At 41.8% G+C, this 216,212-nt stretch overlaps 2 protein-coding genes and 1 pseudogene across 6 annotated transcripts; 2 read left to right on the top strand and 1 right to left on the bottom strand.

Moving 5' to 3' along the window:
• Positions 1-38,729: 38,729 nt before the first annotated feature.
• Positions 38,730-168,242, top strand: TRPC6 (transient receptor potential cation channel subfamily C member 6). 4 transcript variants are annotated; one of them, XM_042958350.1, is made up of 13 exons: positions 38,730-39,028; positions 128,553-129,327; positions 133,151-133,336; positions 135,995-136,159; positions 141,149-141,365; positions 146,731-146,964; positions 148,852-149,116; positions 150,347-150,542; positions 151,293-151,496; positions 153,542-153,616; positions 159,559-159,642; positions 165,348-165,423; positions 166,180-168,242. In XM_042958350.1, the coding sequence occupies exons 1-13, from the start codon at positions 38,859-38,861 to the stop codon at positions 166,329-166,331; spliced, it is 2,799 nt and encodes a 932-aa protein (XP_042814284.1). In that variant the 5' UTR covers positions 38,730-38,858; the 3' UTR covers positions 166,332-168,242. The 4 variants fall into 4 exon arrangements, 3 of the variants coding, with proteins under 3 accessions (XP_042814284.1, XP_042814286.1, XP_042814285.1); XM_042958351.1 differs by lacking the exon at positions 38,730-39,028 and adding an exon at positions 40,571-40,951; XR_006208301.1 differs by lacking the exon at positions 166,180-168,242 and having other exon boundaries at positions 153,542-153,613; positions 159,555-159,642; positions 165,348-165,363.
• A 7,745-nt stretch (positions 168,243-175,987) lies between these two features.
• LOC122231387 lies at positions 175,988-215,886 on the top strand. Of its 2 annotated transcripts, XM_042959294.1 has the most exons (8): positions 175,988-176,357; positions 177,022-177,174; positions 186,368-186,497; positions 197,471-197,638; positions 198,745-198,896; positions 203,588-203,709; positions 211,645-211,771; positions 215,047-215,886. In XM_042959294.1, exons 4-8 carry the CDS (start codon positions 197,595-197,597, stop codon positions 215,241-215,243), a joined length of 642 nt encoding a protein of 213 aa, XP_042815228.1. In that variant the 5' UTR covers positions 175,988-176,357; positions 177,022-177,174; positions 186,368-186,497; positions 197,471-197,594; the 3' UTR covers positions 215,244-215,886. The 2 variants fall into 2 exon arrangements, with proteins under 2 accessions (XP_042815228.1, XP_042815229.1); XM_042959295.1 differs by lacking the exons at positions 186,368-186,497; positions 198,745-198,896; positions 203,588-203,709 and adding an exon at positions 196,214-196,294 and having other exon boundaries at positions 177,028-177,174.
• Positions 192,138-193,697, bottom strand: LOC122231261 (annotated as a pseudogene).
• Positions 215,887-216,212: the final 326 nt, after the last annotated feature.

Here is a 216,212-nt window from a genome sequence, read left to right as displayed (position 1 = left end):
GACATTCTCTGCATGAGAAATTATGTGGAAGAAATAACATAATCAGCTGGGTCTTAAAGTGCAATAGAATTTTTACAGTTAGAAAGTGGGGGAAAGGACATTCAGGGAGGAAACACCAGAGGCAAAGGTAAGAATAGTGGATGTGTGTGAACACAGATCTTTCGTTAAAATGCCTCTCCAGATTGTCCACCCAGTGTCACATAGACACTGTTCATCTGGCACAACAGGAGCCTGAACTGGCCTAGGGATTGTGGTTTGACTAAATTGAAGGTTGATAAGTAGTATTGTGGACAAAACTTAAAAAGGAGGTTTGTAGGGGATAAATGATGGAGAATTAGCCAAATTTAGTTTTACTGAATTTGTTAGCCCGATGAAAGCGTGGGGAGGTTTTTGAGCAGCAATACTATGTGATCAAGCCCAGGCTGACAGACGATTATGGGCACATATGTGTGTGGATTCTGATGGGGAGTCGGTGAAGGTAGGGAAGCTTGCTGCAGTGAACGGTGGGAAGTGCTCCTCCGGTGTTCATGGACAGCCGACACTTACCACACTTGGCCACGGATTGGCTCATGCAGACAGCTACCTTGGTTCCGGCTGGGCCCCTTGCAGAAGACTCACACCCGAAGGCTGCTCTGTACCCAACCATAAAGGCCTAGACATCCTGTCCCATCTGGGACTGCTCTGTGGGTCATTCATCCCATGGGGTGCGTGTGTGTGGTGGTGGGGGGGGGACCTCAGGCCGTCCTGGCACCTGACTGCAGCCAGACTTCTTTCTCTTTCCCCTCTTTCTTCCTTCTCCTTCCTTCCACAGGTATTCATCCAAATATCCTGCATGCTAAACTCCACTTGGTGTGTTTTCCAGGGAACCCAGTCTGTGACGTTAGTCAGAACATGATGAGAGTAGTCTAGGCGACAGGCAATAAGGACCTAGGTTAGAGCAATGTCATTTGGGATAGAAAGGTCAGACATAAAGTAGTCTTGGAATGGTTTTGCTGCCATGTAGACACCACCGGGGATTCTGGAATTGGGACTCACCAGGACCAAGTCTATAGCCTATAGTCTCTTCATAGTGTGTGTGCAAACATGACCAGGTGAGCAAATTAACTAATAAATAACTAAGAAACAAGTGAAAGAGATGTGGGTGGTCGTAGTTCCATGAACAGAGTGGGCCAAGGAAGGCGGGTCCTGTGGTTTGTCAGGCTATGGTAACGAGCCTTTGTCACCACATTTGATTCTGCTATGCTGACAGATACGCAGACTGTGATGAAGAAAGCAGCACAGAGCGTTTTCAATGAAATTCTTACTGTGCCTCAGTTGCAAATCCTCTGAATACTAGTCAGAGACTTGAGATACCCTAACAGGTGCATCTTACCACCATCCATGCCAGCTGGGAAACCTGAAATGGCCGTTTGTTTCCCCGTGAGGGTACCCGCATTCTCACAGGGCACGCCGAGGCTTCACCTGCCTATACCCCGGTGCCCATACCTGCGAGCAGCCAGGAGACTTTTTATAATGAGAACCTTCATGACCTGTTAAAAATCAAACAAGATGATAAGCAGAATCCACAGTCAGTTTTGTTATCGTGTGCCTCTTTCTGCTAAAGATAGCAAATAAAACCTGCATAATTTTAAATATGGTTAATTGGGGACTGGCTAATCGGCTTTTTATGCTGTTAAGAAAAGATAGTTCAGGGAATGGCCTAATTTCTACACTGATATAGGCAGGCAGCTTTCTATCTTGAGCATGTCTGTAACTCAGACGTAATAGTCTTTAGACATTAAAAGACACTTAATCCCCAAGGAAAACTCATCTTTGCTCAGCATTCTGTCATTATCAACGGCGTCGTGATAGTTGCACAAATGTTTACTGAGCCCTAAACATGTGTCAAATGCCATGCTAAGCAGGCGCACTCGTGGTTATAAGGGCATAAAATCAACCCAGGAGGGGGGAGGAGGGTGTCGGGAAGGAGGGAGGAGGGGAGTGTCTAAAAGGAAGAAATTCTTGAGAGTGTCAGTGTTCCCAAGGGTTCAGATACCATGAGAACCAAAAAGCATCCATTAGATTTAGTATCTGGCACATTAAAGCAGCTTCTGAGAAGCAGTTTCTGCAGGGTAGAGGCCAGAACATGGTGGCTTCATGTTAAGGAAGGAGGTGGAAACAGTGTGGAGGTTCCTCAAAAAATTAAAAATAGACCTACCCTATGACCCAGCAATAGCACTGCTAGGAATTTACCCAAGGGATACAGGAGTGCTGATGCATAGGGGCACTGGGACCGCAATGTTTATAGCAGCACTTTCAACAATAGCCAAACTATGAAAAGAGCCTAAATGTCCATCAACTGATGAATGGATAAAGAAATTGTGGTTTATATACACAATGGAATACTATGTGGCGATGAGAAAGAATGAAATATGGCCATTTGCAGCAACATGAATGGAACTGGAGGGTATTATGCTAAGGGAAGTAAGTCAGGCAGAGAAAGATACCATATGTTCTCACTCATATGTGGATCCTGAGAAACTTAACAGAAGGTCATGGGGAGGGGAAGGGGGAAAAATGAAGTTAGAGAGGGAGGGAGGCAAACCAGAAGAGATTCTTAAAAACTGAGAATAAACTGAGGGTTGATGGGGGTGGGAGGTGGGTGATGGGTACTGAGGAGGGCACCTGTTGGGAGGAGCACTGGGTGTTGTATAGAAACCAATTTGACAATAAATTTCATATTAAAAAAAAGGAAGGAGGTGGACATGGAAGGTTCTGAGTAGCTTTCTGGGAGCTTGATGTAAAGCCAAGGAAAAACACAGAGAGTGACTTCAGAACAGAAAACAAAGCAGAAGAAAAAGTTTTGAGTAGTTTTTTCTCTTTCAGATGTGACAGAATTGATCTTAGATGCTGAGAGAAAAGAACTCTTTGAAAGGAAATGGCAACAAATACAGGGGAGGGATGAGCTACATTGACGCGAGGCCCCTAAGAGGCTGTCTGGTGTGGACCGAGGACAGGTGTTGGGTCAGGTCTGGACAACAGCCATAATAGGAGCAACAGTGGTAACTACTGATCACTATATGCCACACCTGCCTCAGTGTTCTTGCGGTTATCTGATCTTCCTTCCAAAGTAGTATTAAATGTGTATAATTATTACTCCATTTTTACAGCTGAAAAGAATGGGAGACACAGACAAATTTTCAGGTGGGGAAAGAAATCAAGGTGTTGACTCCATGGGGACCTCAGTTTGACCCTAGAAAGCAGGAGGGGAAATCTGCAGAGAATGAGGAGGAAGCTGATACATAGAAGACTGGAGATGGATTTTGAAGCTTGGGAATAGGGTGAAGGATTTGAGAGTGGGCTGTACCTAGAAGTCACAGCAGGTTTCCTGACCAGCTCTGAGGAACCAGCTGAGGTACAAGACTGTGGGTTTTCACTTGTTCATAACCCAGGTGGGCAGCCCTGGCTCCCAGGAGCAGGGGAGGTGAATGCCAGGCTGTGGGTATAGTAGCTGCTCTAGTCCCTTCCATCATCTCTTTCGGTGACCTTGCTCCTGCTTCCTAATTCCTCACAGCTGGGTGAACCAGACTGAATCTCAGTGTTACAATGAAACTTCATAACATAAAATTCAAAATTCATGTGAGTATTTTAGTCTGACGATTATTTTCCAACTCTAGAAGTGGGTGCATAGCACGTGTGTGCATAGCATTTCTCAGGATAGGAGACGACCATCTGGATGAGGAAGTGAATTCCTCTATTTATGCAGCATTCCATATCTTCAATATACTCATGGAATCTCAGACACATTTTCCTCTTAAAAGTGCTCCCCTCATTTATCAGCTTTCTTCTATTAGCTCGAATTCACTTTGAATTCACTTTCATGGTTAATTGTATTCAATAATTAAAAAATAATTTTAAAACCCAGCGTGCAACATCATGTTACATTTATCATCAATAGTGAGTCTGAAAAAGGGAAAATAAGAATAGTTGATGGTCTTTATTTTGGAAAGGTTTGGCTATAGTTGAATATGTGACTCGGAAAGAAGACATCTAATTAAGGTTAATCTATTTTGGCACTAGAATCACCTTACATGTGGTCTTAGAAATGATTTAGATGGGATGGATGCTTTATCAGTTAGCATCCAACTGGAAAAAGAGAAATCACTTTAGCTCTTTCCAATAGAACAGCTTTAATGTAAGAACTTGATTAAACAGAAGTAGAAATGATGAAAAGCCAATAGGAGGTGCTGAGGCAATCTAGACATTAGGAACAGCAGAAACAGAAGAAATGATGGCAGACTCCAGAAGCTGGAGTATTTGGAAGGTGCCAGAAGAAGATGGGAGTTGCTGGTTGAAAGCTGAGAACACAGCTTTTTAGGATCTTGAGCTGCTGCCAGACACCGTAAGAAGCAGAGAGAAAAAGGGAAGGGAAGAAATACCCTAATTTATCCCTTCCTCTGGCTCTCTCTTCTCTGCCAGTGACACAAGTTACTCAAAGTTACTATGAGGCCAGAAGGAAGAGATCCTAGGAAGTGTATCTCTCTACTATGCAGGGCATAGGAAGGAAGGGGGAGGAAATGGATCTGAGAGAAAACAGACTGTTGAGCTGCATAAATGCTACTTTAGTAATCCGTATTTAACCTAATGAGAAACTAATAAGACATAAAGTTAGTGAAAAGCATTTAGAAGAACCTAGTCAGAAGTTTTCCCATTACCCTTCTCCACTCTACCAAACTCCTCTACAATACACTGATTCTTACTCTTTTACACCCTCTTTCTTTTCTTCCTTCTTTCCTTCCTTCCTTTTCTTTTTTCTTTTCTTTTTTCTTTCTTTTCTTTTTTCTTTCTCTTTTCTTTTTTTCTTTCTTCTTTTTAGTTTTATTTTTTTAATTCACATCCAAATTAGTTAGCATATAGTACAACAATGATTTCAGGAATTCCTTAATGCCTCTTAACCATTTAGCACATCCCCCCTCCCACACCACCTCCAGTAACCCTGTTTGTTCTCCATATTTATGAGTCTCTTATGCTTTGTCCCCCTCCCTGTTTTTATATTTTTTTTTGTTTCCCTTCCTTTATGTTCATCTGTTTGTCTCTTAAAGTCCTCATATGAATGAAGTCCTATGATATTTGTCTTTTTCTGACTGACTAATTTCACTTAGCATAATACCCTCCAACTCCCTTTCTTAAAGAAAGGCTGCCCTTCTTAAATACGAGTCTTATAAATCTACCTGTGCTCCAGTGTTATCCGGCCATAGGTTTATCCCATATACTCATCCATGTATCCTCCTCTAACCAACACCCTACTTATCTCTCTTTTCTCAGCCAAGATTGTAAATATTTTTGCACTCAACATCAGAAAACCTAAATATATATAAGGCAAATATTAATAGAACCCAAAGAGAAGTTAACAGCAGTACATTAATAGTAGGGGACTTGACAAAAGACTTGAATAGACTTTTTTTTTCCCAAAGTAAGACATACAGATAGATGGTCAACAGGTACATGAAAGAGTGCTCGACATCAGTAATCATCAGGAAAATTCAAATCAAAACCACCTCACATTTGTTACAATGAATGTTATTGAAATGACAAGAGGTAAGAAGAACTGGTACATATGAAGACAAAAGAAAACCCTGTGCACTGTTGGTGGGAATGTACAGTGTTACAGCCATTACAGAAAAGGCATGGGGTTTCTTCAAAAAATTAAAAATAGAACTACCATATGACCCAGCAATTCCATTTCTGTGAATATGTCTGAAGGAAAGAAAATTGCTATCTCTCAAACAGTTGTCTGCACCCCCACATTCACTGCCGCTTTCTTCACAATAGTCAAGATGCAGAAACAACCTTGTGTCCACTGAAGAATAAATACAGAAAGAAGATGTGGTAGATGAATACACAGAGGAAAGAGGGAAAGAAGGAAAGAGAAAGAAGGGACTCTGGCCTTTGTAGCAATTTGCTTGGACCTACAGTGCATTATTCTAAGTGAAGTAAGTCAGAGAAAGACAAATGCTGTGTGATCTCACTTTTTTATGGAATCGAAAAAATCCAAATACTTAGAAACAGCAAGTAGAATTGTGGTTTCCAAGGAGGGCAGCCTGGGGAAATGGGGAGGTGTTGGTTCAATAGTACAAACTTGTGGTTATTAGATGAACATATTCCTGGGGTTGGAGTTGTAAGCCTGGTGACTATAGTTAACAAAACCATATTGCATACTTGGAAGTCGCTACGAGAGTAGCGCCTCAATGTTCTCAACCCAATAACAAACAATAACAAGACGATAATTCCACGTGGTAAAGGGTGTGTTAGCAAATCCTGCCCTGGTAAACATTTTGCAACACATACAGGCATCCAGTCATCACATTGTACAACTTACACTTACACAGTGTCATATACCAATTATGCCTTAATAAGGCTTGAGAAAAATAATAACTTTACTGCTGGATTTTGTTCTATTGACCTCCACCTTCACACTCTTTCTTGTCCCTGTGAGATCGGTTCCTCTAAGTCTTTCTTTCCTCTTAAACAGGGAAAGGACACATGTGTTATGTTGATGGGAAGGAACAGGAAGGGGAGGCATGGCCAAACAGAGGAAATACTGGACAATATTTCCTGGAAAGAAAGGAGTTAGAAGGTAGTTCCAAGCATCCCCAGGAATCTCCCTGAGAAAACCTATTTTGTTCAAAGTAAATGGACGCTAGAAATGTGAGATTCCCAGGGAAATTGCCACATCTTTCTTGAAAAGGAGAGGAAATCTAATAGATCACACAGCATCCAGTAGCGTGGATGTTGTCAGCCTTGCCCTGAGGCCAGGCTACAAACCAGCTGCCATATGCAACTGTCCCTGTCATGCTGTGTCACTGAGCCGGGCATGGTGTCATCCTCCCCAGAGCTGATAAAGATCATACAGAATTTCATACCAAAGGGCTCACCTACCGGAAGGAATTAAATTCTCCAGTGTGAGTTTGAGTGGCCTCCCATGGAGGTCTGTCTGCCAGAGCTGCCCTCTCCTCACCAGGTCTGTGGACTCCATCAGGCATCTGTGACTACAGCGAAGCCAGCTGGCTGGGACCTGCCTGCATTCCTGTCCCATTCCTATCCAGCTCTGTGTATTTGTAGTCAGCCCTGTTGAGCATACTCCACTGTGCACATCAGAAAGAGATTGTCCAGGGCACATCTCTGCCGTCTGGTCGTCTCTGCTCTGCCCTCCTGAAATAAGTCCTTCGTTTTGTTTCTAGAACCTTGAGGCCTTGTCACTTGACATGAACCCTGGCGGCCACCCTTTGCAGGATAAAGCATTTCTACCCCAGTGGTTCTCCTCACTCTGGCCGGCTCGCTCCTCCCTAAGTCTGCCTGTGTAGGATGGGATGAGAGAGCGTGGATGGGAGCACGCAGCCTCAGAAGACAGGTTTCCCGTGGCCAATACCTCCTGCACAATTACTCGGTTAATCAGCGTGCTAAGCCTCTACCCCCAGTGTTCCCAGTTGTGCGTGACAGCGTGGAGGAGACTTGAGAAGGACACTCACAGACCCAGACTCGGCAGGGCTTATGAGCTAGTTGAACAGATGAATGAACAAGTAGGTGAGAAGTAATTTGACCCGAGTTCCAGTCTGGCCTCTGTCACTAACTGTGTGAGTTGGAGGTTTAGAGAGATGAGGCATAAAAGTATAAAACGTATCCCTTTGGATTATTGTGAAGGCTAATTAAGAAGACGATGCCTGAAGACACACAGTAAAAACCTTCCCTCCTGTGAGCATTGGGTCAGTAAGCACCCAACCAAGTTCACAGCACATTCTGAGTTTTGGAAACAGGGACAGCAATGCTCACAATTTGCCCCTGGTGGGAGGAACCCTGTGAAGGCCACAGGGCAAGCGAGGCAGCACTTCGAGGCCCTATCATTCTTGGGCTGGAGGCAAGACGGAGGAGTCTGTGTTAGATTCAGGGTCCCCAGTGCAAGACGGAGCCACAGGGTCCACGGAGTAGGGGCTGGAGCCACAAAGAGGCTGCCGTTCCGGCTGGAGAAGGACACCTTGCTGCGGACAGAGGGAGAGAAACGCTCTGGTTTCCCCTTTGCACCTGCACTCCCAGTCTTCAAGGAATGCTGAGTCCGTCATCCTAATCCAGCTGAGGCCAGCTTACTTGGACCCTGGGCAGTGCAACCGGAAAGGCTTGGGCTTCATCTCCCTGACACTGCAGCTCTACACACGCAGAAGGGCAAGGATGCCCGGCCTGGCACAAGCCCTCGCTGTGGATGTTTGTGTGGGGACAGGAACGCCCCTGCTAGGGCCTCAGAAGGTCTTGTGCGAGTCCTAGGGAGGGTAAGTCTAGGCTACTAGCCCCTGGTCACACTTAAGAAAACTTGATGGAAGGGGATGGGAAGTAGGGAGTCACCGTGGATTGCTGAACCAGAGCAACAGCAGGTAAAGTGCAGCATCTAAGTCAGGGTCTCACAAGCCCTGACTATGTTTAAAGCCAAATACAGTATGTAAAATTTAAATGATGGCTGTTCTCTTTTATTTTAGAGAGAGAGAGAGCATGACTGATAGCAGGAGAGGAGTCCCAAGCAGGCCCTCTGCCCAGCGTGGAGCCTGACTCGGGGCTTGATGGGAGCTCCGTCTCACTACCTGGAGACCATGACCTGAGTCGAAATCCAGAGCCAGACACTCAACCGACTGAGCCAGCAGGAGCCTCATGATGGCTGTTGTTAGCAGTCCTCCTGCTGTTCTGAGTAGTGAGAAAAGAAAACTGCTACTTGAAAACAGACTTTATTTTTCGAGCAGTCTTAGTTTCAAAAACCCATACTTTTGATGGGAATATATATGAACGCAAAGGAGACTCTGTCCAGGGTTTTCATGCTTTAGTAACAATTAAAACATACCTGATGTTACTCAAAGCTCAACTTTCTCTCTCAATGTATTTCCTTAGATGCCTGTGTGTGATAGAAGTCTGGGAATCTCCTATGTACGAAGCAGAACCATCTACACGCCTCTCCCCTCCCAGCTAATTGGGGGTGGTGAGGTTCAGGCATCTCTTGAGTTTCTGTGACTCAACTATACCATCTCCCTTGCCTGACCACTGGCTCCTCTGGGGCAGGACACCTAACTGACTCTCTGGTTTCAGGCCCAAGAACAATGCCTGGCACACGGCAGGGGCCCAAGGCACCATTGCCATTTTGCTGTCACTAATCAACTTCAGAGCAGTCTACCCCTGGGGCCACCAGACTGGACTGCTTCGGCCTCTTCAGTTTCTCCGACCAGCTATCTGGCTGAGACTCGAAGCGGGGCTTCTGATGCAGACGCTGTGCCCCTGGTGCTCTCTGACCCGTGCCCCTACTGCTCTCTGGTCTGTGCCCCTGGTGCTCTTTGACCCATGCCCCTGGTGCTCTCTGGCCTGTGCCCTTGGTGTTTTCTGGCCCGTGCCTCTGGTGCTCTCTGGCCTGTGTCCCTGGTGGTCTCTGGCCCGTGTCCCTGGTGCTCTCTGGCCTGTGGCCCTGGCTCTCTCTGGCCTGTGCCCCTGGTGTTTACTGGCCCGTGGCCCTGGTGCTTTCTGGCCTGTGCCCCTGATGTTTTCCGCCCTGTGTCCCTGGTGCTCTCTGGCCCTTGCCCTTGGTGTTTTCTGGCCTGTGCCCCTGGTGCTCTGTGGCCTGTGCCCCTTGTGCTCTCTGGTCATGGCCCAGAGTGCTCTCTGGCCCATGTCCTCGTGTTCTTAGGCCCCTGTCCCTGGTGTTCTCTGGTCCTTGACATTGGTGCTCTCTGCCCTGTGCCCCTCATGTTCTCTGGCCCATGCCCCTTGTGTTCTCTGGCGTGTCATACGCCAGAGATGGGTCATACCCATCGTGCTTTCTGGTCATGGCCCTGGTGCTCTCTGGCCCATGTCCTCGTGTTCTCAGGCCCCTGCCCCTGGTGTTCTCTGGTCCTTGACATTGGTACTCTCTGCCCTGTGCCCCTCATGTTCTCTGGCCCATGCCCCTTGTGTTCTCTGGCGTGTGCCCCTCCTGCTCTCTGGCTTATGCCCCTGGTGCTGTCTGGCCCGTTCCCTGGTGCTCTCTGCCCTGTGCCCCTCGTGCTTTCTGTCCTGTGCCCCTGGTGCTCTCTGGTTTGTACCCATCGTGCTTTCTTCCCTGTAGCCCTGTGCTCACTGGCCTGTGCCCCTAAAGTTATCTGGCCCATGCCCATCATGTTCTCTGCCCAGTGCCCCTCGTGTTCTCTGCCCTGTGCCCCTGGTGATCTTTGGTCTTTGCCCCTGGTGCTCTCCGGCCTGTGTTCCTGTATTCTCTGCCCTGTGTCCCTAGTGTTCTCAGGCCCCTGCCCCTGGTGCTCTCTGACCCGTGTCCCTGGTGCTCTCTGTCCTGTGCTTCTGGTGCTCTTTGGCCCGTGCCCCTGCTACTCTCTGCTCCGTGCTCCTCGTGTCCTCTGGCCTGTGCTTCTGGTAACCTCTGTCTTGTGGCCCTCATGTTCTCTGCCCTGTGCCCCTGTTGTTCTCTGCCCTGTGCCCCTGTTGTTCTCTGTCCTGTGCCCCTGGTGCTCTTCCGTCCCGTGCCCTTGGTGATCTCTGGCCTGTGTTCAGAACTTCACACACCACTTTTAGTCATATGAAGTCAGTTTCTCTGAACCTTTGCTTTCGCATTTTATTAAAAAAAAATTTTTTTTTAATGTTTATTTTTGAGACAGAGAGAGACAGAGCATGAATGGGGAGAGAGGGAGACACAGAATCTGAAGCAGGTTCCAGGCTCTGAACTGAGCCCCGACGCGGGGCTCAAACCCACGGACCGTGAGATCATGACCTGAGCCAAAGGCGGACGCTTAACCGACTGAGCCACCCAAGCGCCCCTGCTTTTGCATTTTAAAGTGAGTCCCCACGGTTACATTTGGAGCATGTTAAGTCTGATGAAAATTGTATAACTGAGAGCAGACAGCAATGATTATGCAGCAGCTATGAGCATGGCACTGTTTGTCGAGCCCTTGTCTTCTCCAACCCCACTGGCTCTCTCTGGGGTTTCACTCAGGTCTGCTTTCCTCGTGGTGATTGGGAGTCTCCCTGAATTTTAATCCGCAGGCTTTTGGCTATGTAGGCTTAGCCGATCATACCATGACTACGTGTCTTCAATGATTCTTTCCTTTCATTTCTTTCCCGTGGCACAGAGACCCACTTGTGTAACTCTGAAACACACCTTGCATCCCATCCCTTCTTTCTAGTCCTCCCACCGCCATGTTGGATCAGGCATTTGTTTCTTTATCTCTTCAAGGCCTATATTTCTGTTTTTCCATTTCTGCACGTGCCTGTTAGATTAATCTTCCTGAACCATTCATGTGCAACCTTCCTTTGGTCAGAATTATGGTTGCAAACTTTAGGATTTCAGAGAGAGTTTCCATGTAGCCTTAAAAAACAAAGTAAAAGCTAGAAACTATTTTTACTTTTGAACATTTTTATTCAATGATTCTGAGAATAGCAGGATAGACATCTTTTAGAATATAGGATATTACATCAACTTGATACTTTTATGTAAAATTCATTATTTTTCTTATCTAACCTGGATCGTTAAAACTTTTGCCATAGGTCGGTATTCAGAAATACTAAAATATACAAGTCCTTTAACAGGTGTTCAGAACTAAAGCCAATCTCCAAAACCAAGCCCCAGTGAGCAGTTGGGAAAGTTGGGGCATGGGGGTGGGAGGAAGGATACACTCTGCTGAACTAATCTCTTTGGTCTCCTCCTCCCTCCACACCCCCTTAAAACTAATGAAATGTCCTTGTGTCATTCACCCAATACTAGGAAGATTTTCTTCCTTTAATATATCTGATCACATACACCTGCCTTTCCCATCACATGGATTGGGGTAAAGAAATATGGAAAAGCCATGAAACCCAGATCCTGGGTTTTGGACTCCCACAGATCCATCAGAAACTTCAGGTCTACCGCTTAGCTGTCTGAAGGCATGTTTCTTAAACTATCAGAGTAAAAATGTCTAGTACATGTAGTTCCTGATTTATAACACTTGCTCAGTGATTGATAGCTCCTATATTATAACTTTATCTTAGGACATGAGAACAGGAATGAAAAAAGGTTGAAGTACTCTTTCAAAGTTGTAGGTGCTTGGTCATGAACAAAATAGAATTAAAGATTCTCCCCTTTCTCTCCTGTCATACTTACTTTGTCCTGTCATGCATACTTACTTACTGTAGCGCAGGGCAAAAGCTGTTGGCCCTCTCACCAATATGCAGAGAACGAGCTCCTGATCTTTCCTAATATCTATGTTGGTTTTCAGTACAACTCTGACTTGTTTATGGTACATGTCACATCCTTTCAGAGAAACAAAAATTAACCTAGAGTCTCCCCTTAGGTATTAAGTTCATATATGTGAGAAGGAAAACCAAGGCAGATGGGAGCAGGTAAATCTAGGAAATGAGGATCCTAGGATTAATGGGGGGATGTCTATAAATCCTCCAAGGGAGGCTCAAAGGAATTGGTTCTGCTTACGTGGGATAGTAAAGGTCACCCTTGCTTATTTTTGCTGCTTCAGGGAGAGAAGCAGCAGACTTAAATATGTTTAAGAGCTTAAAACAGAATGAAGTTGAGACTGTCTGGGTTATCTGACTGCTGGACTTTTTCAGTTACACTGGATTCTAAACAGAGTCTATCTGGGTGAAGTGTTCACAAGACACAGAGCCTTAAAGACTCTGTAGAAAACAAACCAAATTTAAGAGAGCTGATATACAAGGGTTATGTAAATATCACCTGTAAATGTCATATAACAAAGCACATCCTGAGCCCAACCACTTCTGAAAGTTAAACTGTCTTCCTGAAAAATCTGTGAATATGCGAACTTCTGGCACAAAAGCTAAGAAAGTGAATTTTGATACATTGAAACATGGCACAGAATTTCTATCTTAAATCCATATTTTAGAATGATGCGGCTTGATCTAATATTACTGGTCGAGTATACTGATTTGTCCAATGTCTAATTTGAGATATTTACGTAACGGTATCATTCTTTAAATAAGTGTGTTTGTCCCATATATTATCAAAGTGCCTGATGGTGAAGATTGGACAGTGAGGGACATCTCAGTGGCTCATTTCCTCAGCAGCAGGAAAGCTGCCAAGTGTGAAAAACAAGTCCAAGGAGAAGGACCTGGAGCAAAGGTCAAGAGTGATAATCACTTAGATCAGATGGAGAGCAAGCTGAGATGGTTCATGCCAAGCCCTTCACGTTCCTGGAGTTTTGGGTCCTTTGGACGAACAACAGGATCCTGGGTCAAACCAGGAGGCATGGAAGTGAGGGACCACAACCAGTGGGGTAACGCAGAGCTGTGAGCAGCTTAGAGCACTGCATCTGAGGAAGTGAGGGGGAAGCCGCCCCGCGAAGCCAAGGGTGATGCAGGAAGCAGGATGGGACTGGGAAACATTTGTGATGTGCTCAGAGCTGCCCTGGGGGGCTCCCCCTGGTGGCCTGAGGGCACTACTGCAGCTTCTCTGGCACCTGTGGTCTGTCACTGGTAGGAGCGACCTCACCAACACCCATCCCTGTGAGCCAGTCAGAGACACCCTGAAATCTTTTCCATCTTGAATCAGAGCGTGGATTATCACGCCGACATTTAGTTGTGAAGCGAATGAATAAGAAAAACCTAAGCTAGAGGACTACAAAATAGAAATGTAATAGAAAGTTTCTGAGAGAGTTCTACATTAGCCACAGGGAAACTTGAAGCTGTTGTCCAGTGGCTTAGACCATTCTTATAATGCCCATGTAACAGGAAGTAAAGTTTTTTAAAAATACCTTTAAAAGTATTAGTTTAACTATCAATTTCATCTTGCTCAAAGGGGTTTAGTGTGAAGGGTAGTAATGAGCTCTGGAAAACATTCTTAGCTTAGGTCACGCTGCTTTAGAGTTACAGGGGTCTTAGAAATGAAATAATCCAACATTTTCATTATTTTTGTGGAGAGAAAAAAGGCCCAGAAAGATGAAAGAGACTTAGCCAAACACAGAACACATTCATTTATTCCTAAGTATTTTTATGGTCTTCAACGCACCAAGTGTGTGTATGGATGGTGACAAAGTCAGGACAAGAACTCAGGTCTCCTCTGCCCTAACCCAGTGGTCTTACTGCTAAACCATAAATGCTGACTGGACCATGAGTGCCCAAATCCTTCGGGTTACACCATCTCTTTCAGAGGAACAATGGTACCAAGTAGTTCTTTTATGCATAAAAAATCAAGCAATTGAAATCTGTCTCCCTGGCTACTGGACCAAGTCAAAGGAAATCTATACCACGTTGCCATAATACAATATGAAATCTCCTGTCACTATCAACTTTGTTCTTTGCTAAGAATAGATTCTAGGAAAAGGTAGCTGGGTCACTCGAACTTTGTTGCTCAGTTCGGAGAATGCCAGGCCCATAATGACTCTCTGACAGATGGGCAATTCCCCGAGCTACTGCATCCCTGGTACCCTGCAATAAATCCAGGGTAAAAGAGACAATGCTGTGCATCAGGGATTGAGGGCCATTGAAGACCTGCATAGCTGTGTCTGGTAGGAAAGTCTGCAAACCTAGGGCAATGTTACAGAGTGAGGCTGAAGGACTAAAAAGAAGGTAGAGGAGGTAATGTAAGGTTTTGAGCCACAATAAGGATTTGGATCTTATTTTCCCAAAGAATAACAAGACCAATGTATGGTTTTAAAAGGTCTCTCAATAAAACCTAATGCAATATGTAACTGACAACTCAGCAGTGCATTTCTATAATAAGTTAAGCAATTGTTATTGACTGCATGCAGAAAAGATGGAATTTCATTAAGTTCAAAAAGGAAAAATGTATTTCAAGTGACCAGATATTAGAGAGGCAAAGAGAGATTTTGGTATGTGTAATGGCCTCCTCCAGACTAACAAATTCCTTTGCAATCCAGCCTCAGATTTGCTTAAGAATATACAAAGTTTCACCAGTGTGGCAGTGAGAATTTAGAAAAAACATTTTCAGAGGAAAGTAATAAAGCTGTGGCTGAAGTTCAAGTATTATCAAATAAGCTTAATTTATGACAAGTAATATTTATCTTCCATCTACAGCAGTCAATGGAGCCCCATTTAGCAAGGCGGAAGGTCAAAGAAGGTGGAGAACAGAGAAGTTTGTACCACCTTTTGTAGTAAAAACTTGGATGATCATCTTCTAAGGCTCCACTTAAGTTCCTTCTGATGGAAAAGACCTATAGTTAATAACTTGTGAGATTTATTTCCTTACTGTAATGGTGAGAAAACAGACAGGTGGTCAGAGACCTAAATGTCTCACAATATTTGGGGTTTACTCAATTTCTACTTGAAACTTCAGGCAGACCTGACCTTCCAGAGAAGTTTTCTGGTTCCATTAAAGTAACATGGGAGGAGAAATTGGGAGAAAGTAAATTTATTATTCCTGAGTAGATTCTGTTAATATTTTTATATACTGTGCATTCTTACTTTTTGGTAGGATTACTGGTAGATCAGTGACCCTTAACATCAGGACAGCACTGAGTGAAGGCAAAGATGTGGGCAGGCATTAGCGCACCTGAGTGGTTTCTAACTGATGAGGAGATCATATCCAGAGTGAGTGGAGTGAATTGGTCAGCACCAATTGGACTTGGAAGACAGTATCCAGTGGTATATCAAAAAGCAGCATTATTTCAAATGATTGAATCAGAATATGTAAATCACGGGAATCTACCCCCAAAACCAAAGAGCACACTGTATACACTGTATGTTAGCCAACTTGACAAGAAGTTATATTAAAAAAATAAAAGGTCATATTTCTAGTTAAGAAAAAGGAACACATGAGTCAGTATTCCTATACATCCTCATGTTTTCAGGCTTTGTTTCCTTCTGGTCCATTTCCTGTATTGATACTAGAGTGCTATTTCTAATATAAGTTTTTTTATGTTTATTTATTTTGAGAGAGAGAGAGTATATATGAGCTGGGGAGGGGAAGAGAGAGAGAGGGAGAGAGAAAAGTCCCAAGCAGGCTCTGTGCGGTCAGGGCAGAGCCTGATGCGGGGCTCAAACTCACAAACTGTGAGATCTTGACCTGCGCTGAAATCAAGAGTTGGACGATCATCTGATTGAGCCACCCAGGCGCCCCACCAGAGTGCTATTTCTAAAACCTAATTCTGTCACTTGTCTGCTTAAAACTTTCCAAAGACTCACCATCCACTTGAGGATAATGACTCAGCCTCTGGGCATGACTTGATCTTTCATATTTCTGCAGTCATATCTTTCCTGTCCCTGCCCTGTCTTATATCTTAGGGATGCGGGACTAGCTCCCTGACAATAACACTGTCTCTGATTTGGGGGGATTTGAACAGATGCTTTCTCTGCCTGAAACACCTCCCATGTCACTCTTCATCTAACTAATTCCAAATCACTCATTAAAATTCAACTTGGATATTCATCAAGGTTCATCTCTGAACTTTTCTTGCACTAGTAAAGATTAAAGAGGGTTAAGATTTCTTAGTAGTTACATAGCTTCTAATGAGAATCTTTATTAAATGTATTAATTTTTGTCCTCATTAGGCATAGCAGAGTGCCTGATACCTAGATGGAACTTTCTAAATGTTTATTGAATGCAAAGAGAGAAATATAGACAAAATTCAAATATTCAAACCCTCTGAGACAGCCACTTTTCAAATATTTTGAAAAGTTCTGGCTTACAAATATATAATACAAAATTAATGGAACCATAAGACATCCTTCTTAACAATTACAATACAGCCATATAATAGAATACTATCCAGCCATTAAATATGCTATTCTAAAAGAATATTTAAATCGCATGTGGGGATATTTACCACTTGTGGTTAGGTGAAAAAAAAGGATACAAACTCTATCTATAGACTATGCCATTTTTGTAAAAGAAAAGTATAAATGGAAAGGTAAAATTTTGTAAGAATATACATCAAATGTTGACTTTTTGGGGGGCGGTAGATTATGATTTTTATTTTTAGTGGTTTATATTTTCAAACACAAATATTTAGTCTGTGATATAAAAGAAAGTATATTATAGGAAATACATTCTTGAGAAGACTTTCAGGAGGAAGGTTCTAGGGAGGCACTTGTGCGTTGGCTGGTGAACCAGCATAGAGGTGAATGTTTGTCAGGACTGTACCATCCTCACACGGGGTGGAACATCCAGCTTAACAAGGGAATCGGGATGTGGTATGTGTGTTTGGTGGGAAGGGACCACGGTAGTTTTTAACTTGTGTGCTTCATAATCTTTATGTCCCATGAGAAATACACAACAGAAGTTAAGGCTACCCAGGGGTTACCTTTTAGCCGTGAGAATGTTTTCTTTCTTCATGTTTGTCTCCAAGAGGAATTCCTCCTCCAGATTTCCATAGTGTGATTCCCAACCTCAATCCCAGCAGCTGCTGTGGATCAGTAGGTCCACTCCCCAGGCAAAAACTCTGTTAAATGGTGTGGGGGACATAGCCACCTGTAGAGGTTTGTCCTACACTAAGGAAACATTATATAGGAATATCAGCATAATAGTTTAGGAATCAGGGGTAGCTTTATCTCACACTCTCACTGAGTATCTTACAAGTGTCCTTGAGAAACACGGATAAACACATGGAAATGTTTCCTCCTTTGCTTCTGGGTCAGGAAGATCTTGAGAATACAAGTCAATATTTTGTGGAAAACTGATTTTCCTAGTTTCTGAAAGACTACTAACTTTTTAGGAAAAGACAATAAATGGAATCAGGCTTCATGGAGGAGGATATGAAGAAGAACGTGAACAGGAGAGATTTTGAGCTTAGTATTCAAAGAGACTGGAATTTTCAGGAATATACTTTTCCCTGGGAAGTTAGATTTCCCTGGAAGGCAGGCCATCTCTTCTTTCTCCACTTCCTGCTTCGAATCTTGGCTTCAATCAGACTGAGCTCTCCAAAGGTCTGGGGACGCCCCTGCCACCTACCCTAACTCCTAGTGGCCAGTCTCCTGATGCTATGATGTCTCCGCTGATGTTAGAGAAAGATGCAGTCCCTGCCCCAGGCATCCCCAGGCCATTCTGTTAACCCATCACAGTGCATTTGTTTTTCCAGCAAAACAAAAACAGCCTGAGCTTCTTAGAATTGGTACCATATATGTGGTTCACCTCTGTGTCTCAGCATCTCTGACAGTGCTAGACATCAAGTGGAACTCAAAATATTTTCTAAAAATAGGCTTTATCTTCTAGAATGGTTTTAGGTACACAGCACATTTGGTAGGTGTTGACAACGATTTCCCATGTGCCCATAGCCCCACATAGGCATAGCCTCCCCACTGGCAGCGTCCCCCACCAGAGTGATACATTTGTTATAATCAACGAACCTACGTTGACAAATCATTGTCACCCAGCGTCCATAGTGCACATGGAAGTTCATTCTTGATGCACGCTCTATGGGTTTGGATAAACGTATAGTGACATGCATCCACCATTATCGTGTTGTTCAGAGTAGTTCCATTGCCTGAAAAATCCTCCATTCTGCCTGCCCATTCCTCCCTCTGCCCTAACAACTGGCAACCAGTGATCTTTTTACTGTCTCCATAGTGTTGTCTTTTCCAGAGCACCATATAGTTCGAAAACACACAGTCTGTAGCCTTTTCAGATTGTCTTCCTTCACTTAGCAATGTGCATTGAAGTTTCCTCCATGTCTTTTCATGGCTTTTCATGATAAAATTCTATCATCTGGATTTATTTATTCATTCACCTGCCAAAGGACATCTTGGTGGCTTCTACATTTCAGCAAGTATGAATAAAGCTACGATAAACATGCATGTGCAGATTTTTGTGTGGAAGTCAGCATCCAGTTTCTTTGGGTAAATAACAAGGAGAATGCTGGATCGTTTGGCAAGAGCATGTTTCATTTCGTAAAAAACCACAACTGTCTTCAAAGCAACTGCCATTTTGCTTTTTACTCAGCAGTGAGCAACACATACCTTGTTCCATATCGTCAGTGTTCTTTCTCTCTTCTGGCCATTCCGGTGGTGGTTGTAGTGGTACTTCTTTTATAATTTCCATTTCCTTGATCACATGATGTGGAGCTTCTTTTCAGGTGCTCATTTTCCATCCGTGTATCTCCTAGGTCACAGTGTCTACTAAGGTCTCAACTCATTTTTTAACTGGTCTCAACTCATTAGTTTCTTATTGGTAAGTTTTAAGAGTTCATTGTGTATTTTCTCAGATATGTCTTTTACAAATGTTTTCTCCCAGTCTGTGGCTTCTCGGTCTCTTGATAATGTCTTTTTTAGGGCTGAAAATTTTAATTTTCATTCAGTCCAGCTTATCAATTGTTTCTCTCATGGATTGTGACTTTGGTGTCATTATCTACAAAGCAATCACTAACTCTGAGGCCTTCTGTTTTTTCCCTATGTGACTCTCTGTAAGTTTTATGATTTGCATTTTACATTTAGGTCTGTGATCCATTTTGAGTTCATTTTCATGAAGAGTGAAAGGTGTGTGTCTAAATTCTTTTGCTGTTGTTGTTGTTGTTTGGTATGGGAATGTCTAGTTGTTCAGCACCATTTGTTGACAAGATTCTCTTTTCTCCTTTGTATTTTTTCACCCCTTCATCAAAGATCAGTTAACTGGAACTGTACAGGTCTATTTCTAGGCTCTCTATTTTGTTTATTTTAGCATAATATAAAATTGTGGCATAAGTATATTATTTAACCTCCAAGTATTTGGGGAATTTCTAGCCATTGTTCTGCTACTGATTTCTAGTTTAACTATACTGTGGTCTGAGAGCAGACGTAAATAGTTTTAGAGCAATTAAGGTGTTTTGTGGCCCAATATGTTGTCTCTCCTTGGGTGTGTTTCACGTGAGCCTGAGGAAGATGTGTGTTCTGCTGTTGATGGATGAGGTCGTCTGCAGATGTCCACTACATCCAATTGCTGAGTTCCACCATCACCCTACTGCTGAATCCGTTCATTTCTGATAGAGGGCTGCTGGACACGCCAGCTGTGCTCATGGTTTAGCTCTTCTTTCTAGTGGTTCTATCAAGTTTTTACCTCAAGTTCTCCAATGCTCTTCTGTTATGTTGAGGATTGTTATGTGTTCTTGGAGAATTGATTTCTTCATCATTATATAATGCCCTTATTTTTTTTATTGAAAGATTCTTTATTGTTTTTTATTTATTTTTTTGAGAGAGAGAGAGGGAGAGACAGAGAGCATACTGGGGAGGGGCAGAGAGAGAGGGAGACATAGACTCTGAAGCAGGCTCCAGGCTCTGAGCTGTCAGCACAGAGCCCAATGTGGGGCTCGAACTCACAAACTGTGAGATCATGACGTGAGCCGAAGTCAAAGGCTTAACCGACTGAGCCACCCAGACACCCCATGTAATGCCGTTCTTTGTTCCTGGTAATTTGCCTTACTTTGAAATCTGCTCTGTCAAAGATCAGCATGTCCTGCTTTCCCTTGATTAGTGTTAGCGTAATACATCTTCCTCCATCCTTTTACTTTTAATGTAGATGTGTCTTTATATTCAAGGTAGGTTTCTTAATAGAAGACATAACTGCATCTTGGTTTTGATCCACTCTGACAGTCTCTTTTAATTCATGCATGTAGACCACTGATGTTCAAAGTGATTTTGTCTATAGTTGGATTAATATTCAACTGTAGACAATCCAAAATCCAGATTTTATTGTTTTTGTTTGTTGTCCTTGCTCTTTGCTCCTGTTTTGTCTCCCACTGTTTTTCTGTCTTTTGTGGTTGTTGAGCAATTTATATGATTCTATTTTCTCACCTCTCTTAGCATATCAATTTTATTTCTTTAATTTTAATTTTAATTTTATTTAATTTTGGAAGAACACTTAATATGTGTCCTCTTCATAAATTGTTAATTACACAACATATTATTGCTGAGTTATACTTATTTTTTACCCTTTTTTTAGTGGTTGCCCTAGATCTTATGACACACATTTATAATTAATAGAAGTCCACTTTTAAAGTGCACAACACCATGGGTAGTTGTGAGTACTTTATAGTAACAAAATAATCCCAATTTCCCCCTCTTGTCTCTGTATCATTGCTGTCACTCAATTTGCTCATGTTTATGTATATAAGCATGTATCTACACATGAGTGTACATGATCAAATACACTGTTGCTGTTGCTGTTATTATTTTAAAGAAACTGTTATCACTCAGATCCATTAAGAATAAGGAAAATAAAAGTTCTTATTTTACCTTTACTTACTCTTTCTCTAATGATCTTCCTTGCTCTGTAGATCCAAATTTCTGACCTATGTATATCATTTTCTATTTCCCTAAAAACACTTCTTTTAACATTTCTTGCAAGGCAAGTCTACTAGCAACAAATTCACTCAATTCTCAGTTTCTGTTTGAGAAATTCTTTATTCTCCTTCACTTTTGAAGGATAATTTCACAGGGTACAAAATTCCAGGTTGGTGGTTTGGGAAAACACTTGACAGGTTAACTGGCTAACTTTCAACACAAGATTTCGCTTTACTCTTCTTGCTGGCAGGATACTGGAGAAGCTAGATATAATTCTTATCTTTGCTCCTCCACAGGCAAGGTGTTTTTCCCACTCTGGCTTCTTTCAGTATTTTTTAGCTTGAATTTTCTGTAATTTGAAAATTGGATGCTTAGATGTAGTTCTGGAGGCATTTATCTCATTTGGTGTTCTCTGAGATTTCTGGATCGGTGGTTTGGTATCTGACATCAATGTGGGGAAATTATGTGTCATTAATTTCTAAAGGTCTTCTTTTCCTTTGTCTCTTTCTTCTCCTTTTTGTATTCCCATTATGCCAAACTGCAGAATAAGTCTTAGATATTCTGTTCTGATTTTTCCAGTTTGATTTTTTGTTTTGGAGGTTTCTGTTGGGATATTCTCAAGCAGAAAGTCCTTTCCCCAGCTGCTCCCAGGTTAGTGACAGACCCACCAAAGCCAGTCTTTATTTTTGTCATCGTGATTTTGATCTCTAGCATTTCTTTTTGATTCTTTCTTAGAGTTTTCATCTGTCTTTTTACACTGCCATATGCTTTTGTGTTCTGTCTACTTTCTCCATTAGTGCCCTTACTATATTAATCATAGCTCATAAATTCCTGGTCTCATAATTCCCAGATCCGTGCCATACCTGAGTCTCGTTCGGATGCTTGCTACATCTCTTCAAACTTTTGTTTTGTTTTTTGTCTTTTATATCTTGCAATTTTTTTAACTGTTCGTTGGACATGTCCTAAGTAAATAGAACTGTTACAAATAGGCTTTCAGTAATATGGGGCGGGGAGAAGTGTTCTATAGTCCTGTGGCTAGATCTGTCTTTCGGTGAGCCTTCACCTCTAGGCTGTGAACCTGACACAGTTTCTCAGTCTGCCCTTTGCCCCCTGGAGTGGAATGGGCAGCAGGAGCTAGAGCTGGGCATTTTCCTTCTGCCTGGTCACTTACAGTCTGGGAAAACACTGGCAGGTTAACTCTGGCTAACTAGTTTCTCCTGAGGGCAGACCTTATGAAGAAGAACAGAATGCTCTGTGTGTTTTAAAATGGTCCTTTTTTCCCCTCCCACTGCAGAAAGCACTGGGAGATTTTCCTCTGATATTCACTGTGAGAATCCAGTAGAATTTCGGTAGGTAAAATTCATAAACAAGCCCCCCCCCCTCCACCCCCTCCCCACCTCAGTAATTGAGTCCCCTGGAGTTTTTATTCCCCAGAATTATCCCTACTGTGTCTCCAGCAATTTATTTTATTTTATTTTATTTTATTTTATTTTATTTTATTTTATTTTATTATTTTATTTTATTTTATTTTTAATAAATTTTATTTTATTTTATTTTTTTAAAATTTACATCCAAATTAGCATATTCTCAGCAATTTATTAACTACAGTTCCTGTTTTCCTATCTCAGTACTGGATCCCAGGGAGGTTTCTGCCCTGTCCACTTGTAATTCTCTGGACGTTTGCCCTATAACCTCCCTGCCTTTATGAATCTAAGAAGAATAATTGATGTTTCAGTTTTCTCAGTTTTTTACTTGTTAGGCTGAAGTGATAACTTCCAACACTTTTATGTGTTGGACCAGAAACTGAGAGTCTCAATACATTAAAAAAAAAATGAGAACTGTTTGGATTTGGATTTGAGGGGATAATCAGAGATATACAGACAGATAAAATTAAAAATAATTTTTCCCGGGGCGCCTGGGTGGCTCAGTCGGTTAAGCGGCCGACTTCGGCTCAGGTCATGATCTCGCGGTCCGTGAGTTCGAGCCCCGCATCAGGCTCTGTGCTGACAGCTTAGAGCCTGAAGCCTGTTTCGGATTCTGCGTCTCCCTCTCTCTCTGACCCTCCCCCGTTCATGCTCTATCTCTCTGTGTCTCAAAAATAAATAAACGTTAAAAAAAAAAATTTTTTTTTTTTAAATAATTTTTCCCAAGCTGAAAAAAAAAACAAACATTTTTTTGATCTAACTTAAAATTAACTCCTAGAGTTGACTTCCCTATTTCCACTGCCTATAGCAAAAAGAGAGGACCCACTGGAGGAAATGTGTTATAAAAATAAACTTTCTCTGTGACTGACAGAAACTGAGTTATCTTTGGAATGTAAAGCCTTTTCAAATGTATTTCAGGAATATCTTGGTATTATTCAGCTGGGAAAAAACAAATTTTCTCTCTCCATAGTTCCCTCCAATTCCCAGGGGCCTTCTAGGGCAGAATCACAGACTAAAAATAGCTCAGACTAATTTAGGCTCACTTAGGCAAGCTATTTACTCTGTTGTACATAGTTTTTTCCCCCTCTTCAAACATCTAGTCATTCCATTAAGGCTCTGAAAACATCTACTTGGTCTGAACAAGACTGCTGCACTTACTGAGTCACTTCCTTGAAAGGAATTCTCAGAATTCAGCTTTTGTTGAGCATCTATTATTTGTCTCCGATTGTATTTTAACGCACACCATTGTTATGTTAAAACCATCAATCCTTTATCATCTGCCTGCTTACTAAACAACATATTCAATTATGCAAACACATTCTTAACATCTCAATATTTTGGTTCCAACTAAAGAAAATTAAATGACTTTCCACATTTTTCCTGTCTTTAATTTCTGGTTTTATAGATCACTCTATATTGTGCATTTGAGTCCGTATGGTTCTGTGTTTTTTATTTCACAAATATACATTTATTAGAGTGAAGATGCCTCTTTCATTTTCTTCCTGGCACACTATGATGATCATTAATTCTTCATCCGTGCTTAGATTTCTTACTCATTATTTTTCCTGAGTTGTTCCTTCAAATTCTCCAAAACATTTCTTTTCTTTCTAATTCCTCATATAGCTTTTTAGGAAAATCCAGATTGTGATTCTCTCTGTGTGTGGGGGATAGCTGGAAAGATTAATGGCAAGTGTGTACTTTCCATGGTTAAGTACTTGCTGGTTAAAAACTCTCAATCACATCTTAAGTAACTATTCTCTCTCTTCTAGTAACTTCTTACTTCATCAGCCTTATCCCAACACATATGAGGTTCTGGTGCATTATATTTTGCTAAATTGATAAATATTCAAGTGGTTGAATCCGTAAGATTCAAGGCATGCTTTTGAGGTGGCAGATAGCCCTCGAATACAAACCATATGCCAGTCACTATTCCAGGCACTAAAGATTCAGTGGTAAGATAGAAAAAGTCCCTGCACTCATGGATCTCATAATCCAGTCCGGAAGACAGCCAATCCCATGCTGTAAAGAAAACTGGGGAAATAGGTTAGAGAGATGTCTTGAATTTCTCTTTCACAGATGCACTATTGTAACTATTCAGGGAAGCCTTCCCTGATGAAATAACAAGCAGAGATGGGGATGAAGGCAAGAAGTGGGCTGTGCAGATATCTGCAAGGGAGGGTTTCTCAAGGGGGAGGGAGCAGGAAGGACAAAGGCCCTGAGGCAGAAGCAGGTATGTTAGGGGAGGAGGAGAGGAAGTGGGAAGCATTTGCAGCTCTGAGGGAATCACATCTGCTAACACCCCACCCCTGCCAAAGGAAGTCTTCCTCAGGGTCAAAAGGCGAGGAAATCAACCACCTCTTCAGTGGGAGGCTCTGCAAAGTCACGTGGCAAACAGATGAGAAGCAGGTGAAAAATTGCACGGATCTTAGAAAATCTACCCACATCCAGAATTATTCACTTAGAATAAAAACCGAACACAGGAAATAAAGGGACAAGTGATCTTTTGAGTTTTCTCCTTGAAATTATTAATGCAGTAAATAACTTGTTTGATTTTTAAATATTAAACCCCCCTTTTATTCATAGGATAAAGTCAAGTTTGCTCACAATGTACATGATTTTTAGGTATTTGTGTTTTTGGCTCGCTCACATGTGTCTGGACTTCTGGAGATCTGTGAGTGCACAGCAATGAAGGAGATTGACCTGTAGTTTTCTGTCTTACATTATCCAGGTTGTTCTGATATTAAGACTAGGTTGGTCCTGTAAACATAATTGGAAAACGTACCCTCTTTTACTTTCTGTGAATGAGTTAGTCTAAGACTAGATTCATTGCTTCTCAATATGCTTGGTAGAATTTTCCAGTGGAGTCATTTGGCACCATTTTCTTTATGAGACAGTTTTAAATGCTGATTCAAGTTTTTGTAATATAGGACTGGTAAGAGTTCCTATTTCTTCTTGTGTTAGTTTTGATAAGATGCCCTTTTCTAGGAATTTTTTCAGCTTTCACACAGGCATAACCTTGTTTATAATATTTTCCCATGATTTCTTAATATCTGTAAGATTGACACAGGGGAACCAAAGGGACCCCCTGAAAGACAAAGGTTTGTTAGTTTGTTTTTTCTTGCTCCTTTTCCAGGTTCTATTTTTGCCAGGACCTGTACCGCCACTCTACACATGCCTCGAATGCAAACAGTGCATGTCCTCCTTGTGAGGGACAAGGAGTTAATGATTCTGTAGAAGACGGCACATCTAAAGAAAGACCAGGTGAGAATGACCAGACAAAGCCATCGCATGCGTATTCCAGACTGCCAGAGCTAGACAACTCAACACCGAGACCCCCGGCTTCAGGTAGTAAGTGCCTTAGGATAGATACCTGGACCTTGTCCTCGTTCTGACCGGATCCCGGGTGCCTGAGAGGACATGTGCGCCAGACTGTCATCAGTAAAAGTCCCAGATCCTGAGCGAAGATGAGACTCATGCTCCTTTCCTTTCTGAGTCCCCTTGATGGTCCGCCTATACCTGCTCTCTTCTGTGTCTTCAACAAACACAGCTCTCACCTCCTGTTGGCTCATGTCTGATTTCCGTCCTGCATGCAGCCACTCACCGTCTTGGCTGGTCCTGCAGGACCCCACCTCCTTGGGTCCTCAAACCATCCTGATGCTGCATCAAGATGTGCAGTGATATTTCCATTTGCAATTCTAGAAATTGCTTCCTTTTGCCTTTTCTTTTCTTTGTAAGCCTTACATTAGGTTTACCAATTTCATTAATTTAGAAAAACTGGATTTTTTAATTTTATATTTTTCATAATTGAATTTTATTCCTTTGTTTTCTGTTGTCATTATTTCTTTTCTTCTACATTCTTTGGGTTTACTTTGCTTTTGTTTTTATTACATCTTGAAATGGATGCCTTAGGTCACTAATTTTCACCACTCTGCTCATTACAACTTTTGGATTTAGAGATAAGTTCCATAAATTCTGCTTTAGTTTCATCCCTCAAATTGCAGAACGTATTTGTGTTTGTATGATAGGATGGGCTATTTATCTGGTATCAGCACAGTGAAGAGTTTTTTTTCACTCCTGTGTGAGTGTATGGTGGGTTTCACTGACCCAGCTCCACTCAAGGAACCAGGCTCCTTCTGTCTTACAGTGACACCAAGCATCATGGACAGAGCCACTGTAGAAGAGACCTAATAGTAGGAGGGATTTGTGGCTAGGTCTACAGGTGGTATATATAGTTCCCACCTCTATTCCATTGGTTAGTGTTTGGGTTACTATTGCTGTGTAACTAAGCACCCCAAAACTTAGTAGCATGAAATAACCATTTTATTCCATTCACTAATTTTGTGCATCAGGTATTCCGTAAGACTCGCTGGCTGGGAGTCACTTCAAGGCTAAGGGCTGAGATCGGGAATATCTTCACACATATGGCTGGCATTGGGACTTTTCACCAGAATACCTCCAGGGAGCCCTTCCCCATGGTCCATTCTTCACAGCACGGAGGCCTCGAGGTATATAGACTTCTAACCGACTCACTTCAAATACATGTGACCCAGGAGAACTAAATGGACACAGTGAGGCCTCTTGTATCTTGCCTTAGAGCTTAGGTGTCATTTTAATGGCCAAGAGTGAGTTGTTAGAGTTGATCCCAATTCAAGGCAAGGGGACAGAGATACCATCTATCAGTTGGAAGAGTGTCAGTTAATGTGCAAAAATGTTCAGAACTCCTCATAGCTAGTTACGTGGCTCCAACATAACTCACAAATGTTTTCTTACGCGCGCAGAAAGAGGAAAATGAAACTGGGTTTGGTGAACATGTTACAAGTAGATACAGCAGCATTTTTATCATTTATTAAAAACCCTATTGTAATTTCCATTTTTAAATTTATTTTTGAGGTGGGGGGAACAGCAGAGAGAGGGAGAGAGACTCCCAAGCAGGATCCATGCTGTCAGTGCAGAGCCCCACACGGGGCTTGAACTCACAAACTGTGAGATCATGACCTGAGTCAAAATCAAGGGTCAGATGTGCAACCAACTGAGCCAGCCAGGCACCCCTCTAATTTTCATTATGAGTTTCTCTTTGCTATTTTAATATTACGGGTGTATTTATAAGGAGTGTCCTCTGTAGCTTGTCTAGCACAAACTTTTTTATGAATAACCAAATAACACATAGTCTAGACTTTGTGGACCACATCTGGTCTTTGTCACACATTTGTCCTTAATTTCATTTTTTCACAACTCTTTTAAAATGTGAACGCTATTCTTACATCACATTTCATTCACAAACAGGCTACCGACAGTCTGGCTCAGTTTGTTTGTCCATCTGTAATGTGTTGTTATGTTTGATTACTAGGTCAAGTTTGCCAATCTATTCATATCTTTTATATCTTTCAGTAAAAACGATTTCCCGTATCACATATGAAAAGAGACATGTTAAAATCTCTGAGATGGTGGATTTCTGTTTGTAGATCTATTACTTTTTGTTTTATGCTTTTTGAGGTCTTATTATTGAGAATTGTTATATGAGAAGTTACATCAGTAATATGTCCATGGAAAAATGACATTTATGCAAAAACACTAATAAGGACCCTATGTATTATTATGTGGAAAAAACCCTCTAATGCATTCATGTTAATGCCAAACCCTCAACCAATTTCCTAAAATGTTACTAAAACACAGTAAAGAACTTATTCATAAGTATCTGTAGTCTTTATAAACTAACTTGTTAGGGTACAAAATGTTTGAAATATAACTTCCTAATCACCAGACACCTAATTTATTTGTTAACCAATATCTGCTTTGTATAAAGTAACATTTCTTTTAGCACCAAAAATATCTCACAACATTCCCTTTGTTGATGCTAAATGCTTTTCAAAACATCTACTTTAAGAGCACAAAAAGAATGTCATAGATCAGTATCTCTTGTGAACATTGGTGCAAATCCTAAATAAAATACTAGAGAGCAAAATCATACACCATATTTAGGAAGTAATATATAATGATCAATTGGGATTTATTCTGGTACTGCAAAATGGTCCAATAGTAAGATATCCATTCATATAATGGACCATATTAATAAATCTAAGAAGAAAAATCATATAATTATCTCCATAGTTGCTTAGAAAGCCTTTTTTTAAAAAAAATGAAAACTTCCAGAAAACAGGAATCGATGGATATTTTCTTACACACACACACACACACACACACACACACACACACACACTTCACATGCTTGTTTTTTTTTTAACACACTTGGTTTTTTTTTAATGTTTATTTTTGAGAGACAGAGAGAGAGAGAGAGAGAGAGAGAGAGAGACAGAGAGCATGGGGGAGGGGCAGAGAGAAAGAGAGACAGAATCTGAAACAGGCTTTAGGCTCTGAGCTGTCAGCACAGAGCCTGACGTGGGGCTTGAACCTCTGAACTGTGATATCATGACCTGAGCCGAAGTCAGATGCTTAACCACTTAACCGACTGAGCCACCCAGGTGTTCCCTCCTCCACTTGTATGTAGTTAAATACCTGCATATATTTAGTCTACTATTTTAAAGTGCACTGGTCTCATTAACCAATGGGATTAGGCAACAGGAAATAGCTAGAGTCATAGGAATTTGAAAAAAAAAATAGAAAAGCTATCTCTAGTTCAAATGATATAATGGTATGGTTAGAAAATTCTAAATCATGTGTGATAAACTAAAACAATAAACGAGTTCAGGAAGGTATCCAGATGTAAAATGAACACAGAAATTAATGGATTTCTTGTCGACAAAATAACTGTTTAGATAATATAATGGAACATTAACCATATCTAAAATAGGGGGATAGAAATTTTTAAACCTAGGAATGTTCTTCACAAGAAAGAAAGTAACTTTAGAACAATTCTGCAAAACATAAGTAGACCTGAGCAAATAAAAAAGACATCCCTTGTATTTGGATATGATAACTCTGAATCACAAATACGTCAGGTTTGTTTGAATTAATTTATAAGTTTAATGTGAACTCAATAAAAATGCCAGAAAGTGTTATTGTTTGTTTGTTTGTTTGGATTTTTTTTTTTTTTTGGAGTTAGAAAAATCGATACCAAAGTTCATGTGGAAAAATAAGCATACAGGAATAGCTAGGGAAATAGAGAAGGGGAAAGCTAAGAGAGGTCGTATCTACAATCCCTGGGACAGGGGCGAAGTTTTTAACAAATGCTGCTGGGGTGAGTGGATAGCCATGTGGAGGAAGAGAGGAGTGAATCCGTCTGTCTCCCCTTACGACAGCACAAACTCTAAAACGGAGTAGATACACAGATACAAAGGTCAAATCATACACATGCTAAGAAGGGTTAACTTTCCCTGTGCCCACGCAATCCAACTAGGACTCAAAATCCAGATTTGATAAGATTTTAAAAAGCGGCACCACTGTCTTCTGGCCCTCGAGGGAGGAATCATGGGTTAATTGAACTGCTGTTTCCCTATGAATAACGGGTTATTTTCCACTGGCTTCCTTCAGGACCATCTGTCTTTGGTTTTTAGCAGTTCAACTACGATGTGTGCCTACTTCTATATCACAAATTAAATTTCTGTAAGCCTCAGGGCGTCTGGGTGGCTCAGTTGGTTGCACGTCTGACTTTGGTTCAGGTCATGATCTTGTGGTTTGTGAGTTCGAGGGGCAGCCCCTCGTTGGGCTCTGCACTGACAGTTCGGAGCCGGGAGCCTGCTTCGGATTTTGTGTCTCCCTCTCTGTCTCTGCCCCTCTCCCGCTCGCGCACTGTCTCTGTCTCTGTCTCTGTCTCTCTCTCAAAAATAAACATTAAAAAAATTTCTTTTTCGTTCTGTAACAACTATTAACTCTGGACAAGATACAAAAAACACACAAAGGCACTGAGGGTGAATGAATAATTTAGTCAGGATTTCTTGAGAGAAAACTTGGAAGAAGGGGCCCACATGGAGTAAGTTTTTCCCTTTTATAGCTTTTATTTGAGGACAGGCCAAGCAGCCACCAAGGACGGTGGGTAAACCCCGGCATCGCAACAGAGCCCAGGATTCAGGGCAGTTTCAGCAGCTGGGAAGTGGAGGGAGATTCCTGAACGGGGAGCCAGGGTGGGGTGATTCCCAAGTTCTGTGAGTAAACTCTGACCAAGTCTTTGCTGACCCTGTGCTGTGCACATAAGGACCAGACACAAAGGGTTAAGTAAATGTGGAAGAACCGAACCGAGATTTGAACTGCCAAACAGGAGAAACAGCCTGCAATTTAATTTCAGTCAAATACATTGCTTTCAAGGCAAAAAATATCAGACTTTTGTAGTCTGCAAAACATAATATTCCAGAGTTTTCCCAGGATACAATCCAAAATTAATTAACATGTAAACCATTACTTATTAGCAGTAATGGTCCAGATGTTGGGGTGAGCAAGCCAGGGATTCAAAGGGGCCGCTCCGGCTCCACACGGAGTGAGGGGAGATGTTGGTACTTGCGCTGGGGGTGATACAGCGTCTGAAATTTGAGAGTCGCTGCATGGCTTTCACAGAGGAATTCAGACGACGGAGGAAAAGAATAGAGAATATCTAATCTGAAGAAGAAGAAACAAGACTGAAAGAAAATAAGCAGAGCTTTAGGAATCGCTGGGACGATACTGAGTAGAATAACTCACCTGCATCTGGAGTCAAGGAAGGAGAGGGGAGGATGGCTCAGAAAAAGGTATTTGAACACATGATCTCCCAAATTTTATCCAAGTATACTGAGGCACCGTGTGTGTGTGTGTGTGTGTGTGTGTGTGTGTGGTATTCCTAGCCGATAAGTAGTACTTCAATCTAATGATGAAGAAATGTCAGACAAACCCAAACTGAGGGACATTCCACAGAAATAAATGACCTATGCTTTCGAAATGCCAATGCCATGGAGAAGACAAGCTGAGAAACTGTCCCAGATCAAAGGAGACTAAACAGACATGACACATAAATGCAGTGTGTGTGCCTGCCCTGGATCCTGGACCAAACAAAACTGCCAAAAAGGACATTCTCAGAATAATTTGCAAAAGCAGATTAAGATCAGAAGATCGACAAGGGAATGATATAATATTAAAATTTCTGGTCATGACAGCTGTATCTGAATATCCTTGTTCTTAGGAAATTCACATTGAGATATTTTGGGGTATAGGGGTATGAAATCTTCAATTTCCTATCCAGTGGATGAGAAAAAATTTAATGGGATTGTAGAGCGATGATGGTGTACCAAATCTGGAATATAAATAAAAATGTAATAATTGGTGAATATAGGTAAAAGATAAATGTGAGTTCTTTCCACTTTTTAGAAACTTTTCTATAACTTTTTATTTGAAATTATTTAAAAATTAAAACTTTAAAAGAGATAAGAAATCAAACCATACCTATCACAGCAAAACCAAATCCTGTCACAATAAACTTCCCTACTTCTCAAAAAAAATCTACTTGTGATTTTTGACAATGTCCCACCAATGGTATGTGAAATTGTATCAGTATACATAACACGTAATTTTGTTAAAGACGAGGTGTTCACTCTAAGGAGGGCTTAGAAATACAAACGTCCCTAGCAAGTGCTGGCTGCCATTGGCTGTGTTCCAGCTCCACAAGGGAAGAGGCTGAGCTGTGAAGAGTATCACAAAGTCTGCAGATGTAACGAGAGCCCACAGTCCTCAGGTTTAGAGATTCCTCGGCAGTAAAGAGGCTGCTGCTTCTCATTCCCAAACAGGGAACCATGACGTTGTGACATTACTGAACCCACAGAGATGTATAACTGTGTCGTATACAATCATGGGTCAAATCCCAGGTGTGTACATCCCTGATGGATTTAGGGGGGGCAGGAGTGAGGGGTGAGGGGCTCCCCAACCGAAGCCTGAGGACTGCAGGGCTCTGCTCTTGGGAGGAGAGCGAGGAAGGAAGGGGGCAGGAGAGAATGGAATGAAATGTGGCCGAAATAAGAAACGCAGCCCCCAAAAACGTGTGTGTGATTACTGGCCCGTGAAGCTGATCGGAATCAAATGAGAAGACATTTTCTGAATTTTGAGAGGTGAGTTCTGCCAAAGGACCCATGAGCCACAGTAATGCTGGGACTTTCAACCCCGTCCTCTTTGCATGCCCTCCAGGGACACAGTGGCTTGGGTGGGTGGCCTTAGCACAATTCTCATTATATATATTACATTTAATACACTCAGATGTAAATCTTTGCTTTTATTAGTTCTTTTGGTGAATCCTTAGAATGGCATTCTCCACCTGAAGATTAAACATTAAAAAAGAAGTTCACCTGAATCTAGAGGTTTTACGGTTTTTAAAATTTAATGCATCCCATTATTTATATTCTTTTTTTTAATTCTATTTATTTACTTAGAGAGCAAGCACGAGCAGGGGAGGAGCAGAGAGAGGGGGGCGGGGAGAGAGAATCCCAAGCAGGCTCTGCGCTGTTAGCACAGAGTCTGACGTGGGGCTTGAAATCATCAACTGCGAGATCATGACCTGACCCGAGATCAAGACTTGGACGCTCAACAAGTGAGTCTCCCAGGCACCCCTGGATCCCATTTCTTTTACGGCAGAGATGGAGACAGAAATTTCCTTAATTCAATATGGATTCATTTCCCCCAGTGCGTTAAGATAGGTTCTACATCATACTATAAAATCTTTTGTATCCTGAAGTCTTTGACTGAACTTTCTATTCTAGTCTTTTAATGTTTCTATTTTGTGAATACCAAGCTATTTATTGTGGCTTTACTAAATCATTTAATGTTTTATACAGCAAGTTCCTTTCATTGCTTTTTAAAAATGAATTTACTTGCTTTTGTCACATTTATTCTTAGAAAAAATAAATGAGAGAAAACCCATCCACAGAGGGGAAATACTGAAAATACTACATCCTAAAGTCATCTACAAACTTAATTCCAGTCTCATCCAAGTATCAGTAAAATGTATAATTTATGTACACTTTGACTCGTTTTTTTTAAAGCTTTACAATTTTCTTTACATGGGTTTTGTAATTCTTGGTTAAATTTATTTCTATTTATTTTATATTTTGTAGCCTTTACTATGTTTTGACTGGCTATTGCTAGCATTAGGAAAACCACTGAATTTTCCGTTTTCCTTTATTCTCTAACATTGTTCCAAACACATCTCTTATTTCTCAGTTTTAATAGTTTTCAGTTAAAAATCTTAATTTTTTTAACAGACAATTACATCATCTGTCAACTAATAGGTTTATATTCGTCTTAAAACCTTTTATCTTATTTATTTATCACATTATATTTATCATATTGTAGAAGTTCCTAGTTAATGAGTAACAGTAATGTACAGTCAGATCTTTATCTTATTCCTTATGTTGATGGGAGCATCTCTAGTATATCTTCCTGTTGGTTTTATCTGAAATAGGTATTCTTCACCATGGTAATGATGTGTCTGTTACTCTTAGTGTACAAAGTTTTTTATTTTAAACATACATTAGGAGTAGATATTAGAATTTTATCACCTGTGAATTTTGGATCCATGAAAATGATTTTTAAATTCTGTACTTTTTCTTAAAGGATTTTAGTGGGTTTTTTTTTTTAGTGTTTCTTTAACTTACCCCAGTTGGCATTCATTAACTTTGGCATACACTTAGCATATGTAGAAAATTGAGGTCCAGGCTGTATTTGAATACTTCCAGTGATAGGAAAATAACTACCTGTAAAGGAGCTCCATACGTTCGTAATACATCTTTATTTACAGAACCTGGGTGACACTGACCCATAAATCAGCAGTCTTCTCAACAGTCTCCTATGAACCATTCCTCTGTTACCTGGCTCATATTTTTAAATTTTGGTGCCAAATATATTACACGATGTCCTTGTTCAATAGTTTACTGAAAGCATTCCAAAAATTCTACCAAAGAAAAGTTAATTTAGTCCAACATGACTTGTTCTAAGTGAAACCATGGTAATCACAAGTGCTTACAAAATACCCATTGGGGGCACCTGGCTGACTCAGTTGGTTAGGCATCCGACTCCTGATCTTGGCTCATGTCATGATCTACAGTCATGGGATCAAGCCCAGAATCAGGCTCTGTGCTGACAATGCAGAGCCTGCTTGGGATTCTCTCTCTCTCCCTCTGTCTCTGTCCCCTGCCACCTCCTGTACGCTCTCTCTTTTGCTTTAAAAATAAGTAAACACTAAAGAAAAAAACTTCATCCTTTATTTAAAAAAAATACCATATGGGGCACCTGAGTGGCTCAGTCGGTTAAGCCTCCGACTTCGGCTCAGGTCATGATCTCATGGTTTGTGAGTTCAAGCCCCACACTGGGCTTGCTGCTGTCAGTGTGGAGCCTGCTTGGGATACTCTGTCGCTCTCTCTCTCTGCCCTTCCCTCTCTCTTTCTCTTTCAAAAATAAACATAAAAAAATGCCTATATAATAATGTTAGGATTCTGGACATCTATGTTAAGCTCAAATTAAAGCAAAAAAAAAAAACAGGTTGCTAATATTTCATATGTTCCTAACATTAATAAAGTTTTAGCTGTAGCAGGGATATTAATTTTTTTAAATGTTTATTTTTGAGCTACAGAGAGAGACATGGCACGAGTGGGGGAGGGGCAGAGAGCGAGGGAGACACAGAATCCGAAGCAGGCTCCAGGCTCTGAGCTGTCAGCACAGAGCCCCACGCGGGGCTCGAACTCACAGACCGCGAGATCATGACCTGAGCCAAAGTCGGACACTCAACCACCCAGGCACCCCTGCAGCAGAGATATTAAATGTAGTTATTATAATCCGTTACTTTAAAAATTAAGATACAGAGGTTCAGAGATGTAGCACCTGTAATTATTTCACTCAAATGTTAATTTACACAAGGCCTTCACTGATAGAAGATCAGGCGTTTTGAAGTTTGTAGGGTGTTTTTGTTTTTCCCTCTGTGGATTCTACATAAGTTAGGAGTCAGAACTCAGGGTCTGCATACCTTAAATTATCCAGATGAATTGCTGACTCAGCCATTACTTGTAGCAGTTGGCCAGCTAACCCCAAACTGCATTTCCCAGCAAAGCTCTGTGTCAGTGGCTTCCTCTCAGCCCCAGCACCTCACAATCTGCAGCCGCCCCAAGTCTTCCATGTGACCCCTTCCTAGCTTCTTCTCAAGTCATTAAGCATCTCATAATGTTTTCTCAGCCTTTTGTCCCTGATGCCAGAGGCAATTCTGTTTTCTTTCCCTTTGGGCTCTTAGCCTGTGACCCTCTAGAGGGCAACCCTTTTCTTATTCATTTTGCCTCCAGTGACTTGTCAAAATACTGTTATAATAATTATGCCAGATTTTAAAAAGTTAATCAATAATCAAACAGTGCAGATGTATGCAATGAGTTAACAGTCCTTTCTTAATGCATCCCTCCTGCCCCCATAGAGGTACAAAGCCCACCTTCATCCCCGTATCTTGGAGTTTCAACTGAATGTTCTGTTTTATCTCCGTACCATCAACATACTACATAAACACATGAAATTACATGATACTTTTTAACTCTGTGAGAATCCTAAATTCTTCACTCATCCGACAGGTTTTCACTTTGAGAACTATCGTTTATCATTCACCCAATTTTCTTCACTGGTATAGATCTACTCAACACTGCTGCACTTGATTAAAACATGTTAATTAGCTGAGAAGTTGTCTTGTCTTCTTGTTCCACCATGTTTTTTAATGTAATTGAAGAGACAAAACTTCATAGATAACCATACACACAGAAAGAGATAGATGAGCCCGCAGTAATTATATATCCATTTGCTGATAAATAAATGAAGCAGAAGGAGATCAAACGTCTTCTCTGCAATCACAAACTTTCAGTTAGGGGATTGGTTAAAATAAAAACCCATGCTATCAGACTACTAATGTTAACTTCTTCCTAGTCCCTCGTGAAGCCCTTCAGAACCTCCCAATCCTGTGTGCACTGCCTTTCTCCACCTGTGAAGATGGGGATTTACTGGTCCAGTAGTCAGTGTTTGTCAAATAATAGGGAAAAGCATGTCTGTGTTGCAAAACAATAAACTGATGTCACATTGTAAGTTTAGGGTAATAATTTTTTCAGTGTGAAGGTTGGTACCTGAGAATGAAAAACAGTGTGATGAGAAAAGGCACAAACAGCTCAACTAACTGTAACAGCAGAGTAATTCTGTCCCAATTTTTTTTTTTAAGTTAAAGACTAGTACTTCAACTAACGACATCGGTCTTCTCCAACTTTGTTTTGTCTCACAGACTTTGAGTCAGGTTGAAAACATGGGAATATTACTTCCCCCACTAAATTGTTTCCCACCCTTGATGTTTCTAAGCAGACTACCTTGGTGCTATTTAAATTAAACATTTATTAACTAATTCATTCAAGTATCAAAGCTGTTGAATTCTTACAGATAGTATTCACCATAAACAAACACATTTCAAGCAGAGTGTCTTATTGCTATGTATAATCACCGGAAAACAATAAAAATTTTAAATCATGGCTCCAGATGTTGAGAGATCAAAAAGAGATTCTTAAATCAGGAACAATACACTTCAGAATGACGGAGGTTAGTTTTCCTGGGTAAAGGTGCTTTTAGTGGTCAAGAATGTTTTCTTATTTTCTTGGTCTACACTTTGTCTGTCCGTCCATCCATCCATCCCACATACCTGTGCCAAACACAGGCTGAGGCCTCGAGAGACACTGCTTCCCAGCCTCTCTGAGCTTTAGTTCCTAGTGTGCTGGCAGAGTCAGATATTCTGAATTTGTTATCTTTCCCCCTTGATCAAGCTGATTGCTTTTGCTCACGCTTCCAATATCCACTGCATTGCTTACCTGTTCGTGGGAAGTGAAGGTACCTTTCCTCTGGAATTTCAGACAGTCTGGCTGTCTTCAATCCAATTGTAATGGGCTTCTGATCTTTTCACGTCCGGCTCCTCGCCACGTCTCTTCACCTAACTGGCACCTCCTCAAAGAGGTGTCTTTTAACCACCTAACCTGAAATAGTCCCAGTTAGTATCACATCAACCTGTCTTATTTTCACGGAGGCTTTGTCTGGTACTTTTCATTTGCCTGTTTACTCTGTGTCCTTTTCTTCCATGAAAGCTCTTTGAAGGCAGATAGGGCCCTTATCAGGCAAATTTACCTCTGAATCCTAAAATGGTGCTTGACACACAGCTGGCATTGATTAAATACTCATTGAATGAATGAGTCGATAGATTCCTAATTGACTACTGCTTGAACTACTACAGATAGGGATTCATCCTTAATGAGAAGCTTTCTCTCATCTGTGAAGATTAAATCAGAATTTAAAACTCAGTCTTAACATTAAAAACAGTTTAGAAATGTGGGGAACATCTGGCAGAGAAATAATTTCAGCATTTGCAGTGATGGAAGGAAAGGTTTTCTCTGAAGTAAGCAGCTTGTTGTCCTCTTTATCGTATCATCAGAAAATGCCTGCCTATTTTTGTTGGTTTGCTCAGGAACTGTGCACATCTGGTGTTGGGAACATGGAGCGTTGTTCATTTTAAAGTAAAGCGTTGCAGTAACTCCAGGGGTTGGGAATGGGAGAGAAAATGCCCTAAGAAAATGAAGACAATCTGGAGAAAGGAGAGGGTCTTGTCCTTTAAAAAAAAAAAAGTTCCTTTGGTTCTACAAGAAACTTACCTAAAGGAACTTCTAGAAAGTTGTCAATATGTATGATTTCTAAATAAGCGGACTTTTAGGGGGGAGAAAGAGAAAGGAAGGAAGGAAGGAAAGAAAAAAAAAGAGAAGAAAGAAAAAGTCAAAGAAATAAGGAAGGGGAAAGAAAAGACGGAAGGAAGGAAAGGGAAGGGAAGGAGGGAGAGAGGAACGAATGAAGGAGGGAAGAAGGAGGGAATGAAGGAGGGAGGGAGGAACGAATGAAGGAAAGCAGGCGGCAGGAGCACGCGGCTGTCCCGCCCCAACCCTCTCCAAGAGCCGCGTTCGATCCCTTTAAAGGAGGGGGCGGCCCGGGGGACGCGGGCGCAGGGCGCAGGGCGCAGGGCGGGGGGGGGGGCGGGCGTCCGGTCGGCATGGTAACTCGTGGGTCGGGCCCCGCGCCTGCCTCTGCTCGCTCCGCCCCCCCCCCCCCGCGGGGCCCCCTCTCCGGCCGCGCTCCGGGCGGGGCCCCCGCTGCGCCCCCAGTGCTGACTCGCCCCCAGGCCGGCCTGGAGCCGCTGGCGGAGCTCGGAGCCGCGCAGCCCGCACGCCCCCCCTGCACTTGGTCCCCGCGGCGCCCGAGCCAGCGGGTCCCGGGCCGGCCATGAACCGGAGCCCCGCGTTCGCGCCCCGGAGGGCCGGGTCACCCCGGAGGGCGGCTGGGGTCGGTGCACGGCGCCAGGAGAGCCGGGACTACCTGCTGCTGGACGCGGGGCCGGGGGACGGCGGCGGGGCTCAGCCCCCGCGGCCGGAGCCGGGTTACCACCGCTGCGGGTGAGTGCTGGGGGGAGGGGTGCGGGGGGTGGCTACCGCCTCTCCTGTGAGTGCGAGGGATGTAGGGGTGCGGGGGGGGCTACCACCCCTCCTGTGAGTGCGGGGGGTGTAGGGGTGCGGGGGGGCTACCACCCCTCCTGTGAGTGCGGGGGATGTAGGGGTGCGGGGGAGCTACCACCCCTCCTGTGAGTGCGGGGGGTGTAGGGGTGCGGGGGGGCTACCACCCCTCCTTTGAGTGCGGTGTGGGGGTGCGGGGGGTTACCACCGCTGCGGGTGAGTGCTGGGGGGTTGTCGGGGGGGGGGTTTGCGGGTGCGGGGGGCCTACGACCGCTGCGGGTGAGTGCGGGGGCAGGGGTGCGGGGGGCATCGAGGGGAGCTACCACCAATGCGAGTGAGTGCGGGAGGAGGGTGGGGGGGAGACCACCGCTGCGAGTGAGTGCGGGGGGGGGGCAAGGGGGAGCTACCACCCGTCGTGTGAGTACGGGCAGGGGTCGCCAGGGGCGGGCGGGGGGAGGGCGCGTCGCTGTGTGTCCCCGGTGAGCGCTCGTGGGCATGTCGGCGGGACTGGGGGAGGAGCGCGACCCCGGGGCGCCCTGTCGGGCGGGTCACGGTCTGGACGGGGGACCGGGGTAGATTCGCGGCCGCTAGACTCGGTCCGCGGGGCGATGCCGGAACTCTTGGGATCTGCGGGGTCCCCGCCCGCCCCTGCCCTGCTCGCGGCCAGCTCGGTCAGCAGGCTGCCGGGCGAGCACAAGTTGGAAGGTATCCCTGCAGGAGTGGACCCGCCCGGCCCTGCCCCTCCTTTCCCCGGGTCGTCCAGCGCCCGACTCTAGGGCACCAACCCGCGGGCTCTCCCCGACCCCTTGGCACCCGGCTCCCACGGAGGGCGCGCAGGGGCGCGGACGTGCGGGGCGGGAGACTCGTCTGCGGTCGCGGTCCCGGCGAGGGGGTCGAGGTCGTCTGCAGCCAGCTCTGAGTAACGAGGGGATTTTACTTAAGAAACTGGAGGTTTTTCTGGGGGGAGGGGAGTGGAATGAGGGCCAAGCCCTCCCTCCCTCCCCAGCCACCCCGAGCGCACTTGTGCGGCCCAGATAGCGTTTCTGCTCCTGTCGCTTGGCTCCTTCTGGTTAGTGTGGCTTCCTGAAGCGTCACTTTCTTTCCGCACGCGGTTCCCGGGTTCCCAGCCGAGAGCCGTTCCGGGAGAGCTGTGTGTGCTGGGGGTCGGGGTGGGTCGTGGGGGTGGAGTCGGGGGTGGGGTCGTGGGGGCAGGCTCCCGGCAAACCCCTGTTATGGACCCGTGTGCTTTCAGTCTTGCTCAGGTCCGCCCAGAGCCCAGGCCTGGTGCCCTTCCCTTTCTCAGGAGAGGTGAGCCCCCGGAAACGGTGCATCTCATTTTTCCCAAGATAAAAGAAATAAGTTGGAACTGGTACCGTTCGTCTATGTGCTGGACAATTTGAAAGCATTTACTGTTATCTTTTTTCCTTCTCCAAAAAGTAAGATCTATTTCACATACCATGGAATTCACTCGTTTACATTGTACAGGTCAGTGGTTAATGCATCTGCAGAGCTGTGAAGAAACACCGGGAACATTTTCATCGTCCCCAAAAGAAGTCTTGTCCTTGACTTTAAATTAGAAAACACTTCTGTGTCTTATAGCACAGTGTCTCTCATGCTTTAATGGACATACGGATTTCCTGGGAATCTTGTTCAAATGCAGACTGTGACTCCAATAGGGCCTACGTGCAGCCCGATATTCTGCATTAACAGCGATCTCTGAGATGTGTTGAGGCTCCTGGTCCATGGACCACACTATGAGGAGCATGGGGATCTGTGCCAAGAAAAACAACCAGGAAAAACAAATCGATCCTGGATATTCTGAATACAGCTATTTTCAAATTTGCTTTCAGGGTATATGTTTAAAACGTAAGTGATTTTTTTTTTTTTTAATTGGCTTAGACTTGAGATCTACTAAGCCTGAGGGTTATATATTTAGTAATGTTGTCTGAAGCTAACTTAAACAACTTTAGAAAGCTACATTGCTTTTTAAAAATTAGACTGTCCTATAGGCAAAATTTAAATTTTTGCAACTGATCATTCAATAGTCCCTTGTTACTATGTCTGTGAGAAAAATAATTTGATTTTAAAAACTTGTGGTTGTAAATTAGTGGTGAGAGACATTGGTTCCAAGTTGTCGTGTAAACTTTTTCCAATGCTTTATGCAAATGTGATCCCCCTGCCTTACTGATTTGTCTACTTCTTAACATCACCTACTATCTAGAGAGTAAGTATTTTTCTCTCTTAGTTCAGGAATCTCAGACGACTAAATGCATAGACCAGGGCAGTAGACAGATGACACATATTTTAATTGCTTCAATTGGTAATGAACATCCCCTGTATCATGTTGAAGATAGTATGATGAATTTAAGAGTGAACCATATTCTGGAGTAAGACTTGCCTTTTGTCTAAATCTATTATTTCCCAAGATTCTTTATGTTATATATAATTATAGTTTTCATCACTGCTTACTCTGTTTTTCCAGTGGAATAATCTAGTAAGTAAAAATTTAAACTAATCAACAACAGCATTTCCCACCTATGATGTATGAGATCAAGCTTAGAAGACTGCTTCCTTCTGGTGGAGATTAGAAATAAGCCCATCCTTACACTTTTGACTTTGATTTAAACAATTTCGGGGCGCCTGGGTGGCGCAGTCGGTTAAGCGTCCGACTTCAGCCAGGTCACGATCTCGCGGTCCGTGAGTTCGAGCCCCGCGTCAGGCTCTGGGCTGATGGCTCGGAGCCTGGAGCCTGTTTCCGATTCTGTGTCTCCCTCTCTCTCTGCCCCTCCCCCGTTCATGCTCTGTCTCTCTCTGTCCCAAAAATAAATAAAAAACGTTGAAAAAAAAATTTTTAAACAATTTCATGTCTTTTCCTAGAGTGGGAGGCTTACTATTTGTGAAAGAGGCACTGTGGATTGGGCCTCACCATTTTCTCAAATCATTGAGATTTTTCCTTTATAAGATCACAAATCATTGCAAGTTGTCATTTCTGTGGGATAAATTCTATGACTTTTCCTAAATATTCTGTTTCATAGTTTGTATATGTAGAAAGATTTTTATGTTACATTATTTATATCATGAGGCTTCTATTCCTGAGGATTATGGCAAATCATCTTGTTTGAGAGCAGTTACAGATTTTCAGGACTTAATAGTATAAGTGGTAACATTCAAATGGTGTTTAGAAAAAAAAAAAAGATTGTTTCTCTTTTTTTTCCCCCAAGTTTTCTCACAAATCAATTAATATACTGTATTTTGATCAGTTTGTAATGGTGATTAGGAGGAAATGGTCCATGTCCTTCCAGGATCCCAGGAGGTATTTCAGAGAGTTATTTCATTTAGAATTTAAAAATATGTCTCTCTAGTCCGTTACTTCTAAACGTGGGGAAGAATCCTGGACGTAAAAAATAATGTGAAGGGTTTCTAACTACTCAGGATCTGAAATACAGTTCCACTAAACTTCTGCTTTGGAAGGACTAATTGGTTAAATGATTGTGAATAATTAAACAGTAAAGTATTCATACACTAAAGCAACGCAGTAGACTGAGATCATCTAAAAAACTCATGATTACAAACACTTAGTAATACTGGATAAAATATTTGACATGATTTTAAAACAGTAACTAATTTTGCAATCAGCCAATCAGTCAACGAGAAAGGATTATTACCATGTACCTGAAGCAGAGAAGTTGAAAGTCAGAGGGTAGCCTGTGTATGAACGGATGTCGTGGCTGCCCCAGGGATTCTGTGTGAACACAGAAGGTGGAGTTTGACGTCTGCATGGACAGAGATGAAGTGAAGGCCTTGGTCCCAGATAAGGCGCAGAGCTGGGACTGAGACATGCCTGCCTCCTGCATAAACCCAGGACCGTTACTGTAATGAACGGTTAGGCTGGAAAAATGCCACCAGCACAGAGTGAGAACAAGAAACGTTATTAGTGAGAGGCAAAGAAATCTTCCCCTAAGAATTGTGTTCTTTTAGCCTGCATGTCATGTGAGTTTTTGTTTTTGTTTTGCACACCACCTGCTGACCTAGAAATCTTCAAGTAGAAAAATAGCCCTGGGGCTCCTCAAAGAGTAAAACCCAAAACCATCCTGAAAGCTGGAACCAACCACCTAGAGTGTCAAGGACTTTCAAGAAAACAGCAAGCCCGCTGAGAAAATGCTCCCTGAAATACATGACCAAACACCCAGGGAAACAATCAATCAAGACTGAGCGTGACCAGATGATACAGTCCATGAGGCAGAGTCAGCATAAGGCATGACAGCAGTGTTTAAACTTAAAGACTTGACATAATACAACAACATGAAAGAGATGGAAAATGGGTGGGTATAAAATGTTGACAGCATATAAGAAGAAATCATACCCTAAGAAAATAAAAGACTTATTTAAAAAAAAATTTTTTTTTTAACGTTTATTTTTGAGACAGAGAGAGACAGAGCATGAATGGGGGAGGGTCAGAGAGAGAGGGAGACACAGAATCTGAAACAGGCTCCAGGCTCTGAGCAGTCAGCACAGAGCCCGACGCGGGGCTCGAACTCACATACCGCGAGATTGTGACCTGAGCCGAAGTCGGACGCTTAACCGACTGAGCCACCCAGGCGCCCCAAGACTTATTTTTTTAAAAACAAATAGAAAGTCTATACATAAAAAATATAGTTTTGAAATAAAAAACTCACTGGAAGGGTTAACATACAGATTATTCATAGCATAATTGATGATAATACCCAGGGTCCAGAGACAGAACTAAATGATAAATATAAACATTGGTGAGTTATGGAGTGAGAAGGGAGGAGGCTCAGAAGGAGAGAATACAGACAACAACGGAGAGGCAACATTTGAATAGATAAGGGGTGATAATTTTCCAGAAATGATGAATTGAAGTACAACAATGTTAGGGCAATGCACAAAACTAAACCCATTTCAACATACCATGTTGAAATTGCAGAACATTAAAGATAAGAGGAAATATACCAAGATACAAATGAACTAGGAACAAGATACTTGAGTGCATAAGTTTTAAAATAAAAATATACACAATGGAAATGCACCCATAATGTATCTTGATCCCTGTTATGTCATGTGTAGCTTGAAAGAACTATGGTTTTTCTTTCACGTAAAAGCATTGTTTATTCTGTATTAATGTAATGTTGTATATACAAAGTGTTCCTTTGCTGATAGGATCTCTTTAAATATGGATATTCATAAAAAGGGATTCGTATGTAGTGGTTTAGATGTCATAGAGAATCCTAGTATCTGTTATGACCTTTCAGAAAACCCATAAAGCAAGACCTGGACTTTGGTTAAGGGTTTGCAGTTTGGGAGCTGCTAGCAGGGGAGAAGGAAATGTAAAAATCACCTTCGGATTTGCTTCCCCTGCATTTAGGAGTGGACATCTGCCCCAGCCTGTTGGATTTACTGTGGGTCTTTTCTAGTTGACCACTTTGGAGATCTGTTTTGCACCACAGAAACTACCCATTTTGTTTCCAAATGTCCTCTGGCTTGAAGTAATAACATCCGCTGATAACAAATTATGATCATGAACATGTTTTTTTAGGGGGTCAGCTTTGTAGGTTGTGGAGTTATTGCCAGATGTACTGAAAGGCCCACATTTATTCTGTAACAGAATGTTACCTCTAGGAAGAGGTTGCATCATTTTTTTTCTGGACGGTTTTGTTCCTTGTGTTATAAGAAGTAACTTCATAAGGCAATTCATCTTTGCTCCTAGAGAGTAAATCATAAAATGAAAACATTTTCTTGAGTCCATTCTTGTTTTTCTCACTCCTTTATAAAATATGCTAAATATCATTGGATCCAGTTGGATCAAATTACCACTTGTGATTGCTCTTTGTTTAGGAATCTTCTGCTTTCAGTCCAGGGAGAAGTGCTCATCCAAATCCCAAATTCCAGTTAAACTTTGGCATCTCAAGTTGGTATGCTGTTCAAGACTCTTCAACCCTCGGAACTGATTGACTCATTTCTTACAGAACGTCTGTTGGCAGCAGGCATTCAGGACTGAGTGTTACAGGGAGCAGAACATCCATGATGGCAACTGTTCTCTACCTGATTCGGGTAACTCAGCCAGGACGAAGGGGAGAAATGATGTTAACCAAGATCATTTACGGTGTAGTGCCAGTGCTGCTTCAGTAGAGGAGGAATCGAAAATATTTACATATATTTGGGGGGAACTAACAGTTTTGAATACCTACCTTGTAGCAGGCCCTTTTCTTGCTATCCTACAAATATAGTTTCCTCTTCAGAGTGGTCACCTGGCTGTTTTTAATGTCCCTTTTATTAAAAGACAGTGCAGAAATGTAGACATGTTAAGCGATGTTGAGGCAGTTACACGGCTGGTAAGTCGCTGTGGGTTGGACAGGCAGCACATCTTAGTGCGGGTGGCTCACGCGGGCAGAGGGCCGTGAGGTTGCTCGGTGGGGTATGTGGTGACATGTGCTCCTGGAGAGCACCCTCGTCATTTCTTCTTCTCCGTCTTCTCGTGGGTACTTGAGAGAGCACAGGTGGGCTCTGATCCACTGAAACAAGATTGCTGTCCCATGCTCCTGACATTGGGTTGTACTCTGGGTGAGGGGACGAGGCAGGAAGGAAGGTTATGATGAGCAGTGACACATATGTTCACCTTTGCCTCGTCTATTGAAATCATCATCTGTAAAGATCAAGCTTTATACTCCACTTCTTTCACTAACTTAGGAATCTATTTATTCATTTATTTCGACCTTGGCCTTACATGATTATGTGTAGTAATAATAAAATTAATAAAGATAAAAATAATAACAATTTATGAGGGGCTTCTAAGTGCTAGGCTCTCTTCTAAGTGCTGCATACCTTTTACCTGATTTAATACTTATTCAACAAGCCTATGAGGTATGCACTGTTATAATCCCTGATAAGAAAGAAGAAAGCACCACAGCAGAGAGGGTAACTGACTTGCTAAAGATTGCACACTTAGTAGTTGACAGAAAGAGGAAGGAAGAAAGGAAGGAGTAGAAAACTCTCTTTTATCACTTTTGCAGATAAACAGGGAAACTAGGTTTTAAAACACAGCCAATCTTTGTCACCAAAGGAAAATCGTGAATATACAAAAACTCCATACATAATCTGTAGAGGACTTACTAATTTTACCAGACGGTACATAAACTGATGATGGCTCTTCCGAGATCACAAGAGAGGAAGCTTTCTTTTCGGCTTCATTTCTGCCCGTCATGTGGATGAAGTTGCTTTTGTGCGGTAATGCAGGCTGTATCGGAAAAACTGACCTCACTCCAGTGTGAGGTGTCAAAGTGAGGATTTCAATGCATGATGTGCATGATTTTTAAAGGCATTTTCCGTGGTATTCATCTGAAAGTGTGTGTTACCGGAAGTCAGTGACAGTGTGGATAGCCATGTGAAGACCGATGCCTATTCAAGGCCGATTTCATTTTCAACTTCCAGTACCTCTGGTTTGTAGCACAAAACCTTCACACAGAACTCGGAAAAGTTTTCTTTGTGGGGATTTCCAACAAAATCATCTGGAAAGTTACAATAATTGGAAATGACATGATTTATAAAGCCTAAAATTCTTTTAGGTACTTAAACTGTTACAGATAAAACTCCGGTCTGTTGCTACTATGTTGACTTCTTTGAGGAAGAATTGTGCATTGAAGGGTTGAAGGGTGGCTTGCGTGGTGACTTCAAAGCTGATCCCTGGGCACAGTGAGAATCCCCACTACTGCCCAGGGCAACGTTTTCTGCAGAACATCTTTTCTTGGAGGGCATTCAGGGCCAGACATTGTATTCCATTTTGCAGAATGCATTACTTTCTTTCAGTAAATATTTGTTTAAGCTCCCTTGATGTTCCAGGCACCATATTTCATTGAATCTAAAGTTCTATCAATTGTGAAGCCTGCCCTGATATTTTATTTTAATTTTTTTAACGTTTATTTTTTTTTTTTTTTTGAGAAGAGAGAGACAGAGCATGAGAGGGGGAGGAGACAGAAAGAGGGAGACACAGAATCTGAAACAGGCTCCAGGCTCCGAGCTGTCAGCACAGCCTGACTTGGGGCTCGAACCCACGGACCGTGAGATCATGACCTGAGCCGAAGTCGGACGCTTAACTGACTGAGCCACCCAGGCGCCCCTGCCCTGATATTTTATATACATTCAAAACACAAGCAAAAAATGCTGTCAGTTAAACTATACTTTAGGTTTTTGTTTTGTATCTATTGAAACAGCTCTTTGTACTTAGATATAGATTTGGTCACATGTAACTCTTATACACATATGAGAAAAGGAAATATAAAAATAAATTTGGTTAAAGTATTCCCACAGCTCCTTCACATCCAGAAATGGACTTTCTGAGTCACTTTGCAACTCAGAGACTTCATTGCCCATGTTTTCCCACGTGGAGGTGTCCTCTGTGTCAGAAAGAACAGTGGACGCAACATTTTCTTAAAGAACTTGTGGATTCCCTGATAGACCAAACGCTGTTGGTGCTGGGCAATTAACAGGACTTTGCAATCATGTGGAGCTAGCCTATTTTGCTGAATAGTTTCTGGTGTTTGCTGTTAGCGTAAATGACAGAAGACGCGGGGCAGGAAAGGTACTGAGGCAAAGGCTATCCTTGATGGTGTGTCCCACATTTACGAGGTTTGAACTTTCTTCTCTCGCTGACTTTAAAACACAGATAAGACTATGACAGTCTTGCTTTATGTATGTGAGCTACTTTGATCCTCACAGCAAACCTGTGTGGTAGGGTCTAGGATTTCCGTCTGTGCAAGAGGAAGCGGAGATTCAAAAGCACAAGGTGCCTTCCCATTTTATGGCTGTCAGGCATCCGAACCAGAACTTGAGCTCATATTGGACAGCTTATTTGGGCTTATGTTTGCTTGCTTGCTTGCTTGTTTTTTGCCCCTCGCTGTCTGTACCTCTTTCCCTCCAGGAGAACCACATCTCCACGAGGGCAGGGATCTAGTCTGTGAACAGTGACTGAGGACTATTCAGCATTAAATGTTTGGTGAACGAGTGAATCGGTGTTTGCTTTGTACAAACTGATGTCAGTGGATTGGCCTTATCTCTGAAATGCTTGTCTTTCTGGTCCTTAAATGGTGTTGCTAGACTTTGGCATTAAGGTACCATGTTTTCATCTTAGGTTTTTCAGAAACACCACACTGTCAGATTCTGTTCTTGCAGCGCAGGTCATTTGATGAATTCCAAGAGCATGTGGTATATACTTGAGCCCTGAAATGGTGCTCATTTAATATCTGTGATAATCCTACAAACAAGAAAATATGAATATAAACTATTTCTTTTTTTGCATTGTGCTGATAAAACACCCATGGGAATTTACCTTTTCTGTTTTTACTAAAATGGTAAGAGGAAAGCTTCTTGGATTTTTATGTAAGCTCATGGAAATAATTTTATAAAAACTGAACTTCCAAAGACCAAAACTGATTATGTCTAGGAAAGTCTTCAATGCTTAAATGAAATAATCCAATTTAAAATGGAGAAAGTGGGAAAGGAATGGTTAAGTGAAAATGGTCTGAAAGTTGCATATTATTGATAATAGATTTGGACCAAGTTGTGCCTGGGCAAACCTTACAGTCAAAGTCATTTAGTTGCTTTTCATTATAATCTGTCTTCTAAAAGTTAGATCAATTATTTTCAAATTGTATTATAATCCCCCGTCTTCCCAGAGAGGCTTGGCAGTTATCTGCACCCCCTTCTTACATGCAAGAGTCTGAGACACACTCGCTAGAAAATTACAGTGAGAGGTATTTACTAAAGGAGCAGTGTTGCACATTATGTGATGTAAACACTGAGAATACATTAGCAGCTTCTTGTCTGAACACATATACCAGAGGGTGAGGATGTGGTTTGCAAATCTGGCTGTTGAATCACCTGGATTATTTTTAAAAATACAGATTCCCTAAGAATTATGAAAGTCCAACTAAATCAGAATTACCAGGGGTATTGCCTAAGAGTAACATTTAAAAATAATTCCACTGGAGGGGTACCTAGGTGGTTCAGCCTTTTGATTTCGGCTCAGGTCATGATCTCATGGTTCACGAGATCAAGCCCCGTGTCAGGCTCTGTGCTGTCAGTGTGGAACCTGCTTGGGATTCTCTCTTCCTGCTGCTCCCCTCTCCACCCTCTTTCTCAAGAATAAATAAATACTAGACATTTTTTAAATTCCACTAGCATTTTGGTATTCAATTGTATCAGCTACTTTATTTAGATTCATTATGAAAACCAGAGTTAGGAACTAAAGCTAATTTAAATCAAGAAAACCATTACTGTGTATTCATCTAAGAATAAAGCTGTGAGATTAAAACATTCATTTTTCTAACTAGGATCCAATGCTCAGATATTATCGGATAAGTTGCGAAATATTGTCTTTTTATCCAGCAAATTCTCATCAAATACTACTGTATGCCAGGTACTGTTGATATATTTTAGGAGAATAATGACGTGTCTGTATATCTTATGCTTGATACAATGTCAGGAAAGTAATTTAGTGTTTTATGAGAAAGTATGAGAAAAATGACTTTTCAAGTTTGTTTCTTAAATAAAAATAAGATGAAGTAATTTTATATTTGTACTAAAGGACAAAGAAATTTTATTTTTATCTTCATATTGACCTTCTTCCTGATTTGGATTATCTGAAATTTCAGAAGATGTGGAGTAAGTTTGTTCTTACTCAGATCACCCAAGATTTTATGGGGTAAAATTACCCAAGGGGTGAACATTTTCTTGTTAAATAAGCTCATTATCACTTAGTTGGCTTTCTTTTTCTAAATATTATGAGGTTTTGAAAGACTTTTTTGAGATTCTGCCTCCGATGATGTATGGTGGCAGTCATCTTATTACAAAACAACTAGGTTCTGCATAAAACAATTTATATTTCTCTGCTTGCAGGAAGTAAGGGAAGTAACCAGCCCAGCCCCTGTCTGTACACGTAAATACACATGTACAAAGGCTTAGGCTAGCAGAGCAGCATTGCAGAGTGAGTTCTCATGAAAGGCAGAATTCCTGAAATCGGGTTCAGGACACCACCTTGGACTCCTCAGTTAACTCCAGTCCCCTAGCTTCTGTGCAGATTGGTGATCCTTGATTTGAGTGTGTATTTATTTAATTCACCCAACACAAGAAAACAGCCATCATGAGTAGGAGTCCGCAGAAACCACATACAAGGTATAAACTGTTGAAGGAATTCATATAAGGATTAGCAATAAGAGTATAAAATGATTTTGTATGAATTGTGTGAAGAAATAAAGATGGAATCCCAAAAGTGAACAAGCGTAAGAAAATTGTTCAAAATGAGCAAGCATACTGAAAAAAAAACCCCAGAAAACAATAATACACTTTCATAAATAAAAATTGTCAGTGAGTTACGAAGATCGATAGACCGGAGTTAGCTCTGGAAGATTGCATGTAGCCTGAAACAGAATCGCCTGTAAGGGAAGAGAAGTTAGCTGTAACCTGGAAGATACACATTGCGAAATTTCTCAAAATGCAGAAAGAAAAGAAATATCACCTGTGAGAGAGGTTAAGACATGTAGAGGCTAGAATTGGAAAGACCAGGTTACATATATTCAAAATCCCATAAACAATAAACGGAATTGTGGTGGAGGAAATAACTGGAAAAATAGCGTATAAGTCCTAAGAACTGGTGAGAGATAAGGCTACAGAGAAGCCACAAAATGAGAGAGGAGAGAGATCCGCACACAGGTACAAGGAACTAGAACTGGATTATACCTACTTCATTAAAAATCATCTTGTATGGGACACCGTGGGGCTCAGCTGGTTAGCTCTGGATTTTGGCTCAGGTAATGATCTCATGACTTGTGAGTTCAAGCCCTGCATTGGGCTCTGTGCTGACTGCAAGTGGGATATTCTCTCTCTCTCTCTCAAAAAAAAAAAATTCTTGTGAGCAGCCAGAGAGTAAAATACAAATCACCTACCAAGGAAAGAATTTTATTTTAGTGAACTTCTCAACAGCAGCATTGGAAAGAGAAGGTAGCAGAATGACATGTTCAAAGTCACATTAATGTTTTGTACTAAGGAACATTCTCTTTCAAGAAAGAGTTTGAAACAGACATGTTCAGGAAAAAAAAAACCCAAAAGAGTTTATAACCACCATATTCACATGAAAAGGACATGTAAAGGATGTACTGATCTTTCTCAATTTATGATGGGGTTACATCCCAATAACTCGTTCCCAACTTACTGAATTTCATAGTTTAGTCTTGCCTGCCTTAAAGGTTCTCGGAACACTTACATTATTTTACAGTTGGGCAGAATCATCTAATAAAAGCCATTTTATAATAAAGTGTTGAATATTTCATGTAATTTATTAAAAAAAATTTTTTTTAACGTTTATTTATTTTTGAGACAGAGAGAGACAGAGCATGAACGGGGGAGGGTCACAGGGAGAGGGAGACACAGAATCTGAAACAGGCTCCAGGCTCTGAGCTGTCGGCACAGAGCCCAATGCGGGGCTCGAACCCACGGACCGTGAGATCATGACCTGAGCCGAAGTCGATCGCTTAACTGACCGAGCCACCCAGGTGCCCCTCATGTAATTTATTGAAGACTGTACTGGAAGTGAAAAGCAGAGTGGTTTTCCCTGGTGGACAGGGAGCTGTGCCCAGCATCACCAGAGTATCATACCACATGTTGCTGGTCCTGGAAAAAATATCAAAATGCAGCATTTGATGTATGGTTTCTACTGAATGCAGATCATTTTCACGTTATCATGAAGTAAAAAAATTGTAAGCTGGACCATTGTAAATCAGGGACAGTCTGTACTGTATTTTGGAAATGGCAACTTTTCCTAGGAGGATGGTCTGAGGTAAGAAAGGAAGGAGAGCAATGAAACAGATACATATATAGGTAACTTTAACCATTCTCCTATACTAATAATTGCTAATGTGTGAGTTTAAAAAAAGGACAGAAATAAAATTACTCAACAATGTCATGTAAGCTGGGAGCAAGTCACCATACTTAAAAAAATCCTAAAGATGTATTGTTTGGGAGTGGATGATGATTTAACATCAAAGGTAGACTATACAAGAATATACACAAAAGTAGAAATAGAGTAGAACTCCTCAGATCACTGGAGAGAAAATAAAGAGGAAGAGGAAAGCAGACAAACAAAGAACTAGGGAAAAAACAAGTAAAGGAAAAGAAGCCTAGAGAAAGAAACAGGATAAATTCAAAGCCAAAAATGAGATGGTAAAAACAAGTCCATATATATCAGTTAAGATAGTAAAAATAACTGGTGAAATTCACCAAGGGGATAACACAGATTTACAAAATGGATTTTTCTTAATCTAGCTATTTTTCATTTAAATATGAGACATGCTTAAAACATAAGGATATGGAAAAACTGGATATCAACAGAGGAAGAAAGATATATCTAGAAAGCACAAAGAGAAATATGGGTAGGTACACTAAACCAAAAGAAAAAATGCTTTAAAGGAAAAGCTATTAGTAGGGAAATAGAGGGGCCACTACAAAATTATAAAAAGTATAATTCGTCTTTCAGGTGTAAAAGTAAAAACCTTGCATACCTACCATGAAGTAGCCTTAGAAATAAAAGCAAATATAAAGGAACTCTAAAAGCCGTATTGAAAACCTATCATCATAGTGGGGAATCTCAATTTTCAATAGGTTCAATAAACATTTTTAAATAAGGAAAACTTGAAAGTTAAATGATCTAGCATGATTTATTTGACATATATAAAATCTGGCTATTTAAAGAATGTCCACTGTTTTTCAAGCACATGTGAAACATTAAAATTTGTTGGCTCTGCTTCTGGGTCTAGCACATATAAATTGTAGCAAAGGATATGTATCTCATAGACTGTATGATCACAATACAATTGAATTATATAAATATCCTGAGGCGAGAGAAACAAAAGCAAAAATGAACTATTGGGACTTCATCAAAATAAAACTCTTCTGCATAGCAAAGAACACAATCAACAAAAGTAAAAGACAATCAATGGCATGGGAGAAGATATTCGTAAACGACATATCTGATAAAGGGTTAGTATCCAAAATCTATAAAGAACTTATAAAACTCAAATCCAAAAACAAATAACCTAGTTAAGAAATGGGCAGAAGACATGAATAGACACTTTTCCAAAGGGGACATCCACATGGCTTACAGACACATGGAAAGACGCTCAACATCACTGATCATTAGGGAAATATGAATCAAAACCACAATGAGATATCATCTCACACCTGTTAGAATGGCTAAAATAAAAAGCTCAGGAAACAAGTATTGGTGAGGATGTGGAGGAAAGGAACCCTCATATAGCAAAAATAAAGAGTTTCATAAATTAGAAAATTATGCATTTATATATACATTTCATGGATAAAGAAGAAATCATAATAGAAGTTTTAAAATACTTAAAGATAAATTACAATGAAAATATTTCAGATGCTAAAAATTTGAAAATTTAAAATACAGTGGCCAATTTCTAGAATAATAGAACATACCAAAACTGACTCATGAAGCTAGAGAAGTCCTAAATGGTTTTTATAACAAATAAAGGAATTGAATCAGTATATAAAAATCTTCTCATAAAGAAAAGATGGATTCAGAGAATTTTATAAGTTTTAACATTTCGTTTTTTTCCTTTTAAGTTTTTGTTTTAATTTCAGTTACTTAACATACAGTATAATACTAGATTCAGGTGTACAATATAGTGATTCAACACTTCCATACATCACCTGGTGCTCATCACAGTTTAGTCCTTAATCTTTATCACCTATTGAACCCATCATCCTAACCATTTCCCCTCTGGTGACCATCAGTGTGTTCTCTATAGTTAAGAGTCTGTTTCTTGGTTTGCCTCTCTCTTTGTTTTCTTTTTCCCATTTGATCATTTGTTTTGTTCTTGAATTCCACAAAGGAGTGAAATCATATGGTATTTGTCTTTCTTTGACTGACTTATTTCATTTAGCATAATACTCTCTAGTTCCATCCACGTAGTTGCAAATGATAATTCATTCTTTTTGATTTCTGAGTAATATTCCATTGTGTGTATATATTTAGCACATCTTCTTTATCCATTCATCTGTAGATGGACATTTGGGCCCTTTCCATAGTTTGGTTATTATTGCTAGTGCTCCTATAATCATCGTATACATGTGCCCCTTCGAATCAACATTTTTGTATCTTTTGGATAAATTCCTAGTAGTACAGTTGCTGGGTCTAGGGTAGTTCTATCTTCAACTTTCTGAGGAACCTCCCTCCATATGTTCTCCAGAATGGCTGCACCAGTTTGCATTCCCACCAACAGTGCAAAAGGGTTCCTCTTTATCTGCATCCTCACCAACATCTGTTGTTGCCTGAATTGTTAATTTTAGCGATTCTCATAGGTGTGAGGTGGTATCTCATTGTGGCTTTGATTTGTATTACCCTGATGATGAGTGATATTGAGCATCTCTTCCTATGTCTGTTAGCCATCTGATGTCTTCTTTGGAGAAGTGTCTACTCATGTCTTCTGCCCATTTTTTTTAAAGTTTATTTTTATTTATTTTGAGAAAGAGTGAGAGCAGGGGAAGGGCAGAGAGATTGGGAGAGAGGCAATCGCAAGTAGGCTCAGCACTGTCAGTGCAGAACCTGATGAGGGTCTTGAACTCATGAACTGCGAGATCATGACCTGAGCTGAAATCAAGAGTTGGAGGTTTAACCAGCTGAGCCACCCAGGTGCCCTTCTTCTGCCCGTTTCTTAAATGGATTATTTATTTTTTAGATGTTGAGTTTGATAAATTATTTATAGATTTTAGAAACTAGATTATTTTCCGATATGTTATTTGCAAATACCTTGTACCTTTCTGTATGTTACCTTTTAGTTTTGTTGATTGTTTCCTTTGCTGTGCAGAAACTTTTTATCTTGATGAGGTCCCAATAGTTCATTTATGCTTCTATTTCCCTTGTATCCGGCTATCCTAGTGAGAAGTTACTTCTGCTGAGGTCAAAGAATTTGCTACCTTTGCTCTCCTCTAGGGTTTTGATGGTTTCCTGTATCACATTTAGGTTATTCATCCATTTTGAATTTATTTTTGTGTGTAATGTAAGAAAGTGGTCCAGTTTCGTTCTTCTGCATGTTGCTGTCCAGTTTTCCCAGCACCATTTGTTGAAGAGATTGTCTTTTTTTCATAGGATATTCTTTTCTCCTTTGTTGAAGATGAGTTGACCAAATGGTTGTGGGTGTATTGCTGCTTTAAAATTTTTTTTTCTTTTTCACTGTATTTTGTCAATTTAATCACAATATGTTATAGTGTGGATCTACTTTTGTTTATTTTTATGGGAGTTCTCTGTGCCTCTTGCATTTGGATATCTGTTTCCTTTTACAGATTAGGGAAGTTTTTAGCTATTGTATCTTCAAATAAATTTTCTGCCCCCTTTTCTCTCTTCTTCTTCTGGGACTCCAGTAATATGAATGTTACTATATTTGATGGAGTCACTGAGTTCCCTAAGTCTCTTCTCATTTTGTGTAATTCTTTTTTCTCTCTTTTGTTCAACTTAATTATTTTCCATTAGACTGCTTTTTAGATCATTAATTCATTCCTCTGCTTCTTCCATCCTGTTGTTTATTCCATCAGGTATGTTTCTTATTTCATTTATTGAGCGCTTTATCTCTGCTATGTTATTCCTTATCTCTGTGTTTTGGGTCTCATTCATGCTTTCCACTGTATTCTCAATTCCAGTGAGTATCCTTATGATCATTACTTTAAATTCTTTATCAGATGTATTATTCATATCTGTTTTGCCTGAATCTCTGGTCATGACCTTCTCTGTTTCTTCTCTGTAAACTTCTCTGTTTCCTCATTTTGTCTGCCTCTGTGTGTGTTAGGAAAGTCAGCTGCATCTTCTGCACTTGAGGGTAATAACCTTATGAGGAAGAGGTCGTGTAGTGCCCTGCTGTGTAGTGTCCCCTGTTCCCCAGGGTCTGGCACTTCTGGGAGTGTCTCCAGGGTGTGCTGCATATGCACTGCTGTCATGTTATGGCCACTTTATCCTTCAGGCCAGTTGTATTCAGAGACTCTCTTTGCCTGCTGTGGGCAGTGTTTGGTCCCTGGCCTTTATGTAGTGAGTTGTAACTAGGTGTGTTGTTGATCTTATTGTGAAATAGGACCTGTCACCACCTCCCCTAGAATTGAGGCTCTGCAAAATTCCTGTGTCAGGAGATGTGGTGAAAGCAAGGATAGGGGCCTGGCTTCTCTGGGATGGGTGAGCGGTGCATGACTGGGAAGGGCATTTTCACTGTAATGTGTGGGGAGCAGTGAGTCTTGGTGGAAGGAGGTTACATAATGAGTGTTGGCACTGTGCTTGTTCATGCAGGTGGCCCTGTGCTTACACTAAGGGACAAGGGAGGGAAATGGTGCCAGCTAGTGCCTTTGTTGCCAGAGGGGTTTCTCTGTGAATGCTGCATATCTCGGACACGGTCTGAGATGAGCAAGTAACCTGTCTTGTGTGCCCAAGTGTTCCTCAGGTGAATTTTCCATGCTGTCCATCTCCAGGTTGTTTGCCTGCCTTCTCCCCAGGAGTTAGGGCAATGCCCTCTGGGCTTCCTCCCAGCCAAGCCTTCTGACCTTTGAAACTCTAGGCTTTAAGCCACCACCACCCCCCCCACACACACACACACATTGGTGGCAAGAACTCAGGAAATTTGGCCCCTCTCACTTCCCAAGTATGAGGTCATTTTCCCCATGTGCTCCCTTGTGTGTTAGTCTGTCTTTTGCCCTTCTCCACGACTGTGGCTTTCTTTGCACTGAGGAGTCCCCAATCTGTTTTTCCCTAAAACTGCATTTCCACACTTCCTATCTTCTTTGATGTGGCCTCTTCTCTCCCTTTAGTTGTGGAGTTTGTTTTGTTAGTCTTTGGGTCGATATCTGGAGTATTTAGGGTGATCTGGCAGTTACCTAGTTGTGTTTGTGGAAGGAGGTGAGCATAGGGTACTCCTACTCCACTACCATCTTCTAACCAGTAACAAACTGCTTTTTAAAATGTTTATTTATTTAAATTGAGACACACAGAGAGAGAGTGAGCATATGAGCAGGAGAGGAACAGAGAGAGAGGAAGAGAGAATCCTAAGCAGGCTCCTTGCTGTCAGCACAGAACCTGATGTGGGGCTTGATCTCATGAACTGTGAGATCATGACCTGAGCCAAAATCAAGAGTCAGACACTTAACCAACTGAGCCACCCAGGTGCCCCCAACTACAAATTTCTTAAAGGTAGATCACTTCATCCTCTGTCCCCCTCTCTCTCTGCCCCACCCCTGTTCATGTTCTTTCTCTCTCAAAAATAAATAAACATTAAAAAAAAGATAACTTCAGTCGCACACAAACTCTTACAATGGAATCATTGTAACCATCATACATCATCCAAAATAGTATAAAGAAATAACATTATAGGAAAATTTTATTCATCAATATAAATACAAAATTTTCTGAACAAAATGTTGGTAAACCAAATCCAGAATGTAAAGTAAATAAGCTATGTAATTCACCACATCAGTAAATTAAAATAGAAAATATATATGATCATCTCTGTAGAGACAGAAGCATTTGATGAATTTCAGTATTGATTCATGATAAAACTCAACGAAATAAGAATCTCCACTAATCTTTAGGAAGATATTCTTAATATTGAAATCTTGAATACATTTCTTCTTAAATTCAAGAGCAAAACAATGCCCACATTACTGCTCCTGTAAGCATGTAATGGAGCCTTAATAAGCATAGAAGAAAAGCGAAAGAAATAAAAATGGTAAGTTTGTAAATAAAGAAATAGAACCGTGTCATTATTATATTAGTATTAGAACATTATTCATAATGTCCAAGATATGGAAACAACTTAAGTGCCCATCAATGAATGAATGAATAAAGATGTGATATATATACAATGAAAAAGAAGGAAATCCTGCAGTATGCGATAACATGGATGGGCCTGGAGGGCATTATGTTAAGTGAAATAAGCCAGACAGAGAAAGACAAATTCTGCATGGCATCATTTATAAGTGGACTCAAAAACAAACACAGTGTTTTTGCTCAGTCAGTTGAGTGTCTGACTTCGGCTCAGGTCATGATCTCACAGTCTGTGGATTCGAGCCCTACATTGGGCTCTGTGCTGACAGCTCGGAGCCTGGAGCCTGCTTCCGATTCTGTGTCTCCCTCCCTCTCTGCCCCTCCCCAGCTTGCACTCTGTCTCTGTCTCTTTTTCTCAAAAATAAACGTTAAGAAAAAATTAAAACAAACACACAACTCACCAAAACAGTAGAAAAGTGGTTTTCAGGAGCTGAGAGGTGGAAATAGGAAGAGGTTGGTAAAAGTGTACAAACTGTCAGCTGTAACATGAGTAAACTCTGGGGATCTAATATAAACCATGGTTGTCTATAGTTGATAACATTGTATTGTGGAATTAAAATTTCCTAGGAGAGTAGATCTGACATGCTCACACCAAAAAAATAAAATAAAATAAATTTGTGACGTGATGGCTGTGTTAACTAGATGGGGGTAATCATATTACAATCTATATGTATTTTAAATCACATTTTCTTTAAATATCTTATAATTTTATATGTCAGTTATACCTCAATAAAGATGAAATGACAAAAAAATCTGCCATTATTAGCATAAGGTTGTCCACATAGTAAAATCCCCAGATTCCATAAACAAATTGTTAGAAATAAAAGTTTGGCACATTGTTATGTACAAGACCAATATGTGAAATCAATTACATTTACTTATATCAGCAATGAACTCTTAGAAATCAATATAAAAATTACTATTCACAGAAAACACAAAGCTTAAGGTCTTTAGGAATAAATCTAGCAAAAAAAGTGCATGACTTTAATGGAATGAAATTAAAATTATATTGAAAAACATTAAAGAATATTCATAGAAATGCAAGTATATACAGTTTTCACAGATATTCAGACTTGATTATTTTAAAGATAATAGCCTTTTCCCAAAATTGATTTACAAATTCACCACAATTTCAATAAAAATTTTAAGACTTTTTCTTTCTGAAGATTAGCGAGTTGATTCTAAAGTTTATTAGCACCACGCTCCAACCAGCTGAGCTCACTGGCCAACCTTGGTTCTGAGATTTGCACAGATGTGGGGAGAACCAAAGTGTAGCCAGTGCCTGAAGAAGAACCATCTGGAGGGACTTAGCAAATATCAGAATACATCATAAGGTTATAATAACGAAGCTGGTGGATATGGCCATAATAGACTAATTGAATCAAATTTATATGAAAGAGGTGTCTAGGTAATTCAATGAGGAAAAAAAATCTTTTATTACGTGGTGGTAAGGAAATTGTATGGCCATATGCGCAAAAAACCCCCCCAAACTTTAGATCTCTACCTCACATCCTACACAGAAATCTTTTCCAGATGAATTTTAAGGGACAAAGCATGTTTGTGGTTGCTTTAAATTTTTAATGGGCTCAGTCAGTTAAGTATTTGGCTCTTGATTTTGACTCAGGGTGTGATCTTGCAGGTTGCAGTCATGAGATTGAGTCCCGTGTCAGGGTCTGCATTGACAGTGTGGAGCCTGCTTGGGATTCTCTCTCCCTCTCTCTCTGCCCCTACCCTGCTCTCTCTCTCTCTCAAAATAAATAAATAAACTTAAAAAAATTTTAATGACTTTGGAGTAGGAAAGGATTCTTATGCATACACAAAATCACAAAGCATAGATTATAAAATTGATAAATTTAATGTGTAAAAATTAAGGAACTCTGTTTATCAAAAAGTATCATAACTAGAAAGGAAAGATAACACTGCAGATGAAGAAAAGATACCACTTATAAAATACTGACAATTTATTCCTTAAAAGATGGGCAAGGTTACATAGCTTTCTCACGGCAGCCAAAACACACATGACAAGTAATCACCCTCAGTCTTATTAGTAATCTTGAAAATGTCAAGACAATCACAAAAAGATCTCATTTGACATCTAGTAAATAGGCAAAAAAAAAAAATGAGCTTGATAATATCAAGTATCTATGATGATGTTGGTCAATGAAACCCTATATCGAGCTGGTGGGAGTATATACCAAAAGGATATGGCCTTGTTAGAAAAAAAGTGTGTAAAACTCAATAAAGGTGAAGATGAGAATACCTTAAAACTCAACAGTTTTACTCTTGGCAGTGGTCTTAGTAATAATATTCAGTTTGGTTATTCTAAAAGAATGTTAAAAAGTATAAACCACCACATATCTTTGTTACCATCTAAAATTTTTCATCATGGGGTCAAATGGATGTAATTACCAATATACTGTGAAAATTAATATTTGGAAATAGAATAGATCCATCACTTTTAAAATTGTATGTTATTAAATCTAAATGCTAGCAGTATAATATTCATCACCATCAATTTAAAAACACACAAGCTCTTCTTTAACATTTGCTTTCATCCTTTTACTTGAAATCATGCTTTCAAATAACTGTCACATTACACATATTTTTTCTTGAAAGCTTTTTATTGATAAACTTTTATTTTATTGTAAAACTGTCTGAAGTTTTCTGAACCAAAATAAAACCTATATAAAATTTTTAAATTAAAAACTTCCTCTGAATTATTATTACACTTAATAACTACAACAACAATAATAATAGCTAATCCATAGAGCATTTTGTATCTGCTAAGGACAATTCTAATTACTTCTATTAACTCACTTACTGCTCATAATACTCTTTAAAGGAACTTATACTTGTCTGCACTTTACAGTTGGAGAATTTGAGACACAGGGAGATTGAGTTTCTCAAGACTTCACAACTAGGAAGTAGTGAGTTCAGGATTACATCTTGGACTTTATTTTGTTTGCTAATTATCAGAAATGTATCTTTTAAAAAGGCGGATGGGGAAACTTTGAGTGCCCTGATTACTGGAGGCTTAGCTTGCACCTTGGGACGTTTCTGTAATGTTCAAGAGCCTTTACACATTAGGGCAATGCTAAGAGTATACAAGGGCTCTGCTTCCCTTTGTAAAGAGAGGAGTGTGAAAGGGAGGAGGGAGTGGAGAGTCAGCATGACTGACCGACTACACAAGTGTTCTGAAGAAAATCTAGGGGACATTTTAGGAAAGAGTACATGTGGGTATGGAGAATTGGGAAATAGATCTTAGTAAAACTATTCCTGTCATGTGCCTGTTCCAAGTTTTCGTGTGCTCCAGGGGTATGGGTTCTTCAGGTTAAGACTGCTGCCCCAGAGCAAGACTTCGCAGAGAATGTGCCCAGTATCACTTGGGAACTTCATAGACATCCCGGTCACCAGGCCCTTCTCCAGAACTGCTGCAGCAGAATCTCTGAGGGTGGAGTCCAGCCACATGCGTGTGTAAATGTACAGCCTCACTTTGGACCACTGTTCTGCACAGTTCTCAGAGCACGTCATTGCTGTATTTCATCCAGTTGAAGGCATTAACATTGTAAGATAAAATCCAATTTTATTTATTTATTTGTTTATTTATTTAGAGTGTGAGCAGAGAGATGGGCAGAGAGAGAGAGAGAGAGAGAGAGAGAGAGAGAGAGGATCTTAAGCAGGTTCCACACTCAGTCTCAGCGTGGAGCCTGACATGGGTCTCTGTCCCACAACCCTGGTATCATGATCTGAGTCCAAATCAAGAGTTGAATGCTTAACTGACTGAACCACCCAGGCACCCCATAAAATCCAATTTTAAAGATTTTAAAATGCGAAGAGATGGGTGTTTTCGACTGAACGAATATGGTCTTGCTTTGCCTATGAGATTGGTCCTCCCTGATGGCAAGATCTTGGCTTCCTCCCTCTGTTCCTCTGACACGTCGGCGCTTGGCTGTATTGAGTTGGGTTGAGCAGACACTTGCTGAGTCCTCATCAGCTCTGGCCTGCTTTGTCTGTCGCACGTCTTCTGTGTCCTTCTCTTCCCTTCTTCTCTGGCCTGACAGATTCACCATGGGAAGTAGTAGATGCTGAGGAAACATTTGTGGATTCATTGATTTTGAAAGGAGTGGTCGGCTGGTTTTGGGAATTGGAGTCACGTAGGAATTGGAGAACTTGGTAGTATCTCGGGTTGTGGAAAGAGGGAAGCAGTCACTGCTTCTGCCTTTGGACCCTGAGCAAGGGGAGAGTGTCCTTTGCTGTGAGGAAGATGGGGTTAGAGAGAGGAGGGAAGGAAGTAGTCTCTGGCTGACTAGTGTTTGTCTCTACAGTATCTGAAGTCATGGTATTTATTTCACTTTTTCCCATGTGTCTCTGCTAGTGTATAATCTCAATGAAGGGATAGACGTGGAGTCACTTTCTACTTTATTCCTAGTGCCTAGAATAGAACTTGTCTCATAGCAGACAGTCAATAAATATGCTTTGCTTTTTAAATTTTATTTATTAAAATTAAAAAAAATGTTTTTAATGTTTTATTATTTATTTTTGAGAGGGCAAGGCAGAGCATGAGCAGGGAGGGGAAAAGAGAGAGAGACACACACAGAATCCGAAGCAGGCTCCAGGCTCTGAGCTGTCAGCACAGAGCCTGACACGGGGCTTGAACTCATGAACTGTGAGATTGTGACCTGAGCTGAAGTCAGATGCTTAACCCACTGAGTCACCCAGGTGCCCCTATTAAAAGTTTTTTTGATGTTTATTTATTATTTTGAGAGAGAGAGTGTGCATGGGGGTGGGGCAGAAAGAGAGGGAGACACAGAATCCGAAGCAGGATCCAGGCTCTGAGCTGTCAGCACAGAGCCCGAAGCGGGGCTTGAACTCACAGACTGCGAGATCATGACCTGAGCCGAAGTCAGACACCCAGGCGCCCCAATAAATATGCTTTGAATAAACAATTGAATAAATATGTGGACTGAGGTTTACTAATACCTGAGAGGAATTTTGTGTGTAGGAAAATTATTTATAATAATTGATTTTTAAATTTTATTCATGTACATTGAGTTGCAAGATATAAACCCTTGTGTTTCTCAAGCTTTTGTTTAAAAAATTTATGTTTATTGATATAACTGACATGCAGCATTTTATTAGGTTCAGCTACGACGTGATGATTCAACATATGGATATGTTACAAAATGATCACAGTGAGTCTAGTCAACATCCATCACCACACATTGTCACAAATTTTTTTCCTGAGAGTTTGTAAGCAAACTCTTAGCAACTTTCAAATATAACAACACAGTGTTATTGACTGCAGTCATTGTGCTGTACATTACATCCCCAGGACTTATCTATTTTAAAACGATAAGTTTGTACTTTTTGACCATCTTCACCCATTTCACCCACCCCCAACCCCAGACTGGCAACCAACAATCTGTTCTCTGTAATTATGAATGTTTGTTTTTTTTTTAAGATTCTGCTTACAAATACAGCAACCTACAACCTGTGTTTTAACAAGCCTGCCAGGTGATACTTTTCCAATCTGTGCTAAAATTTGAGAGCCACCACCCAAGAGAAACTCTTACCCATGTGCCCCAGGATATCCACACAGAAATGTTCAAGTTGTTTCTAATATCAAATAATTATGAAACAATCCTAAGAAGACATTGTAGGCTACCTGTAGGTCTGCCCAGGTCAGAAAACAAATCAACAGCAGAGGATATTAGCGTAGCCTGAACCGCTAAGCTTCCCTCACATTTTTATGGGGATGGGGAGCAAGTTCTTTCAATTCTTGCAGTAGGTGCATGCATGGATATTCTCCATTTCTGTGGCTTCATGTAGCAAACATATAACCCTGTTTTCTGTGGCTTCATGTAGCAAACATATAACCCAGGCCGTCCTTAGTTGGAGAATTCTTGGGTAAAAGGGTGAAAAGGCAGATCTGCGCTGACCTTTGTTCTCTCCTCTCCACACTCACCTCCTTGCACTGTGCTCCGCTCACCCCATCTGCCAGAGCCATCAGTCTCTCCCCACATCCTGCCTTCTCGTTCCTTTTCCCTGTAGCTTCCCTCCATTCATATCTGCCTTTGCAGATTCATTCAGCAAACATGTGGTGAGCACTTCTTATGTAGTAAACTGTACAAGGAGCAGGAAATAAAAATGGTGAGCGATCCAGAGTCTTGGTTTATGGAATCTAGATTTTAGTCAGGGAGACATATAATAAATAGCTTTAAAGTTCTGTGATATTTTCCTCCCTAAAATCTACTCACCCTTCAAGTCTTCTTAAAATTAATTTTTTCCTGATCCACCAGCCCCACCTCACCCTTGTAGGCACATGGGACAAACAGACACCTCAGCACTTCATACAACAAAACCCTCTCAATATTTAACGAGTGCCTGACTCAACGCATTCCATTCCCCCAGGTCTCTGTTGTTTTTGCCATCACCCCATTACCACCATCACCACCATCATCACCATCATCACCATCATCACCATCACCACCATCACCATCACCACCATCACCATCATCACCCATCACCATCATCACCCATCACCATCATCACCACCGTCTATCAGTTTCTAAATAGTACTGTGCAGTATAACTTTTTTGCGTATTGAGCACTTGAAGTGTGACTGGTGCAATTGAGGAACTGAATTCTTAGCTTTATTTAATAGTAGTTAATTCGAATTAAAAGTGAAATTGCTATTTGTGACTATAGGCTACTATATTGGTCAGTGCTATTCTCACCCTTTGCACAGGTTAGTTTTCCAGATTCCTGTCAAGAGGAAACATTAATAAGGAGCTTACTATGTGTCAGGCACTATCCTAAGCATTTTGCACATATTAACTCCTTTAAATCACACTGTAATCCTGAGGTGGGGTTTAACAGACAGCCTTCCAGTTGAAGATGACACTTTAAAAATGTTTATTTATTTTGAGACAGAGAGAGAGGCACAGAGAGAGGAGACAGACAGAATCTCAAGCCAACTCCATGCTGTCAGCACAGAGCCCAACACAGGACTCAGTCTCACGAACTGTGAGATCATAACCTGAACTGAAATCAAGAGTCTGACCCTCGCTGACTGGCCCAAGTGGCCCAAGATGACACTTTTAAAATGAAATTCTCTCCTAATGATGACTTAAGCACCGCCAGTTGATGGGAGACTCAGCAGAACCTATACTATCTTGTTTGGAATTGACATTCTCTATTTCATATTTTTCCTGTTTGTTTTTAAATTTTGTTTCACTGGAAAGGAAAGATGATGCTCAGTTTTAAACATTAAAAGGATACAAGTTTCTTCATTATAAAACTAAGCGTGTACACAAATTTTTCTTAAGTTTTTATATGTGTGATCTTTTCACAGCCACCCAGAGGGGGTATTCTGGGTCTTTTATCATAAATACCCATAAGGTACAGCTGATTTCTGTTTTTATTATATTTTCCTCTGAGCTGCCCCAATGCTCAGCACATCCCAGCCCAACTTCTCCCTGCTTGTGATGGGCCCACACTTGACCGCCTCCCACCCTCCTCAGGAATATCCGGGACAGAACCTCAACCACTTAATCTAAAATTTCAGATTGTACACAAAGAAGCATTTTCATGTAATGAAAGGAGTAAAAAGGAAAGAGAATAGAGATGGGATTTTAAAGTGTGATTTGCAAAGGGATTTACTCAGGCAACATTCTGGCACTCAGGGTGAAGTCATAAGCTTCTTGAGTTTGGGGACTGCCCCCAAATCTGTAGATACTAAATATATAACTGCTTATTCAAATCCTTGCAAGTCCCATTGAAATAGGGTGATTTACCCTAGTTTCTATTCTCCCTCTTCACACTTCTTTCTTTAGTTACAATCTTTATTTTTAATCCCTTATCTTTCTCTTCCCTTCAATGACCTGCCCTACCCGTTTTCAGGAGGATTGGAGAAGGAAGAATTAGGAAGCATTCAAGGTCAAAGTGGGTTTGGAGTTTTAGCATCTCAAGATATTTTACCACAGGCTCGCTTCACTCATCCTGTCAGTTTGAAACCATTCTTACGTGATGCTACAGTGTATTTTATGCATTTGTGAGGAATGTACCAGGCAATTCCTTATTACATGTTAAAGGACCAACATATCAGAGGATTTTGTTTTGTAGAAATTAAATTGTAGGGCATTTCAGGTAACTCCTGGAATCCCGATCCTGGCACACTTTGTCACAGGTTTTGTTGAGCGAGAAGCAGCGCTGTTGTGGAGCCCAGCCTGTACCATCTGCATCCAGCCCAAGGGACCTTCTCTCCCTTCTGACATCCAGATCAGCTGCAGAGCAGACGGGCACGAAGGGTGAGAGCTGCTGCCCTCCAACACACTCAGGGGCCTGCGGCAAAGTTAAGAAAAACTTTTGTTTAAAGCTTGGGTGGGGGATGGGCGTCTGAGTAAATAAACGAGTTGGCGTGAAGCTAATGCATAAAAGACCTGCTGTGTGTATTTCGAATGGGTTTGATCCTCCCATTTAGCTTATCAACACAACAAATAGAAGGGGGAGACAGTACTTCAGAATTTCTTACGTTTATAGCAATTGCTGTCAATTTGCATAACAGTTCTATGTGAATATAGAAAGAAGAGGAGTTACTCAAATGGAGTATTATCAGTGTAGGAGGAAAGATTTCCATAACCCTCAAACCCACCTGCGGCACTGATATTTTATTGGCAGCCTGGAGTAATGATTGACATTTATGATGGCACCCTTGAGTGATCAGAACAAAAATTGACCATTCTGAACCTAACTCCAAAAAGGAGAGATGTATGCAGTGCATCTTAGGTTTTAAATCCAGTGTAGATGACCAAGGTGTTCATGCTGTAAGCCCTGGTGACTGTCACACCCCTCACGTGGATCAGGCCGCTGGTAACCATCAGATCTAAGCTGAGGTGCTAATGTGGGGCAGCCAGTAGACAGACGTACGGTCTGACCCCTTTCTTGTCCAGCATCTGCTGGCCCAGCTTCTTCCTGATCTTGGATAAGCCTTTGCCTCTCTTCGCGCTTCTCCTTCCTGGCCCCTCTGCCTGTGCTCCACTTGCCTCCTGCTCTGTCAGGTACAATCCTTCAGAGAGTGCAGCCCTCCCTGAGCCCCAGGCAGGACGTGCTTCTTAGAGCTCTCACCCCTTCTGAGCAGAGGTGTCTCACTGCTCTCCCCACACATGGTCTGCTGCGTGGGGCTGTGGGTGTTCAAGGGCGGGGCCGGGGCTTAGCGGTACAGGTGTTAGCTGCGGAGCGAGATGTCATGCACACTCTGAAACGTCGATGTCTGGAAGGATAGATGGTTCAGTCTACTCAGTCTAGTCTACTCCCTGGTGTACTCTAATCCTAGGCAAGTAATGAAAACACGTAAATTAAGTATGATGTAAATTAGGGACAGAATCTCTTTGAGAGGATGCCCTGCTTCAAAATGACAGTCTCCCCTTAGCCCTGTCAGCTGTGGCCGTGAGGCACTAGGGACCACGTTCTAAATCCTCTGATTTTTTTTTAAAGAAGCCAGAAGTAAGATTTTATATGTGAAATACTCTGGTTTTTAAAACTCAAAAGAATTACAAAAGGACTATAGACCAAATCTAACTCCGAGGCAGATGGTTTTTAAGGATTTAGAATGAATACAAAGTCAGTTTCCAAGAAATCCTAATTAGAGATTGAACACATTTTGCTAGATAATATACCATCACAATGAAACCTCCTTTTTCATTCACCTCCCCTCTCCAAAACAAAACAAACAAATAACAAAAAACAATTTTATCATCTTGATGTCATAAGAGTTTTAATTTTTATTTCTCAACTCGGGCTGACAGATACTACTTTTCCACAACGTGCTCAGCTATTGCTTTGAAAAAAGAACTGTAAAAAAAGATAGCTTGAATTGAGAGTAGATGCTTTCAAGCATATGGAAACATAAATTCTGGAAAAAACACTGCAATGAAAATTCTTTGAAATTACCAAGAAATTCTGTTAGCTCCCTGTTAAAAACAAAACCAACCAGCTCACCTTCAGTTAGAGGTATTTCCGTGGTGTCATGGTTGTTAAGGTTTAAAGATTTAAAGTATTAACTCTGGAAATCTACAGAGGTAACTTCTTGGAGAAACACTCCAGGGAATAGCTGAAATAGTGCTCCCCAAAGTTTTATAAATAAAATTTTATTTTCATAAAGTTCTCAGCATTTTATAACCCTGACTGCAGAAAGACTGACTGGTTCTCATGAAAACTGGTATCACCGACCATAAACTCAGATAGTCTTTGACATCTGTTTTACATTAGATGTGGCATCTTGTCCATACTGTTCCATGTTCATCTGAAAATAAAATCATTTTTCTATCGCCACTTTTCCCAGAAAAGGTAATATGTTTCTCCACAGCTTTGTATGCCCTTGGGTCTTGCCATATGCCCAGGGTACTCATACTGGGAGGGGAGAGCCAGTGATCCACATCAAAGATTATGACGGGAAAATACACACGCTATCTCTTCCCAGACTCAGACTGTGAGCAAATCAAGTGAGCACACAGGACCCTTTCTAGACAGGAAAAGACAGGGGAGCCAAGAGGAAGCCTTTTGAGAATAACGGAATTCTACTCTCCCACGGAGTGTGGTGGGAGAGTAGGATGCTATGTGGCCATGTTGACAGGAGAGGCATTTGGAGCAGGAGAAAGTCCGAGCCTCCCATATGTTCTAGAGCAGCTGGCACTAAGCTGCAGACATTCTGCCTTTGAAGACTAGGTGAAGAAGGCTGATTTCTCCCAACAGGAGAGTGGGTTGTACCCCAGTGAACGCACCCTCCACGTCCTCAACACGTCCCAGGGAATGACTTCAGGCCTGAGCTCTGCTGTTCTCTGCAGAGTCCCTGTGGCCTCCTGGAGGGCTGGCGCAGAGTGACTGTCCTGGCGCTGAGGAGAGGGAGTCCAGCCTGGAGCAGTTGAAGCTCTGGGAAGGATCTTTGTGGCATGTTTGAAGACTCTGAAGTAGAGAAACCTGACCAGCTGAAGGAGGATGGTTCTGGGAGGGAGGAGGGAGCTCTGTGGCCAACCCACAGGAGGAGAGAACAGGGTGGGCAGGTCGGGCAGTGATCTGTTGAGGGAGCACCCAGCTCTGAACGGGACCCTCTGCTCTCTGTCTGAGCCTGGTGGTTAGAGTAACTCCTTTTCATTTTGAGTTAGAGATTGAGGTAGATTGACTGGATTTCACCCTCACTGGGTAAAACAGTCAGAGAGATGCAGTGAGACCGACAGCTTATCAGTTCTTGTTCCCAGCTGGCCCCAGGCAGCCACCAGCTGAGACTGGCCAGGCACTGGGGGTGCGGTCCAGGCCAGTGTCTGTCCACCGAGCCGGGGAGTTCGCCATAGTCCCAATCCATGTGTTTTACACTGACGGTCATGCAGGCAAGGGAAAATGGAGATTCCGGTGTGCTCAGGCTTTGCTTATTCTCTCAATAGTTAATTTTCCATTGTTGCTCACCTTGTGAATAGGCTTAGTGCCTTGGTAATATAGCAAGGATAACATAAATGCAAATAAAGTTTAAAAATGTGAATTATTTGGGGCACCTAAGTGGCTCAGTGGTTTAAGCATCTGACTTTGGCTCAGGTCATGATCTCGTGGTTCATGAGTTGGAGCCTTGCATTGGGCTCTGTGTTCACAGCTCGGAGCCTGGAGCCTGCTTCAGATTCTGTGAGTCCCTCCCTCTCTGCCCCTCCCCTGCTCCTGCTCTGTTTCTCTGTCTCTCTCTCTCTCTTGAAAATAAATACACATTAAAAAAATAAAAAAAAAAGAATGATTTGCAAATCACAACTCTTCTGTCCAGCTTCTCTGAAACTGACCCCTTAAATAAACAAATAAAACCAAATAGAAGTGAAAAAGAACAATTTCCACTTTTAGTGCTGCTGTTGAAACGATAGTTTACAATCTCATACACTCTTTCCATTGTATACAGTGGTCTGTCCCCCCACCCCGCTGCATGCTGATTCTTCCTTCCTCTTCACTTACAGAACGTTTTTGTGTCCTATCAGTGCACAGAAAATAACTTATGAATTCAGCTGCAAACTCAGGCCAAGTTCAGCATGTCTGTTTTTGTATTTCTGTATCCATCATACATACCTCTAGTGCGGTATTTAAACCAAACACAGAGAGTGCTCATGTGAGTGTTTTTCCCGCCAAACTATGAACACTTACAGTAGTATCTAGTACACAGTATTTACAAAATGCTTCTTTTTTTTTTTTTTTGGCAACTGTCTTATCTTTCTTTGTATACACCCTATTGCCATGGGCTTGATATCTGATAAATATTACATAAATTTTTGTGGACAGAATGAGGTGCATTTACTCTTCTAGAACTAAGTATGGAAACCAAAACATGTGACTATAATAAGGGGCTTTCTCATTTATAACTTAGTGGACCTGATACAATGTATGCTGAGCTGCTGAGAGGGGAAGGGAGCTGGAAAATATTGGGAGCATGCTTTAGGTGAGTTCTAAAGTATTGATCAGCATTCTAGATCATAACATCCAAAGTGATCCAAGCATCACTTGGTTTAGGCTAACTTCAGCCTCCAGATGGTCTGATCTGGTGGTGGTGGGCAAGGTGGCAGGAGGTGACTGATAGTAAGATATTTGGATTCAGCTTATGTTGTCATCATTATTTTTACTTATCCAGTTTGAAATAGGATATCAGCTATAATAAGGAAAGGGAGAGGGTTACAAAGCCTAGTCAGGGAGACACAAAAGCAAAAAAAAAATAAATAAATAAAAATAAAAAAGCTGCCCTTGGGGTGGACAGATGTGGGAAGGTTCTGCATAAGACCTGTTTCATTTCTAGAGTAATTGGGCAGGACTGGTTCAGGTTCATGGTTTTGAGCATTGGCTGCTGAGGCAGGCAGAGGAAGAAGGGACTGACTACCTCTTTTTGTTTACCCCTCCGGCTCCTATCTTACTTCCCAGTAATAACCTACTTCCTGAATTTCTGCAAGCCCACTGTAAACTTCTCTTTTCACGTTGACTGAATACAACCTCGTTTCTTTTCTGTTTTTGAAGAAAAGAGCAATTTCCTGGTTCTGATATTGTCATCTCGTTTCTGGCACTTGAAACAGAAAGAGACACACTGGATAAAGTATTTGTACTGTAACCACCATTCATGTTCACACCAGAGCGTTTATACATGTTATTCTAGGCACAGCCCAGAACCCAGAATTAGACCCGATCCCTGTCCACTGGGGAAAGACAGATTCCACTACTAACAGAAAAAATACCGTAGGAATTGTATAGGAAATATGTGCACTTTGAGACATTTATAATCTAATTAGATTGATTTTTTTTTTTAAAGTAGGTAACCTGATAGCTAAGACTGAATTTCCTTTAGAATTTGTTGTTGGAATATCAACCACTGCCCTCTTTTTGCTTGGGGCAACAAGTAAACAAACGTAAATGGAGAAAAGAAAAATATGTCTTAAAAGCAAAACTTAAAAAGGTTTCTGGTTCACCTGTTTAGTTTCTGTTTTGTGCCAGAATGGACTGACCAAAATTTTATTCTTTGGTCTAGATGCTTCCTGGACCATTTTGACTCTTGATGTATAAATTACTGAGACAGATGGTGGTAAAAATAGTTAGAACCAAGTAATCTTGGACGATTAGAAAATTCTGCCTCGTGTGACTTCATTATTAGTTTTTCAAAAATAGGTCATCGCTTGTTTCAGATATGGGCTGTGTGATTTCTCTGCGTCTTCTATTTTTTGTCTCTCTTACAGTGAGGGGTCACCTGCTGAACAAGGGTGGTCCTGGCTTCACTTAAAGAGAAATCAGACCTTCGTAGGTCCTGCAAAAATTTATAAACTATAAGTGAATTATATGAGCGTATTGATGTTCAGAACTGTCTAGAGCTTGGGATTTTACTTCCCCTGCAGCCTTACAAGGTAGCCTGTCCCAGTTCTGTGGATGCTGGTAGAGGACACAAACCTGGGTTGGAGGTAAAGAATAGTTTACTGTCAGAGCAGTAATGGTACCCATGTGCCTCATGTTTGGGTCAGTTCAAGTGCCAGTTTCCATAGGGAGATATGAGGACGAGGTGGTGCTGTGATCGCAGTGAGCTGTCCTGCAGGAGAGGGACCCTGACCTCAGGGAAACTGAATCTTTGTAGTGGGCAGTCACACAGCGGCCCCTGGGCCCTGCAGAGAGACGCTATCTCTGTCTTCCAAAGCTGCTTACTGTACAGACATCCTTGAAAATAATAGTGTGAAACAGAGGACTGTCATTGCCTTGAACACAAATGTGTACAAATTGTAGATTCAGCTGTGGATAATAATTGGATTTCAGGAGTCTTTTTGAGCAGTAATTGGCAGAGACAGTATATTGGGGGAAAACTGACTTAAAATTTATTTATAATGACAGGAGCACCTGGGTGGCTCAGTCAGTTGAGTGTCTAACTTTTGATTTTGGCTCAGGTCATGAACTCATGGTTCATGAGGTTGAACCCTGTGTGGGGCTCTGTGTTGACAGTGCAGAGCCTGCTTGGGATTCTCTCTCTCTCTGCCCCTCCGCCTTCTCTAGCTCTCTCTCTCTCAAAATAAGAAAAATAAGAAATTAAAAAATTAAAATTATTCATAACTACAGAAAAATATTTCAGACTCTGACTATGAGGAAGTAATAGAAGCAATTTACCTTAGGTTTGAAAATGATAAATCAGGTATTTCTAAATGTTATTTCTTGGGAGAGTAATTTAAATAACATGACTTTTTTTGTCTTCCTTTAAACTCACTTTATTTTTATTTTTTATTGAGATATAGTTGACATATAACATTATATTAGTTTTATGTGCACAAAATGATGATTCAGTATTTGGATATGTAGTAAAATAATCAACACAGTAAGTCTAGTTAACGTCTATCAGCATACATAGTTACAAAAATTATTTTTCTTGTGATGAACAATTTTAAGATCTTTTAGCAACATTAAAATATGCAAAGCAGTATTATTATATATAATTATTATATGTTATTTAAACACAAATATACAGTCAACATGTTGTATGTGACATTACCACGGCTTCTTTATATTATTTAAAAAAATTTTTTAATGTTTATTTTGAGAGACAGAGACAAAGCACAAGCAGGGGAGGGGCAGAGAGAGAGGGAGACACAGAATCCAAAGCAGGCTCCAGGCTCTGAGCTGTCAGCACAGAGCCCCACACGGGGCTCAAACCCAGGAACCATGAGATCATATCCCTAACCAAAGTTGGATGCTTAACCAACTGAGCCACCCAGGCGCCGCATGGCCCACCCAGGCACCCCATGGCCCACTGGAAATGTGTACCTTTGAAAACCTTCACCCATTTTTCCCACCCTCCCCTCTACCCACCGATTTGTTCTCTGTATCGATGAGGGGTTTTTTTTTCTTCTTTTTTTAGATTTCACATAAGTGAAATCATGGAGTATTTGTTTTTGTGTATGTCTGATTTATTTCACTTAGCATGATGCCCTCAACGTCCATCTGTGTTTTTGCAAATGGCAAGAGTTCGTTCCTTTTTATGGATGAATAATATTGCATTGTCTAGTCTCTATCTATCTATCTATCTATCTATCTATCTATCTATCTATCATCTATCTATCATCTATCTATCTGTCATCTACCTCTTCCATGTTTTCTTTATCCATTTCTCCATAGTTGGGCACTTAAGTTGTTTCTGTATCTTGGCTGCTGTAAATAATGCTGCAGTGAACATGAGGATATGTGTATCTTTTTGAGTTAGTGTTTTCATTTACTCGGAATAAATACCAGACGTGGAATTACTGGATCATATGGTAATTCTATTTTTAATTTTTTAAGGGAACTGTGCACTATTTTCTAAAGTGACTGCAGTGATTTACTTTCACATTGTTGTGCATGAGGGTTCCCTTTTCTTCACATCCTCTCCAACACTTGTTGTTTCTTATCTTTTTATAATAGCCATTTAACCAGATATGAGATGGTATCTCACTGTGTTTTTGATTTGCATTTCCCTGATGAGTAGTGATGTTGATCATCTTGTACCATTTGGCCATCGTATGTCTTTAGACAGATTTCTATTTAGATCTGCCCATTTTTTAATTGGATTGTTTGTCTTTTTGGTATTGAGTTGTATATATTCTTTATACATTTTCTATATTAACCCTCTATCAGATATATGATTTACAGATATTTCTCTCACTCAGGTTATTTTTTTCATTTCTTTGAAGATTTTCCCTTGCTATGCAGAGGCTCATTAGTTTAATGCATTCACTTATTTTTTAAAAAGGGAAATTATGCCAAAAAAGAAAAATAGTTAAAATGCTCAAATCTAATATTTGTGGCTTTCTTTTTGACAAACTGTTTATATAAAGATTTTGTTGTTAAGATTGTCACCTTAAATTGGCCATAAAAACAGTTTACTCTTAATGCTTTAGTATGTTATGCTTAGGAGGGTGAATCCACGATATGCATTTAGTCCTTTTAATTCAGTCAGTAGTTTTACTGAATGTACTTACTGATTAAATGCTAAATACTCATTTCCAGGAGTTTGAAATTGAATTATTTACTTATAGAAGTATGTTGACTTGAAAATATGTTTTTTATATGGATAAAATATTTTCTTATTTTGAAGTACAGAAGCATTTTCTCCAGGCACACCAGACTATACATAATGACTGTAGTCATATAACTACTCTTAATGGAAATGATAGTTTTAACATTGGTTAATGCTGTACCAAAATTAAATGTTTCGTTTTTAAATCACATGGTTTAATTTATTATAAATATTACAATCCGATAAAATATAGGAATCATGTTTTAACCCTTGACACTGTTAAGTGAACATAATTAACATATAATAAGTAAATAATTTTTTTAAATAGCAATGAAATACAGCAACATAGAATATTAAAAAGTATTACATTTAATAAGAGCACATTTTTCCAAATGTAGAGAGATTATACCACCTGCTGTCTACATATCATATATTTTTTAACTTAATCTGTTTATGTTTTATGATGTATCAATGTCTAAGAGACATTTATACATAAACAATGACATAATTATCAACTTCCCTGTCCCTATTTATTCATGCTTATGATAAATATTATAAATTTTGTGATTGAAATTAAATTTTCTTTTTCCTTTTTGCTCCTTAAAAACACCATACTGTGTTTTAGGGTTATGGGAAATATTATTAGTTGCACAAATATTTTCATAAAAGCAACAACAGAAATTTTTGCTCTCACATACAGTGTTGCCAAAAATATATTACATATTTTATTATATACTTTAGATTCTTTAAAATTTTTTTTAATGTTTATTTATTTTTGGGAGAGAGGCAGCACAGCCAGGGAGGGTCAGAGAGAGAGAGAGAGAGAGAGAGAGAGAGAGAGAGAGAGAGAATCTGAAACAGGCTCCAGGCTCTGAGCTGTCACCGCAGAACCTGACGTGGGGCTCAAACTCACGAACTGTGAGACCATGACTTGAGCTGAAGTGGATGCTTAACCAACTGAGCCACCCAGGTGCCCCATAAATTACAAGTAGAATTTATGAAACATAAAAACTTAATATAAATATTTTCATGATTCTTTGACTGTATTATTAAATTACTTTCCAAAAAGGCTATTTCAGTTTCTGTGTCATCAGCAAAAAAGGGCAGATATAAATTTCACTTCAGTATTGTACACTTGTGGTGATATCATTCTTTATACTACTGCCAATTTAGTGTATGAAAAATAAGCCTCTTATTAGTTTTAATTTGCATTTAGTTATTAGTTGGTTGAATATTTTTCCATGTACTACTTTACCAATTATATTTTATACCATGTGGATTATATTTCCATGAACTTTGGCTATTTATCTATAGAGCCTTAATGTATCCTCATAATTTTATATAAGTTCTTTTCAAAATACAGTACCTAACCCTCTTCTAATATTATTCAATGTAGCATTTTTCTCTCAGCCACTTTCTTTTCATTAAAATTATTTTATTATAAACATTTAAAACTTTTATTTCATTATGGTCCCTTCTATCGCACTTAAGTTTTTTATTATAATACAGATATGATAAATATTGAATGCCTTTTTTGCTCTTGGGTTTGTTTTTATTTAGTTTGCTAAATAAAACACATAAATATTTTATTCACGTTTGTTTAACTATATGATACAATATGTACAAATTATACAAATAATTACTTTTCCACACAGTTCACGTAATTTTCTCACATAATTTCTTTTGTAAATATTTAAACTTTTTTATTATGGTAAAATGCATATAAAATAAGACAATTTTAAACATTTCCAGGTGTACAGCTCAGTGGTATTAAGTACATTGACACTGTGGTGTAACCTCCCCACCATCCACCCCTAGAAAGCTTGTCAGCTTGCAAAAGGGGTCTCTGTACCCTTTACACAATAACTCCCATGACCCTCTTTCCCTGGTCCCTGGCCACCATGTTTCTATTTCCTTTTGTTTTGTTTTGTCTTTAAGTTCCCCTTTCCCCCCATACTCCAGCCTCTGGTAAACTACCACTCTACTCTCTTCACTATGAGTTCAGGATGGGTTTTTTTTGTTTTTTTGTTTTTTAATATATGTCATATACAAGTGACATCATGCATTTAGTCTTTCCATGTCTGACTTGTTTCACTCAGCATAGAGCCCTCATGGTCCAGCCATGTTGTCACAAATGGCAAGGTTTCCTTCTTTTTTAAGGCTGAATAAAATCATATATATATATATGTATGTATGATATATATTGATGTATATATTATGTCCTTGGAAATTTAGATTGTTTCCGTTTTTGGGCTATTGTGAACAGTGCTGAATGAACATGAGGCTACAGGTATCCATTTGAGATACTGATTTTATTCCCTTTAGCTGTATACCCGGAAGCAGGACTGCTGGATCTTGTGGTAGTTCCATTTTAGTTTTTTGAGGAACCATAATACTGATTTCCATAATAGCTGCACCTTTTTTTATTCCCATCAACAATGTACAAGGGCTCCCTTCTCTTCATATCCTTGAGAATTCTATTAACTTTTGACTTTTTGATCATAGCCATCCTGACAGTTGCGAGGTAATATCTTATTATGGTTTTGATTTGCACTTCTCCAATAATTGAAAACATTGAGCATCTTTTCATAGACATGTTGGCTATTTGTACATGTTTTCTTTGAAAACATTTTTATTTAAGTGTTTTGCTCATTTTAAAATTAGGTTATTTGTTTTTTGCTGTTAAATTTTAACAGTTCCTTGTGTATTTTGGTTATTATCTTTTGTCAAAAACATGGTTTGCAAATGTTTTCTCTCATTCCTTAGGTTACCTTTTCATTTTGTTGGTTTCCTTTACTGTGCAGAAAGTTATTTTGATGTACTCCCACTGATGTATTTTTGTTTTTGTTGCCTGTACTTTTGGTGTCAGATCCAAAAAATTATTGTCAAGGTCAGTGTCAGGGAGATTTCCCCCTGTTTCCTTCTAGGAATTTTATGTTTTCAGATCTTATGTTTAAGCCTTCAATCCATTGTGATTTGATTTTTGTGTATGGTGTAAGATAAGGGCTCACTCTGATTCTTTTGCATGTGTATATCCAGTTTTCCCAATACCATTTATCAAAGAGACTGTCTATCCCCCATTGTGTGTTCTTGGAACCTCTATTGAAAATTAGATGACCATATATCATGAGGTTATTTTGGGGGCCTCTGTTCTGTTCCATTGATCTATGTATCTGTTTTTTTTTATTCCAACAGCATACTGTTTTGATTATAAGAAGTGTGATGCCTCCAGCTTTGTTCTTCTCGCTCAAGATTGCTTTGGCAATTTGGGGTCACTTGAGGTTCCATATGAATTTTAGGATTGTGTTTTCTGTTTCTGTGTAACATGACATTGGAATTTTGATGGAGATTGCACTGAATCTGTAGATCACTTTGGGTAGTACGGATGTTTTAATAATATTCATTCATCTAATGCAAGGACATGGGTTATCTTTTTATTTATTTGTGTCATCTTCAGTCTCTTTCATTAATGTTTTATAGTTTTCACTGTATAGCTCTTTCACCTGCTTGGTTAAATTTATTCCCAGGTATTTTGTTCTTTTTGATGCTATTGTAAATGGGCTTGTTAATTTCTTTTACAGATAGATTTTTATTATTGTATAGAAACTCAACTAATTTTTATATATTGATTTTTGTATCCTGAAACTTTACAGAATTTATGCATTCTAGAAGTTTTGGTGTTTTTTAATGGTTTAATGTGTATATATACACATATATGTATAAAAGTATACATATGCATATATGTACATACATGTATATATACATATGTATACGTGTATATGTACATATACATGTACATATGTAAATATATACATACATATGTATGTATATATCTATAATAAAATCATGTTTAGCTTGATTAAGAAAAAATGACTCAAATACATAAAATTGAAAATGAAAGAAGAGACATTACCACAAAAATACAAAGAACTGTAGGACACTACTATGAACAATTATGTACAGTAAATGAGATAACCTAGAAGAAATGAATACATTCCTCAAAATATACAACCTACCAAGTCTGAGTCATGAAGAAAAAGAAAATTTGAACATACCAACAATGAGTAAGGAGGTTGATTCAGTAGTCAAAAATCTCCTAAAAAAGGAAAGTCCAGGACTAGATGGCTCCATTGGTGACTTCTCTCAAACATTTAAAAAATAATGGATATCACTCCTTCTCAAACACTTCCAAAAACTTGAAGATGAAGGAACACTTCCAAATTCATAGTTTGAGGTGCAATACCCTGACACAGAAGCCAGTCAAAGATAGTACAAGGAAAAAAATATTATAGGCCAAATACTTGATGAACATTGATGCAGAAATTTTAAGCAAAATATTAACAAATTGTATTCATTAGCACATTAAAAACACTATATACCATGATCAAGCTGGATTTATCCCTGGAATGCAAAGATGATTCAACACATGTAAATCAATAAATGTGATGCACCACATTAACAAAATGAAGGATAAAAATCACATGATCATCTTAAAGGATGCAGAAAAAGCATTTGACAAAATTCAACATACATTCATGGTAAAAATTTCAACAAATTAGGTATAGAAAGAATATAGCTCAACATAATACAGGCCATATAAGACAAGCCCACAGTAACATCATACTCAATGGTGAAAAGCTAAAAACTTTCCGTTAAGATCAGGAACAAGACAAGAGTGCCCACTCTTGCCACTTCTTAACATAGTTCTGAAGCCCTAACCAGAGCAGTCAGGCAAGAAAAAGAAGTAAAAGGTACCCCAGTTTGAAAGGAAGAAGTAAAATATCCTCTTATAATTTCAACAGTAATTCCTTTATTTTAAGATACATCCTTTTTAAAATCAAACTATTGAATAAATCAGGTGTATTTCTAGGCTTTGAGTTCTTTTCATCTAACATGAGTGTTTAATTTTGTATCTTGGTCTCTAGTCACTTTGAGTGATTAAAGTAGATTTTATGTCTTTTTTCTTTCCAAAATACTACTTAAATTCTAGTTAATATATAGTGTAATATTGGTTTCAAGAATAGAATTTAGTGATTTATTACTGACATGTAACACCCAGTGCTCGTCATAACAAGTGACCTCCTTAATACCCATCACCAATTAACCCATTCTGCATTCACATCCCTCCATCAACCCTCAGTCTGTTGCCTATCATTAAGAGTCTCCTATGATTTACATCCCCCATCTCTTTTTTCCCTTCCCATGTATTCATCTGTTTTGTTTCCTAAATTCCACATATGAGTGAAATCATATGGTATTTGTCTTTGACTGATTTTGCTTAGCATAATACACACAAGCTTCATTAACATCATTGCAAATGGCAAGATTTCATTCTTTTTGATGGCTGGGTAATATTCCATTGTATATATACACCACATCTTCCTAGTCCATCAGTTGGTGGACACTTGGGCCTTTTCTATAGTTTGGGTATTGTTGATAATGCTGCTATAAACATTGAGATGCATTTACCAGTTCAAATCTGTATTTTTATATCCTTTGGGAAAATACCTAGTAGTATAATTTCTGGGTCCAGGGTAGTTCTATTTTTTAAATTTTTATTTAACTTATTTTTAAATTTACATCCAAGTTAGTTAGCATATAGTGCCACAATGATTTCAGGAGTAGATTCCTTAATGCCCCTTACCCATTTAGCCCATCCCCCCTCCCATAATCCCTCCAGTAACCCTCTTGTTTGTTCTCCATATTTAGGAGTCTCTTATGTTTTTGTCCCCCTCCCTGTTTTTATATTATTTTTGCTTCCCTTCCCTTATGTTCATCTGTTTTGTATCATAAAGTCATCATATGAGTGAAGCCATAATTTACCTTTCTCTGACTAATTTCACTTAGCATAATACCCTCTAGTTCCATCCGTGTAGTTGCAAATGGCAAGAATTCATTCTTTTGATTGCCAAGTAATACTCCATTGTATGTATATATCACATCTTCTTTATCCATTCATCCATCGATGGGAATTTGGGTTCTTTCCATACTTTGGCTATTGTTGATAGTGCTGTTATAAACATTGGGGTGCATGTGCCCCTTTGAAACAGGGATAAATACCCTTAGATAAATACCTAGTAGAGCAATTGCTGGGTCATAGGGTAGTTTTACTTTTAATTTTCTGAGGAAACTCCATACTGTTTTCCAGAGTGGCTGCACCAGTTTGCATTCCCACCAGCAAAAGAGATCCTCGCCAACATCTTTTGTTGCTTTAGTTGTTAATGTTAGCCATTCTGACAGGTGTGAGGTGGTATCTCATTGTGGTTTTGGTTTGTATTTCCCTGATGATGAGTGATGTTGAGCATCTTTTCATGTGTCGGTTGGCCATCTGGATGTCTTCTTTGGAGAAATGTCTATTCGTGTCTTTTGCCCATTTCTTCACTGGATTATTTGTTTTTTGGGTGCTGAGTTTGATCAGTTATTTATAGATTTTGGATACTAACCCTTTATCTGATATGTCATTTGCAAATATCTTCTCCCATTCTGTCAGTTGCCTTTTAGTTTTGTTGATTGTTTCCTTTGCTGTGCAGAAGCTTTCTATTTTGATGAGGTTCCAATAGTTCATTTTTGCTTTTGTGTTTCCCTTGCCTCCAGAGATGTGTTGAGTAAGGAGTTGTAGCAGCAAGGGGGCGCCTGGGTGGCTCAGTCAGTTGAGCGTCCGACTTCAGCTCAGGTCATGGTCTCGTGGCTTGTGGGTTCAAGCCCCGTGTCGGGCTCTGTGCTGACAGCTCAGGCCTGGGGCCTGCTTCACATTCTGTGTATCCTCCTCTATCTGCCCCTTCCATGCTTGTTCTCTGTCTCTCTCTGTCTCTCAATAATAAATAAACGTTAAGAAAAAAAAAATTGAAAAAAAAAGAAGTTGTAGCAGCCAAGGTCAAAGAGGTTTTTGCCTGCTTTCCCCTCAAGGATTTTGATGGCTTCCTGTCTTACGTTTAGGTCTTTCATCCATTTTGAGTTTATTTTTGTGTATGGTGTAAGAAAGTGGTCCAGGTTCATTCTTCTGCATGTCGCTGTCCACTTTTCCCAGCACCACTTGCTGAAGAGACTGTTTATTCCATTGAATATTCTTTCCTGCTTTGTCAAAGATTAGTTGGCCATATATTTGTGGGTCCATTTCTGGGTTCTCTATTCTGTTCCATTGATCTGAGTGTTTGTTCTTGTGCCAGTACCATACTGTCTTGATGATTACAGCTTTGTAATACAGCTTGAAGTATGGGATTGTGATGCTTCCTGCTTTGGTTTTCTTTTTCAAGATTGCTTTGGCTATTTGAGGTCTTTTCTGGTTCCATACAAATTTTAGGATTATTTGTTCTAGCTCTGTAAAGAATGCTGATGTTATTTTGGTAGGGATTGCATCGAATATGTAGATTGCTTTGGGTAGGATCAACATTTTAACAATATTTATTCTTCCTATCCAGGAGTGTGGAATATTTTTCCATTTTTTTGTGTCTTCTTCAATTTCTTTCATAAGCTTTCTATAGTTTTCAGTGTATCGATTTTTCACTCCTTTGGTTAGGTTTATCCCTAGGTATTTTATGATTTTTGGTGCAATTATAAATGGGACTGATTCCTTGATTTCTCTTTCTGTTGCTTCATTGTTGGTGTATAGGAATGCAATGGATTTCTGTGCATTGATTTTATATCCTGCCACTTTGCTGAATTCATGGATTAGTTCTAGCAGTTTTTTTGGTGGAATCTTTTGGGTTTTCCATATAGAATATCATGTCGTCTGTGAAGAGTGAAAGATTGACCTCCTCCTGGCCATTTTGGATGCCTTTTATTTCTCTGTCTTCTCTGCTGACGCTAAGAGTTCCAATACTATGTTGAATAACAGTGGCAAGAGTGGACATCCTGTCTTGTTCCTGACCTTAGGGGGGGAAAGCTCTCAGTTTTTCCCCATTGAGTATGATATTAGCGTTGGGTCGTTCATATATGGCTTTTGTGATCTTGAGGTATGATCCTTCTATCCCTACTTTCTTGAAGGTTTTTATTCAGAAAGGATGCTGTATTTTGTTAAATGCTTTCTCTGCATCTATTGAGAGGATCAAGTAGTTCTTGTCCTTTCTTTTATTGATATGATGAATTGCATTGATTGTTTTGCAGATATTGAACTAGCCCTGCATCTCAGGCATAAATCCCATTTGGTTGTGGTGAATAATTTTTTTTTAATGTATTGTTGGATCCAGTTGGCTAATATCTTGTTGAGGATTTTGCATGCATGTTCATCAGGGAAAATGGTCTATAATTCTCCTTTTTAGTGGGGTCTCTGTCTGGTTTTGGAATGAAGGTAATGCTGGCTTCACAGAAAGAGTTTGGAAGTTTTCCTTCCATTTCTATTTTTTGGAACAGCTTCAAGAGAATAGGTTAACTCTTCCTTAAATGTTTGGTAGAATTCCCCTGGAAAGCCATATGGCCCTGGACTCTTGTTTTTTGGGGGATTTTTGATTACTAATTTGATTTCTCTACTGGTTATGGGTCTGTTAAAATTTTCTATTTCTTCCTGTTTCAGTTTTGGTAGTGTATGTTTCTAGGAATCTGTCCATTTCTTCCATATTTCCCATTTTATTGGCTTTTAATTGCTCATAATACTCTCTTATTATTGGTTTATTTCTGCTGTGTTGGTTGTGATCTGTCCTCTCATTCTTGATTTTATTTATTTGGGTCCTTTCCTTTTTCTTTTTGATCCAACTGGCTAGTGATTTATAAATTTTGTTAATTCTTGCAAAGAACCAGCTTCTGGTTTCATTTATCTGTTCTACTGTTTTGTTTTTTTTTTTGTTTGTTTTTTTGTTTTTTTTTTTGGTTTCAATAGCATTGATTTCTACTCTAATCTTTATTATTTCCTGTCTTCTGCTGGTTTTGGGTTTTATTTACTGTTCTTTTTCCAGTTCTTTAAGGTGTAAGTTTAGGTTGTGTATCTGAGACCTTTCTTCCTTCTTTAGGAAGGCCTGGATTGCTATATACTTCCCTCTTATGTCCGCCTTTGCTCTGTCCCAGAGGTTTTGGGCTGTGGTGGTATGATCTTCATTGGCTTCCATGTACTTTTTAATTTCCTCTCTAACTTCTTGGTTAGCCCATTCATTCTTTAGTAGGATGTTTTTTAGTCTCCAAGTATTTGCTATCTTTCCAAATTTTTTTCTTGTGGTTGATCTCGAGTTTCATTGCGTTGTGGTCTAAGACTATGCACGATATGATCTCGATCTTTTTGTACTTGTTGAGGGCTGATTTATGTCCCAGTATATGGTCTATTCTGGAGAATGTTCCATGTGCACTGGAAAGAAGGTATATTCTGCTGCTTTAGGATGAAATGTTCTGAATATATCTGTTAAGCCCATCTGGTCCAGTGTGTCATTCAAAGCCATTGTTTCCTTGTTGAATTTTCTGTTTATACGATCTGTCCATTGTTGTAAGTGGGGTGTTTAAGTCCCCTAGTATTATGGTATTGTTATCAGTGACTTTCTTTATGTTTGTGATTAATTGATGTATATATTTGGGTGCTTTCACATTTGGAGCATAACTGTTTACAATTGTTAGGTCTTCTTGGTGGATAGCCCCCCTATTATGGTATGATGCCCTTCTTCGTCTCTTGTTACAGTCTTTATTTTAAAATATAGATTTTCTGATATAAGTATGGCTACTCCAGCTTTCTTTTGTTGACCATTCCCATGATAGATGGTTCTCGATCCCTTACTTTCAATCTGTAGGTGTCTTTAGGTCTAAAGTGGATCTCTTGTAAACAGCATATAGATGGATCTTGTTTTCTAATCCATTCTGATACTTTATGTCTTTTTTTTTTGGAGCAGTTAGTCCATTGACTTTTAGAGTAAGTACTTAAAGATATGAATTTATTGCCATTATGTTTCTTGTAGAGTTGGAGTTTCTGGTGGTCTCTGGTCCTTTGTAGTCTTTGCTGCTTTTGGTCTTCTTCTTTTTTTTTTTTTTTTTTTTTTTTTTTTTGTCTCTTATTGCCTCAGAGAGTGCCTCTTAAAATTTCTTGCAGGGCTGGTTTAATGGTCATGAACTCCTTTAATTTTTGTTTTCCTGGGAAACTTTTGATCTCTCCCTCTATTTTGAATGACAGCCTTGCTGGATAAAGAATTCTTGGCTGCATGTTTTTCTGATTCAGCACATTGAATATACCCTGCCACTCCTTTGTGGCCTGCCAAATTTCTGTGGGTAGGTCAGCTGCAAACCTGATCTGTCTTCCCTTTTAGGTTAAGGACTTTTTTCCCTTGCTGCTTTAATGATTCTTTCCTTGCCTGAGTATTTTTGTGAACTTGACTATGATATGCCTTTTTAGTGATCAGTTTTTGTTGGATCTAATGGGAGTCCTCTATGCTTCCTGGATTTTGATGTCTGTGTCTTTCCCCAGGTTAGGAAAGTTTTCTGCTATGATTTGCTCACATAACCCTTCTACCTCTTTTTCTCTCTATTCATCTTCTGGGACCCCGATTATTCTGATGTTGTTCCTTTTTAATGAGTCACTGATTTCTCTAATTCTTAAATCATGCTTTTTTGCCTTAGTCTCCCTCTTTTTTTCTGCTTAATTATTCCCCATAAGTTTGTCCTCTGTATCGCTGGTTTGCTGCTCTGCCTTATCCATGCTTGCCTCCATGGCATCCATTTAAGATTGCAGCTCAGTTATAGAATTTTTTATTTCATCCTGACTAGCTTTTAATTATTTTATCTCTGCAGAGAGGGATTCTAATCTATTTTTGACCCCAGCTAATATTCTTATTATCGTTATTCTTAATTCTGGTTCAGACATCTTGCTTGTATCTGTGTTGATCATGTCCCTGGCTGTCGTTTCTTCTTGCTGTTTCTTTTGGAGTGAATTCCTTTGTTCCATCATTTTGAAGGAAGAAAAGGAATTAATGAAGTAAAAAAATTAAAATTAAAAAATTAAAAACAACACACACACAAGAAAATCAAATAAATGATACTAGATCCTAAGTGTGTTTTGGCCTGGTTATTGAAAGGAGCTTGATAGAGAAAAAAGGGGAAAAAGAGAAAAACAAGAAAAAAAAAGGAAAATATTTGAAAATTTGAAAAAATGAATATAATGAGATAGAATAAAATGAAATTATGGAAGTAAAATAGAATTTGAAAATGTTCTTTAAAGTACAAAATATAGGGGCGCCTGGGTGGCTCAGTCGGTTAAGCGTCCGACTTCGGCTCAGGTCATGATCTCGCAGTCCGTGAGTTCAAGCCCCGCGTCGGGCTCTGTGCTGACAGCTCAGAGCCTGGAGCCTGTTTCAGATTCTGTGTCTCCCTCTCTCTCTGACCCTCCCCCGTTCGTGCTCTGTCTCTCTCTGTCTCAAAAATAAATAAAACGTTAAAAAAAATTAAAAAAAAATAAAGTACAAAATATAGTAGAAAAGAATAAAAATATTTTTGACAAAAATTGAAAATAAAAATAATTTTTTTCTCTTTCTGTATTCAAGAGAAAGAAAAGAAAGAAAAAGAAGAAAAAAAGAAATAAAATTGAATAGATGGACCAGGGAACAGACTGAAATATGATTGAAATTACGTTGTTTTTCCCTAGAACTCAAACTGTGAAGCACTTTGTAGTCCATAAACTAAGCAGTCAGAGAGATTTGTGGTGTTCCTGAAGAGTGAGGTTGGCCTAGTTGGGCGGGGCTTAGTGTAACAGCTCCGTTCTCCACTAGATGGCACTACTTAGCTTACTGAGGTGGATTGTTGTGGTGCTTGTAGATGTGTATGTGCATGCGTGGGAGCGGTGAAAATGGTGTCACTCAGCTACCCAGTCTCTAATATTGGATAGTGTGCTCACCCCAACCAGCAAGCGCGCACCTGTCCTTTGTCTCCAGCTTCCGTCCACTTCCTGCTTTTACACTGTCCGTGACCAAGCTGTCAGGTTGTCAGGTGGCACCTCCCTCCTGAGTTTTATCTCAGATGTGGCTGTGTTTCCTGCCCCCTAACTCCTGAGGGACTGCAGCTTTGACCCATTCTGCCCCTCTGTAGGAAGGTCTCAGTGAGTGATGGCCAGGTGCTGGCCACCTCCAGGAAAGTTCGTGGGACTGTGCTGCTGCCGATGCCCAGAGACTGTGGCTGGGTGCCAGCCCGCTCCAGAAAAAGTTCACGCTATCCTGTAGCAGCAGTGTTTCAGGGATTATGGAAAACCACAACACGCATCTGGCACCAGGCTTCACCCTTAATGATCTTGTTCCAGCTCCAGCGAATGTGGTTGTTCCCCCGCGTCCACTGGGGCCTTGCTTTTGGGGGAGTCACACAGCCTCTACCAGGTGTTCTCCCAGCAGGGGAACCGCCTCTCCCATGTGGCCCGAAGACCCCTGGACTCCACTCTGCTCCTGGGGATTTGCCCTTCCCACCAGAGCACCGCCAAGTATCCAGAGCACCGCCAAGTATCCAGACTCTGTGCTCCCCCTGTTTATACTCTTAATGGAATTTAAACCCTCTCCTTTCTCCTTTCTCCCCTTTTAGTTCAGTCCCTGTGGCTGTTCCCACTTTTCCACTTTCTCTCCACCTGCTTTTGGGGGGATGCTTTTTCATACTCTCCCCTCTGTCTCCATCCTCTCTCCACAAGCAAAACAGTTCCCAGCCCTCTGCAGCTTCTCTCTCCCCCAGTTCACCTCTCCGCACCATGTACCTGGTGAATTCTGTGGTTCAGGTTGTTCAGATTGTTGTGTTAATCCTTAGATCAGTTTTCTCGGTGGGCAGGATGGTTTAGTGTTGATCTGGCTGTATTTGATGGATGCGAGACACACAAAAAAACTTCCATGCTGTTCCACCATCTTGGCTCCTCCCCAGGATAGTTCTATTGTTAACTTTTTGTGGAACCTCCATACTGTTCTCCAGAGTGGCTGCACCAGGTTGCATTCCCACCAACAGTGAAAGCAGGTTCCCTTTCTCTGCATCCTCACCAACATCTGTTCTTTCCTGTGTTAATTTTAGCCATTCTTACAGTCATGAAGTAGTATCTCATTGTGGTTTTAATTTGTATTTCCCTAATGATGAGTGATGTTGAGCACCTTTTCATGTATCTGTTAGCCATCTACATGTGATCTTTGGAAAAATGTCTATTCATGTCTTCTGCCCATTTCTTAACTGGATTATTTGTTTTTAGGGTTTTGAGTTTTATAAGTTCTTTATTTTGGATCATAACCCTTTATCAGATATGTCATTTTCAAATATCTTCTCCCATCCTGTAGGGTGCCTTTTAGTTTTGTTGATTGTTTCCTTCGTTATGTAGAAGATTTTTATCTTGATGAAGTCCTGATAGTGCATGTTTGCTTTTGTTTCCCTTGCCTTCAGCGATGTGTTTACTAAGAAGTTGCTGTGGCTGAGGCCAAAGAAGTTGCTGCCTATGTTCTCCTCTAGTATTTTTTTTGAGAGAGAGATGAGAGAGTGTGTGAGTGGGGGAGAGGCAGAGGGAGAGAGACAGAGAATTTCAAGCATGTTCCATGTTCAACCTGAAGCTGCGTTCGATCTCATGACCATAAGATAATGACCTGAGCTGAAATTAAGACTCAGACATGTAACTGACTGAGCCCCCCAGGTGCCCTTCCTCTAGGATTTTTATGGTTACTTGTCTCACATTTAGGTCTTTCATCCATTTTAAATTTATTTTGTGTATTGTGTAGGAAACTGATCCAGGTTCATTCTTCTGCATGTTGCTGAGTAGACCTTTCTTCTTACCTGAACATCACACCATGTTTTTAAAAGACAGCTTGATTCTCCTTTGTAAAAACGTGATAGTTGGGCATGCAATGAATCAGAAAATACAGAAAGGTAATAAGGGAAAATGCAAGTCGCCTTTTGTAAGCTCTAACCTCAGTTCCACTACCAGGAGTTACTCACTAATATTTCCCTTCATGTCCTTTCAGAAAATGTCCACATATGCAACACTGTGTGTGTGTGTGTATGTGTGTGTGTGTGTGTGTGTTTTACAAAGTAAGATTGTATTATTTCTTCATACTTTTCTGTGCTGTGATTTTTCTTCATACTCTTCTACACTGTGATTTTTTTGCACTCAGTTATATATATATATATGTAGAATCCTGCATTTTAGCAGCCATAAACTTATTTAATTTTCTAGGAGGGGCATTGCATTCCATTGTATGGAATATATTTTTTAAAGTTTTTGGTAGTTGTTTCATTTCAGTCTTCTTCTTACAAATAAGCATAACTGTTTATGGACATAGTTCTCCTGCAGTGAAAAGGGTGTGTGCTTTGCTGTTACATGGAACTGGAGTCTAATGTTAGTTAAATGGCTTGTTTTATCTTTGGACAAACTACCCGACCTCTTTAAATACCTCTTTCCTCATCTGTGATGGAAGTACAATACTTCTTCTCTAAGTCTGTTGGGGAGATTAAATGAGGTATTTATTTATTTATTTATTAAAAAAAAATTTTTTTTAATGTTTATTTTTGACACAGAGAGAGACAGAGCATGAATGGGGGAGGGGCAGAGAGAGAGGGGGACACAGAACTTGAAGCAGGCTCCAGGCTCTGAGCCATCAGCCCAGAGCCTGACGCGGGGCTCGAACTCATGGACCGTGAGATCGTGACCTGAGCTGAAGTCGGACGCTCAACCGACTGAGCCACCCAGGCGCCCCGAGGTGGTCAATTTTAAATGCCTGGTATTTAGTACAAGAAAGGAACGAATGAGTGAAGTGTATTTCAGAAAGCCTACTTTGTTGGAGTTTACTTGGATTATGGTCAGTTTTATAGAAATCCTATTTAAGTCCCGTTACTGAAATAATAGCTTCAATGTATAAGGTACGTCTTTCATGCTCTGAACCACTGTAAGGAGTAATGGAGTCATGATTGTATTTCCCAGAGACAGTTTAGATATGAGAAGTATATGAATATGTTTTGAATGTAGCATATTTGTTGAATTGGCTAGTAGCTTCATTTTTAGTGTTTCTTAGTTTTCTGTGTAACATTGAATATTGGAGATTAATGAATAGGAAGAAAAAAGACAGCAGACTAGGAGCATATAGGGCCTAATGAGACCAAAGGAAATACAGCTGTGTATGTCTGTTCTCTGATTAGTCTCTGTCTGGCCTTAGCACAGTCTCTTAGGACACAAGTCTGAAACTTGCAGAAAGATTACCACCTGGATACCTTACAAGATAGTCTGTCTTCTGTAAAAAGTTTCTGATAACTCTCTGTTTTATAGATTACAGAAATTGATGATCCCTGGGGGTATGCTTGGCACAATTGATAGGGCCTGTACTAAACCTGCAGGGGCCATAAGTTCTCCTTACCTTGAACTAAGGAGGTTGTGTATGTTTCTAACGCAGGTACTAGAATCCTGAAAAATGTCCTTGGCAGCAGAGCTTTTGTTCAATGCCATTCATTCTGTGAAGATTTTGGAGAACTTGAGCTACTTTGCTATTTCCCATATCATAAAGGGAAGTCTCACCATGCTAGTATTTGTAAGCACCTGGAAATCTCAGAGCCCACCTAGCTCCTCTAAGTATCAAGGTATTTAGGGGATATCAAGAATATTGAATATAACAGGCCTTTATGGGTGTCTTCGTTTGGTGTCTCTCCACCTGAAACCGTAGTCTTGACACCCTGTCTTATTTCTCTTATTTATTCATTCAGTTGTTTATTATTTTTCAACACTTTAGGCTCAAAACTGTAACCCAGTGTTTAGATCCAACTTCTTGCCCCTGAAGCCTACATTTTCATGGGGGAACCTAACAAATACCTAAGTTAACCAAGGTAATTTTAGAGACAGGTAAGTATTACTTTGGGAAAATAAAATTCTGCAATGAGACATATGATAAGATGGAAAGCTGTGTTAGCCAGGCTGTGCGAGAAAGTACTGTCTGAGGGCCAGAGCGCTAAATGACAGTACTGAGACAACTATGTGCAGGTCTGGAGGGGAGGCTCATTCCAGGTAGAACAGAGAGATCCTGAAACAGAAACGAGCTGGCATAACCAGGAACAGAAGTGACAAGAAACCCTGTGTCTGGAGCAGAGTAGATGGGGAGCAGTGTGAACCATATGTAATCACACTCCCAGCTACCATTTGATTTTTCTCCCCCTGATCGGTGTTGGGAAAGAATTTGACACTGTTTGAGTGGGAGACTATTAGAGTTTATTTGTTGCCTCTTTCTAAAGTATATACGGTCTGATTTTATAATTTGAGAAAATATTTGGACCTTTCTATAGGAGGCAAGAATGGATGCCAAGAGACCACCAGTGAGGGAGTTACTTAAGAGACCAGACAAGAGATAATGGAGAGTTACACCAGGAGTTTAGAAGCAGACATATTGATAAGTATTGGATTCCAGATATAGTTTGAAAATACAACAACTGAGAAACCTGTTGACATTTTAGATGTAGGGAAAAGAAAGCGATTAAAGACTCCTCCAAGGTTTCTGGCCTAAGGTGGATGGAGTGGCCATTGGCTGAGCTAAGGAAGACTGAATAACAGGAAAAAATGGAATACAAGGGTACCATTTTGTCATGAAGTAGCATCAATAAGTCAGGAATTCAGATCTGGGGATATTGATTTGACATTTATAGCCAGATGCTGGAAGAACTCTTTTAAGAGGTGAGTGGAAATAGGGAAACTATTAGAGTTTATTTATTATTTTTTTCTAAAGTATATATGGTCTGATTTTATAATTTGAGAAAATATTTGGGCATTCTGACATTTGGAGGTCAGGCAGAGGAGGAAGGACTGAAGCAGAGATGCCAATAAGATAGGAGAAGAATGGGGGAATTTGGCATCTTAAGAACTAGAGAAAACAAATTTTTCAAGGAGGAGGAAATACTTGTTTTTGTCACTGGTGCTGGGACAAGAAGCAAGATGGGAATAGATAAATTGACTGAATTTTCAAGAGAGATGTCAAGAACAACCATGATAAAAAGTGTCCAGTGGAGTATGAGTACAAAATACTGATTGGAGTAAGTTGGGGAGAGTATATGGTTAAGGAGATGGAGGCAGAAGGTGTAGACAGGACTTTTGCAAACTACTGCTATCCAGGGGGAGTGTTTTTAAAACCACACTTTGGGTGCTCTCCTCTTGCTCACTTTTCCTACATGAACCTATTGAAAATGCAGTAAATGCCCTCTGATCTGACCCTACTGGGACAGTTAATAGTTTAATTGGAAGAATGAATTGAAGCACAGACTTATGAAAAATGCCTTACTCATTGCTTAACACTATAAGTTGAAATATAAATTAGGATTGAGTCACCAATATTCTGATGTAGTGTCAGGGTTTTACCTTGAGCATATTTAAGACTCGGAGTCACTAATTGTACTGCATGTCTTTCTCTTATCAACCACACTACAATGCATCATTTTTAATTTACAATAAGTTTTGTTAACATATAATGAGAAGTTAAAAACTCCTCCAAAGCAATCTGAGTATAGGATCCTTCTAGATTTTTAGGATTTTTCTCCTTCTTAGAGTTGCTTTGCTCAATCTAATGATAGAGCAGTTTTTTTTCTTAACAGACTCATCCTTATCAATTCTTCCCCAAATATCCAAATTACTCTTCATAGAATTGACAAATCTAATTTTACATTCCTATTCTATTAGCAAACATATACAACTGACTTTTGTTGGAGCTCTTGGACCATGTGCACTGGCCACAAGCATTCAGTGTGCAAAGAGCACCAGTGCATTGTCTTTCCAAGCAGCAAACATTGGTTAAATTTGGGGCTATGTAAGAGAGGGTCAGTTAGGAGAGTATCTTGTATGTGGTCATCGGATTGTGCCTTAAAATTGAAGAATTCAGATGCATTAAAGAATGTGAGGATTTGAATTTCTACTGAAATTCTCTATGGTTTCATGTGTGTGCATTTCATGTGTTTATGAACAAAAATCAAAAATAATTTAAAAAACCTAATGTCTAAGAGTAATGGTAACTTTATTTTTGCCTTCATTATTTATTGACAGACATATATCACACATTCAGAAAAGTAAAGAAAATATACATGTACAGGTTAAATAACAATTGTAGAATGAATTCCATCTAACCACTGCCAAGGTCAAGAAACACATTACCAAAACCCAGAATCCCCCACAAGGCCTCTTTCCAATCTGAGTCTTGTGATTATCATTTCTTGTTTTTCCTTTATTGTTTCCTATGTATTTTTATACTTTAGAAATAAACTGTGTTCAAATTTTCTGTAAATGGATTGTGCCATTTATATTCTTTCATTTTTTGCCCGATTTGTTCACATTATAATTTTGAGGTTCATCACTTTGGTGTGTAGCTCTAGTTCATTCCTTTTCATTACTGTATGGTATCTTATTGTATTAATATACCATCATTTATCCATTCTATTATTAATAAATGTTTGTGTTATTTCTAGGTTTGGACCATTATAATCAATGCTACTAGAAAATTCCTGTCTGTATATGTTGGTGCATGTTTATTTGAGTTGCTGCAAGCCTGCACTGCCAACTATGGCAAGCACTAGACAATGACTATTTATGTTTAAATTAATAACATTAAATGCAATTAAAACTTCAGTCCCTCAGGTCTGCCACATTTCAAGTATTCAACAGACATGTGACTAATACCTTTAGTAGCTATTAGTACAGTAGCTTTAGTACTGGATGGCACACATTCCAGAATATTTCTGTCACTCCAGAGAGTTCTGTTGGACAGCCCTTCTCTAGGTACATACCTAGGAGTAGATGTTAGGACCTGGGATAGTTCAGATCTTTAACCTTAACCAAGTAATGAGAACTATTGGTTGTACCAGTTTATATTCCCCTCAACAATATGAGAACCCTGCTCCTAACGACACTTGTGCATTCCCGAACACACTTGACTTAGATACTGCATTAACCGGCTAGGGCTGCTATAACAAAATACCATACACTGTGTGGCTTAGCGACAGGAGTTTATTATCTTACAGCCCCGGAGGCCAGAGTCTGGGGTCATGTTGTCAGAATGGTGGGCTCCTCCTGAGGGCTGTGAGAAAGGACCTGTGCCAGACCTCTCTCCTTGGCTTGCAGATGGTTGTTTTCTCCCTATGACCCCGTATGCATCTCTAGGTCCAAATATCCTCTTTCTATGAGGACACCTGCCATAACAGATTAGAGCCCACCCTAATGACCTCATTTTTCCTCGGTTACCTTTGTGAAGACTCTGTCTCCAAGTAAGGTCACATTCACAGGTAGTGGGGTTAGAACTTCAGGTGGAGGGCACAATTCAACCCACAGCAAATCTTTTAGATTCCTTAATATTTGCAAACCTGGACAAAGTTCAGTGGTATTGCATTGTAAGTTTATTTCCTTTGATAACTAAAGAGGTTGAGCACCTTTCTCACATATTTATTGCCCATTTGGTAATCCTCTTTTTTTTAAGTTTATTTCTTTTCTTTGTGTATGTGTGTGTGTGTGTGTGTGTGTGTGTGTGAGAGAGAGAGAGAGAGAGAGAGAGAGAGAGAGAGAGAGAGAGAGAGAGAGGAAAAGGGGCAGAGAGAGAGAGAATCCCAAGCAGGCTCCGTGCTGCCAGCTCAGAGCCCAATGCCAGGGCTTGAACTCAGGAACCGTGAGATCATGACCTGAGCTGAAATCAGTTGCTTAACCCACTGAGCCACCCAGGCACTCTGATAATCCTCTTTTTTATTAAGTGCCTGATTAAGATTTTTATCTTATTCATTTTTTTTTCTAGTAGCCTAGCTATTTTTTTCAAATTGCTTTTTAGTAGTTTTTTTACTATGCTGCTTTTGGTTATGTGTTACAGTTATATTTTCCTACTCTGTGGTTTGTCTTTTAATTATTTTATTTTAATAAAAATAAGTTCTTAAATTAATATATATTGTTTAACAAGTATTTCTTTTATGGTTGGTACTTTTTGTGTCTTATTAAGAAGTCCTTCCTTACCCTGAGGGTATGACCATTTTTTTTCTATACCATCTTTTAAAATCCTTACTGGTTTGTTTTTTCCCACTTAGGTCATATTTCCACCTAGGACTGTTTACGGTAAGTAGGGGCAAAAACATTTTTTTTTTCAGTTAAAACATTTTCCCAGCATCATTATTGAAATTCTTTTTCTCCAAAGACTTTCTCTGTATAAAATTTCCATAGGTCTGTTGATACTACTTTATTCTGTTCTTTTGGTCTGCTTTTCTAACACTATGTCAATATTATATGTCTGTACTACAGTCAGTCTTATCCCATAGGGCAAGTCTTTCCAACGTGTTCCTTTAAGAGTTTCTCAGCTGCACTTGGCCCTTTGCATTTCCTGGTTTTTTATAGCTATGTTTTGTCAGACTAAGTTCCCATCTATTCCTGGTTTGGTAAGAGACTTTTTTTTTTTTTTAATCACAAATAGAAGTTGAGTTTTATCAAACATTTTTTCCTGCAGCTGCACTTTACTTTTATGAAATTCAGTACTTCCCAAATGATGCGTGAGATGCTTTATGTACATTATGTTTAATCTTCAAATCCGTTTTGCAAAGTAAGTGATATTATTGCCATGTTGTAGATGAAAATAACACAAGGCTCAGAAAGATTAAGTGGCTTGTCCATATTTTTAGGTACTAAGTTGAAAATCTGGGATCAAACTGCAATTTCTCTGGCCACTTTCTTCACTTATTTGTTCATTTATACATGTATTTATTCATTAAATTGTTACTGAAGGACCTCCATGTTCCCTGGAAATCTTTGCATTTGCTGCCTTTATCTTCTCAGTGAGCATGAGTATAAAGAGCTCTGCAGTGTGTTGCCAGACTCATCACTCTTCTCCTTCTTGGATGAATTCAAATAATCCACCTTTTCTTTCTCCTCTTCTGCCTTGCTCTATTCATAGCATGGACCAAGCTGATAGTCACAGGCAAAACAAATAAACAGAGGGCCCATCTGTGTGAAAACCAGATGGCACTAAGCATACCGCAAGGATGAAGGGTCAGGTGAAACTCCTGCCTTTGTTTAGTAGCTGATGTGAAAAATAAAGTCTGTCTCCGTAGAATAAAGCAAACGGAGAGAGGTAGTGGTTGTGGGAAGAAGAAAATGGCCATCATCACCAGCCTTGTGTTAAGGAATGGTGAAGAACTTCTAATGTGGTAGCTGAACTGTAAGTAACGTGCTGGTGGTAAAGCTGGATGTGTGCTTTATCCAGCTGTGTGGTTTTCACCGGAGATTCTCTGATAGTTAACAGAGTATTGGACTAGCATTCAACAGGCCCAAGCAGACTATTCGATGTGATGCCTCAAGAAAGCTATTTTATGGATTATAAAGCACAGGCCGTGTGTGTTGTGAACATATCAATTTTTTCTTCAAATATGGTGGCCATATTATGGGTACACATACATGATGTGGGTGTGAATAAATATCAGTACAGACCTATTTCTTGTTCAGAAACATAACTCTTACAGGAGTCATAGACCTAAAGGAGTAGGTGATCTTTACAAATCAAATCCAACAAATTCCTAAAGTAAGTTAAATGATAGGACAGAGTTTGTACATATAGCAGACTGCTGGTACTCCAACTCCATTCCTTGAAAGTCCAAAAAGTCACAAGTAATATGAAGACACTGGGCAAATATCTGCTTTCTATATTACTTTTTGGCACTGGATATTGATGTGTGGGATCAAGGCAAGCTAATAATTAGATTTTCCTTCAAACATTGCTCATCTTAAGTCTAAATATGTCATTTGTTGAAGATGACTGTGTGTGGTTCATTGGAGAGGTGTTCATTGGTAGCAATATTTGAACAATAAATTGTTCAGTAAATAAACTGAACAGTAAATTCCCACAGCATTTTAAAGGATCTCAGTGATTCACTTGGCCTGAAATCTAATTTTAGAAAAATTTTTATTGAGTTAGAAATTAAATACAATAAAATTCACCCTAAGCATATGGTTCAATAGGTTTTGGCAAATGCATGCAGTCATTAAACTACCAACAAAATCAGGATATAGAACATTTTATCACTTCAGAATTTCCCTCTTATCTCTTGGCAATCACTTCCCCCTCTTGATCCCATGCCCCTGTAATCACCGACCTATTTTTTTGTCCCTATAATTTTACCTTTTCTAGACTGCCAAACAAATAGAATCACACATACTTTTTGTTTCTTAAAGTCACACATACTTTTTGTTTCTGGCCTTTGTAGCTCAGCAGAATGTTTTTGAACATAGTTCATTTATTTTTATTAATGAGTAGCATTTCATTGGATGAATATACCAACTTGTCTATTCACTAGTGAATGGACATTTGAGTTGTTTCCAGGGTTTCTTTCTTTTTATTGAATTTTTTTTTAAATTTACATCCAAGTTAGCTAGCATATAGTGCAACAGTGATTTCAGGAGTAGATTCCTTAGTGCCCCTTACCCATTTGGACCATTCCCCCTCCCATAACCTGTCCAGTAACCCTCTGTTTGTTCTCCATATTTAAGAGTCTCTTATGTTTTGTCCCCCTCCCTGTTTTTGTATTATTTTGCTTCCCTTCCCTTATGTTCATCTGTTTTGTATCTTAAAGCCCTTATATGAGTGAAGTCATATATTTGTCTTTCTCTAATTTCGCTTAGCATAATACGCTCTAGTTCCATCCAAGTAGTTGCAAATGGCAAGATTTCATTCTTTTTGATTGCCGAGTAATACTCCATTGTGTGTGTGTGTGTGTGTGTGTGTGTGTGTGTGTACACACACACACACACACACACACACACACACACCATATCTTTATCCATTCATCCATCAGTGGACATTTGGGCTCTTTCCATACTTTGGCTATTGTTGACAGTGCTGCTATAAACATTGAGGTACCTGTGTCCCTTCAAAACAGCACACCTGTATCCCTTGGATAAATACCTAGTAGTGCAGTTGCTGGGTCATAGCTGGCTCTTGATTATGAATAGAGTTTCTCTGAATATTTGCATGCAGTCACTTGTTGAGCATATGTTTTCATTTATCTTGGGGTAGGATTGATGAGTCATTGGGTAGGTATATGTTTAACTTTATTAGAAACTGCCAAAGTACTTTTCAAAGTAGCTGTACAATTTTGCATTTTCCAGCAGCAATGTATAAGTCCTAGGTGCTCCACACTCTTGACATGCTTGGTATTGTCAGTCTTTGTAATTATCCTTTTGATTATTAGTTAAGTTGAGCTTTTTTTTTCATGTGCTTATTGGCCATTCTATATTTACTTTGTTGAAATGTCTTCTAAATTTTTTGTCCATTTTTTGGAGAATTTGTCTTACTGAGTTATAGGAGTTCTTTATATATTCTGGACACAAGTTCTTTGTCACATATGTGCTTTGTAAATATTTTTCCGCTGTGTGTAGTTTGTCCACTTTCTGGGTGTCTATAAAAAGAGCAGAAGCTTTTAATTTTGATGATGTGTAATTTATCAATTTTTAATGGTTTCATGCTAAGAAATCTTTGCCTAATTTAAAGTCACAAATATTTTCTCATTTATTTTCTTTTAAAGATTTACCTCTTACGTTGAGGTCTAATGTCCATAGAAAGTTAATCTATTTAGGTTCATCTTTCATTTCCTTTTTTAAATAATTTATAATTATACACATATCACATTCACTAAGCATAATGGTAGCTTAGAGAATGTAGCTATAGAGACTTGTTCGAAATTTGTTTGGATAATTTATTTATTGGCCTCAAAGCAAAATATTTTTACTTTTTAGTTGACACTGTTCTCTCTTCAGTTTTGTTTTATGTTTTTCTTAGTAATGTTACTTTTTAACACTCATGATAGGTTTAAATTTTAGATAATGAAGCACTCACTGAAGGTAAAAATCATGCTACAGGCATCATTTGGTTTCTGAATATCAGTGGGGTGTGACTACTGGTTTTAGTAGTGATTATCAGCCAGTTGAAATCAGTATTTACACAAGACAAACTTGCAAACTACCCAACTGAGCTAGATGTCTCAGCAGGATATGTTTTTAGACTTTCATTTAAGAGCACTGTGTTCATCACTGGGACTAAACAGAGTGACCAATTTACATTTTGTTTTCATTCATGAGGAGTTAGTTTATGGTTGGTTGCAGTGATAATTTATTACCAATTTAGATGAGTGCCTGAGACTGGTGCCCAACAGACCCTGCACTTCTGTTTGACTCTGTATCCCAGATGATTGTGTCCTTGAATTACAATGGTGAGGACAGTAGAGACCAAGAAAGTAGACACTGGAGACAATCAGTAAACTAAATATAATAATGGTTCTAATTTCACTTATTTTAAGACTTTATCTAGAGATCTGTCCTCTCTTCTCATAGAGCATCTACCAGCCACTCTACTGTTAACATTTTGACAATTGCTGATCCAAATCTGAGTTGTCCAAAAGTTGCCTGGTATTTCCAGATACCCCAGACTTTCAGGCACATTAAAAATTTTTAAATAATAGAAAGTACAGGGGTGGATCCTGCTTGGAGGAGTTCTGCTTAAGGTCCCCACTCTAGGCCACTTGAGAACACATTGTCATCAACAATGCTAAACATGCATATATGTTGACATACTCTGATCTTTTAGTTCCTACATTGTGAAGAATACTAGTAGAGTAATGCTGGTTTTCTCCAGCACTGAGTGGTGTTTGGAAAAGGCATCCTCCAGCCCAGCATCCTCCAAGGTGTTTTGCAGTCCTTGGCATAAGTAGGCATGTGTGGAGCCTCTAATCAGAGATCATGCATGAAGAATTCCCTCACTCTGTATCATCCTTTCCACCTGCCCCAGTCATGTTTAGGTATGACACACAGATAAACAAGAATCAATTTCAGTATGCTCTGAGCGTATAAGATAAATGTGGACTTTTTTTTTTTTGAGAGAGAGAGACAGAGCTTGAGTGAGGGAGGGGCAGAGAGAGAGGGAGACACAGAATCAAAACCAGGCTCCAGGCTACAAGCTGTCAGCACAGAACCTGACATGGGACTTGAACCCATGAAACCTGGGATCATGACCTGAGCCGAAGTCAGACTCTTAACCGACTGAGCCACCCAGGCACCCCAATGTGGACTTTTAACACTACATAATCTTGGAAAAATATGCATATGATAAAAAATTTAAATATGTACTGTAAAGTATACCATGTCTTGTCTTTCATGTCTTTAAGAGTAATAAAAATTTAAAAGATAACTGCTTTGAGTACCTAAATCTACCTAGTTCTCAAATTATTCTTTAGACCCTGCATTATTTTCTGTTTCTTCGTCTGCTCTGAGTCAGCTGATACCCTTTCCCACTGCAGCTGGAGAGCAGAGGCCCCAGGCAGTCTTCCGTGTGTCTGCCCCACAGTGCTGCCTCATTTCCACTGCTGATAATTGTTTCAGCATTTCCTGGAAAATCGAAAGTTTTATACCTATGCATAGCTCATTGCTAAGAGGGACTAAGAAGTTTTGAGTAACTTTTTCATCTCCTTATGTAACTCACACAGTTCCTTGCTGTTTTTTGACGTAACTGGAAGCTTTAAAAATGATTTAGTATTTCAAATCAATAATTAATTGCAGAACAAAGATGAACAATCCCACTGAAACTTCAGTGATTGACTATGAATGGCTGTTGCCTTCACCACTTGCCATTTTCTCAGAATCGATGCACCTCGTCAGTAATATGCAGATGGCCTCGCTTCATAGACACGCCAGATTCACAAAATCGATGTCCTATGACATAAGTAAATATATTTTAAGTAAATGTCCTTACAAAGAAGCATACTACTAAATTTCTTTACAAGAGGAGCTGCCACTTGGTGATTTAAATGTGGCCTAATTTTTTTTTAATGAGCAAAAAATTTTAATAGATTCTTCCTCAAAAGACACCTAAGAATGAGGAATAAACACAAAGGAAAGTGTGCAATATCAATAGTCATCATGAAAAAGCAGACTAAAAGTACAATGAGAAACCACTACACATGACCTCAAATGTGTCCTAATTTTGAAGAATAATTTTACAAACAATTTTTCGAAAGTATGTCTAGATTAGGAGCAGGATTCTGAGAGGATGGTGACAACAGAAGATGCAGCATTTTTAATGTCTTCCACCTCGCACAGATAAGCAAGACAATGATTTAGCAAAACCCAAAACTGATGGACCACATGGGCAATAAACTGGTGACAAAGTATCTCCACAAACCACAAAAATGCAGGCTGATGAGATAAACCAGCAGCAGCCCCCTGGCCTGCTTGGTATCAGTGTCTTGCAGAAAACAGAGGGACACTCTGCGTGGCCTCCGAGGAGCAGGGCAGGTCAGCTCACAACAGCCAGCAGTGGGTGCGGGAATGGCGGTGGAGTCCAGGACAGGGCTTACGGTGACTCGTAGACACAGGAGAGGTCTGGACCCCGTGAGGTCTCAAAACTCAGCCTGCAGAGCTTCTTTCCGGGATGAGAGCTCACAATGAGGAGTGGAGTTAAAATTAACGTGGCAAAGATGACAGAGAAAAGAAAAAGAAGGTTCAAATGGAAGTGGATGAGCCGTGAAAAGCCTTACGTGCGTTTTCCTAAGTCAGAGAAGCTGATCTGAAAAGGCTCCAGTCTGTATGGTTCCAAGTCTGTGACATTCTGGAAAAGACAAGACTGACAATAAAAAGAGCTGTGGTTGCTGGAGGGCAGGGAGGGATGGACAGGCGCAGTACAGATGACTTCTGGGCAGTGAAACCATCCTGTACGACACTAACATGTCATTATATATTTGTCTAAAGTCATAGGAAGCCCCGCGCCAGGAGAACCCCAATGTAAACTGGGTCTTTGGGTGACATTCGTATGTCCATGCAGGGTCATCTGGTCTGAGAAAGGCGCCACTCTGGTAGAGGGTGTTGATGATAGAGGCTGTCGACAAGTGGGGCAAGGGATATACCTTCTGCTCAACATTCCTGTGAGCCCACAACTGCTCTAAATAATAAACTCCATTAAAAGAAAGTGGGTGTGTTTGTTTTCAATTAGTACTGCAAAACATTGCCACGGATTTAGTAACTTAAAACAACATAAATATATCATCTCACAGATCTGTACTTCAGAATTCTGGGTGGTCTCTGCTGGTTCCCTCTTCTGAGTCTGAAACCAAGAAATCAGCCGTCTGGGCTATTTCCAGAAGATTCTAGGAAGAATCCACGTCCACACCCATTCAGGTCAATGGCACAGCCCAGTGGTTGAGGGTCCAACGTCCTTGGTGTGTGTTCCAAGACTCATTCTCTATCTCTGGAGCCTGCGAACATTCTGTGCTGTGTGGCCCTCCTCATCTTCTCCTTCTCACATGTCATCTTGCTCTTGTCTCTGGTTCTACCTCATCTCTCCTCCAGGTGGAGAAAGTCCTGTGCTGTAAGGGCTCATGGGATTAGGTTGGGTTTACATGGATAATTGCTGGCTCTCTCCCTTGTTTTATTTTATGGTCAATCAACGTTCTTACACCTGCAGACTCCATTTTTCTATGTGACTTACATATTTGCAGGTCCCAGGGATTAGGACACAGGCAACTTTGGGGGACCATTCAGCCTCACCCAATCTGGGAGGGGCACAGAACCCGGAAATCTCAGGAAGCATGCTGCTGTTCAAAAGCAACAGAAGAGGGAGCTCCGTGACAGTAGCCAAATTTCCCTGAACTGTGCTCCTGCTAAAAGTTCAGAGACTAAATTCAGGTGAAACAGGCAACAGAAAAGTATAGACATAGCCTTTTTCCAAAAACAAACTAAAAGGCAAAAATATGACACAGAATGTGAAAGAACAATATTAAGCAGAATGAGAAAATTTCAGAATGGAGGTAAGAAAACTGAGGTTTTAGAAATTTAAAAAATGTAGCCCAAGAAATAAATACAATAGAGCGTGCTTTAAGAGAAACAAAAGGTGGAAACGGACAATGTGTTGAAGATAAAAGACAGAAGAAGGTAATTTAAAGAAGGATGAGAGAAAGTCACAAAAACATGGAGAATACGCAATTCAACATAAAGATTTAACATAAAGATAATTGAGGACTCTGGAAAAATTAAAAATGGAGCCAGGGAACAGAAAAAAGCCACTTACAACAGTAACTCAAGAAAACTTCTCGAGTGTATTTGAAGTTGTATGTGGAAAACACAACGAGCACCTAAGAATATCAACCCAGAGTGACCAACGTCAAGCTACGTTCTAGTAAAATTATTGCACTTCAAAGAAAATGCTGATTGGGCATTGAGGCAAACTGGCAAGTGATTTATAAGGACAGAAAAATCAGATTATTGTCAGGCCTTTTTTGACAGCAGTATTTTATGCTAGCAGGAAACGAGGTAACACACTTAAGATGCTCCAGGAAAGAAGCGTTAGCCAGGGATTTTATATCCAGCAAACTGACCTTTAGATATAAGAGGTACAGACAAACTGAACAACCTACAGGAACTCAGGGAAATAGTTCTCAAGATATGTTTCTGAGGAAGCTTTCAGAGAACGTGCTCCTGACTCTCCAGACGACTAGAGAAACATCAGAATGAGGCTTTGTGGTGGCATTTAATATATGGTTCCTTTTGGAACTGGGACCGCAGGACATGGAAGGGGAGAGAGTGTATGATGGCCTTGTGCTTACGTGGAGGGTAGTCCAAATACCAGAAAACAGGTTCCCAGGGGTTTTGTACGTGATAGTAGTGTTGGTGTTGTTATTTTGAGACTGTTATGTTATAATGGGGGTAAAGTAAACGAATATATCTAGGGATATATTTGCAATTCTATATAAATATTAAAAGGTAAAATTACGTTAAAAGATTTTCCAAAGGGGAGTACCTGGATGGCTTGGTCAGTTGAGCCTCGACTCTTGATTTTTGCTCACAGGATTGAGCCCAGCATGGGTCTCTGCGCTGAGCATAGGGCCTGCTTGAGATTTGAGATTCTTTCTCTCCTCTCCCCTGTGAGCACTTCCCCCAGCCCCTCTCTCAAAAAAAAAAAAAAAATCCCCAAGGAAGTGACCCTCCACACTGCATGATTTTGCCCTGAAATCCTACTTCTAAAAAAATTTTTTTAACATGTATTCATTTTTGAGAGACAGAGTGTGAGTGCGGGAGGGGCAGAGAGAGAAGGAGACACAGAATCCGAAGCAGGCTCCAGGCTCCGAGCTGTCAGCACAGAGCCCGACGCGGGGCTCGAACCCACGAACCGTGAGATCATGACCTGAGCCGAAGTTGGACGTTTATCGACTGAGCCACCCAGGCATCCCTGAAGTCCTACTTCTAGGTGTGATGGCTGCACTCTAACCCTGGACATTCAGTCCATACACCTGGTGAGCGTTTAACCCCTTCAGTCCTTAATTCCTCACTCACAGCCGGTCAGTCTAAAAATCCAGCCAATTCTGCCTTCCAAGTGTCCCTCACATCTGTTGCTCCTCGCCGTCCCCACAGTGCGGCCATCTCGCATGCGGAGCACAGTGATAGTCTCCTAAATGGTCTTGCATCTGCCACTTCCGCCTTCTGTCCTGTCTTCCTATGAGCTCTCAAAACAATGTGATGGCACCACTCCATGGCGTGAACCCATCGCTGGCTCCCCAGAATCCAGGAATAGCCACAGCGGCTTGAAGGATGTGGCCCTGGCTGACACTTGAGCCCTAAGGGCCAGCTTCCCGGCCAGATTTCTGCTTGTCCAGCCCTACCGGCTATGTTTGGCTCCTCAAACATGCCAGCGTCTTAGGGGCCATCATATTAATAGTTTTCTCTTTCTATAATGCATTCTCTTTCAGCTGCAATATCTTATTATTCCTCTGGGTTTCAGATTTCAACTGAAGTATCACTTTTTCCAGGAAGATTTTCCAGATCTTTACCCTAGATTAGAGAATACAGCCTGAGTGTGTAGCACCCTAAACTTCTCAGGAACACTGTGAGCATGGTAATTACATTTTCGAGCCAGTTTTCCCCTAACCTCGAGGTTTCATGAAGAGAGAACCTGTCTGCCTATTTCCCAAATTATCCCATTTCCCAACACATAACAGATATTGATTAAACATTGACAGAATGGATAAGGGAATGACTCTCTAAATATAGGGGACTGGGGCAGAAAAAAGTCTGCTACCTTCCTTACTCTAATCTTTGCATTTATTGAAACCAAGTGTGATGCCATCTATTTTATATTTAAGGGAATATTATTTCTAGGATATTCTCACATTCATAGTCATTAATTTGCCTATCAATTCTCAAAACTTTTCCGGCAGGTCATTTAATTAACCATCCTAACTTCCTCCCTCCCTTCTTCCCTTCCTTCCTTCCTTCCTTCCTTCCTTCCTCTGCTCCCTCCCTTCCTTCCTTCCTTCCTCTGCTTCCTTCCTTCCTCTGCTTCCTTCCTTCCTTCCTTCCTTCCTTCCTTCCTTCCTTCCTTCCCTTCCTTCCTTCCTTCCTTCCTTCCTTCCTTCCTTCCTTCCTTCCTCTGCTCCCTCCCTTCCTTCCTTCCTTCCTCTGCTTCCTTCCTTCCTCTGCTTCCTTCCTTCCTTCCTTCCTTCCTTCCTTCCTTCCTTCCTTCCTTCCTCTGCTTCCTTCCTTCCTTCCTTCCTTCCTTTGCTTCCTTCCTTCCTTCCTTCCTTCCTTCCTTCCTCTGCTTCCTTCCTTCCTTCCTTCCTTCCTTCCTTTGCTTCCTTCCTTCCTTCCTTCCTCTGCTTCCTTCCTTCCTTCCTTCCTTCCTTCCTTCCTTCCTTCCTTCCTCTGCTTCCTTCCTTCCTTCCTCTGCTTCCTTCCTTCCTTCCTCTGCTTCCTTCCTTCCTTCCTTCCTTCCTTCCTTCCTTCCTTCCTTCCTCTGCTTCCTTCCTTCCTTCCTTCCTTCCTTCCTCTGCTCCCTCCCTTCCTTCCTTCCTTCCTCTGCTTCCTTCCTTCCTTCCTTCCTTCCTTCCTTCCTTCCTTCCTTCCTTCCTCTGCTTCCTTCCTTCCTTCCTTCCTTCCTTCCTTTGCTTCCTTCCTTCCTTCCTCTGCTTCCTTCCTTCCTTCCTTCCTTCCTTCCTTCCTTCCTTCCTTCCTTCCTTCCTCTGCTTCCTTCCTTCCTTCCTTCCTTCCTTCCTTCCTTCCTTCCTTCCTCTGCTTCCTTCCTTCCTTCCTTCCTTCCTTCCTTCCTTCCTTCCTTCCCTCCTTCCCTTCCCTTCCCTTCCCTTCCCTTCCCTTCCCTTCCCTTCCCTTCCCCTTCCTTCCTTCCTTCCTTCCTTCCTTCCTTCCTTCCTTCCTTCCTTCCTTCCTTCCTTCCTATCTTTTGAGAGAGAGCTAGCACAAGTCGGGGAGGGGCAGGGAGAGAGGGAGAGAGAATGTCAAGCAGGCTCCGCACTGTCAGCGCAGGAGCTGATGTGGGGCTCAGTCTCACTAACTGGGATATCCTGACCTGAGCCCAAATTAAGAGTCAGTTGCTTAACCAAGTGAGCCACCCAGGTGCCCCTCCATCCTTACTTCTAACCCAGTAAAAGCTGGTTAACTAGTACCCTCAGTTAGTAATGCTTTTATGTTCTGTTATCAACAGACTAGGCAAACCATAATGGGGAAAAAGTCTATTATCATCAATTTTACTAAAATTTTACAAAACTACCAAGTCATGCGTAGAGTCAGCCCAGTTTTCTACATTTCCCGTATTTGAGGTTGTTCCAAATAATGATCCTATAGTCCTCTGCAGTCCCAAGTCATGAAAAAAAAAATGGATTGAATTGTCATGGCACAGAAGTTGATAAACTCTTGTATGAAGACTTTCAAGAACAGAGGTTTTTCTAAAGCAAAAAATAGAATGCATGAATTCTTTGACTAGTAACTAAGGTAACCACAAAAGTAAATTAACCAGAACATCTTACCTCGAGCATTCTGGAAACTTTTGAACTCCTCTTTTATGTTATTCTGCCTTTCTTAATTTCTGTGGCATCCCAAATGATGTGAATGTGTCTGTTTTCTCACATAAATGTTATAGCTGTGTGTGAACTGCACACAGTTTCTGCTGTGCAAGTCAGGATTTCCTAATAAACCATTGTTTCAACTTATGAAAAATCATGCTGGATTAAAACATCACTTTGCTGTGAAGTGGGTGTGTTAAAGGGACATGAGCCATCTCTTGCTAAAGGAACCATTATTTCTAAATGCATATTGGTTTTTATTTAATCTTCAGCTAGATCAAGAATGTATGGAGCTATTGATCTTTTGCCTGTCTTATCATTCAGTTACTTATTATTATTATTACCTTCCTTGGCATTATCGAAATGTAATTGTAGATGGACTTGTCTGTTTTAGGGTGATGTAGTTTACATAACTTTACAACAATTCCTGTGGTTGTATCTTGCAGCGATACTGAGCGTGGGCAGCAGCGCGGGTTACATTAGAAGTGAGAGCGAGCTGAGCGAGAGCAGTACCAGACGCTGGGGAAGGGCAGGGTCTGAGAAAACATCCTGACTGCAGGGACCTGTCCTGGGAGAGCAGCCTCCAGCACTAGATGGAGTGGAAGCTTCCAGATTGGCATGTAGCGTCTAGTACGAAGGAATCTAGCAAGCAAAGAGGAAGGGAGAAGATCTGCCTCCGACTCAGGTTAGACTCCGTAGTTTATAGAACAAAGTAAGAGTTTCTCCGAGGTGCTAGGAGGCTGTCTGTGTGACACAAGAGATGCATTTTGTCTGATTTCTAGTTTCCAAGTAGCTGAACCAAATGCCACTTGAAGGTGTGATTAAAACCATAGCTTTAACCACGAGCTGATCTAGGCTTTATAGGGCCTGATGCTTATATAATTTTAAGGGCTCTGTTTAAAGGAAAGACGGAATTATGAATACCGGCTGCCAGAGTCCCTCCCCACGCCTTGGAAGGGACCTTCCAGCAGAGGCTCCAGGGGTTGAGCTGCCGAGAAATGTGCCGTGGGTCCAACTGTACGGCTCCTGGGCCTGACCTCTGTCCTTGCTTTTGCTTCTGTATCACAAGTGATTGGTCTGATTTTGGTCCTTCTCCGTGTGACGACGCCCCTGTTGTAGGGTATTTGTCCCCTTGCTGACCTGCAGAGCCGGCTTCTGCCCTCTGTCTCTGCGGTGGCTAAAACAGGCCAAGAGGAGGCCAAGAGGGTGCTCTGCAAGCACATGGGTAAGCCACTCTGGGACTTCAGCGGAGCAGGGAGACCAGGGAGGAGAGGGGCTGGGTTGGTTGTGGCGGATGCGAAGAGGAAAGTGGAACATGTGACATCAACACTGAGGACTGGGCATGGGGGTGAGTGTGCAACAGTTGTTGATGTGGGCCCGTGTGTTCACATTGGTTGAAAACACAGCAGGCGGTAAAACTGAGTTAAATACAAAAAGCCTCAAATTACTTCCACCCCCTCATTATGTTCTTGGGATTCAGGAAAAGCGGTTGGCAAATAACCTTCCTGTGCCAACAACCATCAGATGTTCTTAGAGTCCAAATTGTGAATCAAAATATGTGTCAGAACAGACACCCTGTGTGCTGGCCGTCTGCAGTGTCAGAGCCTTTCAGCCCCAGAGCCCAGCTAACAGCCTACCCAGGTGAGGGGGTGAAGCATGCAGGCTGCAGGCAGACTTCCCGGGCTCCGTCCCTGCTCTGCCTCATAGGAGCTGGGCGCCCAAGAGGAACTCGCTTGTGCTTGTGTCCCTTAGTGACCCCTCTGTGCAGTGGAGACACCCACAGAAAGTGCTGCGTAGGATTCTAGTGAGGACTGGGTTGTTATTTACAGGACACAGTCTGGAATGCGCCTGGCAGGCACACGTAAGTGGTGTCTAAGTATTTCACAAATAAATGTTTTCTGAAATTCTTCCTGGTTCTGAGATTATCCAGTTCTGAACAGCAGTCTATTCTGCCCAGTCTTCAGCATTGATTCACTTTGCCTTTAGATGATTCTGAGTTAAAACAAACAATTTTAAGAACACTGTGTGTATCAGAGGACCTTCTCAAAGGACAAAAAGGACAGCTCGGTGTGCGCTCATGCTTTCACCCAGACCATTCAGTTTTCTGTCATGAAGCAGCAGCCTGTGCTGGTTCCCTTAGGAGAATGCTCCAGAGGCAGGGCGTTCACGCGGGACGCTGCCCCGGCACCTGGCGTAGATTTCCATTCCCTCTATGTCCCAGCTGAGGTGTGACCGCTGCTGCTCCCGTGGGCAGTCTGTGCCCTCCGTTAATCCTTCCTGATCTCACTCGGCTTTTCCTGAAGTGTGAAGCTTTTCTAGCCTTTTGATCTTTAAGCCTCTGTGTCACAAAGTGAAATCCTGTGGATGGACAAGTCTGGTATTTAAAGAACTTGGGAATTCCTGAGAAGGTGTGCTTTTTTACTGCTTAGTTTCAACTGCAGTTCAGTTCATTAGGAGTTAAAAGGAGGAAAACAGTGACTATCCGTGCGTGGTTCATGTCTCCAGGATGTGTAGCTTTGGAAGAATCACTACTGTCTCAGTATTCCAGATGCCAGTCATCCTGTGGTATTAGTTTATAAATTATTCCTTCATATGCACTCTTAGGTCAACTTAAACTTCCCGGAAACACCTAAGAACATTTTGTGCTTGGCTCAAATAATTTTTATTGGCATATTTACTTATGACCTCACACCCCTAAGTGTGTTTAATTTCACATACATTATTGTAACATGCCCAGGCCGAGAATACTCCCCACGGCAAAGGCAGTGGTCCACAGCCCCAGTGATTTCTGTGGTAAGAGAAAACAGACTTCCTGTAAGAGTTAATAGTGACAACAGCGATAATAAAATAATGATAAGAGCTTTTATGGAGTGTTTGATGTGTGCCCAAGGCCAAGCTAAGCAGTTCTTTGTCATGCTTTACCCATGTAATATTGAGACTGGAAGCACTCTGAGCTATTATTTGCATTTTAAAGATAATTTTTAACCAAAGTATTTCATAATGAGGTCGTATTTGTAACTATTGCACACGCTACATCATGATCTGCATTTTAGTGGCAGATCATGTGGGTATACATCTGTCCATGTCAGCTTCTCAGGATCTGATAGTTGCATAATGCTCCATTAGTTGGCCCTTTACCTTTTCCATCACACATGCTTAAAAGCATGAAGAATACACACATGTAGCATAAATTTATTTATTCAAATAGATGTAAATCTGGCTATAGATATGGATATACAGGCAGATATTGATAAAAATAGCTTATACTCCATTGCACCCCAGAAAGTATCTGGGTTAGCAGTAAGCTGAACAAAGTACTAAACACAGCTTAAAAAGAGTTATTATTTAGTTACTTCATTTTAAAACGTATCCTTTTGTAAATAAATAATTTCATGAAGTTGGTTAATGAATAAGTTTCAGATAGTGCTGTTCTTATAAAAGCTGCAGAATGTCCATTAAAATAATTAGATGTCACGTGCACACACATACTCCATACACCGCTTAACAAATGCATATAATCTATTTGGTTAATAGGTAATACTGGGACTCTGTCACAAAAATGTAAATTGTGAAATTCACGTTTACCCTCAGTGTTATAGAGGGACACTTGCTTGCTCAGTTCAGTCATTATGGGTATAAAATGATCAAGCAAAGCAAGACTTTGCTTCATAAATTTTTTAAGCATCTAGAGGCTTCAATTTTAATTGAATAGAGTGGTTTCGAGTGTTGTTTTTCAAATTAGTGAAAACGTGTTTAACCAAGATGCAGAGGAAGTGATTTAACAGAGCAAAACCCATTTGGCATTTTCAGGGGAAATGCAGATTTCAGGAGGAAATAAATGCATTGCAAAAAAAGAAAAAAAAAAGAAGAAATAATTTTTATTCCTGAAAAATTGTAGATAACTAAAATCACTCTTATACTGCCAGCTATATTTCCTTATCCAGCGTCAATACTGTTTACAAGAGACGGCACAGCCTTGTATCTATACAATGTTTTGAATTGTAACCTTTTTATTTATGTAAATGCCTTTTTATTTATGTAAATGCCTTCAGCATTTATGTATACAGTGAATGGTATAACTCATTAGAAACATGACCTAATCAGCTATACTTTAAAAACTACATTCCCTGTATATTGGGAACTAAGAGTATTTAATTAAATCATCTTTTGATATTCACAAAATTCTAGAAAATATTTGCATATAAAAACAAAGAAGCAATTTAGGAATAACACCTAGAAAAGTCCACTCAATTAAAAGTAACTATAGTTATTAATCCCGATTTTATTTTTTTTATTTTAATTTTTTTCAATATATGAAATTTATTGTCAAACTGGTTTCCATACAGCACCCAGCGCTCATCCCAAAAAGTGCCCTCCTCGATACCCATCACCCACCCTCCCCTCCCTCCCACCCCCCGTCAACCCTCAGTTTGTTCTCAGTTTTTAAGAGTCTCTTATGTTTTGGCTCTCTCCCACTCTAACCTCTTTTTTTTTTTTTTTCCTTCCCCTCCCCCATGGGTTTCTGTTAAGTTTCTCAGGATCCACATAAGAGTGAAAACATATGGTATCTGTCTTTCTCTGTATGACTTATTTCACTTAGCATCAAACTCTCCAGTTCCATCCACGTTGCTACAAAGGGCCATATTTCATTCTTTCTCATTGCCACGTAGTACTCCATTGTGTATATAAACCACAATTTCTTTATCCATTCATCAGTTGATGGACATTTAGGCTCTTTCCATAATTTGGCTATTGTTGAAAGTGCTGCTGTAAACATTGGGGTACAAGTGCCCCTATGCATCAGTACTCCTGTATCCCTTGGGTAAATTAATCCTGATTTTAAAAAGAAAAAAAGGAAACTAAAATATACAGAAATTTATTTTTTTGACAGTTAAAAATATATATAGCTTATATATAAGCTTCTAAGGGCAGAAAATATACCGTAGTTAAGTTAATGTTCAGTGTTTAATACAATTTCACATGGAAATTATTACTCGAAACTTTTATTTATTTAAAAAATTTTATTGTTTTATTTATTTTAGAGAGAGAGAGACAGAGCCTGAGCAGGGGAGGGGCAGAGAGAGAGGGAGACACAGAATCTGAAGCAGGCTCCAAGCTCTGAGCCATCAGCAGAGAACCCCATATGGGGCTCAAATCCACGAACCATGAGATCATGACGTGAGCCTAAGTCGGACGTCCAACCGACTGAGCCACCCAGGCACCCCAGCACTCAAAACTTTTATGAGGATAATGGTGTCGTCCTCTCTCCTTTGGAGGCACTTCCATTAATTAGAGGTGTCTGCATCATCCCTGTGAGTGGTCGTTGTTACAAGCACAGGTGTATAGCAGAAGAGAGAAATTCATATTTACACTTTTACCAATGCATGTGTTTTGAACTCCACACGCCAGAAACTGTGTGAGGGCTGGAGACAGAGCATGGTTCTTGTCTACCTGGGACTTACCCTCTGCTGCGTCACAGGAACACAGCAATAAGCACCCTGCGGTGGCAGCCAGCACAGAGGGCTGTGGAGTACTGAAGAGAAGCAGCCACCCAACCTGGGGTCAGGGAAGGCGTTCCCAGGGTGCTCCTCAGACCCCATTCCTGCTACCTTACCTCAGGCCGCCACTGTATGGCACTCAGCTTTCAGCCACAAGTCTTCTAACTGGTCATTGGCCTCTTCCCTTGCTCCTCTCCACTCCAAACCCGAGTTAGATGCTTTCGTTGTGTCCACATCGTCCTCAGAATAAAGTCCAAACATTATAATTTGAGAGATCTTCCAGCATTGCACTGCCATTTTCCTACCATCCCAATTTCTACTTGTCTTGCTGCACTTGACCTTCAAGGCGTATTAAACGAATGAGAATTCCACAGATATGTTATGTGTTCTTGCTCACCTTCTTCCTTCTGTGCGTTCATCCCTGCTTTCTAGAACATCTTCTTTTCCCTTACGGGAGCTCTGCCTGGCTAATTCATTCCCATCATCTCGGTCTCAGTTCAGATCCTTCCATCCAAACCAGAAATACACGTTTCATCCTAGTCTCTTGTTTTCCATTCCCTCACCAAATCCTGAAAACTCTAGGGCTAAGCATCTTGCCATGGGCCATTGTGAAATTGTTCCTACTCACTAAAACACACCTGCAAGGTTAGCCTTCTTGTTCCCCATTATCAGAGAATTAATTAATCGGAGAGATTAAGTTACTCACTCAGGATTGCACTCTGTATAAGTCACAAGTCTGGGAGACAAACCAAATTCCGCCTGGCTCCAGGGCCAACATGCTTTGCCAAGGCGAGGGTTAGACTAACAACTATTGTTTTTTTGTTCCAAAAACATCATTACTTGGAGATATTTAATTTCATTTTGTTTGTTTCTTCCATGGTTATACAAAAATCAAATCAAATAAAAAATACTAGATTTTTACATACTTTCATGTTTTTAACAATTCCTTTTAGATTTCTACTTAAAGTATTTACCTATTTTAAGCTAGGAAATGAAATTTTCTAGTTGTATATGTGTGTCTAAAGGTTAGAAAGTGAGAAAGGATTGGAAAATGAATGTAGTAGGTGTTTTTTTGTATCAGAGAAAAATAAATTACTTAAAAAGTAGTGTGGGCTGATTTTACTCGTATGTGGACTCTAACAAAGTTGACTACACAGAAGCAGAAGATAGAATGCTGATGCCCAGGGACAGAGAGGTGGGGAAACAGAGACATATTGGTCCAGGACACAAAATTGAGTTGTGTAGTACAGACAGTCTAGAGATCTAATGTGGAGCATAACAATGATAGCAATTCTGCACCGATCATTGCAGGATCGTTGAGCCTGACTGGACGTTTTGTGGTGCAACTTATGAAATTTATTTAAGTAACATGGGGACCGGACCCATGGGCAGAACGAGCTGTACTTTTGCTGTATGAAGCTGGTGCATATATGCTTAGTGCTCAAGGAGGAGGGGGCGTGCAGAGTATTAGATCATAAATGTCTTCTTCAATTTTCTATTTGTAAAACTACTTTTGCAAGATTTCTCTGGTGCTTATCATGCAGTTTGATATGAACTATTGGTGAGATGTGCAGGCAGTCATGAGCCCCTTTAAGGCTGTAGCAGCCAGCACGTATCTGATGCTTTGTAGAACTAGGCAGGGTATAGGTCAGCTCTCTGGGCTAAATGTGAATATTTCTCTGCTTCTATCCCTCATCAATACCAGAACTTTGCTAAGAGAGTAGATTTCATGTACTCTCAATGCAGAGGAAAAATGTAACTATGTGAGCAGAGGCATAAATTAATCAACTTGATTGTTGTAATCATTTCAGTGTGTATATGTCTATTAAATCATGTTGTGCACCTTAAATGTATACAATTTTTATTAAAGAGTGAAATAAAATTTTTATCTGGAAAAATGCCATTAAAATTCTGGATTTCCTCTTAAAAAAAAAGCACTGTAGGAAATTCCCCAGTCACCCATAGATAACCTTTGTGATGAGATTTTGTTGTATTTTGTAGATCAAGATTGCATATACTGTATACATACATACCCTACCACATATTACTCACGATTTTGAGAAATAGGGGATACTGAAATGAAAGACTCCACTTTTTAATGAAAGCTCTTGCACTGTGGTAGAATTACACTTGAAGGCCTGACAGATGTTGAAGGCCCTTTATATGTTGGTAAATTTACTCAGTGTCCACGATGGGCCTACAATTCCAAATTTGTAAAAAAAAAATATGTAAGACCACAATATAGATAAAAGTAATGAGGTGTCTGTCTTGATAGGACCTCCTTGTTTGGGACCTCCAAACGGGGGGGGATGATCAGGAGGAAGCCAGTGGCACTGATGGTGACAAAATTCACCTGGGCAAAACAGACACGATAGAGGTTTATTGAAGGCACCAGTACAGCAGAGGAGAGACTGTCTCCCAGGAGGCGGTGGGTGGGGAGCTGTTTTTAAAGGGCAAAGGAGAAGATAGGATGGAGTTGACATATGGAACTTTCCCTTTTTTGGTAACTGCGCACTTGTAAGTAGCCCATTGGTTAGTTAGGGCCTGTGGATGTTTTCAGGTGGGTTGTCTGATGGGACTGTCTGTATTCCATTGCTCAATGCCTATTTGCCCAAAGGCGGCCTCTATAAGTAATATGAAGAGAGGCTACTTTTTTTTTTAATGTTTATTTACTTTAGAGAGAGAGAGAGAGAGAGAGAGAGAGAGAGAAGGCTCCAGAGAGAGCCTATTTTGAGAGAGAGAGAGACAAAGAATCTGAAGGAGGCTCCAGGCTCCAAGCTATGAGAACCTGATGTAGGGCTCGAACTCATGAACTGCTAGATCATGACCTGATTCAAAGTTGGACGCTCAACCGACTGAACCACCCAGGCGCCCCTGAAGAGAGGCTACTTTTAGATGGAAGGAATGCAAAGGAGTCATTTGGCGGAAGGCTCTGGGTAGCAGTGAGTGTTCCCCGCTGACTCAGGCAAGCACAAAGTCAGTCTGCTCAGATATGTCTCTCAAATTAACAGCCATTATAATTTTAAAATGACAAAAGAACACAGGGATGACAGAAGTAAGAGAGGAAAGAGTGTTTTCCTCAAATGTTGACATGGAAGAGGAAGAAAATTTCACAGAGAATCACCATATCCATTCTTGATCTTTTTGTGCAACCTTAGATTTTAAACAAGTTTATTTTCTATTCACACGCCTGAAATGGTCATCTCAAATGTAGAACCACTGAAATGGTTTAGTCTTTCCAATTAAGCCAGAAATAAGTGTCAGTGAAATGGACGCCTACCTAACCTTAGGGAAAATATGGGCTTTTTGCTTTTTTACTCTCCATTGAGGATTGAAATTAGTTTTATTACAGAAGTAGTCTCCAAAGTTTAGTGGAATATATGTTTTACTTCTGGTATGACTGGTTCAAAATGTTTCATGAGAAAGAAGAAAGAAGAGAAAATTCCAGCTAGTGAGAGACAGTGGTTACTCTTCAGCTTCCCATCTGCTGGTTTATCCCAGAGACAATACAGAATAAGAAGAGGCAAATAAACTGCACAGAAACCGTGCCTGTGGCATAACCTGAAGACAGTGTTGGGAGGAAGACCTATCCTGCCATGTGGTTCTTCTAGCTGGACTTAGATCAAATTGGCATGAGACACATTAACGGGAGGAAATCACATCTACTAGGAGTACATACAGGGAGTCCACACAAACCAGGAGTTCCAAAAACAGTGAGGCATCATGATGTTTCCGGGAGCTCAGGACTGGGGTCAAGTTGGAGGACAGGAAGCAGACACAGAGGACATGAAGGCCATTAGCAGGAAGGTGAGAGGAGATGTTTGGGAAAACAGGGCTGCTCTGTTACACAGATGGGTTCCTTTGCTGGAGAGGAATCTCTGTTAATATCTCTCTTCCTGGTACAAGCAGGCAATTGAGGGGGAGGTAAAGAGCTTTTCCCGAATCTGCTGGGTTTGGATTGATTTTACTCAGGATAATGTTCATGACAAAGTGGCCCATCTTGGGGCAGCCTGCCCTTGGCCCCTACAACAGGAGGTGACCAAAGTTCAAAATAACCGCAAGAGAAAATCCTACTGGATCCTAATGCAAGTTCTCACATCCTGCTCCCCTGCCCTCCTCCACCCTGGCCTGCTCTGGAACAAGCAAGGACAGAGCAAGAAAAACTACGGGAGAGAGATCAGAAGAAAACTAGCAAACAGCTTTGGGTTGATCTAAAACTACTGCCAGAAAGGCTAAGCTGACCTTCCGTCTGAAAAATCCTAAAGACGGTGCCCTGGTAGATCAGAGCGTAGACAGGACTTGGAAGCATGCACACGTTGAAAAAGTATGCTTCATGATGTGTCTGATCTAGAGAGAAAGGCAAAAGTGAAGTGTCTTTTGGCTATTATCTAGGGAAAGAGAAAAAGAGCAAAAAGGAAAAAGGTTTTGTCTTAGAATAAGGTAGATAACTAACAACTTGAAGGGTCCACAGCCCCGTCTCCTGCACCAAGACAGCCAACAAACAGTCCGCTAAAGTGTCTGAACTCTCCATATACAGAAGGGGATGTTAGTGAACTAGAAATCTTGCATAGTAGTAGTAGTAAAATAATAGTAGTCGGATCAGAAAAAAGTTCCCATTGTCCTGCATCCTCACTGGAGTATGGCACAATTATTCCTGTTAATTTTGGCCATTCTCATAGATGTGCAGTGTGCCTTACAGAGGTCATCATTTCCGTCTCTGTTGGCTAATAACATTGAGTGGCTTTTTCTGTGCTTACTTATCATTCATACTTAAGCATTGGTGAAATGTCTATCAAAGTTTTGCTTATTTTAATTGAATTCTTCATATTATTGGGTTCTTTTTGCTCTTTTTTATTAGATTTTTATTACTGAATATTGTACATTCTTTATTTATTCTGGATACAACTCATTTATCAGGTAGGTGATTTGCAAACATTTTCTCCAAACTGTGGCTTATTGTTTATTATTTTAACAGTGTCTTTCAAAAAGTGAAAGTTCTTCATTTTGATGACACCCAATGTACCAATTTTTTAAAATTCATGGATCATGCGTTTAGTGTTGTATCTAAAAATGTTTTTGCTAGTCCGAGTTATGAAATTTATAAGCATGAGGTAGTCTATCATATGCTATTGTCCTTTCAATGCCTGCAGAATCTGTAATGATGTACCTCTTTCTTTCTTGGCATTAGTAATTTGTATTTTCTCTCTTTTCTGTTTCTAATCTGGGAGAGCTTTATAGATTTTATTGACCTCCTAAAAAAACTTTGTGTAATGCTGGCACTGGAGAGACATTCATTTCCTTACACCAGTCAATTCAGGTTATATCTGTACACTTTTCCATTCATTCAACAGATGTTCCCTGGGACCTCACAAGTGCAGGCACTGCCCCAGGCATTGGGAAGTATGTAGAATGCCTTCACAGGACTACATTCTTGTGAGAGAGACAGATCATAAATAAGACAAATAGGTAAAATATAGATGATGGTGATATGTGGTAAGATGCGGGGAAAAAGCAGGAAGTGGAGACTTAGAATGTTAAAGATTGGGGCTTTACTTTTAAAGCCCCTTGTGAGAAGGTGTCTTTTTTTTTTCAAGTTTATCCATTTTGAGAGAGGAAGTGAGTGACACAGGGGCAGAAAGAGAGGGAGAGAGAGAATCCCAAGCATGTTGTGCACTGTCAGCACAGAGCCTGATGTGGGGCTTGAACCCACGAACCTGTGAGATCATGACCTGAGCTGAGATCAGAAGTCAAATGCTCATCCAACTGAGTGGCCCAGGTGCCCCTCCAAAGGAAGTTATACATATTAAAGTAGATTTACAGAATCCTGAGGCGTCAGGCTAAGATGACATTTAGCAAAATGTCATCATCCAGGCAGCTGAGCTCCCAGAGGAAGGTCACTCTGCCTGTTTCAAGGAGCTGTCAATGGGTAGTAAGGAAATTTCATTTTTTTCTTTTGCCTTTGTTTCCCACATCAATAACGTCTTGAGGTGAAGAAGGAGTCAATAGTTTAAGGTTATAGGTAGCTGTTTAACATTGGGTAAGTTACTGGGGGCCTTACTTTCCTCACGTGGAAAGTATCTGTATCATTAGAAAATAATTTTTACACATTTCCTCTTCTTAAAAAACTTAAGACAGGTACTTGAAAAGTGAGAAGTTGAAAGACACCACTTCTTTCTTTTTTGTAAAAATTTTTAATGTTTTAATTTATTTTTGAGAGAGCGAGAGAGAGTGAGCATGCAAGTGGGGGAGGGGCAGAGAGAGAGGGAGACACAGAATCCGAAGAAGGCTCCAGGCTCTGAGCCATCAACACAGAGCCTGACGCAGGGCTCAAACTCATGAACTGTGAGATCGTGGACTGTGAGATCATGACCTGAGCCGAAGTCGGATACTTAACTGATTGAGCCCACCAGGCACCCCTGAAAGACACCGTTTCTAAGTGCTCACCTGGCATTTTGTTAGTGCCTTGGTGGATAAAGCAGAAGTGATGCAGAAATATATCCTGTGCACTCACATTCACTCTGTGGCTCAGGGTGTTAATAAGGAATCACCGAGTAGGATGCATAGAGAAAACCTGAAACTTGGGCCCCGTTCTCAATTTTAAACTTACTCGCATAGCAATATAATGCAGTTCATCAAAATGGTGTGGTTGACTGTACAGGGACTGAAGTTTGTTTTTACCATGAAAGAAGAAGGGTAAAATAAGAATAACTTTTCCATAGAAAAGTAGAGCCTTGTTTTTTTGTACATGTGATTCCAAAGCCTCTAGGAGTTAGTCAGCGAGTTTGCTTTGTGTTGCACCAAAGCAATGGTTTCAGTGGTTTTCCTTTTCACCCATCTTCAGGGAAGTCGTATAACTTTTATAGCTCTAGCCACCTGGAAAATCCCATTTTCTACTGCAGCTTGCTGACCAGGCCCCTGACAGCAGAATGTAGCTGTGCCAATGGAAGTAGACACGTTCCATTGTTGGCCCAGTGGAAGTGGGAGCTTTCTAGCTACTATGGCTGTAGTCACACTATGAAGCCTGCAGTGTTTTGTTTTGGTGAAATCGGTTTTTGAAAACACAGAAAAGGAGATGATGCAAAAGACCTTGGCTAACAACGTTGGTGTTATGGAAGGGTAGAGAAACGGTGAGTCCTCCCTTCCCTCCGAGGGGTTTTGCCTTGGCCCGTTCCTCTGTAAGAGAGGCAAGAACAGCAGCCTGATGTCACCTGTGTGTCCCAGGACCCACTCGTGGTCACTCCAACTAACTCACGTGGGGTGGGGGCGGGGTGCGGATGAGCTCTCCGAAAAGCTGCAGGCACGCCTCTGCTCTGCCAGCGGGGGCAGTGTTTCCCTTCCCTCCTCTGTTGGATTTGTGCTAAATACCTCCTTTTTGCAAACCAGTCTCTATTGTTTAGGGCTACAAAGATGGAAGAGCTAAAAAAAATAGTCAAGTTGAAGGAACGTTCACCACAAAGGCCAGGTAGTGTTGTAGGGGCAGATAGTGATTCAGAATGGGCAGAACGGGGCTTCTCAAGGGTATCAGTGATCTAGTCCTCAGACGGGGGCTCGTTGTGGGGGATACATGCTGTTAATTTTATTAAACTTAAAATTATGGCTCTATCTTTCACAATAGTAAAATAAGATACAAAAATGAACTACAATATCTGTGAACCTAAGTATACAATCTTGCTTTACCATTTATTGTTAGTATGAGTTTAGTAAAGAGTTTTCTGTGTATTACACAGGAATTGTAGAGGCCTCATTTTTGTTTTGTTTTAAGGGTATTCCATCTTAGTTTTTTTCAGCTGTATTAAAACATAACAACAACAACAACAACAACACTTTCCCCAATGTGTATCATCTCTGTTTTGGACAAATCCCAAAACATTTCTTTATGTGTGAAGCAGAAGTAATAAAGCCAGCTTCACCAACTATAGGAAAATTAAACAAAATAACACTGATAAAGTGATTGGCACATAGTAAACTTTTAGTGAATGTCAGTTCTCAGCCTGTCAGTTCTAGTGAAGTTAGTTAATATAATATACATATTCATAGGAGTTCACCTGATAGTCTTATGTAGAAGCTAAAAACCTAGGGGTAAGTATATAGTGAACTTACAATTTCCTTGACACAATAAGTGTGTTCAAAATCAAACTCTACCAAATTGCCATACCTCATTTTTACTGAAGGTGAATAAGTGTATCTCAGTTTATGACAAGTACAAATTACTTGAAAATACTGGAGAATAATAACAGTTAAGACTACATATTGAGCACTTACTATTATCAAGTACTAAATGGCTTGCATTATCTTTATGTCAATGAGAATAATGAGTACTGCATAACATTCTTAAGATGACTAAGACTTGTAGTATCACGACAGGGCTATAAATAACATTTTCCAAGTAAAATACACACAATATTGTAACCCTCCCACCAATCCTGGGAAATAGGATCATTATAATCCTTATTTTTTAGGAAGCCATAGAGTCAACAATGGGCAGGTTAGAACTTGAACCTGTGTCTAGTTACTCTTACATCCATGCCTTTAACCAGTGCTCTCTTTTCTGCCCTCTGAGTGTCCTTCCCTGCTGAATCTCCCATTGCCTGCCATAGCGCCTGGGACAGTAAATGTTTGAAATGATGAAGGAAGGAAGGAAGGAAGGAAGGAAGGAAGGAAGGAAGGAAGGAAGGAAGGAGGGAAGGAAGGAAGGAACTGTTAAGATCTTGATGGTGGATATAAGGTTTGAGAGCTGTCTAAAATCAGCAAAGAAAGGCATTCTGTAAGTTTATTTTCTAAATCAGTTGAAGTGTTCCCCACGTCATGCAGTCATCGTCCCCTCTGTATTGCACTCTCTTGTTCATGCCAGGCTTGTGTAGATTTAACCTGCCCCGTGGGCAGTTGGATCTGGCCCCTGTGGTGGAGGTTGGGAGCGTGTTCCAGACTTGTTAGTGAAGGCCGTTCCTTTAGCATGGATACCTCCAGCAGTCAACAGCTTCAGCATCTGCTGAACACACAATTTCAACAATTCTGAATGTTTCTATGACATTACATTACTATCCTTCCCACCCTCAGAGTCAGAACTGCTCTGTTAAGCCTCTTATGAGTATTAACTTAAAATTCAGGTGGATGAATCTTAGTTATGGGCTCATTTTTTAAGATAGTGTACTGCCTGAAGTTGAATATGAGTGTCTCTCCTGATAGTTAGCTTATTGAAGGGAAAATAAGCCTAGAAAGATGAGAACTGATGCCTCTGGGTTCATAATAAACGCATTGTACACTTGCCATCTTCTCTCTGCACGTGCTTTCATCAGTAGTTTCTGAGGGAGTTAATCATGGCAAAGTCAGACTCACTCTTAGAGTGTGTGCTGGCTGTTGTTGGCCTGGCTCTTCTGCTCCACTTTCTACTTTGCACGCACACCGTCCTCTTCCTTAGGGAGGACATCAATGCAGACCTGTGCAGGCTATATCAGTGGGCTCCTCTGTCCCCAGGCTTTGAGTGGGTGCAGCCCATGGGAGGTCCCTGTGGGATAACAGAGGTCACGAGAGAGGGAGGTCAGGGTATAAGTTCCCCTAACTCTCTCCTTGAGGGTTGGCTGCTGCCCTCTTCCAAAGGTCAGAAACTCTGTCAAGTGTTATCCTTATAGTTATCCTAACTTGCAGTAACTATTACCTCCTTATGCCCCTTTCAGGACTAATCCTGCACCATCCTAGACCTGGGTAAAGTGTTGGCACCATGTTGGATTTCCCTAATTCCTGCCCACACATTCCTAGAGTCTCTTCATTAAACTCCTCCTATTATCCAGTTTAAGTATGCTGGTTTTTTTCCAGCCTGGAATCTGTCTTACACAGAGGTTACTTGTGGAATGGGAAAATAGGTTTGTGTAATACATAGGACTATGACAGCTTCTGCTATTAGAAGCAAATAGTTTAAATCTCTCTCTTTGGTGAGATAATTAGGATATATTTTGCTTGTATTACACATCAACTTTTTAATATTCTCAAGAGTACTCTACTAAAATAGACCAAAATAGATGCATGTGTCCAGAGACCAACCAAAGAACACTTCAAAGGAGGAAGCCATGATACCTAGAATAATCCAGAAAGTGGAGGCTAAAAAGAAACAATGACATTTCAGACTTAGTTATCATGTAGAAAGTTTCTATAACTTTCATTATTTACTACTATTTTCATTCTCTTACATAGTTGGGTTTCTAATTTATACAAGCAAATGTCAATCGGTGATAAAAATAACCAAAAATATGTAACTTACACACAACCAGCTGGCTCCCAACTGAACATGACGAGCAGTTCAGGAGTCTGTGTTTCACTCTTGGAACAAGGTGGTGGTGTGATGTGTGAAGGATCACTCAGTAAGTTAGTATTTGAGTGAACAGGGGAAAATTGAAGCTAACTGAATCATAATATATATAGAATTTCTATCTTGAAAACTCTCTGGAAGTCACAGGGATTTGGTAATATGTTGTGAAAATGGGTTTATGCTTTATGTGTAGTGTCAAGGACATGCAGAGAGCAGAATCAGTGACAGGAAAGGACAAGAAAATCTCTACTTCTGGATCAAGGCAGTCACAAAGACGCCCTTAAAAAGATATGTCTTCCAACTTCCTCTGTTCCCTATTAAGCTCGATGCTAATTTGAAAGTAATATAAAATGTTGTACATACCCCAGGACACACTGAGGTTCAACCATCGTGTTTTGTTTGTAGGGCTGTACCTTGTATTTGCTCTTGGTTTAATCGGAACGAATGGGCTCTGGGCTTTGACCTTAATTCCTTTGATGAGAAGGACGTGTGAGTTAGACAATTGTGTGAGGGTTTGCAGTGTGCCTTTCTGCTAAGCACTGGGGATCCACTGGTGAATAAAGCAAAATATTCCTTGCTCTCATTGGATGTAGGAAAACCACTCTAATTGTTTACTGCTCCCTCAACCCTGGAGGGAAGGCCAGGGGTGTGTGGCCAGGAATTAAGCAGATAAAGTGAAAATAATTTCATTGTTATAAATTAGATCAAAACTACTTTCATCATTCATCCTTCTAAAGTGGTCTGCAGAATTGCTAGTTGTGTTGACTGTTAATTGTAAGTACTCAAGTCCAATTTTTCCTTGTATAATCGTGCAGGTAATAAAATATATATCCTGGAATCTCCTTTATTTTCACCTTCCCAGATTAAATCTAACAATCTGCTATCTTGGCTTTTCCACGCTGCATGGATAGTTATGTGCCATTTATATTTTCACACGTCTTCTTTGGTAGAATTGTGCTTTGATTTTAAAATTTCAAGTATTTTGGAAACACAAAATAAAAAATTAAGTTAGATACTTAATGTAAAGCTTAGTTTGTATAAGAGCAGTTCCATTTGGTAAAAGCACATTATATTTGAACAGGAAATAGAGGAATTACTACATATACTCTGGACTCAAAGCACACAGCCCATTCGACTCAGAAGCTAATTTGCATTGCTGGCATTTTCAATAGAGATGGATTATTTCATCTCTCACTATCTGGGGCAACAGGCAATATTTCGCCAGCAAAAAGAATCAGGAAAGTGAGGTATGTAAAAACCGTTGATTTTCATGACTTAATCAGTATTTGAGTACCAAGTGGGCAGTGGCTAGTTACATTCCTTCCTAGAACTGGTATTTAAATATTGTGATAAAACAAATTTTTAAAATACAGACATGAAAATGTAGGTTACTAAACATTTAATCCTGCTAAATATGGCTGAATGGATGAAGAAAAATTCTTAATAAATATTTTTCTTAAATAGAAGAACTGACTTTGCAAAAATGTGCCCTTTAGCTGGAATGAAAATATCTCTTTTGTTGATATATTGCTTTGGGCGGTTGTTCCTCTTTCTAGTAGGTGGTTTTATGAGGTTACTTTGCAATTAATGTACAGTTCTACAGTATAGCCTTGTAAAATCCCTCAGAGGGGTAATGTAATCTAGCAGCATCTCATAGCTTTCTTGAAAGTCTTAAAATGTGTGTTCCTGAAAAAGTGGTTCTACACGTTTTGCTTTTGCATTTGAAATGCAGGGTTAAGCAACACCACTTGTGGCAAAATACAATACATGGAGCCTTTGAGACTGCAGTTAGGGAAGACCCGAGGCAGCAAAGTATGCATTTTGTTGGGTCACCATACTGGCAGCTCTTGGTTTATCTCACTACCAGTGCAAGAACTGCCTTCCGAGAGCATGCAGTGGTTATCTTCCTTGGGCAATCTCAAATGCCTCTAGACTGTCCTGTATCAGGCTTTACTGGCCACAGAGTACTGAAGAGGTAATGATAATCCAGGCCTTTCCAAAAAATGTGTCAGAAATTCATGTCACTGCATAGGATTAATATTTATGGTTGCCACAATGGGACAAGAGATGCTTTAAACGTGAAGAAAACATTTTCTATGGAAATGTTTTTGCTCTTTCCTCAAAAGAATGGCTGCTATAGGTAGGAAAGCCATAACAGTCTAGAAGAAAATGGGACGTATCCTTAGAAGAGTGGCTTGCTAGGATAGAGCCTGCCATTATTCAGATAAATAGGCATTAAAGTCATATATCAGTCTTTTAAAATTTTAGAATTAAAGATGTCACAAAACTACCTCTGTGTAAATTTAGAGGTGTTATATGAACAAATAGTACTTTGGAAACTAAAAATTGAGATATAAGTTAAATTACTTATAATGATTTTCCTTTTTTTAAAGAGACAAAAGCCTCTCAATTACCATCTCAGTCCTTGCCTTTCATGGGTATTCCATGTGAATAACAGCTGAAAAGTAGTAAAGTTGGTGACCTTCTTGTTCATATAAATGCATATTCCTGTGGCTGTAAAAAAAAATGAAACTCAAATTTAGGTGCTTTCCAATTTGTGATTTGAATTGACCCTGGAAAAATCCTATGACATAGGCTGTAGTAATTATTTCTCTTGTTCTTATGGTAGAAAAAGAACAAAACAGAGGCTTGGTTCTTGGTACTATTTTGCGTCCATTTTATGCCTTTTTGGTTTTGTTTTTACAGGAACTTTCCCCAAGTTCTCCCTATAGTACTTTTTCATCTCACTTTCATAAATGCCCTGACCTTAGCTCTTTTCTCCCTTCATTTTACAGTTTTTCTTTTTGAACACATTCTCTGTGGTTAGCAACACTTCCTCTCCCCCTAATCTTCGTGGTTCCTCTAGTCTACAATCTACAGCAGCAGCTGTGGGGTAATACACGCTGGAGGGGGTTTTTAGAGGCCAGAAGAGTGACAGAGAGGAGGGAAAGGGGTTCAAAATCTTAGAGGGAAGAAGAATGATAGCTGCTCATGTGACGAGACTCTCCATGCTTCTACTTCATCCATTCTGTTAAGTCAGAAATAATGCCGCTCTTCTAAAAACTCACCTCCAAGAATTGCCTTTCACCAAAACTGACATTAGATGCTGGCAAATTTTTTTATGAGGGAAAATTGCATTCTCTTAGAAGAGATGTTAGAATTAATTTTATTTCTTTTAAATAGAAAAGTATGCCTACTAAGGGTCACTAGCTTTTGGATGAAAAACTCTAATATAAAATCTACAGTACACAATATACATTAAAAAGCAACTTAGGAGTAAATTCTCTAAAGTGTTCTGGTCTGTGTGGTCTTTATCACTAATGTCTCTGGATTAGGTAAGAGAAGATAATGTGCCTTCATCTTGAAGAAAAGGCATTGTAAAGAACAAAAAAAATGTTCTTGAGAATTATAAACATAGCAGCAGAGAAAATTTTTCAAAAGATATATTAGAGGATAATAGAAATTGTCCATAGTGTAATGCAAGAAATGTCCATAGTGTAATGCAAAAACAAAAACCAAACAACAAACCCACAATTAACTGGAAAATTGGACAGAAAAGATAAGAAAATTTAGTGGTAATCCCAGAATGTCCAGCATCCAAAAGGAGTCCCAGAAACAACACTGACAGCAGGAAACAGAATTATCAGAGAAATGAGTTAAAAATATTTCTCAGAAAAGCACCCATTTCTCCAGATGAAAAGATTTACTGAGTGCACAGAACCACAGAAGAAAGGATATTCCCTCCAACAAAAAATTATGTAATTTTAGGGCACCAGAGACAAAGAGAACATCCAGAATCATATTTCCTAATAGCAACTACAAAAACTAGAATGTAACAGTACAAAGCTTTGAAAATTATTGTTAACCTAGAATTCTCTACCCAGCTAAACTACCAATTAAGGTTGTCAATAATACAGTCATTTTTAGACATGCAAAATCTCAAGTTTACCTCCTGCACATACTTTGTCAGTCAGCTAGTGGAGCATGTGCTATACTAGGGCACAGGAGTGAGCTAAGAAAGAGGAGAGTCTGGGATTCAGAACACAAGGAACCCAAAATAAAAGTAAAGCAAAGAGAATCGTTGGGATGATGCCAAAGGAAGATTCAAAGACAACATATGTTTGAGTCTAGACTGTAACCATGTCCAGGTTAGCAGATCAGGAGGCTACAGAAAAGACTCTTCAAGAGGCTAAAATTAAAAAAATACATAGGATGTTGGATGAATTAAAACAAGATTTAGACCAAAGGAGAGTAGAATTTTGTTGCATTGGTCATAAGTACACAGAACATTAAGCATATGAATACAGGAAGAGAATTATTAACAACTGGGTTTCAGGACATAGGGAAGTAGTATCCTGAAAGACACCATGGTACACTCCTTGTCACAACTAGGACTATCACTGTATTATTGTAATGTAGTAGTTATCTAGCCAAAGTTATGCTGTAACTACCCTGGAATGATAAAGGACCATGAGGTGTGTTGAGGTGTGTCCATGTGGGCGTGTGTGCGGGGGCAGGGAGATTGTTAAAGTGGGCTGAATTTCACCTTTGGTGAGAATTCCATAGATAATTGCAAACCTGGAAATTCAGAAATAACAATATTAATAAGTTGTATGGCTGTAAGTTTTTAAATTGTAAAATAATAAGCTAAAATGTTGACATTATTGCCTCTGGGGATCAGGAAGTGGGGAAAATGAAACACAGAGGGCTGCTGTTTTCATAAAGCATATAGAGTCCTCTATTTGTGTATGTGCATAACTTTGATAACATTAAAAATGGAATGGAAAACAAAGCAGTAGTTACAGAAAGCAAAATGCATGTAGAAATCATTCCCTTAATACTTAACAAAAGTTCCCCATACAATATCAAAAGACTGACTTTAGAAATTACTGGTGTTGTAGCCATTGCCCTTGACATCATTTTTTAAATTTACAAAGTTGTCTCTTTAATAACACATCAGGCTGGTCACTTTTGAAGAGACACCATGGATGGCTGGAGGGCTCACTGTTGAATGAGTGTATGGAAAACATTGGAGTCTCCACTCCAAATGGAAATGTTAAAATCTGCAAAGTGCTTGGCTTTCTTAAAGAAGTTCTTGGAATCCATTAACAAATAAATGCATTCTCATTTATATTATAGTTGGTCTAGAGATGATTGGTTAAAATGGCAGCATACTGTTCAAGCTCCTTGGAGAATCATAATCATTTGTGAGTTGGCTGACATCTTGCTATTTCTTTGGGAATCACACAACCGTAGACAACACTACCTGGATATTGGATATCAAGATGGTTAAGGACTCGTAGAGAAAGATATTTAGGCCACATTGGAGGGGAAGATCATTTATGGGGTCTTTGGACCAATTTAAGTTGTCTTCATACTGGGAAATTTGTGACAGTCTTCAGAGGGATGGCTCTAGGAAACATTTACAAAGAGAGGAAACATCTATCATATCTATCACCAACCACACCTTTTTCCTTCCTTTCAGCCCCCACCCTCCTAACATGGCCCTTCCCTGTTCTGCAGTGAATTGTACCTTTGAGTCTGTGGTTAGTGACAGTGATAAGGATTGAGCCGTAAACTTTAAGACATACAGTTATAAATCAATAAGGAAGAAAATGTCCATTGTAGCATTTGACTAGAGAAGGGATCACTGTCTCCTATCACAGACTGAAGGCCTGCACTAAAGGCTGGCCATCTCTTTGACCCATCTCCATCACAGAAGTGTTCCTTCCCACCTGTGCCTTACTCATATGTTCTCATTTCCAGTGATTTTTAGAACACCTAGCAGAGTCCAAGTCTTAACTGTTCCTATTAATGAAATCTGTGCTATAGTGTCTGGTTGACCCTTCCGTTGGAGAAAGCGCTCTACCTGTACCCAACCTCTGTCCCTCCCTCCTAAAGCACACCCTCACTTGACTTGTACTCATCCTTCCATTTTTAGCCTTTAACTTTCTCCTGGAAGCTATGCTACATAACCCTGCTATAGGTTTATCATGACAGACAACTGATAACAAGGCAATGTTCTAGTTCCCAGTTTCTCCCATTAGAGTATAAGATTTATAAGGGCAGAAAAGTTTCTACTTTTGTCACCATTGATTTTCCTGGGCCTTATACAGTCCCTGGCCCTGGCATAGGAGGCAACCAGTAAGTATGTGTTGGATGGATTTACTATTTTCTCTATTTTTTAATATTTTCACACTGTATATAATATTGGTGACTGACTGTGGGTCTTTCTTATACTATCTGTGATTGAAACACTCATATTAATCCTTATTTCAATGGCACAGAGAGATTATAGGAATTGCCAGAGTCTCCACTCCAAATGGAAACGTTAAAATCTGCAAAGTGCTTGGCTTTCTTAAAGAAGTTCTTGGAATCCATTAACAAATAAATGCATTCTCATTTATATTACAGTTGGTCTAGAGATGATGAGGCAACATCTCATAGACTTGAGGGTTGCATTAGTTGAATGGCAAGTCATTTGGCTCACTAAAATGCTCTTAATATGATTTGTTCCCAATCTTTCTATTTCCTTATAGCCAGGACACCGACAACAGACTGGCCCACCGGCGGCAGACGATTCTCCGTGAGAAGGGGAGAAGGTTAGCCAACCGAGGACCAGCTTACATGTTTAACGATCACTCAACAAGCTTATCTATTGAGGAGGAACGTTTTTTAGATGCTGCTGAATATGGCAACATCCCAGTGGTGAGGAAGATGTTAGAAGAATGTCTGTCCCTCAATGTTAACTGTGTGGATTACATGGGCCAGAATGCCCTGCAGTTGGCCGTGGCCAACGAGCATCTGGAAATTACAGAACTTCTTCTCAAGAAAGAAAACCTCTCTCGTGTTGGGGATGCTTTGCTTCTAGCTATTAGTAAAGGTTATGTTCGGATTGTGGAAGCTATTCTCAGTCATCCAGCTTTTGCTGAAGGCAAGAGGTTAGCCACCAGCCCCAGCCAGTCTGAACTGCAGCAAGATGATTTTTATGCCTATGATGAAGATGGGACACGGTTCTCTCATGATGTGACTCCAATCATTCTGGCCGCCCACTGCCAGGAATATGAAATCGTGCATACCCTCTTGCGGAAGGGTGCTCGGATTGAACGGCCTCATGACTATTTCTGCAAGTGCAGTGAGTGCAGCCAGAAACAGAAGCATGACTCCTTTAGTCACTCCAGATCTAGGATTAATGCCTACAAGGGCCTGGCAAGTCCAGCTTACCTGTCACTGTCTAGTGAAGACCCAGTCATGACAGCTTTAGAACTCAGCAATGAGCTGGCCGTGCTGGCCAACATTGAGAAGGAGTTCAAGGTAGGTCTGTAACGTTAAGGACTGCACTCTTCACTCATCAGTCAAGGTGTATTAATAAGCTTCCATAGGTGCTTAGGATTGTGCTAGCTACTGCAGACAGGAGGTGATTTTGTATTTTTTTTTCAACAAGCTCTTTGTTACAATGATATGTAGTAACACTTGAGGTCACCACCATTTAGACATGTTCTATAGACTTTACATTTATGTCTAATTCTTATCACAACCTTGAGAACCTTACTTGCTTTTCAGATGAAGAAATGGAGGCACAGAAAGGTCACTTAAAGCCCAAGACCAACAACTGGTAATTGGCAGAGTTGGGACCAGAGTCCAGGCATGCTGTACTCTACAGCCAGGTTCTGTTTCCTCTGGAACTGTGTCTGTGTTCACAGCATGGCGAGAAGTGCTGTTGAGGCCAGAAAGATGAATAAGCTGGTGGAAGTCACGGTGACTTGAGAGACACATGCACACGTAAATATATATGATATAGAGAGAAGTGAAGTTACTAGATGGACTGTAAGTGATGTGCTGTGGAATCCAGAGGAAGCAACATTTAATTCAGATTAGTTTTCAGGGAAGGTACAGGTACATGGCATTTCAGCTGTGTATGGGCAGAATGCATAGGATTTGAGGAGGCTGAGAAAGAGGGAAAAGATGTTTCAGAGCAAGATAAATTTTGCCTTTAGCTGCAAGGATACTTACAAATGTCAAGAAACAGCCTGTTTTCAGATCTTGCCTTTGATGATATAGAATAAAATAAATGTGTTTTATGGAATGCTTGCCAAATGCTCAGCACCATGCGAAGTACTTTGCATGTGTGGTTTCTTTTTTTTTCTTTTTTCTTTTCTTTCCTTTTCTTTCTCTTTTTTCTTTCTTTCTTTCTTTCTTTCTTTCTTTCTTTCTTTCTTTCTTTCTTTCTTTCTTTCTCTTTTGAGGCAGAGAGGGGCAGAGAGAGGGAGAGAGACAATCTTTTTTCTTAAAGCTATTTTTTTTAATGTTTACTTATTTATTTTGAGAGAGAGCAAGCATGAGCAGAGGAGGGACAGAGAGAAAGGGAGAGACAGAATCCCAAGCAGGCTCTGCAGCTATCAGCGGCTCAATCTCACCAGCCTGGGATCGTGACCTGAGCCGAAACCAAGATACTCAACCAACTGAGCCACCCAGGTGCCCCTGCACGTGTAGTTTCTTTAACACTTATTTAATCTAACTAACACTCAGTTTTCTCATTTGTAACATGGGAATAATAATAGCGCCTACCTCATGGGATGATTTTAATTTATCTAAGATCACATGGCTAAAAACTGAAGGATCTGCGATTTGATTACAGGTGTATTTGAGTGGAAAAACCCAAGCCCCTAACCACTCTATAGACAGTGGACATGGGGAACATATGTACTTGCACACCTTAACATTTGTCCCTGTGACCCTAATTGACTGTTTCATGGAAAGGACAAAGCTGTTTCCTTGTGACTTCCTTATACTATCCGACTAGATACCTGTTTAGAAGGAGCATGAGCCTGTCTCTGTTAGGCAGAATTTGTTTCATCAGTTTGCCTTCATGGAGTCTGTTTGGACCCGCAGTTAGGAAAGCATGGCCTGTTTAGAAGTCACTGAGTTGTAATAGGTCACTTGGCAGGATTAACAGAGAGGAGCCCAGGTAGGTGCTGTACCCACACCCATATAGGCTTCCCTAAAATACCTCCTTATTGCCTAACATCCAGAGCTGCTTGGACTCCACCATCTTCCTCTCCTGATTCTCCCAGGGGACATTTTCATTCTAAACACACCAGCAGCTTCAGGATGGCAGAAATAACTAGCAAAGCTATAACTCTAAGAGTAAACTCTGCCACTGAGGCTATGTGACCTCAGGGAACCTTAGTTTTTTGATGTGGAAAATGGGAATAGTATTTGCCCTACGTGCTTCCTACTTCTTCCCACTTTTCAAAATAGAAAAGCTTTCCACAAAGAAGGGACAAAGTGGCATAGTCCTTAAAGGCAGAGGGTTTGGGGCCTACCAGCTGGATTTAATGTTTGATTTTGACACTTAGTGGCTACATGATCTTGGACACATTATTTAACCAAACTGAGCAAGATGACCTAAAAGATTAAATTAGGTAATATAATCCGTTTGCCATGCAACAAACTCAAGCTGATAGGTTTTCTTGATTAACATTGACCTATAAATGGCCTTATTTCAATGTAAGAGAAAAAAGGGGGAGGAAGTATTAGAAAGACCTGAATGAAGATGTTAATACCTGGTGTATATATGCATAAGACAGAGTTGTGTTTTTAATTGACATATAGTTGACACATAGTGTCACATCAGTTTCAGGTGCACAACATGGTGATTCAACATGCCTGGACATCATGCTGTGCTCACCACAAGTGTATATAGCCACCATCTGTCCCCTAACAACACTATTCCAGTATCACTGATTGTGTTTCTGACTCTATGCCTTTTATCCCCTTGACTTATTCATTTCATAACTAGAATTCTTTATCTCCCACTCCCCTCCACCCATTGTCCATCCCCCACATGCCTCTCCTCTCTGGCATCCACCAGTCTTTTTGTGGGTCTGTTCCTGCTTTGTTTGTCTGTTTTGAGTCCACATGTAAGTGAAATCATATGGCCTTTGTCTTTCACTATTTGACTTATTTCACTTAGCATAATACCATAATGTGGTCACAAATGGCAAGTTCTCATTCTTTATGGCTGAGTAATATTCCATAACACACACACCACATCTTCTTTACCCATTCGTCTATCAATGGGCACTTAGACTGCTTCCATTTCTTGGCCATTGTAAATAATGCTGCAACAAACATCAGGGTCCATGTATCTTTTAGAATTAGTGTTTTCATATTCTTTGGGTAAATATCCAGTAATAAAATTACTGGATCCTATGGTATTTCTATTTTTAATTTTTTAAGGAGCCTCCATACTGCTTTCCACCACATCTGTACCATTTATATTCCTGCTAACAGTGCATGGGGGCTTCTTCTTATTCTACATCTTTGACAACACATGTCTTTTTGATTTTAGCCACTCTGACAGATGTAAGGTGGTATCTCATTATGGTTTTGATTTGCATTTTTCTGGTCATCAGTGATGTAGAGCATCTTTTCAAGATGTGAATTTTTTATGTTTGAATATGATCTATACTTCCTAAGTCTTCCCAATGTAATATTAGGTCATCATCAATAAATTACAACAGAAGCATTTGCATTAAGTTTTCTTTTCTCCAAAGAAGAATCCTGGTTTTCAGTCTTTATATTAGATCTTGTCTTGGACCCTGATTTTGGTACGCTAAGTTTCTCAATACAATTTATTAAATAGATAAATGACATATGTTTGCTCTTCTCTGGAATCTCTCCAAATGTCCTGTGTTTCTCAAGTTTACCAACAGTTTACAAGATCTTACAAAGATCTACCAAATGTACATGATGTGCTTGCTGGTGAAGTCATGAACATGAGACATGATGTATGCAAAGTGGTAGGATCCTGCTGTGGGAAAAGTTGCTTACTTCATATTCTCCTGATCCTATAGGTGACTTGGGCACAGTACACTATTCAATAGCTTTGCTTATGTTTTAGATAAATTTCCTTTCTTTGGAGATGAAGAACATCTTTATGGTGCTAAGATACTTCAGAAATCACTGAGTAGAACAGCAGTTAAAGCACATTAAAAGAACAGTAAACCCAAAGATTGAATTTTTCTGTTTGTTTCCTCTCCCAACTGTCAAGTGACTGATAAATTCCACTGCGTCACCTAGTAAATGTGCTACTTCTCCATTATTGTTTTTTGTTTTGCTTTGTCTTTCCCAGAATGACTACAAAAAACTGTCAATGCAGTGCAAGGATTTTGTTGTTGGACTCCTTGATCTGTGCAGAAATACCGAAGAAGTGGAGGCCATTCTGAATGGGGACATCGAAGTGTATCACGGTGGGGGAGATCACAGCCGTCCAAATCTCAGCCGCTTGAAACTTGCCATTAAATATGAAGTAAAAAAAGTAAGGCCAGGCCTGAAGCCCCATTTACATTATTTCCATTGTTACTGCTGCTGTATAAGGCTGAAGAGTTGGCATAATCAGCTCGAGCTGGGTTTTTAGTTAGTTGCATGAGGCAGTTTCTCTAATCATACGTGCTTAGCTGTGAGTCATGTAACCTACACTCCACACAAGTCTGTGACATCTGGACGTGTTTATGCCCTGATTGCCAGCCACTCTCCTTTACTTAACTAATGATATAGAAATGACTTCGTGTGTCCAGATGATAAGGCGTTGGTCGTCTGAGAGGAACATCAGTGTTTGAGACTCTGTTCCAGGTCCCATCTGTTGTGTTCTGATCCAGGACCAGTGCCCTCAGTTCCTGCTTTAGAACATTTGAATCTCCTCCTGCACCATGTGTATCTGTGGGGCATTTTCAGTCTCCGTCTTCGTGCAGCACCTCCCATTCTAGATTGCTTTCTTAGGTTACGTATCTTTAAAAATATACTTTTTAAGGATAAAACAGTATAGATATGGCCCTTTCTATCTTCCCAATTTTTTTTTTTAAGATTTTACTTTTAGGCAACCTCTCTATACCCACCGTGGGGCTTGAACTCACAACACCAAAATTAAGAGTTGCATGTTCCACTGACTAAGCCAGCCAGGCTCCCTTGATCCTCCCAATTATTTTTTCTTAATGTTTATTTATTTATTTCCAGAGAAAGAGAGAGAGAGAGGAGCTGAGAGAGAAGAGGAGAAGGAGAGAGAGAGAGAGAGAGAGACAAAGGGAGAGAGAGAGAGAGAGAATGAATCTCAAGCAGGCTCCTTGCTATCAGCATGGAGCCTGAAGTGGGGGCTCACACTCACAAACCATGAGATCATGACCTGAGCCGAAACCAAGAGTCTGATGTTCAACCTACTGAGTCACCCAGGCACCCCTGTCTTCTCAATTCTTAATGGAGAGTAGTTTCTCTCCATTATATTACTCTCCACAAATTCATATCTTGTACATCTTCACATTTCAGTAAATAAACATCCATCTCATCTTTTCAAAGGCTGTGTTGTTATATCACTATTTCATTTAATCAGCTTACTATTTAAGGGTGTTTATTACTTTCTTCAGGTTTTTGTTAATTTAAAACATTTGCTAAGTTTTCTTTAAAAACAGTGCACCAGTTTACATACATGCCAGAGGTGTATGAGAGGGCTTATTTTTTCTACTCACAATAGGTGTTATTAAATCTTACAACTCTGAGAAGATAAACATTGTTTCTTGTTTTAATGATCTTCGAGATGAGCCATCCTTAAGCATTTGTAGTTCTTTTAACCTTTCAACATTTTTTATCAATTTTTATTTTGCACTGTTGCTTTTTGTAGATTAAATAATGTTGCCCCCTGCCATATGTTCTTTGTAGAAAATAAATATGTGAGAATTCAAAAATTCTGAAAAATAACAAGTAAAATTTAATTATTAAGTTTTGTTAATTGAAAGAATTTATGACACAGAAATAAAAATACATCAGTGAATAGAATAGGCAGTCCAGAAACAGACCCATATACAAATGGGAGTTGATAAGTTTAGCATTGTAGGTCAGTGCAGAACAGATGGCATGCTGTTTTAAGAAAGTATTTAAACATCTGGGCCTGTAGGATTTCTCTTTCTTTTTCTTTCTTTCTTTCTTTCTTTCTTTCTTTCTTTCTTTCTTTCTTTCTTTCTTTCTTTCTTTCCTTCTTTCTTTCTCTCCTTCTTTCTCTCTTTCTTTCTTTCTTTCTTTCCTTCTTTCTTTCTTTCCTTCTTTCTTTCTCTCTTTCTTTCTTTCTCTCTTTCTTTCTCTCTTTCCTTCTTTCTCTCTTTCTTTCTTTCTCTCTTTCTTTCTTTCCTTCTTTCTCTCTTTCTTTCTTTCTTTCTTCCCTTCTTTCTTTCTTTCCTTCTTTCTCTCTTTCTTTCTCTCTTTCCTTCTTTCTTTCTTTCTTTCTTTCTCTCTTTCTTTCTCTCTTTCTTTCTCTCTTTCCTTCTTTCTCTCTCTCTTTCTTTCTTTCTCTCTTTCTTTCTTTCCTTCTTTCTCTCTTTCTTTCTTCTTTCTTTCTTTCTTTCTTTCTTTCTTTCTTTCTTTCTTTCTTTCTTTCTTTCTTTCTCCTTAGAGAGAGACAGCAGCAGGAGAGGGGCAGAGGGAGGAAGAGAGAAACCCAAGCAGGCTCCATGCTCAGTACAGAGCCCAGTGCAGGAATGCAGGGCTGGATCCCACAACTCTGGGATCATGATCTGAGTCGAAATCAAGAGTCTGATGCTTAACCAGTTGAGCCACCCAGGCACCCCTGGGCCAGTAGGATCTTTACATCACTGTTTCTAGATGGAAAATAACATATAAATGTAAAAGTCCTTATGTGAAGCATTTATGAATCTTTTTATAATATTAAATTTCAGAATTTTTTCTATACTTTCAAGGGAATCCCATTAGTTATAAAGGAAAAATTTGATAAATTGGAATCTTCGAATTTATATAATACATGTTAGAACCTCCTGCCGCCTTGCTTGATGCTTGTCAGCTAGATGTTCTATGTTTACTCTTTATTTCTAACAGTAGTTTTCATGGGAAACCACAGAACAAAATATTTAGAATCCAAGAGTTGGTGAACTTTTCTTTAATCAAGCTATTAAATGTTTTGTCACTTCCCTGCTAGTTTGTAGCTCATCCAAACTGTCAACAGCAGCTTCTGTCCATATGGTATGAGAACCTCTCCGGTCTGCGGCAGCAGACCATGGCGGTTAAGTTTCTCGTGGTCCTGGCGGTTGCTGTCGGATTGCCCTTCCTGGCTCTCATTTACTGGTTTGCTCCATGCAGCAAGGTATGTCTGTGAAGCCTGGACCTTATCGTCACCTACAAGTAGGTCAAGCTGTATATATCAGAGCCAGTTAAGCAAGGAAAATTCTGTTTTCCAAATGAAAATTTCATAGATGTCAGAGTTGGGTTTAAAGAATATTATTGATTTTAATATTACAAAAATGACATCTATTTGCTATAGGAAATAAGGGGAAAAGTGGGTAGAAAATTAACCTGTAATAGCACCACTGTTAAATTGAGAAAGAAAACCTAGTTACTATGTTTCCATCCTCTCTGTAGGCATGTCTAATTCATATATGTTTTGAGGTTATAGTATGCAATGAGCACATATTTCAAATATAATCCTAAAAGATAAACATTTTTTGTCTTTTATTCCTCCTTTGACAAAGTTTGAGATTAAAGTTATTTTTTTTGTATTTATTTAGCTCATATTACCAGATAAATCTTAATCTAAATAAAGAATAATCATGTAAATACTAATGTGATGCTTGGTTCAGTCAAGAATATTTATTTTAGGGATGGAGTAATCCGTAACTGGACAGCAAAGATAGCCTATCAGCAAAATCCACGTGCCCAGACTTTGGTGAAAATATGTTCAAAAGGTGAAAATATGTTCAAAAGCCTTTCTTTAGTGTGATGGAACAAGTGCGAAACATGTGGACCTATCATTCTGTTAACAGGCACAGAATTGCATTGCCAAAAATCTTATTCTTCCATGTTTTTGAAACCACATTTCTGTAATGTTTAGGTTTCAAATCTGAAAGTCAGACTGAAATAATTCTAAAGCTATGTGGCTGAAATGTCAGCTGGACCATCCGTGTGCTCTGTGAAAATGCCACTTCAATATCTGCTGTTCTTAACGTGGGCCTGACTCATTTTCAAACTTTGTAACTCATGGATGCAAACACATGTATCCCCATTACCAACATACTGTCTTCTTATTACATAGTCACATACTTGATGCTTTAGCTTAGGACCTTCCTAAGTGGTTTATAGGTGCAAGGCTTTCTACGGAGAGGGAACAACATTATTCTTTGTGGTGGCAATGATAGAAACCTGCTGGAAACTGGGCGTTTTCTCCTGAGGGTAAAAGCTATCATTATACGTTGTTTTTCCTTTAAAAAGATAAGGCCCCAAAACTGAGCTTTTATAAGTAAAACATAAACGATGAAAATAGTGAGATTTACTAGAATTAGAAATTTGTAGCATAGATTTTCTTCTAGAAAGGTACAGTTTTCTTTTTCTTCCCTTTTCACAGAAATGACAGATTTCACTTTGAAACAAAAACTCTGACCCATCCTTATGGGCACATGGGCTCCATCTATGCATTTACTGTCTCTTCTCTCTTTAACGTACATTTCCTGAGTCTTCAGAGATGTGAGCTGAGTGAAGTATGTGGGGGTGGGGATGTTCTGAATTATCCTTGTTCACTGATTACCCTGTGCTCAGTAAAATTACAATATCTTCCTAAACTGAATATTTGTCCTTCTCCATATCCAGTGAGTTCTGAAGCATGATGCCTTCCAGAATGCTTGCTGTTCTGACAGGAGACTATTTGGGGCAGTCTGTAGAATTTCTTAGATTTTGACTGAATCCTAATTAACCTGATTCCCTTTACTATTTTCTTCTTCCCTGGTCATGTTTCTTTCTTGGCATCTGTTTTTCATCCTTGTGTAGGAACCTTGAGGCAAATAATTAAATTATAAGGACACTGTCAAGGTATTTTATTTTAATATCTAAAATCTATTTTACTGCCTGTTATTTAGCCTTTGAAGCTTTATGATAGAATCGATTTTCACAAATTTTCCCTTAGCAATGAACATAAACATTATTCACAGGTTATGGGGGAAGATTGCTCAAAATTAATGCTTTTATTTAAAATATCATTTTAAATACTAAAAAATTTCCAATACATCCATGAAAATTAAGGTATCTAATTGCAAGCCTGTGCACCTTGACAGAGTCTGTTCCTGTTTAAATTTGGGTTTTCTTTCCTCAAGTCTGCTTTCTTCTTTCAGAAACTTTCTTTTCTTCACTTATTTTCTTTTAACACCATAACCCAAATATGTTTTATGGTCATTACAATAAAAATAGGTCAGGGGTGCCTGGATGGCTCAGTCAGTTAAGCATCCGACTTTGTCTCAGGTCGTGATCTCATGGTCCATGAGTTCAAGCCCTGCATCAGGGGACTGACAGCTCAGAGTCTGCAGCTTGCTTTGGATTCGGTGTCTCCTTCTCTCTCTGCTCCTCCCTCCCTCACTCTCTCTCTCTCAAAAATAAGTAAACATTAAAAAAATAATAAAATAAAATAAAAATAGGTCATGCTGTGATTTCAAACCATTTTAGCTTAAGCTATCTTCAAACTTTTCTGTTTCTATCGGTTTTTGGAGTTAGGTATTTAGTCATTAAAAATACTTGAAAAAAGTATAATATGTAATAGTTAAAGCCAAGTATTTCTTTCAGTGCTTAACCTCAAAAATTTGTCAGGTGCATTAATTATTCACCTTATTCAATTGATTAGTGCCCTTCTTTAACCTTATTAGAAATTTGTTTACATCCCACAATGTATAAATGACAAATTTTACTAAAATGGATAACTCACTTCAATTCTTAAAGTCCACTGAATGGTGCCAAAAATCTCCCTTAGTTAAAAGAGAAACAAAAGTCTAAATGATTTGTAATAAGAAATAGAGGGTATGATAAATATCTGAACACACCATTTTAGTTTCCTGCCAATGAACTTTTTGTTTGCTTGTTGTTTGTTTGCTTTTTTCCCCTTTAAACCAGCATGTTTCATAACAGCGAAAATGCCTGGCTTGAGTCTCTTCTCCCCCTTCTGAATAAAATCAAGAAGGAGCCAATATTACATAAGGGCCACACCCCTGTGGAAGTGGGGAATCGCACACTCTGCCCTGAGGGATAGGACACTGTCCAGGACAGTTCACCTCATGTCCCAGAGCGATCCAACCTGCTTATTCTCAACTCCATTTTTATTCCCAACCTCTGTAACAGTTCATATTTGTACAGAAACATAGTTAAGGACAGTGGGCAAAAGAAAATCAAACCTACTGTGTTACCCATTTGTTTTTGCTTTACACTTACTCAATTATTTGAGAGTTCTACTTAAACAGGATCTTAAAAAAACACACTGTTTGATTCAATCTAATGAGTGTTCTTATGAAAGTAGGATTTTTAGACATCACTACAGCAGAGTTTTACAAAGTAACTTTGGATTGGCTCTGCAGTATATCTAAATATAGCTGATTCTCTGGATCCATTGGCTTCAAGCTAGCTAGCTAGCTAGCTCCATCTAGATACAGTGAGATAAATACTTGTGTGCACATGCATTCTGATATTCTGACATAAGATCCTAAATACCAAGAGAGCAGGGACTAAACTGTATGATTTGTTTCAGCTTTAACTTTTATGGTTTTGAAAACCACATAAACAAGTAAAGTCTGTAGGAACAGAGAACATTATATTCCTTCCATTGTACTATTTACTTTTTTCAATATTAGAAGGAGCTTCTTTTTTTCTAGAAGAAGTGACATATTTATGTACCTCAATGAAAAAATATGAAATTGTGTTGTAAACCATATAGAGGCATTAACTCAGAAACAAGAACTGCTCTCAGGCTCCAGCTCCACCACGTATGAGCTGTGTGACTTTTAGGCCAGTGTCTGGACTTTTGTCAGCCTCTTCATCAACAACAGTGGCATTTTAGGGGCACCTGCTCTTAGAACCATTGTCATGGTGACGTGAGTTCACAGAGTAAAGCCCTGAAAACAGTACTTGGCACAAACAAGTGCTGGCTAAGTGTTGGTGGTGTGTTTATCAACTTACACATTTTTTCTGGAATAATAAGTTCGCTTGAAAGGCTGTTGGAAGTTATGAACCCTCTCCTAAAGAAGGGTCCTGTCCATACCTCCTGGGTGGCGGTTACCATCTTAGGGGGTGCGCAGAGCCCCTGAGACACATCTCGGACGCGAAGCATCCTTCTGCTGCAGCGAGGGGGATTTGTGCGTCTCAGATGGAAACTAATCCGGGCCTGTAGAAGCACAAGAGCTTTCACTGCCTCCATAGTTCACACAGAGAGTCTGATTTTTACATAATTTAGGAAATTTACTCATTGCCACTCAGCTAATGAGGGAATGAAACTGGAACCTGACGTGAAAATTTTGGATTTTCAATCCAGTGTCTTTCCAGGATATTGTTCCGAATGTATAATGGGAACCGCCCTGCTGCCCTGTCCTCAGTGGGGATTTCTCTCCTTGGAATTGTTCACACAACACCCGCATTGCTTGCGTGTCCGTGAAACACACAAGGGCAGCGAGCAAGGCCAACGTCGACCAAGGTCCAGGCAAAGTAGATTCAGTTCAGTAGTTTCACTGCTGCCTCCTCAGCACTTTGTACCTAGTAAGGTAGTTGGCTTAAAAAATTTTTTTTGATGTTTGTTTATTTTTGAGAATGAGAGAGACAGAGCATGAGCAGGGGAGGGGCAGAGAAAGAGGGAGACAGAATCGCAAGCAGGCCCCAGGCTCCGAGCTGTCGGCACAGAGCCCGACGCGGGCCTTGAACCCGTGAACTGAGGGATCATGACCTGAGCTGAAGTCGGATGTCTAACCAACTGAGCCACCCAGGCGCCCCAAGTAGTTTGCTTTTTATGAATGATGATGATACCGTGCCCTGCCTTTTGTTGTAAAATACTATTTGTCAGAGTTATATAATATTTTTAGAACTTAAGTATCATTTAACACAAAAGTTAATTTATTTAAACATAAATCCAGAATAGCAGCATATATGGATGAGGGATGTGACCAAAATTTTAGCACAGCATAAAGAGTTGCTGTTCTTTCATAAATTATATAAATATACGTAACCTTCTTAGGAGAATATTGCAGTACCCAGACATTTATTCTTGTGCACACGTGTGTGTGTTTTGCAAAGTGTACAAAACAAAGTTAAGATTTTCTTTTGCTGTGCACTGTGGCAGATGGGGAAGATTATGCGCGGACCGTTCATGAAGTTTGTGGCACACGCTGCTTCCTTCACCATTTTTCTGGGGCTGCTAGTGATGAATGCTGCTGACAGATTTGAAGGCACCAAACTCCTTCCCAATGAAACCAGCACAGATAATGCAAAACAGCTGTTCAGGATGAAAACGTCCTGCTTCTCATGGATGGAGATGCTCATTATATCCTGGGTAATAGGTAAAGACCGATATTGTGTCATCTTTGTTTTGTTCTTTTTTTTTTTTTCACCGCTTAGCACTTTGAATGACACTGATTCCTTCACACATCAGCTATGCAAATACATTCCGCACGATACAGTGCATCATTTTCTGTTTTTAAAACACAGTTATCTCGGGTTCATTATTGGGGCACAGCTTTGTCACATGCCATGTGCTTTTTAAGTTTCCAAGAAAAACCCAGGAGGAAACAATAAGATAGTATTAATTGAATCCTGCCAGGGACGAAGTACTCCCATTCATGTTTTGGGAGAGCTAGGACTTCAGATTTCACAACGACTGCATGATTTTATGTTGAGATGTAATGGGAGCCAAAGCTAATAGTCATTCACATTTATTGAACATTTATTATGTACCAAGAACTGTTCAAAGCCCTTCGCATACCTGAACTCACACACTCTCCCTGCACCTCGGTTTTGTAATCTGTAACATGATACCAGCATCTATTTACAATGTTCAGGTGAGGATTGAGTAATTTCCTTTAGATCTCCCAATGACAGGTGAGGCAGAGGGAAAGCAGTCTTAACTAATACACTATTTGTCATCAGAATCAATTGTACACATGGCTTGCCCTTAAACATAATGCAAACGAGAAACGTATTTCCATCGGATTTTACGAATGAATAGGTTAAATAGGCAAGTGGTGCCTTCGTTAGGTCAGGAGGATCCTGAGCTGAATGTGACCCAGTCCTTGCAGCCAGGAGAGTTAAGTGTGGGGGTCAGGTCAATAAGTAAATCAATAATGAAAACCACTGAGACAAATACTGTAATTGAGGCACGATTAGGGTACTGTGAATGTACACAGACTGGACATCTAAGTCTAGAATGGGGTGGGTTGTGGAAAGGGCAGAGAAGGCCTCCCTGGACGGTACCTTCCATCTAAGACTTTGGAGATGAGGTAGTGTTAGCTGGGCAGAAGGTTTTGGGGGAGTACGGACGCTACAAGGTGTGGAAACATTGCATGTGAAGCTAGGGCCTTAGGGTGCACCAGGCACCCTTGAAATGTAAGGAGTTCGGCAGGTGCCTTTGAGGGCATGGGTGATGGCAGACAGTGAGGCAAGATGGCTGAGGGTGGCTTTCAGCATTGGTGATGGCTCTGTCACATCTTAGCCAGAGGACGGTGAGTATGGAGGCTGAGAGCCCACCACAGGCTCCCTGACAGCAGGGTGAGGGTGGGGACTCAGGCCTCGGGGAGTTGGTGGTGCACTGTGCCCATGGAGGGAGAGATGTGGACTCCACCCTGGACCACTCCGTGGTGCTGCACTTCTCTGAGAGGGAGAGAACGGAGGGACGATCACAATTGGTGCCTGGAGAATGAGAAGCTGATGACTAAGTCTGGGTTGTAGTTGCCTTTGAAGTGCCCTGGGGATTTTCAGGCGAAGATGCCCACCAAATACTAGAAAATACAGCACCCCGGAGAAATAGGGATGAGGGCTTACCGTGTGAATTACATCACCGAAGGTAATATAAGCCTTGGATAAAGAAGAGTGTGATTTTTCGCTACTTCTTTTCCAATGTAATTGATATTTACCTTATATCACAGAACTACAAGAAATAAATTACATTCCAACTTAGAGCATTGGATTTAAAATAAGAACAGTCATTTGGACATTGCCTTTATCTTAGTAAACTAACCGCCTATGTGCTAGTGTCTGTGTGTGTGTGAGTATAAAGTATGTAACACAGTGCTTGGCACGTAGGAGATGTTTAATAAATTTCAGGTAGTTATGGTTATTATTAGACTTTTCATTGAGAGTGTCTGTTACTTTTATATAGGAGTGGTATTTCCTACTGAAAACAAGCAAGATAAGATTCTAGTTCAAGATGAAACTTTGAAAACATTCAATTTTGTGTAAGGGGATTAGATATAATGAATGTTCATTTTTATCCTTTATCAAATATAATGCACCTCATACTAATATTTTATTATAAACATTAGAAGTTTTTCCTTTTCCACTTAGAAATCTAAACCAGGAATGTTATGTTAACTTTTAATGTTATGAGTACATTTTCCTTAGAACTGCTGGCCCAGCACCCTTTCTACCTGAGATTCCCAGATTCGCTCACAGGGTCTGTTTATAGGAAAAGCCAGAGCAGGCAGCTTCAGCACTACAGCATTAGTCAGACTTGTGTGTTGGTTTCTGACGTGGATAATCGTTTTCTTCTTGGAGTTGTTCTGGAAAGAAAGCTGTTGTGCCTTCTGGAAATATTAGTAAGAAATGGCCTATTTGGGTCAGCTGGTGGGCTTGAGGCCTTCTATTGTTCGCAGAAGGCAAATTTATCCAGTTTTTACTGGAGACAAACTTGGAATGCTGAATTATGGAACTGAGCTGCAGGAGAGCTTGATGAGGCTGACTGGCGAGCTGACACCCCTGAGAGGGGGGTGCAGCAGGAACACAGTGGGGGAGACATGCTTGGTGATGCCGATGTGCAAAGATTCCGGGGGGCACTGTGTGAGCTGTGTCCAGACCACATCTGAGTGCCACACGCGGGAGCATGTCCAGGAGAGCAGCCACGGGAGTGAGTGTCCCTGCCATGGAGCAGCTCTTGAGGAGACTGGGAAGGACCACTCTGGAGGGTGGGGGTAAGAGGACCCTTATTTATTTGGAGAGCCTCATATGAAGAAAAAGAAGATGAAATGGGGCTCAGGCTTCATGGTAAACCGGCCTTTCCTGGGGAATAGACAGAATGAGCACACAGGTGGTTCTGTTTTGTTTCGAGAAGTTTAGAGGCAGAGGGAGTTTGCTCATTCTCTGCTGTTGTGGCAGATCCACACTGAAGCGATTCTTCTGAAAACCCAGCTGTGGGACGGGCAGCCTTCAGCAGTCTGGCCACCTGTCTCCGGCTCGACACCCAGGTAGAAGTCTCCCCTGCCCCGAGAAGCTGCCCAGGCTGGGGGGTTCTCAGCTGTGCCTGGCAGCCCCCAGGGCTCCGTGGAGTGAACAGGACGGAAGCTTCCTTCAGGCAGACTAATTCACTGTGTTTTGTTTTTTAAGCTTTGGTAAGATGAGGTTTCATCAAGAATTCTATGTCTGGAGAGGAAAGGTGGAGGGCAGGTGGGAGAGGAGGGGGAGAGCCTTCCTTTCCAGCCTTAGCTCTTCAACAGAACAAAGTAAGTTTGAAAGGTCTTGGTCTGACATTTGAAGCCCTTCAAAATCTGGCCCCTTCCCACCCATCCAACCCTAAATGCCACGTCCCCACAAAAGCTGCAGTCCAGCAGGACGGAAGGCCCTACACGACTAGGCTGGATGGCGTTCAGAGGTGCCTCGGCCCCTGTGCTGCAGGCGCTCCACATTCCTGCAGCCTGCAGAGGGACAGCCTGGAGGAGGCTTCCCTCACTTCTGCTCACTGTGTGTCTGGAGGGTGTGTACCAGGACACATGCAGGATTTCTTGTTTTAACCTGACCCACTGGCATAGGTGTGAATCCAGTCCTAGATCCCTCGTACCTTGGAAGCACTCAAGTAAGTAATGAAGTTGTCTTCCTCTGTGTGCGCAGAATGCCGGTTTTGAGAAAAGCCCACAGTAAGCTGTGTGTGGGCTCTGTGATAGAGGGTCATGACGAGCGTAAGGATGTGGGGCAGGTGCTTGCTGGGGAGGGGAGGAGATGAGTTTCAGCCAGGGGACTATGACAGACTTCTTAATAGAGGTAGGCTTGATCGATCATTGGAGTTTGGGTTATATTTCTGCAGATGGCTCTAGAAGTAGGTACAATGCTGGAAAGCATATCTTAAAGGTAATGGTGTAAAGCAACATCTTGTTAACACAGTAACATCCTTTAAATTAAGCTAAAGTAGGGGCGCCTGGGTGGCTCAGTCAGTTAAGCGTCCGACTTCAGCTCAGGTCATGATCTCACGGTTCGTGGGTTCCAGCCCTGCATCGGGCTCTGTGCTGACAGCTCAGAGCCTGGAGCCTGTTTCAGATTCTGTGTCTCCCTCTCTCTCTGCCCCTCCCCCACTTGCACTCTGCCTGCCTCTATCTCAAAAATAAATAAACATTAAAAAAAAATTAAAAAAAGATAAAGTATGTGCCAGTCATAGAAAATTTAAAATAGTAAGTGCTCAATAAATATTAGCTGTTACTTTTTCCAAGTGTCACATGCCCTGTGCATTTTACACGCATTATTTAAGTGTTAAAACAACCCTATGAGGTAGATACAAACCACTGTCATCCCCATTTTACAAACTGAGCTTTAAAAAGTTTAAATAATGTGCCAAAGATCACACTGCCAATGAGTGGATGAACAGGGTCCCAAGCCATGGCACTCCGATCCCAAACCTGTGCTCCTAAGCAGCATGCTGACTTCTTGTGAGACTGTAGTGTTTTTACTACTCCACCAGCAGGAGGTGACCATGAATAATATGCTCCTGTGACTCTGTGCAGTCCTATATGGTGCTGGTTTTAAACATAAAGTCGTAGACTATATGACTCTTTTTACTCCTTTACCTAGCATGTTTAAATGTTTATGCCATAAACATTTTCCAACATGTCTTAGGCCGTCCAAGAAGCACAGGCAGAGACAGGGTTAAATGCCAACAGTTTTGGTAAAGGGCATTCACTGAGAGGGAATGGGGAGGGGAGTGAGGAAGGTTTCAGGGGCTGTCAGATGGGGGAGGCAAGTCTGATCCTGAGGTAAGAGGGCAGGGAGGGAAGGTCTGATACAAGCATCTCAGATGTCTATTCAGTCTGAGGACAGGTCAGCAAAGCTGGCAGGAAATACTTGAGCCGAAGTCAGGTATCAGAGAAGCCCAGGGTCTCCCAAGAAGGGGTACCTTCAGTCACCAGCTGGAAGCAGCCTTTGGGAAGCATGGCCTTGGGGGAAAAGTGCCCATAGTTCCAGAATGCGGTTGCTGAGGCCCTTAGCCAATTAAATTCCTGTATTTGGAGGTCTGTGAGGTCTGTCCTTGTGGCCACTACTCCATAGTAATTAAAATATCATATTAAATGGCTGCATAATACTCCATCTGTGGAAGTCCACGATCACTTAGGTTTTACCTATGTGAGCAGGTGTGTTTGGATGTTTTGGTTATTATGAAGAGTCCACGGTGAACATCTCATAAATACACTTGTTATGTATAGGATCAATGGATACCAAAGATTGTTTGGACACGCTTGAACTTTGTCAGATTGCTTTTAGGTGATGCACTGATACTGCTGGACTGTGGCTTTTGTGGGGACGTGGCATTTAGGGTTGGATGGGTGGGAAGAGGCCAGATTTTGAAGGGCTTCAAATGTCAGGCCAAGACCTTTCAAACTTACTTTGTTTTGTTGAAGAGCTAAGGCTGGAATGAAATTGAATTGGGTCTATTTTAACCCCTTTCCAATGCAGGCATGATATGGGCCGAATGTAAAGAAATTTGGACGGAAGGCCCCAAGGAATACTTGTTTGAGTTGTGGAATATGCTTGATTTTGGTATGCTGGCGATCTTTGCTGCATCATTCATTGCGAGATTCATGGCATTTTGGCATGCTTCCAAAGCCCAACACATCATTGATGCAAATGATACTTTGAAGGACTTGACCAAAGTCACACTGGGAGACAATGTGAAGTATTACAATTTGGGTGAGTTTGTAGTGCACAGTCAACTTAAGTTAATAAATATGCAGAGTTTTCTGATGAAAGGAAGTGACTAGTAGTTTGGTTACTGCTCAGTTCTCACAGAATTACTGGCATCTTCAGAAGCATCTGTGTGAAGACGGGTGCTTTTGGCTTCTCCCTTCCTGATCTCCTTGCCGGCTGGATGCCTCCCACTCTCTCTCCTCGATCAGTTGACAACTACCAAACTCCACTGGGAATGCCTGTCTTAGGTCTTAGATTTTTTGTTCTTCTTGTCTAGTAAAAACAGTACACATCTGAGTACCATTTCCATTCAAAACACATAAACTGTGTGACAGCAAGGGAGCTGCTGGTGTCTCTGGATGGCTCCTGATACACGACACCACAGTTTCCCTGCCAGGCTTCGAACCTGCCAGGCAGATGAGAAACAAAACAAAGCGATAGAGGCTGGAGCGTGGCCTCTAATACCGATCAAGTTGCAGGCAGATGACATAGCCCTGGGTCTCCTAGCCAAGGGGCTCGGTGAAATTTCCCTCCAGAATCAGGCAGGTGCATCCTTTGGTCTCTGGACAACATGGGTAGGGCAGTGCCCCCCAAGGCAGGAATGGCAGCCAGTGGTTGTGTGAGGTCCCTTAGTGGAGGAGCAGAGGAGGGTGGCGCCGAAGCAAGTGTGCTCGCTTATCTGCTGTCCCAAAATAGGAGTCGGATGAGGTGATCCACCTCAGGGTGGGGGAGGGCGAGGAAAGAGATGCCTTTGTTTGCTGAGGGAAGACCCTTCCTTGAAGAGACCTAGTGGGTGGAGAATAGACCCCTTTTCGGTACTTACTATAATGCTCTGATAAGAAACCTGTTAACATTCAGTTGACATCTCCGTGGGTTTGTTGGCTGGATCACATAGAGATCTTTTTATTATTTTTAAAATATTTACTTTAATGTTTAATACTTTTTCATATACAGAATTCTAAAGAGTCAAAGCTATCCATACATTGTACTTACTATAAAAAAGGAAACTGCTTTTATTAGTTTCTTGTATCCTTTACTAATTTTACTTCCCAACAAATAAGCAAATACAAATCAGCAAATCATGTTTTTCCTCTTTCTTACACATTGTTTTGCATTTTTCCTCATAATGGTTTCTTAATTGGGTTTTGATGAACCCAATGAACTATTGGGTGAGCTATTGGGTGAACTAACCCAATGAACTAATATTGGGTGAACTATTGATGAACTAATATAATAATGCCAGAAAATTTTTAAAAATGAATAATTACTACATTTTTATGGTAAAAATACTTATTTGAGTGATCAATAAAAATGACTTCTAGTTGAAATAACTGCACTTTGCAAGCCCCAAATTGCATTATAGTGTAATTATAAGTTTAAGATTAAATAATAAATGCTACCAATTATGGAGCACCAAGCACTTCCTGAACACTGACTATACATTGACTTAATGAATTTGCAAGTAGATGAGAGAAGGTGGAGTGGTATTGTCTCATTTTTAAAGATGGGAAAATGAAAGTAAGAAAAGTTAAATAATTGTACCTGTTCTTCTGGTAGGGACGTGGGTACACGTGTGCACGCACACACACACACACACACACACACACACACACACACTGGAATTTTTTCATATGCTGAGTCCCTAGTTTTAGCTCTTAACCATTTTGCTGGATGCTTATGGAAAATTGCCGGTGGACCAGGGGGCTCATTTTCTCAATATATTCAGAGGCTCCCATATACCTGACCCTTATAGAAGCCCTGTAAGATAACAGATTTCCTTTAGAGACTTGATGGCTAATGTAATTATATTTCTTTAGTAACAGAAAAGAAGTTGTCTGAGTAAACAACTTAAAGAAACTCATGATAACTCTTGTGTTTTCTCTTTCCTAGCCAGGATAAAGTGGGACCCCTCTGATCCTCAAATTATATCTGAAGGTCTTTATGCAATTGCTGTAGTTCTAAGTTTCTCAAGAATAGCTTATATTTTACCAGCCAATGAAAGCTTTGGACCTCTGCAGATATCACTTGGAAGAACAGTAAAGGACATCTTCAAGTTCATGGTCATATTCATCATGGTGTTTGTGGCCTTTATGATTGGAATGTTCAACCTCTACTCCTACTACATTGGTGCAAAACAAAATGAAGCTTTCACAACGTATGTCATCTTGGATGTTTTGATGATGGAGATTGCAGATTAATTATAGGATAGCTTAAGTGTGTTCATATGTGTCTATGGGATAGACAATGTTTCAGTGAAGACTTCCATCTCCAGTTTCTCTTTAGCAATGAGAGAGGATTTTTAAATTAATTGGAAGAACTTGAAAATATAGGCACCTTCCTATCATTAAGCAATACTAGTTAACATTTTTAGTGCCAGTTCTTCTGGGAAAATACCTCACTCACAACATTTCATTATCTCTATTTCACAAAAAGAAGAAACAAAGCTCAGAAAAGTTAAATAATTTGCTGAATTTCACAGAGATGCTAGTGTATGGACAAGCCAGGCTGTATGTAACCTCTTGTCCATGACTCTAGAATGTGTGTTCCTACTTGTACAGCCTTCTCATTAGAGGGTCTTGGGGGGGTGGTGCACAGGGAGAACAGCTTCTCTCCTAATTCATTTTGTCAGATCTTCTCATTGAGAAGATCCTGGTTATCAACCCCAGTTTTGACTGAGGTTCACCACAGCCACAGTGGTTTTTTATAAAATATGCTTAGAATAGATTACTCAGATATTAGGTGGTCCATGTTCCAATATGAAGCATCAACTGAAGCATAACCTGTTGTTAGCCCTATTCTCATAAAGTGCAGTTTATCAGAGAAATGAAACCAGCTGGGTGAAGCTGGGCTTAGCATTGGTCAGTAATTATGTGTAAAGCATTGAAATTCCTACCTAAGACTTGTCAGTGATTTTGGTTACAGCGTCTATGTTTATATTGTCACATTTTTCTTAAGGCACACACTGTTATTATCTAATTATTGGATATGAGTAGAAGTATAGATGAGCAGGAAACCTAATAAGACTCTAACATTGTATTATTTTTATTAAGTAATACATTTAACACTCCATTACCCAAGCTATGGATTACTTATGTTAGTATCTGTGGTTATGAAGTTATGTTGATAACATTTATTGAGTGCCTATTATGTGCCAGATACTGAGCTGACTGGTTCGTATGCACAGTATGACTTCAGCCCTGCAACCTTCTGGGAAATAAAACCTATTGTATTCATTTTACAGAAAGGAAAACCGAGGTTCATAGAAGTAAAGGATTTTCTCATGAATATTTATTAATTTGCAAACACACAATCAGCGCACTTTTATTATGGTATTATTGTCATTTATACACTGTATTATTTCCTTTCTCTCTTTATTTTTCCCCAGAGTTGAGGAGAGTTTTAAGACACTGTTCTGGGCTATATTTGGACTTTCTGAAGTGAAGTCGGTGGTCATCAACTATAATCACAAATTCATTGAAAATATCGGTTATGTTCTTTATGGAGTCTATAATGTCACAATGGTCATTGTTTTGTTAAATATGTTAATTGCAATGATCAACAGTTCATTCCAGGAAATTGAGGTATGATTTCTGTACATGTGTATAGTCTGTGACTACATGTTTTTTAACTTATGCCAGGCATCAACTCCTCATTGGTGGTGAAAATATAGGCTGTGTTTCCTTTTGTTCTTTGCCTGTTTCACATAGTTGTTTGTCCAGTAATCTAGAAAATTTTAACTCTTTGCTTCCAAATGCAACATCAATGTGTGTGGTGGGTAGTAGGTCATAAGGAGGAGAAATGTCAGATTCATTATTGTTTTTTTAAAAAAACTTAGAAATACTATATCAGCTTGAATTTACATTTTATTTTTAAAAATTGTTACTTACAAATACCACTAGTGTGGTATTTTTTGTAGTGATTTTCAAAAGTGACCATTTCTCGAATCTGGAGTGATAATACAAATTTTTATTCCAGAAATTTTGGAATGTGTCCCAAAGTAATCGAACTTATGATCTTGTGTCGAACAAAAGAGTGAATAATTTTTCATAGTGTTCTTTTCAGAATGTAGAAAAATCCATTTATACCTTTCAGGGTGTTTATAAACATAAGCACATTCTGAGATCTGTAGTTCTCTAAGCCTGATAACATTTCAGACAGATTTTGGAGAGAGTGTGAGTAGAACCTTAACATTAAAAAAATCTTGGAGTGGTGTTTGGGGCCTGAGAGTGTTTGTAGGCACCATTGCTCCTGCCTAGGTACACAGTGTGGGTCGCATCGCAGTAATTCAGTTTTCACATCTCTCTGCTGAACTGACGTGTGTGTTTGCACAGGACGATGCTGATGTCGAGTGGAAATTTGCAAGGGCCAAGCTTTGGTTTTCCTACTTTGAAGAGGGGAGAACATTACCTGTTCCCTTCAACCTGGTGCCAAGTCCAAAGTCCCTGTTTTATCTCTTACTGAGGCTTAAAAAATGGATTTCTGAGATGTTCCAGGCCCATAAAAAAGGTTTCCAGGAGGATGCAGAGATGAACAAGGTAATTTGACTTGATAATTTAAAATTATGTTTTTAAATGCTAGGATCATTTAAAAGAAGTGATCCATGATGACACATCCGATCATTGCCAAATGAGCACAGTCCTTTGGCTTGTATCTACTTGAGAGGAACACTTTGGACATTTCCTACTTAAAAGAATACAGGAAAAATTCATGAAATGTAACTATAATAATGTATTACATTGTCTGTAGAGGGTACTTGAAAGGAGAGCTATTCTGGCCCCATTTTTGCTGTTGTGGCCACAAGCCCCACCTCATGTTCAGTTCACACAGCCTGGTAAAGCATCAGTAGCTTGGGGGAATTTGACAGACTCTACCTTCTTCACTGAAAACTTAGAAATCAATTACTCACATGTAATATGTGAGTCTAGGTTTGGCATTAAGTAGTTCAAGAAAGAAAGATCTAGGGGTATTAACTGGAAACAGTTATGCAGGAAGCAATCTCAAGAAACATAGAAGAGGTGCAGTGTTTAGATGAGGGTTAGCAGTATATTCAGAAGTGTGGAAAGTTGTGTGCCACTGTGTGTGGAGGAGGGGCAGTTACCCTGTGCAGGAACTCTGCTGGTGCAGAACCACACCCAGGAGAAGCCATGAGAGATGGATGCATTCAGAGGAGAAGGGCCAGCATGGGGACAGGTGCATATAAGGCGTCATATGATGGGGAGTTGAAGGACTTGGGGATTACATCCAAAAAAGGAGGATTGAAGGGGAACAAGGCGAATATCTTTAGAACTCTCAGTTTTGACTAGGGGGTATACTTGTTTTTTGTCCCTTCAAACACAGGGAGAGATGCCATGGGCAAAAGTTGCAAATAGTTCAGCTGTAGTTCTATTTAAAAACAAACTTGTCACAACAACATCTGTCCAGGGGCGCCTGGGTGGCTCAGTCTGCTGAGGGTCCAACTTCAGCTCAGATCATGATCTTGAGGTTCGTGAGTTTGAGCCCCGCATTGGGCTCTGTGCTGACAGCTTGGAGCCTGGAGCCTGCTTCATATTCTGTGTCTCTCTCTCTCTGCCCCTCACCTATTTCACACTCTGTCTCTCTCTCAAAAATAAGTAAACATTAAAAAAATCAAAGAAAATATCTGTCTAACAGAGTGGGCTGTCTTGCAAAGTAGTAAGTTCCCCATCATTGCATGTAATCAATAAATGCAGAATGACCAATATTAGGAATTTATAGAAGATATTCCAACAGTGAGTGGGCAGTTGAGCCAAATGATTGTGAAAGTTTCTAGCCATTCTAAGATTCTATCACTGAGAGAAAAGAGAAATATTCTAATTCCTGCTCTGCTTGCCACTCACCATTTTGGGTTCTCAAATAAATAATAAACTCTCCGAGCTTTAGTTTCTTCAGCTGTACTATGGGAATAAAAATTATATCTACATCATAAAGATCAAATGAGTATGTAAAAGGACCTTGAGAATTATAATTTTTTTAATGTTTATTTATTTTTGAGAGAGACAGAGACAGAATGCTAGTGGGTTTGGGCAGAGAGAGAGGGAGGCACAGAATCTGAAGCAGGCTCCAGGCTCTGAGCTGTCGGCACAGAGCCTGATGCAGGGCTTGAAGTCACGAGCTGTGAGATCATGACCTGAGCCGAAGTAGGACGCTTGACCGACTGAGCCACCCGGGCGCCCCAGGACCTTGAGAATTATAAAACCTGCTTTAAATGTAGTTATTACTATACTTTGTGAAATTTTGGAGAAACAGGCCATCTATAGCACTCTTCTGGATGTCTAACTTCTAGAACTCAGTGGGTTGATGGCAGGAATGTCCCTCCCTTTACTTAATACTCCTTTACTTACATTAATTAATGGAGTTTACAGTTCTAATGGAACAGCAACCTGAGAGAATTCATTGTTCTCACCAATGGGAAGCACCCAATAAGAACATGTTTCTCTTCTTGAAACTTGCTACAGAATCAGACCAGATGGCTTTTAAGATATGGAATAAAGAATGAAATTGTTTTTGTAATTCTAAATGAAGAATTAGCAATTGTACTCATCTTACTATCTATTTTTAAAAGAGAAACGAAGAAAAGAAATTTGGAATTTGGGGAAGTCATGAAGACCTTTCAAAATTATCGCTTGACAAAAAACAGGTAAGCTCATATTTGAAAACATGAAGTCATATGTGTGCCCAGGCTTATCTTTTCAGAAAAAAGGACAAATGTTCAGAAGCAATTTCAAGAAACAGGTAATATATACATTAAAGATTTTAATTGTGTTAATAATGCCTCAAAGATCTGTTATTGAGTGATGGAAATAAGCTTATGTCCAGTTAATCAGAAGAAAGAACTGTGTATATCTTTAAGACAGATATTAAGCATATATGTTTGGGTCCTTGTGGGTAATGAAATACAGGGATAGTGATGTAAAGCAGGAAAAATTAAACTGATAGAGGAGCGTCAGGGACCCAACGGAGATCTGATTCACTGCACTTGAGCAGTGTGGGGTGAGGGTGGGCATACACACATCCAGCAGAGCCTCTCTACCTGTCGGTCATTTTCTTCACCAAGGCAGGGTTGCCTCCGAGCAGTTTGTGCTGGAGCTCCCAGTCAGGCTGGCTGACGTTTTTGGTCTTTTTACCTTTCCCTCTTTCATGGTGAGCCAAGCCCCACAGTCCAAGACCGTTTTCTACCCCCTGCTTCTACTCCCTGTTACCTGTCACAGGCATGATTCTGAGCACATCTCCTACTTCTGTGTCTTGGCATTTGGTTCCTAGAGGACTGACATAATGCAGCTATCTCCTTTACTTTTCCTTGCCATGTAAGCTTGTGATGAACAGAACTGACGCCCACAGCTTGCTTTTGCTTGATACATTAGCTACACTCCTGGGAGAGTGCTTTTACAGCACACGTTTATATTTCCAGTCAAGTTTGCCTATTGTTACTGAAGTGGGTTTCCACTGCAATGTGCTTGGCCCTGATAGGGACTAAGAAAAACTCTCATGGTTCCTTCTTTCTTACCAATTTGTGCAACGTTTGCTCTCTTTTTCATGAAGTCTGCTTCCAAAACAATGCTTAAGTTTCCATTTCACTCAGATCTTCTGACTCCCTGAGGACAAAAGTGGTTAGGTTCCACCCACATCACCTCCACACGTGCTCTGGGTGCACCATAGAAATCAGTGGAATGAGCCACATAAAAATACTTTTTGAAACAAAGTGAGAAGACCTACTTATTATCTTTGCTTATATCCTTTAGCTCTGAAGGTCCCTGAATTTGGTGGCTGCTAGCATTAGCTTTTCAGATAAATTCTGAGAGGCCAGCATAACTCAAGTCCCATCTCTGCCACACTGTATGATGCATAAACCTGAAGATGCTGATAACTTCCCGAATAACCGCTCTCTTTGAGCTCCAGGAGGGATCACTTTCAAGTTGTCAGTTGCAGACAGGCTCTTGCGTCCTATGCAATAGATGTCATTTTAGCATTTTCTGTCTGTTTGGCACTGGCTTGAGTGACATGTGCAGATTTTTTTTGTTATTAGTCACATATAACTGATATATGTTGATTTTGTGCAAATTCCCAATCCTTTTCTCCGGGCATATTGAATTAAAATTTCTGGCATTGGGGTGTGGAAGTGTGTACTTTAGTTAGGCCTTAGGATATTCTAAGGCCCATCTGGGTGTGGGAATCATGGGAATCACAGAATATTTCATTCCCTGAATGACTTTGTCATGGACACATCAGTGAACAGTAATATTCAGCAGAGTAGACTAGACTAGATTAAAATGAAACGTGAGGGGTGTCTGGGTGGCTCAGTCGCTTGAGCCTCCGACTTCAACTCGGGTCATGATCTCTCAGTGCGTGAGTTCGAGCCCCACGTTGGGCTCTGTGCTGACAGCTGGGAGCCTGGAGCCTGCTTTGGATTCTGGGTCTCCCTCTCTCTCTGCCTCTCCCATGCCCATGCTCTTCTCTGTCTCTGTCTCTGTCTCTCTCAAAGAAAAATAAACACTAAAAATAAAAATAAAAAGACACATGAAATAGGACTAAATCCACATAGTAGATATCTATCCTTCTGTACAGCAGTAATAGCTGCTGACACTTGTAGAGCATGTGCTGTATGTCAAGCGGTGTGTCCCACAGCCTTCCTGTTTGATTCTTCCACCACCTCTAGCAGCTAGGTAATATCATTTCCCCTATTTCACGCATTAGAAACCCGAGGACAGTAGAGCTGAAGTAACCTGCCCACAGTCTCATTTCAAACAACAACCAGAATTCAAATTCAGATCCACTTGATTCCAAAGCAAGAGCTTATAAGCACTGCCCCCACGTGGTGCTTTTCACGTCTGCATCCCTGTGGACTGAACGTGGTATCTATACATTTTAGCTCATTGCTCTGTTCCTGGCTTTACTCTAAATGCTAATATCGAAATAATTACTAGGAAATGAACAAGAGAAGACATAAAGAATGCAGGAGATGTGGTCTAAAAACAAAGATAGACAGTAGCTCATTCAGAATCAGTGTATTTCCACATGAGTCGGGAACAAAGCTTAAAGCCAGCTCTTCCTGCTGCCACTCCCGTTGCATTTCACACATCGCTACCGTTTACAGATATCCACATCCCTAAGGCTTAAATACTATTCATTTGGCCAGTTGAATCCCCCTGACTTTCTAGCCTGCTTGAATAGCTGGCCATGGGAACACTTAGTTCTACATTAGAATTTTCTGCCACCAAGTGGTAATAGTGCTTCTTTGCGCCGTTGAGTAAATTTATCCTTACATTGCCTTTCTTTCATATGATTGTAACAAGTATTTATTATATGACTATTATGTATTAGAAACTGATTAGAATTTTTTGTTGTATTTGTACCCAGGTTTATATTTCACATTTAGAGAAGAACTAGTCACATAAAAGTGGTCCGTGTGAATTTATAACTGTTTAGTCATATACCATTCAACTATACCAGTGGTTCCCAACCAGGGGTGGTCCGTCCCCTGCCCCCACTACCGGCACCTCAGGGTACATTTGTAATACCTGGAGACATTTTGGTTGTCACAACCGGACAGGGGAGCTGTTATTGGCATCTAGTAGGTAGAGGGCAGGGATCCTGCTAAACATCCTACAATGCACAGGAAGCCCCACACAATAAAGACTTATCCAGCCCAAAGTGTCAGTAACCGTTGGAATGAAGAATCTTTGGACTCTACCTATTGAGAGCATGAAGTGGTGGGAGTGCTGTGTGTTGTACTGAAATGTTATGAGTACACAGAAGCTGTGGCCATTGACGCTTCAAGATCTACAGTCTGGACAATCTGTAATCACACACATTCTCAAATGAACAGAATGCCATTTTCTGACATACCTGCCACTGTTACATCTTCTGTGCCATCCGGTGTGTTCGTTGGTACAGCATCAGCCTCATGCCTTCAGTTTAAGTTCTTTCCAGTTTAGATGTACCTTTACCATCTATGTTGAGCTGCAGCCAACTGGTTCACAAACCTAGATTGAACATGTTTTCTATAGCAAGGTGTCTAGCAGCCAGTGAACCCCATCAGTGACCCAGAAGCACTTTTTCCTTCCTTTATTTCACCAACCAGTGCTTTCTGAGCACTTGCCATCTGCCAGCAGTTCTGGCTCCAGGGACAGTGAGGTGAGCTAAACAAAATCTCTCCTTCCACAGAGCCCAGCAGGATGTAGATAAACATGTAACCAAGCCAGTGAATAAAATAAGTGTCAAATGACCTAGCTGGCTCCAGATCTATTTTTCATAAGGTGGGCAGGAAAACCTCTCTGCGGAGCTTATGTTTTAAGCTAAAACCCAAAAGATGAGGCAGAGCAAATAAGCCAGTCGGGAAAAGAGCATTTCAAGAACTGGGAACAGCACACGCAAAGCCCTTAAAATAGAAATGAGTGAATGAATGAAGGCCTGGGTGATGTTGATATATTATTAAATCCCCCCCCCCCGCCCCCTCAAAAGGATGATCTCTATAGGCATGTAGTGTCCTGAGCTGCCTTAACTGGAGGTGATTGACATATCAAATGTTAAGGTTTATTCATCTTCAAAAAAATAAAAATCCCAAAGAAACATATTTTTTTCACTTTCTTATTTCCATGAACACTTTTTGGATGTACTAGTGGCCCCTAACGAAAGAAGGAGACATCAAATTAATAACTTCCAATCATGAAGTTGTAAATTAATGAATAGGTGGTAAATAAATCAAAGGCACGATGCACAAAGATCCCTTTGTCTGGATCCTCTCCTCTGATTATGAACCTGTCCTCACCCTCCATGCTATATCATGAAAAATGGGGGATGAAAGTGGGCTTGAATCCTGTCGTCACATTTAATGGTGCCCTTAAAGCATAAATCATGGTTTGAAAGCCAGGAAGCATTATATCATCATAAAGATAAATGAATAACTATTTTTAAGAATAAATATTAAAAATTACATTGTTAAAAACATGTTGAAGTTTGCATTTGTTTCCCACATCCATAGATTAGTAGGACTTGAAGGAGAATAGGTATCCACTGGACTAGTCCCTTCATTGTTGGAGAGAGTGCAGAAAGTTCCAGCATCTCACCTGCTGCTCCAGAGCTGTTGTGGCAGAGCCTTAGTCTTCACATTTCTGTCAAGCACGCTTTTATACAAGCACCAATTGTATAATTTTATCTTAATTATGTTTAAAGTTAATATAAAGTGAAAGAATATGGATATTTTGCTGACACTGTTAGAGAGGTTGAAAGACAAGGGGAAATAGCTACATGAAAAGGGGTGCTAATATTTTCAAAATTGCATATTGTGTTTTTATGGATCTTATCAGCCTTAGTATATTCTTCCTGTGCATATAGCTTAGCAAGATAATGATTGTTATGTTCTTCACTGAATACCCAGAATCCATAGCACAGCATCTTCATACAGAGGGCACTCCATCAATGTCCAGTGTTTACTGGATGAATGTGTGCATAGCTGTTTTAGGTCAGCATGTAGCCATTTAAAGCATCAAAGCATTGAAGTTAAGGACTTTAATTCTCAATGAGCTTTACTTACAGCAACTTAGATGCCATTGGGAAATATGAATCATCACCGACTTTGAAGATGGTCTTAAAGTTTCTTGTCCCTTGGAAAACAGTTGTACACCAAAAAAAACAACAACAACAAAAACAAAAACACAAATGTGAAGCTGATGTGTTTTGCTCAGGTTCTCCTACTTATTTATTTTTAAAACCATGTTTTTCCTTTTAGAGAATGCCGTGAAGAGTTTTTTTAATCATTTTCTCGGCATGTTTTTTTTTAGAAAAAGTTTTTAACATTTATTCATTTTTGAGAGAGAGAGAGAGAGCATGAGTGGGGCAGGGGCAGAGAGAGAGACACACAGAATCTGAAGCAGGCTCCAGTCTCTGAACTTTGAGCACAGCACCAATGCAGGGCTCGAACTCATGGACCGTGAGATCACGACCTGAGATGAACTTGTACGCTTAACAGCTTGAGCCACCCAGGTGTCCTATTAGCATGTGTATACAGTACTTTACCACCTTAATTGCAGATTGTTTTAGATCTTTTTTATTTGCCTGTTCAAGCAAATATATGGTTTCAAAAGTACTGCCCAAATGTGATACTATGTAGATCCTAAAATTCAAATGCATTAATTTGTTTTTTATTGGCCCCTGAACTCTGTCTCACAACAAAGTCTTACCCTTGTGTTACTTCAGGCACCCACCTACAAGTGTGGGTATTGTGCTCATGGATGCTGGCCTGTTGCTCCCTTAACAGAGGACTTCTTAGATAACCACCATCACTTCCCCAACTTGTTTGCCTCCTCCTCTATCAGAGATGTGCCTGTGAGAATGTTAAAGCATGACTGTCATGACTACATGACTGATAGCCACGCAGTCTATGAAAGTCCTCAGACAACCTTGAATAACCATTGAGAGATCCAGCACCCCTCAGGTGCCTCTGGTTTGTCTTGGAAGATAGGCTATAAAGCAAATTAAATGAAAAATTTACATATGTAACTTATAAATTCCTATATACAACTGATAAATATCGTTACATTATTTAGAAGAAAAATAAGAATTTTTATTCTTTTCAAATTACAGCTTGGGCATAGTAAACAATCAAGTATAAGGAGCTCAGAAGATTTCCAGTTAAATAGTTTCAATAATCCTCCAGGAAAGTATCAGGTAAGCATGATTTTTTTTTTTTTTTTTTAGAAAACTAAGACTAATTATTTGTAATATTTAAAATCCCAAACTATGTGATTCTTTAAGTGAAAATGAACCATTATGTTGTTTTTCTCAATGTCAAAATAATGCATGAATTCGACAAATATGTGCCTATACTTTCTAAGGACTGGAGATACGTAAGTAAATAAAATAGATGAAGTCTTGGCATCCCAGAGCTTAGAGTCTACATGTTCATTGTAAAAGGCCTATATGTTCATTGTAAAAAGTCTATCCTCACAAAAAAACATACAGGAGAGAATAAAGTGTACCTCAAAACCCACTACTGAGATTTAAAGACTACTTATTTGGTGATATTCTGCCAGGTGATTATGTGTATATGTATAATTTTACATGTACTTCAATATTATATAACTGTATATATAATATATAAAGGAGTTAATAGTACTTAAATAATGGCTAACAGGTTTTCACTTCACAAAACATATATTTATATTAATTTTAATGGATGTATAGTACTCTTTGTACAAATATATGATAATTAAAATAATTTCCTATTGATGGAACTTTAACGGTTTTTTTCTACTATTGTAAGTGGTACTACTATGAACATTGTCCATGCACCCAATTACATCCTTAGAATAAGTTCTTAAAAGTGGAATTTTACTGTCTACCATTTAATTTGGGGTTTAGAGAGTTAGATTTAGTTTAACTATATATCCACCCAGGACTTCCTGCACATGGTACTGAACCTTCTGCATTTCCAACATTCTCATGGTTGAAGCCCAGATGGGGGAAAACTTTGTTGCATTGAAACTAGACATTCCAGTGCACTGGGAGGGGCAAGATGGTGGAGCAGCCTGGAAGTTCTCGGCTTCTCTCATCCCTGAAATGCAGCTAGACCAGCACAACCCATTTTTCACACCTGGAAAATTGATGTTAGGATTAACAAAACAATCTGCTTAACTTGAACCACGGAACTCAGCACGTACATGGCACAGAGAGGTGAACTGGGGGAGAGAGAAGCTGTGAAGGGTAGGGAGCGGTTTTTGTTTGCCGAGAGGGGACAGAGACAGGCGGTAGAGTACAGGAAAAGCACTCCCCCTGAAAGTAGATGGAGAGAAAGAGAAAGAGTGAAAACACCCACAATGGATTGAACAAAAAAGGGAGAAAGGAGAAAGAAGAGGGTTTCAGTACCATTAGGACTCTATAAACAGGGGCACACAGTGTTGGAAACTTCTCCGCTCAATACCTGGCAGAGCTCTATTAGGGAGTTCTGACAGAGCTCTGAATCCCTAGGAGAAGACAGTGAGGTCTGAGGGGTCCATGGGCCACAGGGGAGAAGCCGTTCCTCTGCTAGGAGGGCATTTGGTGGAGGCCATACAACCTCCCCAGAGGAAAAGGTCCCAGTGGACCCCAGAGAACAGCCCTGTTTTCTGGTATTGGAACAAAGATGCCAGGGCATGGTTAAACCTGGTGCCAGCTGTGTGTTGTGTTTTGCCATAATCTCTGAGCCTCTGCTGCCATGTGAGCACATGAACTTTTCCTGGGGCAAGCAGGTACCCAGCCACATTCTCTGAACCTCTGCAAGAGCGCAGCCACACTAATGTTACCTGGGGCCAGCTAGCACCTGGCCATTGCCCGGTGAGACCCTCCCTCAGAATGTTGGAGGGGGTCCAAGCTGTAGGGCTCTCAGAAGTGAGGGGTTTGGAAACACAGCCCCATCTGAGATAAAATTTGGGAGAGAGGTGCTGCCTGGCAGGCTGACAGCTTGGACACAGACAGTGTAGAAGCAGGGAGCAGACAGAAGCCAGAGACAAAGGAGGGGTTCTTGATTGCCACTGAGCGAGAGCATAGAATTCTGGTGCTAGAGACTGTGAAGCTGGGTGATGCCATTTTCACCTCTCCCGCACCTGTGCATAAACACACATGCACGCCACACCTATACACCCCATTAAGCTAAGCAGCACCACCTAGCGGAGAACGGAGCTGTTACACCAAGCTCTACCCAATTGCGCCCTCCAAGAACATGCCCTAGAGGACCACCACAAGTCTCTCCACCTGCTTACTACACAGACTATAAAGTGCATCATAGATTTTTAGGGGAAACTGGATGTAATTTATTTTGGATTTCATTCTGTTCTCTGGTCCATCTATTCTTTTTTTTTTGTTTTTTTCTTTTCTTATTCTTGGGTACAGAAAGAGAAAAAAAATTTTTTTTTCAGTTTAAAACTTTTAAAATATTTTTACTACACTTTTTCTTTTTTGTCAAATTTTAAATTCTATTTTACTTCATTTCATTTTATTTTATTGTATAATTTTTAAACATTTAAAATTTTTTTCTTACCTTTTTTCTTTCCCTTTTTTCTCTATTCTATCAAGTTTCTTTCAAAACCAAATCAAAACATATCTAGGATCTAGCTCCCTTTATTTTTTTGTGTTGTTTTTAACTTTATAATTTTATTTTTTTATTTTACTAATTCTTTTTCTTCTTCCAAAATGACAAAATGAAGGAATTCACCCCAAAAGAAAGAACAGGAAGAAATGACAGCCAGGGACTTAATCAACACAGATATAAGCAAGATGTCTGAACTAGAATTTAGAATCATGATAATAAGAACTAGCTGGGTTTGAAAAAAGCATAAATCCCTTTCTGCAGAGATGAAAGAAGTAAAATCTAGTCAGGATGAAATTAAAAATGCTATAACTGGGGCGCCTGGGTGGTTCAGTCGGCTAAGCGTCTGACTTCAGCTCAGGTCACGATCTCGCAGTTCGTGGGTTCCAGTCCCACTTCGGGCTCTGTGCTGACAGCTCAGAGCCTGGAGCCTGTTTCAGACTCTGCGTCTCCCTCTCTCTCTGACCCACCCCGTTCATGCTGTATCTCTCTCTGTCTCAAAAATAAATAAATGTTAAAAAAAATTAAAAAATTTTGCTATAACTGACATGCTATGTTGAATGGATGCCACGGCAGCATGGATGGATGAGGCAGAGCAGTGAATCAGCAATACAGAAGACAAAATTATGGAAAATAATGAAGTAGAGAAAAAAGAGGGAAACTAAGGCAAAAGAATGATACAAGAATTTGAGAACTCCGTGACTCATTAAAAAGGAATAACATCCGAATCATAGGAATCCCAGAAGATGAAGAGAGAGAAAAAGGGGTAGAAGGCTTATGTGAGCAAACCATAATGGAAAATGCTCCTAACCTGGGGAAAGACAAAGACATTGAAATCCAAGAAGCGCAGAGAACTCCCATTAGACTGAACAAAAACCATCAACAAGGCATATCATAGTCAAATTCACAAAATACACAGACAAGGAAAGAATTACGAAAGCAGCAAGGAAAAAAAATACTTAACCTACAAGGGCAGACAGATCAGGTTCACAGCAGACCTATCCACAGAAACTTGGCAGGCTAGAAAGGAGTGGCAGGATATATTCAACATGCTGAATTGGAAAAATATACAGTCAAGAATTGTTTATCCAGCAAGGCTGTCATTTGAAATAGGAGAGATAAAGAGTTTCCCAGACAAACAAAAACTAAAGAAGTTCATGACCACTAAACCAGTCCTGCAAGAAATTTTAAGGGGGACTTTCTAAGGGGAGAAAAGATGAAGCAAAACAAAACAAAACAAAACAAAATTTGTATGGAACCAGAAAAGACCCTGAATAGCTAAAGCAGTTCTGAAAAAGAAAACCAAAGCTGGAGGCATCACAATTCCAGACTTCAAAATGTATTACAAATCTGTAATCATAAAGACAGTATGGTACTGGCACAAAAACGGACACATAGATCAGTGGAGCAGAGTAGAGAACCCAGAAATGGACCTGCAAACATATAGCCAACTAATCTTTGATGGAGCAGGAAAGAATATCCAATGGAATAAAGACAGTCTCTTCAAAAATGGTGCTGGGAAAACTGGACACTGACATGCAGAAGAATGAACCTGGACCACTTTCTTACACCATACACAAAAATAAACTCAAAATGGATGAAAGACCTAAACATAAGACAGGAAGCCGTCAAAATCCTAGAGGAGAAATCAGGAAAAAACCTCTTTGACCTTGGCCACAGCAACTTCTTACTCAACATATCTCTGGATGCAAGGGAAACAAAAGCAAATATGAACTACTGGGACCTCATCAAAACAAAAAGCTTCTGCACAGCAAAGGAAACAATCAGGAAAACTAAAAGGCAACCAATGGAATAGAAGATATTTGCAAATGACATATCAGATAAAGGATTAGTATCCAAAATCAATAAAGAACTTATCAAACTCAACACCCAAAAACCAAATAATCCCATGAAGAAATGTGCAAAAGACATGAATAGGCACTTTTCTAAAGAAGACATCCAGATGGCAAACAGACACATGAAAAAATGTTCAACATCACTCATCATCAGGGAAAACAAATCAAAACCACAATGAGATACCACCTCACACCTGTTAGAATGGTTAAAATTAACAACTCAGGCAACAATGGATGTTGGCGAGGATGTGGAGGAAGAGAAACACTTTTGCACTCCTGGTGGGAATGCAAACTGGTACAGCCACTCTGGAAGACATTACGGAGGTTCCTCAAAAAATTAAAAAATAGAACTACCCTAAGACCCAGCAATTGCGCTACTAGGTATTTATCCAAATGATATAGGTATGCTGTTTTGAAGGGGTTCGTACACTCTAATGTTTATAGCAGTGCTATGGACAAGAGACAAACTATGGAAAGAGCCCAAATGTCCATTGACAGATGAATGGATAAAGAAGATGTGGAGTGTGTGTGTGTATACACACACACACACACACACACACACACACACACACACTGGAATATTACTCAGCAATCAAAAATAATGAAATCTTGCCATTTGCAACGATGTGGATGGAACTATAATGTATTACGCTAAGCAAAATTAGAGAAAGACAAATATCATGACTTCACTCATATGAGGACTTTAAGATACCAAACAGATGAACATAAGGGAAGGGAAACAAAAGTAATATAAAAACGGGGAGGGGGAAAAACATAAGAGACTCTTAAATATAGAGAACAAACTGAGGGTTACTGGAGGGATTGTGGGTGGGGGAAGGGCTAAATGGGCAAAGGGAATTAAGGAAGACACTTGTTGCGATGAACACTGGGTGTTATATGTAGGGAGTGAATCACTGCATTCTACTCCTGAAATCATTATTGCACTATATGCTAACTAACCTGGATGTAAATTTTAAAAAATAGAAGTAATGCACTAAAAAAAAAAGAAACTAGACATTTCTGAATTATTAGCAAGTATAAAATCAAAACTACCTTTCTTGGTAAGGGAGGTCAAAACATAAATGAGTGTATGTTTGCTTAATTTGCCATTTCCACATCCAGTACTATACACACCGTCAACCTCCTCAAATGAAAGGCATTGTTTTGCTCTACTACTTTGCAAGTAAAATATAAGCAGTAAACATCAAGGGGTAGATGTTTTTTTCTAAACCTATTCTTTTCTCAAGAATTAACTTGTGAGTCATTAGCTCTGGTAATGTAAAAATTGCTGTAATAATTTGCCGATAGTGTGCATTCCATGCCAGATAAATCCTCTTAGTCTTTGTTAGCATTACTTCTAAGGTCCTTACAGGGGAAAGACCCAGACAGTTATTCCAAATGAAAGATTTGTCATAAACATAAAACTGAGCTGGGTTTCTCCTTTGTCTGTCTAGAAAATTATGAAGAGGCTCATTAAAAGATACGTCTTACAAGCCCAGATAGATCGGGAGAGTGACGACGTGAATGAAGGTGAGCTGAACAGGGACCAGCCGGCCCCTGAGCCTGAGTGTGGGTGCAGCCCTGATGTAGAGCTGGAGAAAAGCTGGAGAGAGCGGTTTGGGGAGGGTGAGCCTCCTAGGGAAGAGAGGGAGGGTCTCACCAACCGTCAGCGCTACTAAATAGTGTCGGAAAATAGGCTGTTTTTCCAGAGTTGGGGCAGGTGTCACTTGCGACATAAGAAACTGTTGCTTTTGGGGCGTGGCTTGCAGGGATGAAGAAGTGGTTGGGAAAAGTAAAAGGCTCTTGCCCCCAATCCTGCAAACATTTACCATGAATGTTTCCTTTTTACTAGAGAATCTAGAAAAGATACTCAGATTCCTCAGTGTCTTTTAAGTTGGGTTGACCTGACAAGATGTAAGTTTTGGGACCTGCAACAGTAATGACTGTGGCTTTCTCAGTAGAAGGCACTACCATCAAGTGCTACCCCTGTGACTGTTCAAAACTAATAGGTCCTCAAGTCAGCAGATTTCCTCAGAGTCCAACGGAATTGGCACCTCTTCCAATTTCCTTGGGACTTTTGTTACCATTTTTTCTCTATAACCTTTTCATTAACCAAAAGCTTTAGCTGAGAAAATTGAAACCTGCCCCATTAGGAAGTTTTTTCCTCTGAAAGGATTCAAACTACAGATGTGTGTGGAACTGACTGATTTCATTCTGTTCCAGAATCACTAGTTTCTCTGCATTATGTATTTATAGTTGACTTCCTATCTCTCTTGTTTTTTAAAGGGGAACTGAAGGAAATTAAACAGGACATCTCAAGCCTCCGCTATGAGCTCCTTGAAGAGAAAACTCAGAATTCAGAAGACCTCGCAGAACTTATTAGAAAACTTGGGGAGAAATTATCAATGGAACCAAAGCAAGAGGAAGGCAATAGATAATGCAAAGATGTCCATTAAAAATCCTATTTATTTGTCTACTTGAAGCCATATTATTTCCAATATATTTTTTAAGTGCCATTGTGACCATCTTTTAAACAAGAAAATGTCCAAAGATAACTTGGGAAATTCCATTATCTGAAACCCTAATATTTAATATTTTTGGTGATTAAATTTCATTGTTCAGGCTAAAGTTTGTGGATTATGGTGAAAATTATGCCCAACTATTTGATGTTTTCTTGAGCATAACAATCGTGATGCTGTGATTGCTATCTAGTGTCTGCCTGGGGATTGTCTTGGCTGGTAGGAGGCTGACACAGCACACTCTCCATGTGGTCTTTACCTTGAAGGTGATTTCAGGTAACTGCTTGCCTGCCTTATGGATCCCCTGATGGTGACTTCCAGCCTTGAAATCTAGGGAGAGATAATCTGTAGCTGTTTGGAAAATGCCATTTAATCATCTGCTCTAAGCCCTCACAGAATATGATTGGTAATATCTGTGCAAAATTGGGTTAAATCTTTCCTAAATTTGCCAGTTCACCTCTTTGAAAATGTTACACTTAACAGTGAAAAAGTGCTTCCTCTACTGAGCCCTGGGAACACGGTTTAGTTTGTGTGTGTATGTGCATGTGCATACGCATACACACGCGAGTGCACATAGAAAAGTGTGTATGAAATGCTTGTCCTGTTTTCTTTTGTAGCCAATATGGGCTCTCAAAACCTCTTTATCTTTTGATTTTTACTGTGACTGCAAAATTGTTGTCCAAATAATGAATCCTTTATTGGAGAAGTATCAAAGTCACAACTGATTATGATTATTTGGTCCAATTATAGCAAAATGTGCTCTTTTTGAGGCATTTACAGGTAAATCCCACATTTGGCATTGAGTATAAAGGAAACTGTGGAGGGAACTTGCAAATACTTACCTTTATTCTCAGTATGTTCTACCCTCTCTCAAAATATATGAAGCAGGGATGTGCGTTTGTAGGCATCCACGTAGGCTGCTCTTACGATGTGAAGCAATATCTACAGCGATTAAAAGAGAGAAGTGAAAGTTCATCTTTTCAACTACACAGACTACCAACATTTAAATGATGCTGGGTATTAACTGGAAATGTTTCTTTAAATTCAGTAAAGAGAGGTTTCAAATGCAAATTTTTAACTTCATTTTAGAGATAAAATGGTCACAAAAATCTAGTTAGCCCCAACTTTGAATTAATTTAAGTCAAAGTAGTTTTATGTAACCAGATCACAAAATACAACTGAAATTTGCACTCGGTGATTTTGTATTTGTGGGTATTATTTACTGAGAAGTTATTTAGTAATACAGAAAAGGTAGGCTTTCAAATGTTTTGTGACAGTATTTGAGCCAGAAGTTGTAAAAATCAGCTCATAGCAAATGCACTATTAGCAAGTTAAAATAATCTAACATCCACAAAGCTTTGTGTTGTACCATGAAGGAGATTGGCCTCTATGCCAAGGGGTGCTCTGTGGCAGCAAATGGGCTTGACTCCAAAGAATCTAGAAAAGATACTCACATTACTCAGTGTCTTTTAAGTTGGGTTGACCCGACAAGATGAAAGTTTTGGGACCTGCAACAGGGATGACTGTGGCTTTCTCAGTCATCAAGTGCTACCTCTGTGACCGTGCAAAACTAATATGTCCTGAAGTCAGTAGATTTCCTCAGAGTACAACGAAATTGGCACCTCTTCCAATTTCCTTTCAATTGGAACATGAAAAGAAACCAACCACATTTTAAGCAAGGTTTTTAAAAATTCCAACAAGAGCTTAATTAAAGGCATATTGTCAGAGGATGGCCATAAGCATGACTATCCTGCACAAGTGTCAAGGCCTTTGGCTTTAACTCTTGTATTCATGTTGTAGTCAGCCTAACATATAAAAATAAAATGATTAATCAGATTAAATGTATTTGTTCATCCTGTTCTCTCGGTCATATTTCTCTGCTCAAATTCGGTGCTTTCTGGACGCTTGTAAGGAGGGAAGCACAGTGATGTCTGACTCTGACCATACAGCTGCTTCCTGGAGGCCAAGCCACAGTCACACCTCATAGCAGACCTACTACCAGTGAACAAAATGAAGTCCCACTGCCTCGTTTTACTCTGCTATTTGTATTACTCTGAAACTGAGAATTAACACAAATTCAGTATGGTTTTACTACGTGTATCAAATGGGTGACCAGAATCTACTGTCTGCTTAAAACTTTGCTAGGGACCAAAAATGAAAAATGAATGTCTGACCTCAAAGAGCTTACAGCCCAGTAAAGAAACAGGAGTATAAAAAACACACAACTACAAGAAAGGTTTCCTGAGTCTCTACTGTGTGCAGGCACATGATAAGTGCTTTCCATGCATTATTGAATTTAATCTAACTTTATGCTGATAACAACTGTATGAGGTAAACACTATTAATACCCTCGTTTTAGAAATGAGAAAACTGAGGCTTTTAGAAACTAAGTAACTTAAATATAGAATAGGTGCCAGAGCTGGGAACAAAACCCAGACTTGCCTCACAACAGAAGCTTCACATTTACCTGTGGTCTTGACAGAAAATACTGGAGCGTGGTTGTCTCACTGTAAAACTCACCTTTCAGTCTCCAGGTGAGGAAAAATGGGCTGTATCTGAACACCCTAAAGTCCATTACTTGCCAATGCAGAGACAGACAATGGTGTTAATCATGGAAGGGTGTGGGTAAAGAGAAGATTTGGCTTTGAAAGGATTGCATATTAAAAAAAATAATAGATGGGGATGTACATTAGGGGGTGGAGACAGTGTGAGCAGGGCCAAGAGCTGGGCATGTGTGGGGGACACTAGGTTCTGCAGAAAGAAATAGTAAATCCAGTGGCTGTAACTTGGTGAGGAGAACAGATTGACTTTGAGAAGTCTGTCCTATCCATCCAGACCATGTGGCAGTATTTGCCAACCAGGCAGACCGACCAGCCGGTAGCATCACTGTCAGGACCAATTTCCAGTTTCAGGCTGAGAGAAACTGAAGACTCCATAAAAATAGACTTTTTGCTCCTTTTCTGGCTTCTATTCTTGCAAGGAACTGGCATCCGCCTCTACACATGCCTCGAATGCAAACAGTGAATGTTGTCCATGTGAGAGACAAGAAGTTAACGATTTCTCTAGAACAGATGATATCTAAGAAAGGGCCGGGTAAGGATGACCAGATGAAGCTATTACACCCGTATTCCAGACCTCCAGAACTAAACATCTCCATGCTAAGACCTCCTGGCTCCAGGGAATAACAGCTGGCCCTTGTCTTTGTTCTCACCAGTTCCTGGATGCCTGAGAGGACAGGTGCACCGGACCTAATGCTCAAAACAAAACAAAACAAAACAAAAAAACCCAGACCCCGAACAAAGACAAGACTGTCTCCTTTATGAGTCTGCCAGACACACGGTCCGTACCTGCATTTTCTCTATACCTTCAATTAACTCTGTTTTCACCTCCTGCTGGCTCACGCTTCATTTCCATCCTTGGTGTGGCCCGGGACCCTCTTGGCTGGTCCTGAAGACCCCCTCTGGGTCTCCTGGCCCAGCCTGCCAGCATCAAGGCCAAGGAAGAGACGTTTCTCCAAGTGACATTTAGGTATGAACTGCATTTGTTCTAACAAGCAGATATGACCTCCTTCTTCAGTCTGAAATTTTCCTTCATCATTGTGTGCCAATTGGGGGGTGGTGGTGGTTATGAGAGTCACGCCAATGGTCCCCACAGCTACACTGAATGGTGCCAGAGATGGGTTCCTACACTAGAGTCTCTGCCCTTTGGTATAAAGTGTGCAGATTGAGTCACTGGAGAAGCAGAAAGGAATATGAATTCCTAACCCACACCTCTACATTGTACTCAGGAACCCTATCTAATGAGCTTTCCAACTGAGCAAGTTACTCAAAGGTTGTGTAGGAGTATAGTCCAGCATCCTAACAGGGATGGAAGTTGAAAATAGCTAAACATCTGTTACTGTACAAAATGTTGACTCATAGTGTGAGTCTTTACTTTTATATGTGACTAGCCTTCCACGAAAGCTCTGGAAGACCTGGCTAACGCAGATTATTTTTTTTCTAATCATTATAATGATTGATTGAATTTTCTTCTTTACTCTGTATATAGTACAGCTACAGCCATGAAAGTCTCCACAGTCACTTTTTCAAGCATCTTCCCAGGATGAATTCAATGGTAACACCTAGTCACAAGTTATAAAAAACTTTTATGTTGGAATCAATTTTTGAGATTTTTGTACTGTTAAAAAGAAAACCATAGGCCCCAAATGGTGTCACTTAGTTAAGGCCCCATATCAGCAAACCAAGACTTAGTACCTAACCTAACTACAGCTTCAACCCCCAGGAATGTAACCTTTAACCAGTCAACATGGGGATTTCCTGGTAAGCACTAGGAAATGTACTGACAGTCTCCTTTAATTCCCCTTACAAGGGCGACCTTGCCTAAAATAATGGATTCTTTGCTAATTCCTTTTTTCCATTCCCCTTCTATCTTTAAAAACCTTTACTTTTGTGTAGCCCTTTGGAGGTCCCCTCTACTTGCTACAGGGCTGCTGCCTGGTTGACGAACGGGTTCATAGAGCCAGTTAAATCTTTAAAGTGTAATTGGTTGGGTTTTTGTTAGTTAACAAAAGCTAAGAGAAAATAGCTAGAGACACTGACCAACTGTATGATTTTTTTTTTTTGCTTAGTCATGTGATGGATAATTTATCCAGGGTAAGTGGATCATAGGGCTATTGATTCATGTTTTTCAGACTCTTATGAAAATGACATATTAAATAGCCACCTCATTCGACGTTAAGGGGAATTACACCTACCAGATCATGTTCATAACAGTTACACCTTAAGTACGATGTTATCTAGAACATTGAAGTAAAAACCATGAAAAAAAAGTAGGTACAAAATCTGAAAAAATGTCCACCTTTTTTCTGTTTATAATGTCTATACTGCAAGCCATAGGCTTTTGTCACTGTCCACCAATAAACAGTAGGTAGACAGGCAGGTGCTCAAGGAAATGCACAAACATTATGAATTTCTTTCTAAATCATTAGAAAAAACCTTAGTAATGACATTTGGGAAGTGAGTCTTGAACTCCACCATCTTGCATTTTTGTTCCAATCATTGTCCAGGAAAATAGAGTTTCATTTCACCATAAAGAATTATTTCAGAATAAAATAAGGTTACTCATTATCATGTCTCAGACTGAAAGAACTATAGCAACACTCTGCTTCTGCCTTAACCTTTTCAGTATGCTGTGATTTCGCCATCTGACATTTACCCTTCACTCTTCTTAAGAAAATGGACTAGCCTTTGGAATAATTGGAAAAGGTCAAATTTTGTGTTTCCTTATATTTCAAAAACTACTAACATGTTGCCATATTGTTGATATGACTTGTTATTGTAGAAGAAGGTATGTACACATATATACATCTATATAGTTTATCATAATATATAATATATATTCATAAAATGCACATCCAGTACATGCACATAATACACATATATGGTAAAATACATTTTCAAAGCATAGTTTTGAACCTACAAAAAACATTATGCTTATAAATATTGATGTGGTTTTTGATTCTTTTCTTGTCCTATCATTTCTTTCTTTCTTTTCATGATTCCAACTTTTTCTAGTCACTATATGTTACCTGCCACTCCTACAGTTATTTTCAGCCTGGTAGTTCAGAGTATAGGATCGAGACCCAGAATGTGTGGGCTTGAATGCCAGCTGTGAAGATTACCAGATGTGCATTCTTCCCTGAATTTCTTTTTTTTAATATATAATTTATTGTCAAATTGGTTTCCATACAACACCCAGTGCTCATCCCAACAGGTGTCCTCCTCAATGCCCATCACCCACTTTCCCCTCTCCCACACCCCCCATCAACCCTCAGTTTGTTCTCAGTATTTAAGAGTCTCTTATGGTTTGCCTCCTTCCCTCCCTGTAACTTTCCTCCCCCCACCTCTCCCCCCGGTCTTCTGTTAGGTTTCTCAGGACCCACATAAGAGTGAAAACATATGGTATCTGTCTTTCTCTGCCTGACTTATTTCACTTAGCATAACACTCTCCGGTTCCATCCACGTTGCTACAAATGGGTAGATTTCATTCTTTCTCATTGCCAAGTAGAATTCCATTGTATATATAAACCACATCTTTATCCATTCGTCAGTTGATGGACATTTAGGCTCTTTCCATAATTTGGCTATTGCTGAAAGTGCTGCTATAAACATTGGGGTACAAGTGCCCCTATGCATCAGCACTCCTGTATCCCTTGGGTCAATTCCTAGCAGTGCTCTTGCTGGGTCATAGGGTAGATCTATTTTTAATTTTTTGAGGAACCTCCACACTGTTTTCCAGAGCAGCTGCACCAATTCTCATTCCCACCAACAGTGCAAGAGAGTTCCCATTTCTCCACATCTTCTCCAGCATCTGTAGTCTCCTGATTTGTTCATTTTAGCCACTCTGACCGGTGTGAGGTAGTATCTCAGTGTGGTTTTGATTTGTATTTCCCTGATGAGGAGCGACGTTGAGCATCTTTTCATGTGCCTGTTGGCCATCTGGATGTCTTCTTTAGAAAAGTGTCTATTCATGTCTTCTGCCCATTTCTTCACTGGATTATTTGTTTTTCGGGTGTGGAGTTTGGTGAGTTCTTTATAGATTTTGAATACTAGCCCTTTGTCTGATATGTCATTTGCAAATATCTTTTCCCATTCTGTTCATTGCCTTTTAGTTTTGTTGATTGTTTCCTTTGCAGTGCAGAAGCTTTTTATCTTCATGAGGTCCCAAGAGTTCATTTTTGCTTTTAATTCCCTTGCCTTTGGAGATGTGTCAAGTAAGAAATGGCTGCACCTGAGGTCAGAGAGGTTTTTTCCTGCTTTCTCCTCTAGGGTTTTGATGGTTTCCTGTCTCACATTCAGGTCCTTCATCCATTTTGAGTTTATTTTTGTGAATAGTGTAAGAAAGTGGTCTAGTTTCATTCTTCTGCATGTTGCTGTCCAGTTCTCCCAGGACCATTTGTTAAAGAGACTGTCTTTTTTCCATTGGTTATTCTTTCCTGCTTTGTCAAAGATTAGTTGGCCATACATTTGTGGGTCCAATTCTGGAGTCTCTATTATATTCCACTGGTCTATGTATCTGTTTTTGTGCCAATACCATGCTGTCTTGATGACGACAGCTTTGTAGTAGAGGCTAAAGTCTGGGATTGTGATGCCTCCTGCTTTGGTCTTCTTCTTCGATATTACTTTGGCTATTCGAGGTCTTTTGTGGTTCCATACAAATTTTAGGTTTGCTTGTTCTTGCTCCAAGAAGAATACTCGTGCAATTTTGATTGGGATTGCATTGAATGTGTAGATTGCTTTGGCTAGTATTGACATTTTAACAATATCTATTCTTCCAATCCATGAGCACGGAATGTTTTTCCATTTCTTTGTATCTTCTTCAGTTTCCTTCATAAGCTTCCCATAGTTTTCAGCATAGAGATCTTTTACATCTTTGGTTAGGTTTATTCCAAGGTATTTTATGATTCTTGGTGCAATTGTAAATGGGACCAGTTTCTTTATTTGTCTTTCTGTTGCTTCATTATTGGTGTATAAAAATACAACTGATTTCTGTACATTAATTTTGTATCCTGCGACTTTGCTGAATTCAGGTATCAGTTCTAGCAGACTTTTCTTCCCTGAATTTCTTAACTTTTCTGGGCCTCATTATCTAATTCTACAGGTAAGAAAGAAGAAAACCTAACATTATCTCCTTCATTAGGTTTTTGTAAGGATTAAATGAGTTCATATATCTTAGACTCAGAAAATAGTGCTTGGCAAATATCCACATTCAGCCAATGTTAGCAATTGTAGAGAAAGGATGTGGCTCTTGAATTCCTTTTCTACATTGTTTTATACCACCCCCTCTTAAACCTCATAAAATCTAATAAAATTTAGGTTTCAACTTACATGTCTCTGATCAGGTGGTACAAAGTGTCTGGAATATTGTTACGCAAGATTTTGAAGACTCTTTTGTGGTCAGCAGGAAAGAATGACAGACAATTAACAATACTTGACAGGGACATGGAAAGTTGTCCCTCATGTCAGATATATGTCATCCTTGAAAAAAATATCTGCACAATATTGAGGAAAATTTCAATATGTATTTATCATTTTGATCATAATTATTTTATCATTTTATAATAGTTATCATAAGATGCTTTAGGGTAGGTGCCATATTACACCCCACTCATAAAACTTTTGTTTAAAATTTACTATATTTGTTGCAATATGCTGGGTACTGTTACCAGTAGCAGGACTAGAAACAGAATACAAGTAGTTGACTTTGAACTACAAGCTAGTTCCATGAAGCCTATTTTAATTTATTCATTCTAGATGGCTAAACAAACTTAAGAAGAAACATCTGCAAAGAAACATCTACTTCAACATCCACAAAGTAGAAAATGAAGCGTGGACTCATTTGTTTTAGGTTTAGTATATCTGCTATGTGCTCACAGCTTATTTATTAGCATATGTATCAAATCCATGTAATGTTGGCATTGTCCAGACATTGGGTAGTTCCTGATTAATTTCCATTCGCCTCTTAGAGCGTAAGCAACTTCACACATTCGGTTCCTTTTTCTCATACTATGTTTAATAAGAAAGTTACCCTTTACTCAAGAAGCAGTAGAAAATAAAGCATTAATCACATGCCAGCTTTTTCTTATAAACTGACTTATATGTGTAGAGACCCCATGCTTTCGGAGGGCAGGGCAGCGGCGGGGAGCGGGGGGGGGGGGGGTGTTGCTACAGGAGAAGCAGCCAGGCACCAACAGGAAGGGAGATAATGGAAGGCAAAGCTGGCCTGGTGACAATGTTGACCCACATACAGGCAGAAGACAGCTGACGGGGTGAATGTGGATGCAGGAGTGCCTTGAGTCTGATGGCCTGGACTTTAAAGGGGACAACCATAAGCAGAGCCTCAGACTGGGGCTGGGCACCTGGGGTATAGAACTTTTGCACAATTCAAGTCATATCCCACACAATCACTCATTTTGCCCCTGAAGACAGAGCTGGAAACAATCTGGAGTGTCTTGGCAGGGTCCAGAGGTATGGTCTGGCTACCCTCCAGAGGGAACTCTGGGAGCCTCCCTTGCTGGAGGGGCCTGGGCTCCCATCAGACATCCCGCCCAATTGGGAACTGTTCTCAAAGACTGCTCTGGTGTGAGGCCATTCAGGTGCTCTGGGGGTCACCCCGTGCTCCAAGGAACCGGAGCGTCCCCTGCAGCCGGAAGTGGGATGGCAGGTGCAGAAGTGCATCTTCAGGCCAACGGGACCTGGGACAGGGCCGGGTCATAGAGCAGGCTATTCGGGGGTACCTGTAATCTTAGTTGTCACAGAGGCACATATTTCCCCTGAACGCAAATCAGAGGGTAATTGCACAGCCTTCTGGCACCTGGTGGGGACCTGCTGGCTGTCGACTCCCCCCACAAAGGGCCCCGGGAGAGGCTTGATTGTTGGCAAATCAGGGACCGCATTGGGCGGGCAGGCCACATGAGGACTGAGTGCCACCACACTGAAGCTGCCATCGCTGCAACCGTCTCTGGGGTGGGATCTCTTTCCCCTGGAGGCTTTCAGGGCGGTTGGGAAAGGCGGGCTGTCCCAGAGAGCCGGCTTCCCAGAATCCCGTGCTTGGGTGCCGACTGCGCATGCGCCGGGAGCCAGGGCCCTAGAAGAAGGCTGTGTGTGGACGGTTTCGGTTACAGGAGCGCGCCCTGGGCGGCCCAAGGCCTCTACGTGATCCCAAGCCCTGTCCTGTGCAGGTGCCCCTGTGTCACCCTGGGAGGTAAAGCTGGAAAGTGCGCAGTGCCTGGCCGTTGGCATCTTTGTGGCTGCAGATGTATTCTTCTCTAACGGACACTTGGGAGCCTTGATTCCCGGGAAGCCCCGAGCTCCTCGGCAGGCGGGCAACCAGTCTCAGTGGGGACTGACTTTCACCACTTCACGCCGTCACCTCAGAATGTGTTGGGTCGGTGCCTTTCCCCTCCCTCCACCCCTAAATCTGGAGGCTGTTGAAGTGATTCAGGCTAATCTGAACCATCGCTGGTCGGGGTGGGTCTTACGATGCCGATGGAGCGCACAGCTGTCCTTGTCAGGGGAGCCCGGGACGTGGGCCAAGAGTCGGGTGTGGCAGCGTCTCCAGGATGGGCTGGTGGTGACACATAAACTCCATCCACCTTTAAGCCTGAACCTGCACAAATGGGTGTATTTCCCTTTAAGCCAGAATTGAAGGAAACGACTGTTTTGCCCGGGTGCATCTGAGTTCACGGTGTTATCCTCCCATAAGAGACACCTGAGTGCCGAGTTCTGGAGGACGTGGGGGCTTGTTTATGCAGCCAGCCCCAATTGCGGCTAATTGTAGCCAGTTTAAAACTGCTGCTCAAAGATATTGAGGCTGGGGCGGGGCTGATCCCATTGGCCAGCTGGTTAGGCAGCTGAATGAGTGCTCCCCTACCTCCAGGCTGACAAGGCATGTACTGCGCAGGAGCGAGCTGTGGTGGTTCCCAAAGCCAGCGGCTATGAAGGGGGCAAGTGCCTACTGAGTCTCGGTCTCCGGAGCAGGCTGTTGGGTTTCTAGTGCACCTGCTTGTTCCAAATTATATCCTACACAGTGGTGCGTATGCTTTTTGAAGGTGCAGGTGGAGGAGTCTGGAGTGCCCTTCCACGACTTCGCTGGGCTGCAAGAATAGCCTTCACTCAGAGACACGTGGGAGCCTCGAGGACTGGTAAGCCTGGGATCACCAGGCAGCCATTCTAAACGGGGACTGAGCTTGGCCACTTGAGAGGTATGTCTAAGAAAGCTTTTTGGGTGGTGGGCTCCCTCTGGCCTGGCGGTTGCGCGTGTGATTCGTGACCAGCCTGGCCCCACAGTCTCAGATAACACCCGACTACCGTCTGTGGGCTGATGGGGTGCCTACTGAGCATCCTGGAGCCATGCAGGGGAAGGTGTCTAGGGATCTGGTACAGGGCAAGTGTCTGGAGAGGCCACGTCACGGAAGTAGCCTAGTGGAGTACATGGCATCTGCCTACTTCCAAGCGTTAATCTACACAAATTTGCATGTTTCCACTGAAGTCTTTTGGGTTTGGGGAAGCAAATGATGCTCAGATTAATACTGTCTTTGCCAACGTATCTTTTTAAAATTTTGAAATTTAAATTTTAGTTAATATACAGGGAAATGTTGGTTTCAGGAGCAGAATTCAGTGATTCATCACTTACATACACACCCAGTGCTCAGCACAAATGCCTTAATGCCCATTACCCATCTAGCCCATGCCCCATCCTCCTTCCTCCATTAACCCTCAGTTCTCTATATTTAAGAGTCTCTCGTGGTTTCTTTCCCTGTCTCCTCTTTTTTAAAATTCCCCCCATTCCCATATGCTCATCTGTTTTGTTTCTTAAATTCTACATATAAGTAAGATCATATGGTATTTATCTTTCTCTGACTGACTTATTTTGCTTAGCATAATACATTCAAACTCCATCCATGTCTCTTCAAATGACAAGATTTCATTATTTTTGATGGCTGAGTAATATTCCATTGTATGTATACACCACATCTTCTTTTTCCATTCATCAGTGGATGGACATTTGGGTTCTTTCTATAGTTTGTTTATTGTTGATAGCACTGCTATAAACATTGGGATGTGCACGCCCCTCCGAATCAGCAGTATTGTATCCTTTTGTATCCTTTGGGTAAATATCTGTAGTGCAGTTGCTGGCTTATAGGGCAGTTCTATTTTTTATTTTTGAGGAACCTCCATACTGTTTTCCAGAGTGGCTGCATCAGTGTGCATTCCCAGCAACAGTGAAAAAGGGTTCCCCTTTCTCTGCATCCTTGCCAACATCTGTGGTTGCCTGAGTTGTTAATTTTAGCCATTCTGACTGGTGTGAGGTGATATCTCATCATGGTTTTGATTTGTATTTCCCTGATGATGAGTGATGTTGAGCATCTTTTCATGTGTGTTAGCCATCTGGATGTCTCCTTTGGAAAAGTATCTATTTGTGTCTTCTGCCCATTTTTTTTTTAACAGAATTATTTGTTTTTGGTGTGTCAAGTTTGATAAGTTCTTTATAGATTTTGGATACCAACCCTTTATCTGATATGTCATTTGTGACTATCTTCTCCCATTCTGTAGGCTGCCTTTTAGTTTTGTTGATTGTTTGCTTTGCTGTGCAGAAGATTTTTATCTTGATGAAATCCCAATAGTTCATGCTTGCTTTTATTTCTCTTGCCTTTTGTTTCCCTTTCCCACACTGGTTCACTGTGCAGGTATCTCCAGACAATTAATGCTTTTAAATTTACCATTAAAGAAATCACATGGTCTGAACTAATGCTAAGTTAATCACACTATTGTTGCAGGCAAGGGGAGATGAAAGGAATCAAGTTCAAATTTACTCAAGGTGTAATTTAAAAAAAATTTTTTTTAACGTTTATTTATTTTTGAGACAGAGAGAGACAGAGCATGAACGGGGGAGGGTCACAGAGAGAGGGAGACACAGAATCTGAAACAGGCTCCAGGCTCTGAGCTGTCAGCACAGAGCCCGACGCGGGGCTCGAACCCACGGACCGCGAGATCGTGACCTGAGCCGAAGTCGGACGCTTAACCGACTGAGCCACCCAGGCGCCCCTCAAGGTATAATTTTATAGGAATTGGCACATGGGGAGGCACCTTTTCCAACTAAGAGCTGACCTCCAGCTGCTAGAGTCAAAGTGAATTTTGGTGTTCCTGGAGCTTGTTTCTAGGGAAGGAGAGTCTGGTGTTGATGAGTGAGGTGCGCTTGGCTAAGGGGCCTCTGCATGGCTTTCACCACTGCCTGTCTCCTTTCCTGTGGCAGGTATGAGTAGTTATAAGGTCTTTGGAGAGAGATCTGAAATCAGCAAATAGTAGCCATGTCCAGACGGAACACTCTCAGGTAGTCTCCCAACTCTCAGTATTTATACTCTGTTCCCTTGTCATGGTTGCTTCTTCCTACATCTTCACTGATGAGCCTCCAGCGGGGCCCCCACAGCAGCTGAGCTGCTGACTTCTTAGGGGCGAGAGCAGATGAGACAATGACATCCCAATACAACTACTGCATTCTTATATCAAAACAACTTCAATATAAAAAACAGTATTTTTTTGTCTTTGACATAAATGAGTGGATTTGAAATTCTATCAAACCAACACACAATCTATCTTGTGATTTCAAATCACTCACACACCAGTTCATACTAGGGCCTAATATCCTATACAGACTCTAGTTCTCAGAAATATCCATCCACCCTGTGATTCTACATCACTTATAATCTTCATCACAAACACGTACACCATAATTTGATGATCAGTTTAAGGAACTGTATCTTTAATATGATTAATATAAGCACAAGAACGAGACCGTTAGCAAGGTCCTGTATCCAATTATCAAATGATCAAAAGTTAAACTTGTTAAGCCAGTCAGTTAAGTTCCTTGACAATTAGGCTTCCAAGGAAAGATCATTTTTATAAGGCACTCCGGGGTACTAGCTTGCATAGTACCATCTAGGATATGTTTGGTTGCCATAACATTAGAATCAGGGCTGTCAATATCTTAGAGAATGACTATTTTTTTTCTCTTTTCAATTCCTGCAAAATTATTTTTTCAGTCTCAACTTCCAAATATTTCTTTATTGTCTTCACTTTTCTAATATATTACTTAGGTTTATCAGATTAATTTTTGGAAGCTTAATGTGAAATATTACTCTGGCTATTTTATTTATTAAAAACATTTTTTAATGTTTGTTTATTTTGGAGAGGGAGAGGGAGAGACAGAGCATGAGTGGGGGAGGGGGAGGGGCACAGAGAGAGACACACACACACAGAATCTGGCACACAGCAGGCTCCGGGCTCCAAGCTGTTGGCACAGAGCCCGACATGGGGCTTGAACCCACAAACCGTGAGATCATGACCTGAGCCAAAGTCGGATGTTTAACTGACTAAGCCACCCTGGTACTCCTACCCTGGTTATTTTAATAGTTCCTTTATCTTCTCTGATGTCTGGTAATATTTTCTTCTTTTGTCGCATTCATGACCATTCTAATTGTATACATCTCATCGTTTTGTGTTGTTTTCTTCTTTTGTTTCTAGTAGGTTAGTCTGAGGCTTGGCTTAGAGCATACTATACTGGACCAAGTTCCTGTATTACGTGTAACTGGTTGAGGCATCAAGGTCATATTCATAACTACTCATACCATAGGTAAAGTCAAAGGTCTAAGAGTTACAGGGTAATTTCATTCCATTCCACAATCTCTATAAGAACATGTTATCCTTCCATCATAAAGGGTTTCCTGTGGCCTGTAGGTTCACTCTGCGCTCCCCTTTGATATTGTGGAACCACAAAGAGGTGGTAAGCCAATGTCATGTTTCCTCCTTCAAATGCCAGTACTCTAATACCACGGTTACCCAAGGAATCACAGTCATTAGGATGTGTGGTATTCACTTGTGGCCAGGTTGTCTGGCATCTCGGACAACCAGGATTGCCCCCAAGATTATAGCTGTTGTAAGAGTATTCCTGGTATCAGCCAATCTTGACTGCAACAATTAGAGAACCCTCTTTCATGTCAATTTTGAATATGTTGTTATTTTTTGTGATTTCTCCGTTTGCCTTATGCCAAATTTCTATCACTTTGTTTAATTCTGTGTGAAATTCACTTATATTTTGTAATATATTGCTAATTTTATCCATCTGTGTACCCAGCGATGACAAAGCTGACATAGCGTCTGTGTGAAATTGAGCTTGTTTTTTTTTCAAACTATTTAAAACTTAATGTGGTTTGGTTGATTTGCATTTGAGAAAAAGTGGCTGCCACTGTTCCTCCAGTTAAACCTTCTACCAGTTCAACAAGGAATTGTAAGGGTTTTCTTCTTTTTAGCAAATCTGCATATGGCATAAATTGTACATTGGGCATAAATGAAGTTGGACAAAATTTAGCACATTTTGGGGATCTGTATGTGTCTACAAAGTCCTGCCTATTAAGTTTCCAGTCATAGGCTACCGTTATAACTTCTAATATGATCATGAGAAGGTTTATTAAGAGAGAATTCCATGTTGCTGGGAAGGAATTATGCGGTATAAGCTTATAGACTGGCATATACTGCCAAGGATAATGATGTGTGTTATATGCTAAGTTTGCTATGTACAGAATACAAGGTGTCACTTTTCTTTTTTTTAATGTTTATTTTTGACAGTACGCGCATGTGTGCGCGTGCACGTGAGCGGGGAATGGGCAGAAAGAGAGGGAGACCCAAAATCGGAAGCAGGCTCCAGGCTCTATGCTGTCAGCACAGAGCCCAATGCAGGGTTCAGACTCATAAACCATGAGATCATGACCTGAGCCCAAGTCAAACACTCAACCAACTGAGCCACCCAGGCGCCCCAAAGTGTCACTTTTCTGTTAAAGTCTGGACATCGTGTCCATGGATCTATTGTTAATGATCTAATTAGTGACAGTTGTAAGTTCCTTGGGGGCTTCCCAGATTTAATCTGAAACCAGCCCCTGGTCGGTGAGCAAGGAGAGACTAAAGAAGGGTCAGAGCACTCCAGATTGGTAGGTGGCAGGTTTAAGAAGCAAGGTAATTTACATCTATGGCTTGTCTTGGGAGCAGCAAAAAGAGTAGATCTCCACACCTGCCTTCCATATCTTAGAAGTTTACATAGAGGCTGTAATAGAGTTCAGTCAGAGTGTGTGCATATCATCCACATAGTCTCGACACCATATCAATATCTCAAGGCCATATCCTTTGGGCAGCCTCTGGGAGTGGGGAAGGTGAGCAAAACCCACATTCCAAGGACAAGGAAGCGAAGGAGGAGCCTCCAGATTCCTTGGTCCAGATCATGGCAAGTGTTGGTAATATTCTGTCAGTGACCTTTACCAAAACGCCAACCTCTGTGAGCAGCAGTTAGTCTCATGTTAATCTCTCTTCTACAGTGTGCCCTGAGCAGTCAAGAAGGGGTTTCACTAGCATGGAGATGGCTCCTGTGCCAGCTATCTGGTGGCATTTGAGGCAGATGCCACAGCAATAATAGAGGCACATGCAAGATAAAGCATAGATTAAGACAGTGATTCTGAAAATGAGTGGCAGCTTTTTCCACTAAGAGGCCCATGATAACAACCCTTGATTTAGTAAATCCGCATGGCTATGGTTGGATCACTCAGGGCATTCACTTATGTCCTCATGTGATTTAAGAAATATGATACATTAGCAGACTCCTCACGCATGAACACACAACATTCTATTTGGATAATGGCACAGGTGCCTCCTTGCAAGACAACAGCAGTGTCCAAGGTCACTGTATTTTAGAGGACTGCTGTTTTCATTAGAGACATTTCGATGTTTGGCAAAGGCAGGCTTTTTTTTTTCTTTTTGGTTGTCCCTCAAGAGTTACTGAGTGAATTCAGTAAGGGCTTTCTGTGCTGCAATGGCAGGAAAGCCAGTGGAGCAAACAAAGACAGCAGCCCGGTAGCTGTGAAACAGCAAGTATGTGCATCTGCTTGAAGGAGAGGGAGGTTGTCAACTGTTATGCTTAGGGAAAACAAAGGTCCAGTGACTCAGCACCCAACTGGAAGACATGGCCAGATCTTTGTGCCACAAAACCGTGGGATCCCATTAGGGGCTACCCTCCAAATACCTGCGTGTTGTGACCAGTCATTGCCCACCAGTCACTCTCCCTTCATATGACAGGATGGATGTAGTCTCAGTGGTATCCATCCCACATTGTTGGTGCAATTGGGTTGATTTTGTTTAGAGTGGTATTTCTGTTTTCAACAAAGGGGTGCCCTGATATAATGGTCCATAGCCAAAGCCACATAAGCCCATTCCTAACCTGAGCATACCCTCGTTTGGGTCTGATGGTGGTCTTTCTAGGCCCTTTCCAGTGAGTGATTTGATGGGATGCCTTTATAGGTTGTTGAATAGAAAAAGAATACCCATGACCGGTGTTATCAATACACTACTGATAATATCAGATGAAACGAGAGTGCTCGACCTACCTTGTTCTCAATTCATGTAATGCTTTAGGGCCTTGCAATTTGTCTCTTGGAGAGGCAATACCTAGCATGGCAATCCTGTTGAACTAGAGAGGGCAGGTGCCCGTGTACTGAACACTTGAATTGATTTCCTGCATGAGTGGGCTCTCTCTAGGAAAGTATATTCTTTAGGTGCTCATCATGTGACTGGACACCACGGGAGCAGCAGAGTCTAAGGTCAAAAAGAGAAATAGTAGGAATTTGCATGGAGGAGGTCTCTCCCTTCTACAAGAGTGACCTTTGTGGCCTGATCTTTAGATGTTAGTATGGCTGCCTTTCTAGGAATTTGACCAGGTTGTGTGTGCCACTGACGTTGGCCATGGAAGACAGTCCTGTCAGGTGTCAAGAGATGAACTGTGGGGAGGATCTGGCAGACCAGAACCCTGACCTTCTCCCCTCTTTTTATGGCATATGTTCCATTCCAGGTACAGTGCATTGTAACAGGTTTCACTGAAGCAGTACAGTGGGATCCTGGTGGAGACTGAATAGTTTCCCATCGTTCAGGGGTGCAAAATAACTTGCCTATGCCAGCAGGACTTCCCATTGCAAATTCAAGTACAAATTCCTTTCTGAGGTGTGATCTGGCTTGCTGTTCTCTCCAGCATGCACATTGATCAGGGCAGTGGCTGAGTCCTGTAACTTCCATACCCTTACAGTATTGGGTGCTTCAGCAGGGGTTTTCTGTGTGGCATATGAGACAAGAGACCCTACTTGTTGAATTTATCTTTAATTCAAATGAATTAAAGAATGGACAGTACTTTAGTCCACCCACGCTAGGTGGTTTTACCTGTTACTAATTTAATCTGATCCTTGAATACTCCGTTGTTCTCTCTTCCAAAGCTGCTGCTTGTGGGATGCAGAAGAGAAGATGCAACCCCCACTCACTGCCACATTCTTGTCCTTAGTCGTGCACATTATGATCTTTGAAATGTCAACCCCTTGATCACTATTCAGTGAGCTTATCAATACATGGTCCTCAGCTGCTCTGGTCCCCTAGTGTTTGCAGCCCGGTTTCCATGACAACAGGGGAAAGCTTGCATTAGGCCACATGCAGTGTCTGCACAAACTAAGGCATATTTACAATCTTCACTTGGAGGGAGAGGGCTGTTATAATTAGTTTGCTGATCTCATCCCGGCTGAGAGCCGGAGTGGAAGCTTCAGAGCTTCTTTGGCAGTTGTGTTGGGCGTTGTTGACAACACACAGGGCATTGTGTCACTGTGTTAACCGAATCACCGGGCTTCAAGGGCACCTGGGATCAGTGGCAATGTGCCACCCATCCAGGTACTGTGTTGGCCACTCTGTCTACGTGCCCAGGCTGCAATATCTCTATGAAAAGTCTGTTGCTATGGGGTTCATGCCTCATCTGGGGCATCTGCTGCCTGATTACCAGGAGCTGTCAGTGCCTTATGAGCCAGGATATGAAAGACAGTGAGGACCACCTCAGGGTCTTGCAGATAAACCCAAATGTCTTTCCACATAATCTTGACCCCACAGAGGCTTATTGATGATCATCCACCTTTCGGCTTCTCATTGTTCATCCCTTTGGAACAGCCCAGCTCTCCATCTAATGGATTACATGCTCATGAGTGATCACCAGCCAAGCAGCCAAGTTCTGCACTGGGCCTTGTCTGATCTGGCTGCCGTGGTGTGTTTCTGTTCCCATCCAGATGGTGTCAGTGTTGGTGGAGTAGTGACTGCAGTTCAGGTGGTGAATTGCATCCATGAGAACAATGCGGACAGGCATCAGCCAGAATTTCCCTGCTCCCTGTCCACAGGCTCCAGGGATGCTCCAGGAAGAGAGGGTGTGGCATTTGGAGCATCTACAGACTCTATAGGGCCTAGTTTTGCCCTTTTTTCTAGAGATAGTGGGTACACAGGGTGGTCCTCTGCTGAGAGAGACCCAGAGTCACAGTGGGGGTTCCAGCCATGGCAGAGGTGGATTGATGGAACACATCCTCACTCGACTACCTGAAAGGCAAAGAAGTTCTTCGCACAATATCCTTTTCCTTATGCGAGACTCTGCCTGTAGGAGCACTGCATACACTGCCAGAGCTCACGATCTGTGGGTAGCCAGCCACGTGAGACTCCAGGAGCCTCCAGTTCTATAAGTGACTGACACCCCATCAGGCAGCCTGTGCAAATGGAGGGTGATGGTTGGAACTAGAAAACTGTACCCCACCCCCACCCATCAGAAAGATGCTGGCTGCGTGTGGTCACTGCACCCTTGAGGCTCTAAGGGGTCTGAGGGCTGGCCCTAGCTCCACAGACCTGGAGTTCCCAGGCTCCTCAAGGCTCCCTGACAGGGTCAGAGTGAGCTTGCAGGCCCTGCAAGCCAGTAGACCCAGGAACCTGCAAGGAGGCAGCTGTAGGGAGATGCCAGGCCACAGAAGGAGGAACCTGGGAGCCGTTGGCTTCTGCCTCCAACTTCAGCTTCCAACTCCACAAATGTGCATGTCTTTCCTGAAGGCAGACCTGGAAGAATCTGGAGGACCTTGGCATGGCCCCATGGGAGGTAGGGAGGTCCCCTCTGAGAAGAGATACCTGGAGGCCTTGACTGCTGAAGAAGCCTCAGACCCCACAGAAGGTGCTAGTCCCCAAAGGGATCAACAGTCCTTAGTATCAAAGGAAGTCCAGAAGGCCATTCAGAGTGTGGCCTCTGCACCCTGGATGCTGTGCAGGTGGACGGGTCAGGTCAGATGTTCACAGGCTTAGAATACGCCTGGCAGCCTGGGGCCAGCCACCAGCGTGCTGACCGTGTGAGGGCAGGTGGAGCAGGTCAGGAGAGCCAGGACCCAGAACAGGACAATGTCCAGCCAGGCTGGGGGCGGGGACAGTGGGAACTGTTGGGGGGTTCATGGCAGCCTGAACCTGCACCATTGGGCAGGCTTCATTGAAGACTGAACCTGCACCATTGGGCCTGTTGGTCTCCCTTAGGGCAGTCCCGGAGGACTTGGATTTGCCCTGCCAGATCGGGGCCTGCCCACTGGACTCCAGCCAAAAGCAACACCTGGGGGCCTTGAGTTCTGGAGAAGGCCAGGAACGCATCGTGCAGCCTGTCTGAAGGGTGAGTGACAGTAGCCAGTTAAAAGCAGCCAGCTTGGAATGAGTTTCGGTGGGTGGTGTCCTTATAGCCTGGAAGCTATAGCCTGGTTGTGGATAAGCCCAAATCCACAGGGCTGAAGAAAGGCACCCCAAGACTGACTGACTGGGTCTGAAGGAGCTAACAGACCACACAGACAACTGGAGTAGGGCAGCTGTAAGGAGGGCCCAGGGCACAGGAACAGGCCCTTGGGAGGGTCATGGCAACTTGCTTGATTTGACTCTACACCCACACGAGGCAGAGAGGGAGAAATCAGGACTCCCTGACCAGAAGGCCAGGGATGGGCAGTATGCCCACCTTCTGGACACATCTGGGGGCCTAGATGGTTGCGAAAACCCTCACCCCCTCAGGCAGCGGGAGTGAAAGGGGGGACTGATGGTTGCCAGTTGGAAACAAAGCCTTAGCAAGGTTTTCTGGGTGAGGTTTCTCTCCTGCATGGAGTCTCCATAGGAGTCAGGACAAGCTTCACTCTAGAGGCTTGCAAGGCTGCTGACTCTGTGAAGATGGGCATGTGAGCTGGCAGAACATGTCAGGGGGCTCAGGGACCTGGGACAGGGCAGCCGTTGGGATAGGCAGACTCTGCCTGACTCTAAGATGAAATCTAACAAACACCTTTTTGCCCTGAAGGCAGACCTGGAGGAATCTGGACTGCATCTGCAGGTGGGGCACCTGTGGGATGGTCTAGGTAAAAACCAATAAGAGACACCTAGGCAGCCTTGACTGCTGGAGAAACCTGGGACCTTTTCTAGTGGCAGCCAGTGACAATCCCTACCATTAAATGGAGGCTCAGGAAGATATTACGGATGTGGGTGCTATCCACTCTGAAGTCTTTCCCTGTGATTGAGAATGGGCCCTATCTTCACAGGGCTGGAGTGACCCCTGTAGCTCCAAACCAGCTCACAGTGTGTAGATGCCCCGGTCTAGGTGGTGCAGTCAGTGTAGCCAGGGGCCTGAAACAGGGCAAGATGAGACAAATGGGGCTGGTAACAGGAAAAGCTGTTATGGGTATCTGGCACCTGCCTTTTTTTCCAATCCTTAACCATCACACTGAGTCTGTTCCACCATAGGGACATGGATTGCCCTGCCAGAGCAGGGCCTGGCCACTGGCATGGGTAGCCAGCCAAAAACCAAACAAAGAAACAAAACAAAAACAAAAAACTGCAGGGTGACAGAAGTGGCTGACTGCCCCTGTATGAGCTGAGCCAGACTGTCAGGGGCCCACTGCACATGCCAAGGCAGAGGCTGGAAGAGGGAGGGCCCACCCATGGGCAGCCCCATGGGCCCACCCATGGGCAGCCCAGCCTCAAAATGAGGCCTGCTATTGAAATGAAGGACCGTAGGTTCGAGCCCATGCTCCTCATCAGGCTGCCAGGAGGCCAGTCTGTCCCCAGCACAGAACTTTGAAAGCCTTTGCTGTTTTAGAAGCTATGAGTCACATTAGGCACCCACTCCACAGGGGACTGTGTGTGGCCAGGTGCAGTAGCCTCCTTGAAAGAATTTTGAAAAGGAAGCATTTTCCACCCTGGGAGTGGGCATTTTGGGGAGACTGGCCCCAGCTTGACAGCCAGGAACTAATTTGTAGGTCAAGGCTGGGTGGCACAGGAGCTGAATGCTCATGCACAGCCTAAGACCAGCTGAGACAGAGCCAGCTGTGCACGTATGGGCTATTCAGGCTCCAGGGGGGGTCTGGACCCGAAACAGAGAAGTATAGATAGAGCCCAGCCCCTGAGCAAGCCCCTGGTGGACTGGTGTGAACTCAGCTGCCCAACAGAGCCCCTACAGGCAAACTAGCCTGGCAGTGACCAGTTGGAGGGCAGCTCAGCATGAGCCAACTCTGCATTCATGGCCACCACAGGCCTTGGATGCCCTGGACTTTATAAAGGGCAGATGAATGCAGAACCCAGGCCTGAGAACTGGCTCCCAGAGGTACTTGGTACCTACACAGTCCAAGTCATATCACACAAAATCACGTGTACTGCCCAGAAGGCAGAGCTGGAGTAATCTGGGATGCGTTGGAGCAAAGTTGAGAGGGGTGGTTGGACACCTTGGAGCCTCCAATGCTGGACACCATCAGACAGCCAGTTCAATTAGGAACTGTCAGCTAGGATCTGACTGCCACCTCAGAGGGACTATCCTGGGGTAGGCTTCCTCTGTCCTGAGGCTGTGCAGGGGATGTTAAGGGTCTCGGGTGCTCTACAGACTGGAGTGTCCCCAGGAGTACATGGCTGGCAAGGCCTAGTGGGCCTAGAGTATGTGGGCCACTCAGAGATCAGAGCAGACAAGGACCTAAAACAAGGCAGCTTAGGGGGAGGGTGTAGGTTAGGGTTAGGTTTTCAATCAGAATAATACTGTGTAGCCCCATCCTCATTGCAAATAGCACAGTGACATTGGTGTTCCTGGCAGACTATACTGCAAGGTCATGTGATCTGAACTGGTTTTCTCCTCATACCTAGGCTTCAGGCCGAACAAGGGCTAGCTTTAGAGTTAGGACCTGGGTGAGGGTAGGGGCCAATCCACCGGCAAAGTGGAGACCTCTCCAGAGGGCTGAGTTCAGGGCAAGGATGAGGTGGCGGGTCAGGCTTAAGCTTTGGGGTCAGGGGCCAGTTGATTGTGTGAATTAGGATTAGGGTTTAGGGTTTGGGTTAGGTTGGGGTTAAGGTTTAGGAGTGAGAATGCTGTTAGGCTTAGGTCCCGGGAAGTGGAAGAGGCCAAGCTGTCAGAGGTGCACTGATCTCTCCATAGCACTGAGTGGAGGGCGCGAGTTAGGATGTGGCCCAGGCTTAGGTTCAAGTTCAGGGGCCAGCTGCTTGCACAAGCTAGGCTTAGGTTTTTGGATCAGGATCCCCTCTGCAGCTCCATCTGGGCTGTGTACGTGTCCCGGCCAGCTTCTCTGTTCTGCTCTGAGTAATTCAGTGACAGTAATGGGTCCCCAATCCATTCTTTTCTCGCACCTAGGAGATGAGCCTTTAAGGGGCCAGAGCCATGGCTAGGGTTAGGGTTAGGTCCCCAGAGGTATCAGGGGCCAAACCCCTAGCACTGCAGTGATCTCCCTGGAGGGCTGAGTTTCGGGCACATGTGTTGGTCAGGCTTAGAGTTTGGGCTCAGGGGCCTGCTGGTGGCCTGGCCCAAGGTTAGGTTGGGGCTCAGAATCCCCATCTACAGCTACATCCCAGCCATGGAAATGTCATGGAAAACTCGTCACTGAATAATTCTGCACAGATCATGCGTCACATATCCATTCTTTCCTCAGACTTAGGAGATGAGCTCCCTTAGGGCCAGAGCCATGGCTAGGGTTAGGATTGGGTCCTGGGAGGTGGCAGGGTCCAAACTTCCACCAGCTGAATTTTTTCCCTGGAGGGCTAACTTGAGAGCACATACTGGGTTGCAGGTCAGACCTAGGCTTTAGGCTCAGTGGATGGCGTATGGTTTGGGCCAGGGTTAGGTCTTGCCTCAGGATCCCCATCACCGGCTCCATACCATCCATGGAAATGTCATGGTGCAATTCTGGGTTCATTGCTGAATAGCTCTGTACCAGTCATGGGCCCCTCTCTCGTTGATTGCTCAGACCTAAGAGATGGGCCATCTTCAAGCCAGAACCATGGCTAGGGTCAGTGTTAGGTCGAGGGAGGTGGCATTGGCCAAATAGCCAGGAGTGCAGTGATCTGCCTGGAGGGCTGAGTGGAGGACGTGTGTTAGGTTGCAGGTCAGGCTGGGGGTTTGGGCTCATGACCTGATGGTCTGGGCCAGGGTTAGGCTTGGCTCAGGATCCCCTTCTGCAGCTCCAGCCCAGCCATGAAAATGGCATGTTCAACTTTGGGTTCCTGGCTGAATAATTCTGCCTAGGTTTGGTCCCCAAATCCTTTCTTTCCTCAGACCTAGGAGGCGGAACAGGCCTGAATGAGGAGGTAGGTCCTGCCTCGTGGGGGCCTCAAATGGGATTGCATCCCCAGCCCACACCTTCCTCTCAGGGAACCCAAGTAAGCTGCACCCGGACTCCTGCCCACGGATACTGTGAAATAGTAAATGTGCCTTGTTTCAAGCCACCTAGTCCACTGTAATGTTGTTTATGCCAGAATCGCTGATGGCAGCATCTTCCTGTGTCTGGGCATATTTACACCCTTCTCTTTGTTTTTTGTTTTGTTTTGTTTTGTTTTCCAAGAAAAGTAGTTTTATTATTCACCTTCTGAGTTATTACCCAGGAACAAGTGCGGGCTACGTGGAATGAGAACATGGATATCAAGGCTTTCTGGGGTTCTCATGGGCTAATTGCCAAGCTCACACTGGCCACAAGGGTGTCTACTAGGTCAGAGGGATGAATGAGTTTGGAGAAATTTGTCACGTTATCTGGAGCAATCTGCAGGGAGGTCCTGCTCCCATGTCTTGGACTAAGCCTTGTCTTTCACCACCAATTTGTCTAAGATGCTGTGGGTATCCACGTGGGTGGCCCCAGCAGCTCTGTACTGAAAAGAGAGCTAATAGTTCCCAGATGTCCCTAGCAATGAGAGAACTGAAGGGAAGGTTTCATTGTTTATGGAAGCCAGGTGGGCCCTGGTGGCAGGCTGTCAGCTGTCACCAAGGTCCAGGGGAACACTTAAGGGGTATCAGAGGCCAGAATCCTCATCCTCAGAGTGAGAGCAGAAAGAAACTTCTGGAACTGCAACTAAGAAATGCTCTTGGCACAGAACTTACTCCAGGCCCATCTTGGGATAGGGCAGTTTCCTAACTAACTCCCAGTAAGTTAGTTCTCAGATCTCTCAGCGAGTCTATTTGGAATCACTTTTTTTTTAATGGAGAAATCAAAAATCCCAAGTGAAAGTACTTCATTTGGGGTTCCTGGGTGGCTCAGTCAGTTGATTGTCTGACTTCAGCTTAGGTCATGATGTCACAGTTTGTGAATCGAGACTTGCATCAGGCTTACAGCTCTCAGTGCAGAGCCCTCTTTGGATCTTCTGGTCCCCCTCTCTCTGCCCCTTCCCTGCTCACACTCGCTCTCTCAAAAATAAATAATAAAACATTAAAAAAAAGAAAGTACTTTATTCATGAGAGCCTTCCTGAAACCTTTTCAGGATCCTTCCATATTCTGAGGATGCAGGGAATGCCCAGCCTCAACTCTTTCTCAATGGGTCTTTCACATTGTAAGTTCATTTTGCTTCTGGTGGAGGCTGGAGTGCAATTGGCCACAGTCTAGGTGAGGCTAGAGAGCTTCAGGCTTTTCCTCAGATCCCCTTCATTCAGTTGGCAAAGTGGGATAACCCCATACAACACCAAAGACCCTGCTGGTAGAGGGTGAAGGGACTGTGATTTCTAAGTAGGAGGGCTTTGGGTGCAGGGAGGGTGGGATGAGCCTCTCTGGGCCCATCACTGAACTCTTTTAAACATTTCATATGCTGGGGAGTCACTGAAGTTTGAATACTCCTGTAATAGGGCATAGGTGCCAAGGCACAGAAGTGTAGAATTTTAGGGAGAACAGAAACTTGCTACTGGTGCAATACTGTTTAGTGACAGAAAGAAAAAATGGACAGTACAGTCTCTAGACCCTCTAGACTCACAGTAGAAAATCATGAGCAGGTTTGGGAAAAGGAATTCTCTTCTTCAGACCAAAATTCAATAAAAGAACACATTTCTTCTCTCTGGAGACTGGCTTTTTTCACTTGCAAGGTTGGCATTGGCAGATGCGCGATCTGGGGGGAAATGTATTTTCTTATAGTGGGCTGAGCTGGGAGGCAAGTTGAAGAGCAATCCCATGCTTCCGGCTATCTGGGCAGAGCTGCAGTGCTCCCACGCTGCAGATTCCTGAGGAGGGGCTAGGTATCAGTGTTGCTAGAGGAGGCTTAAGGAGGGCTCATATTTCCTATCAGGCTGGGGCTCTGGCACCACATGCCCACTGGAGTAGGCGTGAGAGTAGCCAGCCTCTGAGGAACTGGGGCTGGCTGGGAGGGGTAATGCCATGGCTTGCCAGACAGAACAGAGGGGCTCCCTGCCTGGGACATCAGGTACTGATCCATAGTTGTGAGACCAAGCCCACTGAAGCTGCAGTTGGTGGCACCATATGCAAAAATGCTTCTGGCTCTGGCTTTGTCCACTGAGGAGAGAAAAGCCATGGATTTGGAGGCATGTCACTGTCATTCCTCAGGGTCACATCTGCACCCTGGCTCAAGTGGCTCAGTCGCTGGGGGCTCTTGACAAGGCTCAGAACTCTGAAGAAGTGTCCATCCACTTCATCACTGATGTCCCCTTGGAAATAGGAGACAAGGATGCACTGGGAATTCTACTTTTTATAGGTCTCTGCAGCGGGATATCAGTCTTCCCCATTTCTTCCCTTGTGAGGGACGCAGATAAAAGCTACGTGTGCCTCTGGGAGGTGGTGCCACACCACGTATTGGTCCCTGTGGGCCCCTTGGAGACGGCCACTGTGATTTCTTAGTCACTCACAGCAGCCAAGCACGTTTGATGAGGACCCTTGCATATGTTTGCAGGGAAGACTCATCACAGCCTCACTCATGGGCCTATACTTGCACATTTCAGGTACGCATACTGCCACACTGCCTCCCCAAGGGGGCATCGTGGTAGGTAGAGTGTCAACAGTGAAGACGGCAAGAACAGGAAGAGGATTTCACTCCTTCTCCCCTGGCAGGGGTCTTCACTCTCTAATTGACTAATTCTTTGTTACAGTCACCTTTGACCTTGGACAAGAGACCCTGCAGGCAAAGCATCCCCTGCTGGAACCCACATCACACCCTCAAGCAGCAAGGACTGTCCTGAGTCCCTGCCCAGGATTGACCCCAGGGCAATGATGTGCCTGACCTCATTACCTCCTGGCACACACCCATTGGCCTTCTCTCCCCCCTGCATGCACCCAGCAGCTTAACTGCCCCCTTGTACATACCCAGTGCCCCTGCACTCACCTGTGGGCCCCCCTGCACACACACACTTGCCCCCTCCCCACACTCACCTGCCTCCTACACGCACAAACCTTCCCCCACTGCATGCACCCATGTGCTCCTGAACGCACCAACCCATCATCACTCACCCCAGGGGCCTCTGTCCCACATCTTCCTCTATTACCCCCTTGCCCTGGTTACAGGGTGCTACAGTTGGAGGGAAGAAATGAGGCCAAGTGCTCCTGGGGAGACCTGGTGCACCTGCAGAAAGATCCTGTGGCATCGCCTCCCAGGGAGGAAGAAGGGGTGCCCAGGCTTGCAGCAGGTGCGACTGAGCCCCTGATGGGCCTGAGAGGCTGCACAACACAACTGAAGCCAGGGAAGCTCTCATCCAAGTTGGAACATGAAGAGGAGAGTTTCCCTTGGGATCTTTCTGGATTCAGATCCTACGCTGATGGAGGTTTATCTCAGGGGAAAGCCCATGAGTGGAACTTCTGACTCGTTGTCCTATAATGTCCTCCCTGGAGGAACATTCTGCATGAGTGACAAGATAATCCCACTGGCTGTGGGTGGCTGTGGGGCCTCCAGGAAGGTGCTGTTCTGACCTCAGCAATGTCCCTGCCCCCCTCCCACCCTCCATTCTCCTGGTGTCCATGAGACAAGCAGAGAAATGGAAGAGCTGGTGAAACTTTGGAAGAGGCCACATGCCTTTAGGTGCTTGGGACCATCAGACCTGATGCACACGCGATTGCTACTGTGAGTGTGGTCAGAGGAAATGCCCATGGACACTAAAAAGCTGTTGGCATGAATCATTATTAACAATCACAGAGTTTGCAGTTTCAGGGCCTATATCAGGTCCTCCTGAGACACACCAACATGTCTAATGGCCCTGCTGCCCATAAACGTTCACAGTGGCTGACAAGGCAATGTGCCCACCTGACTGACAGTGCCAGCACCTCTTGGACCCACCCGCTCAGAGCAACCTGGATGGCAGGGACCTGTTTCCAGGCTGGCCTTCCCCCACCCCACACAGAACCTGCTCTCCAGTTCTTCCCTGTTTCTGTGTCTCTCATTCCTTTCCCTCTGCCTTTGTGTCCCCAGTCCCTAACTTCCTGCTGAGTATTCCTACAAGCTCAGGGGAAATGGGGTGGCGAAGAGAGACTCGCCACCGTCAATGAATTTCAGGACATTCTGGCTATTTCCCCCAGGCCAAAAGACTGTCTCTCTGGGTGCATCCTGGCTCTTTGCTGGCAATGAGGGCACTGTTTAAATCTTAATTATTTTAAAATAACAAGTATTGGTGAGGATGTGCAGAAAAAGGAATGTTCCTGCACTGTTGGTGGGAATGCAAACTGGTGCAGCTACCTTGGGGAACAGTTTGGAGGTTCCTCAAAAAGTTAAAAACAGAACCACTCGATGGTCCAGTAACTCCACTCCTGGGTATTTACCCAAAGGAAAGGAAATCACTGTTTGGAAGAGATCTCTGCACATCCATGTTCATGGCAGCATTGTTCACAATGGCCAAGTCATGGAAGCAAGTTAAGTGTCCATCCATTGACTGATGTACGTACGAAGGAATATCACTCAGCTGTAAAAAAGAACGGTCAGATCTGGAGGATGTTATGCTGAATGAAATAAGCCAGACACACAAGGAGAAGGCTGCGTGGTGTCACTTACATGTGGAATCTGAAGAACAGGCAGAAGCTGAGCACGGAACGACCTGGTGTAGGGACAGGTAGGGATCGGTTGGCCTCATCATTTGTGGGGCACACGGTGTCAGTAATGCAGGAGGAAGCCTGGAGACCTGGCACCCAGCACAGTGACTGGCTGACAGCGCTGTACTGTCTGTGTGTGACCTCAGGTGCTATGACTACACACAGACAGTGACCGAGTGGGAAGGCAGGTCCAGAGCTTGGCTCAAGCCATCACGTCACTGATAGGCATGCCTCAAATCACTGTGCTGAACACCCTAAATAGATGCAGTTCTTACTAAAATGTTTAAAGTTTTAACAGTAAAACAACTAGCCTGTGTGGAGATTTTGGGGGCACAGGTGCAAAGTGTAAGCCTCAGGCCCACGAGAATGTGTCTCCAGTACTCACTTTGATAGTTAATGTGTCCTGAACTAGTGGTGCCACTACCTGCTCTCCAGGGACTCCAGGTAGATGGACAGAGGTGGGTCAACAGAAGGGCAGGGCCATCACCTTCTAGGACTGAAGCCACCTGTGAACCTGTCTGGTACACTGGGGGTGACAGGAAGGAGTGGACACCCCCATCCTGTTCATCCCGGACATCTGCCTGCAGTGGACCATATGTCGACCAGATGTGCCGTGATTCTGCCTCAGCAGGTGCATCACTTGTGCTGGTCTCTACACTGGTCTCCTCAGATGGGAGGTGGTCTAGGGGAACCTGCCTGGACCCCTTGTGTATGGGGAAGCTTGGAATTCAAGACCCCTTGTGGGGAGTGCCTGGGGGCTTTCTGACAAGTGAAGAGCCCCTAGCACCCCACTCAGGCCTGCCGGGGCCCTGGGAAAATCGGTGGGGCCCCACTTGCCACATACAGAATCGTGCAGAACATTACATGCCTGTTGCTTCCAGAAGGGCATTTCTGTGGTTTGGATGCTGGGGTGGGTGACCCTGACAAAGTCCAGTTGGGTGGTCCAAGCTTAGCTGTCCTTGGTGGCATACATCCCTCTGGCTCTCTTGCCAGCCCTGCCCTCCCCAAAGAAGCTTATAGATGCTGGGAGGGCAGGCTGTGGGTGGTGGGCCAGGCAATGGGTCTACTCTCTTTGCTCCACCAGGCTCCCAGATCTCCAATAGCCTGAGATGATTCTCTGTGCAGTGGCCTCAGCAGTCCCCTGAGACGCAACATAATGACCCTGGTAAGCAGGGGCAGCCACCCTATTCTGCAGGGATCCAGCCCAGGGCCCATCAGTGCTGTGGCCAAGACCTGGGCTGCAGAGGCTGGAACATGGCCTCCTCTGAAAGACCTGCCACACACAGGCCAGGCCCTGTCTCTGTATCTCTCTTTCAGTCTGTCTCTGTCTCTATCACGCCATGTGGTCCCTCTGCTGGGTGCCCTCAGAATCCAGCTTGTCACATGGACACTACCCATGCAGGTGTCGCAAGAGAAGTGGGCATAGCTGCACAGCCTCCTCGATGGAAGTCTCAGGATTTCCATGGGTCACAGAGCCCACCTGGGGAGCTGTGGGGACCCAGGAGGAGGTCAACCATCTCAAAGCCCCACTCTGACCTCAGGACACAGCTATCTGGCCAGATCCTCTCTTGCCTGCACATGGACTTCACAATCCATAGGGTTGGCAGGCAGCCTCCCACCTCTTCCGTCTGGAGTTGACACCCTCCAGCCCCCCTGCACCTGCCCTGTCTGCTGACGAATGATGTTTACAGGCCAAGGGGTGAAAAACACAGCAGTTCAGCCGGGTTGGACAGGAATGAATGTTTGTGTGAAGTAACACAAAATCAGGCTGATATTTGGTGAAGCTCTTTCCAGACAAGAAGTTTGGGCTGCAAATATGAGAAAGGCCATCTCAGAGGGGGTCTTACGTTAATGAAATTTAGTGGTGTCACTGAAGAAATAGAGCTGGGTCCAGAGCTGGATGATGTCCCCCAGCTAGACATGTCCTACCTCTGTTTCCATTCCCTGAATGAGGACTTTTAACCTTCATGCTGGCCACCTGCTAGTTACAAAATAGCTACCAGAGCTCCAGGCTTGACACCAACATCCCACGCTTGAAGGAAGGGGCCAGGAGGGAAAGCTGATGGAGTCTCCAACTGATTAAAAAAATTTTTTTAATGTTTATTTATCTTTGAGAGTGAGAGAGAGAGAGAGAATATGAGCAGGGGAGGGGCAGAGAGAGAGGGAGACACAGAATCTGAAGTGGGCTCCAGGCTCTGAGCTGTCAGCACAGAGGCCGACACGGGGCTCGAACTTATGAACCGTGAGATCATGACCTGAGCCGAAGTTGGATGCTTAACCGACTGAGCCACCCAGGGGCCCCACTGATTTTTTTTTTTTTTTTTTTTTTTTTGCCTTGCAGGGTGCCATTCACTTCTTGGAATCAGTGGCAAAGGAAAGGGGCATTATTGCTGTGACTAGTTTACACCAAAGGAATGTGGGAACCCTCTCTTCTCAGAGTCAAGGGTTCTCTGCCTGCTACCTAAATGCAGAATTCGATTCTTCTGGCAAGGAAAGAAGTGAGGAGCCAGTGAGTAGGAAGAAGACGTTGTCTTCCATGAGTGTGGGGTTGGGTGGGGAAGGTCCCAGATATGGCTTCTTATGTCAGGCAGGGCCTATGTTCAGAGCTCCTAAATAAGGTCAAATCTTGATTCTGTTTGGATTAGAGAAGGAAGAACATAGAAATGTGAGCAAGGAAGCCAACAGTAGCCCATCATTTGAATCCCGCATCCCACACTTTGTCTTTGAAACAAAAGTGAGCCAAGGAGTTTGTGTCCCAACAAAATCCTGCTGAGGCATTGATGGTCTCACAGACCCTCTCTAGAGGATAAGTTGAGGCCAGATGGATGCAGGGAGGGCCAGCTACAAGGACAACTTCTCCAGGAGCTCTCCAAAATAGGCATTAGCCTGCACATGGGACTTCCAGCTAATCTGGGTCAGAAACCTGTGCAGATGTGTCTGAGTCTTGACTCTACCTGTCAGCAGGGTCTCCCAGGCTGGTATGTTTCTCCCCCCAGAATTGTGAAATCTTCTGTCGCCATATACATTTGGGAAATGACAGGAACATCTCCTCAGCCTTTAACCCCAGCATGGATGGACATGGGGCAGCAAATGGCATGTGCACTGGGCAGGACCCAGCAACAGAAGCCAAGTGCAGATGTGAGTGCAAGTGGTTTGGCCACCAGGCAACCATCTGGCAGCTTCTTCTGGAGGGAAGCATTCACCTGGCCTATTAACCAGGACAAATGAAAATATGTGCCCTCCACCCCTGCCAAAGCCATCAGCCCCTCTCTATATGATCACTTATCTGGACAATGAGGCCAGCATGCCCTGCCAGCATGTTGGTAGTGGGAAAACTTAAGCCCTGGGGTATTAGAGACCCAGGTGCCTCTGCCCACTAGGAGTGCTCCAGTCAGCGTGGGTTCTCTAACCAGACTTGATAGAGCATACAGATTGCGTGCTTGTGTGTGGGACTCCTGACACTCAGAGCTGTGTCTCAGAGATTCATCTGTTTCCTGGCATGGACCCTTCCTTTTCCACGGCTGGGTGCAATTCCAGGTTACAGTAAATCTGTGAGCATTCGCGTATGTGCCTTTTGGTCAACATGTGCCCTTAATTTGGTTGATCTATACCCAGAAGAGTGACTGACAGGTTGGAGCACATGTGCCTTTCTGCCTCTAATGGTGCTGTTGAACCAATATCCAAAGCAGCTTTACCACTTCATGTCCCCAACAACTGCTCCACATCCTCACCAGCACACGGTATTGTCAACTCTAGAATTCTCTTGGGTGAGTAGTTTCCATGTACGTTTATTACTGTGCTAATTACACTAGAGTGTTGGGGGCAGTTCCTAATTTGGCACGCCCATCTACTTCCCCTTCCTTAATGTAGTACACTTGTAGCTGGGCACCTGGGCACTCAGCTAGTGAGTGCACATCCCAGCTTCCCTTGCAGCTGCAAGCGGCCCCATGGCTAAGTTCTGGTCAATAGTATGTGACAGAGCTGATGTATGCCACTTCCTGTCCCAGTGAATCTGTGAGCCTGCCCTTCCTCCCTGCAGGTGGATGACAGCCACGCTGCCCACAGTCTGCCTGTCCATCTCTGGCAATGTTATGTAACAAGTAAAGAGATGTACACCTTTATTTAGCTACTGTATTTCAGATCTCTTTATTATTGCAGCAGACCATGGCCCCAAAGGAATGCACCATGATTTCACATTCACCCTCTGGCTCTAACACATTAGGACCTATGCTGGTTCTGTCTGTTCAGCACCATTTTTTTTTTGCCAGGGTTCTGCTCCCACCCAGACCCAAGATTCTGTTATATGATGGACACATCCTGCCATAGGCTCAGGCAGGTGACCCAGGTCTGACCGGTTGTGACTTCCCATCCTATTCATGATGGGGCCAGAGCCATGACTAGGGTTAGGATTTGGCCCCAGGAGGTGTCAGGGGCTCAACCACCAGCACTGCAGTGAAGGTTGAGTTGAGGGCATGTGTTAGGGTGTGGGTCAGAGTTAGGGTTTGGGTTCAGGAGCCAGACAATTGGGTGGGCCAGGGTTAGGTTTGGGTTCAGGATCTGCTCCTCCAACTCCATCCCAGCCTTGGGAATGTCATGGCAAAATTCTGGGTTCCTTGCTGAAATATTTTGCTCTGGTTCTTGGCCCCAAATTCCTTCTTTCCTCAGACATAAAAGGTGGGCCCCTTCAGGGCAAGTGCCATGGCTAAGGTTAGGGTGAGATCCCAGAAGGCAGCAGGGTCCAAACCACCAGCAGTGCAGTGATATCCCTGGAGGGCTGAGTTGAAGGCACATGCTGCAGCACTGGTCTGGCTTTGAGTTTAAGTTCAGGGGTCTGCCATCGTGTGGGCCAATGATAGGTTTTGTGTCAGGATCCACTACTGCAGCACTATCCCAGCCACGAAAATGTTGCGGCAAACTTCTGAGTTCCTTGCTGAATAATTCTGCACAGGTCATGGACCCCATATCCATTCTTTCCTCTGACCTAGGAGGTGTGGAACCCCCTTTGGGCCAGGCCATGGCTAGGGTTAGGGTTGGTCCTGGAAGGCAGCAGGGGTCGAACCACCTCCCTTTCAGTGATCTCCAAGGAGGGCTGAGTTTAGGGCATGTGGTAGGATGTGGGTCAGATTAGGGTTTAGGCTCTGGGGGTGGCTTATGGTGTGGCCAGTGTTAGGTTTTGGCTCAGGATACCCTTCTACAGCTCCATACCAGTTGTGGAAATGTCATGGAAAAATTTTTGGGTTCCTTGCTGAAAGATTCTGCACTGATCATTGCCCTCAAAGCTTTTCTTATCTCAGCCTAAAAGATGGGCTCCCTAGGGCAAGAGCAATGGCTAGGGTTAGTGTTAGGTCCAAGGAAGCACCAGGGGCCCAACCACAATCAGTGCAGTGATCTCCCTGGATGCCTGAGTTGAGGCTGTGTGTTATGGGGTGTGTCAGGCTTAGATTTGAGTTCAGTGGCTGGATGATTGTGTGAGCCAGTGTTAGGTTTTGGCTCTGGATCCCCTTTGGCCACTCCATCCCTGCTGTGGAAATACCATGGATATTTTCTGGGTTCCTTGCTGAGTATTCCTGCACCAGTAATGGGCCACCAATCTGTTCTCTTCAGACCTAGGAGGTAGGTCCCCTTAGGGGAAGAGCCTTGGCTAAGAAGTGGCCCCGGGAGGTGGTCGGGGCTGAACCACCACCAGTTCAGTGATCTCCAGGAGGGCTGAGTTGAGCACACATGTTAGGGTGTGGGTCAGGCCTAGGCTTCAGGCTCAGGGAGCAGCCAGTTGTTTGGGCCAGGGTTAGGTTTAGGCTCAGGATCCCTATCTATAGCTCCATAGAGGCCATGGAAAGGTCATGGTACAATTCTGGGTCCGTTGCTGAATAATTCTATGCTGGTCATGGGCCCCTCTATCATTTATTCCTTAGATATAAGAGATGGGCCCCTTTAAAGCCAGAGGGAGGTGGCAGTGACAGTGGCCAAATAGCCAGCAGGGCAGTGATCTGCCCAGAGGGCTGAGTGGAGGACCAGCATTAGGGTGCATGTCAGGCTTAGAATCTAGGCTCATGGGCCTCTTGATGATGTGGGCCAGGGTAAGGTTTTGGCACAGTATCCCCATCTACAGCTCCATCACAGCCATAGAAATGTCATGGTGATATTCTGGGTTCTTTGCTTAATAATTCTGTGCCAGTCATGTGCCCCAAATTCATTCTTTTCTCACATCTAATAGGTGGGCCCCTTGGGGCTGAGCCTCGGTGTAGCTTATCCCCTGAAGGGGCAGGTGGCTTTCCCATCTAGGGCAACCCATGGGGCCTCACCCCAGATGAGAAGCTTTCCTGACAGTGGTCCTTCATAAAGGAAGTAAGAGCTTAGAATGCCTTCTCAGTCCATGTGTGCTCAGGCCTAGAGCCTCCCAGGAGCTAGGAGCCAAGCTTTGCGGCATCTCTCTGTAACCTCCTTTCTTTGGAGGACTTCTTGTTTTTGAAGTTGACTGCATCAGGTTCCCTCTCCTGGTTTAGCCACTGTGGGCCAGCTTGTTTTCCTGTTTTTTTAAAAATGTTTATTTTTAAGAGAGAGAGAGGAGAGAGAGCGTGCACGAGAGGGTGGGGGTGCAGAGAGAGAGGGAGACACACAATCGGAAGCAGACTCCAGGCTCTGAGGTGTCAGCACAGAGCCCTACACGGGGCGGGCTCAAACCCACGCACCATGAGATCATGACCTGAGCCTAAGTCGGATGCCCAACCAACTGACCCACCCAGGTGCCCCTTGTTTTCCTGTTTAACACCTTTGGTTCATTTCATTAACTTATCAGTAGTGGGAAATCCTGGGTTCCTAAGCCAGAGGCCAGGTACTTTCATGGGCATGGTCTTCCCCTGCCCCACTGGTTCGCCGTTCCCCCTGGAGCCCAATGAAGGCTGCTTTTCCCTGAGGGGTCTGAGGTCCCCTTGAAGGCTCCTAATTGCTGTTACCTCCAGGCTCCTCCCTAAACATCACCACCTGTCAGTTGTTTGGTCTCTGAGAATGTTCCTTCGTGGTCACTTCCCTGTTGCCAGCAGAGCCTGGAGCCCAGAAACAATGTTGCAACTCCCCTCCCCCAATCCTGTTTAAAGAATAGAGAGATTGGTTTCAGGACAAACCATTTATACAGATAGCAAGGTAGAAGCTATTCTGCCTTCTCAAAGAGAGGAATTTTGTTTGTAAACTCCAGACCCAGAAAATTGACTTTGGCCAACATGAGATAATTATCTGTCCTCCTGAAGCAGAATGTTCTTTCTCTGGAGCCCTGCCTAGCCGTGTGCCTGTGCTGGACACCATGTGCACAGTGAAGCTAGAGGCCCTCAGAGGAGACTGTCAGGAGCCTCGCGCAGATGCACAGGACCAGAGGCAGGGCAGTGTGGCACTGTGTCCAGAAGGGGCTGGTGGGACCCTGACCAGAGAAGCCTCCAGGCCTTCCTCCACTTTGCTGTGGTGCAGGGGGCAGGGCTCACAGGCTCGCTGGGCAGGGCTCTTGCAGAGCATGGGATGAGGGGATACAGCATGAGAGAGGGAAGCTAGTTCTGAAAGCCTCAGTCTCCTCCCTGTGCCTTCACGGTGGGAGACTGAACATTCACCTCAGCATTGTGCCCACTGGGAAGAAACATCACCACGGAGACCCCCTTCCACTTCTGTACAGGGCACACACTGTCTCTTGTTTCTCTGTTTCTCAAGAGTGTCCGGGCCCCTGAAGAATCTCTCAGGACTGCATCCTGGAATCACCTTGCGAAGCTCAGAGTCCTCAGGCAGTGTCACCCGCCCTTCTGTGCATGTTGTGCTGCTTCTGATATATCCAGGAAGTTTGAGAATTAAGCTAAGACCAGGTTGGGGAAGGGAGCAGCACCACCATGCCATTTGGCCTGGGCTCTGGAGACACCCCTCCCCTCCCACCTCATCATCTGCATGTTCTGTGGGATGTTGGCGTAGGGGGCATCCTGGCTTGGGGTGACACACCCCAGGATGGTAGAGAGCAGGGTCTGGCTTAGGCGGGGGCCTGACCATGAGTCCAGGCAGTGCAGAACCTTGCCCCAGGGTCTGCATGAACCCCTCAATCTTCTCCCCATGGGGACGGGAGGCATTTATTTGTGCACCCCCCCCCCGCCCTCAGTGAGTAGTGAGCCCAAGACCAAGATGCCCATAGATCAGGTGTTTGTGTGAGCATGTTTCCTGGTTCACAGACAGCCCCTCTTTGCTGTGTCCTCACTTGGGCGAGGGGTGAGTGAACTTTGTGGGGTCTTTTGTAAGGGCCCCACTCCCATCCATGGAGGATCCATCCTCCTCAACTAACCACCTCCCACAAGCCCCACCTCCTAACACCATCATCTTGGGCGCTGGGATTCTAACACGAGCTTGGGGGGCACATGACCATTCAGACCACAGAGGTATTGCATCTCCAGACTCATTGCCAGCTGTCTCACAAAGGGGTCTCCACCTTCCATAGACACTGCCTTTGAAGTCCCAGATGAACCTGTCTTCGTTCCGTGCAGTCATGTCTTTAAAGCCACAACCTTCCTTGTAGCCTCTCTGTTGGGGGTCAAGCTGCTGCACTGGCATATATTTCAGGTACGATGTAGGCCAAGTGTTCATCTGCACACTCAGGGCTGTGCAGGTATGCTGTGACAAGGCGTACTTGTCCCCATGCCTGTCTGATGGAGTCCGTGTATGCCATTTGCCCTGGGCCCTTCCAGGTGTGGGACTCCTGCTCAGACTTGAGCTCTGGTCCCCACAAGCAGGAAAGGCTAATATGTCAGAGTGAGACTGGGCACGTTAATGTTTGCACCCCTGGATTCAGGTAATGTGCTCGTTTGTCTCATTTATTTAACGAACTTTGTGATTCCAGCGTACTGATTGGTCGATGAGCCTTTGTGGTCCATGACCTCTGGGGTAGCTTGTCCGGCAATGCACCTGGCAGAGACAAGGCAGTGTCTTTACCACCTCCTCCAGCTGTAGCTCCTCCCAGTGCTCCAGAGGTGGAAGGAGACTTCCTGCCTGCCTTTGAGGGACTGTGCAATTATGGAGGCAACTGGCCCTAGCAAACAAACCCTGTGTTCTCCTTCTGTGAGTAGGACACAAGATCTGGGCTGGCCCAGAAACAGCTGTTCCTCAGGGTCATCAACCTCAGGAGATTAAATGTCACCTGGTGTGTGGGGCTGTAGCCTCTGTAAGATCAAACATTTTGGGTAACAAGAGTTAGGCATAGCCAGTTGCTCACATATGTGCATGTGGCCGTGTGACATGTGCGTGGATAACCCAGACATCCAGGAGGCCCTAAGTAGCCACATGATGTCCAGACAGTCACCGTGATGGCATGACTTTGCATGCAAGGGCAGCCCTCAGGCACCACCTCCTGACTGCTGGCTCTCTTCTCTGCTGTGTTCTAAAAAGTGAAGCTGCAGGATGCCTGGAACATAGACCATGGAAGGTAGGAGGTGGTTGCTCCTGCAGGAGAGGCATGCTGGCAGCAGTGACATGAGCAAGAATGGGGAAACCGTGAGCAGCAGATCCAAGAAATAAAAAAGCCAGTAGATGGGGCAGGGGTGTCAGGGCTGCTTCCTTGGGAACATCATTGCTTTATGGTTCAATGAGCCATGGCCTGGTCTTGCAGACATGTGTGCCAAAGCCCCAGTGGGACCTGGGATCGCCCGGGCATCTCTACCTTGTGCTCGTCAGCCATAACTCAAGCTTGTATCCTTCTCACCTTCTCAGGATCAAGGGTATCATTGGTCCTTGCAAAGTACATCCTGTGTCTTCACAAGTTTGCAAACATCACAGTTTGCAAAGGGATGAGGCTGGGGACCTGGATTCCCAATGCAGTACTTTCTGACTTCAAGATGTCTATTCATTGGCAACCTGGTGAATTTTGTAAATAGGACCCATGTTTGTTAATTCAGCTGCATCAAATTAATAAGATCAAATAAGGTCCTTTCATAATACATTAGTTGACATCAAATCCGATGAGATACTTCCGAAAATCTCAGTTGACCGAGAAGGCTTTTCCAGAAAATGAGCCCTGACTCGTGGAGCAGCAACTTAAAGATTCGTCTTGTAGTTGAGACCCTCCTGTAAGCTCCCCTCCCATGGCTTGTGTCATGTCTGCTGCTGCTGCCAAGTGGGGATCAGCCCAGGGTTGGCCTCCTTTCCATGACATTGTACTTGGCCTCAGCACAAGCAGATGGACTGCTGGCATGGAGGCTGGAACCGGGAAGTAACAGAATCTGATCCCAGGTGTAATTTCTAAGGGGATCCAGTATGCAGAGCAGAGCCACCAGGTATTCGGGGCTGCTATAGAGAGATATCCATAGTTTTGGAACAACCCCTGTACACCCCGATTCCACTTGTCCCCAGCTCTGACTGCTCCCCACTGTGGACCCATCCATGGCAGCATCAAGACATCTTTGGCCTCAACCACTGTGTCAGGAAAACACTTGAAAAAGTTAATCTCAGCATTTATTTCCAAGGTTCCAAGCCACATCTGAGGAAGGGAAGATCAGCAACAATGCAAAGAGAGCCTCTCAGCCTAGCCCTGCTCACCAGCACTGAGGTCCAGGGGTTCAAGGGTCCAGAGGGAAGGACACATAGGGTTGAGTAAGATAGTCTCCTCAGCATTGATTCCACAGGGGTGTCACTTTCTTGGCTTATCCCCATCCAACCCACAGATATCCAACAGAATATGTGGGCTTTCTGGAAACTTGAGGGCTGTAGTGGGTGGTGGGGGCATTCTAGGCCTGTGTTTTTGAGGAAAGATGCCACATGGTTAAGACCCCAGGCCTGGTGCTCTGGGGATGGGCCAGCTGTAGGTGTGTTCAGAGGTCATGGCAATGCTCAGGGCTGTGTGGTCATTGGTGGGCCTGGGGTCAGTGGGCCCCCTGCAATGCCCTTCCTGCACATAATGGGGCTTTTCTGTCTCTGTAACCCCAGTGACTGGCTGGGGCCTGTGCCAAGGTAGGCACTTATAAGATATTAAAAATAGAATATTATAACTGGTCCAGCCCAGTATGCTGCTCCCGCCTACCCATGCCGCTCTGGTATCTCCTTTGATGCCTGCTTGGCACGATGTATCTGGAGGACTAGTGCCTGGGCATAAGCTGTGCCCATCAGTGGTCAACAAGAATTCCTTGAATGCCTGATGTGTTAAATAACTTGTCTGATCCCAGTGTGAAGGCTGAGGAGACAGTTGCTGGGGTTGGGGGTTCAGAGTGAGTAGGGGAAGAGATCGGATTCACTGGCTGGAATCCCCCAAGACTCTGACACTTGGAGGGGCCCAGAGATGGTGTTCGTGGGTAAGGCATGAACCTTCCATTCCAGCCCATTTTATCCCTCTCTGGCCCACCTCTCAGAAGTCTTCATGGGAGGGCCCCCTTGTAGGTAAAGGCTGATATGTCTGACGACCAAAGAGTCACCTGGATCACATACTTGGGCAAGGGGTTCCCGATCAGGATTCTGACCCTAAACAATGAGATGCATGTGCAAACTTGGAACACCCCTCTCCAGGATAACATCCTCAGTGAGGACTGAGAGAAGGAGCCCCCTGGCACGGAAGTGGGTGTTTGGTCCTCGTGCCCTCAGAACAGGGCCTTTCCCATGTGCGAGGGAGGCAGTTGGTGTGCTGTTGTCTATCATTTCCCCGCTGTCTGGTCCTTGCTTTTCCCCACAGGGGTCCTTGTAGGAAAAGCTTCTTAGGGTTCATCCCTTTCGCTTGCCCTCTTCCTTCACTCATTGAGGAAAGTTCTGAAGCACATCCTTTGTAAAACCATTGTTTCAGAGTTGGAAACATCACCAGGAGACACCTGAGCCCAGCGTTGTCTTTGCTGATACTTAATCAGGGGAGCTTAGGAGGAAATCAGAACCACTGAAGGTCCCGCCAATGTCCTCACTGGGAATGAATCCCATTAGGACACCAGGGCTCACTGACTTCAGGGCAGCCCTGCCCTCTGTACTGGTGCTCCTCCTTCCTCTTAGCTGTTGTGGGTTTTTCATCAGTTGTTGTGTGGTGTGTAAGAGGTCTGGTGTTATGCTTGGGGCTGTCCAGTTTTCCCAGCACCATTCACTGAAGAGACTGTCTTTTTACCATTGCATATTATTGGCTCCTTTGTTGTGAATTAATTGACCACATATGTGTGGATTTGCTTCTGGGCTATCCATTCTGCTCCATTGGTCTTTCTGTCTCTTAGCCCATAGCATACTGTTTTGGTTACTGTAGCTTTGTAATATAGTTTCAGATCAGGGAATATGATGCCTCCCGGCTTGTTCTTCTTTATACAGATACTTTGGCTATTCATGGTCCTCTGTGGTTTCATGCATCTTTTAGGATTTCTCTACTTCTGTGCAAAATGGTACTAGAATGTTGATCAGGAGGGATTACATTTGTACATCACTTTGGGTAAAATGACAATTCTATAATATTCATTTTTATAATCCAGGAATACATAATATCTTTCCATTTCTTCATCAATGTCTTATCATTTTCATGGTATAGGTTTTTCTCATCTGTGGTAAGGTTTTTTTCCTAATTGCTTTCTTAACTTCTTTTGATGGTTCATTATGAGTTTGTCCAATGTAATGATTTTTGTATCTTGTTTTTGTATCCTACAATTTCACTGAGTTTGTTTATGTAACTTTTTTTTAGTTTTGTTTTTTTGTGGAGTGATGTGGTGGAAGATGGGAAATCAAAATGGCGTGTTTCTACCATATCCTAGGTCATCCACAACATCCACAGCATCATGGCCACTAATATAATTTTACCACAAGGTCCTTTAGTAATATGTTGCACCTTGTGAACTGTGTCCCGGTAGGGTTTGGCCTCCACCATGAAGTTTGATGTGTTCTACACTTTTCTGGTATGTTACTAATATGGTTGTTTTGAGAAGTAATGTAGTTTCCATGAATTTCCAACATATAGAAAGTCTGCAATAGTGTAGAAATACTCTTTATCTCTATACTCAGCTTCACCAGCTGTCATTTTACACAGTTGCCCCTTCTTATGACACACTTCTTTGTTTTTTACTCAGAACGGGACATCTTCCCCAGGAACTGTCATAGAACTCCCAAACATGGAAATCATTATGGTTTCTTCATTATAATCTAATCCAGAGGCAACTGCAACTGTCATCACCTGCCTGAACTCTGTGACAATGACTCCTCCTGTTGTGACCCACTTTACTGTTCTTGAGACTTTCACTCACTTCACAACCATGATGGATTTAAAGATCACAGAGGGCTTCAATCTGGGCAGCCTTTCCTGTGTGGCTTCTGTAATTTAGTATGTTTTGAATCTTTGTTCATGTTGTGACATGTTTGAGTACTTTAGTCATGACTTTAATTGTGGTTAAATTTACAAAACATAATAGTGACCATTTAAAAGATTTTTTAAAGTTTTTAAAAGTTTTTTAAATGTTTATTTATTTTTGAGAGGGAGAGAGAGCGAGAGAGAGAGAGAGAGCGAGTGAGCCTAGTGGAAGGGCAGAGAGAGAGAGAGACAGAATCTGAAGCAGGTTCCAGGCTTTGAGCTGTTGGCACAGAGCCCAACGTGGGGCTCGAACCCACAAACTGTGAGATCATGGCCTGAGCCTAAGTTGGACACTTAACTGACTGAGCTACTCAAACGCCCCTAAAAGATTTTAAGTCTAGAGTTGTATGCCACTAAATATATTCCCATTGTGCACAAATCACCATCTTTCACCTGGAGAATGTTTAAATTTTGACCAAGTGAAAGTCTGTGTATATTAAACATTAACTCCCCATTCTTCTTTCCCCTCTGCCTGGAAACCATATTTTACTTTTTGTTGGTGAATTTGATCACGTGAATCAAATTATTTTGGATACCCCAAACAAGTAGAATCTTATAATATTCTTTTCTGTGATTGGTTTATTACTCTTGCATAGTGAATTGACGGTTCATCCATATTGTAATATGAATCAGTACTTTAGTCCTTTGCATGGCTGGGTAATATTCCATTGTGTATACGTCACCCATTCACTCTTCAATGGTCAGGTTAGCCTTTTGACTATTGTGCATGATGGAACTACAAATCTTGGAGAAGAATTACAGAGTGAGTCCCTGCTTCCCAATATTTGGGTATATACCCTGAGGTATATTAATTAATTATATTTTTAAGATATTGAGGAACTCCCATTCAGTTTTCTTCAGTAGCTGTACAAATTTATTTCATTTCTTGATATGTTGGAAGAACATTTCAGTTTATGGATCTACCCCATGTTGTATGTTCATTTACCCTTTGTGGCATGTTTGCATATTTTGTACCATTTTCCAATTGTGAATAGTATTGCTGTGAATGTTTATGTTGGCTTTGGTTGTGATAATGGTTCTGGTTGATGATGTGTGCATCATGGTATATGGCTTATAGATTATGGTTTTAGGATTCTATTGTTTAATGGTGTACAGTTTTGGGTTTATGGCATATGGCTTTGTGTTCACACGCCGTTATGATTTGGGTGTTTTCGTGTGAGGAGGTGAGAAGAAGAGTGTTATTGGGTTTGAGATGAAATATTTCTTGTGGGTGAGCGGATGAGGGGGCAAGCTGGTGGATGTTTGTAGGGGAGGGTTTAGGAGGTTCAGTGGGTGGTGTGGGGGGGAGCCAGTGGGTTCAGAATTTGGAAGTGATGGTTTAAGGGTGAGTGAGTGAGGGTCTGAGAGGGTAATTGTTTAGGTGGTAAGGGGGTGACAGTATTTGGTGTGGGTTTAGAAGGTTTTGAGGATGAGTGCTTATTAGTTGAGAGATTAGAGGGATAAGGTGGTAATGGTTTAGGGAATGAGGGTTTAGGATATGAGGATAGGAGTTAGGGTGAACCTTGAGTCATTGGAGATAATGGTTAATGTGTTTAGGCTGGGGTGGTGGAAAATGCAAGGAGAACCCAGTTGTCCAGAGAACTCATTAGGGAGAGCACTAGACTGATTAACTGGAGTTTGTGGGTTCCAACCTAGAGGTAGTGTTGGAGAAATGAATAAAGTAATGCACCAAAGATGGCCAATGGGACTAAAACAAGCTCTGGTCTCTATCTTAGAGACCCTCTCCTGGGTTCTTCTTGCCCTGTTTGCCTTGTGCACGAAAACCCATATAGATATGGAATGTGACAACTATAAATTACCCTTCCCATTTGCATTCAGGGCTCAGATCTTTGGAGAAACAGTCTCCTCTGAGCCCGCTGGTATTAAATAAATCTCCAATCCACCAAGACCTCTGAGTGCCCCTTGGTTTTTCCACCAGCATTCCAGCCTGGTTCTGTAACATATTTGGCTCCCTGACCAGGAAAACCAACTGCGCTGGCCCATGGTTGCCACTGGTTTGGAAGAACAGCGAGGCAGTGATGGAGTGAAGAAATAGCAAAGGATAAAGTGCCCCCTGCCTAATTTCGTCAGTCTCCTGTCCAGCTGCCTCTGGCCAGCCCCACTCTGCCTTCCCACCGGGTTCAAAGAGGCCTGGTAGGTGGGGAACTGGACTCGATGTCGGAACCAGTAAGGCCAGAGCCCCAAAGTAGTGAGGTCCACCCAAAAGGGTGGAAGGGGGACCTGATCACTGCCTGGAGACCTGAGTGATCTCACAGGTAGAAACTTTTGCAGGAGGGAATGTAATAGCCTCTGCTGTGTGTGTGTGTGTGTGTGTGTGTGTGTGTGTGTGTGTGTGTGTGTGAGAGAGAGAGAGAGAGAGACAGAGAGAGAGAGAGAGAGAGAGAGAATGTGTGGCTCAGCGAGGCTTGCCAGTCGAGTTCAAGTTTGTGGCTCCATGGACGGGCACCTTTAAGGTCCCCAAAAGTCTATGGAGTCTGAGTGGGCTCACCTACATTGCAGTGAAAAGCATACAGTCCAGGGCGGCATCAGATTAGACTCCAGTCACAAGTTACAAAGCCGAATCCGCTATGGCCAAGCCTCACCTAAAGTTTCCCTCAGGAACGTAACCAGTGGAGTATCTGATTGGTCCTCTCATCTGAGGGGATACCCTCCCTTTGTCTGTCTCCATGACACCGAACACGAGAAAGGAATTAATAATGGGATCAAAACAGAGTAAGCCTACGATTTTAGAGGTCATGCTCAAAAATTTTAAAAAGGGTTTTTCAGGTGATTATGGGGTAAAAATGACACCTGGGAAGTTAAGGACCTTTGTGAACTAGAATGGCCCATATTCGATGTAGGATGTCCCTCGGAAGGGACATTAGATGCTCAAGTAGTGCAGTGGGTTTGGCTGATAGTCACTGGCAACCCAGGTCACCCTGATCGATTTCCATACATCGACTCCTGGCTTGAAATTGCCCAAAATCCTCTGCCTTGGGTGCGATTCATCCATAGCAAGCAGAGATAGGCAAAGGTTTTAGCTGCCTTATCTGGAGACTCACCCAGGGAACCACAGAAGCAACCCACCACTTCCCTAGTGTTTGCAGGAGACCCAGAAGAAGATCCCATCTTTCCGCCACCTTATGACTCACCGTGCTCCCTCCCCCCCGCCCCTGTGCTTTAAACTCCTCCTCTGTCTGTTTCTTCTCCAGCCCTGGATGTGCTGCCCATCTTTCCTCCCTTCACGGACCCAGAGAACCCTCCCCCACAAGGACCAGTGGCCAGATTGTGCCCTCAGTCAGGCACAGACACTCTCCAGATGCCCATCCACATCCACAGGTACCAAAAGGCTCTCCTCCAGGGGATCAGAGCAGGGGCAGAGAAGCCCATGAACAGGCCCAGCAGCAAGGGGATTCCCCCAGGGATTATTATAAGAGGCTATGTGAGGCTTACACCCTGTTTGCTCCAGAGGCACAAGAGAGCCACAACAGAAGGATGGGGAAGGTCTACCTGCCAAAAGGCGGAAGGCCCAGAACCTCCTTAGCAAGGGGTCAATGAGACTACTGCAAGGAGAAAGGACATTAAAAGAATAAATGTCACAACCAGGGAAAGTCCCAGAAACCCAGCCGATATCAGGAGGAACCTCCAGAAGGGGACCTTATTGGCCTGGCCGAGATAGAATCAGACTGAAGGGGACACTGACTCTCTCTCCCTCTTCCTCTGCCTAATGGATGTGAGGGATTCTCCCTCATTTCCCAGGTTAACAGCTATAATTGGAGCCAAATGTGGTTAGTCTACCTCGGGATGGGGACTTTAAGGAATGTTCCCAAGCAGTTTCTGAAACTCCATTTGTTTTGGGGAAATTCCCAGTCTTCTCTGGCCTGATGTGGACTCCATATTTCCACTTTGGTGGAAAAAACATGGCGTCTGCTCCTCTGTCTGAGTTAAGGTTTTGAATTAGGTTTTCTTTCTCTGCCTTTTACTGGCACCTTGCCTCTTCTGCCTTCCCCTCCCCCTGCTGTTTCTGCACCAACTTGGGTGTGGTCTACATAACTGGTTCCTATACCCTCCTCAGTGCCTCAGGCACCATTGGCTTCTCCTCCCATCCTCAAGGTCAAGGAGTAAAGTGCACCCTCTTGGACATCTAGGTCTTTTCCAAATAGAATGAATTGGCTAAAGCTTTGATTACTGAACATAGGTTGTATTTTTAACTTCTTATTGCAGAGAAATTAAGGCTATTTGGACCTATTGGAAAACATGCTTTGTACTTAATTGGTTGATGAATTTACCATCTAAGAAAAATTCTGGTGTAAATACCTCTCAGTTGGTTACTTAGTCCTCAATTGGAGACTAAGGTTTCCTAAGAGTTAAAATTCTGCTAAGTGTACTTAAGACTGATGGAAATAGGGAAAGCAACCTTGTATGTAGGAAAGTAGGAGGTATGTAAGAAAGATATAAGGAATGGAAATACATTTTTGTTGAGGGTAGAAGAAGGTAATTTTGTCCTAAATGAGACTGGTTATTTGGAGAGAAATGGCTTTGGGACAAAGTTTGAAGGCAAAGGAAAGTTGTAGAAGGTCCATGAAGGGAAATCCCAAGGAATTTATGTGTGCTCAGGATAGACTAAGGTTGAGATGAATGGAATTTTAAAAGTACACTGGTATAAGGTTGAAATTCTGCTTTTCTCTCTGCTCAGATTACAAAGTTTTCTTGGACTGCTGATCTGTTCTTGATAAGACAGTGCAAACAAAGGTTTGTTTTCCGGGAAAACCAAAGTTTTAGGTTTCATCTTTTTAAGGTCTTTGATTACTTAGTTTAAAACTTCTCAATGTTAAAGGAGCTAGGTTTTGGTAAGAACTATATAATGCTATACATTGACCTTTTGGATCTTTTATTGCCACCTTGGTTGAATAAATAAAGTCTTAAGATTTGTAATCATCTGTAAACCTATTTAGGCTGTACTTATAACTTGCTAAGGTTTTAAAAAACTTCCCAGGATTTAAGTTGTAAATGAAGTCTTTTTGACCAATTAGGCCCTTTTATTTGGGATGCTAAGTTACTGGGAAAAGCACTGTCGTACAATGGTAAACCTTAGGTTGTATTGCACAGGTAAGTACTGTAACTGCCCAAATATATATGCATTTCCTAATGTTTTAATGTTTTGGCATACGGTCATCACTTAATATTCTGATTACTTGAATTGTTATGTGTCACAGAAACAACCGAATTTCTTTGTCAATTGCATCATAATGAACTCTCATCAGATCTTTAACAATGTCTATTTCTGAGATTTTTGTCATTTATAATTGTTCTTATTCTCTTACAAAATGTGTTTCTTCTTCAAGGAGATTTATAAAAAGGACTTTGGGGACAAATACAGGTATTTGACATCTTTAAGATTAATATTAAAATGGGTAAGAATTTCCAGAACTAAAAAGCTGCATTCAAAATGAACAAGAATTAGGAACATGGGATTAAATGAACTCAGGAAGATTATAGTTTTGTGATTCTTGTTGAAAATATTGTTGGTTCTCTAATGTTTGCTCTTCCAGATTAAGGACACTTTCTCTCAAGATATCTATGATATACAGAAATGTCATAAAGTGTTCATTTGCAAACTGAAACATTTATCTTTTCTCTCTACATAACTCCCCTGAAATTCAAAAACTCTCAGTGAGTATTCTTTCTTTCATGGCAATTACAGTTTGCATAAATTCAGTAAGAATCTGTTCATCTTGTAACAGGTCACCATTTGGAATACTGGTTATTTTACCAAGGCTTTGACTGGAATGTCATATTTGAGAGTGACATTCATAGACTCAGATATGACCAGAGAGCTTTAAGGAACTAAGGTTGGCTTTATGAAACATGGAGCCATAAAGTCCCTTGGAAATGTTGGCCTGATACCTTGCTTACAGAGTTCCCAGCAGCCTTACCAGCTGAGTAAAGAAGGTCACTTCCTGGCAGGTGCAGGACCCTCAGGATATCTTGGGGACCTCATGAAGAGGAATTAGCCCTATTCTACAGGTATTGCAGGCCTGTCTGATGGCAAGTATTTGGCTCGGCTTCTGGCCTAGAGAAGCTACTAAATGTTCAACCCAGAGATATCTTATAAAAGGTTCCAGCAAAGCAAACTTTAAAAGATCCTCATGATCAATCGCTATTCTTGCTGAGCTTATGTAAATAATTAGACCACGTTTGTTAAGACTGGACTTGTTCTACAAATGCACTGGTCTCAATTTGGCTATCTCTGGAAAGAGGGGCGGTTAGAGAGAAAAACTATGTTTCAACAATGCACTGTTACAGATGTTAAATTCTAGTTCTGATTGTCTTTAAATGTTTGTTGTTTGCCTAAACTAGACAACTTGAGGTAAACTTCAGAAAAATTGTCACAGTATATCATGTATAGACCATCTTCTGTGCTTGTTATTCTGTGGGGATAACAATAAGACCCCCATGGGCATATGATTATTTAAGCAACTGGAAAACAGGATGAATCTCTAAATATGCAAACCATATCTTCCCTAAAACTTATCTGACATTTACCAGAAACCCACCCCTTTCTGAGACTTGGAGGTGGACTTTACAGATATACAACCAAATAGAGGATTCAGTTTCAGGTATCACCCTATGGGTCCATCACTCCAGACTTAAGAAGGCCAACTCAGAGGAACCCTCAACCTGGCGAAGTGATCCAGATCCAGTCAACCCACTTAAACTGACCCTCAAAAAGACACTGGCCCCTGAGATCTCCAGCCCTGCTCCAGCCACACCCCGGAAGCTGGCTGGCCTGCGCATGGAAGAAGTGTGAGGAATCAACATGTAGACTGAGCCCAGGGGTTCGGATGCAACTCTGCCAGCCCTTGCCCCTTACTGGTGTCCTAGTCCTGATCCTGCTTCTTGCCGTCGGGCTAACAGAGGCGGCACCAACAAGCTGGACGTGGAACGGATGGCAGACTCCCTGGGAACCCGACAAAGCCAGATCAACTCCCTGGCAGCAGTGTCCCTCCAAAATAGGCGAGCCCTCGACCCCCTCACTTCAGAAAAAGGAGGGACTTGCATCTTTCTGGGGGAGGAATGCTGCTATTTTGTAAACCAATCAGAAATAGTCAGGACTAAAGTTAAGGAACTCCAGGAAAGAATTCAATGCAGACGACAGGAAAATATCAGTCAACGGAGAGGATGGGATCTCACAGACTGGGCGTCCTGGCTCCCTTCACTGGCAGGGCCCCTCCTTTCCGTAATTTTACTTGTGACCATCGGCCCCTGAATACTAAATACCCTGGTATGTTTTATTGAAAATGCTGTTATTCGCCAAACTGCAGCATGTATCTTAGCCTTCCGAGGGTACCAACCCCTAGAGCTAAAAGGTGATGCCTAAGAAAAGATTTCTAAAAAGTCATCAAAGGGGGGACTGTCGGGAAAATGAATAAAGTTTTACACCATAAGATGGCTGACAGGACTAAAACAAGCTCTGTTCTCTACCTTAGAGACCTCTTCCGGGTTCTTCTTGCCCTGTTTGCTGCGTACATGAAACCCCACCACAGATATGGAAGCTGAAAACTATAAATTACCCTCACCCCCCTTCATTCGGGGCTCAGATCTTTGGAGAAGTGGTCTCCTCTGAACCCGCCGGTGTTAAATAAATCTCCGATTCACCAAGATCTCCGAGTGCCACTTGGTTTTTCCGCCAGCGTTCCAGCCTGGTTCCGTAACATCACCAGGCAGGAAGACACAGAAAAAGACAACAAAATAAGGTTCATGTTATGGGAAAGAGAAG

The sequence above is a fragment of the Panthera tigris genome, chromosome D1 (genome assembly GCF_018350195.1).
Source record: "Panthera tigris isolate Pti1 chromosome D1, P.tigris_Pti1_mat1.1, whole genome shotgun sequence".
Classification (NCBI taxonomy): Eukaryota; Metazoa; Chordata; class Mammalia; order Carnivora; family Felidae; genus Panthera; species Panthera tigris.
Note: the sequence above shows the minus strand (reverse complement) of the source record. Positions and strands in the feature narration are given on the sequence as shown.

What these genes read in the sequence shown, in the direction of transcription:
- TRPC6 (XM_042958350.1), top strand. Translation starts at nt 38,859, where the DNA reads ATGAACCGGAGCCCCGCGTTCGCGCCCCGGAGGGCCGGGTCACCCCGG. An exon ending in CCGGGTTACCACCGCTGCGG is followed by an intron (nt 39,029 to 128,552) that starts GTGAGTGCTGGG and finishes ATTTCCTTATAG; the next exon opens with CCAGGACACCGACAACAGAC. An exon ending in GAGTGACGACGTGAATGAAG is followed by an intron (nt 165,424 to 166,179) that starts GTGAGCTGAACA and finishes TGTTTTTTAAAG; the next exon opens with GGGAACTGAAGGAAATTAAA.
- LOC122231387 (XM_042959294.1), top strand. Translation starts at nt 197,595, where the DNA reads ATGCAGAATTCGATTCTTCTGGCAAGGAAAGAAGTGAGGAGCCA. An exon ending in AGGAAAGAAGTGAGGAGCCA is followed by an intron (nt 197,639 to 198,744) that starts GTGAGTAGGAAG and finishes ATCTATACCCAG; the next exon opens with AAGAGTGACTGACAGGTTGG. An exon ending in CAACTCTAGAATTCTCTTGG is followed by an intron (nt 198,897 to 203,587) that starts GTGAGTAGTTTC and finishes CACCTTCCATAG; the next exon opens with ACACTGCCTTTGAAGTCCCA.